Source organism: Leopardus geoffroyi, chromosome C1, assembly GCF_018350155.1.
Source record: "Leopardus geoffroyi isolate Oge1 chromosome C1, O.geoffroyi_Oge1_pat1.0, whole genome shotgun sequence".
NCBI lineage: Eukaryota > Metazoa > Chordata > Mammalia > Carnivora > Felidae > Leopardus > Leopardus geoffroyi.
In genome coordinates, this window is record NC_059328.1 from 131,251,011 (window position 1) to 131,539,368 (window position 288,358).

Consider the following 288,358-nt stretch of genomic DNA (forward strand, 5'->3'; position numbering starts at 1 on the left):
TGTGTCTGGCTTCTTATACTTAGCATAATGTTTTCAAGGTTCATCCAAGTTGTAGCATGGATTGGTACTTCATTCTTTTTTTATTGTGAATAATACTTCATTGTATGGATATTTTACATACTGTTTATCCATTTATCAGTTGTTGAATACTTGTTTCCAACTTTTGGCTATTATGAATAATGTTGTTATGAACAATTAACATACAAGTTTGTGTGTGGTTGTATGGTTTCATTTTTCTTGGGTATATACCTAGGAGTAGAATAAAAAATTGGAACTTCATGCATTGCTTGTGGGAATTTAAAATAATACAGCCACTTTGAAAAACAGTTTGGCAGTTCCTCAAAAAGTAGATAAAATTATCAACAAATAAAATATTATTTATATTATTAAAATATTATTACATTAGCAAATAATATTATTTAAATAACAAATTTCATTTTAAATGGTATAGAAACAAAATCTATATTTCAAAGCTGTATCAAGAAACTTTACATTTATAAATCCATTCATAGGTCTAATCTTTATCTATCTGTCTATCTATCTATCTATCTTAGAGGTTCTTCTCTAGCATCCTTTACCTTTTTCTCTAAGTTCTATCTTCTTTTTTTTTTTTATTTTTTTTATTTTTTTATTTTTTTTTTTTTTAATTTTTTTTTTCCAACGTTTATTTATTTTTGGGACAGAGAGAGACAGAGCATGAACAGGGGAGGGGCAGAGAGAGAGAGGGAGACACAGAATCGGAAACAGGCTCCAGACTCTGAGCCAGCAGCCCAGAGCCTGACGCGGGGCTCGAACTCACTGACCGCGAGATCGTGACCTGGCTGAAGTCGGACGCTTAACCGACTGCGCCACCCAGGCGCCCCAGTTCTATCTTCTTTTAATGTTTATTTATTTCTTTTTCAGAGAGAGAGACAGAACATGAGTGGAGAGGGACAGAGGGACAGGAAGACAGAGAATCTCAAGCAGGCTCCAGGCTGTCAGCCCAGAGCCCAATGTGGGGCTTGAACTCATAAACTGTGAGATCCTGACCTGAGACTAAATCAAGAGTCAGATGCTTAACTGACTGAGCCACGCAGGTGCCCCTCTGTAAGTTCTGTCTTTAAATGGAGTTAGGACAGCAAAAATCTTGTATGGGATCATATTTACTTGGAATCGTGAAAAATTACCTTTTATAGGTGGTCTCTTAATGTAATATCCTTTGCTTTTACAAAAGAATCCCAGTAATCTGCCATTTGAAATATGTTACTGTAATATGTGTAGAAATGCCAGATAAGAACTCATTTACCACATTGATCATATTTCTGTTTCTAAGCATATGAGTCTTCCTAGGCTACCATAACAGAATACCATAGACTAGATATTTTCTCACAGTTCTAAACTGGAAGTTCAAGATCAAGATACCAGCAGAGTTGGTTTCTCATCAGTACTTTCTGGCTCATAGATGGTTACCTTCACACTATGTCCTCGCACGTCCTTTTTCTTGTGTGTACACACTCCTGGTATCTTTTCCTCTTCTTATAAGGATACAAGTTCTTTTGGATCAGGGCCCATCCTTATGAGCTCATTTTATCTAAATTTTCTCTTTAAAGGCTCTATTTCCAAATGCAGACACATTGGGGGTTAGGATTCCAACATATGGATTTTAAGAAGACATAATTCAGTCTATAACATTATGGTACATTGTTTTCACATTTAGATCTTAATGTCATTGTGCAGCTTTTGATCACCTAAAAAAACCCTGTAGTTCTGCTCTATGATAACCATAGCTATTACTTTTTGCTTTAGTTGTTAGTAAACAAAGAGCCTAACTTAAGGTTCAGTAATCACAAATATACCTGAGTGCATGGATTCGGTTCGTTCCCTGCCACGTCTTTACCATCCACCTTCTTACCTTGTCAAGTCGATCCAGTAATGACTATCTACTTCCATTTATATTTTTCCCTAGTTTTGATTCTTCTTACTTATTTTTGCCAACATTTTATTGGTCATGTTCTGGTTGTTAGATGCCTCAAATCTTTTCTGAAATGAGGCAAAAATACATAAAGAAAAAAACAAAATCTGTAGTCAGCGCAGTCAGAGAATTTGAATCATTTCAGGGACACAACCAAAGTCCATTATACACATACAAGCTGTGTACCTGCACCTGTAATTCTAGTTTACTGTTTCCACTTTTTTTCCCTATTTTTTTCTCTTTCCTTTTGAATCTCCCTATTAAGCAGAAAGTTAAAAGGTTTTTGAGGGAATACATTTCCATTCATTATAGCAAAAACATGTTGGGAGACTTTTATGAGCAAGTATCAAAAGAATCACACTAGTGCTTAACAAGAAAGAATTGCATTATAATGTCATTTTTCAGTACCCACACAATTTTTTTCCCTAAAAGAACTAAGAGCATTTTGGGGAGAAAGAAGAAAAAAATAAAAAGAGAGACCCTCTCATTGTCTGCATACCTTATCCATATTTACCACTGTGCTTGAAAGGTTTTCCAATTCCTGAAGGTAGACTATTATGCCAAGAATTTAAAAGTCCCTTTCTCTTAACTTCATTAAATATCTTCCAAAGATATATAGGGCAGTAATGGAAAGAGAAAGGGAACACAGATAAAAATTGAGACCTCCTAATGGAGTTTAAAGCTCAATAATATGTACTTTCAGGTGCAACTGATATTTGCTTAGAGGAGAACAAGGTATTTAGGGCAGATGATCTTCAATAGGTGGATGTGAATGTGAGAGATTAAATACACCTTTAAGAGATGCATGAGACTAGTATTTGTTCTGGACTTCATTGCCTAAATTAACTCATTTGTGAGAATCTCAAAGAATCTAACTTACTCAAAGGGAGGAGCTTATTGGCCAGTTGATAATCTACCGTATTTTTATAAAAATAAAATGTGTATAATAGTTCCTTGAAGACAAATTAATTTTTTTTTTCTGTCAAAGGAAACTGCACAATGAGACACAGTGTGATAAAAGAAAAGAGAAACATCTGTGACAGTTCTGGTTTCGGTGACTAATGAATTGGAGGACATTTCTAGAAGAGAATTGTGGATTTTAACTGCAGATTTTATCAACCGCACTAATATATGGTCCTATTACTAGTTGAAGACATTATTTTGTGGTAAACAGTATACCAGAATAGGAAGTAGAAATGTGAATTTGAGCCAAAGTCCAACTTTTACCTGCCATGTGACCCTGAGAATCTCATTTAATTTTCCGAAGCCCCCAAAGTATTTTTCCTATCTACCTGGTCCAGTTGTTTAACAATCAAAGGACAAAGGAAAAAAGGAGAGACATGAAATCATTATCTATTCAAAAGATACACTACTATTACTTTATTAATTAATATTAAGCCCTTACTCTTTAAGTGTTTTATAGTTGACACACTTTATGTTATGTAACACCTGAAATTTATTTCTATATTTATTTTAAGGATGCCACAGATCCATCCTTAACATGTAAAAATCAGACAGCAAGTAATTTCATTGTTGGCATAAGTAAAAAGGCATTTGAAGTTTTTTCGTGTGTTATACTATAGGTTGAGAAGAGCAAAGCCATGCCCTCATGTGTGCTAAGACTCTTTAACACAGAGATAAATGATTCTATAATGACAGAAGCCATGTGCAAAAGACGGCCAGAGAATTTAAGAATTATGAAGAAATGATCTTAGAGGAGTGACAAACCCTATTCCTTAGTTACTAATGCCTTATATGTAGAAAAATCATTCCATAGAATATTCTAAAACAGAATTTGGAAAACTATCATCTGTGGGCCCAACCTGACATGCTGGTTGTTGCTGTAAATAAAGTTTTATTGGAATATAATCCTGCTCTTTCCTATGGCTATTTTCATGCTGCAGTGGCAGAGTTCAGTAGTTGCAAAACAGACTGTGTGGCCTAAAATATTCTCTATCTGGCCCTTTACCAAAAGTTTGCTAACCTGGTTCTAGATCGTTGTCTCATCGTCATAACTGGGAATGTCCCAGAATTGAGAACTCATATTGGTAGTCACAGGCTTGCATATTGATTTAGGTTGCTGGATGTAACATTGCGCTTCTCAAAGGTGGATATGAATACGAGTTATGCAGTGTAAGGATAGAATGATCAATTTTTTTTGGAGAAGGGAGTCCACTGCTACAGAGTAGCTTCTTGAGAACACAAAGGGTCTGATCTAAAGGCTTGGGCTTTGGATTTTACTGTGCAAGTTCTTGGGCCTCCTGACACCCTGCACCGTGAGAGTTTACCTCCAGAATTAGTTTAAGAGTCTCTTATAGGCATATACTTATTTATCCTCCCGTCTCTCAAGGGAGTAAGGGAAGTTTTAATTGTTCTCTCTTCTGCTTTTATATAAATTTGTGTGAAATTCTGTTCAGACTTTGCAGTCACTTTTACATGAAAAGCAGCAAAATATGCTACCTCAAAATATGTCTTTTTGGCATAAGGATTATTTTGAGGTGATTATTTTTGAGAAAAAGCAAACATAGGAGATTCTCTGAAAATGCAGTAGTAGTTACCCTTTTGTAAAGGAAATTTACATATATAAGGGAGACCTCTATTTTAAGAGTGTCTCCCTCTCTATACCAGGCAGGGAAGGATGACTAAATGAACAGAAACTTTCTCAATGGAGAAAGCATGCATTTAAATCTAAATAACAAAACTTACTCTTGGTTACTGTTTTTCCTGTTAAATTGCAGTAACTGGTCTCCCTAGCCCCCAACATCTTTCTATTGTCTTTAGTCAAAAATAGCATTTAAGGTGATGGCTTGGGCCACTTCTGGGAACTTACTCATTTTTCCTGGATTTCTCCACTGTACACATGAAATACACATATTATTAACCTTCTGTTTGTTTTTCTCTTGTTAATCTTTTATTATGGGGGGTCTTAGCCAAGAACCTAGAAGGGTAGAGGGAAAATTATTTCCTATGATACACACTAACTTATATGCATGGAACTCTAGTAATGCTTACACAACATTAAAATAATGTGTTTTCTCTCTCTCTGTCTCTTTCATTCTACTTTAAGATGGAGTGGTCTTTTCCTAGAACTGTTTTATTTTCCTCATGGTAGGGATCTGGCTAAAATGCATACTCTTCTTGTAGATTTAGTGTGGCACCCAAGATTCTGCATTTCTAACAAGCATCCAGGTGATGCTGATGCTGATGCTCCAAGAACCACACTTCTGAGTTGCCAAATGGAAATAAGAATTATGTTTTAGATTTTCTAAAATTAAAGTAGATTTAGCTTTTAAAATCCCATTTCTATTTACAGTCACTTACAAATTAAAATTTAGTCTTCGTTGGTTAATGTAGGGGAGAAGAAATAAATTTCCCTCCACCCCACTGAGTTCTCAGCTGGGAACCCTGTAACAAAAAGACTAATTAGAGAAACACAAATCAAAGTTTATTAACATGTATACATGATGTATACATGCAAGAAAGCCAAGGAAAAACAAGGAACTCTGAGAAGTGGCTTAGAATTCAGGCTTAAAGGGGCACCTGGGTGGCTCAGTTGGTTGAGTGTCAGACTTGGGCTCAGGTCATGCTCTCACAGTTCGAGAGTTCAAGCCCTGCATTGGACTCACTGCTGTCAGCACAGAGCCTGCTTGGGATCCTCTGTCCTTCATTCTCTCTGCCCTTCCACAGCTCAGACTCTGTCTCTCTCTCTCTCTCTCTCAAGTGTAAATAGGGGTGCCTGGGTGGCTCAGTCAGTTGAACATCCAACTCTTGATTTCTGCTCAGGTCATAATCTCATGGTTTGTGAGATCAAGCCCCAAGTGGGGCTCTGAGCTGACAGTGAGGGACTTGCTTGAGATTCTCTCTCTCCCTCTCTCTCTGCCCCTCCCCGGCTTGTGCTCTCTTTCTCTTTCTCAAAATAAATAAATAAACTTTAAAAATTAGTTAACCAATCAATTATTTTTTTTTTAATGTTTATTTTTGAGAGAGACCGAGCACAAGTGGGGGAGGGGGAGAGAGAGAGGGACACAGAATCTGAAGCAGGCTCCAGGCTCTGAGCTGTCATTATAGATGCCGATGTGGGGCTCAAACCCACAAACCGTGAGATCATGACCTGAGCCAAAGTTGGACGTTTAACCGACTGAGCCACCCAGGTGCCTGTAATTAAATTTTTGAAAAATAATTCAGGCTTAAATTCCATCTTCAACTAAAGGCAAAAGAGAGAAGGGTGTAGAGGAGGCTAGTTATGGGGAAATGACCAGGAAAAACATAATAAACAAATGTAAGATTTATTATGCAGATTTAAGTTCATGTCTTCTTCACTGATGAGTTTTTTGACTTAATCATCTTCTTCCTGGTATAGAGAAGGAGACACCCCTACTAAAGGAAATTTCATATATATATCTATATATATCTATATATATTTCCTTACAAAAAGGTAAACTCAACTCTGTTTTCAGGCCTTTTCCCATGTCTGCTGTTTCTCAAAATAGCTAAAAATATCCTTATGCCAAAAAGGTGTATTTTGGGTTAGCATATTCTGTCACTCCTCTGTAAAAACTGAGTCAAACACATAGCTCTCCTTTTCTTTCTTTGTGTCACAGTGGTTTTACTTCTGAGGTGTAGGGGGATTTACGTGTCTTAGGTATTGTTTGCATGCCTTTTCTCTAGACCCTGATGGCGTCTATTGAATGGTTTGGTTTAGTTTTCCTCTATTATGTTCTCAGAAGCTTGGCTTCTGCTGCTGACTCTGGCCCTTGCAACACAGCCAGTTGTTTGGTCCATTCCATCAAAGTCCTCCTTATCCCAGGCTTGAAATCTCTGTTTCATCTGGCCTAGTTCAAAACTTCTGAACCTGATAAACACTCTAGCTGTTTACCCTCCCTGATTACACAGTTTGGGACTTTAGAAGGCTTTTCTTGAAATCAACAAATTATTCCTGATATATATGCATGGCTTCTCCAAACCTCTTATAGTGTCCTGGACTATGATGGAAGGCAGGGGGTGCTGTAAGGCAAAAGCTTACTAGTCCCCAGGCCATTATAAGCCCATTTATGGTCTCTCTCATGACCATCCCTCACCTGAGACTCACCTAGGATAGAGTCATGACGTGTTTTCCTTTCAGAGACATCGCTTACCCTTATGGTCCCTGTTTTACTATTTTTTTTTCTATTTTGTTCAGCATTATTTTTGCAGTAATTTTGATTCTTTTGAAAATCATTGCATGAAAATGTTACTCATCTTAATACTGATTTTTTTGGTGCCCCTTAAGTTTTGCACCTAATGCCAAGTGTCTTGCTCACCTCACTCTAATCCCAGCCATACCACCTCGTCCCATTTTCACTTTTGTCCCCACATAGTTCGCATAATGAACTATATCCCCATAGCACTTAAATTAATAGGCATCATCGTTATCCAGACTCATTATGGGTGATCTTACTACTCTGCTTCCTTTAGAGCTAGGGTTTTTTTTTTTTTTTTTTTTTTTTGTCTCTCAAAAGCCTTTTTCTCATTTAGTAAACAAAAAAGATAAAGAAAATCCCTAATGTCTAGCCCTGTGAATTAAACGTATTGACTTTCATAACTGTTATTTTCTGACAGGAGTTTAAAAAAATGTATTTGACAACTCAACTGACTTTGTTGTTGTTGTTGTAGTTGTTGCTATTGCTATTATTGTTTGCCACCTGCATCCACTATTCCGGTATGTATACTGTGAACTAAGGCCATGATTTTTTTTCCCAGTGAATAAAAACACAGTTAACAGTTCAAAACATTACCTTACTATGATTTACAATAATATCTAAGGTAAGGTTAGACTAAGTAGAAAATGGAGTGGTTGGTCAGTATCTAGCTGCCACAGTGGAGATGAGCAGATAAAGTACCTTTTTAAAAAAGACAGGATAAAGAAAGATTTAGTTGACTATAGGCTTTTCTGAAGGTAGAAATTGTTTTTCCTATATTTTGGCAGATAAGGGAGAGTTAATACGTATTTGGTAAATAAGTATAGGATCATAGGTGGCATTTTAATGATGTCATTATTTATTTTCTACTTATTATATTTCTCAGCAACTCAAAAAAATTGACAATAAGAAAAATCAATTGTGAAGATACATGCTTTTTACTAATTCTTTTATGCAAAGGGCATTGATTGCCCAAAAACTGTAGAAATGAAAACATTTTTTAAAGTGAGAAATTTATATTCAGGCCTCATTGCAAAATAACAGCAAAAAAAAAAAAAAAAAAAAAAGAAGAAGAAGAATGCAAGTGGGAAGAGAAGCAGAAGGCCAAAGAGGGAAAATAAACCTTCTGAATTGATATAGAAAAGAGATAATAAACTGGACAGAAAGCATAAAAGTCCTGCTGTATATGGAATAACTTGATGCCAGTTCTGGAGGCAGGAAGAATCATATGCAGTCTGCACTAGATATGTGGGAGGCAAAACAGTCTTCTGGGAGCTATGAGGTTAAGGAAATAACTGTGCATAAGGCACAGTGACAACTGACCTCTTGCTCATTGAAAGAAATCAGCATGAAGGAGGATTTTGGAGAATGTCCTGAATTTCACACTATGTTCTTCAAATAGCTAGTAGCTTATTTTTATGAGAGCCCTGAGACATACTTTCAATGATCATTTATCCAGACAGTTGAGTTTCTTTAATGAAATAACATTACTCCTTTGGGAAAAGGATTTGAGGACAGGGAACAATCAGGCCTCCTAGCAACTCCCACTATGCAAGGCGTTCCTTGAGAGCTGGCTGGCACTCGGAGCAGAAATGAAGCAATTACCCTTACATCATGATGCACTGCTGAGAGGTAGGGATTTCTTTAAGATATTTCCGTATACATCCACCTATCCCACCCCTCAGGTTCATCTAGATGAACAGAAGATAAGTTAATCTGAGAAGCTAATGATGGCGGTGATGATGATGATGATGATGATGATGATGATGGTGAACAAGGCATTCATTGTTTTAACTATATTTTAATACCATGTTATCAATTTTCTGCCTGAAAAGGAGTATTTAACAATGTTTACTCAGTGTGACTAACTCCTGATATGGTTAGTCTTCCTTTCCTATTTTAGGCAAGAATTTTCATATTTTTCAGTTATACATTATTTACTTAGTGCTATACCATTTAACTACTCAGAGCACCCCCTCCATCTCTAACATCTTCATTTTTTTCCTTAACATGATGAATGAATTCAGAATCAGACAGTAGATGGTGCTATTATTTCAAAGACTGTGCAATCTCAAAGACTTCTAGATTATTTTAAGGCTACCGAATCAAGAGAGAGAAAAGTGTGGAAACTTGACATAGTTTTCTGGTTCGCAAAGGTTATGGAGTGGGAAGCTATTTTTATGTAGTGACCTATTCTGTCCCTTTTAGGGGGTAAAATAGCAATCAAAGATTTCCTTAGTAATTAATAAATTCTGGCTCCCTAGAAAAGAAAAACCATACCCACATTTAATTTTCTCCTCTGAAGCAGCAACAGTCACAGATGCTATTGCTCATACCAACTGCCATTACAGACAGAAAGCAATTCACAAGCGCTCAGCAATGCAGAAGATATTAAAATGTAAAACACATGAATGTGAAGTTTCCTTTAAAAATACTGAAAAAAAAGAGTTTTCTAATATAAAGCAATTTATATGTAAAACATCTGTAATCACAAAAGCACCTTAAATACAATATTCAAATGCAAGCAATAAAATCCTGTATCTGACAATGATAAATCAACATATTAAAAGCTTGCCTTTACTGGCAGCAGATGCTCTTTGAAAGAGAATTGGTAACAGATGCACACCATAGAGGGGGTTCAGACAGTGGTGACACAGGCACAGGGCTGAGTGGAGCCAGCGCCACACTGTTGGATCATGGAACCTGCAGCGAAAGCACAATTGCTGTTGAGGTTCCTAAAGAGCAAGACTACAAGTTGTCTCTTTTAAACTGAAACTTAATGGCCATTGATGGGGACTCTTTACCTGTCTCAGTGGCAAAGGGTTAGGTTATTCTCATTTTTCAAGCCCAAAAGAAACATATGGTGAGAAGCTGTCTCAAGGGTGATTCACATCCTCTACCTAAATTTGCAACTCAGAACATCTAAAGGTAAAGAAAAATTTAAACCACTGACTGGTGATATTGTGAAAGTAACGACAAACACTGACATTTGAAATATATGGATAATTAATTGCGTTGTTTTTAATCCATATGATTTTTGCATGTTAGGATCAGCCATATTTTCAAACGTGCATTTCTAAGAAATTTCAAACTGCCTTTTAAATGGTATCTCTTTTAACCCTTGACCTCCTAATAGGGTAATTTTGAATTAAATATGTGGTTTTTCAGGCACACAGAACAATGGAATAGAATACAGAGCACAGAATTGGACCCACAAATGTGTGGCCAACTAATCTTTGACAAAGCAGGAAAGAGCAGGAAAAAAGCAGGAAAAAAGACAAGTCTCTTTAGTAAATGGTGCTGGAAGACTGGACAGCAATATGCAGAAGAAGGAAACTAGACCACTTTCTTACACCAGTCACAAAAATAACTCAAAATGGATGAAAGACCTAAATGTCAGAAGGGAAACCATGACAACCCTAGAGGAGAAAATAGGCAACAACCTCTTTGACTTCAGCCACAGCAATTTCTTGCTCAACACATCCCCAAAGGCAAGACAATTAAAAGCAAAAATGAACTACTGGTGCCTCATCAAGATAAAAAGCTTCTGCACTGCAAAGGAAACAATCAGCAAAACTAAAAGGCAACTAACAGAATGGGAAAAGATACTTGCAAATGACATATCGGATAAAGGGTTAGTATCCAAAATCTACAAAGAACTTACCAAACTCAACACCCGAAAAACAAATTTTCCAGTGAGGAAACGGGTAGAAGACATGAATAGACACTTTTCCAAAGAAGACATCCAGATGGCCAACAGACACATGAAAAGATGCTCAACATCACTCATCAGGAAATACAAACCAAAACCACACTGAGATACCACCTCACACTGGTCAGAGTGGCTAAAATGAACAACTCAGAAACTACAGATGCTGGCGAGGATGTGGAGACATGAGAACCCTCTTGTACTGTTGGTGGGAATGCAAACTGGTGCAGCCACTCTGGAGAACAGTGTGGAGGTTCCTCAAAAAATTAAAAACAGACCTACCCTATGACCCAGCAATAGCACTGCTAGGAATTTATCCAAGGGATACAGGAGTGCTGATGCACAGGGGCACTTGTACCCCAATGTTTATAGCAGCACTTTCAACAATAGCCAAATTATGAAAGACCCTAAATGTCCATCAACTGATGAATGGATAAACAAGATATGGTTTATATATACAATGGAATACCACTTGGCAATGAGAAAGAATGAAATCCTGCCATTTGCAGCAATATGGATGGAACTGGAAGGTATTATACTGAGTCAAATAAGTCAGACAGACTTATCATGTGTTTTCACTCATATGTAAAACTTAACAGAAGACCCATGGGGAAAGGGAAAAAATAGCTATAAACAGAGAGGGAGGGAGACAAACCATAAGAGACTCTTAAATATAGAGAACAAACTGGGGTTGATGGGGGGTCAGGGGGAGAGGGGCAAGTGGGTGATGGGCATTGAGGAGGGAACTTGTAGGGATGAGCACTGGGTGTTGTATGTAAGCGACGAACCACAGGAATCTACCCCAAAAACCAAGAGCACACTTTACACACTGTACGTTAGCCAATTTGACAATAAAGTATATTTAAAAAAATTTTTTAATTAAAATGTGGTTCTTAATCGTTGATTAACAATTCTGTTTCTGCTCTATCAGCATTGCTCATCTCACATGTCCACACCTCCTAACTTTGACTCTTCTAGATTTGATGAGTAATGTAAAAAATAAGTAGCATGCAGTTTTTAGTAGGCCTTTCAAAAAGTTACTAAAACTGCTTTTATTCAATATCTAATACACTTACTTGCCCCCTGTAGGACCCATGTGTGCAGGACCCCGCCTTCTGAGAAATCCTACAAGAAGATCATGGCTGGATTAGGTGCTCTGGTCCACAGTCCCAGCTGAGGATAGGCAGTCATCCTAGCTCAGGTGCCAAAATGAGTGAAAAACCTCCAAAGAATTCAAGTCCGCAGATGCTGAATCATCCCAGCTATTTAGATCAGTCCAGCTGAGCCTCTATTGTGACCTCTTGGAACACCTGACCCACAGAATCGCTGAGCATAAGTTGTGGGTTGGTTTGTTACTTGGTAACTGACAACTAGAACAATAAAGTTATCATTTGCAGTAGCATTGTCAGTTGTAAATTGTCAAGATGTTCAGGGGAGTATGTTTGGTTTTAGACATTTTCACTATTTCGTGCCTCCTAATTGGTTTCTTGCCTTCACTCTCTCCTCCCTCCATCCAACCTAGTTACCTAACTGACATACATCCCTGATATGTCACTCTGCACTTCCCCCTCTCCCCAAATGTTATCCTCCCTTCCCCTTGCCTGTTGTCCATACTCCTTAGATGGATATTTGCTGACCTTTATTCTCTGCAACCTACAAATACACATTTATTTCCAACTAGTTCTACAAGCTTTACTAAATCCTTTGGATTCTATGAGACAAGAACTAGAAGAATCTTCACAGTTATTTTCAAACTGCACGTCCACTCTTGCAAAGTCTACTTCCAGACTAAGCACCCTCTGGAGAATCACTGCTTTAGTTCTCCAGTGTTGTTGACGGACTTATGGTTATTCTTAAAATATAATGAAGGGCACTAAGAGTAATAAAGCACCTCCAGACTTTCGTGTTATAGACGTTGTTTCTCAATATTTTTGTTTTTCTTATCTTTACTATGTAGGATTCTGTTCTCTGGAGCTTTCTCTTAGTTTGCCTGAGTCACATTCCTTTCCTGTTTGGTAGCAATTCTATTCTTTCTCCCTAGTGGTCCCCCTAGGATTTAGAGATGATACTCCTAGATATCATATATTGACCACCCAATAAATGCCATGTATTTTGCTCAGTTCCTTACATACATTATGTCATGTGTCACTCTATTTTCTCAAATGTTTTCTATACCAACCATCTGGAATTTCCATGTCTTACTCTTCTCTGTTTTTTATCCTTTTATAATTATTGTTTCTTAGAATGTTCAATATGACCTCTGAATAACAAAGAATTTTTTGGCTGTAGATGTGTTTAGAACACTTTTTTTTTTTAATTTAACTTTGTTGCAGCTGGTAAAGCTAAGGTGCTGTATCTACAGAAGATAAAATACTGTAAAAGAGAAAATGTTTAAAGAGATGATTTCATATGGGATAAATACAGAAATAATAGGGAGGAGCATTCATATTTTATTAATGAATAACATCTCAAAAAAAGGGGGGGGGAGGAAACCTGGGGTTTTAGAGAAGCAGATAAACAAGGGAGCCATCCTGCTAGTCTTATGGGAGTCAGGAAGATGGGTGGGGGTGAGTCTTTGAGGAAAGGTAGAGGTAGATCTTATCTGGGAATTTAAAAGGGCAGGGTTGTTTTTGAGGTTTGGTGTTAATTGGAACACAAAAGAGTAGAAGCACCAGGCTCAGATATGGTTCAACATTGTCTCAGGGAATGGGATGGGAGAATCCACAAAGTTAAAACACATAACTGGGAAGGAATTCTGATGGGGTAGAAAAGATCTAAACAAGTATAGAGCTATAATGACAAATTATGGCTGGAGGAAGATGTGATTTTAATTGTAGAAATTAGACTGGGGAGAATACGTTTCTAATACTCTGAGCTTAATTTTCTCCAGCCTCAACCCTCAACTCCCAATTGGGGATATGCGGTTATGGCCTCCTGATAACATGAAAAACCTCTGAAATGGGAGATAGAGCAAATGAAGAAAACAAGAGGAGAAATGACATAGAAAATTCTGAAAATGTCCTTTGAACGTGATTGCGTTGGAAATAGTTATTAAAATTCCCATAAATGAGACTAGGACTACAAAGACAAATGGAAACATGATTCTGGCCTTAAAGTACTAATAAAAGTTTGAATGTAATTTCCAGAAAACAGTCTGTACAGCGATTATTCCCTAAGCTCTCTTTCAACTTAACACTGAGCTAAGACATCACACAGAGTCCTACTTAATGTCAGCTAACCCTTGCATTACTTATAGCTAACTGCTAATTAACAAGGCCTCCAGACTACCAGAAAACAGAACCTGCCTCACAAAATCAGTGGGTCCTGGTCCTTGAGGAAAGCACATGAGAAATGGAATTTAACTTCCAGTACTCACCCCATCCCACTATGACCAGCATTCTGCATAAAATGGTCATGTGACAAGTTATATGTCAAGCTTTGGACAAGTATGACAAAGTAATTACTTGAGAATGCCATTGTGTAATTATACAAAACACTGGGAGAGTGTACAAGACCATCCACTAGATGTTTCCTACTAGATATGCATTTCTAGTTTAGCTGATTAATCTTCTCCTATCACAAATACTTCATTTTTACTACATCTTTCTCACTGATTTCCCCTTTGTTCTCTCTCTCCCATCTCTCTCTCGCCCCCTAGCTCTCTAATGCTTTCTCCTGCTCTCTCTCTCCATCCCCACCTTTCTTGCTCCGTCTCATGTGCTCTCTCCATACCCCTCTCTCTCTCTCCCTCTCTCTCTCTTTCTTACACACATGTACACACTTTAAGTGTTTCAGAGACTTTTACTAAGACCAGTTTATTCTTAATGGCATCAACTTCACATCTAACTTATCATCAATGAAGGAAACTGAACTACAGTCTAATGAAATGCTTTGTTCAAGATAACTTGGTGACACATCTAAAACTAGAATCCAGAGTTAGAAATTACTACTGCTGAGTAAAGAGTTAAAACTATACATATTAAATGAATACATGACAGAAGGAAGTGAGTAAAGTGGTAAGTGGATAATCTCTATCCATAAAGATAAAATTTAGGGAAAAGAATTATTTATTTGGTATTATTGAGTGCTTAATGATGAGGGAAAAAGGATGGCTACTGAGGAAATATCCAGTTGTGTTGATTGCTTTCACTTAATTATTAATTGTGAGATCTGTTTCCTATTTTAATAATGAAAATAGTATATGCCTTTTTATAATTTATGTAAAATGTAAGTACAGTGGAATTAGCTCTATTGAAACTTAAGATAGACTTAGTTTTCATGGCAAAACAAAACTGCTCTGTCAGAGTATACTCTATCTCAGCATGTATTTACTACCATTTTCAAACTTCAAAATCAGTTCTAAAATGTAGAAAAAAACTATTTTTTGACACATAAACTAGGTTATATAATCAGGGAATTTTATTGTTAATCTCAAATACACTAAGGATATACAAATATAGAAATATTCCATTGTAGATATAAATATATATGGATAAATATTATGAAATATCTTTAAATTTTATTCTCTGAAACTTTCATAGCAGTTTCTCAAAATTGATACATTTGAAAAAATAATTTATAGTGAATTATTAATCAGAATAATGTAAGATTTCCAGGTAGAGATTAACTATAGTCATTCTTAAAGTGCTTTTAAAATCACAACTGTTTCATTGGCAACCAATTCCTAGCATGGATCTTTGTCACCTTGCCAAAAACAATTTTCCTACTGTTCAAATGTATTCATGATTTTTTAAAAAATTATTCAATTTTATTCAACACAGTATGCACTATGATGGGGTCAAAAGTGTATGAATGTCAGAAGAGACTTAACTAGGTCTTGGAAGATGGAAAAAAAAAGGTGTGATAGACAATTATGAGAAGGGCTAAGAGAATAAAACCCTATATGAGAATAACGTAAATAAAATTAGTAAGATGGAAAAGTAGGTATAATTTCAGGGATAATTTAAGCACTCTGATGACTGAAGTTAGGTAGGTAGGGAGGTTTTGGTGACCTGACTAAAAAAAAAAGCCTTCAGGGGTGCCTGGGTGGCTCAGTCAGTTGGGTGTCCGACATAGGTTCAGGTCATATCTTGCGGTCAGTGGGTTCTAATCCCACGTGGGGCTCTGTGCTGACAGCTCAGAGTCTGGAGCCTGCTTCAGATTCTGTGTCTCCCTCTCTCTCTGCCCCTCCCTGCTCATGCTCTGTCTCTCTCTCAAAAATAAACAAACAGTAAAAAAATTAAAAAAAAAAACAGCCCTCAGTGCCGGTTTGATTTTGTATTTCACTCTCTGTGTAATAGCAGACAATGTAGGCACGTGACACAGGAATTTGTCAACATCACTCTTTGTTTATGAAAGGAAGTGTGATGGTGATATGAATCATATCATATTGAAAAACAAGTGACTGGAAGTCAATACACCAAATAGGAAACTATTCTAATAGTCCTGGCACATAGTTCAGGACCGCTGGTTCAGCAGTTTTGGGAGTAGAAGAGAGATCGTGAAAACAAGTGGCATGGCTGACACAGAAGCGATAGAGTTTAAGAAGTGAATTATTACTCAAAACTGAGTGAGAGGAGAAAAAGAACCTTGGTAAAGGAAGTGATGAGATCAGTTCTGGCTATGACTGTGTTGCTGACAGCATAGTTGTTCTGAGATATTTAGAAATTAGCTAAGAATTGAGGCTTGAGGACATGGACTTGGGAGTTATGGTAGAAGGTGTTCAATAATTTTATGGATTAAAATCATAAATACATCAACTAGAAGACCACTCTTTATCTCTAAGGAACATGATCAGTTGAGGAGAACCAGGGGAAACCAGACGCTGTGGTGTGGTTGAGTATATTGTGAAACCATGGTGGAACAGATATGCTTGTTTTAAAATACCAGCAACAGAGAGCACCTGAGTGGCTCAGTCTGTTAAGCATCTGATTTCATCTCAGGTCACAATCTTGAGGTTCGTGAGTTTGAGCCCTGAGTTGGGGTCTGTGCTGACACCTGAGAGTCTGGAGCCTGCTTTGGACTCTGTCTCCCTCTCTCTGCCCCTTCCCTGCTCATGCTCAGTCTATCAGAAAATTGAATAAACATTAAAAAAAATTTTTTTTAATACCAGCAATAAAAAGGAAGGTAGTTTGGAAGTGAAATAAAATCAGGGTAAGGAGTATTTTAGCATAGACTAGTCAGATTGTGTCTTAGCCCTAAGAATAAAGAGCTTATGGAGGATAAATTGAAGAAAAATGAAAAAAAAAAAAAAAAAAAGCTTGGTAGAAAACACAGAGTTCTGTGTTCAAGTTCTACCTGCAACATTTGCTGACTTCATTTGATTTGTCTCTTCTGTTTTACCAACCTCAAAGAATCAGTTTAACCAGATGAAAATCCACTTAGTTAACTGAAATGGTCTCTAAAAATGCAGGGAAATATAGCAATCAATTTGCAGAAAATTGAGAATAAGGGCATGAGGCAAGCATAAATCAAACAGTTCTTCTCCCTGCTGTGTTTGCATATACCATTTTCAGACCAGCTATTTTTAAGGGAACTTCAATTTGGTTTTGAAATCAATCTAATGGAGAACCATGCAGAATTTTAGCTCTAAAAAGAAAATGACACATAGTAGAGAAATAGAAAGCTTGAATAACCCAAATAAATTATTTCTGTTGATGAGATTGTTTTAGGATGGTCTCTCCTGGGTAAGTGTATTGGCTTCCTGCTCAAGCCCTGAGTTTGCCACTGTGCTCTTTATAATCCATTGCACACTGTGATTCTCCCATGAAGAGTTAGAGCAAGCTTGTTTATTAGATTATATCTGAGTGTGTTCTGATGCAGTGGTGTTCAAACTCTGTTCCTCAGCATTTGAGGGTACCACAGGAGGGATTCAGAGGCGTTTGATTAGTATGAAAGATTTTAAGAAAGTGTCCAAGAAAGTGTTCTAGAAGGCAAAACTCCCAAAGCCCTGTCCTTACTTCAGTAAGACTAACTCCACCAGTATTTGTTAAAATACTAGGGGAAGGGCGGGGAAGGGGAGGTGGAGGAGAGAAGGACAGGAGGGAAAGTAGAGGAAAGAGGGAGGGGAAGAAAGAGAGAGAGGGGAGGGGAGGGAGGGAAGAAAGAAAGAAATAAAGAAAGAAAGAAAGAGGTGAAGGAGAGGAAGGAAGGAAGGAAGGAAGGAAGGAAGGAAGGAAGGAAAAAAAGAAAAAAGAAAGAAAAGAAAACAAAGGAAAAGACAGAAAGAAAGGAAAAGACAGAAAGAAAGAAAGAAAGAAAGAAAGAAAGAAAGAAAGAAAGAGGTGAGGGAGAGGAAGGAAGGAAGGAAGGAAGGAAGGAAGGAAGGAAGGAAGGAAAAAAGAAAAAAAGAAAGAAAAGAAAAGAAAGGAAAAGACAGAAAGAAAGGAAAAGAAAGAAAGAAAGAAAGAAAGAAAGAAAGAAAGAAAAGAAAGAAAGAGAGAAAGAAAGAAAGAAAAATAATTAGGAAAACAATTGAAAAAAGAATGTGATGTCAAAGAGGATGCAAGATAACATGTTTGAAAATACAGAAACATTTTCAAAATAAATGAAATTGAATAAATTTATATTACATGACTTTAATGCTATTAATGCTAAATAAAACAACAACAATAGAAATTAGGGGATAAAGAAGCATGGGAAATGTTTGGAAGTCCTACTGGGAAGAACGGAATGGGGCTTAATTTGAGGTTAATATTAGAATTGGCTAACGGCAAGGCTGCCCAGAACTGGTCACTTATTACATGAGTTATAATCATTCTAAAGTTTTCCCCTCACTTCATTCTGAAAGTAGATTTTAAGTAGAATAATAATGGAAAAAAACACAGTAAGTGTGTTCCATATGAAAATAAGTTGTACAAAAAGCTTATGCTCTCAGTCATATTATTGGACTCCATAAAATAATGAAAATTATTTGGACAATTCTTTGATATTCAAAAGGGGAAGATATTAGCTTTTCATTTAAATGTCCTTGTCCTCATCTGTTATGAGATTTTTAAGAAGAAATGACTTTTCTGTTAATATTGAAAATAATTAAGATCCGGCACTGTTGTTGAAATACTGGGTTAATTTCAAAATACTTAGTTTCAGGGTGCCTTGGTGGCTTCATGGCTTGAGTGTCTGACTGTTGGTCTTGGCTCAGGTCATGATCTCATGGTTTATGGGTTTGAGCCCTGCATCGGGCTCTGTGCTGACAGTGTGGAGTCTGCTTGAGATTCTGTCTTTTACTCTCTCTGTCCCTCCCCTGCTTGTTCTCTGTATCTTTTTCAAACTAGTTAAAAAAAAAAAAAAAAGAAGAAGTTTCATACATTGGTTTGGATCTTTGAATGCATGGGAGGCTCAAAGTGCCCACATCTGGACTTCAGTCTCCAAGACTTTGGGTCCTACCTTTATCACTTTTAGTGTGTACATACAGGTAAGGTATTAAAAATTGCAGTTTTCTTATCTGTAATATGGAAACTTTCTTTAATGTTTATTTATTCTTGAGTGAAAGAGACAGAGAGAAAGAACAAGTGGGGGGAAGGGCAGGGAGAGAGGCGGAAAGAGGATCCAAAATAGGTTATACACTGACAGTAGACAGCCCAACGTGGGGCTTGAACTCACAAACTGCAAGATCATGACCTGAGCCAAATTCTGATGCTCAACTGACTGAGCTATCCAGGTACCCCTGTAACATGGGAATTTAAAGTACCAAATTTATAAGAGTTTGTGAGCACTAAATAAAAAGCTCTATTTAATGAGTAATTCATGCCTCTTAGTAAGTGCTACATAAGAGTTGAGTATTATTAAAAATACCATTATCATTTCTGATGTGGGATCATACTTTCAACATTTTAACCTTCAACTCTCAACATTAACAATTCTCTCCAGACTTGCTACTTCAATGCCTTTAAGCTTGTCTCCCATTTAAAAAGATAATACAAGAATGCAAGTTTCAAGGAAGGGATTTTTGCTCCATTTAATTCACTGCTCTGGAATCAGGGCTTAGAATAGTACCAAATATATCACAGGCTCTTAATAAATATTTCTGAATAAATTTATACAATTTTAGTGCTTTATAATGAAAGGTGAGAACACAGTTGGATTGACATGATTCTTTCTATGTCTGTCTTTTTGTTATCAGAAATAGGAAAAAAATGCATTACTTACAATCACACTAGTTAAATGATGGGTTAGCTAGTTAAACAATGGGTTATCCTGTTAGATAAAATTAATGCCTGTGCCAAGATAGAAAATAAAAATGGGGAGTCAAGATAGAAATACTGTTTTAATTGTCTCAACAAGTACTAATGAAATAGTTTAGTTCAACACATTTGCTAATACAGAAAACATAACACTTTGCCTCCAAGAGACTTGGGAGGTCACATGTATAAATGAAGATGTGGAAATAATTCTAATGGGGAAAAACAAATCACTGGAATTTCTGTGTTATGGCTATTTAGGAATCACCAAAGGAGCCATTCTGCACTTGATTGTCATTTATGCTAATACTCAGTAAAAACGTTTTTAATCTTAACTAATACAGTATTTATACTGACATTGTTTCAATTCCCCTTCTATTTCCCAAAGAGAAATACTTGCCATGGTAGGATTCAGTCAGGAGAAGAACAAAAAGGCCTGGTTTAAAATTTCAGTGATGTGGATGGACACATCTTGGGATAATTATATTCTGCCTGTCCAAAGTTTTAATGACTATTTGAAATGGGGAAAAGAAAAACCTTGTCTTATTCAAAATTTTGAGTAATAGGACTCTGTATAGTTATGTCTTTTCTGTGTTTCACTTATCAGAAAAAAAAAAAAAAGACTCAACTACAATTCGTTAAAACCAAAAAAAAAAAAAAAAAAAAAAAAAAAAAAAGAGCTTTCAAAAGCTTTTCTTTTTTCCTCTCCAGCACATCAAAATTCATCTAGATGACAGATAATAGGACTGTTATCATGGTACAGGCTATTGCATTGCCTTCAGCTACTGCATTTTTTTTTTTTTCCGTTCCCCTTGGATTGTTTAAGAAGCAAAACAATCATTTCACTGGAGAGAGTTCATTGGAGGAAGGCAAAGTTACACAGAAGGATCAATATTCCAAGTGGCAAAGAAACTTGGTCATGTGAATCTCATTAAAATATATCACTATCATCAAATCAGCCATTGTGAGAGCCTTAGGTGCATTTTCAAAAAGGATCTTATACTTGACAGATGTTACTTTTCCTTCTTGATGGGTCTACTAACCTTAAGTCACCATCACTTAAATACTATCCTGAAACCATCATTTCTTTTAGGTGCTCACAGCTAAAATCTGAACACTATCTGAAGAAGGAAGAGAAAATAAACCAAGTTCTGAAATAAAAATTAAGCTAGTTGATAATCAGCTTGATTCTCCAAAGAAGATGACTCATGCAAATATCAGGACAAAAGTCTGGGGAGAAACTCTATCTTCATCCCATCAACTAGTATCAGAGTAAATAGGATTTCTGAGTGGGGAGCATAGAGGTGGTTCATATCCACAGAGAAATTGTCCTTGGTAAAAGAATAAAAGAAAGGTATAACTAGGTAAAGGCTCATGGAATAAATTCAGAGAATTTCATTATTCTCTCTACTCCTGAGTAGGGCTGTACGAATGCTGGGCAGACTATTGGTATAAACCATCTCACTCCTAAGTTCTAGCTTGAACAGACCATCCTTCTCTGCTCCCCACTATTTCCCCGATGGTCTTTTGTGTAAGGCAGTGGTTCTAACCATGAATGTATTAGACTCCCTTAGGAAGCTTAAAAAATTTACCAATGTCCTGGCTTCAGCCCTGCAGATCCTGATTTAATTGTTTTGGACTGGAGCCAGGCATTGGTTCTTTTACAGAGTGCCCTGGGTGATGTCAATGTGCAGCATGGAATGAGAAACATTGGTTTACACACTAATATCTTTTACTAACCCCACTTGTCACCTCACATCTGTAGTTAAACCAGCTCCATTCCCCCTTTTGTGGAAAAGGAGTCCTTAAAAGAAGATCAAAGATAAGTGTTTAACCCTTATATTACATTGCCATCTGATATGTAGTATGGTAGCTTTCACATCTGTCCATAACCTATCATTATGCAGAGTCATAAACTTTGTCCAAGGCACTTCTTTCTATTGCTTGCCCATGTTCTTCCTCTCTCCACTACCTCCTGCTCATTGTGCCTTCTTGTTGTGCCTCACGTTCTGTGATTCTTCTTCCTCCATCTGGATTTGCTCCCTTGACCATGACCCATACCACTGGATAACACACTGTGTTTCCATCTGTCCAAGTCTTTTTTTTTTTTTTTCCCTCCTACAGAGCTTGTAAATTGCTCTGGTGATTACACTTTGAGGCCTGAAAATTTTGATACATCTAGGTGTGAGTTATCTGTTCTTCCTCAAGTAATGATTTATCACAAAGAAGTGAAAATTTCAAGTACCTTAGTAGGTCACTAGAAGAGGAATTTTAGCCTAGTGAAGCGCTTCCCAAAATTGATTCTCCAGAGTCAAGTCCCCCAAATGATTCTGAAGAGATTAAAAAATTGTGGTAAAATAAGTTGGTTAAAGGCTAAATTCTATGTCCTTGATTTGAAGAATTTATGTATATAATAATATATTAAAAGCTGTGAAATTTTCTTAAATAGGCTTGTTTTTACTTTGCTTTGTACAGTGTTTTCCAAAATTGCCTGACCTCATGATGCCTATTTTCCTTATAAAACGTTCTCTTGTCACATTGTGTATAAAATTCCTCATCAATAAATAGTCTCCATTTCCTTTGGGGGCTCCATCTGGAAGAGTTGAGAATAGATTCAAATCATGTAATAGTACTCAGAGTTCATTCGTGAAAGATCAACAGTGGGAAAACAGAATAATGTAGTGAATATATAATTATATATTATATCATCCTATGTAGTTTTATAATTAATGTATGTATTCTGTGTATGTGTGTGAAAAAGAGTTACTATGTTATGTATATGTGTATATAAAGGAAATACTGAATATTTGTTAAAAATCTCACCATATCAAGTCTTTATTTAATCATAAAGTAGGTATAATTATAATTTATAATCTATATCATCTGGAATCACTTTATAGAAAAGTAATCTTAGACTTTGAACGATTTGGGAACATATCCAAGATAATACAAACTAAAACATCAAGAATCTGGAAATCAAAATCTTGTCCAATTCCAGGCACATTTTTAACTACTATGCTATGGTGGAAGTATAGGGTGAAAGTTTTACAGTAAAGAATTATCCCATCTTATTGCACAGCACTTTGGATCCCTTTCCTTATCACTATAAAAAGTTTATCTTATTTCAAATATTAATATATTTTTATTCTTATTTGTACCAGAAGCAGATTATTTACAACAACAAATTTAAAATAAAGAAAATTCTGCTACACTTATTACAGGCAGGCACCCAAGTTAATTTTAAACTTTTTAGCAGGCAATGCAAAAAGACAAATAAAATCCAATGTATAATCCGTTGCATCTAAAACATAAAAACAGAGTTAATTAACACAAGCAAAATTTTCTGGATACTGAGATAAAATATTTTTGTTTCTCAAGGTTATTTATATTCACACTGTGAACAATATCCTCATTCTATGTTTCATTGGGTTGTATCTTATCAAGCTATTTTTTTCTTTTTGTTTTTGTTTTTTTTTTTTGGTTTTTGGTTTTTTGTTCTGTTTGTTTTGTTTTAATGTAGGGCAAGGGTAATGTACCAAAGCCTGATTCAGTAATGGCTGACCAGCCAGGCAGCGTGGTGGCGTTAGTACCAGTGGGAGGGAGGGTGCAGAAGTAATGCCATGTAACCCAGGTGCTCAGTTCTCTGTTGGTCTCTGCTAAATTCAAGAATGGATTTTTTTTAAAGATCTAAGGGAATGGATAGACTGTGATACTTTCAAGCAATTCTTCATAAATATTGTTTCTCTCAATCCAATGAAGCCTTTGATAGTTATTGAGCAGCAGAGAGTTCCAGGTTATATCCTTAGTATATACTTGGACAATCTATTATCTGACAGACAAAATCTGACCATCAAGCATCTGTCTTACTAGGTATCTCTATGAGGTCTCTTTTAACTCTCTCCCCAGAACTACCTCCTCCGCATTATATTTAAAAAAAAAAAAAAAAAGAGCACCTTCTTTTTTTTCTTTTCCAACAGTCTTTCCTGAGGAAACCAGACAGCTCCAAAATGTTAGTATTCCTAAACTGTCAGTTCAAGGTAGTTTTCTGTAGTCTTCATCTTTTGTTCTTGTTTGTTTTCTTGCCACAAAGTAGAAAGGGGTTAGGTAGTAATAAGGGAGGCCATGATATAGCCATTTATTACCCTTCTGGAACTGCTCCAAAGTGCCCCTCCACATTAACCCCAGAAAAGGTGCTGATCTTTTCTTTGGCCATTCACCATATGGTGTGATTTGAACCACATGGCTGAAACAGAGAAAAGCTCATTGTAATTCCCTCTGGGAAATTTTTGTGACCACATACTCTGGCACATGGCCGTGGGTCTTGTACTTGGCACAAGCAGCAAGTAAAGAATCCTCTTCCACTATGAGCCCTGAAACTCATTTCCATGTCTGGAATTGGATCAATTAAGTCACTGAGATTAAATAATTATATGCTTTAAAGAGCTATTTGCTGAGTTAAAACATGCTCATCATGCCCATGAGGAAAAGGTGCCCATCATATCCATCACTCAGGTTTCTGGACTTTGTCTAAAACAGCAAATTGTGGAGATTCAAGACACTAAAATATGTCCAACTCAACCAGAGCCTATCATTGTGTGTGTGTGTGTGTGTGTGTGTGTGTGTGTGTGTGTGTGTGTCTGTGTGTGTCTGTGTGTGTGTGTAGGTGGTTGGGGGTGGGGTGAGATGGGATGAAGGAGTGGGGAGAAAAAGTTAGTTGATGGTATTTATCTTGCTTGTTTTCTCCTAGAAATTCTAAAATTGGCCAGCTTCCTTTTACAGAGACATAGAGCCAGAAACAAAACTATCTAATTTCCTGATTTCTGTAGTTGAAAAGATAAACAAGTTTTCTGGCTTCCAATCCTCTTCCATCAAATACTGAGAAGAGCTGTGTAAAGTCGGATCATTGCATGCTAATTGAGCTTTTTTCTCTGAAAATCCCTGCCATAGATGCTTTCGAGAGCATTAACGAAATAGGCTCTATCTTCAGAAAGCTTTAGCACTTTTTATAAAATCTATTTTTTAGAGAACTTCAGTGCTAGATAGAAGGAAGAGTGGATGAAGAGAACAGAGGAGAAGGGATGATCAGAGGATAGTTTATATTTGGGAAAAAAAAGCTCTCTGCATGTGGTGCCATTGTTGATGATGACAAAATCCAGGTTGCAATGCCGTGAGCTGGTGACTGGGTTTCAGTTGACGGAACAATCCTTTCTAAGGAGGTCAAGAGATCTACTTGTTAGATCATTTGCTTCAGTGTTGAAGTTTCTAAAACTGATGGCATGATTGTGTGGGAAAGAAGACATTTATCCAAGTGAACAAGGGAGAGGAGACAGACATAACAAAAACAGAGAGAGATAACACTGGTAAAATCTGATGATATGTTAAAAAAAAAAAAAACAAAAAAAACCCCCAAAACCTAAAATTGGTGAAATGGGAGGAGAATTTATTTAGGTGTAAAAACTGGGGAGGGGGGCATAAAACCCGTTAGCCTAAGGTGCTAAAGTGAGGTGCATTAAGTGAGTATGGAAAGGAACAAAAAGCAAGAGGACCTGGAACCTCAGGACATGGCCCTGTTAACTAGAAAAGAGGTTTTTGGAAAAGAGGAGGATGGAGAAATCTGTGAATCACAGACCCTGAATCCCATAGGACATGGGAGTCAGGGTGTGGGAGGAGAGGAGAGAACAGGAGATGGTTCATAGTAGTAGAATATATTCACAGTCATATGGGAACAAATGTCTGTGTCAGGAAGGTCCAGGATGCTGACATGAAAGGAGAGGTTTGTTATCAATAATGTAATGGAACTCAGAACTGGACTTTTAGTAAAAGCAAGAAGAGACAAGATTTCCTTGTGACCGGATGGTACTCTAGTCTGGCAGTGCTGGAGGGTTGCCAAAATTTAAAAGGCAACAGCCCGTGGTGGGGAGGACAGGTAACAGCCAGTGAAGGGCCTCTGTTCTTCCCAGCTACTATAGCAAAGGGCACAGTTATCCTTGGTAAATTTACTATAGCCACCTATCTTTAAAACTGATTAATGCATAGGTGTCATATAAAAATAGTATCATCACAACCATCAACGTTAATCGTAAGTACTACGTATTAAGTGCTATGTACTTTGCATGCAATATTTTGTTAATGCTAACAACAATAGCCGTTGATGTTAGATAGTACAATATTAATTTGCAGTGAGATAATTTTAGCTCTTTGAGGCCAGGGTCATTAAAACATGAAACCAGATATCTATCCAAGGTTTTCCAGCTTCAGAAGAAATAATCTTTCCAAACTTCCCAAATTGATTCCTGCCTTATGGCTGAAGTCAATTTCTCATGAAATCTCTTTGTCACTGTACATTGGTAGTTCTCGAAATGTTGTCCCAGAACCAGCAGGACCGACATCACCTGTGAACTTGTTAGACGGTCAGACTCTGTTTGCTCCAGACCTACTGAATCAGAGAATCTTGGAGTGGAACTCAGAAACGTGCATTTTAACAAGTCCTCTGATTCGCAGACATGCTAAATTTTGAGAACTACCGTTTAGTCATAAATTTGTGTAGAATGCACAGGGCACATAGTTAATTCTACATCTTCCCCTTTTTGTGTGTGCACAGAATTTGAGCAATAGCTCAGTATAGTAACAGCATGCAATTCTAAATTTCAGCCTTGCAGTAAAATCTCGTGAGAGACATTGTTTGGAAAATGGTCCCTCAACTTTTCATCGCTGTGTTAGACATACCCCAAGCTTCAAAAATCTATCCAACCAGGGGTCAGGTCTTAAAGAATCACAGGTCGACTTCATCTTTGGCGATCCTGTCAGGTATTTCTCATGATATTTCATCCATTCTTTGACCTCTATTTTCAAGTTATTTTCTCTTTCGTGCCTCCAAAGACTTAAATCTGTTTCTACATTTCTTTTTGCCTAAAGGAAAGGTGTATTCGAGGCTACAGTTTATTTTAGCAAGGAGCCTCAGGAAATCTTAGCAGAAAAAGGTCATCACGTCATTACCTGCTATCAGATATTGGTGCGCTGATATGAAAGTTTAGGCACTAACTTGATAAGCAGTGATATTACTGGCAAACACTCGCTGGTAGATAGCAGTGAGCAAATATATTCTGTGAAATAACTTTGCTGAAATAGGGTTTTAAAGGTTCTGACTTGAATGATTAAACATTTTTAAAAATGACACTGCGCCTAGTATAGGGTGAAGCATCAAAGAATGTAAATCGTACAGTGAAGGTATGAATTCATTCAAGAATCAGGAATTCAGACTACATTCTGAGAAGAGAAGGCACAAGTGTAACACATCCTATGATCGCAGGTGTATCTGGAGATGTGATCAATATCTTGGAGTTGTAAACACATTAAAAAGATGACTGTCAATCAAAAATAATTTTCCTCGTATTATCAGTACCCAATAAGTGTTTATGCTTGTTGCTGGTAACAGTAAGGTACATTCTTAGACAACATTTGATTTTATTTATCAATGGAAATATTGAGAATTTTCTTGAGTTACTGAGTTCTGGGTCATTTATTTGTTGCTTATATTCCCAAAGGTACAGGGATTCTACACCTACAGATATACAGTACATTTTGAAGAGTTCTAATTATTCTGATTTCTCAAAAATTAACTGGAATAGTGATATACACAAAATTCATGAAGGGAAGTATGCCTCACGACACTAACTTTCATCTCTTCTGGGGCCCCTCTAACTCTCTGGACCACAGTCTTCCCCTGCAAAATGGAAAAATAATAAGATAACTGAATGTACAGGGTACTGGTTTCTAATTCAGTTTGGGGTTTCCTGTGGAAAATGATCATACCGGGCATTGTTTTTTTTTAATAGAAGAGAATTAAACTGATAATGGTTTTAATTAAAAAATTAACTTGCTATCTGTCTGTGACCTTAGAATGTCTATAAGACCTCAAATGGGGACAAGATACTCTTTCTCTACACAGGACAAAGGGCTTTATGAAGTACTTTCTGTATGAGCTCTGGGCTTTTACTTCCATCAGAAAAGGAGTCAGGCAACTATTATTATACTGAATATGTACTTAGGAAGCAATTAGAACTGTGTTAGCCCATGTATCATCTCATTTAATATTACCTATGAAATATAAAGGAAATAATATACAACTACATTACATTTACATTACAATTACAAGTACATCACAACAGTAGAAGTAAGCAAATGTTGTGCATTTTATTTTTTATAATTTTTTTCATGTGGAAAAACAAACAAGTTCCTTAGGAAAAAGATTTAAAGCACTAGGCAATTGCACAGTGTTTGTAATTACCTAGTCTTTCATAGGCTCGGTTCCAAGGGACGCTGTTAGATAAAAACTATATTGTGACACCCATCTTCTTTATTCATTGAAAGCCAGCTATCTCAAAATCAAAAGTTAATCACTATATAAAATAGGTCATACAGTCGCTAAGCCCATTTTATGGATAAAAAGACAAAACTTCATAGACGTGAAATAACAGGCACAAGGCACAGCTAGTAAGCACCTGGATACAACTTTGGGCAGGCTGGCTGCAAGTCTGTGCTTTTACATCTACTGCTGAGGCCCTTTAAGTATATACTCGGGGATATATTAATGATGTTGGACTTACACCATTTTTAGAATGTATTTTTTTTCTTTTACCTTAAAAATTGGAATAATCTTCATAGTCTTCCTCTTTAATAAAGTTCCGTATTTTTATTTTATTATTTAAAAAAAATTTTTGTCACGTTTATTTATTTTTGACCAGAGAGAGACAGAGCATGAGCAGGGGAGGGTCAGAGAGAGAGAGGGAGACACAGAATCCGAAGCAGGCTCCAGGCTCTGAGCTGTCAGCACAGAGCCTGATGCAGGGCTCAAACTCACAGACTGCGAGATCATGACCCAAGCCGAAGTCGGACGCTCAACCAACTGAGCCACCCAGGCGCCCCTTATTTATTTATTTATTTATTAGATGTTTATTTATTTTTGAGAGAGAGAAAGAGTGAGAGAGATATCAGGGAGGGTCAGAGAGAGAGGGAGAGGGAAAATTCCAAGTAGGCTCCGAGCTTGTCAGCACAGAGCCCAATGCAGGGCTTGAACTCATGAACTGTCATGAGATCATGACCTGAGCCGAAATCAAGAGCCAGAAGCTTAACCCACTGAGTCACCTAGGCGCCCCAAAATTCTGTATTTTTAAATTGTATCTACTTTGTAATGAATGGGAAGCTAACTTTATCTTGTCTTAGAAACATTAATGAAGCCGTGCACTAACTTAAAATATGCAAGAATATCTAATAAACAATATGCATACACCTCGGTGTGACTGTTTCGTACTCTGATTTAAAAAAGAAAGATTATTTCCATGATTTAGATGCAAATATAAATTCATTATTTGGGCCCTTGTCCTAATAATAGTTCCTAAGTAGCTTGAGAATAACATGTGTTTACAAAGACATTTGCATATTTGGAAAGAACATGGAGATGGTAGAGAAGAAGAGGCAAACTGAAAAAATAAAATTGAAAGTAATCAAGATATACAAGCTTACTAATTGAAATGTAACTGAATTAAAGAACTGTGCTTGAAACCAAGGTAAATGGAAGTCCCTTGGGAAGCTGGCACTCTCTTGGGCAACATGACCTGCATTGAATAGGATTTCTGACTACAGAACATGTCTTACCTCCCACCAACTTTCTGATCTTTGAATTTCTTCTTGATTTGATAGCTTTTTTTTAAAAATGGGGTTCTGTTCCATCATGTAATAGAATATTTAAGTTTCAGTGGAGTCCTGAGTAACCTCAGTGAGACATAGGTAATTATGGAATCCTTTTGAAATAGCAGTTGCTAACAATTTATCCAGGTCCTTAGTATCAACCTGGAGTCCTGAATATGTACCAGTGGATGCATGACCCCTGATCTAATCAGTTTCAAATTTTCCTTTGCAGCTTCATAACTGGTTTTTGATAATTCCTAATGTACTTCTCCTTCATTACTGACTACAAACCTTTATTCAGAATCCTATACAATTGCTTTTTAAAATACCATCAAAGACTAATTCTCTGGAACCTGAACTTTTATGGTCACAGAGTACTGTAAAAAATTAAGTTCACTAAAAAGTGTGACCGAACTTAGACTGAATTTTATTGCAGCACAGCTGGATCAATGAATATTGAATGGAAATTTGCATAGGGAAAAAATAGCACAACTACACCAACCTTTTTCAGAAATAGAGTTTGAAAAAGTGCAACTGATTTCAAGAAGAGGTTTATGGTCACATTTGTGGTCGTGCAGTTATCGAGTGCAGAGCTGCTCATGCTTTATCAATTAACAGTATGTCCATTCTCCAAGGACAGACTTCTGGGAAGCCTTCCGTGATCACATTAGTTCCCAGTGATTTCTCTCCTCACTAAACTCTAGAGTCACTCTCTGAATCACACTGCTCAATTGTATTTACTTGCTGCTTTACTTCGTTCTATGTGTTCAGCCTCATTTAATCAACAGAATTGTAAGCTCTTCAAGGGCAGAGACCAGACCTGGTTTGCATATTCCCCCAGGTTTTTAGCACAAGTGTCTGCTATGAAATATTTTGTTGAAGGATTCACTGAATCAAGTGCCATGTTATTACTCACTTTGGTATCTAGATGACATTTGAGCAGGGAGAGATAGGCCCCAAAGAGGAAAGAGAGATTTGTCTCAACAGAACTGGCCAAACAATTTGAGTCAAATTGAGTCAAACATTGAGTCAGATCGATAAGCATTTATTACCTAGACTACTGCAAGCTACATTGATCTTTTTCTTCTCTGAACTTCTAAGCACTCTTGTCTCTAATACTAAACACAATACTTACTCACGTGCTCTCTTCTATCATGATTTAACTGTTCTGGGTGTGTTTATCTCATTTCCCCTCTGTTGTGTTGTGTTGGGTTGAATCAACTGATAATTATTTACATTTAAACATTTTGATCTGCACATATGTCAGGCACTATGTGGATTTATCTAAAATATTTTTTAAAGAGGATATGTGTCCTATTTTGTTTATCAACTAGTCTTTCCCCAGCCTGAGAGCTTCGTAGGTGTTAAATACTTATTCAATCAATTCAAACATAAATCAAAGATCAAAGTCTCAGAAATTACACTTATGATACGTGATTTAAATGACTTCATATTTATTATGTTATATTCAATTTGTGCATTTAAAATATCAATATATCTATATCTACCAATATGTTTATATGAGAATTAGCTTTTTTTCAGAAAGAAACAATCAACCATGGATCTTGCCACTTAAAATCAGAATGTTTGAGAACCTATAATAAGTATAAGGGTACACATTCTCTCACCCAAAGTGCAGAATGTAGTCGTTCCACAGAATCTTGGATTCTAAGAGGTCTGCTATCTGAGCCAGGCAAGTCAGTGAACCAACTTCTTGGAGCATGTGGTCTATTCAATGTGTGTTGATTTTTCCAGAATAGAGATTCCACTAGCTGTACTGATAACCTATTTTAGTGTCTAATTTTCCTGGCCATGAAGAAATCCCTTTGTATGTCTAGCACAAATGTCTTAGTACAATTTAAGCCCATTTTTCCCTTGTTTAGCTCTCTGTAAAGGTATGTCACTATTGATCAACTATTTCCTCCTCTTCCTTCTCTGCCTGGATTGTGAGAAGATTTAGAAATTGCCATGTAGTTAACAAGCACTAAAGAACCTGCCTGCACCATCTGTGCTTATTTAATATCTGTTTTAAAAAATCCTAGCTGAAGAGAAAGAAAATATGGTAGTGTTTCAAAATGATGGAAGTAAAATACGTATGTAGTGACTATGTTCAAAATACTGGCCTTACAAAGAATTGTTATTATAATTAGTGTCAATGGTGATAGACAACCTTTTTGCAACTCTCTCTGAGAAACATCTGTGAAATATGTCCTGGAAACAGCCTGGCTACTGACTAACTGTCAAACACAGACTCAAATACCTGTAGCCCTCAAATACAGAATTCTGCCTTCCTGAGTGTTTTTTCCTTCCTTTCTGAAACATGTCAAGCAAGCTTGCCACTTATTTTCTTCTTCCTGTCCTCTCTCCCTGACCCAACATGACAGAACCTTAAGGAACACTTTAAGACTCTCTCCTCCGTGAAGACTCTTCTTATTTCTGATCTTTTGTGTTTGTACATTTTTTAATCTTTTGAAATGTTTATTTATTTTTGAGAGAGAGAGAGAGAGAGAGAGAGAGAGAGCTTGAGTCGGAGAGGAGCAGCAAGAGAGGGAGACACGGAATCCGAAGCAGGCTCCAGGCTCTGAGCTGTCAGCACAGAGCCCGATGCGGGGCTCGAACTCTGGAACCATGAGATCATGACCTGAGCTAAAGTCAGACGCTCAAACAACAGCCACCCAGGGCCCCTGATCTTTTGTGTTTGCAATCAGACTTTACAAGTTAGCTATAGGTTTGGTTTGTTTTCCAACTGATTCATATGATTTCATCTTCTGTCCCTAGTTATACTGTAAAATTCTTTAGGGCAAAAACACACATTAATCGATTAATAGTCCCTGACAAAATGATTCTTCTTTTAGATCTCCAGGCAGAAGAGAAGAACTTCTGTATATCAAAACATATGCACACGTGCACACATATACACAACAGAAATCATTGGAGATTCAGATCCAATACATGAAACAAGTCAGATTTCCTCTGTGTCTATCACTGTTGCCTGCTGGCTTCCCTTAACTTGACATTCTTGAGCTACTCCATTTGTCAGATCTAATTTTGGTAAGCAACAGAGAAATAATGATGGCCTCTTGTATAGGCCACCTCAAGTTTGGCAAGGAACAATGAAAACTGTTGAGTCTTTAACTCCTGCCTCAACCACATGCTGAGAATATTCTAAATCCTCTTCAGCCACATCATGAGCCTATTTTATTGGACTTTCTCACATCAGGGCAATGTTTTCTTCAGCTTGTTGTGTCTGTGAACTCATAACTCCTCGTTTTTTTTAATTGTTTTAATGTTTATTTACTTTGGGGGGGGGGGAGGAGAGACAGAGCTTGAGTTGGAAAGGAGCAGGGAGAGGCAGGCACAGAATCTGAACCAAGCTCCAGGCTCTGAAGTTGTCAGCACAGAGCCTGAGGTGGGGCTCGAACCCACGAACCGCAAGATCGTGACCTGAGCCAAAGTCGGACACTTAACTGACTGAGCCACACTGGTGCCCCCATATCTCCTTGTTTTAATTAATTGTTTTGACCATAATCTATTATAAAAAGAAATTTAAAAATAGAACACATTATTTTGAGGAGATGAGAAGCAACACCTCCTGATCCAAACTATGGACATGAGCTTCATAAATTCAGTGTGGTCTTGGGCAGGTTACTTAAACTTTCTGATCTTCAGTTCTGTCATTTCTATAATGGGGATGGTAATAGTACTTATATCCCAGAGTTGTATTAGGAGTAAATAATTTAATGTATATTAAGAAGTTAGAAGAAGACTTGGTACTTAGAAGCACTATGTAACTATTAGCTAGTAATTACACTAAAATATTTTAAAACAGCTTTAAAAGGCTTAGTGCATGCTCCGTGGGACAAGTGGGCCTGTAAAACACATGGGTTGGTGGATGCCAAGGGTGTATAGACAAGGTGCAAGAGAGGAATAGTGCAAGGAGTGCATCAGTTGCTGAGGGAATCATAAGGCTTTCATAGAAAAGGAGCTAAAGGGGATTTTTGAATGAGGAAAAGGGTTTTTTAACAAGCAAAGCAAAGGAAAGCAATTCCCAGCAAAGGGAACATCTATGCAATGGAATTGTACTAGGTACAATGCACACAGTACAGACCATTGAGAGGTAGTCTCTGCCTTAAGAAAGCTTATTTGCAGGGAATATGGGACACATAATAAATAATCAATCGTAGCTCTGGAGAGAGTGTAATGAAGTCCACTCGAGCACTGATAAGTAGTAAAAAGCCACGTAATTGAAGCTGTCCTTTCTGAATATCATTTGGTCTTCATATCAGCTTTATATTGTGGATATTTCCTCCATTTTGCAAATAAAGAAACTGAAGTATACAAAGATTGAAAAAAAATCTACCCAAGGTCACACAACTAGTTAGTGGTAGAATGAGATCTGCAACCTACCTTCATGTGTTACGATCCTAAAATTAACAACAAACTATGTTTGGTTATATTTAAACCATATATTAATTGAATTATAATTAAACCATATAATTAACTGCATGAGGGAAATTAGGGTTTGAGGGGTGGTGTCAGGCGCATGGTTCCTAAAAGTAATATTTTGAAAATACCCAAACTGAGAGTCAATTTATTTAAAGTGGACTTCTCTTCTCTTCTCTTAAATAAAGCATCTCTGAAGTGGTTGCTTTATCATACGACATATACATTGAGGAGAACAGTAGGTAGGCAGAAGAATATCTACATGTTAACATTGATTAAATTACTCTCTAGGATTGTTTTTAACAGAGCTTGTTAAAATAAAACTAAAACCTTGGCAAACGTTAATCATGCTAGTATAAATTGTTGGTTTGAAGGTTATATCTGAATTGTTTGCCTTGTACATCCTTATGGACAGTCTAGATAAAAAAGGAAATAACATGAGCAAGAGCCAGGAGGCAGAGAAAATTTGCAAGAAAAGGTATATTATTTTTCTACCAATAACCTCAATCCCATCGACCATTTCTTCAATTTTAAGCTATTCTGGTCTATTCTGCTTGCTGTTTATTCTCTGTGCTGGTGTGTTTTCATTTCTGCTCTTTTGTTGACTTTTGGCTCCTATTCCACTGAGGTTCATGGGTCCCTGGCTACCTTCTCCCTGACTTCTAACAGGAGGCTGGGTCTTCATATACAAAACTGAGTGAGAACACTAACCCAGTTATCCAAATAGTTTGGATAAAAGCATTTACGCATCTGAACTATCCATCTAATTGATTCTTTTTCCACTTTACTTATCGCCTCTGTCCTATGAATACTGTCAGTCACATTCCAGCTGAAGCCATAATTACGCCCATGAATGTTCACTCCATTCAGTCAAACAATCAATTTAACTGACTTTCCCCCCTCCGCTGACTTGGCTGGTCAGTGGGAGTGACAGATTAGTTGTTTCAGAGTCTTATAGAAATGGCCTTCGAATTTATGTTAAAAAAACATGTCGTAAGCTAGTTCTGGGTGTTCTCTAATACTTCTCGCATCCTGTGCAGTTATTAAAGGCTCTCTCCATGAGTGAGTGGCAGAACAGCTTTAAAACAATTACAAGCATTTAAAAAGTAATTACCAGAGAATTCTAATGCAAACAAAATATCTATTTTGACTACCATGAACAACTCTGCGCAAATATTTCTCCCTCTCCCATTCTCTCTCTCTCTGTCACAGATGTAGCTATCCATTTCACAGAAGATTTAATTACAAATTTGTCTTCCTTATCTTCTGGGCCCACACTGCTGCTTGAGAAAAAATAGAAATAATACAAGTACTGGTGGCAGAAGAGTTAAGAATCCAGAGAGGTTGAGAATAAAGATTTAAGGTTAGGAAGGATTATTATTATTTTTTTAATAGCACACATGGCCTTGTAATCATTAACCTAAAAATGTGTTATTTATAATTCATCAGTAATTAACATATTCTGAGAGAAAAAGTCAAATCCTCATAATATCATACACTTCCATTTGTTGCTTTATAAGAAATATTCTTTAAATAAATGACATTTTGGATATAGTTTTTTGTTTGACTTATTGTTTGTTTTTTGTTTGTTTGTTTTGTTTTGCTTTGTTGTGTTTCCTTTCTCTTACTGAAGTAAATGATACCACCACCTTTTGATACATATTTCTATACATACAAGTTTGCAAATATATCTGATACATATGCCGTTTTCTCAAATTCTATACTTTTGTGGAAAATAATTCTAAGACATGGGATTTTATGCATTTGTTAAATTCGTGTGAACACTTCTCCAAGAATACTACAATCCTCTGAACCTCTTTTACATAGTACAGTAGCCTTTAGCCACACGTGCCTTTGAGCACTTAAAATGTGGCTAGTCTGAATTGAGATGTGTTGCAAGAGTTAGTTAAAAGGAAAAAAAAATTGCAAAGCATCTCATTAGTAATTTGCATAATGATCACCTGTTGAAATGGTATTTTGGATTGAGTGGGTTAAATAAAATGTATTATTAAATTTAAATCCACCTTTGCCTTTTTGCTTTGTCATATGAAACTAGAAAATTTCAAATTTTCTATGTGACTTGCACTGTATTTCCATCTGCTAGCACTGGTCTAGATAAAGAAGGGCTGCCTCATGAGTCTATAAAGGCACTGAGAGAAGAGACTATTCTATCTGTAAGATCTTTGGCCTCAGTGGAGACGGAAGCTGGCACTTCAGGAGGAACGAAACTGCTTACTGACTGATTGCATTCTTAATTGGAATTAGAAGCCTTCTTAAGTCCACAGTGGTGCCCACTGGCTAAATTTATGGCAGAAAACTAGTGCCATTTCAGCTACAGGGAAAATAGGGTTGGACGGAGTAGAGGAAGAAGAGAAGACAAGAGAAGGAAGGCCAAAACATCAATAGAACTTCATCATTAAACAAACAAACAAACAAACAGTTGCCTAGTTTGGTACCATTTAAGTAGAACAAAGACAGCTAAGTAACTTGATAAATTATGTACTTCCTGCCAAGAAGCAATCTATATTTCCATTTGTTTTCCTGGTCAGGACCCATTGAGGCAATTTTGTGATTTAGCATAAGCTAGTCTTGTGTTTTTGTAGCACATTTTTTTGGAAATGTTGCTTTTCTTTGCCAAGACTTTCCTCCCATTGATACCTTAATAATAGAAGGCTTTCCGTCGCTATGTTTTTCTTTTTTCCCCTATTTGCCAGGGCTAGAACTATACTCCTTGAGAATAAGTTATTCAGCAGTGAATCGTCTCAGTATAAGAGTTAATGTCCTGGGAGAGAGTTTACCACCCACGCGATACAACAAAAAGTACTCATGGAGTAGAAGACCAATAGAATAATATATAAAAGGAAGTTTGCTGTTACAATCATAGAACTTTACTTTAAAATATCTCATCCAAAAATAGGCAGAAAATTACCATATCCAATCAGTCAAATTGAAAGCCTGGCTCCTGTCTAACAGTTCCTTGTTTGGGGACCACCTTCCATTCTTTTGAAACACATGGGAGCATGGTTGTCATGAAAATGTAATGCTTCTCCTTGAAATGCTAATCCTTGTTGCCACTTTATCATCCCAATGAACCTGAACCCTCTAATGGGGGAATTTATTAAGATAATAGCATTCTTTGTGGTGTTTGGAGAGATGATCTCTTCGGAAATAGATAAAACTCTAAGTCATTCCCAAACATCACAATACCTTTGCTATGAGTCAGGCAATTACACATGTGGTCAAATAAATGCAGGAATAAAAGCCAACAAACAGGATTATTGCTGCTTCTGCATGTAGATTGAGACTATCCTGATAAATTCAATAAGCAGCACTTTCACATGATTATAACGTAGGGAGATTCTTTTTAAACAATTACTTTTACTGGTTTATTATAAGGGACACTATTTAAGAACAGCCAAATGGAAGAGATATAAAGGATAAGTATGGGGGGTGTGCGGGGAGAGGCATAGGACTTCCTGAAAGGGCGGGCCTACGCCAGCCGACTCCATCTTGTTCTGTGTCCTCCACCTTGAGTGACTATGTCCCCGACATGACCCCTTTTCCTGGAAAATCGCAGAAACCTCAGACCGCGCCTCCTCCCCTTGAGTAACCTCCCACTCACCCGTTCAAACTTCCTGATCAAAACACGCCCAGCGACCTGTGTAACAGGACTCTGACCCTTCCCCAGCCAATCGGCCGAGGCCACGACCCTTCCTCAGCCAATCGGCTGAGGCCACAGCCATTACCTCACCAACTGCCCCTAGGCCCCAATAAAACCTTTGCGGTTTTGAAACTCTCTCTCTCCTTGGTATCTCACCGCTGCGTCGGTGCAGGTAGGGGATTGAGCTCGAGCTAGCTCGAATAAAGGCTCTTTTGCTTTTGCATCGGACTCAGCTCCCTAGTGGTCTTTGGGGATCACGAATTCTGGGCATAACATTCCAAGCTCTCTCTGGGTACATCATTCTCCCAGGGCTTCAATGTGCTCGCCAACCCAGAAGCCTCAGAAGATAAATGTAGCACTTTAAAAAATATTATTATATACTTTATGTCTAGCTTAGCAATATGTTAAATCACTTTTTAAATCAGAATCTATCACTATCTTCCATATATCCATACTATCTTTGGTTTCAATCTACGTACCTTTCTAAGGGGCAGTCAGTATAACCTCCAAGTACCCGAACTTCAGGACCATCTTTGTCCTAACAGAAAGTGCATGCATCTCATCCTTTATCTTCTGAAATGTAACTTTTCATGTTGAGACTCAACTCTAGGAGGTTATACTCTTCCCCCCATCTGGATTAGGAGATTATTTTTTATGCTTAGAACCCTGCATAGATTCCTACTGTGGTCTTTACTACACTGAATGTGAAGTTATCTTTCTATCTGGGTATCACTTGAACTAAGTTTCCCTTAAAGTAGGGACCATCTGACTACATCACCAGTACGTAGGACACTGCTTAGAATATAGAAAGTGATTAGTGTCTCATGGAACTTTTTACAAACAAATACTGGGCAAATTAGATTTGGGCCTCAGCAGGAAACTCTCCCATGCTCTTATTCCTAGTGCTTTCTATTGTGCTTCCAATAAAGCACTCAGCAGAAGTGCTTCATATGTGCATAAAATGTATGCCAGTGGAACAAATGAACTTGGGAGTATAGGAAAGAGAAAGAAACTGTTTACGTAGTGTTGAGGAGTTCTAATTAAGCATCTAATGAGCATTTAGTCCCAGAGTAAGCATGAGATGGAAGATCCACATTTGTGATTCTGGGGTTTGCCTCAGTTTGTGCTTGCCTTCCAGAAAGTGAACATCCTGCTGTCCAGATTCTGCTTTTCAAATATCTATTTATCCACCTACCGTCTAATCTATCCAGGATAAAGACCAATAAGAACCCCCCACAAGAAACAATGGTCTAATCCCACAGATAGGAAAAACTTGCTGGCCATAAGTAATGAAGAATGGTATTCTGATGCCCAATGTGTTATGTTGTTATGAAAAATTTAAGGGATAACCAAGAGTAATTGAAATGCACAAACTCCCTCTATTTCTTCATAGTAATTAAGAGCACGAACTTTCCGTATCAGATAGATCTGGAGCTGACTGACACTTGGTTCTGTCACAGATTAGCAGTTAAATTGAAAACAAAGTTATGTCTTTAAGCTCTAGTTTTCCTGTCTGCAAAATGAGATAATAATAGAGTTGTTGGGAAATCCACTGAAGAATTATTTACAGAGAACAGATCATTCTCCAGATCTTACTAAGCATTCTACCATATGGTAGGCATAATAATGGCAATGCATTTAGCTAGTAGTATTATTATTCTTATTTCTAATTGTTTTGCTGTCCTGCTGTCCTGACTTGCTACCCTTGAAACACACCAAGTCATTCTTTCCCTGGTGATCACCTTTCTGCAAAGCCCCATTACCTCAGAATGACAGTAATTTTCTCAAGTCTACATTATGAATAAATAGAATATTCTGATAATTGTGTTTAAATTCAAACAGGGGATTTTGACTTTTGTAGTTATTAAGCATTCTCAATATAAAAAAGTGATTAAATGTCATCTGTATATCCTTCATTTCATATTCATCATAGTAAGAATTTTTTAAATTATTTTTAAAATAATTTCTTTCTAAAATTCAGCAAATAAATAAATGAACAAACACCCATCATTAAATTTCTCAACTTTTGGCTAACTGGAATATGAAACACATTTCATAATCACTTTAGAATTTGTACATTATTGATCTGTAGGAATCAACACAAGAAAAGCATATCTACGAAGTAGACTTAGAAGGAGAAAAATGTTATTTTTTATTTAAACCTTATATTAGTTATTTATGTAGTTCTTCACTATACTCAGAATAAGGACATTAATTTATTTCTCATTTATGAAATGTTAATATTTTTTTAAACTTGAAATTTATCACTGGATGTAATAATGTATAAAATGTATTTGTAGATTAACTATATTTGAAAATTCTTAATTATAATTTTAAATCAAGTAAATGGTCATTAAGCTGGGTAATGGCCATTTACAGAGGAATTGGTGATTGATACACAGTCATATAAAGTTGCCATGTCCAATACTGCTCTAATAAGAGATTTATCTTGGATCTGTGTTTCTAAAATTAATGATTAATTAGTTTAATTTAGCATAATACCTCATGGAGGACCTGTCTTCTGTTCTTAATTTTTTTTTTTTAGAGAGCAGCATTAGCACAGGGAAGAACTATTCAAGATTCAGTTTCCTGCAAATTCCCAGTAGCAATCATCTCTTATTCGCAATATTTCTAGTGCACATATTAGTTACTTTCCTATTCCAGAGACATTTTGACATATTGGCATTATCCCTTGCTGAACATGTGAAATTAACATAACATTTTTTTCATATCTTTTGGGGAAAAGTTATCTTTCATCTAAAAGATCAGGCATTTAGTTGAATGACATTCTACCTTACAGTCCAAAATGAACCCAACTTGAAGGTCAATTTCTTGCTTTATTTGTTAATAACAAGATAACTCATCCAGTTTATGGTCGAATCATTGATTTGAATCTTAATTATAGTTCTTCCAATTGGTTCACATTGATAACATCTCATTTGCAAGAATCACCACCTGTAGAGGGTTTGTCAGATGTTTCCATTCATGCTCCTCAACTGTGTGGATGTCCTAATATCACAAGGGAAAGGTAACTCCCAGGTTGAGGTTTACATGAAGTCACACTGACCCAGGTGCTAATTAAAAATTGAAAATTTCTTCATTCTAACACCAGAGGTACTGAATATAAATTTTTGAATACAGAACAATGAAATCTACATGTAAAATATTTTACAATATTTACTAACATTTAGATACTATTATTTACTAATCATTCTGTTAGGAACAAAGATGGAACTGCTGAAGTCAGTGGGTAGATCTCCATATTGAGCAATATCCACCACCAAAGATGTTGAACATGTAACTAAGTGACCATCTACATTGGATTGTGTATTTTCAGTTCTGGATTATGGGCAACATACAAATTGGTTGAAAATATCAGATATCTGGAGTAAAAGCTGTCTGAATCAACAAGGTAAAGTGTCCTGCTCAGGTAAAATAACAACAACATTGGAAGTTGAGGAGAGTGATGCCTATTTTAGTAAGTGCAGGGAAAATAAATGTTTATAATGTAAACTATCCACAGCTTCCCATAGACTGGGATAATTGCGTTTTGAAAAGTGAGGGGTACGGACAAGGAAAGCATGGGCGTAAGTAATAAGGAGAATTAGGACTTAAGTGGGACCTGCTCCCTGGGTGTTAGGGAAGTTTAATGCAAACAACCAGGAAGCTGGAGAACCCGGGAGTAAACACAGCCTTCCGTCTGAATCATTTTCCTACACAGCACCTTCTCCATTGCTTCGGTAAATGTGCACACAGCTCAAAGCCTTTGCTTTGAATCTCTGTGGAATCAGCCTTGCCCAAAACAGTTGTGGTTCTTGGAACAGCAGTATCAGCCTCACATGGGAGTTTGTTCCCCAGGCAATATCTCAGATCACACCCCAAACTGACTGATTCAAACCTGCAGATATGGGGAGAAAAATACCCTGCAGATAAACTGCACGCCCACGTGACTCACATTTCCATAAAAATCCAAGAGGCACAGTCCTGAAATTATTTTTAGTTTAAATATGAATAAGTGACATCTGCCTTCTCCTTGTTTCACTTACCTGTCTCTCTTCCTAGCATGCCCTCCTAAATCCCAGTTTTGGCTCCAGATCCCAACATCTTGTATAAGCTTTCCTCGAGCACTAGGTTTCAGGAAATCCTCTTTCTTAGGAATCTATATAAATTTTCATTTGATACTTCTACATTAATTTCTATTCATGCTTTTTAAAAAAAATATAATGTTTATGTACATGTATATCTTCAGCATTCAGCAGTATGCTTATCTTGGTTTTATTTATTTGTTGTAAGTACTCATTTACAGTAGAAACATTCTAGATTTTGGGACTGTGCTCAAAGATGAGCCAAACATGTAATTCTCCCTGTAACAAACAAACAAAAAGTTTGAAGTTTTCAAACATGAATGTGGAGCAGGGAAATAAGAGGGAAGTCTCATGCAAATGTGGGGATTGGGCCAGATTATCTATTCTGATTTTCTTCTGTGTGGCTTCCCTTTTCTATGGGGAGCAAAAGGCTAAAACCAAAATGTTTCCAATTCATTTTTGGCTGGTGATCCAAGTTGGTTCAGGTCACATATCAGATACAATCGTTGAGATTTGACATTTCAATTCAGATAACAGGTATTGAGCATGTGTTTTATCAATTTGGATTATAGTAAATATGGTATGGTTCTGGAGCCAAACACTGTCTCTGAGGCTTGCTGATTTATAAAAATGGCTCCTTGATAGTAGAAAATGTGGCATGATTTGGGACCCTGAAGCTATAGTGGCAGCATCCCCAATTTTGCACATGAGGTTTCCTGAGTGGAGCACAGTGATTCTGTTCTGGAACTAGTTACTGCAGCTAATTTAGCACTCAGACTAAGGCCATCCTGTATTTATATACACAACAAGGGATGTCCCCTGATCTGAGAACCAGGTTCCCTATCAGAAGCAGCTCCTTTGACAGCCTGGTTCTGTAGTATAGATTTGAGAGTAGATTCTGGAAGCTCATCCTACAGATTTTTATTCAATCATCTTAAGTCTATTAGACATCTGACATGCTGTAATAAATCCTTTTATTCAAATTATCTAAAGTGGAGGGGCACTTGGCTGGTTCAGCACATGACTCCTGATCTTGGGGTTGTGAGTGGAAGTTCAACGTTGAATGTAGAGATAACTTAAAAAAAATCTTATAACAAAATTCTCTAAAGTGTAATCTGTTCCCTGCAGAACACTGACCAATATGAAACTCCAAAGAGAATATACAGAACACACATAACATATTAAAGGCTATTTTTAAATATAAATTAAGTAATTGAGTCGAATAATATATGACCCTGATAAATAAGTCTCACCACTGTGATTTCTGTTTCATTCCTAGTTAATTTCTTTCTTTCTCCCCATTCCTCATCTGTTGTCTTTCCATTCAGAGAAGAGGTAAGATTAGACTATACATTCAGCTATAATAGCTGGGAGGAAATGTTTTCTTGAAATGCAATGTCCTATTTCTAATTTGCATTGTTTCATTTCTCATTATGCAATGATCTTAATTCAAATCAAACTCGTTTTCCATTTTATCCTCAAGTGTACACTCTCTTACATTTTTTCTTTTCCCAAAGCAAAAAAATGAAACAAACAAAATAACTTACTGCCAAACATCCTTCTTTTTCTCCCTCATCCCCTTTTCTTTGGAATTCAAATAATTATTCAATTTATATAAACAAAACAATTTACCCACTTCTGCCACCCTTCACCATTCACCTATTTACAACCATCAGTCTGTTTTCTGTATTTATGAGCTTGTTGTTTTTTGGTTTTGATTTTGTTTGTTTTAGGTTCTGCACATAAGAGAAGTCATATGGTACTTATCTTTCTCTGACTTAATTCACTTAGCATAATGCTTTTGATGCCTTCAAGGTCCATCCATGTTGGACATGGCACAAATGGCAATATTTAATTCTTTTTCATAAATGAGTAATATTCCATTGTGATATATTCATTCATCCATTGATGGACACTTAGATTATTTACCTAACTTGGCTATTATAAATAATACTGCAATGAACATGGGGGTGCATGTATCTTATTGAGTGAATGTTTTTATTTTCTTCGGATAAATACCCAGAAGTGGAATGGTAGTTTAATTTTTATTTTGTTGTGTATACTCCATACTGTTTTCCATACTGGCTGCACCACTTTTTGTTTGCATCCTTACCAACACTTGTTATTTCTTATCTTTTTGATAAGAGCCATTCTAACAGATGTTAGGTGACATCTCATTGTGCTTTGATTTGCATTTCCCCAATGATTAATGATGCTGAACATCTTTTCATGTACCTGTTGGCCCTCTGTATGTCTTGGGAAAATGTTTTCTTAAAATCTTTTACCCATTTTTTAGATCAGATTGGGTTTTTTTGTGATTAAGTTGTCCTTTTTTTTTAAGTTTATTTATTTATTTTGAGACAGAGAGAATAAGTATGTGCAAGTGAGGGAAAAACAGAGAGAACAGGAGAGACAGAGAATCCCAAGCAGGCTCCACGCTGTCAGCACAGAGCCCGATGTGGGACTTGAACTCACAAACCATGAGATCATGACCTGAGCTGAAATCAAGAGTCGGATACTTAACCAACTGAGCTACCCAGGTGCCCCAATATATAAGTTTTTTATATTTTTGGGATATTAACCCCTTAGCAAACATATTATTTGCAACTATTTTCTCCCATTCAGTAGGCTGCCTTTTCATTTTCTTGGTGGTTTCCTTTGCTGTGCAGAAGTCCTTAGTTTGATGCAGTCCCACTTATTTACTTTTGCTTTTGCTACTTTTGCTTTTGGTGACATATTAAAAAAAAAAACTATCACCAAGGCCTATGTCAAGGAGCTTACTGCCTATGTTTTCTTCTAGAAGTTTTACAGGTTTAGTTCTCACATTCAAATCTTTAATCCATTGTTAGTTAATTTTTGTGTGTGGTACACCATCCATCATATGTGGTCCACTTTAATTCTTTTGCATATGGCTGTCCAATTTTTCCAATACTATTTATTGAAAAGACTGTCCGTTCCCCTTTATCATATATTAATTGACCATATAGGTGTAGGTTTATTTCTGGGCTTCCTATTCTATTCCATTGACCTATGTGTTTATGACAATACCATGCTGTTTTAATTATTATAGTTTTGTAATATAGTTTGAAATCAGGATGTAACATTGTTCTTTCACAAGATTGCTTTTGGTATTTGTGATCTTTTGTGGTTCCATTTAAATTTTAGGATTATTTATTTTTTTCTTTAAAATTTTTCGAATGCTTATTTTTATTTATTTTTATTATTTTATTATTTTATTTTAAATTAATTTTTGAGAGAGACAGAGCATGAACAAGGGAGGGGCAGAAAGAAAGGGAGACACAGAATTAGAAGCAGGCACCAAGTTCTGAGCTGTCAGCACACAGACATATGCAGGGCTCGAATTCACAAACTGTGAGATCATGACCTGGGCCAAAGTTGGATTCTTAACCAACTGAGCCACATGGGCGCTCCAGGATTGTTCATTCTAATTGTTGTGAAAAATACCAGTGAAATTTTCATAGTAATAGCTTTGAATCTGTTTATTGCTTCATGTTGTATGGACATTTTAACAATATTAATTCCATGAGCATGGAATATCTTTCCACTTATTTGTGTGATCTTCAGTTTCTTTCATCAATGTCTTATAGTTTTCAGAGTATAGGTCTTTCACCTCCTTGGTTTAATTTATCCTTAGGATCTATTGTAAGTGACATTGTTTTTTAAAATTATCTTTCTGGTAGTTCACTATTAGTGTAAAGAGATACAACAGATTTTTATGTATTGATTTTGTAAAACATATCATGTAAAAAACCCCACCATGTTTATGTACATTTGTATCTTTAGCATTCAGCAGTGGCTTGTCATATAATTGATAATTTGTAGAATTTTATGGATTACAAAAATCTAGATGATCTAGAAGCGATATGGTCAAAAATAGCAAATTATCATAAAGGTGGGATTATAATGACAAAGAGGTCTATTGCAAATACTAACTCAATCAACATTGTTAGCAAAATTATGTCATAATACTAATGATTATTTTGTTTTCATTTCCAATGATATAGGTAATTGTTCACAGGCACTTTAAACTTGTATATGAACTAATAAGAACTCCAAAAATTAGATTAAATTTCAATTCTTTCATAATCTTTATTTTGCATATTTGAAGTAAAAAGAAAATTGTATTTAAAAATAAATAGATAAAACCATGTATGTCTGAAACAGAAATAACTTGCATTTAATTAAATATATATGTATTTCCCTTCTTTTCTCATTTGGTTTCCTATAACCCTTACAGTAGTTAAAATCTCTCTTCTGAAACTGCATACCCCTCACAAAATTAAGTTCTTTAGTAACTGAAAACTTGGATATGGAATAACTTACATCTATGTTACAAATTTTACTTTAAATAGCATGTGAGCTTATGCACAGAATATTATAAAATGTCAAATTCCCTCTTGAGAATTTTTTCTCAGGAAAGTAGTTATATTAAAGCAAAATATTCATTTGAAAGGACCAGCCTTTGGATTAAAAGTGACTTTTATTATTGTTTTCTTTATTTTTAGTCTCTACAATAAATGACTATTTCTTTTTTAATAACATGTTTTCAATGAAATGCAAGAAAAAGTATTATCTAAACACCAGGAAATATTCATTAGACTGCACAATGTACAATAAAGACATAGCTTTGAGCTATGGCTACACAGTCTATGAATGTGATTATTTTGCCTCTTTAATGGCAAATTCAGTCAGATAAATGTCAAATTAGTAGGCACTTTGTCAAGCCATGTTAAATCTAACCAGTTTGACTTATTTTTACTCTATTTGGTTAGACAGCATTTTTACCTTAGTTCCAAAATTATTTAAAGGCACAGGGTGAAAAAAAAAAAAAAGTAGTACCAAAAGACTTATATGAATACCGTTCTCTCACTTACTTTTCCCACCCTGCATTCTGTTTTAATCTTTGATGGTTATTGCAATAATTTTAAAGTGTTTGCTGGGGTGCCGGGGCAGCTTAGTTGATTAAACTTCTGACTTCGGCTCAGATCATGATCTCGGTTTGTGGGTCCAGGCCCTGCATCAGGCTCTGTGCTGACAGCTCAGAGTCTGGGGCCTGCTTTGGTTTCTGTGTCTCCCTCTCTCTCTCTGCCCCTTCTCTGCTCCGCTTGTGCTCTGTCTCTCAAAAACAAATAAACATTAACAAAATAAATAAATAAAAATTAAAAAAAAACCTAAGTGTTCGCTTATACTACTGTTACTCAACTTGAATAAAAACCCCTGCTACATAATCCCACCTACATTTTTATATCCCACCTACATTTTTCTCCTTCCTCGTGCTCATTTAGTTTGTCTATGGTCTTATATAATCAAACCTCTACCTCATGTTCCATTTACTTTCAATGTTATCATATTAGCTTCCTACTACATAAGCTGAAAATATTAGCACCGTTTCATTTCCTCGCTTCCTTTCATTTGCTAGTTTTTATTGAGATAGACCTGTTCTTTTTCATTTTCAAAGTGTATGTATATTTAATTTTTTTTTGCCATGTCTATGTTTCTTTTGATCAAACTTTTTAGAGTTTGTCTAGCTTATCAGTATTTATAAAAACTAGCTTTTGGATTTGTTTGACCATCTGCATGGTGTTGTTTTCTGTTTTCTTAGCATTCTTCCATTTGTTGGTAGTAATTCGGATTTTAGCTTTTAGTTGTGTTCTATTTACTATAAAATCTTTCCTTCCTTCCGGTCAAGTGTTATATAGTTTATATAGATCTTTCTCACTTATTCTGTTGTTGATGCTTTGATATCCATTCATATATATGAATACGGATCATGTTATTAACGCTGGAATCGTCCCACACAGCCCTAATGTAGGGTACCTGGATCTGTACTCTTGATAAATATATCTCTTTATTAAGAAGGTGGGGGAAATGCCATATACATGGGCAGCATTTGATGACTAGCATGAGTTCAGCAGATGGAGAACTAGTCACTCATTGCACTACCTTCTTCCAAAATTCTAGATAAAGAGAGTTTTTTTCTTCGATGTCTATGCCACAGTGGGAACCCCAGTTCTCCATGGTTATCTATATATGCTTAGTGTCACGTCTCTGGATTTTGCTTAGGAGTAAACACCAGGATGCTGGTAGCTCTTACTGGAACTATCAGGGGGATGGGGAGGGATGGTGAAGGATAGGAGAGGAAGGCCCTTAAGCAGCTGTTTCATAGGCAGCTTTCCAATGAACCTTCCTCTTTTCCAACCCCTTTTTCACTCCATCATCCTGCACCATGGACACCAAGACTGAAGTCTTTCTACAGCTCATTCATTGGAGCCCCCTACCACATGATTCTAGGAGGCATATCATTAATCTTATTCTATTTTTTAATATATTACCAGGCTTCCATCAACTTTTTGCCTTTTTAAGTGTTGAAATACATTCATGGGCCTGTCTTGTTCTTTTTGCTGCTGCTATGGCTTTATTTTGTTTGTTCTCTTCCCATCTGCTATTGTATCTTAAGAATTATGTTCAGGGGCACCTGGGTGGCTCACTTGGTTGAGCATCCAACTTCAGCTCAGGTAACGATCTCATGGCTTGTGGGTTCGAGTCCCACGTCGGGCTCTGTGTTGACAGCTTGGAGCCAGGAGCCTGCTTCGAATTCTCTGGCCCTCTCTTGCTCTGCTCCTCCCCTACTCATGTTCTGTCTCTCTCAAGAATAAATAAAACATTACAAAAAAAAAAAGAATCATGTTCAAATTTATAGTTTAAAATGACTAATCTAGAATGATAGTAAGAATCTAAATGAGATCTAGAACTCCATGGAAGAACTCTTCTACATTCTTAATATATTATGCCATAACTAACAACAACAACAATATAATAATCTCCATATATACAAAGACTTTGGTTAAGTATGTATTCCCCAAAGTTGGGCTGAGTGGTTTTCCTTCCGTTTCTCCACGGTGCCTCTTTGTATGATTTTCATGTGATCATTATGCTGATAAAAATGCAAGTTTTTAAAGATCATGTGAAAAATATTCCCAGCTGCATCTTAGGGACACTCACTTAAGCATTCTATATTTAGGATATATAAAATGTCTTAGAGTAACACTGTTTTGCACGCATTTGGCATGCCAAAGGATTATATGTTTCACACGTTCAAGATCATTTAATGTGGACAACACACCAACTAGTAGGTAAAATATCTGACCTCTTTTTACAAATGAGGAAAGGGAGACTTGGGCTTATTAATAATTGTATCTGTTAAGCTTCTAGTGGCAGGGGCTCTTCAATTCCACAGCTTTGGCAGCTACAAGGAAAAAAGGGTTCTGAGACTGGAGGTGAATCTTGAAAACTTTTAGAGCCAGGTTCAAGGGACAGAAGTGGGGCAGTGGGAGCCTGGCTAGCGGCCACTATCCAGCCAAGTCCCAGAAGGAGAAGCAAGTCTTCATCCAAGTTCACAACAATGTCATGCAGCTGATAACTCTTGGCCTGGACACCATCCCACTCCAAATATATTAAAACAGGGCATGCAAACTACTGAGCAAAACAACAGGCTGGAGAGATTGACCATACCCAATACTGACTTCTCTGAACATAGGAACTGACACAGACACAAAGACCAATCTAGAAACAAACTATATCAAACTATTCTGAACATACTGCCTCTCCAATTTATACCCACCTCCAGCACCCAACACTTTAAAGCTTCCTGCCTTGCCTACATGGCTTAGGCTTCTTAAACATCAAAACAAAACAAAACAAAACAAACAGAAAAAAAAAAAAACAAAAACACCAAACAACAAAGAAAAACAAACAAAAAACAGGTATCTGACATGAGACCATCTGTCATATATGCAGATGACTTGCTCTTTTCTGCCATATAACGTATCTAGGCTCAGCTGGGCAGTTTTCATGTGCTCACTCTAGCAAGCACCCAGTGATCATGTAAAAACCACAAATGCAAATTTATAGTCTCATGACAGGTGACAGATCATGATTTTATTTTTAAATATATATGCATTTCTGAAAATTAATTTACTTGTTTTATCTGAAATTAATCTAAAATTATCTAAAATAATTATACCTGTCATATATTTTGAAGTTAATCTATCTCCACAATGCTTGTAACAATTTTATGAATTTTGACTCTGTTACAAGAACAGATTTTTTTTCTAGCAGAAAAATCTGCTTATACTTTTTAAAATATGCATTTAATCATGTGTTTCATTCTTAGACTTTTATTACTTCATATTGAGAAAAAGATAATCATAAATTACATTGAAATATGGAATACAATTGAGCAATAAAAAGGAATGAACCACTGATACACAGAAGCTTGGATGGATCTCAAGGGCATTAGGTTCAGGGAGCTAAAGCCAAACTCAAAAGGTCACATAATGCGTAATATCATTTATATTATAATATTGAAACAGCAAAATTAGGAGATGGAAAATGGCTTAGTATCGGCCAGGGATTAGGCATGGTGGGAAGAGGGGTGGTATTATAAAACCTTAGCACAGGGATCTTCATAGTGATAGTGATGATTAATTTTGCACCTTGATTGTTTTGTGGATTACAGGATAATCTACAGGTGATCACATGACATAGAACTTTATACACATGTAGAACCAATGTCACTTTCGTGCATTATAATTATGTAATATGTAACCACTGGAGGAAAGTCAGTTTTTTTTGTTTTTGTTTTTGTTTGTTTTTGTATGGGGCTCTTTTGTACTCTCTTTACAACTTCCTGTGAATCTAAAATTACTCAAATAAAAGAGATATAAAAAATAAAAATCAAAAGGCATTTGAAATAAATATTTAAATAGAAAAAAATGCATTATGTCTAGAAAGAAAAGATTTGCTAGTAAGTTTGCTTGGTACAACTGCTAAAGACACAGCATAGCCCACTGTTTACACAAATGGATTCTTGAGGAAGATCACTTACAAGCTTTATGATTTGGAGAAATTTACTTAACCTGTCTGTTTTTCAGTTTCCTCATCTATAATATTTACTTAATAGTAAATAGTACCTACCTTATAGGGTTGATATGACGATTGCATGTGCTTCAATTTGCAAGATATTTAAACAGTGCTAAGAATACCACAAGGGGCTAGTAACATAAAAATACAGACAGTAGTATTGTTACTATAAGGGCTTAAGTAATTTGTATAATGAATATGTATTATCTATTCTAATGTAGATATTCTTCTGAATATCTGCACTTCTTCAGAGGTGTTAAAAAGAAAAAAAGAGTCCCTGACTTCATCTAGAAGAAAAGGAAGAAAACAAATTAATAGGTGATAAAATGGCAACTAAAGCTAAAAATATAAGAGGGAGTTAAAAAAAAAAAAAAAAAGCCAGTCCAAGGTTAGAGAGTTGGATGCAGTCCAAGGTTAGAGAGTTAGAGGTCAGGGAAGTGCCCTCTAAAGAAAAGACATTTGAGCTGAGATATGAATAAAATGAGGGTAAAATGACTGAGGCAGGAGCACATTTTATGTGTCCTAAGAATAGCATGGAGTCCAGCATGGTTAACTTGGCATAAAAGGGGATGAATTAATAAAAGAGAGGCGGTCAGCACCAAACCATCGAGGTTTTATAGGTCATGGTATAGACATTGGATTTCATTCTGAAATAGGAAGTCACTGAAGCATCTTGAGCAGGGAAATGAAATGACTTCATCTGCATTTTGAAAGAAACACACTGCATACCGTATCATCAACAGATTGTAAGGGCACAAGAGCAGAAGAAGGTAAATATATTAGTTTTCTATTGCCACTGTAAAAATTGCCCAAGCTTGGCATCTGAAAAGAACAAAGTTAATTCTCTCACAGTTCTAGAGACCAGAAGTTCAAAATCAGTGTCACGGGGCTGATATCATGGGGCTACCAGCATTCTTTGGCCTGTGGTATCTTTACACCCATCAGTTCCCAACTGTTGCTTCCACTGTCTTCTACTTCTTTCTTTGACTTTCTTGCTTCCCTCTTGTAAGAAAATTTCTTGTAAGAAACCCAAATTTCAAGGTACTCTCCCCATCTTAAGATCCTTAATTCAATAATATCTGCAAAGCCTCTTTTGGTACATAAGGCAGCATTCACATGTTCTAGGAATTAGGACATGGATATCTTTGGCACTATTATTCACAATACCAAAATACAATTCTTGAAAAGCTATTGTAGAAGTCCAAGTCAAATGTAGGTTGCTTAGGTGAGAATAAAGTGGAGGAGGTGGGGGCACATCCCTTGTAAATTACCTTTGGAATGTGGAGGAGATTTGTTGGTCAATTGGATATAGATGTTTGATGGAGAGTTTCAGAGGAAATCAAGATAATGCTAAAATTATTAACCTGAGCAACTGAGTGAGTCTAAGTGCTATTGAAAGAGAGGGGTGTAATAATCTCTTGAATTGTCAGAATAATAAAAAATGTTGATACAAATAGTGTTAGGGAAAACAAATCAGCAAGTCGATATAATCTTTGCCAGATAAGTAACAATGACTGGAGTCATAATTTGTACCTGCTCTAAGAAAAGACAGCAGAATTGGTGTGAAGTCATTGGTCCAACAGGATCTGGAGCATTTTGGGGGAGAAAGTGGGGAAAGATAAAGAACGACAGTGTGGAAGAGGCAATGAGAAGCATATGAGACAAAACTCTGCCTCTGCTAAGACTCACTTGAGGTAAACAACAGCCATCACTTGAGAGGGATGTATAGGATCAGGGTTCTCGGTTGAAGGTTTCAATTAGAGGAAAAACATGAAGGAATGATAAAAGAAGAGGCTGAATATTCTGTGGATGTCCCCTCCAGGGCAGACAGGAGCAACTCCCCCTATACCCCGCCCCCCCCCACACACTCCTAAAATTTGTTTGAATGCCAAGACTAATTATACCACACATGAACCAAAAGGTTATGAAAGTTTATAGCTCATACAATGGGAACTTTCTGGAGACAGCAGAATAGTCACCCAGATCCTTAACAGCCTAAGTGAAAAGAGAAGAGATGGCATTTGTATATCCTGTGAAAGGGGTCGTCACAGGTGACAGTTCCCAAGTCTGGGCTTAGATTTTCATAGTTTGAGCTTCCGTGCTGGTGCCAATGGGAGTGCCCAGGCTTTCCTAGTGTTTTGTCAGATATGGTGCAAAAGGGGAAGGTGGGGGTGTCAGACCTATCAGCGGTGAAACATTAACAATGAAATTAGACTTTGATTACACTAAGGATATAGGGGATTTTGCTAATGACAGACCATGGGTTCCACAGGGCACAGTGGAACTTTTACTGCCAGGGTCTGATTGGTGGCAGTTTGAGTCAATTTAAGAGATACATAGGCAGAGCCATAAAGATAAGAGTGACCTGAAAAGCCTGAGCTCCTCGTGATAATTGTGGTACATTGGGATGCAGAGCATTTTGAAACTAGTTCTAATTATGGTCTCCATTTGGGAATAATAATAATAATAATAATAATAATAATAATAATAATAGAAACAACACCTGCCACATAGCCAGTACTATAAAAATGATACTTCTTTTTTCCAAATGTAATTTTTTAATCCTAAACAGCTTACTGAAGTATATATTTTCCTCCTTTCAGAGCTGAAGAAATTTAGGATCAGAGAGATTATTTATCCCCACTTTTATCGCTGGTAAATGTCAGCTTTGGGAACCCAAACCAGGAGTGTGTGATTTTAGAGGCTATTCCTTTTCAATCAGGCCAGGCTGCTTTCTTCAGATGGGACTAGCTAAAATCTACCACATGATTTCACCTAGTAATTTCATTCACTTAGCAGAGAGGCATCTAGGTTGAACAATTTGCTAATATTGATTTGAGTCACCCAGGAAATCCTAGCCTGAAGAACTTGATGTATTTTCAAAACGTTTTTTGTTGCTCTCTGACTGATGCCAAAATATCTGAATTAAAAGTAAAAAACGCAATCACAATCCATCATCTACAGATAGTCTTGTGTCATGTAGCTACTGACTTTGACAACTACCAGATCTACTCTTTGGGTGGGTTCCTCCTCTAATTATACATACAAAGCCAAGAGCTGGTAGTTAATCCTTCACTGCTTTCTATTGAAGGTTCCATTCGGCAGTGATTTATCACATATCAATTTTAATTCTTGTTGAACCAAAACTTGTCATGCACGATTTCTATTCTGTTCTACTTTTTGGTGAAAGAAAAATGCTTCTAAACACCTTTATTTAATTTATTTTTTTTTCTTTTTAGCTGTAAACACAAGAAGATGGATGTTGGTTGATTCCAGGGCTAAGAGTGTAGGCCTATTAAGCTCCATATGGAATCAGTAACACTGTCTCCAATGATGTATGAATTGTTATGGTTTTGAGTTGACGTCTTGCTGAATCTGAATGAGTTGTAGCACTATGTATATTGTCACTTTTAAAAACAGGTTTCGTACATCTGAACCCATACACTGAACAAATGGATTAAAATGGTTCTATAAAAGCAGTGTTTTAAGCACTTGATTAACTTTGTCACACAAAGCTATTAGGGAAAAGCCCGAGGATCATGTCCTATATTAAACTCGGTTAATTTTTTTTTCTCTCCAGTGTAAAAAATGGTCATTTAGAATAAATACATTTAGATAATAGCTTAGATAATATGAAGGCCCACAGAAGTGTTTAGTCAATATTGAGGGAGTCATTTTAAGAATTATGGATAGGGGCACCTGCGTGGTTCAGTCGGTTAAGCGTCTCACTCTTGGTTTTTTGCTCAGGTCACGGTCTCGTGATTTGTAGGATTGAATTGCACATCAGGCTTTGTGCTGACAGCATGGAGCCTGCTTGGGATGCTCTCTCTCCCTCTCACTCTGCCCCTTCCCTGCTCTCTCTCTCTCTCTCAATAAATAAATAAACATTAAAAAACAGAATTATGGATAGATTTTTTTTTAAAAGAAAGCTGCTGAAATGATGGTATGTGACAGATTAGAAAACTAATTATACTTAAAAATCAAACGCTGGACACAAATATTTATAGGTACTTCTTCAACTAGACTGAGATCTTTTTAAAGTCTATGGCCACATGTACTTCATGTTTTTGTTTGTTTTCTCTACAGTTTTGTGATTGATTAAAGATAATAATGAATGTTTTCATACTTCTATACATTTGACAAAGAATATCCCTCTCTACTATCACGTATTAGGAAACAATGATTATGATCTTTACTTAATAGCTTAGATTACCATGGCTCAGAGATTAATAGATTTGCCCGAGATCACACAGCAATCTGAGACAGTAACACACGTCATTTACTCCAAACTCTGTGCTTTTATTCTGCATCATTCTGTGAATTGCAGAAGCTTAAATGTTTTGTTAAATATAGATATACTGCTCTAGCACATAAAGCAGATACTTAGTATATATTATTGGGTGGTTACGGAATATTTATGTTTTGATTAGCCAAAGTAATATATCAATGAAGAATGAATAACCCTTTATAGGGACAAGGGAAAAAAGACATCTCAAAGTCATTTTGTGTACTCGTACATATAGTGTATAATTTATAATCACCGAGTATATAAATTATTTGATCCGTGGCTCACATTTGTTTTAAACTTCTCAACCTGAATATCAGACACTAAGTCTTCTCTTTCTTTATTCTATTTACAATGCTAAGAACCATGCACTATACACAGTGAGTGCTTGTTGTTAGAGAACATTCAGATTCAGGGCCAACTCCATAGGAGTGCAAATATACTCACAGCTATCAACCTAAAGAAATTTCATTAGAATATAATGATGATGCATGATGCCATGAAAACTTCACTTTTATGCCCTGAATAGGTTGACATCAACTGAGAAACTAAAAAATACAAGTTAAAAAATATGTTAGGCCAACAGACTTTTGTTGTGGTTTAACTGAGACAATATTTAGAACAATGAGATACAGCTTAAATCTGGACTTTTTGGTTCTCCAGAATATTGGAAAACATGGCCCTCCATTACCAAATGGCATTAGCTAGTAGGTCTTGAAAAGCAGCTATCGAGGTGCGTGGGTGGCTCAGTCGGTTGAGTGCCAACTTAGGCTCAGGTCATGATATCGCGGTCTGTGGGTTCGAGCCCTGCATCAGGCTCTGTGCTGATAGCTCAGAGCCTGCAGCCTGCTTCAGATTCTGTGTCTCCCTCTCTCTCTCTGCCCCTCCCCTGCTCATTCTCTGTCTCTCTCTCTCTCTGTCAGAAATAAATAAGCATTAAAAAATTAAAAAAAAAAAAAAAGAAAAGAAAAGCAGCTATCTCCTGTGGACAATTCCTTTATTCTCCTATTTGCTACTTTCCCTCAATGGCCTGGCCCTTGGTCATAGTAATCACCCGAGTTTGTAACTTTATATAATGGAGAACTTTATATAATGGAGTCTCCTTGACTCAAAAGAGAAAGATGTGGTAATAGGAAAAATCATTAAGACCAGTGTATTATTTTTTTTTTTTAATTTCAAAGACATGAAATCAACATCTCAATAAGAAATACGATCCTATTTCGTTCTATCCATTTTCAAGGTATTTTCCAAGATCTAAATCCCATCTGCTTCCTCCCTCTTCCCAGGAAACTAATACAATGATCTTTACATAGATCTGCATACAGTAGTAGCATTTATTTTTAAATAAAGGGAATTGCAAAGAAGAGGTACACATAAATTATTTTGTAGAGGTGACATGTATATGTCCTCACATTTTCTTTTTCTTCTTCTTCTCCTTTTTTTTTTTTTTTTTGGTTTATTTGTTTTTGAGAGAGAATGAGCATGAGTAGGGGGGAGAGGCAGAGAGAGGGATACAGAGGATCAGAAGTGGTCTCTGAGTTGTCGGCAGAGAACCTGACACAGGGCTTGAACTCACAAACCACGAGATCATGGCCTGAGCTGAAGTGGGATGCTTAAATGACTGAACCACCCAGGTGCCCTGTCCTTACATTATCTTAAAAATCACTAAAATTCTCCTTGAAAGAAATGTATATGGTTAGCTTACTCCTCTTCTCTTTCTAACTTTTGTTGCATGATAGTCAACAATGCTGGAATATCAGCATTAAAGTTCATGTTATTTTAATGATTTGAATGTGTTTAAATCTAAATTGAAAAAAATTAAATTATGAATTATTATTCTTAGTGACACAAATTGAACATTTACAGCAGTGGTTCATGATTAAGACACTGTTCAACTGATATCTCAAATTGCATGTAATGCTTTACAGAATTTGGAACTTATTTAGCAAGTGTTCTTAAGACTGTAAATAGAAAATGTTAATTTAAAACTTTCCCTATAGGTAGTAAAAACTTCAAGGTTCGGCTTATGAAAAATGTGTAAGCCTTCAAAAGGCATAGCTAAGATCTCATTCTTAATAATTTGCTCTCAACATCACGGCCATGTTGATTTACCCACATTAATGACAGAGTCTGTTCAACTACAGAAAGCATGAGCAACTAGAATGCAGTTTTTGACTCTGAGGACACAAGATGTGTCATGACAAGTGTGTTAAGAAAATGGGATTGCCACAATATTAAAGAAAAAGTTTATTACAAATAATTGCTTGCTCTGTTTATGCTCCTTCTGTAGAACTAGGATAAGCAATTTAGGTTACAGAGATTTATAACAGTTTTCATGAAGATGTATGAAATCCCAAACTTGCAAGCTTTTTTAATCCTCCTATAAATCATTTTATACATTTAATTTCTCCCTGTATAAATTTTATGGGACCATATACAGGCAGAAAGTTTAAATTACTACATGCTTTCTGAAGAGGGAGCTATCTCCGGGATTTTTTCCCACATGTTTCCTATCTAATACATGATATAAATTCCAAGGGTTCAGTTGTAAATAGTTAGCAAATACTATTTTATTGCTCAAACATCTGCAGTCCTGTGAGGTACTAGCCAGAATCTATTTTTGAGATAGAACTACCTCAAAGATGGGTTGTTCTATACTACATGAGAGGCTATAATATTACACATTCCATAAATCTCAAGAATAACAAGTTCTAATCCTATATTAAACCAATATATTATTATAAGGATTTGATCTAGAAGTGGGACATAATTGACTTTCAATTTGCATACTTAAATTCAAATCATTATGAAACCTATAATGCTGTGCATTGCTAGATGTAGAAATGGTGGTTCCAATTTGCTGAAAACTTTTAGACAGTTTTCCTATCTTGGTTTACTACAGGGAAGCCATAGGATCTTAGAATATTATGGCAGATCCTAACTGGGCTTAAGGAGAAACATTCTCACAGTCAGATTTTCAGTTGGTAACCTAATCTTTAAAAGCACATTAGGCCCCTGAGAAGTTGCATAATTATTTTACTACAGAGAGAGTTCCAGCAGTATTTAACCCAATTTTATGGAACTATTTTGCTCATTCTATGTGACAATCTGCCTATACATGATTTGCTATGAAATGTATAAATTAGGCAAAAACAGTGTATTTTTTGTTGATTTGGGACACATTTTTGGCAGGGGGTGGTGGTGAGGAGGTGGTGATGGGCTTGGGTAACTATAGCATATGTATTCGTGGCTCCTTTTCAAGCAGATATTTTGACCCCCTGTTTGACCAAACATATTAATAATAGGATAAAACTGAAAATCAAATTTGAACTCCTTGGGAAACCCCATGGATTTGACTCATCTTCCAAGGTAATGAATCTAGTGCATGCGGTTTTGTTCAGACGGGCTCATTGAAATGGGACTTTGATTTATTTAGCTGGTGTCTTGTGTTTTCCCCAACAACGCGACCTGCTTTGGAAAATGCAATTTCCTTTTGGCACAACTTCAACTCTTTATAGGGGATCTGTCTCCATTCATTTCTTCTACCTTTTCTTTAGGGAAACAGCTTTTGCATTGTGAACATTTTAATTTCTGAAGAATAGCATGTCTATTCATGCAGACACACAAATTAGAAAAGTACGTTTATATCTGATTGCACTAAGAAAAAGTTATTATATCCAAATATTAAAATAACTATTGCAATTACATAAAGACTTCAAAAAGAATCAAATTTTTAACCTGTTTCTGTTTTAAATTAGGTAAGTTAAATCAAATATATATGGGTTGGAATGTAAAATTTTTATTTTAAAACATCTTTTGAGAATGATTTATGACCGTAGGGACTTCTTGCTATCTCTGCCTTAAATGTTTCCCACCTATAAATTATTTAATAAATTTGATTGATATTGACCAAGCTTTTTGTGGATTTATGGCATATCCACGGCTTGGAGTATTAAGCCTTATTAAGTATACCTCTTAAAATATGAAGTGGCATTGACTATTGCTCATAAAGTAATAAAGTCTAATTCACTTGAGAGGTCAATAAAACTTTCAGAAACTCCTTTAAGAAGAAAATACTAAAATTACTTTATGCATGCACATGTATGCTCAATTTTAAGTACACTTCTATGCTTGGATTAGAAGCTTTTTTATGACCAGGAGTTTAATTTTTTTTAATGTTTATTTATTTTGGAGACAGAGAGAGAGAGAGAGAGAGAGAGAGAGAGAGCAGGGGAGGGGCAGAGAGAGGGAGACACAGAATCCGAAGCAAGCTCCAGGCTCTGAGCTGTCAGAGGGCTGGAACTCATGAACTGTGAGATCATGACCTCAGCCAAAGTCAAACGCTTAACTGACTGAGCCACCCAGGTGCCCTATATGACCAGGAGACCAGGAGTTTAAAAATTTAGTTAGCTATGGAGCTGCCTTGAACAAGTCATTTTATCATTATATACATCATCTAGAAAATAAGAACACTGGCTACTTTCTCACTTTCCATTAGACTCGAAAATTCCATGAACCTACTTTAAGGCAGAGGTCCCCCAATTTTAGTATAAGAACCATTGAGAGGCCTTATTAAAACACAGATTTCTGAGTCCTATGCCTCAATTTCTGATATAGTAGTTCTAAAGATTAGCCCATGAGTGTGCATTTCTAAGTTTCCAAGGGGATGCTGCTGTAGATGCCTGGACCATGTTCTTGGAAACTAATACTCTAAGGATCTGAGTAAAGTGTTAGCTTATTAATACATCAGACTTTTGCAATTGTAAACTTAATAACAGATGAATTTATCCGATTTCAAGGGGATAAAGGACAACTTTTCACTAAAATTAGTGGGGGCTCCCTTTTGGTGAGCAATATTTGTGAACTAAATATAGTTTCAAAAGCATTTCCTATATATAAGAGATCTTATTGTGTATTTGAGCACTGATGCACACATTCTTAATACCTCAGTAGAAAATGATATTTAATTGAAGAATAAAAATAAAGAGGTAGATAAGTATATAGGTAAAGAAATAAACAACAGATCCTTCATGTAATCACTGAATATCGAAGGGGCTCTAAAGAAATTTCAATTTTATTTAAGACATTATTAAAAAATCAATGAGTTAAGCATCACTTTATTACTGTAATGCAGGTTACCTGTTGGGACATTCAAACACAAAGTAGTTAGTTACCTGTGCTAAAATGGTACCATTGTTAGTTATCAACTGGCATTTTAAAACAATAAGTTAACAAACTTGTATTATGTTTATTATTGTTATCAAATATAACAGGCAACATTAACCTTCTAGAATTTAATTTTACTGGATTTTAAATCCATTCTCTTTTGCCACAGGGATTTATAGAATTTTTTTCATACTTGACTTTATAGTTTATGCATGAAGAAACAATATGCTACAGTACTAAGGTAATTTTCTAGTTGATAGCTTTAGTATCATTCTCTTATTTTCCAACATTTTGCATAAAACAAAAGTTGTATGCTACTAAATTTTTATTCAGTTTAGCAGAAACATAATGCCTCTAATATTTCCCTAAGAAGATAATCAATTCAGCTAGAAACACCAAAACCATCGACAAAAGTACTTCCTAATTATATGCCAATATCTTATTAGAAACAATGATATTAATTAATCTAAATTTAATATTGATTAATTTTGAATGTGGTGTTATAGTAGTTTGGTTGCTCTAGGGACAAGACTGAAAGAACTGAATACTAACAGGATGAGAACCAGTTTTTAAATTCATAACAATTCTGTTTCAAGAAGCTGTTTCATTTCAATTCATAAAACATTTACTGAACATGTACATTTGCAAGGCCTTGAAAATACAAAGTTAGTTCTAGTATGGTGAATCAAAAAGATTACAATGTAGTAGGTAAAAGACAAAGGCAAAGAAACCGTGAAAATTCAGTGATAAAATGTAGCAACGAATCTATGTGTATAGTAGAAGGATATCTCAGAAATGGATCATTGTCTGTGCATGGGAGTGGCATGCCTCACAAAAAGATTGATAGTTAATCATGTGTTCAGAATTTTTTTTTAAGTTTTTAGAATAGTTTATTTATTTATTTATTTATTTATTTATTTATGTAAATGCTATACTCATTGTGGGTCTCAAATTAACAACCTTGAGATCAAGAGTTGCATGCTTTACTGACTAAGTGAGCCAGGCACCCCTACTTTGTGTCTGTTTTTTGTTTTCTTTTGTTTTGTTTGATAAGGATCACAGCAAGAACTTTTCCAAGGAGAGGAAAAAGGTGTACATAGTCATAAAGTATAAAAAGAACTTTCATGTTCAAGGAATTGCAATTTTGTAATGAGGGAAGGGACAATAAGATATATCAAGAGGGGGCCAGGAATTGGTCAAGAAGAGCCTTTTCTGCCTTGCTTAGGAGATGGATGAAAAAAAGATTTCACTAAAGAATTTGAAGCAGGTGGGGCGCTTGCATCACTCAGTCGGTTAAGGGTCCAATTCTTGATTTCGGCTCAGGTTATGATCTTGTGGTTTGTGGGATCAAGCCTCACATTCGGCTCTGCACTGATGATGCAGAGCCTGCTTGGGATTCTTGCTCCCTCTTTCTCTGTTCTTCCCCTGCTTTCTCTCTCTCTCTCTCTCTCTCTCTCTCTCTCTCTCAAAATAAATAAATAGACTTAAAAAAAAAGAATCTAAAGCGGGTGAATTTGAAGCAGGCCAGTTAAAACGGTAACTCAAAAATATGCAGAATAAACTGAAGGGCAGTGAGCCTGTGGATAAAGAAATCAGGTAAGCCACACTTTACATCAATGGATACATCATCGAGACAGAAAATCAGCAGAGAAACAGTGGCTTTCAATCACACATTGGACCAGATGGATCTAACATATATTCAGAACATTCCATCCACAACCAACAAAATACACATTCTCTTTAAGTGCACATGGAACATACTCTACAATAGATCACATGTTAAACCACAAAACAAGTCTCAACAAGCTCAAAATGATTGAAATCATGTTATGCATCTTTTTTGACCACAACAGTATGAAAATAGAAATCAATCACAAGAAAAAAATCTGGAACGAACAGAAATACATGGAGTTAAATAGCATGCTACTAAAAAATGGGTCAACCAAGAAATCAAAGAGGAAATACAAAAAAATACATGGAGACAAATAAAAATGAAAACACAACTATCTAAAATATTTGGGATGCAGCATAGCTGTTCTAAGAGGGAAGATTATAGCAATAAAGGTCTACTCAAGAAGCAGGAAAAATCTCAAATAAACAACCTAACTTTACACTACAGGAGCTAGAAAAAGAACAAACAAAACCCAAAGCCAGTAGAAGGAAGAAAATAATAAAAATTGGAGCAGAAATAAATAAAATAGAGATTAAAAAAACCAAAATGTAACAGATCAATGGAATTAGGCGTGGTTCTTTGACAAGATCAAAAACTTGATAAACCTTTAGCCAGATTCATAAAGGAGAGGGGGAAATCAAATAAATAACATCAGAAATAAAGAAGGTGAAGTAAGACACCAAAGAAATACAAAGCTTATCAGAGATTATGAAAAAATTACACGTCAAATTGGACAACCTAGAAGAAATGGATAAATTCCTAGAAACACATGACCTTCCAAAACTGAATCAGAAAATTTGAACAGACTGATTACTAGCAATAAAATTGAATCAGAAAAACAATCAAACAAACAACCAAAACCTCCCAGCAAACAAGTCTAGGATCAGATGGCTTCACAGGTGAATTATACCAAACATTTAAAGAGTTAATACCTATTCTTTTCAAACTATTCCAAAAAACTAGAAGAGGAATAAATGCTTCCAAATTCATTCTCAAAGTCCAGCATTACCCTAATACCAAAAGCAGATAATGACACTACAAAAAAAGAAAACTATAGGTCAATATCTCTGATGAACATAGATGCAAAAATTTTCAACAAAATTCTCCAAAGAAGACATTCATATGGCTAACAGACACATGAAAAAAATGCTCCACATCACTCATCATCAGGGCAATACAAATCAAAATCACAATGAGATACCACCTCATACCAGTCAGAATGCCTAACATTAACAACTCAGGCAACAACAGATGTTGGCGAGGATACTGAGAAAGAGGACCTCTTTTGCACTGTTGGTGGGAATGCAAGCTTGAACAGCCACTCTGGAAAACAGTATGGAGGTTCCTCAAAAAACTAAAAATAGAACTACCCTACGACCCAGCAATTGCACTACTAGGCATTTATCCAAGGGATACAGGTGTGCTGTTTCAAAGGGACACGTGCACCCCCATGTTTATAGAAGCAATATCAACAATAGCCAAAGATGGAAAGAGCCCAAATGTATATCAATGGATGAATGGATAAAGAGGATGTGGCATACACACACACACACACACACACACACACACACACACACACACACAATGGAGTATTACTCAGAAATCAAAAAGAATGAAATCTTGCCATTTGCAACTACGTGGATGGAACTGGAGGGTATTATGCTAAGTGAAATTAGTCAGTCAGAGAAAGACAAAAATCATATGACTTGACTCATATGAGGACTTTAAGAGACAAAACAGATGAACATAAGGGAAGGGAAACAATAATAATATAAAAACAGGGAGGGGGACAAAACAGAAGATACTCAAATATGGAGAACAAACTGAGGGTTACAGGAGGGGTTGTGGGAGAGGGGATGGGCTAAATAGGTAAGGGGAACTAAGGAAACTACCCCTGAAATCATTGTTGCACTATATGCTAACTAATTTGGATGTAAATTTAAAAAGAATAAAATAAAAAAAATTAAAAAATAAAAAATAAACAAAATTCATAACAATTATATATCCAATAAATAAATAAATAAAGAGTAGCAATTCTACAAAAAAATTTTTTTCAACAAAATATTAGCAAACTGAATCCAACAATAAAAAAAAAATCTTTCACCATGATCAAGTGAGATTTATTCCAGGGATATAAGGTGATTCAATATTCATAAATCAATCAATGTGATGCCTCACATTAATAAGAATGGTAAAAACCATATGATCATCTCAATCAATTCAGAAAAAGGTTTTTTGGCAAAGTATATCATCCATTCACGACAAAGAGTCTCAACAAAGTAGGTTTAGAAGGAACATACCTCAACATAATAAAGGCCATATATGAAAACCCCACAGCTAATATCATACTAGATGAATATGATATATTCATATAGATATATGAATAGAGTTTTTCCTCTAATATCAGGTACAAGGCATGGATGTCCACTCTTACCCCTTTTATTTAATATGGTACTGGAAGTCCTAGCCACAGAGTCAGATGAGGCAGGGGCAAGGGGAAGGGAAGGGAAGGGAGGGGAAGGGAAGGGAAGGGAAGGGAAGGGAAGGGAAGGGAAGGAATCAGGTAAGGAGACTCCAGAAAACTATTTGAAAAACAACAAGCATTTGATTTTAAAAAATGAAAAATAGAACAAAGATTTCCAAAGTATTAAGAAAATTTGTGGCTGATTGGTTATCATGGGCATAGAGCACAGTAGTCTATGATAAATCCCAGATATTATTTGTAGGTAAACAGGAGAACGTTGATGACAATGTTTGAAGTTAGTGGATATGGGTGGCGGAACAGATAAGAGAGAGTTTATTCTTATATTATTGGTTGTAGTGAACCGAAGGGCTGGTGAAATATTGAACTAGGAAGATTTAATTAAAAAATGGAAAAATAGAATCATTGGAGAGAATTGGGGTCAAAGATCAATATATGGTATTGATCAGGATATAGCAAAAAAAAAAAAAAAACAACTATGTGTGCAAAGGAGTAGATTAATACAAGAAAATGGGCAAGCACTGAAACCTGGGAATACCAACATTTAAGGACAGAATTATAGGGGGCTCAAAAGAGAAAGAGGAACATCCAGAGATCAGGGAAGCCTTGGGAAAAAAAAAAAGCCAAGATGGACAATTTTTAAATAAAAACCTTCTCTTCCACTTACTTACTAATTCACCATATATTAAATAAGTATCTACTATGTGCCAGTTCTCCTGGGAATAAAGTGGTACACAGAATAAGTGTGATCTCAATTACCATGAAAGTTTAAGTTCAACAGGAAGGAACAAAAGTTTTTTAGAAAGTTGTAAAAATAAAGTACAAGTTGCATTGTGAGCTCATAGGATGAGTTTATGACCTACCTTGAGAAAGATCAGAAAGGTTTTCCAGAGGACATAACTTGTAAGTTGAACCCTTAAAGAATCAACAATGACTAACTCAATAATAAGGAGAGTAAATTTACTCCAGGCAGATTGAGTTACAGGTATGGAACCTCAGAAGTGAGGGAGATCATGGTATGTTTAGGAAACTAAAAATTGGTATGAATGGAGAGTAGCAGGTGTTGTTAAAATGAGATTGAAGTTGTCACCTTACTTGACTTGTGAAGAATATCTGATGCTGGTGACTATTTTCTCCTTGAAACACCACCCCCCTTAGCTTCTCTAGTATCATACCATTCTCATTTTCCTTCTATCTCTCTGCACTCTTATTTTCAATTATTTTAATCATGGCTCCCTCCACTATACAGCCTTTAAATCAGTCTTGACTGTATACCACCTCTCTGCACAATCTCACCTACTCCCATCACTTTCCTTGGCATCTCCTTCACCATCATACAACTCTCCCATATATTTTACTCTACCTCAAGTTCTCTTCAGAGCTCTAGGCACAATTATCCAGCTGCCAACTTGGCATCTCCCTTCAGATATGCATCATCTCAATTTGAACATGTACAAAATGAAACTGATCTTTCGTGCCAAATCTGGTTCATAGCCACTTCTCCTCATCTTAGGAGAGGCCCAGCCATTCAATCAGACTTCAAACCCAGACAGGGTTGAGCCTTCCATTTTCCTTAACTTATACCCAAGACTAGTAGGGTCATTTATATGAAAAAGTAGTTTGAAATATTTGTTCCTCTATTTTCCTTTTCTGCCACTTTAAGCAAGATTCTTTAGTCCATCCCTAAGGAATGTCTGTTTCAGGACTAAAAGCACAATTGTATCTAAAATGATAGCTCTTTTTGTCTATGGTTAATGGCTTAATTGTGGTTTCATACTAAAAAGAAGAGAACACTATCAAGAAGGTAACAAATATGAGAGTAGATAGCCTTATGTTGGCCCTGAGGAGAAGAGCCAGGAAGGAGGTGGAATCCTATGTATGGTTAAAAAAAAAAAAAAAAAAAAAAAAAAAAAAAAAAAAAAAAAGCAAGAGGTGAAACTCTGTGTGCAAATAAGATTGGAAAATGGGCTTTGAGAATTGAGATCAAAGGTATTTCTAAACACGTGTTTTTTGGTATAGTTCTTGGTATACAAATTTAAGCATGCAAGAAGTAGCCTCTCAATATTACCATTCCCTTCACAAGTATCTGCACAGCCACTCACTGACAGGTTACCTCAAAGTCCAAGAGACTGTGTTGTAGCTCCCATAATGAGAAAAGAAGCTTTAATCTCCAGTCCTTTGCCATCAATTCTCACATCCTCATTGTACTCAATTTTCTCAACCAGTTTTCTTTAAGGTTTTGTAAAATAAGAATAGAGTACTTGTAGGCACCTGCAATGTGCCAAGAAATGAGGGTCTTATTCTAGGAACACTCCTGAAAATATCAATTAAAGTGAGTTATTGTGGTTTTGTTTTCGTTTTGTGAGACTCTGCATGATAAATAGTCCTAGATGTCCTATATGAACACATTTGTTTGTGGGTGTATAAGGGGAGTTTCTTAATGCAAGAAAAGCTAGGTTATAAAAATATTTTTATCTTCTAATTTGAAGATCCATATATAATCAGTCTTGAAATATTTATATCTCCCCAGTAACTGAGTGACCCAACCATCTGTCACTGAACACAGTCCTGCAATAATAATAGGCTAATGCTAATACAGGAGGACTTGTATGTTTAAAGGTCCTTTAACTGATGCTTTATTTATACTTGAGAGTTTTGGGAAACTGAAACTCTGATTACATGTTATGTATCTTTCCTCCTCCTCTTCTTCTTTATTATTTTACTCATATTTAAGTTTCAATAACTCAGACCTAGAATAAAGTGCAAATCTTGACCATTTCTGTCGCTATCTATGTGACTTAGAATAAGTCACCTAATTATGTGAACTTTTTTTTTCCTATTAAGTGGCAGATGATCTCAGGTACCTCCCTAAGTTTCACCATTTAATGATGCTATATATTTTTTCTTTAACTATTATATATATATTTTTTTCTCTCTAAAAGCATTATTTTGGTGTGGTGTATATCAGAAGTAAGGTCTATTTAGAGGAAACTCAATCAAAGATGTTTGGTATAAGGATCATCTAAGTATTTACTAATGTTTCCCTCATCTCTGTAAGAATATGACTAAGCACAGCCTTGCTCTTCAATGTGTCATCATTATTCTAGTTATCTATTGCTGCATTATAAAATATCCCAACATTAGAGGCTTAGAACAACAATAATCAAGTTGGGCAGAGCTTATTTCTATTCTGTGTGGCAGCAGCTAGGACAACTTGACTGAGGCTGGATGATCCAACTTCAAGACTGGTCCTCATATGAGGACAAATTGGTGCTAGTTGTTGACTAGGAAATAAGTTTAGATTGTCATTTGGAGGCTTTGATTCTTCACCACGTGGGTCTCTCTGGAAGTTGCCTGAGCTTCCTCACAATGTGGTTAACAGAGTTCTAAGTATGAACATTCCAAGGAGAGTGTCTTGAGAAGCAAGTGTTTCAGGATAACCAGACAGAAACTCCAAGGCTTCTTGTGATCTTGCCTCAAAAGTCCCAGAAAGTAACCTATATATATATATATATATATATATATATATATGGCTGATATGTAATCTAGTCACAAAATCAGCCACTTCAAGAGGGTGGGGGGGGGTTGGGGAGGCAACTCCTCTCAACGGGCAAAGTAACAAAGAATTTGTACTCATTGTTAAAAATTTATTTATTTTTAAATTTAATTTACTGCAAACTCTCTCCCTCAAGATTCTTAATAAGAACTGTTAACTGAGGCTTTTATCTTCTACTGCAGTTATATTTTCTATCTAAGGTAGACTTGGTGATATGATTAGGATTATATTTTCTGTTTCTATAGCAAGGATATAGACACAAAAATTGTTATAATTTAAAGTGATAAATTTAAAATAGGATGAGATGTACATAAAAGGCTGCAGATATACAGGAAAGGCAATTACCAACCTTGAAGGTAGAGATGCCTTCATAGAAGAACAATGAACTAATTCTTTAAGTATGAATCAGAGTATGCTGACAGGGTCACTTTACACCCGTACATAGGTATACCCTACGAAGCACATGTAACTTTACTGGAAGGTCCAGAATGATCAAGTAGGAAAGGGCAAAATTCATTCTAAGCAGTGAGGACAGCATTTTCAAAGGCATAAAATCATGAAACAATTAGTTGAACTCAAAGAAATGTGAGAATTTTAATTTGGTCAGACAATATTGAAAAGATTAATTTAAGGTACAAGGTCTTGAGATACCGGCCAAAGTACTGGAGCAAAATATTTCTAATGTTAATTTGTAAAAGTATTTTTTTTTTGCTTTTCTTTTTTAAAGTTTTTTTTTAACGTTTATTTTTGAGAGGCAGAAACAGAGTGCAAGCGAGGGAGGGGCACAGAGAGAGGGAGACACAGAATCTGAGGCAGGGTCCAGGTTCCATGCAGTCAGCACAGAGCCCGATGTGGGGCTCAAACTCAAACTCATGAGCCTTGAGATCATGACCTGAGCTGAAGTCAGATGCTCAACCAACTGAGTCACCCAGGTCACCCATTGTCTCTTTGCTTTTCAGTCATTCAATCAGGTATGCAACTTAGTGCTTTATTGCCTCCAAGAAGGTTTCTGGCAGAGTAGAAAGCAGAAGTTGCCAGGTTTGAGAAGAAAGAAGTTTCTTTTCTTTAGGAGTAGAACAGTATGTGCTAAATAAGGTAACTCTGAAAGAAGGTTTAGAGAAAGAAGCTAATGACATAAGTACTTGTTACTCCTTTATAATAATTTTCAAATGTCACACTAGAACATCCCATGTATTTTCACCTATGTTATTCATTAGTCTTGTTTTTACACAGACTCCAGCCAAAAGAGAAAAAAATTACACCCATTTTCTCCATTTCTACTCGGCTGATGGAAATGCAGCAGACTCCACTGTGCACTTTAACTAAAATAGTCCTGCTGAGAAAGGCACTTCCCAGACAGGGATTTCATCTTTCATGCAGACCCCAGACACACTGTATAAATAATGCATACATTACTCTTGCCTGGATAGGGTGATCTTTCCCTTCTACGGCTGCCTCTCCGGGAAGCCATTGTTGCTTCACTTGTAGTCATGCTCTTCTAATTTTTGAAAAGGTTAGCACAGTTTTATCTTTAATAGCCACTTGATCATTGCGGAGATGAACAAGTCATGTTGGAGACATTAGTCAAGGAAGCCGTGGATTATATCGCGAGGTCTTTACATCCCCCCAGACTGTGCAGCAGCACATTGATGGGTATTTTCATGCTGCTCTCTCTAAATTACATGCGGGAATTGAAAGGGTATGTTTATTAGATATGAGCCCATTGGTTTTTAATCAAATTGAGAGAGCTGCGAACAGAGCTATCCACCGATCTTGAACTTCGACTGCGAGTAATGAATTTATCATTCTTCCCATGACATTCTTCAAAGGGGAAGTCACACCACTTTCTATTAGATCCCCTTTAAAGGCTTTGTGATGATCTAGGGGAGCAGTGACTCACTGTGGCAAAGGCAGAGCTCCTAAATTAATGTCTGATTGTAATTTAAGCAACATCGACCTAGAATAAGGATTAGATACATAAGGGATACTTTAGAGATTCTTTCAGATTGCTGGTATTAATAAATAAAATTCAGTGCACTGAAATGTATACCACTCTTTCAAGATTCTCTCCTTAATGAAAATTTTCCAGACTCTTCTCACTGACATTGAACTTAAATATGTTTCAATCCCCAAGATATACCAAAGCTTTGGTAACTATGTTACAGAATAGGGTGGCAAACTATAGCCTGTGGAACAAATCTGGTACTCCACTTGTTGTAAACAAAATTGGATTGGAACACAACCATACCCACTCCTTTATGTATTTTCCATGGCTGCTTTCATGCTAAAACAGCAAAGCTGAATAGTTGCAACAGAGACCGAATGGCCAGGAAATCCAAAAATATATTTTCTCTGGCCCTTTTTTCCGAAAATGTTTGCCAATTCTTGCAAAGGTGATAGTACTAAGAAAGTAGTTCTTTCTAGATGGGTGAATTTTTGAAGAGAGTTTAACACTTTAAACAATTCACTTAAATTTTTCTTTTAAAATATATATGTTTCTCTAACATCTTAAAGCAGTTGCTATAGACCTTTTTGTAAATATACATTTTACTGTCATATTTAACAAAGAACATGCAAAATTACTTAAATTTTACTTGATGACTTAAATCTAACTTGATTTTTCACTGTTAAGTGCAATATTTATACTATGCTAGAGATATTAGTCAGGAAGCAGGAGTAAATGAGCACTTATCCTAGAAAGAGGCAGGCACTTGCTTTCCAAAAATAAAGAAATGAAATCCCCTGATGTTAGTTGGTTTCTGCTCACTTGATTCTTTACACTAAAGGTAAAGTGAAGGACAGAACCAGGTTTCACTCTAAGGCTGTATTTCTGCAAAAATGAATTTTATAATGAAAGATTGAAGTAGAGTTTTCCCAGGTGGTTTTCTTACCCTTCAGGAAATCATTATCATCATCGCTATTTCTATCCCTATCCTTAGATTTGTCATTGGCATCCAAAACATTGCCTGTGAGTTCTACATCATTGGAACAATGAAGATAAGGTACCTCCTTGTCAGCGTGTACCTGTTTGCCAATTTCATAAGGCGGGAGGCAGACGTGTCTGTTGCCATTAAAAAAAAAAAGCGATAAGATATTTTGCTAAGGACTAAATCTTAGAAATCCCTTACAATGTGACAAAGTGAAGCTTTATTCATATGAAAAGAGTGACCTTTCTTCTTCTTAGAACGTTACAGCCACATACTTAGTAAAAATTACAATGATAAGACACAATGACTCTCTTATATGTTGTTACATATTTTTGAGCAACTCCCATTTGTAATAATATTTTATAGATTGAGTTATGCTCTGATTTATAGGCTAAACAAATACAGCAAAATTGGCAGGAAATAAAATGGTAAAATAAAAATCCTCTGTCATTAATCTTGCTTTTACAAAATGAGTTGTACGGTATTACAGCAATAGTTTTAGCTTTGCCAACTCATATGCCTATAAAATAATCTTTCACTGATAGAGATATGAGTCTGATAAAATTATTTTTTAATTAGAGTTTCTTAAATGTAAGGAGAAGATGATAATTATGCATATTTCATATGGTATCTGTGAGTAAAATACTTGTAAATCAAGTACTAGAATGATATCTGGCACATAAATAGACTTAGACTCAATTAAGAGTAAAGATTCTTATTTCTGTTGACAGTCTATCAGAGTGCTTTTTGGAAAGAATGGATAAACATAAAATATAATCGAACATTTTGGGGTAATTTTCAATTAAAATTAATTATAAATTTTATTTTGTGAGATTCTGAAGTAACAGAATATTGAAAAAAGTAGTATCTAAATATTTAAGCAACATGTTCATGATTCATTAGTATATGCAGACAGAAAAGTCACCATAAGTAAATTTTACCAGTAATTTAAAACTGTTTAGGAGATTGATTATATAAACAAATATTCTTTTTTTTTTAATTTTAAGTTTTTGAGAAAGAGAGAGAGAGAGAGAGTACACAGGGGCAGAAAGAGAGGGAAAGACAGAATCTTAAGTAGGCTGTATGCCGAGCCTGGAGTCTGACAAGGGGTTCAAATTCCCAACTATGAGATTATGACCTGAGCTGAAATCAACAGCCAGATGCTGAACCTATTGAGCCACCCAGGCATCCCTCAAAGAAATATTCTTTTTTTTTTTTAATGTTCATTTTTGAGAGAGAGAGAGAGAGACAGACAGACTGTGAGCAGGGGAGAGGGAGAAAGAGAGGGAGACACAGAATCTGAAGCAGGCTCCAGGCTCTGAGCTATCAGCAGAGAGACCGACATGGGGCTCAAACTAATGAACCACGAAATCATGACCTGAGTCTCAACTGACTGAGCTCAACCAACTGAGCCACCCAGACACCCTAAGAAATATTCTTTATAGTACTGGTATGCACCAAATTGTATATATTTATAATGTTTAATCATATGTTGGTAGCCAAACATGTGACTAGCACTATTCTAAGGGCTTATATCTATTAACACATTTGAACTTCAAGTATCTGTTATTATCTTGATTTTTCAGATAAAGAAACTGAGACATGAAAAAGTCTAAAGAATTTCCCAAGACAAAGAGATAATGATTGGGGGGATGTGTAATATGAACCTAAGTTGCGTAGACCTAGATCTGTGTTCCCTATATCAGCTCCATCATAGGTATTAATTCTATACTTTAAATCCACGTTTATACTGTATACTTACACATTGACCCAATCATGAAAGCCAATTTTGTTTCCAAACGAATTCTTATATTTTTAAGTTTATTTATTTATTTTGACAGAGAGAGAGAGAGAGAGAGAGAGAGAGAGAGAGAGAGAATAGGGGAGAGGCAGAGAAAAAGGGAGAGAGAATCCCAAGCAGGCTCTGCACCCACACAGGGGCTCAAACCCACAAACCGTAAGATCATGACCTGAACAGAAATCAAGATTCAGACGTTCAACAACTGAACCACCCTGGTGTCCCCCAAATTCTTTATTTAAAAATAATATCTTGGAGTGATGTAGCAAAATGGAAGTCGAGGAACCTCCAGGCCTTCATTCCACATGAAAATGTCAAAAACTACCAGAAATTTATTGAACTTTATAGGACCATGAAAAAATAATCAGCCAAGGAAATACCCAATTAAAAAAAAAAAAAAAAAGACATCTTCAATAGGTGGAGATGTCATGGCATTTTCACTTGCTTTTTTCCTGCCCCTTTCTTGGCACAGCACATTTTTTATCTGGAGTCATCAAGCCCATTGCAAATTTTCCTCTCAAAGCAAAGGTAGTGGAACCTACCCAATTTTATGGGATGCAGCAAAAGTAGGGCTAAGAAGGAAATTTATATCTGTAAACACTTAGATTTAAAAAAAAGGAGAAAGGCCTCAAATCAACAACCTAATACTTTAAGAAACTAGAAAGAGAAGCGCAAACTAAACACAAAACTAGCAGAAGAAAGGAAACAGAGGTTAGCAGGTAGATAGAGAATATAAAAACAATAGGGAAATCAATAAAACTAAAAGTTGATCTTCAAAAATTTCAAAAAAATTAACAGGATTCCTTAGACGACTAAGAAAAAAATGAGAGAATTCTCAAACAACTAAAACCAGAAATGAAAGTGAGGAGATGATTATTATTTAACAAAAATAAAATGGATTATAAAAGAGTACTATGAACAACTGTAGGCCAATGAAGACTTAGACCTCGATGATATACCCAGATTTCTAGAAACACAAAACCTATTAAGACTAAATCATAAAGAAATAGGTAATCAGAATAAATTATAACTAGTAAGGAAGTTGGATCAGTAATCAAAAAAATTTCCGACAAAAAACCCTGGACCAGATGGCTTCAGTGGTAAATTATACCAACTGTTTAAAGAATTAGCACCAATCCTCTTTAAACCTTCCAAATAATTGAAGAGAAAGAAAAACTTTCTAACTTGTTCTATGAGGTCAGCATTACCCTGATATCAAAGTCAGACAAGACAATCTGTATTTATGGATTGCATGACAATATTAAGATGACAATACTACCCAAAAGCAACCTACAGATTGAATACAATCCTTATCAAAATTCCCATGTCAATGTTCACAGAGATATAAAAATCCAAGCTAAAAATCACATGGAATTTCAAGAGAATGTGAATAGACCAAATAATCTTGGAAAATAACAAATTGTAAGGACTCACACTTCCTTTTCAAAACTTACTATTAATGCTACAGTAATCAGAACAATACGGCATTGACATAAAGACAGATGCACAGACCAACAGAATAGAATAGAGAGTCCACAAATAAATCCTTGCATATATGGTCAAATGACTTTCGGTAAGGGTGCCAAGATTATTCGCTGCAAAAAGGACATTCTTTTCAACAAGTGGTGTTGAGAAATATGGATATCCTCATGCAAAAGATTTAAATTGGAACCATTACCTTACACTATATACCAAAATTAATTCAAAACAGATCAAAGTCTTCAAAATCAGAGCTAAAATGCTTAGTAGAAAACATAGGAGACACATTTCATGACATTGGATCTGGCAATGATTTCTTGAATATGATACAAAAAGTACAGAGAACAACAAAATAAGAAAAATTAGACTTCATCAAAATTGAAAAAAAAAAAAACTTTTGTGTATAAGCAACACTTTCAAGAGAGTAAAAAGGAAATCCACAGAATGGGGGGAACATATTGGCAAAATATATGTCTGATAAGAAATTAATATCTAAAATTATAAAGTACTCCTACATATCATCAACAACAACAAGAAAAAAACAACTCAGTTGAAAAAAAAAATTGCAAAGGAAATGAATAGACGTTTCTCCAAAGAAAATACACAAAGTGTTAATAAGCACATGAAAATTCAATATTACTAATTACTAATCACTAGGAATGTTCAAATAAAAATTGCAGTGAGACTAGGGATAAATCTAACCAAAGATGTAAAAGATCTGTATGCTGAAAACTATAGAAAGCTTATGAAGGAAATTGAAGAAGATATAAAGAAATGGAAAAACATTCCATGCTTATGGATTGGAAGAATAAATATTGTCAAAATGTCAATACTACCCAAAGCTATCTACACATTCAATGCAATCCCAATCAAAATTGCACCAGCATTCTTCTCGAAGCTAAAACAAGCAATCCTAAAATTCATATGGAACCACAAAAGGCCCCGAATAGCCAAAGTAATTTTGAAAAAGAAGACCAAAGCAGGAGGCATCACAATCCCAGACTTTAGCCTCTACTACAAAGCTGTCATCATCAAGACAGCATGCTATTGGCACAAAAACAGACACATAGACCAATGGAATAGAATAGAAACCCCAGAACTAGACCCACAAACGTATGGCCAACTAATCTTTGACAAAGCAGGAAAGAACATCCAATGGAAAAAAGACAGTCTCTTTAACAAATGGTGCTGGGAGAACTGGACAGCAACATGCAGAAGATTGAAACTAGACCACTTCTGACACCATTCACAAAAATAAACTCAAAATGGATAAAGGACCTGAATGTGAGACAGGAAACCATCAAAACCCTAGAGGAGAAAGCAGGAAAAGACCTCTCTGACCTCAGCCGTAGCAATTTCTTACCTGACACATCTCCAAAGGCAAGGGAATTAAAAGCAAAAATGAACTACTGGGACCTCATGAAGATAAAAAGCTTCTGCACAGCAAAGGAAACAACCAACAAAACTAAAAGGCAACCAACAGAATGGGAAAAGATATTTGCAAATGACATATCGGACAAAGGGCTAGTATCCAAAATCTATAAAGAGCTCACCAAACTCCACCCCTGAAAAACAAATAATCCAGTGAAGAAATGGGCAGAAAACATGAATAGATACTTCTCTAAAGAAGACATCAGCATGGCCAACAGGCACATGAAAAGATGCTCAACGTCACTCCTCATCAGGGAAATACAAATCAAAACCACACTCAGATATCACCTCATGCCAGTCAGAGTGGCCAAAATGAACAAATCAGGAGACTATAGATGCTGGAGAAGATGTGGAGAAATGGGAACCCTCTTGCACTGTTGGTGGGAATGCAAACTGGTGCAGCCACTCTGGAAAAAAGTGTGGAGGTTCCTCAAAAAATTAAAAATAGATCTACCCTATGACCCAGCAATAGCACTGCTAGGAATTTACCCAAGGGATACAGGAGTACTGATGCATAGGGGCACTTGTACCCCAATGTTTATAGCAGCACTCTCAACAATAGCCAAATTATGGACAGAGCCTAAATGTCCATCAACTGATGAATGGATAAAGAAATTTTGGTTTATATACACAATGGAATACTATGTGGCAATGAGAAATAATGAAATATGGCCCTTTGTAGCAATGTGGATGGAACTGGAGAGTGTTATGCTAAGTGAAATAAGCCATACAGAGAAAGACAGATACCACTCTTGTGTGGATCCTGAGAAACTTAACAGAAACCCATGGGGGAGGGGAAGAGAAAAAAAAGAGGTTAGAGTGGGAGAGAGTCAAAGCATAAGAGACTCTTAAAAACTGAGAACAAACTGAGGGTTGACGGAGGGTGGGAGGGAGGGGAAGGTGGGTGATGGGTATTGAGGAGGGCACCTTTTGGGATGAGCACTGGGTGTTGTATGGAAACCAATTTGACAATAAATTTCATATATTGAAAAAAAAATAGCAGTGAGATATTTGTTAATACCCATTACAATGGCATGAAAGAAAAAACAAGAAAGAAAGAAAGGAGGAAAGAAAGAATGAAAGAAGGAAAGAAAATCCCAAGTGTTCATGAGGATGTGTAGAAATTTCACCCATATGGATTGCTAGTGGAAACATAAAATGGTATAGCTGCTGTGGAAAACATTACAACAGTTCCTCAAAAAATCAAACTTGTAATTACCTTATGACCTAGCAATTCTACTTCTGGGTATATACAAAAATGAACTGAAAGCAAGGACTTGAATAGATATTTGCATAGCAATTTTCATAGGAGCATTGTCCATAATAGCCAAAAGGTAGAAACAATCCAAATATCAATCAACAGATTAATGGGTAAATAAAATGTACAATTCCATATGATGGAGTATACAGCCATATAAAGGAATAAAATACCGATACATGCTACAACATGGATGAACCTTGAAAACATTATCCTAAGTGAAATGTACCTGACACAAAATGATAAATGTTATATGATTCCACTTACATGAGGTATCTAGAGTAGACAATTCATAGAGATAGAAAGTCAAATGGTGGTTACCAAGGAACTGATAGGAGGGAGAAGTGAGGAGTTGCAGTATAAAGATACAGAGTTTCAGTTTGTGATGATCAATTTTTCTGGAAATAAAGGGTAGTGATGATTGCCCAGCAATGTGAATGTGAATGTGAATCCCCAGTACCTGATAGGTCCCCATCTGTTCATTTAGATTTAAAGAATACGATGCAGGAAATAATATTCAGACAAACAACAGCTGAAAGAGACATCTCAAATCTTAATGTATCTTCCATACAGAGGACACATTCCACTGCAGAGGACACACTTAGATATAAAACATGAGTTTGGGATAGGTAAGGACCACTTTAATGCTGAGTACACATCCACGTGAGAAGTTACATCAAGTCACATGTCCCCAGTGTAACTCATCAATCAGGGGTTTCACTAAAAAAATGCTGCTATAATCAGGATAGCATGGAGCTGACATTCCACATTATCCCAGCCTACCAGTCTGGGGAGCAGTATTAGAAAATAAATAAGGGAGTGACTGGGTGGCTCAGTTGGCTAAATGTCTGACTTCAGCTCAGGTCATGATCTCGCAGTTCATGGGATGGAGCCCCGCATCAGGCTCTGTGCTGACAGCTCAGAGCCTGGCGCCTGCTTTGGATTCTTTGTCTCCCTCTCCTTCTGTCCCTCCCCTCTTCTCTCCCCCTCCCTCTCTCTCTCTCTCAAATAAACATTAAAAGAAGATACATAAGGTTCATATTTTTCAAGGTCTCTGAGTTTAGGGTACAATTTTACACCAGCTGTTTACTCTTTACCTGCAGATGCTATTCCAGATGTTTGACTCTGCCATAGGATGGATCCTCCAATTACAGCACTAAACTTAAAGCCCATAGACTACAATTCAGCACTTTATTTTGTAACGACATTTTAAGTAGTTTTTGCCTGTCAGTAACAGTAAGTCAAATCAGCCATAGCGAGGCACCAAATAGAGAAAATCCACACAAGGTGGGCAGGTGTTCTGCCCAGGTACTGGGGATTCACATTCACATTCACATTGTTGGGCAATCATTACCATCCCTACTTCCAGACCAGCTGCGCACCATTGATGGGTTACAGACAGATAGGCAGACAAGCTGTAAGACAGGCAGAAAGGAAGACATCATAACAGACAACATACAACTGTACATGCAGATAGAACTTCTTAGTCAGGGGTTCAAGTAGATGGCTGGCATGATGATAAGATACGACAATGAGGGATTGGCAGCAGGCAGTTAATGAAGCTTGGATGCTAGTCATCAGGTAGGAGTTAGTAGGACTCATTTCTTGGATGTGGGTTTCTGAAGAGGGTCTGGGAAGGTCAACATGTCCAAGGTATGGTCCTCAACTCAGAGGGACAGGTTACTAATACTAGCATTCTTAGAGTATCTTCAGGGAAGAAGACAAATTAGGACACCAGTTCCTGGAACTGAGGTGCAAATCAAGATGAAGAACATCAGTGAGACATTTAATGCTTAATAAATAAGTGACTAACTTGTATTCTAAATTCTCTTCAACAGGATAATTTGTCCTTGTGCTAAGAAGGAGCCCTAAAAAACCGGAGTTATACATTTCAACTGCGGTAACTATCTAGACCTTCTATTTGTGTAGAGCAGCCTCCAACATTGTTATTATTGTTATCACGTTGTTATATTTACAGTCTTTAACTTCTCCTCTATGTTCATGGTCTTTCACAGAGCTTACTGCCTATTCAGAAGGACCTAGCTAATACTTGCCAAATTTTTAGTAAACTCAAAGAGAAAGAATGCACATTATGGCAAGAGTGGGGAAATGTACACTTTCATATGCTTCTCATATAATTAAATCTGACAGTTTTCAAAGGGCTTTCAGCAGTATCTATCAGTGTTACAATTCCTATTTGATCCAGAAATTCCACACTTAAGAATCTTTCCTGAAGACTATATAAAGATACAAGTCTAAAGGCACCACTTGAAAGCTTGTTGTTGCCAAAAATTAGAGACCCTAGATCATACAATTTTGATGATGACCAAATATATTAATATTTATAAAGTGCTTAGAATAAAGTCAGGCATATAGTACATGCTTGTTGAATAAAATCTATATGCATCTAAAAGGCAGGGTGGGGGCGCCTGGGTGGCTCAGTCGGTTGAGCGAACAACTTTGGCTCAGGTCACGATCTCATGGTTTGTGAGTTTGAGCCCCGTGTTGGGCTCTGTGCTGACAGCTCAGAGCCTGGGGCCTACTTCGGATTCTGTGTCTCCCTCTCTCTCTGTCCCTCCCCTGCTCATGCTCTGTCTCTGTCTCAGAAATAAATAAATATTTTTTTAAAAATAAATAAATAAATAAATAAATAAATAAATGGCAGGGTGGATAGTAAATACTGCCTTATTTAAACAATAGAATGTATGATGCTCTTAAAAATAATGAAGTAGAGTTTCATAAAAATATATTATTGAGTGGAAAAGTAGTTTACAAACCCATGTACGGTGTGATTCCACTTTTATAAATACATATGTATGAGCTATGTAATATAATACAAATAGACATACACATGTCTAAGCTTTCCCTAATTTTTGTAATCAAATGTCACACATTTGGGTATTGTGCTTGGAAAATTATTAATCATTCTTGAATAAGAAGAAAGAATAAAATTCCTAGCATTGCTTTCATTTCTCTGAAGGGCTAAGTGGAAAAGATTCCACATGCTTCACATACAATAAACACATAGGTACAGTGGTACCAGCTAATTCTCACTGAGCCTCAGGAAAGCCAGAAACTTTGGAGCTCTAAAGAGTGGTACCGTAACTAAAGAGAGTGTCTGAGGTTGTTGGGGACAACTATTAAAATCTAAGCACTTACCACCATCTTTGAAAGAAACTAAGGATAAAAAGGGCTAAGGTTTCTGAAGACATTCCTACCATCTGAGCAAGAGAAAAGCAAACAACAGATAAATCCCCAGATAAAAAAGACTGGATGCTGGGCTGACCCAGAGAAGGTGCGTGGGTACTTGAGATTGAGGGGTGCTGAAATATCCTTACTAATTTCCTTATGTATTAAAGTTTTTATTGTTGTTGTTGAAGCCTTGATTCTACGAGGGAAGTTTCCTTTACATAAACTCCAGGGTAAAAGGCAATTTTTCAATTTTAGAAGTTTTCCCTGCAATTTAGTAATTCTGACTATTCTTTTTCATCTTACACCTACTTCTCACTCTTGTGTTATTTCCTAATTGTCTATGTAAAACTTAAATTGATTACTTCCTATTTTTAAACAAATGGAAAACTTCATGGCCTCTAACTGTACCTAGTAGTTCACATCTTCATCATAGTTTCTAAGGACAAAATTTTGCATATTACTGGTTTTCTGTAAATCCTAATGAAACAGGTAAACAAATCTCGGCTTTAATATGATTAAACAACAGGGATAGAGGCCCAATCCTAGTGATGGATGGCATGATAATTATGGGTTTTTTCACCATAATAATCACTAGAATTTTAATGCAATTAGAAATCTAATTATTCATAATTGAAATGCCTGCTGTCCATTAACATACTCATCTGAATATATTTAGATTTCTCCAATGTGTTATTTTTACTCTCACATTTTACGCATAGGAAAAAAGTATAGAGGGTACAATGAATTTTTCCCTGTAGGGTGCCAATGTTTCTATTGTACATGAAATTTTTATGTCTAGAAACTTTTTTTTATATTTATTTATTTACTTGGAGAGAGAGAGAGAGCATGAGCAGGGGAGGGGCAGAGAGAGAGGGAGAGAGAGAACAAGCAGTCTGTATGCAGCATGGAGCCCAACCCAAGGCTAGATCTCACAATTTTGACATAGTAACGCTGACATCATGACCTGAGCCAATATTAAGAGTTGGATGCTTAACCAACTGAGCTACCCAGGTGTCCCTACATCTAGAAACTTTAAAGTTTTGCCAACACATTCTGAGATTTAGGAAAAGCAGTGCATGTGGTTTCAAACTTTCTTCTGTTTGTATCTACTAGAAAGCTATTACAACCCCTTAGAAATGGCAGAAAACTATTACCACCACTAAATATTCAGAAAAAGCTGTACTACAATCAAGTAAAATTAAAAGTACATTTTTTAAGGCTCAAATGTTAAAACAGTTTTAAAATTCAGCTCAAGTAATAGAGTCAAAGTAATATTAGTGTTAAGAACCTTATCTATGTAAGTATCAGTCCTTTAGAAATGAATGAAAACCATAAATGAGGAATACGCAGTTTTAACTGTACTCACTCTTACTCACTTTTAATAACGTACAATTTGCATTACTGTCTTAGAATTCAGTTAATCGTAGATAGTTAGAAGCTCATACTTTCATTTCCTATTGCATGTTGTTACCCACTCCAGTTACTTCCAGATTCAGTACCTTCCTCAAAATTAACTCCTCAGAAGAGTCACAGTGAGTCTCCGGTAATTGTTTCTAATGGTTTTGCAATGATCTGAATTATATCTCTAAGGCAATTTTGCTCTTTGATGCCAGCTTTCAATAACATTTCCTTGTCTTTCAACTTAATAGTTTTTAAAAACTCGCATTATTCCCACAAGATCTAATGACTTCTAAGCCCACTTGTGAAAAAAATAGAATATTTCTCAGTTGTTTAACCACTTAGAACAATGGGAAAGATACGTAAAAAGAAATCAATGGAAAATAAATAAACAAACAAACAACCACACACACAAAAACAAATAAACCTTGGTGAGGTTTATTCTGAAAATCCTGGTTTTCATGTGGATAGAACTGTAGTAATGTTTGGAAATGTTAAAATGGGAGATAAGAATTGTTGTCAACCTTCCAGGTCCCCCTGTTATTTTAGTCATACCCCCTCCCAGTATTATGTTTTATCGTCTCCATCCACTTGTGTGTGTGAATCACTGACCTGTAACTAGTAAATCTGAAATGAATTATTATTGTGTCATCTTTGCTATGACCCTGTAGTTATAACATCAAAGACAGGTTAAGTGTCACCCAATTCTATCTTAAAATCATCACTCTCTATTAATTTTCTGGCTGAAATAAAACAAGAGATGTCTTGATTCTCATCATGTATTTGGATAGCTTAGCTTAGCTAGATGTTCATACTGGATGATATAAATCATTATTCTGAGTTGGTTTTTAAAGTTTGTGTATGATGTCTATTAACAACAAATATAGTCTCCATCACTATGTGCATTGGATACTTAGAGAAATAGGTCCATATTTCTGGGATGTGAAGCTTAAATAAGTATAGGGCCCATTTAAAATAAAAAAAGAGAAATTATACATAAAAACTAAATGTAAGCATGAGTGTTATTTAGAGCGAAAGAGGAAATATAATAAAAAGCAAATTTAAAAAGAATTGTGATTTACTGAATGTATCATAAAATATAGAAAATAATAATTTTTATTGTGTCTAATGTACTTCTAAAATTCATTTTTTCAGCATTTTTTACTATAAATCCTTAGTTGCCTTTTGATAGGACAATTATCTTACAATGCCTTTTTTCTAAAGAGAATATAAATGTAGTTAAGTCTTTCTCTAGAGTGCTTGATTGAGTTTTATTATTAATATCATTATTATTATTGATAGTTGGGATGCATCAACTATAATTTGTGATTATAGTACTACTATAGATTCTGGCTCACAAACTCATGAATTGTGATAAGTTTTACTGTGTGTGATTTCCTACCAAAAATAAAAATGCATTGTGCATTTAAAATGACATGTGTCTATATTCCTGACAGAACTTATGCTTTTAGTTGACATCTTTAAGAACCATATCCTTTGCTTACAATTTTATGCATTTGATGATAAGAAAAATTGTCCGCATAGTATGGTTCCATACATTTTATCTTATTTCATTTCCACTGCTCACCTACTCCCAGTGATGTCTACTATTGTTAAACATAGTCTTACTGCAAAATGACTTACCAGCCCTGCACTTTTGGATGTTGATGCTGGGTGGGGTAGAGGTCTTCCAGGCATATTCCTGGAAGCCAAATCTACTTTTGGATAGCTGCAAACTACATAAATATGTTTCACTCAACCCAACTAAAAGTACTCTCAATTCAACATCCCTTAGTTGAGTCTTAAAAATGCCTACAGCCAAATCACACCAATACATACAAGGAGGAGAGCAGCACTGTTGAAGTTACAGCCGAAGGAGCAGTGGACCTAACTGATTGGAACGGAAGTATCTTAATATTGCAAAGTTTGCCATCACATTGACTGTGTGAGGATAGTTCTAGGGCCCATTCCAGAATCCTGAAAGGGGTATATACAAGTGCATTTTATTTTGAGTCTGCCTCTGAGTTTACACAATATTTTAAGCACATAGTTGGCCATTTCACATATGTCTCATTTTATTCTTTCAATCAGTCTTGAAATTTTGGAAGTATTCTTATGTTACAAATAACAAATCACAAGAGTCAGTTAAGTTACATGATTTCCAAGATTCTACAAGTAGTAAATGACAAAACCAGGATTTAACTGAGGTCTATATTTTCCTAAAGCCCATAATAGGTTCTTTGTACAGGCTGGTCATAGAGATTAGTGGGCAAAGCAGTTGATGCTTTATAAAAAGCATATTTCTGAGCCTCATCTCAAGGATCTCAGATTATTCTGGTATAGATGGAATGAGGACAACCCACTGATAAACACTGTTTCACATCATCCTGTTTTAATATATTCTAATTCCTTAATGCTTACCAAAATTATGAGCCAAGCATTCACCTACCTGGTTAGAAACTTGCCCTGGTAAACTTGACCTGAGGTAAAAATTCTTGATGAGAATATGGTTCAACCATGGAGAAAAATGTCATGTCAAAGACAGCCAAAGAAAATCTTGATTCAGGCATTATTCATATATAACACTTTGTTCCATAAACAATTTTAGTGTCAATAGCAGATATACATATATACGTACATATATGTATATATATATATATATATATATATATATATATATATATATATATATATGTTAACTTGGAATATCTTTATCTACTGGCCCTTTTAGCCCTTATCTATGTAAAGCCTCCATCTTGACCATGAGGCAAATCTTCAGTTATTTCTAAGTCTTATGGCTGACCTGGGGGGGGAGAAGCTAACTTCACTTCAGTTAGGCAGGTGATTCTGGAAGAGAGCAGCAGAAAGACAACTAACTGCAGGGGCGCCTGGGTGGCTTAGTCAGTTAAGCATCCAACTTGGGCTCAGGTCATGATCTTGCAGTTCGTGGGTTCGAACAGAGCATTGGGCTCTGTGCTGACAGCTCAGAGCCTAGAGCCTGCTTCAGATTCTGTGTCTCCCTCTCTCTAGGGCCCTCCCCTTCTTGTGTTCTGTCTCTCTTTCTGTTTCTGTCTCTGTCTCTCTCTCTCTCAAACAAACAAAAAACAAAACAACAACAGCAAAATTAATGAAGAATTAAAAAGAAAAAAGACCAGTAAGTGCAAGAAGACAAGCAAGCCAAAAGTGCTTGGGGATGGATAATAAAATATAGCCCATGGATAATAAAACTTGGAAAACTAACCCAGGTGAAATTTATGCTAGAGGAAACTGCACTTAGCATAAATATTTCCTTTTTTTTACATGGTATTTACAGAATCAGTCACAGAAGTAAAAACCTCTTGGATCACTCTTTCCTTTTATTTTTAATTGGGTGTGAGGCAATAGTAATGGCTACAGGCATATTTTCTTGAGAATAGAAAGTTATAGAAACATTTCTGCTCCACCTGGTCATGGTGTTTTCTGACATAGAGGAAAGCAGTCCATGTGATCTGTCGACCAAGCAGATTTTTCACACATAATGTTTTCTTGAAATGTTCCTCACTCCCTCCCTTCCTTCTTCCCTCTCCTTCCTTCCTTCCTTCCTTCCTTCCTTCCTTCCTTCCTTCCTTCCTTCCTTTTCTAGTAGGCTCTACAACCAATGTGGAGCTTGAATTCATGACCCTGAGATCAAGAGCATGCTCTACCAACTGAGCCAGCCAGGAGCCCTTGAAATGTGTTTTCATTGTATTTTAATTCTTATCATCATCATTAAAAATATTTTAAAGTATTTTTTCTAATCAAAGTAATATATTGCCAGATGTAGCCCTTGTTCTCTAGGCAGATTTAGCAGCTGATTAAAACTACATGACCTTGGGGCGCCTGGGTGGCGCAGTCGGTTAAGCGTCCGACTTCAGCCAGGTCACGATCTCACGGTCCGTGAGTTCGAGCCCCGCGTCGGGCTCTGGGCTGATGGCTCAGAGCCTGGAGCCTGTTTCCGATTCTGTGTCTCCCTCTCTCTCTGCCCCTCCCCCGTTCATGCTCTGTCTCTCTCTGTCCCAAAAATAAATAAACGTTGAAAAAAAAAAAATTAAAAAAAAAAAAACTACATGACCTTGTTGAACAGAACAGACTGTCCCTTTTCTTCATTTATACTAATGACATTTTGCATCTGGACAAATATAAACTCCAACAAACTAGATCAGAGGTCCTGCATATGATCTTCTATACCTAGGCCATCCTTGCCCATTGTACATAATAACTTAGGAAATAATAATTCTTTCTCTACTGTGGTATACTATAATTCTGCCCGGCTCCCACTGAGGTTTACATGCCTAGTTAATTCACAAAGATGACCCTAGTGAAGAATCTTTTTAAAAAATTCACAGAAAATTTATGGGACTATTTGGTGTCCTCAAGGTTTTTACAAAATCAGGTATTTGACAAAATATGATACTAGATCTGCAGACTCAAAGTAGTTACAAACAAAGCCCCCTTGCAAACATATTCTGTAGTTTAATATACTCTACTGATGGCCACACGGGGTTTGATTTTCTATACCATATTGCCAGATAAAAAAGGTTTTGAAAACTCACACAGTTGGTTTTCAAACAACCCCTACTTTGTCAAGTGTAATTTACAGGAGTAAACTCAAAGCATGGACTAAAATTGAACAACATTCTTTTGGTACCAAATTTAGCAATAAATGTAAAGGTAAACAGCATGCATATACACACCTACAAAGGCCAGGAGCACCTGCTCTCCACCTGCAAAACAGACTACTTGAAACCCAGGTCAAGGATACAGAATGTGATGTACAGCTGACTACATTGATTTAATGCATTCTTTTTCCTCAAGAGAGGAAAGTGTGATGCAGTTAAAGTAACAGTTCTTTAGTGTTCCTAGGACTAAAGCCTTGAAGGTCTCCTTAGCAATGTCTATCAGACTATTCCAAAATGAATTGTCATCGACAAATATTTATTAACATTAATTAATTTGTTATTAATATTATATCAATTTATAATTGTATTGAGGTCTAAGTGACATATAATGTTATATTAGTTTCAAGTGTACAACGTAATGATCTGATATTTGTGTAGATTGCAAAATGGAAAAATGGTCATTACAATAAGTCCAGTTAACATGTTACCATACAGAGTTGCAAATTTTTTTTCTTGTGATGAGGACTTTTAAGATTTACTCTCTCAGCAATGTTCAAATCTGCAACATGCTTTTATTAATTATGGTCACAATGATGTACATTCTATAGTGTGTTTATTTACTTAGTTTATGAGTGGAAGTTTGTGTCTTTTGACCCCTTCCTTTCATTTTGCCCACCTTCCTGGCTCTGACAACCACCAATTTATTCTCTGTATCTATGAGGGTTTTTTGTCTGTCTGTTTGTTTGTTTGTTTGTTTGAAGGTTTATTCATTTCTCAGAGACAAAGAGACAGAGCATGAGCAGGGGAGGGGGAGAAAGAGAGACAGAGAGGGAGACACAGAATCCGAAACAGGCTCCAGGCTGTGAGCTGTCAGTACAGAGCCCGACGCGGGGCTTGAACTCATGGACCATGAGATCATGACCTGAGCTGAAGTCAGACGCTTAACCGACTGAGCCACCCAGGTGCCTCGGTTTTGTTTGTTTTTTAGGATTTCACATAAAAGTGAGATCATAGAGTATTTGTTTTTCCCAAATTTATTTCACTTAGCATGATGCCCTCAAGGTCCATCCATGTTGTCACAAATATGTCAATTCATTATTAATCTACTATGAAATCTGAAGGGGTCTAGGGATATGACATCCCAAAATATGCCACTTTGGCATAAGAATTATTTTGAGCCAATGACATCTGAATTCCTGAAATCCTTTATTGGCCTACAAGCAAAATTTCCCCAAAGAGCACAATTGTCATAAATCCCATCCCCAAGAATTATCTTCTTGGAGACAAGATGCCAGCCTTCTACCCAAACAGACATTGTCACAAAACTATCATAGATCCTATCTATTTCCCCAAGGTCCCATTTAAATCTCAAAAAAGTCATTTATGTTTCCATAAATGGCCTTCCTCCACCCTTTTAAGAACTCCTGTATTCTCACAGAATTGTCCCCTGCCCCTCCCCTTCCTCTGGTAAAATGGTACATAAGCTCTCAAATCTCACCACTTATTTGGTTATTTACCTCTTTCTAGGATGACCCGTGAACACAAAATTAAAACACACACACACACACACACACACACACACACACACACACACAATAAATTTGTATGCCTTTTTTCCTGTTAATCTGTCTGCTTTAAATTTAATCCATACTGCCCCCTCCAGCTCCCTTAGCCACTGAAACTAAAAGGATAATGGAAAAGTTTTTCTTCCCCTACAGGTTGTAATTATGCTCATTACAACTTGTTACTATAGCTTGTGAGTGGATTGTGTTCAAATAAGAAACTTCCAGGAAAAAAAAAATAATAAATTGCTGATCTTTGTATGACTCACATTCTCAGAGCTTTGGGTGAATAAGAAATAGAAGAACCTACCATGTAATTATTTTAAAAATAACACCCCCCCCCCCAACATACACAAACATACACACTCTCAGATTCATTGACTACTTGGCCCTTGTGTAATTTTCTTAATGTTCTCAGTTTCTTTTCTATAAAGGACATTGTTACCCAAGACTAATCTGTTCTTTAAGAGATTATTACGTATTTTTAAAAAATAAAAAAATGAAAAACATAAATTAATAAAAGGAGATGTATGGAGTTGTATAGTTAAACGTGGAAAATATTGGGCAAGTAAAGTTGAAGACAATTCATTACAATAAGATATTACCATCTTAAATTTGCTAATATGTGTTGTTTTTTTCTCTTAGAAATGTTATTTTCCCAAATTTGACCAAGGAATGATCATATTAATGGATTTCTAAGAGTCCCTTTTGGTTATTAAAAGGCACAATTTTACAAAACATTAGGCCAATTACTTACTTTCATGAGAATCTGCTTGACTTGCTTTCTGCAAGTATTTAACTATGCTCCATATCAAGGGGATTCCAAAGAAAATGGAATGACAAATTGAGGAACTAGAAATATTAACACACTCTGAGAAAATGCTCCATAATTCTAATATCATTTCTTGCTTTTTTTTTTCTTTTTAAGATTTTATTTTTAAGTAATCTCTATATCCAACGTGGGACTCAAACCTACAACTTGAAGATCAAAAGTCACATGCTTCACTGACTGAGCCAGCCAAGTGTCTCTCTTGTTTCTTTTAATTAAAATATAAATAAGACAAACTTTTAAATTAACATTCTACCTATGATAAGTATGTTTTAGCTTAACAAACTCTAATGTATAAGGAAAATATAAAGTCCAATATCTTTTTAACACTTGGTGTTGTAATTCTTTAGACAGCTAAAATAGTAAAACTAATGAATGAACCAATCTGATTTTTGGGATAAGCAGAGAGCAAACTATTCCCACTACAGTAGTATGATGATGATGATGATGATGATGATGATAGATACTTCATAATGAGTTCTGATTTATTACATATTATGTTAAGTGTTTTATATGCATTACAATTTTAATTTTTACACATGCCCTATGAAGTAGATAAAAATCATATTCTAACAAAAAAGTTAAATTTTAGAAATGTTAAGATACTGTCAGGGAGAAAAAATAAGTAAACTACCTTCCTTGGTTCAATGGCGAGGGCCTGCCTGAACTGAAAAACTGAAAACAAGATTACATAACAAGAGGAAAAGCAACAACAAACAAACAAACAAACAAAGAAATAAAAAATAGGTTTAAGCACATGCATACGTATGGGAATTCACAAAGAAAAATGACTCAGGAAAATAGAATTTACGGGATATATATACCATCTAAGTCTAAACAAAGGAAATAAAAAAGATTTGGGACTTCTGGGAAAGGAGGAGGTAAATTATGGGAAGGAGACTAGAAAATGTGTGGTGAATGAGGATTGTTTAGTAAGGTTTCTTAAGCAGATTTAAATGGGCAGCTCCTCCACTGATGAGTTAAGAGACCTCCTCCTACCTGGTCTGAGAGAAGAAGACATTTTTTTTGCAAGCGGAAATTTCCTTTATAAATGTTCATTTCTTTTACAAAAGGGAAACTTATGCTCTCTTAGAGTTTTCCTCTATCTGCTGCTCCTCAATTGCCTTCAGCTGAAAACAGTCCTTATGCCAAAGAAGCATATATTGGTCCCCTTCAATACTTTATTAAAATCATATAACTAATAAGTCGTGGCACAGGGATTTCATATCTGGTGAGCTGTTTCTGAATTTTAAAGACACTGCATTGCAAACACAGAGTAATCTGACACATTTAACTATGTGTTAGTCAAACACACTCTATGCTGTTTCATGGCTTTGAGGCATTAATGGTAAAATACATTCTCCAAATAGCTATAAATTGAATGAAGTCAAATCTCATTTATTTGTTAAGTTTCCTGAAAGCAATGCTCTTGTCTGGCTTATTCACAAATCCACCAGTACTAACATAGATGAGTCAATTAAAAACCTAGATAAAACTTCTCAACAACTTTCCCTCTATGTCCTCATGGGCTCTAGACATTTAGGACTGGGTTGTGCCATTCTGGGTTTCAGAAGTTTAAAGGCAACCGGACTGATTGTGGAGGAGAATGAGAGGTTTTTTTCTTTTGGTAGACCTCGACTACAACGAGACAGCTTCCAGGAATGAAGTAGTGACAGTAAAGATTAACTGATCTGTCTCCCTCAGTTCCCAGCCCCAGCCAAACCCACCAGGGCCCACTGACTTCCAGAAAGAATAGAATGAGAAAAAAAATTAAGAAAAAAAAAAAAAAGAAAGATTCTAAAAATGATATTCTGATGACTCATTCCTACACAGCTTGTGTACCAGAATAATGCTTTACGGATTTAATTTTGCAGAGGGTAAGAATTTTTGTTCTGCCCTATTCTGCTACTTAAATTTATTTTAATAGAAAACACAAAATTCTTATATTTCCCAATTAATGATAAAGTTCAGAAAGCAAAATAAATATCTAGATGTAAAGAAGACACATTGACTTAATTTTTAACCTGGAAATTAACACATCAGTAATTTAAAAGTATAAGTAATACAACAGGTCTCTTGAATAGGAGGACATTGTGAACCTGAAGATATAATCATAAACTTAAGCACCTTCGCATTTATTACAGACACTTTTTTACTCGAACACAAACTCGCAGAATTTGTATAGTATTGTCATTCTTCAGGGGGTAGAGCATTATTGAAACTTTTCAGTAATGTGGATATCATCAATTCCTCATTACTCCCACAAAAACACAAAATTAAAGAGTCTTGACATATCTGAGTATTTATTATCTCTGATGCCTCTGGATCTCATCCTGACTCAAAGCTTTAACATTTGCTGAAAGGATTTCAGCTATCAGAGAAGTTTGTCTGAAGTGCTTCTAAAATCTGGTGTGTCTAAGAACCTAAGAACTTGTTAAAATCCAAGTTCCCAGATCTGTTCTTGGACATGGATGAGTGATTGATTAGGTCTTGAGGGATATCTGGGAACCAGCATTTTAAACAAGCACTGCTGTCTAATACAGGTGAGCCACAGACCACAAGATGAGAAGATGCCAGGAATACAGGAAGGGCATACAGAGGACTGATCTGGCTTTTGTACTATTATGTGGAAACTACTGTCGATCTCAAATTGAGACTTGATTAAGAATAGGTGAAAAAAAAAAAAAGTATAACACTAATGGCTTTATTTCACTTTTTAAAAGAAAGGTTTTATTTTATTTTTTAATGTTTTATTTATTTATTTTCAGACAGGGACAGAGAGTGAAAATGGAGGAGGGACAGAGAGAGAGACACAAAATCTAAAGCAGGCTCCCAACTCAGCTGTTAGCATAGAGACTGACACGGGGCTCAAACTCACGAACCGCAAGATCATGACCTGAGCCAAAGTTGGATGTTCAACTGACTAAGCCACCCAGGCGGCTCATTTTAAAACTGTTAACGGGATCTCCTGGATAACTGCTTGCCCCCCCCCCCTCCTTTTTTTTAAACCTTCTGTAATTCACTTATTGTTTCAGAGTGCTCTGAAGTTAAAATTTAGCTTGGATTAAATTAACACAACTTTCTCTTCTCCCTCCAAGCATGTTGCCAAATTCAGCATGTTTCATTTAACTGAAATAACAAAACCTACAGAATAAAAGCCAACACTATTTCTGTGAGAAGAAAACTATTAGGCTTTTTAGCAGATACAATATATTTATAGCATTGTATGGAACTCTAATAACATACAGAACACTGGATTAAGGAGAGAAAAAGAAGCATAGTGATGGGTGAGAAGTATAAAAAAAAGAAAACACATGTGGATTTTACTGATCTTTCTTTACTTTATTTAACAACAACAAAAAAAACCACACTCTTACTGTTTTATATTTTATCAAATGATTTCTCCAAGGTAATAGCATAGGTAATACAGATTATCTAGCAATTTCAAATAATTTTTTCTAGAAAAAATATTGCCTACAAAATACATAAAGTTTAAATGGATATTTTTAAAACCCTGATCATATATCTCTTTTGCATGGATCATTGGTCTTCAAAACACATCCCCACATGCTATGAATCTGTGTTAAAAATGATGAGAATCCAACTAGTTGGGTGATTGAATATTTTGTTCAAATACAGAATATATATACTCAGAACCAAATTGATTATTAATTATATAGGAAATAAGACTTTTTGTGTGGAGTCTATAGAAAAAGCACAGAGGAACAGACCATTACCTAAACAAACTTTTATTCCACAGAATAAATAGTGTGATAATTAAAGTAAACTTAAGGAATACAATACTTGGGGCAGGTAGTGAATTTCTTTATTTTTTAATCCATGAAGAGCTCATTGGTTCTATTATCAAGTCTGAAAACTCTTAAATTATTAAGTGAGTCATGTACATTGAGGAATTACTTTCTCATGAATTACTGAAACACTTGATTGCATTAGTAACAAATTCATTTCACTGTCGTATTTCAAGCCCAACCTTAACTAAATCTATGGTGCACAGATAGGCCGGCTGCAGTCCCAGATTTATTGATAGAGATTTAAGAGGTCTCTGCAGTATTCAAATTACTTTATATTCATTTAACACATTTGCTCTAATTAAAAAGTAAGACTTCACTTTCTCGAAAGTCTCCCTGTGTGTATGCTTGGGCCATTTAGCTCAAAAGAAAAAGATCAAGTGACAGATCAAAAGAAAATGTTAAAATATACATCACATGCTTAAAGTTGCTTTCTCTGGATTCAGAAATGCTCAGATAAAAGTTGAAATTTTAGTGAAAGGGTCTTGAGTTTCTGTATATTCATTTCCCAAGTCAACTATACTTTACATATAGGAAACGTCTCAGGCAAATTAGAAGACATACGGGTTTTCAATTAGTTCTAATTGAAAGGAAACACCCCATTGTCAAGGTATTTGTAGAATCAGTTGAGACTGTGGGATGTTAGTGGAATAATAGAATTATTTCAAATTCATCTACTTTTCAAGTTAAATCCCAAGATTCCCAGAATAAGAGAAGATAAGACAACCTCTTCATTTCATCTTTGAAAACAGAAATTATGGGCTTGGATTATGACCTAATCATTTAGGGTTACCATAGGACTATCTAAGTAGTGGCTTTCACTTTATAGTTGTTCTTACAAATTGGTTCCAACCTATGTCAGGAACCAAGTAACTCACAATTCTCTAAGTAGCTAGACAAAAAAGACTCTCGCTACACAGAGACCTAAGGAATCTTAATTACATTAGGTTTCCTCCTAAAACTCCAACTGTTCTAGAGTTTTCTACCATAACTACAGTTGTTTAGCTTAGTGATAACATTTAGCTCATGAGACTAAAGAACTAGCTAGTTGCCTTTATTCCCTTCCACAGCCACTGATTTCACTTATTCCTTTCATTCATTAATTCTTTCCCTGAAGCTGCATGATGTGACTCGCACACTATAATGGACACTGGTGTTACTACTATGTATAAAAGAAAAGCACCCACCAAGAAAAGAAATTACTAGGGCAGGTGATTTAATCATTTTGCAGATGTGACATCAGTTCTAGCAGAACATTAGAATCCAAGAAAGTGTGTTGTTGAGGATTTTAGATATTAAACATAGTGATGATAGTGAAAATAATAAAATAAACTATGCCCTCAAACCTACAGGTGCTAGGCAGATAACAGAAGTGAGTAAAAGGGCACATGGGTGGTTCAGTTGGTTAAGCATCTGCCTCTTGGTCTTGGCTCAAGTCATGATCTCGCAGTTTGTGGGTTCAAGCCCTGCATTGGGCTCTGTGCTGACAGCACAGAGACTGTTTGGGATTCTCTCTCCCTGTCTCTCTGCTCCTCTCCCACTCACTCTCTACCTCTCTCTCTCAAAATAAATAAATACACTTTAATAAAAATGGAGTAAAAAGGCTAGTAAGAATTGTGGTTGGCTTGAAAATTTGGCATGTCTTGCCAAATTCCTGCCTTTTGTTGCCAAATTTGAGTTTTAAAATAGGTTGACAATCATGATTTCTTATGTGACTCTCATGATGTTTCATATAACGGCTGCTCAATTTAAAAACTAACCAAACAGAGCATTGTGGTAGCCAAACATTATTTGGCCGACAATTTGAACCAGCAGCCATCATTTATCAAATTTTATCATAAGCTTCAAATCATCAAAATTATTGAGATCCTAAGCTGTCTCTTTCTCTAAACAGTTACAGTGTGGTGAGTGCTTCAAGCAGATAGCATATGTTTCTACACATATGCAGATCAACAAATTCATTTGTATTTTCATAAATAAATAACCTTGTAGTTAACATATTTAAGGGTTTTTTTTTTTACACTTACTATGTTTTGGAGATCATTTTGTAAATGCATGAAGTAGGTTTGTTACACTGACGAGTGCATTCTATTCCTTCATTAAAAGATTAACGGGTATTTAGATTATTTCTAAATCTCATTACTAAAAGCAATGCTGCAATAAAATATCTCTATATGTGCATTTGGATGGTCCAGGTCCTCTTCCAGACTTTATAGGTTAAAGCAAACAGCTGATACTGCTCTTCACTAGTTATCTAAGTTTGGGTTTCTTGGTCCCGTAATGTGATTGGGCAGGTGAGACCTGCTTTTATGGTCTATTTCAGGTGAGGCAACTGTTCTAGCTCTGAAGACGGGGAAGGCAGGGGGTGGTCCTTTCAGTAAGAATAGCTAGATAGGATGCCTAGATTGGTTTTTTACCCAAATGATGTGGGATGGGTACTACAGTTACCTGGACTCTTAGGTGAAGTTTACCAGATGGTCAGGACTAGGTACTATATTCAGTAATAGACGGGATTATGAATGAGTCTTCCCTACTCTGGTGGAGAAGCAGGATGGGACCCAGGGCTTATACACCTCTTTGCTTGGGAACTCAAATCAGGCCAGAATGTGTACTAAATTCCCTGGTAGGTGAGTCCACCAGTTTGCTCTGCAGACTGGGGAAACCACAGGCTGTGCTCTCTGCTCTAGAGCCACACACACATAGGGCTGTTGAATGGCTTCTGTAGCCTTCTGGGTGCTCTGGTTAGGTTTCTTGGTCAGACAGGCAGAAGACTGTATTTAGCAATTAGTAGGCCTATAAATTAGATTCCCTGCCTGGGTGCACCAGGAGAAGCAGCTCTAAAGCCAACAAAGCTTTGTTGTCTTAACTCAAAACAACCCACACTCCAAGTTCCCAGACTGATCAGGGCCACTGGTTTTCTTTGCAGATTATTGGCTCTATCTGCCTTCCTCTAGGCTTCCACACCAGTCGGCTGCACAGAGCTGTCTCCATCCCTTCTGGTCAGATGAGGCCAGAAGACACTCTCCATATGGATGGGGCTACATCTCAGCTCCCTTGCCTAGGTGGTGGTAAGGCAGCAGGAGTTTGTGGGGAAGGGTTGCTCCAGACTACTCTCAATTTCCCAAATAGGCGCTCTGGTTTGGAGGGGCCTGGCTCTATCCTCAGCATTGGCTATGAATTAATTCCCTTGCTTGTGAGTAGTACAGGAACCCTCCATGCTTGGTACTGGCTTTGCTCTGGGGGCTGTCAGTTCTGCCCACCCACCTTTCAGATGGAGCATCACTGGACAGCAGATTCTAGGAATTGTCACCAGCCCTTCTGGTCAGATGGGGCTGGCTGGAAGACATTCTACAGAGTGGGTGGGGTTGTGACTCTACTCTTTGAGCATGGTCAAACCAGACTCTAGAGCTGGCAAAATTCCTAGTTTGAGGATCTGAATCTGGCAGATCTACACCCCGTTGAGTTCCCTGGTCAGAGTGTGCCCATAACTTGGTTCTGCAGATGAGCAAAACTGCTGGTTCGGATTACTGCTCGAGCATTGCAGGTACAAGCTTGGTCTGCCAAGATTCATGTGCTGGTTGTTTCAAGCCCTTCTTGCCTTCTCTATTACAGTCAGATTCCCAGTTGCTGGGCCCTGCAGATTCCTCTGCAATCCCCATTGTGCAAGTTCCGAGTAGGGGCTCCCATAAAGCAAACCCAATGCTGGAGTGGGCTGGTGGTCCCTCCCGGGTTCTTCTCCCAGAGGAGCAACCAGAGGCTCAGAAGAGTTCTCTCCCCATGGTGCTGACTGTGCTGGGGGAGGGTCAATATGGTCAGCCTATAGCCTCTTACTGTCTAATGCAGTCTGTCTTGGTCCCTGAGGTATAGGGGTGCTTTAGCCTCACCCCATGCTCTAGCATTCTCCCAGGGGTGTATGTTCTTGAATAATTGTTACTTGTTCTTCTCGTGAAGGAAGCAAAGTAAGAGACTACCTATTTTACCGCTTTGGTGTCATCGCTTTCCACAGACTTTATTATTTTGTTCATCTGATGGATGAAAAAACTGTATCTCATATTTTTTCATTGGTAGAATAGAATTTGAGTTTTTCATATATTGATTAATGGTTTGTATTTGTTTTTAGATATATTACAATCCATATTTCTCATCTATTAATTTTCTTCTCATGTTCTTACCCAGAATTTATTATACATTTTAAAAAAGGTTTAAGAGAGAGAGGGATAGAGAGAGAGAGCAGGGGCAGAGAGAGAGTGAGAGAGAGAGAGAGAGAGAGAGAGAGAAAATAACAAGCAGTCTCCACACTGTCAGCACAGAGCCAAACATGGGACTCGAACCCACAAACTGTGAGATCGTGACCTGAGCTGAAACCAAGAGTCAGATGCTCAACGGACTGTGCCACCCAGGCACACCTATGATACATTTTGATACTAATCCTCTTTCTGCTACATATGTTTCACATATTTTATACTAGAATGTTATTTTGTACTTTGTTTAAAAACAAATAGTTGTTGGGGCGCCTGGGTGGCTCAGTCGGTTGAGCGACCGACTTCGGCTCAGGTCATGATCTCGCGGTCCGTGGGTTCAAGCCCCGCGTCAGGCTCTGTGCTGACAGCTCAGAGCCTGGAGCCTGTTTCGGATTCTGTGTCTCCCTCTCTCTGACCCTCCCCCGTTCATGCTCTGTTTCTCTCTGTCTCAAAAATAAATAAACGTTAAAATAAAATTAAAAAAAAAAACAAATAGTTGTAAAATCTGCCATGAATTTTTATGATGACGTCTGGATTTTTGTTATATTCTGGAAGATCTCATCACAAGATTCTTCTATTTTGTTTTAATGCTTAAATATCTTTATCATAATTGCACTTAAGATTTATTTCCATACATTGTGTGAAATAAAAATTGAAATTAAACTTTTAGTTGCAAATGGATTCCCAATAATTCCAACACCATTTATGGAATACCATCCTCTCTTTACCATTTTAATGTTCTTCCTTTAACATGAGATTTATGGCTATATATTTGCTGGTCTGCTTTGCAGTGTATTGTGTTCCATTTGTCTATTTGTCAATTCCCATGGCAACACTAAAGTGTTTAAGTTACAGTAGCTTTACAGCATATTTTGGTAACTTGCCGAGTCAGAATCAACTTTGCCCCCCAAGAGTCACATTTTCATTGAGCATGCATATCTTTACCAACATCACTCCTATTTTTGACAATGCCAGTCTTGTCAATGATAATTTCCTCTTCTTACATGATGATATGAGGTGGCTTGTTTGGGATAACCTCCATTCAACAATGCCTCTACCTCTGCTGCTCTTACCACTGGTTACACATTATTGAGTGTTTACTCTGTGTTAGCTAACTATGTATTTTAAAATTTTAAAAATTTTTTTTTAATGTTTATTTATTTTTGAGACAGAGAGAGACAGAGAATGAACAGGGGAGGGGCAGAGAGAGAGAGAGAGACACAGAATCTGAAACAGGCTCCAGGCTCTGAGCTGTCAGCACAGAGCCCGACATGGGGCTCGAACTCACGGACTGCGAGATCATGACCTGAGCCGAAGTCGGACGCTTAACCAACCGAGCCACCCAGGCCCCCCCTAACTACGTATTTTAAATATTTATAGTTTTTTTTTTTATTAAGGCTGTGCAAAAATCTTTTCAAGTATTATACCAGATATCAAGCACTCTAAACATATTTTCTCAAATCCTCTTACCATTTGCTTGCACACTGGCTTCCCTGTTGTCACTATCAACAGCCACTATCTGTATCTCTTTGTGACAGACCTGCCTTCATGCTGCCAGACTGTTTTGCCTGTTCACAGGGAGAAGCAAGTTCTACAGAGATTCCCCCAGGGTAGTCTTAACCCATGACTAAAGGTGAAGAGGCTAAATTCTCCCATTCTCTGCCCCCTTGTCAACTCTTAGGTGAAGCCATTGTCATCAGAGACCCCCTCTGGGCCTGAAGCAGCCCCTCTTCTATGCTGTACTGATAATTCATTCTTCCCCTTTCTTTCTTCCCCCCACACCGCCCCCCCCCCGCCCCCGCTTCATTCCCTTGCCAGCTTTTCCTGGGAATACTTCCTAATAAATTACTTTTACACAAAAACTCACCTTCATATCTCCTCCCAGAGAACGTATCTTAAGACAGATAGTTGTAATATTAAGTCCATATTAAAAAAGCAAAAGCAAGATACAGAGTTTACAGATTAACTCCATGTCACACAGGAAGTAAGTGGCAAAAATGACTAAATCTCTTCATGAAATTACGCATAAATTCAAGGTATTTGGGTTCAATTTGCATTTGTCTCTAAAAGAAATCACAGGTTCGACCTCTCCTGGTGCCCTTCGGGTCAACCCACAACACAGCTTCTGCCAGTGCACTTGGCAGTGTCTGCTGTCACTGCCCACGGGTGCACTCTCGAGACAACAAGGACTAGCAAGAGATAGGAAAGAGCATGCTAGATGGTGCCCTTTAACCAGGTTCTTAGACCACATTTGCCAGGACCCTCTTTCCCTTGTGCATCTAGGTCAGAGTTGGCCAAAAGCAATGTGCACAAGATCTGAGAGGTGTGCATGCAGCTACATTGTTCTCAGAGGGTGTTTGCAGTCAGATGCAATGACAGACAAATGCTCTTTTCTTGTATGTCCCATCTGTGCTTCTCCCTTCTGCTGGCCAGCAGGGGCCCTGGCTCACCCCACATGCTCGGCTGTGGACACACACAAATAACACCAGCAGAGGCCAAGTTCCAAAGACCTCTGCTTGAGCTCCACTTTTGTCATCCCTCTTTGGCCCCTGGGTGTACTTGGCTCTTTGGATTTTGCTGAAAGTGTAGAGTCATTCACCTGAACTGGTTTTCAGGAGGATGGGCTAATGACCTTCCTGTTATTCTTTAAATACACCACCAGATTTCCACTTCTCCCATCTTATGCAGTATCTTATTCCAAGTCATTTAGTCCCTTCATACTCAATAGCCATGCTTCTCTGACTGAACTCGGATGCAAAAGTGTTCCATATCAACTAACATTTAATTGAGAGTTTCTCCCAAAACACTTGAAATAGCATCAAAAAGAGAGAACCTTTAAAAAGGTAACTATCAAATATAATTTTCTGTATTCTGAGCATTTTTAGAAGCATCTCTGAATATGCAAAATCTTTTCTCCCAACAAGAGCATTGCTATTTCTTTTTTCTTCCTCCCTCCCCATTTTTTTTTTTTTGCAACTGTAAAAATATCTAAGGAAGGAATTCTGAAGTAAGAGCATGCTGCATGCCCTTTTTTTCTCCCTAGAAATTTTAGGAAAATTATGTTGCTTTGATGTTACTTAAGAACTGACATGACCAGAAAATTAAGAACCTATGAAATCAGGTCATGTCAGTTCATGGCCATAGGCTTGACATTCAAATTATGCAAACAAGAGATATTAAAAAAAAAAAAAAAAGATTGGGATATATTAATAAGTAATTCTGCTTTTACTGATGAAGATACCTCACCATTTTTATGGGTCACTATGGGGTTAACTTACAACATTTAATGTTAGAATAAAAAACAATTAAAAAAATTTTCATGTTTATTTTTGAGAGACAGAAAGAAAAGAACATGAGCAGGGAAGGGGCAAACAGACAAAGGGAGACACAGAATCCAAAGCAGACTCTAGGCTCTGAGCTGTCAGTACAGAGACTGATGCAGGGCTCAAACCCACGAATGTTGAGATCATGACCTGAGCCAAAGTCAGACACTTAACCCACTGAGACACCCAGGTGACCCCCACCCAATAAATCAATTATAGATTCCTGAGAGAAGGCAAATTTGAAGGATTTAAATTAGATATAAATGGTCAATAATTGAAATATGTCCATCATGATAAGAATCATTAAAATGGTCCTAAAATGAAAAAAAAAAAAAAAAAATAGGCTACTATCCTTACACTATCAATTGACCTAAATAAGAGTATCTACTTTTATCACAGTACTAATGTAAAATTTAGGACATCATGACCCTGGAGAAAATCTCACAGACAGGCAGCATATTGGGTCTCTGTCCTGTGTAAATAATTCTATAAGCACAAAGCCCAAAGAGTTTCATTAGAGCAAATTAATGTCAGGAGAAGAATAAAAAGTGACAGAAAAATGGAGGGAACTGTAGAAGTTTAGTACAGCAGGGGCCCTTAACAGGGAGATTTATTATAGCACAGAATGGAGGAAGTCACCTAGATGAAGGAAGGTATAGAAAGAACTGCTTTCTATCCTGACTTTCCAAGTTCTGGGGGAATTAAAATTGATGGTGGTTTCTCTTATTTCTCTTACCCATGAAATCTCAAATTCAGCCAAAAAAATTAAAAACCAAATATCTAAAAGAAGTATCACAATATAACTTCAGTGTTGGCAAGGAACATCCCTAAAGAAAATGCAGGAAATGTTTAATAGAAAAACATGGAAGTCATAGTAGGAGAAGTCAGGTGTGAAAGGTCATAGTAGGAGAAGTTGGGGTTGGAAGATCATGTTGGAGAAGTCAGGAATGATGGGTTGTGGTGTGCGAAGTTGATGGTGATAATTTATGGTAGAAGAAGATGGGGTTGACAAGTCATGGTGAGAGGTCAGGGTTGACAAATCATGCTCCCATTGGAAGCATGCTCTGAGGGATCACTCCTTTGTGGGGTACAGTGTAACTTTTCTTTTTCTCCCCCTATGATGACAAATGAGGCAGTAAGTAGAGAGAGTAAAGATTTAATAATAAATGTAATTAAATTTGAAGGTTGAAGCGATAGCCTAGACTAGCGTGAGGCAAGAGAGAGCTTAAATGCAAAATTTAAGGAGACACTCTCAGTAAGTGAAAAGGCTGACCTCGCAATTGCATGATCCTGTTGGTGATTTGTCCTTAAATTTTGCGTACCAGATTCCTCTCTTGCTTTACTAGAACTCCTGAACCTGGGGATAGAGAGTGGGTGGAAATTTGTTGATAAAGCAGAATCAAAGGAAGAAACTTTAAGTTGGAAGAGAGAGATATACACATGGCCAAAAAATAAACATTTTCCTTATAGTGAGAACTTTAAAGATGTTCCCCTCTACCAAAAACAAAAACAGAAACAAAACCAAACCAACAACAACAAAAAAAAAACAAACAAACAAACAAAAAAACTAGCAATGACTCATCTGGGGGGTGAGGAATTTCTTAAGTCTGGATGAACTCACCAATCAGAAAGTTTCAGGTACCATAATCCAAAATGTCTGTAGCCACCTGAAGCTAGAATTTGACACACAGTAATAGAGGAGATACTAATCAAAGCAGGTGGTTCACTTCAGAAAACCACACGGGCACATGTTCTGACAGATACTTAGGAACAAAGTAAGTAGGAGTTTGAAAACAGTCATATACAGAAGTCACATGAATTGGAGTCCCAATCACAGTGGAGAGAGTAAAGGTAGAACTCACTCTGGGGAGGAAAACTCTAGAACAAGGGAGTGGTTAGTCTTAAAGATATTAGGCACAAACACGGACTAGGTGAATTGAAATAGTGCCACCAGTGTGGGAAATTGGCTGCCAGGTGAGGCCTTCATCAAAGAAACAGAATAAGATCTCAAGAGTCAGATGTTTAAGTTGTTTAAATGCTAGAATTCAGGAGCCCAAATCATTCCTAACTAATGAACAAACTAGTGCCAGAGATATGGCAGAACTGAGCTTTCAGTCAGGTAATCCCAGATAACTATAAAGGAGAATCTTAAGGATAATGAACTACAGTAGGCAGAATGATGATCTATCAAAAATGCCCATGCCCTAATTCTAAGAACCTGTAAATGCATTCAGTTACATGAAAGAGACATTAAATTTATGGTAGCAGATGGGATTAAGATTGCTAATTAGATGACCTTATATTACAGAGACTATCCTAGATTATTCCAGGTGAGCTCAAAGTAATCACAAGTGTCCTAAAATATGCAAGAGTGATACATAAGAGTCCACATCAGAGTGATGTGATGTAAGAAAGACTCAACTGCCCATTTCTAGGTTTGAAGATGGAAGGGGGCCAGGAGCCAAGGAATGAGGGAAGCCTCTAGAAGCTGGAAAAAGAAAGAAAATTAATTTTTTCCTGGAGCCTTCAGAAAGGAACATAGCCTTACTGACTGCTTGATTTTAGCTCAGTGAGATCCATTTCAGATTTCTGAACTCTTAAACTATAACACAAATACTTCAATTTGTTTAAAGGTACCAGCTTTGTGTTAATTTGGTACAACAACAATAGAAAACTAATACATGAACCAAGTCATTGGTACAAAGTTGACAAAGTTCTCCTCCATCTCCCAACACCATACTTTAGGCAAAGGAAGTTAACAAAAATACATAAAATACCAAGTGAACACAATCAGAATTCAAAACCTCAGAGACAAACTAGAAGGTTGGCTTCTTTAAGAAGGCTCTACTTCATATGGAACTCAAAGAACTGGTTATGCTGGGGTGGAGAGAAAGAAAGAGATCGTTTCAGTGGAGGGGCTCCTCATAGGCAAGAGCAGAAAGCTGGGAATTGAGTATAAAGATGATGGTGAAGAGAACACACAGATCTGGAGGAAAGAACATGTGAAGAATGCTAATTCAGACAATGACTGTTTTGTGTGACTGGCACTGTCTCTTCATTCATCAAATTGTCATTCACTGAATGTGCTGGCATCATTCAGATGGCAGAGATGTGGTGGTAAACGAGACAAATAAGACCTCTGTTCTCCTATGGCCTACATTCTAGCAAGGATGTATTTTTTAGGAAGTACTTTTATTGATTATTAATTTGTTTTATCTCATTAATCACTACAACCATCAAATAAGGTAATAAGAACTAAGGCATTCTCATTTTATAGTTGAAGCACAAAACTGCTTAAGAATTTCTTCAAGAGCACACAATAGATGTTAGAACCAGAATTTGAACACAAACTATGTAAGTCAGGGTGTGCATGCTTAATCACTATGCTGACTGCTAACAGGTGGAGAAAACTTCAAGTGGGAAAAGTAGTCCAGCTAGTTGATATCTTTAATATGTTAAAGATTTTCATTTAAAAATACCACAACAGGGGCACCTAGGTGGCTCAGTCGGTTAAGTGTCCATCTTCAGCTCCGATCATGATCTCATAGCTTGTGGGTTCGAGCCCCACATCGGGCTCTCTGTTGTCAGCACAGAGCCTGCTTCAGATCTTCTGTCACCCTCTCTCTCTGCCATTCCCTCTCTCTCTGTCTCTCAAAAATAAACATTTATGGGGTAACTGGGTGGCTCAGTCAGGTGTTAGACTCTTGAGTTTGGCTCAGGTCATGATCTCATGGTTTGTGAGATTCAGCCTTGCAGTGGGTTCTGTGTTGACAGTGTGAAGCCTGCTTAGGACTCTCTCTCCCTGTCTCTCTGCCCCTCCCCCACTCATGCTCTTTCTCTCTCTCTCTCTCTCAAAATAAATAAAAAAGAAAACATTAAAAAAAAAAACATTAAAAAAACACCACCACAAAAAATAATGAAAACTATCATTTGTAAAGGATTTCCTTGACACTATGCATTATGCTAAATATAGATGTTCGATAGTCCTCAAGGCATCATTCAGGATGGGTATTATTATCCCCATTTTACAGATGGAGAAACTAAAGCTCAGAGATCTTAAATGATTGCTCAAGCAATTCACCCAGCAAATAAGCGTCAGAGTTGAAATCAAAACCATGTTTGTATGTGAAGAAGAGCAAAGATAGTCTTTTTTTAAAGCTTATTTATTTATTTTTGAGAGAGAGAGAGAGAGAGCACAAGCAGAGGAGCAGCAGAGAGAGAGAGAGAGAGAGGAGAGAGAATCCCAAGCAAGCTCCTAACCATCAGCAAGGAGCCCAACTGGAGGCTGGAGCTCATGAACTGTGAGATCATGACCTGAGCAGACATTAAGAGTCAGAGGCTTAACCAACTGAGCCACCCAGGAACCCCAAAAGCAAAGATATTCTTGACAAAACTTCATACACTTTCTCAAAACTAAACGTGGAATAGTAAAATATTATTTGTCCTAACTATAAATGTATCATCAGACGCATATTTACATTTCATTATAGCATAATATGATTCCCACAGTCAGATGAGCTACACCCATACAGACAGCAAACCCTCCCTGTATACATTCGCATTCTTCCATAACTCTGTTAGAGGAAAAAGTTTTAGAAACCATTGAAACATGTAATCTGAGAGGAGGAAATAAAATGAAAGAAGCAGTATTGGAACACTCTAGACTCATGCATACCTGGGAGCAAACAGCAGATGTCCTTGTCATTAGAACTTTTACTTTACAGAAAATGCCCTTTCTGTCTTCCCCTACCCCCCTGGTACAGTCTGCTTACAGCAGTTGAGAAAAGAAAGATCCAAATAAAAGCCTACTTTAATTTTTAGAATTATTTAAATTTGGAAATTGATGAGGAATTGCAAGCTGTTATAAGGACAAAAGTATTTTTCTGTCTACTTGAAAAATATTTAAAATATTTGAATGCTGTTTTAACAATATTCTTTTTTTCTCAAGGGTCAGAGAAATATATTTTTTTCAAAAAAACTTATAACAAGAAAACATTTTTATAATATACTGTTAGTATCTGATTAACTTAATTGCTATATAAATGATTAAACTCCATACAGTCCTTATTTTTTTATTTTCATTCTGATTGACAGATAGACTTATCACAAAAGCTTTTTGAGAAAATCTATTGAGAAGACCAGAATTTTTCAGCCCCTGGTCTCTTTCACAATCCTGCATTTGTTATGCCTTACCATCAGTTTAATTGGGAGGTTCCTTTGTGAAAATATGATTTATGCATGTTTTATTCATTCCCCCCACCCCTTTTCATTCAGTAAGACAGAATTTGAAAAGGAAAAACATTTTTATTACACTTGTCTCCAGTGTCTTAACTCAGTAATATACTTTCCTTAGGGTGCATCACGCCAAACCAAGTGTTAAAAAATGGGAAAGAAAACCAATAGTTTTGATTTTGGAGAATGTTAGGATCCAAATTAAATACATTTATTGAATTCATTTGAATACATTTGTGAGTATTTGCTATGGGTAGTCATCAAATAGAGAGTGATTTCTTCAAATGCAGGAGGAAGGAAGGGTCAGTGGGCATGGCACTGTGCGTGGTTAATCATGGAGTTCCATTCTCAAGCACACGTGCACAGCCCCTCCTAGAAAGACACTTTATAGATCCACTCCTGGGGACAGACAGCTCTTGTCCTGGTGACATGGGACAGACTCGCCCTAGGAAATCCATTCTCACGTCCTTTCATTTAAAGTTCATTGAACTTGCTTTTGTGACTCATTTATTTATTTTTTATTTTTTTAATGTTTTTATTTATTTTTGAGAGACAGAGAGAGACAGAGCATGAATGGGAGAGGGGCAGAGAGAGAGAGAGAGAGAGAGAGAAACACAGAATCTGAAGGACGCTACAGGCTCTGAGCTGTCAGCACCTGAGCCGAAGTTGGATGGCTTAACTGACTGAGTCACCCAGCGCCCCTGACTTTGGCGACTCATTTATTAAATTATTTTCTGAATCAGTCTCAGGCAGCCCAGAGTGTGACAGATCTCGAAGTGAAAAGCTGGTTTACCTACGCCACACAGAGCTAGTCTGGTCTTGAAAATTAGAATATCTTTTCTTTTGCCAACATAGTATTCATCAGGCCATTCACTTTTCAGCTTTTTTTTTTTTTTCAGGTAAACATGAAATTACAAGACTACAGCCTGAAATTCAGTGCTGCTATTAATTTTTAAAACAAGTCAAAATTAAATCATTTTTTAAAATGGGTGCACTAACACAAAGGTCTCAGTGGCCTCAGCTTTTAACTGAGTGAGAATTCGAATGAGTCATATTGATAGGAAAGCGACAATTTCATTAAAAATACCTGATTTCCAAATGGCATTTAAGGAAAAGGGAAATGAATACAAAAACAAATAAAATTGAATAGGGGAGCTCGTTTCATAAATTATAAATGATGTACCTATTAGCAGAGTCATAAAACAAGAAAATAAGGTAATTGGACTGACAGCAGGAAGAAGAAAGTTATGTAAATGAAGAAAGCCTTGTTAAAATAATCAAGACAAAGAGATTCACTGATTTAGAAGGTAGCACATTTTGAATTGCTGGTATAATTAATCCTTTTCTGTCTCACAAGCTATTCTTTCAAAGGCTCCGTTTTATTTGAAACAAATTAAGGTGGGTTGGACAAGATCAGCGTTAAGTTGAAGCTTCAAAGTAATGCTATAGATAGTACTAGTTCTAGAAAGATGCTCTAAAACTTGCAAGTCCTCAGAGAATATAAAGTAATATGACCCACTTTCTTCACCCAACTACCATGTTTTATGAAGTACTATAACTGATGATAGAGAATTGATAGAACTCACTACCTCCAGCTTAGGAAATGCTGCTGACAGCTAAGACTTTTCATTTATGGCTACAGTTTTCTTCATTAATCAATATGAGCCCATTCGTAACTCTGCGTTCCTCAGCTAGGTTTAATGGACATGCTAGAGAACCCTGTTCTGGTCTGGAAAAAGACAAAAAAAATTCTGGCCTCAAGGAGTATATAACATACATGGGATTATAATAAACTAAGAAATAACAGGCAAAATATCTCCCACCTCCATCCAGCTGAAAGTGTGTACATATATATTGACACAGACTTATATTTCATATATGAAACAAAATAAAGTATCAAATTCTAGCAAAGATAGCAAATCTATTTTCATCCTGGAAAAATTAAATTTATACATGACTTAACATGAATACCCTCTTCCAAAGAACTTGCTTATTCTTTTTTATTTTATTTATTTATTTATTTATTTATTTATTTATTTATTTCGAAAGAGAGTACACGGGCGGGGGGTGGGAGGAGGGGCAGAAAGAGAAGAAGAGAGAGAATCCCAAGCAGGCTCCGCTCTGTCAGCATGGCCAGACATGGGGCTGGGGCTCAGTCCTCAAACCGTGAGATCATGATCTGAGCCAAAATCAAGAGTCCGATGCTCAACCGAATGAGCTAACCAGGTGCCCCAAGAACTTGCTTATTCTGATGATGCATTTTCCAGCACATTTCAATATTCTTTTATTTATGGAACATTAAAAAATCTGTTTGCTTTTTACTATGACCACATTTGTAAAGAATAAACTTATCTGCATGCATAATTCCTGCATGGAGATATAAAACAACTCTGAGTAGATTATTGACCCTGTGGAACTGAGGCCAAAAGGTATTACATAATTTGTCTAAGCTTCTACAGTTACTTCTTGAAGGAACCTGACTTTGAACCATAATCTTAGCCACTACATTGTACTACTTCTTTAATAATTTTTCAAATAAGACATTGAATTGGATTTTCAAAGATGCAAAGAATTGGCTGTTTATCTAACCATATACACTTTTTCATTCACCACATCCCCACTTATTCCTCATGGAATTGATTTGTTTGAAGATACATATTTGTAATCACTGACTGTATCTTGGAAAAAAAGAAGCATTTGGGTATTCATGCCAACTTAATGGGTAACAGCTCAAATATTTTATTCTACAGATACAGATGTTCTGGTGTAGCCAATGCCTTAATTATGCTTCTGTTTTATTCTATTGAGCCAATTACTATAAATGAATAAATTGGACCTCATCTAGGGAAAGCCATAATTCGTGATGCATTTTATTTCAAGAGTATTTCTTGAAGTGAGGAGAGACAAGTACAGAAAGTCAGCACTAACAGATTTTGAAAAGTTTGAATGCAAATATTATGCAGTTTAGTACATTCTACAAAAATTGTGACCATGTTAAAAGTATTTATTACTCTTTATCTTTTAGAATTTTGCTATTGAAATTGGAAGATGACAGAGAAACAGCTCAAGACATTCATTTATCCACGTGTTAGATCATAAAAATGTAGAAGTTGTAAAAGTTACACTATCTTGATGCAATGGAAACTTTATTATTGTATTTCTTTTAAACCTCAAAGTGGCATCTTTAAAATATTTCCCAATTCTTTTAAAAATATATTTTCCATTAATTTCAAAATTACTATTTAAAACAACTAGAAACTCATGAGCAGATAAACATTAAGACTCAAATACATAAATGGGTAAATTAGCATGCAGTTCAGAAAAGCTAGAACTGAAAGATATAATTTGAAAGTATATTTTACCTTACTTGTAAGTATAAAGACAAATTACTCACCCCCTTTTTTAATGTGCAAACTAACATGGGCAACATCCAATGCTGATGAGCATGCAGTGAAATGGGTATCCTGATGCATAGCAGGTGTGTTATAAAGGATTACAGTTTCCCAGAAATTAACTGAATGGTATCTATGAATGACTAATAAATACTTTTGATTTATATTCCAGTATTTTTGCTTTCAGAAAGCACTGCATGAAAACAACAGGAACACAAAAATGCCTACAAATACTAAAAAAAATCCTTAAATGGCGTTTTTATAAACATTTAAAAATCGTAAAAGCTCAATGCCACGAAACAAGGGAATTATTCAGTAAATTATAACCATGGAATAGTATGCTACATAGCCATTAAAATTATGTTCATACATGTTTAATATGAAAGGAAATCTTTATGTTTTAAAAATAGTGTTAAAAAGAAAATCTCAACTCTATAAAATAGATATATACATAGAAAATCAGGATTGTAACAGTGCATGTAAGAGATAATACTTCTCATTGGTGGTTACCTGTGGATTATTTTTATTACCTTCTTTATCTTTTCAAAATTTGGGAATGAATATATACTACATATAAAATACATTTTATGTATGTGGCTATGCATATGCATGCATGTTTACATGTATACAAACACGTTTATATTTTATAAACCTTTACTATTTAAGCATCAAACTCCTCTGTTGTTTCCTATATATTATTTTATTTTTAAATACGCCACTTTGGTATATTGATTACTTTTTTAAAATTAAAATCTACACCCACCGTGGGGCTTGGACTCATAACCCAAGCTCAAGAGTCATATGCTGTATGGGCTGAGCCAGCCAGGCACTCCCATTACCTATATATTCTTTTGTCTTTCACACAGACATTTTTATGTGCAGTTTCAGCTCAAAAGAACACTGCATTAACAAATGCTTCAAAAGTATACCATTGTTCTCTCGATTTCTCAGTCTACAAAGTGGCTTTTGCTTATCAAATATTAATAAATAATTGGTCACTGGTTTCCCTTTTTTAAAATTTATAGGTTCTTTTTATGAATGCTTTTTTTGGTCTCAGCAGATGAGTTATAAAAAATGTCACCCTACCAATCTGGAATGTATTTCAGTTAGGGGCATTCATTTTCTAAGAGGATAATCACTTTGTCTACAATCAAACTGACAAACACAAAGCTCTGTTTTAATTAGCACTGCAACCTGTCTGATCATGTAGACAAAGCTTTAAACGTTCAACTCTTCGTTTTATATTAAAAAAAAATGGAATTGAGTTTTGCAAAAATTTCAGAATGATTCTCCAAAAGTCTAATGTTTCTATATTCCAGTGATTTTCCATTTTTTTTTTTAATGAAAGTAGAAGCACTTCTTAAATTTTACACAGAACCCAAGTGTTTCTTGCCTGTATTGCTTCCACTTCTATTGGCTCCATGCCTCATTGCTCTGAAGGAAGCTTCTAAAACAATTACGTGGATCTCTTGGAATCTGCAAAACATGTGGGAAAACCCCTGCTCCGGACATTTAGTCAAAAATAAAAATATAATTCATAGTGCGTCTAGACCAAATTTCAAGTAAATTATGTTTGTTGTGTTGCCTATTTTATGTTTACCATGAGAAACAACACCACAAAACATCTTATTCTATCGGAATAGAGCATGTTTCAGGTCAGAGAATTCTATTTAATGACCCATGGGAGAAATTCCGCTTGGGTCTAAGTTTCAGGAAAACTTCAGCTTCCCCTGAAGGGACAGTTTTCTCTACAGACTGAGAATCAGGTAAACAGTTTCTCTCATTGCACTGGCTATAAGGAAGCTTAGAGAAATGGACATGCGTACAGTATGTCATGGTGTAAATGCTTGTGAGTTAATATTAAGTCTGAATTTGTTATATTCTCACTCATCTCTTCCCTTCATTCTCAATCATTTAACTTTTTTGAGATTTTGTGTCAATAAAAATCAGAAACAAAACTGATTTTTTCCCATTTTTATTGATATCATTTTTATTGACATATAATTCACAATAGCATTGTATTAAAGTGTACAATACAATGATTTGATACATGGACATATTGTGAAATGATTACCACAATAAGTTTAATAAATATCCATCACCTCAAATAGTTACAATTTTTTTTTCCGGCGATAAGAACTTTTAAGATTTACTCTCATAGAAACTTTCAAATATACAAGACAGTACTGTTAACTATAGTCACTATGCTATACTTAATGTCACAAGAACTTATTTATCTTATAACTGGGAGTTTGTACCTTTTGATCACTTCCATCCATTCCCCTCAACCCCCAACTCCCAACTTTGGCAACCATGAATCTGTTCTCTGTTTCTATGAGCTCAATTTTATAAAATTCCACATGTAAGAGAGATCATACAGTATTTGTCCTTCTTTGTCAGAATTATTTCACGTGGCATAATGCCCTCAGTGTTCATCCATGTTGTCACAGATGGGATGATTTGATTCTTTTGTATGGCTGAATGATATATATATGCATATATATTATTATAATATATAAATATTATATACACAATATCATTTTATTTATCTATTCATCTTTCAATGGATACTTAGGTCGTTTCCATGCCTTAGCTATTGAAATAATGCTGCAATGAACATGGGTGTGCAGACCACTTTGAGATAGTGATTTTGTTCATTTCTGATAAATACCCAGAAGGGAAATGGATGGATCATACTGTATTTCTATTTTTAATTTTTTGAGAAACCTCCATACTGTTTTCCATTGTGGCTGTACTTGTGTATATTCCCATCGACAGTGCATAAGTGTTGCCTTTCCTCCATGTTTGCAAGCACTTTGTTACCCCTTGTCTTTTTGAAGATAGACATTCTGATTGGTATGAGGCAATATTTTGATTTTGATTTTCATTTCCCTGATGATGCATAATGTTGTGTCCCTGTTGACCATTTGTATTTATTCTGAGAGGGAAAAATGTCTATTCAGTTTCTCTGCCACTTTTTAATTGAGTTATTTTTGTGTTTTTTTGCTATTGAGTTGTAGGAGTTCTTTATGTATTTTGGGTATTTACTACTTATCAGATATATGATATGCAAGTATTTTCTTCCATTCAATAGGTTGCCTTTTCATTTTGTTGATAATTTCCTTCGCTGCCCAGACTCTTTTAGTTTGGAGTGGTCTCACTTGTTTATTTTTGCTTTTGTTCCTTTTGATTTTGATGTCAGATACAAAAAAGTCATTGACAAGACTGATGTCAGGGAGTTTACACCTATGTTTTCTTTTAGGAATATTATGATGTTAGGTCTATGTTCAAGTCTTTGACCCATTTGAGTAGATTTTTTTCTCAATGGTGTAAGTAAGTGGTCCAGCTTCATTCCTTTGCATGTGGCTGTCCAATTTCTCAACACTATTTATTGAAGAAACTATCCTTTCCCCATTGTACTTATGTTCTTAGTTTCTTTGTCATAAATTAATTGACCAAATATGCTTGAGTTTATCTCTGGGCTCTCTATTCTGTTCCATTGATTGATCTATGTGTGTGTTTTTATGCCAAAACCACATCGCTTTGATTACTAGAGCCTTGTAATATAGTTTGAAAACAGTAAGTGTGATGTCTCTGGTTTTGTTCTTCTTTCCCAAGACTGCTTTAGCTACTCAAGGTTGTTTTTGGTTCTATGCAAATTTTAGGAATTTTTTTTTTCTATTTTTGTGAAAAATGTCATTGGAATTTTGATAGGAATTGCATTGAATTTGTAGATTGCTGCAGGCAGTATGGACTTCTTAACAATATTAATTCTTCCAATCCATGAACATGGAAGACCTTTCTATTTTTTGTCTTCAATTTCTTTCATCAATGTCTTATAGTTCTCAGTGTACAGATATTTCACCTCGTTGGTGAAATGTACTCATAGGTATTTATTATTGATGCAATTTATTTGTTTGAATAAAATTTCTGCTCCCTTTTCTCTCTTTTCTCCTCTGAGACCCCTATAACATGAATTATGTTCCTATAGATGGTGACCCATAAATCCCTTAAGATATTTTTGCACTTTTTAAATTCTTCATTCTTTTTGCTCCTCTGATTGGATGAATTCTACTGAGTTTGCTGTTCCTTATACTTCTTTTAGTATGCTGTTGGACCCCTCCTATTGAATTTTTTAGTGCAATTCTTATATTCTTTAGTCTGTGATTTCTGTTTGGTACTTTCGTATTTTTTTCTGTCTTTGTTGAAATTCTGATTTTGTTTATGCATTGTTCTCCCGACCTCAGTGAGCATCTTTACGACCATTATTTTGAACTCTTTATCAGAATCATCTGTTTTTTTGTTTTGGATATATTCTGTTTCTTCAATTTCCTTGGCTCTCTATATTGCTGTCTGCATATTAGATAAAACAGCCACATTGCCAAGTCTTGATGGAGTGGTCTTGTGTAAGAGATGAACCTTATCATTCAACCTTTCCCTAGCTCTTAGTTGTCTCTCACACCTTTGTGGTTGTCCAAGCAGCCTATTTTATTTTTAAAATTTTCAGTAATTGAGAGTGTGCCAAGAGTCTTCCCAAAGGGGAAGGTCTTAGTCAGCACATAGATGCAGGCTGTTTGGAAGCTGGACCTTCAGGCAGTAGCTTTTAAAGTATTCAATTAATCTTTTCAAGAAAATACTGGGCAATGGACCTTTCTATCTGTTCCCTCTGTAGTGTGCCTTGGGAGGGTAACTGCTTAAGAACTATTTTTTGTTGCTGCTATAGAACAGCTGTGGGACCTTCAAACACAAGCCCCACTGGGCCAAAGCCAGGCAATCAAGGAGTGCATCCACAGGGCAGCAGCTTCAAAAGTGAGGGCATCAGACATGTGCATAAGCTCCTTCCCAGGAGACACCAGTGAGGTAAAAGGAAAATGTGGAGATAGCACACATCCTCCTCCTTGATTTCTAGGGAGAACTGCAGCCAGATTCCTAAATGTGTGCTGTTAGAAGCCCAACCCTCTGGTAGCAGCTTTTAAAGTATGCAAATAGGGCTCTTTCAAGGAAAGACTACAAGAAGGGCATTTCTATATGCTCCCTCTAGGCTGAGCCATGTGGGGAGGACCACAGCAAGTCCTCAGAAGCCTGATAAGTATTCTTTCCTTCTTTACTACAGTCTTGTGGGTCTCCTGTGTGTGAGCCCTGTCGACTTTCAAAGCTAGGTGTTTCGGGGGCTCAACAAGCAGGTAAAAGTCATAAAAGTCGGGGTGCTAGATGTTGGGTTCAAACCCTTCATGCCTCAGGGAGAAGCTGAGAGTTGTGAGTTTTTTACCCAGTAGTATGTCACTGTGCCAGGGGTCGGGTGTATGCTGGGAATGTGTCTCAGCTTTTCCTACCCACTTATGTGGGTATCTTCTCAATCACCTATGTGTAGGTGTTGTTCACCTCATTTCTAGATTTCTTTCAGAGGAATTGCTCTGCATGTAGCTGTATAGATTTGTTGTGTCCATTAGAGAAAAGTGAGTCCAGGAGCATCTTACATCTTACATCACCATCTTGGAAAATCATGAAAGTGATTCTTCATCTTCTACTTCTAAAAATGTGTACATGTGTAAACACACACACACACACACACACGGAAAATTTAAGGCTACCTTTACTGGAAATATTTTGCTGAATGTGTTTGTTAGCATTTATTCGTTCATTCATTGATATGTTCAGAAAATCGTTGTGGTACACCTAGATATGCCCAGTTCTTTGGGTGAACAGGTTGCAACAGTGAACGTGACTCACTTCTTCACCTTACAAATTCAAGGGAGCCCATTTACTGTAACTATCCAATATTATTATATCCCATATTTTACCTATAAGCTTCAGCCTTCCAACAGTTCTTTTTAATAAATTTTAAGGTGCTCAATGAACGAAAGTCAAAACTGAAATCTATTTAATTCAAATAAGTAAATGATTTAAAAAAATGAAGCTAGTAGAATTTCAAATCAATAAAGCTTATATTAATTCTTTTTGGCTTCCTTTTAAATACAGTGTGTGATTTCATGTTCTCTAGCACATTTTGTTAAAAACCATTCAGTTGAGATATATCTAAACCAAAATTAGCCTTGATAGAAAACTGTAGCCTCTTCTTAAAGAAAAAGAAGATTCATCTCTCCCTAAACCATACATACCATACATTGTCTCTATAATCAGAATACCAATATCAATACCAATAAGCCTTAACAATGAATTTGCTTGCCCAGCAATGTTATGAATATCTTAAGACATAATTATAAACTATTAAATCACTTTCAAACTAATTTTAATTTAAAAGGAAAAAGATGATTAGTAAGTTAATATATAAAAACCCATCAGGTCTCAAATTTAAATCTTCAGTACTGTTCATTTTTTTAACATTTTATTTTAAAGTAGAAAATAAGGATTTGATGAAATGATTGCAAATGACAAGATAAAAACAAGATCAAAAAGCAAACCATGTAGATTTTAAAATTAACATCTTCAAAGCAATTTTACCCTTTAAGACCTAATTACCAATACTTATGACATCCTGTATTTCAAAATTGAAAAACTGAATTGCATTTAAAATTGAAATAAAAATATATATTATTACTGAAAAATGTCTGCGAACTTAATTTCAACATAAATTTACTTTTACTGTCTCCTAAGAGTCTCTACAAGGAAGAAAAATTATGAACAAAAGAATCAATGTGATCATCTTTTTTATTTTGAAAACAAGAATATACTATATTCCCTCTCAAAATTTTTATCTTTTTGATTTTTTCCCCTTAGAACAGAATTTTGCATGCTGTCATCTTGATAAGGTAGTAGGATGGGTTAAATCTGGAATTATTATTGCTTAATAACATTTACAGAATTTAAATTAGACTCCTTTAACTTCACTTCAATTTATTCTTTTATACATTTGTAAAAGTTATGATTATCTTTTATGGTACAATTGGAATGGGTCTCCCATCTCATTTACCAAATCCCAAAGTGCCAGAGTGTACTACTTGTCAATAGAGTCATTATTGAAATTGTAAGTACTGACATAAATTACATCAAAATCTAATAGTATGGCTTGACACCTTCTGATAGGGGGTTTTGCAAATGAAAATGTATAAAAATATGCCCATGCAATTTTACATAGCAGAATGAGAAAGGTTTTATTGAATATGTCCTTTTACTACAATTTGTTGTAATAAAGAACGGCTTTGACCATAGTCAAGACTAAACAGAAACTTTTGCAAATGGCAAGGCCATAGGGATTTCAAGAAAATGACCATTCATATGTATTGCTATTTACTTCAAATAAATGAGAGTGTGATTTGTGCAAATAAATAATAATAATAAGCATCATTAAATATAGCAATTTGTTAACATTTTTCACCAATTAAGGATAATAAAGTTAATTTATACAATAATATCTACTCAACCCATCTGTTGTATAATCACATATCAATTCAAGGAAAGCTGGACTATATACAAATCAACACTTTATGCATCTTGAAAGAATAAAGGTATCTTTGGCAATGGCTGACTGTCCATACTCAGTTGTGGATTAGTTCACATATAGAGAAAAATTTTGTGGATTATCCCGGGGCATTACACTTAGCCTTGATCTCTTCAAAGTCATATTAATCATGTACTCATAAACGTAGCAAAATGGTAGATATGCCTGACTCAAAAATGGTAGAAAACATATATAGAGATTATAGAATAAGGATCTAAAAAAAGAGAGACACTTATTTAGAGTAGCAATTAAACTAACAAATTACAGTATAATAGAATGTTAATGATAGCTACCATTTATAGATCTATTATTATATCCTACACTTTATGTTAACATTTTAAATATATTATCCTGTTTAATCTTTCCAAAATCCTGCAGAGTAATTATTAATATTAATGTTCAACAAATGAGGAAAATGCTCAGAATTCTTTAGCAACTTGCTCTAGTTCGGACAGGTACAAAGCCAGCATTGGAAGCCAGATGTAGCCACAAGGCTAGTATTTTATCCTCTGTCTTATGTTGCTCCCATCTAAGTTTAAGAAATCTAACTCTCTAGGGGTGCTTGGGTGGCTCAGTCAGTTGAGCATCCAACTCTTGATTTCATCTCAGGTCATGATCCCAGGGTCATGGGATTGAGCCCTGTGTCAGGCTCCACGCTGAGTACGGAGGCTTCTTAACATTTTTTCTCTTTCTCTCTGCTCTTCCTCCCCACTCATGCGTGCTCTCTCTCTCAAATAATAATAATAATAATAATAATAATAATAATAATAATAATTAAAGAAAAGAAATCTAACTACCAGTTCATAAAAGGACAAAAAAGGCAAACATATGCAAACAAGATCAAAATATTTGTTTAGAGTGAGGGCAATATAAGTATCCTATATAGTAAAACCTTGGATTACAAGTAACTTGTTCTGTGAATATTCCACAAGATGAGCAAACATGTCTAATAAATTTTAACTTGATAAATGAGTGATGTCTTGCAACACGAGCAGTATGTGATACCAAATGCCACATGATCACAACTGAGCCAATGTTCTGGTAATTCGCTTTGATATACAAGCGCTTTGGATTACAAACATGTTTCCAGAGTAATTATGCTCTCAAACCAAGGTTTTACTGTACTTGCCAAAAACATTTAAAGCACTGTAAACTTCAATTATAAAAGTGAAGTATAGGGGCGCCTGGGTGGCTCAGTAAGTTGAGCCTCCAACTTCAGCTCAGGTCATGATCTCATGGTCTGTGGGTTCGAGCCCCATGTTGGGCTATGTGCCGACAGCTCAGAGCCTGGAGCCTGCTTCAGATTCTGTGTCTCCCTCTCTCTCTGACCCTACCCCGTTCATGCTCTGTCTCTCTCTGTCTCAAAAATAAAAATAAACATTAAAAAAAATTAAAAAAAATAAAAGTGAAGTATAAAGGACAAAGAATGCAATAGTTTTAATTGATGACCTCAACAAACCCTACGTGGAGTTCTGTATTAAATTCTGGGACCTGTGCTTTCAAAGGAACCTTGGCAAACAGGAGAGGTGCCATAAAACAAGGGTAAAAGAATGTAATGACTGTTATCATTATAACCATCTTTCATTTAACACATGTTGTGTTTCTGGTGCTATCTTTGTACTTTCATTTAATCCTCACAATATTCCTGGAAGCTGGGGACGATTTTCCTTATTTTACCAAAGAGAAAATTGTAGCTAAGAAAGAGTATGTAATTCTCCTAAGAGTACCAAACTAATATACATCAGAGGTGGTGTTTATCTAACAACAAAGCAAGCCAGAACACTTCCTATTATACTACCTTGCAATATTGAAAATAAATGAGGAAGTTTGGTATTAAAAAGACAAACACTGGGGCACCTGGGTGGCTAGGTTGGTTAAGCATCTGACTCCGACTTCAGGCTCAGGTCATGATCTCACAGGTTGTGGGCTCCAGACCCCCATCGGGCTCTGTGCTGACAGTACAGAGCCTGCTTGTGATTCTCTCTCCCCCCCTCTCTCTGCCCCTCCCATGCTTGCTCTCTCTCGCTTTCAAAAATAAACTTAAAATTAAAAAAAATTAAAAAAAATAAGACAAATATTAGAAGGTTTAGACTTATATTATTGCACAATTCTAAAACACTAAACTAGAAACAACTGGAAGGTGGTAAAGGAAGACATATTTTCTGACAGAAAGGATTTTCTATTGATCAGGCCAGTTGGAACAAGTAATTTTAAGCCATGCCAAGATGACGTTTTAGCACTTGATGCTATTTTCCCCTACGCATCATTTTTGACTCAAGAAGGAGTTTTTAGTTTCAGTTCTCTTAGCTTGGAGTGCTCTTGCATTTATCTTCTTTCTGAGGAGGTAGTGTTTGAGCTGAGCCATAGTGGTAAGAGGCTTCTTTTTTCTCAGAAAAGTAACCCTGATCTCATTACCATGTTGCCCTTGTTTATTTATTGTTAACTTGTTGATTGTATTTCTCCTATTAGAATGAATGTTCCAAGAGAATGCATTTGAGAACTGTTTTGAGGTATAGAGCAGACACTCAGTGAATATTTGTTGAATACAATAAATGTTGTTAAAGCTATTATGCCTTAGATGGAGTATCATTAGATTAAGTTCTCATTCACTCTAAGAATCTATGGCTCTCCTTTTAGTCTGAAGAATAATGAAGGCAACAAATGGGAGATGGTCTGCAGGACTGTATGTGCTCTCAACACAGCTTAAAACTTTACAATAGCCACACTAAATATGTTTAAGAATGCATATGTACAGGGGCGCCTGGGTGGCGCAGTCGGTTAAGCGTCCGACTTCAGCCAGGTCACGATCTCGCGGTCCGGGAGTTCGAGCCCCGCGTCAGGCTCTGGGCTGATGGCTCAGAGCTTGGAGCCTGTTTCCGATTCTGTGTCTCCCTCTCTCTCTGCCCCTCCCCCGTTCATGCTCTATCTCTCTCTGTCCCCAAAATAAATAAACGTTGAAAAAAAAATTAAAAAAAAAAAAAAAGAATGCATATGTACAAACAAATGTACAATCGTATTGTAGAACTTATAAATAAAAAACTAAAGAATTGTGCAAGACAGTTAGCTTGGTTTTTAACTGAATTCAATACAAATTTTGAAACCCGTACACTGTGCTCCTTAGTGATAGTATGTGCAGACAACATGGCAATACAAGACTATTTCTAATGCCTATCTTCAAAAGAAATGAAAGTATACATTAGCACCATAATAAATACAATTTTCTTAATATTTGTGACGTGTGAGGAATGATGCAGAAAATTACACACACATTTTGTCTTTTAATCTTCAAAACACACCTATTTCTATGATAGTGTTTCTAAGTAATAATTCTTCCATTTGACAGATAAGGGAAGTGAACCATAAGCGACTTAAGAAACTTAGTCACACTGTTTATCAGCGATGAAGTCATATTTAGACTTAAGGTCATTCTGACCCCACAGGCTCACTACTGAATGCTAATCATGACACAATCTCATCCTAAATGTCTGCAACAAGGAATATATGCAACATCTCTCAGAGTAGAAACATAAAACTGAAAATATTTCCTTTTTTTTTTTTTTCCAAAATTTGAGATTTATACATGAAGAACTCACTCAAATTGAGGAACGTCTGAACTGGTTGTTTCGTTTTCAGATTCTAACAAATATTTTGGGGAATTATAAGGAAAAGACAGTAAACTACACCTCTCTGTGGTAAACAAATGATACTTCATTTTACTGTACTTCATTTTCCTCTTCTCAGAAGTACCCCGATGTTTGAGAGGCTTCTCTGTAGAAGAGGAACATCTTATGCTGTGAGGTTATGATGGTAGATATTAAAGGAAAAGAGATTTTGTCTTAACGTGAGAGAGAAATTTCTATTAAGTTGAAAAACAAACTGCCCTGAGAGTTGTAACTGCTATATTAATGAAGACATACTTTTAGATAGGAGGAAACTATTATCAAAGTTACTAGCAAAGGGGTCAGCAGGCTTTGTCCATGAAGGTACAGAGAGCAAACATTATAGTCTTTGTGGGCACCGTGGCCTCTGTTGCAACTACTCCTCTGCCTTTGTAGTGCAAAACCAGCTGTAGAGATTATGGAAGTGAACGGTTCTAGCTGTGTCAAAATAAAATGTCATGCATTCAAACAGGCCACAGGCCATAGTTAGCCTGGGGATGAAGTTTGCCAACCCCTCTTACAGAGTGAACTGATCTGAATATGCTCATAGCTATTACAAAACCTCTGAATTTCAGTGGTTTAAAATAGGGATTAGCAAATTAGAACCATGGGCTTATCTGTCCCAGAGACTGTAAATGACTCACAAGCTAAGACTGATTTTTACATCTGTAAAGGTCTCAGAAGGAGAACAAGAAAAGGAAGAAGGAAGAGGAGGAGAGAAAGAAAGAGGAGTGACAGATGTGTTGTCCACAAACCCTAAAATATTTACAAAATGGGCCTTTTACAGAAAAACTGTACCAACCTGAATTGATGTACCTTATTATCTTTCCTCCAACCAGACTCAACAATTCAGAACCCTTGCATTTTTTTTTTTATTCTCGAGTTAATTAACATACAGTATACATACATACATTTATGGCTTCAGGAACAGAACCCACTGATTCTTCTCTTACACATGACACCCAGTGCTCATCCCCAAAAGTGCCCTCCTTAATGTCCATCACCCATTTAACTGACACCCCCACAACCTCCATCAACCCTCATTTTGTTCCCTGTATTTAAGAGTCTCTTATGGTTTGCCTCTCTCTCTGTTTGTAACTTATTTTTCCTTCCCTTCCCTTACGTTCATCTGTTAAGTTTCTCAAATTCCACATGTGACTGAAATCATATCTGTCTTTCTCTGACTGACTTATTTTGCTTGGCATGATACCTCCCAGTTCCACTCACATTGTTGCAAATGGCAAGATTTCATTCTTTTTTCATTTCCAATTAGTATTCCACTACATGTACACACACACACACACACACACACACACACACACACACACACCCCATACATATACCATTATATATATGTACACACCGCAACTTCTTTATCCATTCATCAGTTGATGGGACATTTGGGCTCTTTCCATAATTTGGCTATTGTTGACAATGCTGCTATAAACATTGGGGTCCATGTGCCCCTTCGAATCAGCATTTTTGCATCCTTTGGCTAAATTTCTAGTAGTGCAATTGCTGAGTCATAGGGTAGTTCTACTTTTAGTTTTTTCCAGAGTGGCTGCAACAGTTTGCATTCCCAGCAGCTGTGCAAGATGGTTCCCCTTTCTCTACCTCCTTTCCAACATCTTGTTGTTTCCTGAGTTGTTAATGTTAGCCATTCTGACCCCTTGCATTTTATAATGCTGAGCTCTTCCACATGGGGCCAAAAAGTTTACCATGATGTGAGGGAAAAGCATGAGAAAGACACATAGAACATAACTCTCCTATTGAAGAAGTGATGCCCATTATTTTTGCTCACGTTTTATAAGACAGAGTTAATCATGTCTCAGCTTCGATACAAGAGGCCCGAAAAAAATGTTTGCTTGGCTGAATAGCTTTTTTCCAGCACCTGCTTCAAACAATGGTAGAGCTGCCTCTACCATATAGAAGCAATATGTAGAGTAGATTGGTGGCTTGCAATAGATATACTCCACCAGGAATTTCAATTGTGAGACATGATATTTCTATGTTTCTACCAACCCCAAAATTGTAGACATATAATATTTATGAACTAGACAGAGGCTGAATCTCCCTAATACGTTACCCATAACTTCTTGCTTTTCAGTGATTAGAAATGGCATGGAAGCTTTTCAAATCAAAGAACTTTTTACTCATAAAGCTCTTCATGTATTTATGCCTATATAAAGAATCTCAGTACTACATACTTATCTGAGAAATTTACAAGTCTGAGTTTTATTAGATACATATTTCAAATAAATTAGGAATGCTGCAATCACATATTTTTGTGTGTATTTAAAAAAATTGGGTTTAGAATATTTCGATTTAGCCTCTATATTCTGTATTTTTGCCTCATTTCATCATCCATATCTTTGCATATTAACTAAGTCCTGGATTTTGTGATTGATTCTTAGTTGAGTTTTTACAGTTATTAGCATCAAAAATAGGGCCGCAATTTTTCAAAATGATATTTTTCAATCCACTATTGTTTCAGTACTCATTCTCATAGACTTTTATCAGGAGAGAGAGAGAGAGATTGAGAGAGAGAGAGAGAGAGAGAGAGAGACTGAAATCTGAAATAAATCTTGCTACTTGTTATAACAAACATCCTTAAAGGTGTGAGACAGTAATTGACAGGACTTTATAAATGAATCTCTATTTTAAGAGAAAATGGTGTAATCACTCAAATAATTAAGTGAAAAGAACAGTGGGAGCGATAGAAACTGCAGACAAGTGATCAACAAAATAGTCATTAAATCAGACAAAACAAAGGGATAACAGAAAGAAGCAAATGGTCTATTGAGAAGAAAATTAAAGAAACAAGTTAATCTTCAGGATTTATCAAGACAACAAAAGCAGTAACAAGTACATGATTCAACATCATCGACTAAAGTTAACTTAAAAAGGTAAGATCAACCAATAATTTGTTTTAAGACACCTACATTGTATCTATACTATGCAATAGAAAGTTGTTAAATGGCAGGGTGAGCTGAATTCTTTGAAGCACAAACTAGAAAAGAGGTAATACCAAGGTAAGAAATACGTGGCGACTAGAAATAGTCACAAAGAAGCCATTGCTGTATTTCTTAACTGTTTTAGTGTGTACAAGGCACTGTAACATTTCAGGTATCTACATTAAAAGACAGTATTACCATTAGGTTTGTAAAATATTATACTTAAGTTAGAAGAATTCCCAGGAAAATCTTTCTAGACATCATTTTCTTAGTTTTTTTCATGTGTCATATTGTGAGAAACCCCACAGATAGTCACCAGCCAGTCAAGTGCATTCTTAGAAGGTTAACCATTTTCTAATATGATGTAAGTGTTGGTTTCAATGTTGAATTAGTAGTTTTACTTGCTGGAATAAAGTGTAAAATCAAACATCTGAGTATAAGTAGAGTCAATGAATCAGAACTTCAGCTCCATTCAACTGTACCATAGGAAAATTACTGGATTTTGATCTTAGTAGGATCTTGGCACAATGAGGGTACTCTTGAGCATATCATCACTGTTGTGCTCACTGAGCCCCTGCAATGGAAATGCTGCCTCTATCTCCACATTCAGAAGAATTACCCAGTCTTTCTGGGACCCATAAGCTGTTGAAGATATTTTCTTAAAAATTAGTGTGTAATGACTACCTCTAGACCTTAGAGACCACAGGGGACTGCCAGAGGACTGGCTGGGGACATGGTTTCTCATTCTTCTGATCAAGGGAGACAGCAATACAGTGATTTGTATTGTTTTCATTAGGTTATACTAGTGCACTTAAAAATTAAAAGAAAAAGAACATAAGACCAGCAGGAGGTTTGTAACCTTTTTGGCAATCCTTCATAAACCCCTGTGATAATTCTGGGATAGTTCCATCCATAAGCAATGTCCGTAGAAATCTCCTGTACCCTCCCCCAGCATATATTACCCTCTCTTACAGAAAGAACTTGGTCCTTATTGATGGGGGAAAAAAGATCAGCTTTAAGCATAAAGTTTGACAGACACAAGAAAGTCAAGTATCTGAGACAGATTGACCCTAGCTCCTTTTTTCTACTTACCTGAAAGAAGTCTCTGTAATCTTACTATTTTGGTATATCCCTATATCTTGTCTGTCCAAGATGCAACCACAGGTCATATTTGTATTTTACATATGACTTCCATGGCTTTTATTTTTCTTTTGTTGATTTGTGATGAAGCTCAAATTCATATGTAGCCAATAATAGTTTCTCTTCTGGTTCTGACCCAGCATGAAGTTCAGGATAATAATAAGCTTTAAAACCCTATACACAGAGTCAGAAACTATGTAAGGAAAGTCACTCAAAGAGATCTTTCAGCAAAACATTTGGGAACTGAAATCCACATGATTGGTCGTATTCTCTAATCTTACTATAAATGTCACCTACAAATAGTTCCCCCTTCATCCTATTGGCTTCCCCAACTTGCCTAAGAGCATTCTCTGGCTATATATAAGGTCATGAACATACAGCAGGAAAGATGTGCTACAGAATTAACATGGGGCCTCTCCACCATAGCAGTCCCTGTGTACTTTTGACTTCTTATTTGCTGACCTGGGGTCCCCAGAGGTACTGTTCTAAAATACTAGGACAAAAGCAGCAAAGATTCTTGTATTTAGTCTGAGTAATTATGCGGCATCACTTCTATCATACATTCCTGCTCTACTCTTCGGTCAAAGCAGTCATTCCCCAGCCCACATTAAACAATCATAAAGCTAGTGAAAGAGAAAAGTGTCCAGAGAGTTTGAGCTCATCTTTATTCCACCACTCCATGTCTTCTTTGAATCACATCCAAATGAAATACATGTATCCATATCCTTGATTCCAGGCCTGCTTTTTGGAGGAACCAAACTAAAACAATTTGATCTCTGTTGATTTCTCTTTGACATAAGAGAGGTGCTGGGCAGTACTGGTCCAGCAGTGGCTTTCATATTAGGCTGTTGGCTGAGGATCAATTATTTGGAAAGATAGCTTAGGCTATATATTATCCCCTTGCTTATGGGATCTTTTCTATTCCTCCAACACTTTCTCATGAAATAACGAAGATGGGATTTTTTTTCCACTTTATTATGTTTTTTAGAAATAAATTTGCATGATCCCATTGGATAGTGGTAAAAATGAATTAGACTCTCTTAGTAACCAGTAGCTATGAGAGAAGCCTGACTTCCTCAGTTGCTGGAGTAGCCAATTAATTAAAATCTCCACTTTAGAAACATTATAAATAACATTAGAATGTAAGTTCCAGAAAATAATAACCTGCCTACTGTGTATTCTTGCAAAAAATTCTAGAGATAAAACCTGAGTATGTAAGGGCTAATTTTATTAAATGTGTGCATAGGAGGGCTCATGGGAAAATTGGAAACATGTGTAGAAGTTAATAAGTACACTGCTAAGAAAAGTGGCTAAAAGGAGTACCCTGTGAAAACCTAATAGTACATCACAGGGCAAAATTTCCCTGATACATAGGGAAGTTATAAATTTAATGCATACAAATACTTCTGTAGCCCTGACCCACACAGTTCAAACCCAGGGCAGTGTTGCAGTTAAAATGACACAGCCCATGAAAACAGAACAAATTCATAATAATTCAAGCCCTTTATTTGACTTGTACTTCTTAAAACATCAAGAAGGTGACAAATAGCCCAGAGCGATGGTTTTTAAATTTCTTTTCATTTTCCTCTACTTTTGACAGACCTCCCATACCTCAATACCTCTCTCATTTCTCACTTCAAAAGCTTCTCTGTAAAAATCTCTATCCACAACTCCCAGCTTGCATGTCTTATATTCACATATTTCTTCTCTCCTGCCTTTTTTTTCTTTTCTTTTCTTTTTTCTTTTTTTGTTTTTTTGTTTTTTTGTTTTTGTTTTTGGAAATAGACTAAATATCTTTTGCTAGGACTGGCAAATCAGATCTGGATGATTTTCCATAGATATTAAGATTACATGTAACAGCACACATTTAACTTGCATACTTATCAAAGACTATATGTGTTAATATGTACTTGCTTACCTTCACAAAATCTGAAATCCCCTGTGTGTTTTTTTCCTACAATGATACCATTCTTCCATTGAGAAGGTATAGAAAGAGAATGGACTTGGGAAAAGTATATGGTAACCAGGTATCTGACATATTATCCATTATCTGGCTGTGACTTGGAAAGATAAAAGGAAGGAGTGCTCTGTATATGACCACATATAAAGACAAAGTCACATAGAACATAAGCCTGTAATAAATATTTAGCCACCCCCTCACACTTGAGGACAAAAGTGAGAGGTTCAGACTTTGTGAAACTCCCATTGTGTTGGTTCTGAAATTCAATAAAGTGTCATGTGATTTCCCCAGGCGAAAGTCATCGTGGTTTACTGTATGAACAAATGTCAGTGGAGAACTATAAAAAGAACAGCAATAGAGACAACATCAAGGGGACAATCCTGAAATCCCTTAATTTACTCAATTTAGGGATTATTTTCAGAGTTTTTTGGGGGGATGGGGTAGCTGTTGTGTAGGCAAAACTCCTTTATTGAGGGTGGGGGTGGGGAAAGAAAATAGCAAGGAATGTGAACATGTTAATAAATGTCAATCTGTGTCACCTCTTGCATTATAATCTTGGCAGGATCCTGCTTAACGACACTGTATATTCAAAGGTATTACTCATAATTTAACTAAAACTGCATTATCCTCTCTTAATGAAGTGTTTGAAATTTTGCTTGGATCTTAGCACAAAACTTTTTTAGATGGAGAAATCATAGCTTCTAGACAATCAAACATGTTAGCAGGGATAAATCTAGAGTATGAAGTCAAAAGGATTAAAAAAAATTACGGGTAAGTTAGGAAGTTAATAAATATTATCACTTATGATAGTGGTATTTATAAGTTTCTAAAACTGATTACGGTTAAAATATCTTCTTTTTATAATTTCAAAAAACCTGGCCATGTGAATATATTGCCTGAACTCTCCCTTAACTGAAATCCCTTAAGTTTTTAGTAACTTCATGATAAATTCATGTCTGTACATTAGCCCTAGCATTGAATTCCTTTCCTGTCCAAAAACCAATTCATCCCCTATCTCAACATGCAACCATACAGGGAGAAAAAAGAGATTGTGAAGAAAAGCAGCCAATGGATACTTATTTGTCACAAACAAACCAAGTACCAAAGCATCTTTCTGGGTGTATAACACTCAAACTCTGAGACATGCAGACATGAACTGGGAGATGGCTGCAATTTTGTCACATAAGGCACTGGGTGCAAATTATGTCCAGTCTCTACCCTGGACCACAGCCTTGCTTGGATTTCCCAAGGCCAGGATTGGTAAACATGATGACCTACAAGGACTACATCTGTCAGGAATCTGCCTTATGGCTTTCTAAGTTCCCTTTCTGCATCTCAGTTCCATTGAACAGATGTTTGCAAGTCCCTTTTCTAGTCTCTCTGGCCGCCAGCACATTGTAGTATTTACTCTAATGGGAACATGCGATCACAGTCTATCATTTTGAATTGTTGACATATGGCTATGAGTCTAGTACCTGGGCACTCAGGCCACTACATTTTTGTTCCAGGGGAGTGACACAGTCCTGCATAAAGTCACCACTATTTATCTCAGGGAATCCAGGAATGTCCCTTCCTATATAACATACAAATTAAAATGTGTGAGATGCAAAAAGGAAAGCCATATTTAAAGTCAACTTTTAGCTTTAAATTAATGTTAGACATAAAAAAGGGTAATAATCAATGAGTAAAGTTTCTATCTCAAATTAGAAAAGAACATCAACTTAAAGCAAGAGGAAGTAGAAAGAAATGATGCAGATAAAAGAGGAAATTAATTAAATAGAACACACAATAGGAAAAAATTAACAAGGGTGAAAGTTTGTTCTTCAAAATTAGTAATAAGATGGATTAGTCCTTAGGAAAACAAATAAAAGAGAAAAGAGACAAACAAAAATTAGTCCATTTCAGGAATGGGAAATGGGAGATCCTCCCAAAATTTAAAATTTAAATATTCAACTTAATGTAATTCTACTTTAAAATTTAGATGAAATTGACAATTAAAAACAAAAACACAAACAAAAACCTTGGGCACCCGGGTGGTTCAGTTGGTTTAGCATCTGACTGTTGATTTCAGCTTAGGTGTTGGTCCCAGAGTCGTGGAATCAAGCCCCACATCAAGCTCTGTGCTGAGCGTGGAGCCTGCTTTGGATTCTCTCTAATTCTCTCTCTAATTCTCTCTCTTTCTCTCTCTCTCTCTCTCCCTCACTCCCTCCCTTCCTCCCTCTGTCCCTCTTCCCACTTGTGTGCACTCTCTCTCTCTCTCTAAAAAATAATAATAAAAATAAACCTTAACTGAAATAGACACAAAAGTAATAAAACAACTGGATATTCTATATCAATTAAAGAAATTGAATTTGTTATTAAAACTCTTTCTACAAAGAAACTCTCCACAGCACAATGGCTTCATTTATGAATTCCTCTAAACAAATAAGAAAGGAAAAAATACCAATATGATACAAACCCAAAGAGAATAAAAAAGGTGGGAACATTTTCAAACTCCTCAGCTCATTTTATGGGAGCAGAATAACCTTGATATCAAAATTTGATAAAAATGTTAACCAAAAAAGGAAAATTATGGAGATCGAGCCATTATCTATAGCATGACTATAGACACCAAAATCACAAAGTAATAGCAAATTAAATCCAGCAATACATACAAAGGATAATACATCACAAATAATTTGGACTTATTTCAGAAATGCACATTGGTTTAAAATTTTTTAAAAAAGTCCATTTATTTTACTATGTGTGAAAGCTTTCATAATATTGTTTGTTTTCATAATAATTATGACAAAATCAGTGGCAGAAAACAATACTGATTTATCATTCATAGTTCTATATGTCAGAGGAGCAGGCACAGTATAGTCCATCTGGGTCCTCTGCTTGGCATGAGCTAAAATCACAATGTTGGGCATTGTTCTTTTCCAGACAGTCTGGAGATGAATCCACTTTCAAATTCATTCAAGCTCTTGGTTACATTTAGTTCTTTGCAGTTGTGGAACTTAAGCTCCTGTTTCCTTGCTGTCAACCAGGGCCTAGTCCTAGAGACTGCTGGTGTGCCTCATCATGCTTTCTGTGTGGCCACCATCAGAAAATGACAGGCTGAGTCGTTCTTACTTCCCCAGCCAGGGAATGTTCTCTGCATTTAAGTGTCCATGTGTTAGATAGAGATCATTTGGATAATCTCTCTATTTTAAGGTATATAACCTTAATTATATCTGCAATGTCTCTTTAGCCATGTAACAACATATTTGTACTTTCTGGGGGCACCACCGTTCTGCCTACTGCATTATGTTAATGGAATAAAGAAGAAAAAACGTATGATCATCTTATTGAAGAATTGTAATAAAAATTGTAGACCTATGTATGTATGATTTTTTAAAATCTTAGAAAAGTAGAAATGGAAGAACAATTCCTTATTCTGTTAAAGTGTCTAGAAAGAAGCCTTCTATAAAATTCAGAATTAATTGAAATAGTAAATGATTTCCCCTCAAGATAAGAAATGACCAAAAATATTCACTATCGATGCACTTTTCAACATTTTACCACTTGACAGCAATAAAGTAACAAAAAGATATACAAATTATTAGGTATAAAAACAAAGAAATATAGCTGTTAATTTGATATGAATATTTGATACAGGAGATATGACTGTAAGCTTAGAAAATGCAAAAGCATCTTAGGAAAAACTATTAGAATTAGAAAATTAACAGCCATTAGATACAAGATCAATATATAAAAGTGAATTGTATTTCTATGTGCTAGAAACAATTAGAATATGAAATCTGAGAAATGACATGATTTCCATCAAGGAAATCATCAAATACCTAGGAATGAATATAATAAAAGATGGGTAAGACCTATATAGAAAAAGCTACAAAACATTGTTGTGATATATATTTTATTTCAGTAAATGGGAATTCTATTGCTCAGTTTAGAACAATCAGTATTTTAGAAACGTCAGTTCTTATGGTTCAAACTTAACTAAAGATTCATGGCAATCTCAGACAACATTTTTCCCTCAAAAATTAATTAATTAATTAATTCTAGAAATTAAGAATCTAAATCTAATGTTTATATGAAATGAATAGGCTCAATATAATATACCAATCTTAAAGGAGAGTAAACACTACTACATAAAAAGACTTACAAAGCACCAAAATTAAGACTGTAGTGTTAGCAATAAAATGTACTTATAAAACAATGGAACACAAAGGAAATACCTAGCAAACCCACACATAGTCTGTCCCTTGAGGTAACACAAGGTGACACTGCAGTGTGATAGGGGAAATGGTGACACTTAATAAATGATGCTGGGTCAATTGAATATTTGTATTGAAAGAGAAAATAAGAATTTGAAAGTATGATGGGGTCTATAGTACTGAAGATATTGACAGACAGAAGCCAGTTAACTCAACATTTTGATTCTTTCTTTTCTTTTCTTTTTTTTTTTTTTTTTTAGTCCCCCTTGGTAATGTAGTTTGTTTTCAAAGGTATAGTAGGCGACAGGGTACCAAATATTTTACCAACCCTGTAACAAGTGTACTAGCTTTTTATTCTGCAATGTCTGGCTCTTAATATCCTCTTCACCATGTGCTCCTTGAATCAATTCCATGTGGCAAGTTCTATCCCTTGAGCATGACTTTTATCCAATTATAAAGTTTAACTGAAGTAACAGAACCCACCCACACAACAAACAAAAAAACAGTGGCTTAAATAAGTCAGGGATTTTATTTTTTCATCATATATAAGTTATTACGGTATGGTTAGTTGTTATGGGAAAAGAATCTATTCTGGCGATAGAGTTAGAAAGCATTCATTAAGGAATAGTATATATATATATATATATATATATATATATATATATATATGTGTGTGTGTGTGTGTGTATGTATATATATATGTATATATATACACACATATATGTATATGTATATATATACACACATATACATATATATAATACATATTATTAATATATCTGCTAAGAGATATGCTACTAACCCATGCTTTAGACCACACCATCTTACTGTGATTAGAAAGCTGCTACATCAAGAAACTAATGTCATCACTTCTAGATTTAGAATAACCAAGCCTGTTTGGTGACATGTTTTCCAGAAGCCTTGGTCTCCCCAGATTCATGCTGTTCACTTCCTATGTCTCACGTGTATACGTCTGCCCAGTAGAACATATTCATTCTAAGAATCCTAGCTACAAGGGAGTCTAGGAACCATAGTCCATTAGAGAAAGAGGCTGGAATGAAAATTTGGTCAATCAACCTAAAAAATCTGCCCCAGTCTGCAAAATGTCCAAAATTCCGTAACAATAAAAACTATCATTTATTAAGCATCTACTCGTGTCAGGTAAGGCAAGTTTGTATCTTTTCATTTATTTTAATATTCCCAACTAATTTTTCTATAGAGTTTAATATTTTCTTTTTATTACAGATAGACTAGACTAGTAACTAAAACAAAATAATAAAAATAATTTTTTAAAAACTTGCCCAAGTTCACCAACCTGATGATGCAAAGAAAAGGCACAAAACCAGTTCAGTGTGGCTTCGGTAATGATATTCTTTCTAGCATTCCTTATTTTCTCTAAAACTAATCTTGTATCAGTATAACTTAATGGTGGACTAAAATAAACTCTGGGGTGTATGAAAAAGTTGTGTTAGTTTTAAAAGATGGATAAAGTCAATCAAAACAAACAAACAAAAAACAATGACTGACAGGATGCCTAGATAATTCAAAGGGAAAAACACAAACCAACCCAAAAATGTTAATGTCGATGTATTCAGTAAGCCAGAATGTGAATGTAATATTGCAGAAAGTTCTGACTCCATTTAATTGATATGTGCATTTGGCAAAACAAGTGAGGATCTGGCCCAAGATGACAGCTGAGACATCTGTGTTCTAAGACCTCTGAGCAAATGCTCCATGTCATCTATATTCAGCGTCGGAAAACTCTGTTATATCCAAGTTTCTCTGTCAGTCATGCAGTTTAAAATATGACAGAAATATCTTCAAATAGGACATTAATGAATAGATCTAGAAATTATGGGCAAGAATACAATTCTGAACACTAATTACGTTTCTTCATTCATAGACTTACCAAAATAAATACTCTTCTTCAAAATATTCTAGATCTTAAAAAAAAAAATAGGGGGTAAGGGGAAGCACCTAGACTTAAAATATAGGTACAAAAATGAAGAGCAAGTGACAGAGTATCCCAAACAGAAAAAATGTAGGATTCATAAGGATTTCGCCTTTAGTAAGGTTGAAGACAGCTGAAAAACTGAATAATGTAAAAATTTACCAAAGACCTTGAGAGTTGGTTGAAATTTCACCCAAGAACTTATAGAACTTAATCAAAGGCGCCTTTGTTGAAAAGCAGATTTACATTCCAAATGAAAGCATTCAGAGAGCTGGAAATCAGAAGGCAGGGGGAAGAAAGAGAAGGTCACCCCATATATTTCTTATCATCACTGTAATGTTCTCTTTCTTGCCCAGCTAAATCACAAAAAGAGGTATTTGGCTCAGAAAACTCTACTGTGGTGTAGGTACTAAAAGTAGCACAAAGTACAAGTAACCAATTTCTAGGAAATAAAAGATGGGAAAATTAACATAAGTCAAAACTCAATTAGCAGATCAATGGAATCATTAATGTAATCTACAAACACAACTATAACTCAGTGGGGGTAACTACAAATGGTTAAAATATTTGAGATACATTTATCTGCTTTACTTTTTAGCATAGTATTCATCTTGTATGGATATCTGAGGTGAGCACAAATATAATTCTAAATTATTACTATTAAAGACCTTTTATTTACATTTAAATATGCACTAGACACTCTGCTAGATACCTCTCAAACGTTGCCCTCTTCTTTATCTGACCTTGATAATGCTGAATTTTCTGAAGGCTTGGTACAATGCCTCTTTAATGTTTCCACGGACTTTTAACTAATCACCCTAATAAAAATTCCAAAATTTATATGTCAGTGCAAACTCCTCTTAGGAATTCCATTTTCTTCTAGCCAACACCTCATTGACATCTGTGCTTGGATATATACTATAACCATCTCAAATTCGGCATGTCCTAAGCTGATCTCTTGGTTTTCCCATGCAAAGCTAATTTAACCTTAGTCCCTCTTCCCCAAATCAGCATTAATTCATCCTTATTTTCTTCCCTCTACTTGTGCTCACATATCTAATCTATTAGAAGATCTGCCAATTTGCCTTGCTTCTCTATGTCAAGTTTATCACCTTCTCTCCATCTCCACTGTCACTGACATTGCCAAGCCTACTGTAATCTCTTCCTTGGACTCCTGCCTTAGAGTCTTTACTGATGTATGTGTCCATGGGCACTCTGTCCCACATCTCATTTACAGTAGCCAGAATGATTTCTAAAGAGGATCACGTCCATCCCCATTTCAAAGTTTTTAGATTGTAAGAAGGAGCAGAAAAAAGAAACAGTCTTAATCTCCAACAGTCTTTTGATATTCTGGCTTCTTGTTAAGCCCCACTCAAATGTCAAGCCAGTAGGCCGTTGGGAATAAGGATGACAAAGGAATGTGGCTGGAGGGAGAGAGTGGGTATTTTATCCCCCTTCCATATCAGTGCCTAGCAAAGAACAAGGCAAAGGACTGATCTCAAATAAATAAAGTTCAGTAAATAAATGAGAGCCACCAAAAAGTAATCTCATCTGGTCATATTCTAAACCAAAGTTGGTAGTCTTCTGACATCAATATCAAGGAAGATAATAGTAAGATAATGCCCATTTATACAGACATTATTCATTTACTGTGCACAATAACACAATGAGGTCCATTCTAGTTAACCCCTCTATGTAAAAAAAAAAAAAAAAGGAATATTAACAAGTTAAATATGAAGTCACATGGCCATTGGCAAAGCTGGGATTTGTCCCATGTTTGTGTGATTCCGAATCTCATGCTCTTAATGTCTTCTCTTGGCAAGAACCAAATCAGCACATATTAAAATCATAATAATGCCAGTAAGTGTCCATCCAGGGATGTGTGGTCTGAATGAATGTACTCATACTTTGATGAATTTTGTTGAGACTTGGAATTTAAGTCAGGTGACAGGAGCTGCAGTCTATGATTCACTACATAGTTTATCTTTTTTTTAATAAGAAAAAACTTGCTACTCTTTGAATGTTCACAGTATGTTTATCCTTTTTTTAAACATGTCCACACTATGTAGACTTATAGTGTCTGCTAGGAGAGTTATATTTGTGCTTTAAAACATCAAATTCTTTCTTTTAAAAGAGTGAGGATATAAGTTCCAAGCACTTTTCAGAGAGGATTTTAGGAACTGGACTTTCTATATAATTGCAGGTACAGAGAATAAACAATTGAACTCCATGTAACTACCACCGGCATTGAGTGTCTTCAGGATGAGCAGCATAAAGTCTGAGAAGTTCCCAGACTTTAAAGAAACTGAAATGGGTTTGAATATTATTCTGCCATTTTTTAGAAGTGTCAATTTAGGCAAAATCTTTGTCCTCTGTAAACCTCACATATCCTCATCTATGAGACTGTGATGCTAATACCTAATTTTTAGTGTCCTTTTATTTTATTTTTTTTTTTTAAATTTTTTTTTTCAACGTTTATTTATTTCTGGGACAGAGAGAGACAGAGCATGAACGGGGGAGGGGCAGAGAGAGAGGGAGACACAGAATCGGAAACAGGCTCCAGGCTCCGAGCCATCAGCCCAGAGCCTGACGCGGGGCTCGAACTCCCGGACCGCGAGATCGTGACCTGGCTGAAGTCGGACGCTTAACCGACTGTGCCACCCAGGCGCCCCTTTAGTGTCCTTTTAAAGAGTAGCAATGATAGCTTTCATTGTTTTTATTATCACTGATGTCATTATCACCATCACCATCGTCATCAATAACATAAACAGATTTTTTTTTTCTTTAATTGGCTTTTTAAAATTTTTTTTGGTTATTTTTCTCTCAAGAAAACAACAAAGGTGTTAAGATTGATTACATACTTTGCTTTTCCTTCTGGCCACCATTTGTCACTGTTGTAAGTAAACAGCGAAATGAAATCTTCTCTTACTAAATGAGACTCCATACAAATCCCACACAGTCTGTACTTGTTGGAAAAAAGAAAGGTCTCTTCTTCAGGTGTCCAGATTTGATCTTTCCATATAAATCAATAGTTACCCATGTACACCATTCACCCGTCTTAGACACACAACTTTAGTTACAGAGTATAGAAAATCTATGTTGCATAACAAATATTTTAAGCCACTTCCCAAGTCCTTCTAAAGAAAACCTTCTCATTCGAGCTTGTTACTGTTCAGTTAACTTCTGTATCCTATGACATAAATCTAATTAAGACTTTGACAAACACAATTTAGAACTAGAACCCAAAAATACAATTAAAAGGTTTAAATGCAAAGAAAGTGATTTTGGATATTAAATGTAAATGACATTTTAATTCTAAGAATTCATCAGTTTGGAAGTTAATGAAATTAATGAAGCAAGAAATAAGATGCAAATCTAAAAGTTTATATTCCTCTGCTTAGCTGGCTGCCCTGGGCAAGCCCTGAAGAGGAATCAAAGCCAATTACAGCCATAAGTAATAATTTGGGATGTGCTTTAATTAGTTACATATAATAAAATAGTCTGAAAAAAATTTCTTAACACATGGCACATTCAGTCCAGAGTATGTAAGTGGCAAAGTGGTGGGGGTGGGGGCGGTTCATTCATGTCAATGAATGGATGTTGGGAAAATAAATTAAAATGTTGGAAATAAGGATAAATATTATTATTTTTAGTTTAAAAAAGCAGTTCAATGTCCTGAAATTCTCTCTTTTTTTTAATGTTTTATTTATTTTTGAGAGAGACACAGTGAGAGCGGGGGAGGGGCAGAGAGAGAGAAGGAGACAGAATCTGAAACAGGCTCCAGGCTCTGAGCTGTCAGCACAGAGCCCGATGTTGGGCTCGAATCCATGAACCGTGAGATCATGACCTGAGCTGAAGTTGGACGCTTAACTGACTAAGCCACCCAGGCGCCCTTTAATTTTCTAAAATGCAAGAATGAAATTCTAGAATACAACAAAATTGGAAAGCTCTTAGAAACTCTGAAATCTTGAAAAATTACGTTGTCATTCTGAGCAAATGATTACTGAGCAAATGGTGGTGATATCAGCAATTTTCTACTTGTATGGTAAATAACACATACATCATTCAGGAGAAAAACATGCATAATCACCTACCTCCCATATTATTAGAATATGTCCATATTTATTTCTTACAAGAAAAACACTGTACTAGCAACCATCCAATTAATTGTTTTGTTAAACCTATTCACATTTATATCATTTAATTTTTTTTTAAGTTTACTTATTCATTGTGAGAGAGAGAGAGTGTATGTATTTGAGCAGGGGAGGGGCATAGAGAAAGGGAGAGAGAGAATCTCCAGCAGGCTCTGCACCATCAGCAGAGAGCTCAATCTCACAAACCTGAGCCAACATCACGAGTCAGACCCTTAAGTGACCGAACCACCCAGGTGCCCCTATCATTTTTTTAAATAAGCAAAAGTAGTTTTTATTCTGAAAAACTTATTTTAAGCATGGCATAGTAGTATAATTTACAGTAATATACAAAATGGTTTTACAGGGTAACAGGTATCCTTCCAAAATGTCTCCCAAATATCCCTGCCTTTTGGTATCTATGTACCCACACCATTGCATGAGCAGGACCTAGTGACTGCCTCTAATGATTAGAATACTGCAAAAACGTAACTCCTTAGATTAGGTTATAAAAGACTGTAGCTTCTATTTTAATGGCACTCTCTCTCTCTTGTTCTTCCCGTGTGCTTGCTCTGATGAATCAAGATGAAGAGGTACATATGACAAGGAAATGAGGGTGGCCACCCAGCAGCAGGAAAAGAAATTCTCAGGCCAAATGCCTTGAAGGAACGGAATCCTACTAACTACTTCAAGTGAGTTTGGAAGCAGATTTTTCCCTACTCAAGCTTTTTTTTCTGAGAATATGGCCCTAGGTAACACCTTACTGTGCAGCTTTTTGGGAGACCCTTAAACTGAGGACTCAGTTAAGCCATACTTAGATTTTTGATCCACACAAAGTATAAAATAATAAATGTAATGTTGGAAACCACTAAGTTTGTGGGCAATTTTGTTATGTGGCAATAAGTAACTAATAAGTATTTTAGAACATCTAATTTAATAAGGCTTATGACCCAGTTTTAAAATATTGCAGAAATCCGTTACAGAGAAACCTCATGGAAATTAAACCTAACCAGTCAATGGAAAGGTCATGTACCAGAGTGCTATTTGTTGAACAATGGTGTTACTATAAAAGTAAAGAATCCCACAATCATGAAACATAAAAAAAAAAAAAAAAAAAAAAAAATTCACTTTTTTTTTTTTTTAATCTGAGTTGCATCCTTTGTTGTTTTGTGTGGGTTCTTAGAAAAGATACCAATCTAGCAGTATGAAAATAAAAGCAGAAAGTCCTTTCAGTTCAAACCCCTCTTCTTGAAAATCTTTTACAATGTATCGGTTCGCTTTTCTGCCTTTATGAATACAGCAGAGTAAACTTAGCTGTCTTCTTTTGATGGCTTTCATGCAATTATTCAGCCACTGTATTGAAAATAGATTGTCACTATGTAGTTGTTTATTTAATTTTTTTTAATGTTAATTTTTGATAGAGAGAGAGAGACTGTGAGCTGGGGAGGGGCAGAGAGAGAGGGAGACACAGAATCTGAAGCAAGCTCCAGGCTCTGTGCTGACAGCACAGAGCCCAATGAGGGGCTCAGGGCTCTAACTCGCGAACTGTGAGATCATGACCTGAGCTGAAGTCAGAGGCTTAAGCAACTGAGCCACCCAGGCGCCCCTATATAGTAGTTTAGATATAAAAAGGGAAAGAAAGGATGTATAGGCACTCATCCTAAATCATCCACTGGAAAGCTTTTTAGAATAAAACAGTGGACTTAGATTACTTTCTTAAATTTCTCAGTCGACTTGTAGTAAATAATAAAAATAATGATATAACAATAAACCAACACTGTATTTATAAGTATCTGTTTATACATATAACAATAAAATGTGTATTATTTTCCATACTAATTGTTTAAAAATCACATTATTAATATTCGTTTGCTTTTGTGAAAGATTTTTTGGGGAAAAAAACCCTCTCCATTTCCATATTATAATTCATAATAATTTTTTAACCAATGTATTCCTTGGTTTTTATGTTACAAACATATGAAAGAGTATAAAAATGGGAGACATATATCATGACAAATAAAGAGCATATGAGTGAACTTTCATTTTTTAATGTGAACATACAAAGATACGATTCCTACTTGTGAAAGGCACATTGTCCTTAGATTTGAGCTTTCAAATAAAATATATATGTTTATATTTATACGTTCCTATTTTACACTTAAGACTTCACTCAAATGGTGTAAATGCAGGACACCTGGGTGGCTCAGTGGGTTGAGTGTTCAACTCTTGATTTTGACTCAGGTCATGATCTCACAGTTCATGGGTTCGAGCCCTGCATTGGGTGTGTACTGACAGTGCGAAGCCTGCTTGGGATTCTCTCTCTCCCTCTCTCCCTCTGCCCCTCCCCTGCTCACTCTCTCTCTCTCTCAAAATAAATAAGTAAAGTTTTTAAAAATTTACAAAAATGCTAAGCCAAATGACTATATACATTCTGAGAGAAGGATTATAAAGACTATTATCAAAGTAAGAGGTGCAAAGAAACACAGCTTGAGTTTGTATCCCAGATGGAGTTTGTTACTCTGGAAATTAGAAAAACAAAACCTTTGACATCCATGCCAGGAACTATAGATATGGATATTATTCTAAGAATTAGCATGGAACCCCAATCTGTCAATTTTTATTTTTGTGATTATCACCACACCTAACATACTATTACATGTTTGTTCTCAAACCAGCAAGGATTCATGACAATGAATTTACAACGATCTATTAATTACTTAAATTCTGCCTCTTACCACCTTTCTCTCAATCTACCACCCATTTATGATTTTAATACCAGGATGGATTGTACTATATTTCAGGCCTGTCATTTCTATCATTGAAGGGTCAAGGAAGCCTTATGCAAAAATAAATATTCGTGAAGAGATTTTATTCTGATGGTTTTTATTTAATACTCCTCAAAAGTAGATTATTTTCCTTGCCTGAGAAGTACTGAGATGTCCACACTAACTCCAAGAAGAATTTGCTAATATATCAATTTGTTCTAGTGGAGGGTCACTACTGTCAACTCAGGCTTAGATTACTCACTCTGTCAACCAGAAAGACAAACATTAAATCTAGGCTCACTATCGTGGCTTGCAGCTGGAATTTATTTGTGAGATGCCCCCAGCCTATAGATACCGAATTCTAATTTGATCTTCTAAACTTGAACACGGGATGAAACTTCCTATAGAAAGGAATGATGGTATATCTCTAAGTGTTTGTATGGTTGGCAGTTATAATAGTACAAATTTTTTTTAAGTCTGTTGTAAATGGAATTATTTATGTGTAACCTGTATAAAGTCATCCCAGAACCTATTCCAGGCTCCCACAGAGCTGATTCGAGAAACTTAATGCAACAGACAAAAATAAAAAAAATAATTTGAATTTTGAAAGAAGTCTTTCTCGGGGCGCCTGGGTGGCGCAGTCGGTTAAGTGTCCGACTTCAGCCAGGTCACGATCTCGCGGTCCGTGAGTTCGAGCCCCGCGTCGGGCTCTGGGCTGATGGCTCAGAGCCTGGAGCCTGTTTCTGATTCTGTGTCTCCCTCTCTCTCTGCCCCTCCCCCGTTCATGCTCTGTCTCTCTCTGTCCCAAAAATAAAAAAAATAAACGTTGAAAAAAAAAGAAAGAAGTCTTTCTCATCAAGAGCACATTCTTAACATTGAAAAAACTTCTTGACAACAACTGAGAAATTATGGAAGACCAAGAAGAAATAAGTGTGGTGAGGACAAATCCTTTCCTCTTAACTGGAAGGAGAATAAAGAGTATTTAATGCATTTATAATTCTGTATGTTTTCTATCATTCATCTCATATATATTGGAAATATTTGCAAATTAATCATCAGAGAACTATAGAAAGTTAACAAAAATACTTCCACAAGGCTTAACAATCAGAAAATTCTGTGTGCTTCAAATGTAGAGCTGTTTCCTGCTGTCAACAAAAGTCTTGCTGTGATAATCATATTTCTTTTTTTATTTTTTATTTTTAGAAAGAGAATGAGCAGGGGAGAGGGGCAGATGAAGAGAGAATCTTATGCAGGCTCCACTCTCAGTGTGGAGCCCAACATGGTGCCCCATCTCAGGAAGCTGGGATCATGACATGAGCCAAAATCAAGTCAGATGCTCAACCCACCGAGTCACCCAGGCACCCCGATAATCACTTTTCTAATTATATATAAGTTCTTTCAGTAGAAAAATTAAACTTCATTGAAATGTCTTTAAAATATTTTAATTCTCCAAAAAAATATTTTGAATTAAAAAGTTTGTCAGGGTTTGATGCTGTGTGTAAAAAATATTTAAATAGTCATCTTTACAAAATTTAAATATTATTAGATGGCAAAATAACAGATTTATTTTTGCAACATTTTTTTTTTCTTTTAAAGAACTTAAAATAATATCATGTAAAAAAGCTTTGTTATACAGGGCAATGTCAAGGCATATAACTTAACTTAAAGGCTGTTTTCTTCAAGTGAAACTATCTCTTTAAGTGTTAAGAGCAACATGACTATATTCCATGGCAGCACCAATTTAGTACTCCGGAAAGATTGGTGTGGAGTTTTAATGTTTCAATATTTATATTAAATGTTTTCATTTTCTCGTTCCAATGCACCTTTGGAATTTTTACTTTTTTATGCCCTTCTAAGAGTAGGCAATTTAATTTCCAGGCATTAATCTTCCAAAAGTTAAATTCAAATCTGATCATTTTTCTGGTGTTCAACCATCTTGCCATGTTGGTGTTTACTCTGGAGGCTGCTGCCTTATACTGCAATGTGTATCTTACTGTAATTGATAGCTACTCACAAATAAAAGAAGGAAAAAACTAAAGGTCGATGATGGTAGCTGTGCTATGGAAGCAGGATGTAGAACTAGATTAGGGGATGTTTCTATTCTAATCTCTACTGTCTAGAGAGTAAGGGCTACATTAGAAAAGGGTCAGAGTTAATGGTAATGGTTGGATCTCTTTAAAAACTCATCCAAATGAACAGAACTATGTTCTCTCTCAATTAATCAATTAATTTCCATCACCAACACCACCACCCCTCTCTGGCTTTCTCTTTCTTTCTCAGAATAGTTCAAAGAACTGTCCAGAATTCCTTTCATCAAGAAAGGAGGCCAAACATCTTCCTCCTTCTCTCACGTAGGTGGAATGACAATTTCTCAGGGTCAGTCTCATCAGATCAGGCTTTGCTCAGTATTCTTCATTACTTTTTGTTCATGTGACTAGCCAGAATACAGTAATTTCTAAAAGCCTGTCTTTAATTTAGTAAGGGAAGAAGCCTATTGGATTTGAGACCACAGTGCTTTCATTCCAAACCAGTATACTTAGGGTAGAACAAGAGGCATAACCCAAGAATATATTAGGCAAACCTACCTAGAGTTTTATAAGCCAGCCCACCTTATCAGAGTCGGTAGTTATTCTCTATGAATATGTCTACTTCATCAATATCACAGGACGTGAAGATGGTGGTCTGGGGCAATATTTTAAATAACTTAAAGTGATGCTCATGAGCTCTGAAATAGCACCATATTCAAATACCATCTCAGCCTCCTAACAATGAAGTGATTTATTTAAATTTTCTTTCAGTTTCTTCATCTATGAAATAAACATGAACACAAAATGTATTTCTTAAGAAAGTTAAGTGAATATTTGAGACTTGCATAGCCCAGCATATGGTCTGCCTTACTCAATGTTTCATGTGAAATTGGAGAGAATGTGCATTCTACCATTGTTGGGTAGAGTGTTCTGTAAATGGTCAGGTTGCATTACAGTGTCGTTCAAGTTTTCTATATGCCTACTGATTTTCTGTCTACTTGTCCTATCACTTACTGGGAGAGATGTTTTCAAATCTCCATGTACAATTGTGAATTGTGTCAGTTCTAATTTCAGTTCCATCAATTTTTGCTTCATGTAGCTTGAAGCTCTTTTATGGGGTACATTACACATTTAGGATTGTTACGCTTTCTTGATGAATTGTAGCTTTTATTATTATAAAACATCTTACTTTATTTCTGGAGACATTCGTTGTCCTCCAAACTACTTTGCCTATTACTAATACATACTCTTCATCCTATCATTAAAACTTGTTGTTTAACTTTTTCCATCCTTTTCCTTTAACTTGTATTAGAGTGAGTGTCTGGTAAGTAGCATATAGTTGACTCTTGCATTTTTATACAAGCTGACAAACTCTGTTAAGTGAAGTGTTTATTCTTCTTAGGTTAAAAATGATTGTATATGTTGTTTAGTTAAGTCTACGATCTTCCTTTACATCCCATTTTTTTCTCAGTGTCTGTTTTCTTTATGATTACTTATTTTTTTATTATTTCACTTTGTCCACTCTGTTGTTGTGTTAACTATAGCTCTTACTAACTAGCTGTTACCCTGCAGCTTGCAATATGCATCTTTAACTTAGAAGTCTAGCTTTGGGGCACCTGGGTGACTCAGTCGGTTGAGCGTCTGACTTCGGCTCAGGTCATGATATCAAGGTTCATGAGTCCTAGCCCCGTGTCGGGCTCTGTGCTGACAGCTCAGGGCCTGGAGCCTGCTTCAGATTCTGTGTCCCCCTCTCTCTCTGCTCCTCCCCTGCTCACACTCTGTCTCTCTCTCAAAAATAAATAAAGATAAAAAAATTTAAAAAAAAATCCAGCTTCAAAGAGCATTTATCCACTTTACATATCATCATTTACGACATCTCTATAACACATTTTATTTCTTTATATTTTATAAATCCTGTAAAACACATTGTCTTTGTTTTCCCTTTAATTCTTTTTAAAAGATTATTAAGGGAAAATTTTCTTTTTAGAAGATTATTAAGGGAAAATTTATTATATTTTATTTCTTTTAAGTTTATGTATTTTTGAGAGCAAGGGTATGAGCAGAGAGGGGCAGAGAGAGAGAGGGAGAGAGAGAATCCCAAGCAGGCTCACCGCTGTCAGCACAGAGCATGAGGTGGGGCTCAATCCCATGAACTAGGAGATCAAGAATCAGACACTTAACTGACTGAGCCACCCAGGTGGCCCTAATTTTTTTTATTCAACTACATATTATACCATTCTAGCATAATTTAGTCCATTGTGTACATTCAAGTTTCTAGCTGGTATCGTTTTCAAACCAAGACTTTCTTGTACATCTCTTGTAGTATAGATATAAGGAGCCTTCCCACTTTTTATTTACAGGAAAGTATCTTTATTTTTGTTCTGGAATCTATTTATCTGATATTTATATAACCTGTTCAACTTCCTTTATTTTTACTAATGTTAGCATCATGTCTCTTTCTATCTTTTCACTTGTGATCTATGTTCCTTCTATGTCAAATGGGTTTCTTTTAAGCAGCAGAGGATTGTATCTTGCTTTATATATAAAATGAAAATCTCTGACTTTTAATTGGAGTGTTTAAACCATTTATATTTGATGTCATTAATGATATGGTTGGGTTTAAATTTACCATCTCTCTATTGAATTTCTGTCTATCCCATATGTTCTTTATTCCTTTTCTCCTCTATTTCTGCTTTCTCTTGGACTGTATTTTTTTTTTTTTTAATTTTTTTTTTTCAACGTTTATTTATTTTTGGGACAGAGAGAGACAGAGCATGAACCGGGGAGGGGCAGAGAGAGAGGGAGACACAGAATCGGAAACAGGCTCCAGGCTCTGAGCCATCAGCCCAGAGCCCGACGTGGGGCTCGAACTCACGGACTGCGAGATCGTGACCTGGCTGAAGTCGGACGCTTAACCGACTGCGCCACCCAGGCGCCCCTGTATTTTTTTTTTAATGATCCCTTTTTATCTCCTTGTAAGCTTATTAGCAGTAACACTTTATTGTGTTATTTTAGGGTTTATACTACTATTTAAACCCTACTACACTATATATAATACTATATAATACTATAAACTATACTATATATATAGTATATATACATATATATGTATACCTATACTATAAACTATAGTTTATGCTATAAAAAGTATACATGTCTAACTTGTCACAGTATACCTTCAAGTTATATTACATTACTTCATGAATAAAATAAGACCCTTAAAACAATATACTTTATATTTTTTCTTTCTCAGACTTTGTGCTATTATAGTCAGCCTTTTACTTCTTTGTAATGTTATAAACCCCACAGTTATGTTGTTATTTTCTCCAAACACAATTAATTATCTTTTAAAGAAATTTATGTAATGAAAAGAAAGCCTTTTCCTCATGCAGTTAGCATATCCTGTGCTCTTCATTCCCTTGCGGAGGCCAGATTTTCATGTGGAGCATTTTGCTGCCATTTGATGAACTTGCATTAACATTTTTATAGTGGAAGTCTGCTGGGATAAATTTTTTCAACTATTATGTTCCTGAATTTTTTTTTTATTTCATGTTGCTTTTTGAAAGATATCACTAGGTAAAGGGTTCTGGGTTAAAGAATTGTATGTATGGTCACTTGAAATTTTCTCATAGTTCACTTATGCTTTATTATTTCCCCAAGGCTCTGATCTTGGATAATTTATATTGGTCTATCTTCAATCCACTAATCTTTTCTCATGTAATATCTAACTTGCCACTGATCTCATCTAGTGTATTTTTAATCTTAGGTAGTATATTTTTCAACTGTAAAAGTCTGACTTGAGTATCTTAAATATCTTACTTGTTTCTACTTAACCACTCAATATTTTCTCTAGGCCAGTGGTTCTAAATCAGGGGTATTTTATCCCGTCAGGGGACTTTGGTAAAGGCTGGATAAATTTTTGATTGTCACATTGAGAGTAGATCAAGTTACTTTTAATGGTAGAGGACAGAGATGCTGCTAACCATTGTACATTACTCAGGACAGACCCCAACCAATAACAAAAATAAAATAAAATTTATCTAGTAATTTATTAAGATGTCAATAGTACTACATTGAATATTATGGCCCTTTCAGGTCTTGCTTTTTTAGCTTTGCTAGGTGGGGTTAGAGAAGCATTTATTTTAGGTATAACTTTTTTTTCTACTACTAAGGCAAGAACAATGCTAATTCTGTAATAATTCTAGGTGAAATAGGAAGCTTTCCATTCTGGCTGCTGGAAACTGTTACCATTCTTGGGACCCTTTGAATACTGCATACAATTTCCTCACTTCTTTCAGACTGTCCTTCCTTGGCCTCAGGTGGTTTATTTCTTTATTTTTTTAAAAACAATTTAATGTTTAGTTATTTTTGAGAGAGACAGAGAGTGCGAGCTGGAGAGGGGCAGAGAGAGAGGGAGTCAGAGGATCCAAAGCAGGCTTCGCACTGTCAATGCTGAGCCTGATGCGAGGCTTGAACTCACAAACTGTGAGATCATGACCTAAGCCGAAGTCAGATGCTTAACTGACTGAGCCACCCAGGCGCCTGACAGGTGGTTTCTTCAAATACATGCACTAATAGGTAATCAATTGAACACTTTCTGCATACCCCCAGAGTTCTTTGTCCTTGTGTCTCTCTGCTTTGCTAGACTGCCATGCAATTCTAGCTGCCCTATCTTCCCTGGACTGCCAACTCTATTTCCTCAATTCAAGGAGGCTCTGCCAGAGCATTCTACCTGCACTGTGACCTGGAAAACTTCTCTAGGTGGTGAGCTGGTGAAATAAAGGACCTACCTAGTTGGTTCTCATATCTCAGGGATCACCATTCATTACCTAATGTTTAATGTGTTATGAGTTGTTGTTTCATATTTTTATTTTATTCAGTTTTAGGATATTGTGAATATTCTATATTGGGTGTCTCTTTTTTGGTATCATCCCATAAATAATGATGTTTAACTAGACAAGTAGGTTACTATACGTTAGCTTGAGCTTGTCCAGGCTTTCTTTCCAAAGTATGTTTCCAGGTTTTATTAGGGCATGTCTGGAGTCACCTTTTTGGGGGGTTAGTTCCATCTGATGATTAAATCAGGGCTGTGCTGAATGCCTCAGATATCCAACAAGGTTTTCTCATTCTTATTGTTTAAAACTTAAATGTCCTTTAGGCTTGTGTTTGATTTGGGGAATGTTTACCTTATGGCTTGTTTCCCTGTCCTTGCTGAGTCTTATCCTTTGCACACACAGTTTAGTTTTCAAAGACTCAAGGGCACTTCTATACATATTTTAGAGCACTTTCTCTAGATAGTTTCTGCCTATATGGTACCTTGCCCTGTATCTCACTTTAAATGTAACTTTCTCAGTGCTGTATTTTTTAACAATCCCCTCCACCCCCGGAAATCTGAGTCCAGTGTTCCTTTTTTTTTTTTTTTTAAACTTTTATTTATTATTTTTGAGAGACAGAGAGAGACAGGGCATGAATAGCAGAGGGGCAGAGATATAGGGAGACACAGAATCCGAAGTAGGCTCCAGGCTCTAAGCTGTCAGCACAGAGCCCAACACGAGGCTCGGACCCACGAACTGTAAGATCATGACCTGAGCCGAAGTTGGATGCTTAACCAACTGAGCCACCCAGGTGCCCCAGTCCAGTGTTCTTTTATACTATTTCAAGGAAACCTACAATTTTTGTTCATAGGGATGCTCACAATTTGTAATGAGATATATTTTGTGTGATTATATGATTAAAGAAGTGCTCTCCTGCAAAAAATCAATATTTAATTGAGCTTCAGGGTTAATTAGAAGGAATCTGAGCTTAAACAGGGTCAGAGACACTACCTTCCTTTTGCTCACCATTGTATCTAAGTGTGTGTTAAAGTCCTAGGTACAGAGCATATACTCAACACAAACTTAGTTGAAGGAATGAATTCATAAATTCACTCTGTGGTTCTTCAAAGACGCTTTGGGGTTTTCCTGCCTTATCCTTGAGAGTAAGTACAAGAAGCAAACATTATTATTGTATTTACTTGAAAATAAAATTCAGTGAAATAAAATAAAATGTAGTTTATAAGATCATTTTTATTCCTTAGTCCTGCAAGTAGGTCTTATCTCTGCTAATACAAAATGTTTTCTTCAGGAACATAATTCCATCATTTCCCCCATGAAACAGGAAACAGCATCAACAAAAATAAAAGTATTAAAACCCTTTGAAATAGTTTAAAATAAATAAACTCCCAGTTATCCAGCAAATACCAAAGCAAATTCAAACTAAGTTAATCCCTTACCACATTTGAACATGTTTCATATGGGATTTCTCTTTAAAGTTAGTTACAAATCTCCTTAAGTTAACCAAGAGGAGTTAATTTCCTCATTTGGATTGAAATCTACTGCCTCAGGATAAAAAGTCTTTAAGGGACAAATTATAACTCCAACCAGGAAATTGTTCAAAAAGAAAGCAAAACCCAAAAGGACATTAAAGACACTTAAAAATTAATAAATTATAAGAATCCAACCCCCAAACTTCTATAAGTTGTTAGCATCTACTTAGGATGGAGAAAACTGGAAAGAATACCACTCCCATGTACCCTTATAACAACTACAACATCAGCAACAACAACAAAAAGTTGTAATATACAAAATCACAGTACCTTGAGAACAGTTAAAGGCCTGATAACAGAGTCCAAGAGTAACCACCTACCTTGAAATCTAAGGAGAGGTATGCTGCCAAGGAAGGACTAAATGCAAACACTTGTTTTTCTAGGGTAAATACCATACAAGGTATGAAAAACTCCTATGTTTATTGTAGCATTGATCATAATAGCCAAGATATGGAAGCAATATATGTGTCCTTCAAGAGATAAATGGATAAAGATGTGATATACATATACATTGGAATATCATTCAGCCAAAACAAGGAAGGAAATCCTGCCCACTGTGACAAGATGCCTGGATCCTGTGGGCATTATACTAAGTGAAATAAGTGAGACAGAGAAAGACAAATACCCTCTGATATTACATATAGGTGGAATCTAAAACAGCTGAATTCATAGAAGCGGAGAATAGAATGGTGGTTACCAGGGGTCTAGGGGGTGGGGGAAATGGGTAGATATTGACTGGTCAAAGATATAAACTTCCAGTTATAAGATGAGTAGGTTCTGGAAATCTAATGTCAGCATGGTGATTACAGTTAACAATAATTGTAGATCTGAGAGAGTAGATCTTAAATGTTCTTATCACAAAAAGGAAGTAGTAATCATGTGATGTGATGGAAATATTACCTAAGGCTATGGTGGTAATCATTTCAACAATACATTGAGTGTATCAATTCCACCCGTTGTATACCTTAACCTTATATAATGTTATACGTCAATTATATCTCAGTGAATCTGGAGGGAAAAAAAAAAACAGTCATAAGAGAAAACACCGAAGAAACAATCTTCTGTGTCTGTGTTTTATTTACTGGAAGTTTTAACATCCAGGCTCTTTTCCACTGAAGTCAATTTTTGATATTTCTATAACTAAACTCTTCAACAGTTAATATTCATCAAGTACAGGTTTAATGTCAAATGCAAACCACCAATAAATTCAAAATATAAAATAATTTTTAATTTCTCTACCATCTTTTAAAAAATGTTTTAACAGGCTTTTTCAGGTCTATATTCTTTTTCTGTATAGACTAGACTCCGACCTAGCAGTTTCTCTGATCCCACTGTGTTTTCTATGATTGCTGAATTCCACAGGCTTTTAATATTTTTGTTTCTTCTCAGGATCAGGGTTTCTAAAGTTACTGAAGTTGGCTCACCTTTTTTAATTATTCCCATTTCTCTAAACTCAAAATGTTACATTATGCTCCCTTTTCTTTCTCTACTCTCTCCACAGGCTGAAACGGAGTCTCACAGGTTTTATGCTTCTAGGTAGGCCTAACCCACTCATACATGCAAGTAGTTTTCCAAAAAGTCTAATTTTCCCAGAAAATTGCAAAAAACAAAATTATCAATGAGTGAATTATCTGCGTTCAAAAAATACATTGAATCATTTTATAAACTGATTCTATATATTCCAACTATATATTTAGCAACTTGACCTGACATCACAATTCTTTTCTACAAAAAGCCAGATTTTCCCAAGTCTATACTTTTATGACAGGATCTACTTTTGCTATAATGTTTTCCAGATATGATCACTAACAAAGAGACCGCCTAGGGAAACCATGTCTGACAAACGAACAATGCTCTTCTTGAGCAAAATGTATCTTCTTAAATAAGATATATTTTTTAAAGTTCTTTTGTTATTAATACACTTACAAAGATAAGTAAAGAACAGTATTAGTGTGTAGGGGAAACTTCCTAAAGACTACTTTTCATGACAATTTAACATAAAAACTAAATTAATATGATTAATTTTTGCTGTTGATTATTCTTTGGATAAGAACGTACAATGCTTAGACAGTATTTTTTAAATATCATAATCTAACCGCATGTTGGTTTCATTGATAGTGCTCTTGGACCTTCTTTTCAAAAGTAACATAGTATATCAGGTCCAAGAATAATAAAGTCCATACTTAATTATAAGCCAAAAATGTTACCTCTCCTTTCTCCCCACACACTTCTGTTATAGATTATTTGGATTTGCTTACTTCTAAGAAACAGGAACAGGAAGAGAAATCATTGCATATAATCCTTATAAAAGGAGGTTGTTATATTATTCTTTGCTTTCTTTTCCTTACAGAAAAACTTAAGCTTAGAGAGGTAAGAAAGATTTCACCCATGTGTGGAATTTAAGAAACAAAGCAAACAAGCAGAGCCGGGGTGGAGGAGCTGGGTTGGGGGAGGGGTGGGGGTGGGGGCTGAGGGGGAGAGAGAGAGAGAGAGAGGATTCTAACAGACTCTTAACTACAGAGAACAGACTGATGACTACCACAAGAGAGGTGGGTAGGAGGATGGGTGAAATAGGTGGCGGAGATTAAGGAGTGCACTTGCGATGAGCACGAGGAGCTGTGGAAGTGTCGAATCACTATATTGTATTCCTAAAAGCAGTATTACACTGTATGTTAACTGACTGGAATTTAAATAAAAACTTTTTTTTTTTTTTTTTTTAATTTTTTTTTTCAACGTTTATTCATTTTTGGGACAGAGAGAGACAGAGCATGAACGGGGGAGGGGCAGAGAGAGAGGGAGACACAGAATCAGAAACAGGCTCCAGGCTCTGAGCCATCAGCCCAGAGCCCGACGCGGGGCTCAAACTCACGGACCGTGAGATCGTGACCTGGCTGAAGTCGGACGCCTAACCGACTGCGCCACCCAGGCGCCCCAAATAAAAACTTTTTAAAAAGATGCCTAAATTCTCTCAGTTAATTAGGAGTAATGCAAGGGCTTTTTTAAAAATGTGCAATTTAACTCTAGAGCACATCTTTCAAAGCACTGCTTCCTTGTAAGATGGTGAAGGGACTTTGGGAACAGACACAAGCTGCAATGTGTATCTTTCATTTTCACTTGATTCTTCGAGGTGATAAGTGTCTCTTAACTGAAATGCCTTCAACAAACAAACAAACAAATCCCGATATAGTGGCAACTGGCAATCAAAATATGTTCCAAGAAGGAATATTAACAATATATCTCTGATCTGTCATATCTTGGAGGAAAACACCAGAAATGGGGGAGTAGTCTGCCTTAGAAACATGGGGATACTGTGCTCCTTTAAAGGTCATATCTGAAAAACAGATTCTCTTTCCAGTTTGTAAGTTCTTGGTTGTAAACTATTGAATTCAATTGGACCATAAGAGTGGATTAAAGTTGGTTAAAATAGTCTGTTTTTCATTTCGCTAGCTAACTTATGAGCCATCTGGAACAAATTTCATGGAAATTAGAACCTTAAAAGTGCAGTTTGACGTTTTAACTGAATTTAAAACTTTTTTGCCACTTTTCCAAGAAGTGATTACAATTTCACTAATGATAAGATAAAAATGATGATACGACCTAGTAATGGTAAAAGTGTGGTAAAATAGCTCTCATAGACTGACAATAGTGCCAGTTCATACATATTTCATAAAATCGATGTAAAAAGGCGTGTTTAAAAACATTATAATATTAACACTCTTTGGTTAAATGATTCTACTTCTAGTACCCCATTATAAAAAAATAAATGCCAGAAACAAATAGCTATGTGCAAGGATATCATCACAGTGGTATGAATAATAAAAAGCTGAAAACAACCTAACTATTCCACATGGAGGAATTAAATAGGATTTGAAAACATTCATACAACAAGAGTAATATGGAGCCATTGAAATGGTTTTTGAACTTGTAATGGTATGATTCCAATCATACAATATGTGCAAATGTATGTATAAATATGTATATGAGTATGTATGTCTGCATGTATACGTATATATGCATAGCAATATATGTGAATACTTATCAGAAGAGAAAAAGAAGGAAAAAGAAGTTAAGGGACTGTGACTGATTTTTAAAACATTTCTCTGTATTTTCTTTTTTTTTTTTTTTTCTGAAATGAACATGTGTTATAAATAGGGCAATCTTACATTCAACATTCCCCAGAAGAGCTCCAGGTTATCCCAGAATCATTACTTACAGTGACCCAGTGTACTTGGAAAAGCATCTTTGAACAATAAATTCTATGATACACCTCAATATAATTCAGGGGGAAAAAAGCTTAATAATAACCACAAAGTGGCATAGGATTGGACCATGCATATATGTGCAAGAAAGTTGAAGGATATATACAGTTTAGCCCAAAATCTATCAACACAACCCTACTAGAATTTTTAATTACATAAAAAGAATAAAAGTTATGGTATTGACATAACATATCACAATTTGTGAACAAAACATATTCAAGGAATAATATCTGAAATTATAGCAATGGAGAATGCAATTCTAAAGTTGAACACTTGAGTTTTGAGTAAGCAAATTTTTAAAGATTTCCTAAAGTATTTGGAGTAAGAGTCTTATAATTCCAACAGCAGGGATTATTAAACTTTGCAAAGGTACTAAAAGCAGATTACCAGATTAAATGTCTCCCAAGGACAGTTAATTAATTTTTCATCTGAATTTCCTCTGGCACTATTAGAAAAATCTGAACCATACAAACAAATATTTAAATGATACCACAGAGGATAGTATTCTAATAAATTCTAAGCAGAAAAAGACAAGAAGATCTTATAATGAAATAATTATAAGTCAGTGCAATTTTAAGCACATTTCTCTACTTTCTACCACATTTCTCTGCAGTGCACTTTATAAGTGATCCCTTTAATTATAATCTTTTTTCTGGATACCACATCAAACCAAGCATGGTCTAAGCATTTAGTTCCAACCAAATTTCCACTCCCTCCAATGTCACACTAGCCAACTTCTGAGCCTCTCTTCTGAGAAATGTAAGGAAATCAAATTTCAAGAATGCATTTGAGTGAAACAATGAATGGCACCACATGATAGCTAATAAGTTTGCTCTTTATTAACAACAGTATTGGATTAAACATGGGATGCATTGTCCTCAGGCCAATAGACAGGCAGATGCTCACAATGTTGACTGGCTATGAGATGAAAGGAGCCAGGACACTCAGAAAGGGAGGCCATCCAGTAAAATGAACCCAACTGCACAGTAGTAACCACAAAACAACATGCAAATGGATGATTCTTCTTTTCCCTCATCTGCCGTTTATTTTTCTTCAAGTGTGAAGCCATAGACTCTTATATGGAATGTACTACATTCATTATATCTGTAGATAGTGCTTTTTGGATCGACTAAATCAAAATGGAGATAGAGAACGGGGAGATGCTAATCAAAAGCATCACATGTGCACAAAATATATATAATCTTAAAGGACTGCCAATTCACTACAAGTCAGAAATGTGGTTCAACAGCAATAATAACAGAAAGGCAATAACAGCAGTTCACCAGCACAAATAGAACCAGACGAGCAATGGCACCTCCCAAGAGTCTCATCCGTGCTTCTTAGGGAATGTCTGAAATATGAATTCTATTCTGTAAGCCAGAGATTTTGAGGAACAGTTAAAAAAAATAAACACAAAAGCAAACAACTACAATAAAGAATAACCATAAGGATAACAGAAACCAAAAGAAACAGAGCTCACACATAGAGACCGAGCATGTGTGGACTGACAGACCTGAGCATGTTTCCCTTGGAGGAAAGGACACTTACTGGAGTTACCCAGTTCTCTTCAACAATATGAAAAGTAGGTACACGGAAAGGAGACAGTTTCGTCTGTGGGCTTCCCGAGGGCACGCCTATAAACTACAGATAAGTGGACATGACATAGTTATGAGAACATTATAGAAAATGGAGGGCTTCAAATTAAATGAGGCTGCTTTTGGAAATAATGTGCTCCACCCACATCATTGAAGAAAGTCTCAGGAAGGTTCAATAACAATGCAACAGGCAACAACATGCTGACATTATGATCACCTATTATGTGCCAAGTGCCAACCGTTCTGCATGTAATGCTTCCCTTAGCCTTCACAACAGCTCTTTCACATGGATATTCTTAGAGGGTGTTTTACATAGAAGGAAACTATCCTGTCCGTGTTCATAAATCAGTAAGAGGCAAACAAGAATTTATAGCTAAGGACTTTAATTTTAGAATCCTGGTTCCCACTTTCCAGAAGACTAAATAAATCAGTTAAATCGCTGAATTAAACAAATTGATGTCATTTCTACTATTTTGACTAATTCTACCATTCCCTGCCTCAGTTTCTATGGGGGTTAGCAGGTTACTTCAATCTATTGTGTATAAATGCTGTTAAAGTTGCTCTGCCTTAAGTTATAGAAAAGACCTTGCACAGCATGCAGTTCCTTCCACACCGCATGCCCAAAGCAAAATAACACCACGCCAAACTAAGTCAGTGAGAAATCCAGGAAACGGTAACTTTAACTCTTCCCTCAACTGTCAATTTAAGTTAAGAAAGGTCAGGGCTACAACCTTGTGAGAGAAAGGTAAATACAGTTTGGTGAGAGAAGGGAAGAAGGGAACAGCAGGACAAGTTTATGGCCCATTTCCCTCTTGAACCAGATAGTCAATGACAGTTGCAATATTCTGGGAGGAGAGAAGATGCTTGGAAATCAGAGGTGGGGAGCAGCAGCCACATTAAATAACTTTAAACAGGAGCAATTTCTTATCCACTTTTGTGCAAGATCCACCTGACTTTGTTTCTTTTAAAGGAGTTAATATGGGTGCTGTAGAGACCAGAACTGGGAGGAAGGTAAGTTTCCTGGGAACATAAAGAGTCATCTCAGTGGCAAGAAGACAAAACTTCACCCAGGAGCCGTATTTGCCCATGTATACCGCAGGACGAGTTGATTGGGAAAAAAAAAAAAAAAAAAAAAAAAAAAGATTCTGCTAGAAGGATGGATCCAGTCATCTTAGAAAGGTGGATGAAGCTCAACACCCTTTGCTGGGACACAATGTTTTCTTACAGAGGAAGAGTAATGGTCAAAGTATTTTGAAAATATTATCTTGGTATGTTTTTCCTGTTGTCCCTAAGAAATCCAGTTCTCAGTTTGTTCTCCTGAAATTACAGTCACGAAGGAAAGGAGATGAGTGAAACATCCTTGGGAAAGGACAACATGACCTGTGATATCTGAGCCACACAGAAACAGAAAAAGTGGATGGCTTGCCTCTAATATGTAAGATATGGGGCACCTGCTTGGCTCAGCTGGTTATGTCTCAGACTCTTTCTTGATTTTGGCTCAGGTCATGATCTCAAGGTTTGTGAGATCGAGTCCCACATTGGGCTCTGCACTGACTGTGCAGAGCCTGCTTGGGATTCTCTCTCTCCCTCTGTCTCTGCCCCCACACCTTTCCAAAAAAATAAATAAACATTAAAAATATATATATCCTGGAAGATTTGCAAGAATAGAGAAGGCAGGCAGAAAAGTGGTGACACTCCTATGTTCTGCCTCTCTTCTGTGGGATTATGTCTTAGAATAGAGAACTCTACTAGAGAGGCAGAAGAAGAAGCCAAATTCAGTGCTCCTTTTCCAAAGGAGATTCTAGCAGGAGACACACGTCAGATACCTCAGCCACACTGTCACATGCTGAGTTGGAACAGCCACAGCAGAGAACTAACAGTAAGGGAGCATTTTTAGGCAGAGAGAAAGAACTTGAGCTTCTGTTTATTTTTAACTGCACAGTACTGAATTTACCAAATTGGAATAAAATAAGTGTTTTCCAATTCCCATATGATGTGGGGACAGATGATGAAAGTTTAGATGAGTTACAGAAAGCAAAAACTGTACATTTTGTATTTATTCAGCTGAATATACTATATCCTTTGGCAAATCCATAAATGAGTCACTAGACAGTTACTGGTAAGTTGCATGGTAGGTCAGTGTAACAATTCTAGCTTCCTGAGGTTTCTAATATTATTTAAAGAAAAACTGTAGCATGTCTTTAGACCCCAGATTAGTTATGCTGATAAAACTATGATGTGAAAATTATTGCTTCCTTCCTTCCTATATGCCTGCTTGTTGTATGAAGACAATGAAATGGCAACACGGCTTTTAAGCATAGCAATAAGCTGCCTTCCAGAAGTTCTTTGGTTCTGTTACTATTAATACTATTCACAAATTTACAGGTTTTCTACAGTTTCAAAAGCAATACTCATCTAAAACACCTGCTCAAAAACACCCCAGAAGTAAAACAGTGGAACTGTAACTAGCATCATTGCTTCTAGACAAAAACATATCTAAGCAAAATAACAGCGAATACACAATTTGTTGTTAGCGACTCCATTCAACACATTTAAATAGTACCTTCTCATTTTAACATTCCCTCTATGTGTTTACTTCCTTTGCTTTTATCCACTTAACACACCTCTTCACCCTTGCCTTTAATTTATCACATCCCACTGGGCTGTCTGATCCAGTTTTAAAGAAACGCAGGAGATCTGTATTAGTCTTCTATTGCTGCCATAACAAGTTACAGCAAACTTAGCAGCCTAAAGGAAACAAACTTACCTTTTTACAGTTGTAAGAAAGTGGGTCATAAGTCTAATATGGGTCTCACTGGGCTAAAACTAAGGCACCGGCAGGGCCATGTCCTTTCTGGAGGCTCCAGGTAAGAGTCTTTTGTCTATTTCCTTGCTCATTTGAATAGTTGACAGAATTCCATTCCTTGAAGTTGTAGAGTTAAGGTCCTCACTTCCTTGCTGTCTATCAGCTCACAGCTGGCCCCAGCTCCAAGAGGCACCTGCAGTCTTCGGCTTGTCACCCCCTTCCTTCATCTCCAAAATCAACAACAAAGGATAGAGTCCCTCTGACATTTTAAATCTCTCTTTCCTCTTCTTTGCTCACAGCTCTCTGACTAACTGGGGTTGTTTTTTGTGTGTAAGGGTTTATATGATTAAATTGGGCTCACCTAAATAATTTAGAATGCTCTAGCTAAGGTCTGTAACCTTAACCCTATCTGCAAAGTCCTTTTGCTACATATGGTAACATAGTCACAGATTCTGAGGGTTAAGACTTGTACATCTTTAAAGAGCTATTATCCTGACTATCACAGGCAGACAGTGGAATTCTGGTGCTTCCTTTTCCTTAAATGATGGGGCTGGCTTAGAAAACATTGCTTTTCTAGTTCAAACGTGCTGCTTTCATAATATGATGTTGATGATAACCTACCATCCACTGACATTTATATTTTTTTCTCTTCCTTTAAAAGCAAACTCTTAGCCTTTTCAATATGTCAACAAGTTAATCTAATAAATCCATACATGCATCTTGGTAAAATAAGCTAAGGATGTGACTTCCAAAAGTCTGATTATTTGCAGTTCTTATTTAAATGATCATGATTTCATCATCCCATACGGTAATGATTCAGAAGACAGTGATTTTCACAGGTGGATGGTCTCATGGTTGGCATCAGAAGAGGGCTCCCTCAAGTCCAGATGGTGTTTATAGGGCACTATAACTTAGGTATGGCAGAAGCCTCCTAACATGTAGAATCGTTACTGTTTATCATGAGGTGGATGCTGTGGTGTGCCATCGACATATCCTCCCAGAAATGAAGCATTTATGTTCTCAACTGCTGGAGAGCTGGAGGAAGACTGCCCTAAGCCCTCCCCAAGGACCATCTAGCTACTGCTCCCAAGGTAGAAAGTCCTTAAAGGGGCATGTGACATCTTCTGCTTGATCAACATGAGCAATAAAGGCTCGGCCCCTCGCTCAACTCAGGCCAACTTGGAAATGCCAGTCCAGCTCCCGCACTCCTCAGGAGATCAGTGCAGGTTTTTCTGCAGGCTAAATCACAACTCTACTTACTTCTCCCTCTTTTCAGTCATGGTCTCATCCTCTCTCCTCCACAGGTATGGATCTCAGCCAAACCCCCTAATAAACTTCTCCAGTGTGAAACTGTCTCAGAGATCGCTTCTGGGATAAGACAATGTGCAACACTGAGGAAAGCTTAGAGCTATGGTAGCATGAAAGAAGGTTATGTTGGTCATTACTGGTCTGCATAGAATCAATGTAAATTAAAGTCATCTCAAGTATTAAAAAAATGAGGATGATGATAATGATGCTTTTTTAAAAACATGAGTAGTTACGAATCTCATATTACATGACATATAATAATCTAATAAAGCAACATTTTTGTGTCAGATAAAAAGCAACGGGATAGTTTATCACAAAGGTTTGTGCTAGCATGTCCTCTCCATAACTTAATGTAGGTATGTCAATGTCTTCATTATCAGAACAATTCACTAATGCTATTGTCAGGCTTGTTGTTAAGGGTTATTTTATAGGAAGAAGTTCATAAATGTCATACTGGTACAAAATAATATTTAGAAATAGATCAGTTAAAGATATGTTGCTCAATTTTGTTAGATGATATAAGACAATGTAGGCATTCAGTGAGGTTAATGCACAGGCTTTAAATTTGCTGAAGAGTCTATATTTTTCTAGTTTTGAAGTGTCATGATCCACATCACATACCTATAGGACCAATCTGAGAACATTATCTTATGAGAAGAAGGAAGAGACGAGAGAGAATATAAAAGGCTAGGATACTATTGTAACTGAGAGGTATTGAGGAAATGAACTAGGGAAGAAAAAAATAAGGGTGGAAGGCATTGTAGCAGAAAAAAACAAGAGGTCTTGCCAATTGATTGAAAGAATAAGTCAAGATAAAGAGTTAAACATAACTTTGAATTTTTGGTCAGAGTTGACATGGGGCACCATGCTACCTAACACACAGAAATAGAGAAGTATGGGGAAAGATGCTTGGGATAAAAGATGATGTGTTTTGTTTTGAATATATTGAGTTACGGATTTAAACAAATCCAGAACTAAAGCACGGAAACTATTTAAATAATTTAAGTAGCATTATACTAAAGATATTTCATGGATTTAAAGCAGAAACAAGTGAATTTAAACAGTACAGATAATTTAAATGAAGTTTTTCCCCTGCAATTGAGTGTTCTATTAAAACTATCAGACAAAGAGTAAACAGAGTAATTTATTGTAATGCTTTCTTCAGTGTAATGCAATTACAAATTCAACTAAATATAACACTAATATCTTCTTTCAACTATCATCACAAAGAGAAAGGGATAGCATAATTAATTCACAACAGTAGATAATACAAAAGAGCAGCTATTCAAATACATGTATTAGGGTTTGGATGTGTTTTTACAATGGACATGATGTGATTGCTATTCTGAGACTGAATTACATCAAACAGAAACTGGAAGTCAACAGTGAGGATTTCACTAAGGAGAAGCTGGTGCACCAGATTCCTTTTACCCAAGCTCTTCTTGTTGGGTTTAGGCCATGGAACACAACTAACTGGACCTTAGCGGACACAGCCTTTCCATGTGGAGGGGGTGGTGAAAACAGTGTACAGAAGTGAGGAGATACAGGGTATCGAAGCACCTGCAACTTTGTTTGTGGTACATCGATCCTGGATAGGTTATATTTTAGCTTTACATAATTTACAAAGAAAGTAAGTGCAAGTCAAATCATTAGTTTAAAAAATATTGTAAGGAAAAGGTTTAACCATAATTATAAGATTTTTCTAAGTGACTTTTTAGAAAATTAACTGAATGCTACTAATTACAAATGAGATTTATTATTCCACTCACACGGGCTTGGATAACAATATGAAATGTTACTCAAATTACTATGTGTATTTAAAAGTAATACTGTTATATCACACTTTTTAATAGTATTATAGTTGTTTAGAAAAATATTTTTTATTCATTTCTTAAATATATTAGTTTTAAAGCATCAATTTTTAGGTGGAAATGCTTAAACCTACAGAGGATGGCATATTAAATTCAGTTAAAGGTAAGTTGCCACTTTCGATATTCTTTCCCTAGTTCTTCTCTCCCTTCTATCTCCCCTGTTCTCCTAGAAGAGGTACACATGCGCTCACACACAAACACTCCCTGCATTTACATGGATGTGGAAACATTAGGCAGGCGGCAGCAATGGCTCTTTCTTCCCTCGTAAACTATTTAAACTGATACTTAACGCAAAGGGGAACTTAGGCTCAATCTTTCAGTCACTTAGAGTTGATCCCCCTTTCCCTCGTTTTCCCTCTTGTAAGTCAACTAAGTTTGCTTTAAATGATCCTTCTAAGAATTACAGTTGATGAAGGAAGTTTGAAGAAGCTAATTAAGAATTTTTAGAATATAATTAAGGATGTTTGCTTTATATTTATTTTTGAATCATTTTTCTTTCATAAATTTTTGAATCATTTTTCTTTCATAAATGAGAGTAAAAATTTCAAAGATTGAGGAAAGCTGCCGAGTAGTACCCAGATGTTATGTGATTATACCTCCCCTCCCCATTTTTGATCACAGATATTGAAAGAAAGATTATTTTATGAGTTAAATATAGAATTTTCTTCTATAAAGGAAATTGGTTTCTCTCTAATTTATTTGTTTTAATGTTTCTATTTCCTCTTTTAACATGTTAGATTATGTACCAGAAAACAAATCTTTTGATTTAGGGTCAATGATAGCCTTTTTGCTGCATGATTTCTTCTGATTCTCCCACCGAACTCTCTTTAGCTATGCATTGCCTGCCTGGAGGAGTAGGTTTTCTTTTCAATTTACTGACATTATTTTAAGTACCTAAAGTGTTTCCTGGATTTGAACAAGTGAATCTTGATTAGATCTGCAGAAAGACTGCTGGCATCCAATGTGTATTTTTCATGTATATGATTGGCAGCTGGACTACACTTGTTGCCCTGTGTATCTAAGTTGTGTCATAACACCACTTCTCCCCAGTAGAATGTGGGTGGAAGTGACACATGCATTTCCTGGCTGAGGTGGGTAAGAGCAGGTGGCCTTTCTCCATGCTCACTCTCTCTTTTCCTATCTATCAGCTGAGGAGAGAGAACTTTAAGGATATAAAAGAAGACAAAGCTACAGGCTAGAAGGAGTCCAGGTCCCTAGATTGTTGTATGAAGCAGAGACCCCCTTCTTGACCAGCTCATGACAGAAGTCAGAAAAAAAAAATACATACATATATATATATATATATATATATATATATATATATACACATACATATATGTGTGTGTGTGTGTGTGTATATATATATATATATATATATATATATATATATATAAGCATTAAGAAAATATCTTTTATAACAGTTAAGGAAATCAAGACAAGTATGACTCTAGAAAGATTACAAAGATTCAGCAGCATGTAATATGCTGTGTTGAGTTGAATGTATTTAGCAAAATAATTTTAAATATTTATTAGCCAGATCTCAAACACTATCAGTGGCTCTTATTCTGATATGTGGTTTCTTCATTTTTTTTATTTTTAAAAATAAGAGATTTATTTTTCCACTTTTTATTTGCTTTAAATTTCTTCCTATAGTCTTACCTTTATTTTATTTTATTTTATTTATTTATTTATTTATTTATTTATTTATTTATTTATTTTTCAACGTTTATTTATTTTTGGGACAGAGAGAGACAGAGCATGAACAGGGGAGGGGCAGAGAGAGAGGGAGACACAGAATCGGAAACAGGCTCCAGGCTCTGAGCCATCAGCCCAGAGCCCGACACGGGGCTCGAACTCACGGACCGCAAGATCGTGACCTGGCTGAAGTCGGAGGCTTAACCGACTGCGCCACCCAGGCGCCCCCTATAGTCTTACCTTTAAATTACAACTGTCAAAGAACAAATCGAAAAGCAAGGGACTTGGAGCAAAGTACACATCAAAAAAACAAAACCAAACGACTGAGATTTAAAAACGAATGAAACAACAGATTCCATGAGATTTTCAGATCCTGGCTATGTCAGGAAGAATGAATGAGATGGTCATTGAAATGAATTTCCCTCCAAAATTAATTCACAATGTTATTTTAATATATCAAACCATTATTGGTTTCTTAACATTTTATTTTTTTTTAAACAATTATTCATTTTTTGAGAGACAGAGAGAGACAGAGTGTGAGTGGGGGAATGACAGAGAGAGAGGGAGACACAGAATCCTAAGCAAGCTCCAGGCTCTGAACTGACAGCACAGAACCCTACATGGGGCTTGAACTCACAAACTGTGAGATCATGACCTGAGCCTAAGTCAGATGCTTAACCGACTGAGTCACCCAGGTGCCCCTGGTGTCTAAACATTTTCAATAGCAGAATAAAGCCAAGTTTACCTTTTATAAAGATTGCACCATATAGTTGGTTTTTAAATGTATCAGTTTTTAACAAAATTTTATGTAATATAAACTTAAAAATAATTTCTTTCCATAATTTGGCTATTGTTGAGAGTGCTGCTATAAACATTGGGGTACAAGTGCCCCTATGCATCAGTACTCCTGTATCCATCAACTGATGAATGGATAAAGCAATTGTGGTTTATATACACAATGGAGTACTACATGGCAATGAGAAAGAACGAAATATGGCCCTTTGTAGCAACGTGGATGGAACTGGAGAGTGTGATGCTAAGTGAAATAAGCCATACAGAGAAAGACAGATACCATATGTTTTCACTCTTATGTGGATCCTGAGAAACTTAACAGAAACCCATGGGGGAGGGGAAGGAAAAAAAAAAAAAAAAGAGGTTAGAGTGGGAGAGAGCCAAAGCATAAGAGACTCTTAAAAACGGAGAACTGGGGCGCCTGGGTGGCGCAGTCGGTTAAGCCTCCGACTTCAGCCAGGTCACGATCTCGCGGTCCGTGAGTTCCAGCCCCGCGTCAGGCTCTGGGCTGATGGCTCAGAGCCTGGAGCCTGTTTCTGATTCTGTGTCTCCCTCTCTCTCTGCCCCTCCCCCGTTCATGCTCTGTCTCTCTCTGTCCCAAAAATAAATAAACGTTGAAAAAAAAAAAAAAAAAACAAAGAACAAAAAACAGAGAACTGAGGGTTGACGGGGGGGTGGGTGATGGGTACTGAGGAGGGCACCTTTTCGGATGAGCACTGGGTGTTGTATGGAAACCAATTTGACAATAAATTTCATATATTGAAAAAATAATAATAATTTCTTAAAATAAAAATTACCTTTGAATTTTTTCTGGTTGTTTTAGTCACTGACTATATAAAAATCAATCTTCTCCAGTTATCTCATCCCTCTCTAACTTTTATAAATGATTTTTTTAAATTACATGCAATCAAGCATATTCATGTATATTTCATATGTGATTTACCTACACCACTTACATCTTCAATTAAGCTTTAAACTACTTGAAAATATACAGAATCCAAAAATTTGTATTCTCCAAGGCACCTAACAAAATGTTGGGCATATAATAAGCTTGAAATAAGCATATGCTTGTTCTTCTTACAGGATAGACAGACTTTAAGGATTCATTGTCAAGGCCTAGGATTGGTTACTACTGTGACTGAGTAGGCTCAGATTGTTGTCTCTTCAACAAAAGGTAGAATCAACATGGTAGAATGCTATTTATACAAAGAAAATCTAGAGAAAAATTGGCCAACTTGGCCAGTTTTCTGTGTAAATATAGACTAATGTGTAAAAGTATTTACATGTAATGTTAAAAATAGTATTGGAAGAATTTATTTTTCTAATTTTTTATCTTTAACGATTTAAAATAATATAGTTAGCCATGGAAATACGGGCCTTACTAACACAAAATAAAAAATGTCTTAAATTCCCTATTTTTATATGAAGAGTAAAGTCTAGACGAGCATATATGTATCAATTTTCTATAAGTACTTTAAAACATCCCTTTAGCAATCTATGTCTTTTTTCTAACTAGAAAAATACCATTAGAAGGAATCATGTCATTTTGTAGCCTCTCAACTGTCACTCCTTAATCTTCATTATTGTCTTCTTGTTGATGAATTAACTTGTCTTCTTAATTTTAAATTTTCACTAACATGTATGGAAGTCCTTTTGATTTACACAATTATATAAAAAAAGTAGACTGTAATTAAAAGGCAATTGATATTGGCAACAACTTTTTAATTATAAAAACATGAGTTATTTATTCTTTAAAGCATTTGTGCATACTTTCATGATGTACCTTAAAAGCCCCGAATATGAATGTTGGAGACTACATAAATATTTCTTGAGTGCTGACAGCTGTAACATGTTAGGAAATGAATGCTCAAGAGCATGAAGGTTATAGCTATTCTCTAAGCAAGTGACTAAGTTCATATCTACAACTTTTCAAAGACTCATATGTATGTGGTTCTACTAATGTAATATTAATACTCAAAAACAGTAGACCTGCTAGGCCCTGTAAAAGATACTTTTATATATAGTATCTTTTCCAGGAACTCCTAATTGATGAGGTGTGATGCACTGTTATGCCATCAAGAGATGACAGGAGTGCTACCTAAAATATCAATCCCTCATGCTGTGGAGAGGCCAGAAGAGTCAGCCACAGGGAGAGTCCACTACTTGTCTCTGGTAAAGTAGCTTCATTTGTATTCCTTAAAGGATTGTCCAAGTGGAACAGATTCGTGGGTATGCCCTTCAAACCCCACTGTCACTCAATGCAATAAACAACAGCTGTCTGCTGCTGTTCTGCCACAGTGCCCTGAGCATGGTCAGTGAGGTACTCTACCCTTACACATGTCCGTTCACAGTCTGCAATAGCACGCATCACTCCCTTTGGATAAGGAACCTATGGGAGCTTTAGGGAGTTTGTGTTCCATATGCTCAACTATTTAAAAGTCTTAAGAAATGCATATAGCCATTTCATGGAGGCAAGGTTTGATTACTTTTAATAAGAGTTTTTTTTTTTCAGCGTTTATTTATTTTTGGGACAGAGAGAGACAGAGCATGAACGGGGGAGGGGCAGAGAGAGAGGGAGACACAGAATCGGAAACAGGCTCCAGGCTCTGAGCCATCAGCCCAGAGCCTGACGCGGGGCTGGAACTCACGGACCGCGAGATCGTGACCTGGCTGAAGTCGGACGCTTAACCGACTGCGCCACCCAGGCGCGCCGGTTTGATTATTTTTAATTTCTTCAGATTCACAGCTTATGAGTTGTAATTATCTCAAAGTTTGAATTCTTAGCGACTGTTTATTAGCACACACTATTTACGTGGTACTTCATAGGGCTTATTCACAACATCAGTTTTTACAACTCTATGAAAAAGGTAATATTATCATTATTTCAGATATTTGAACCAGGTAATAATGTCCCAGAATCACAGAACCAATAAATAGTACAGTAGAAATCTAAACTGTGCTAACACTATATACTCTCCCAGTTTTTAGTTTGATTAACCTGAATTTCTATTTAAATGTTACAAATAACTTGTAGCATAGATTCCTGTTATAAGTCAGATAGTAAAGAGTGCATTAACAAACATTATTAATTCCTACTCTAATATTTATTGGTTTTGCAGCTGCTTCCTTTCTATATGATCAGTTTCTGTCAATTTAATCTTCTTACAAACAAGTTCTCTTTAATATTGCCAACTTTTAGAGATAATAAATGGTAGGTGAGAAGAAGAATGAAGGGAAAAGACTGGAAATTGATACATCAACTAAGTTAAGTTTGGTGCTTTGGCTAAATCAAGAAATTAAATTGAGGCAATGTTCATTATTTCTCACGGACAATTTTATGTGAAAAAAAGTGAAAAAATTGCTCTTTGCCAAAATACTAGGAATATTCACCATATATCTGATCATTTTGACATTGTCTACAAATGTTTACAGAGAAGATTTTGTATCACCAATTTGGTTTCATCACTTCAAATATTATCTATTTCCAAAGGCCTTTCTTGATAAGTTATGACCACAGTTGACCTGGGTCTTCTCATTTCTCTATCCTATTAGTTTTAGTAATCATTTTTCACTCTCACTGGACCATGTGTAAAGTAAATCTCAATTATCAAATTGTCCAATATGTATCTACAATATGTTCCTTGGGAGCCAGAAGATAAATTAAAAAGAAATGCAGATCACCATTATCTCCAGAGGAGACCTGACTTGCCCAATGTCACACAGTAAGTTAGTGGCAGACTTATTTAATGTCACCTCTCTTAATACTATATCATTGCTCTTGCTGTCACTAGAGCAAAAATAGCTTCACTTATCTGTGAACTAGACAGTATGGTTTACTGAACACTTAATGGGAGTGAGCATTAAACTAACATTCTTTCTTCTTTCATAACAAGGTTTGTGAAATAGAGCCTCCTCTACTGAACCCTTCTTGATTGAACAGAAATGAATACAAATTGCCTTGCCCTATTTCTAATTCCAGAGGGCAACTTGTATTTCCACGATGTGAGAAGTTATGGAAGCTCTACTAAGTCTTTGAATAATCCTAGTACATAATATTATGACTACTGACTTCTCTGAGTACAACTTTTTAAAAGAATTCTAAATATTTTGGTAGCGTCCAAACAACTGTCTATTATCTGATTTTTTTTTTTAACAAGATCTTCACATCAATGAAGACATTGAACTATTTTCTCCACTAGAATAGTCTGACCTAGGATGTCCATGGGAGACAATCCACTATTTTGGACAATAGAGACTCATATAAATATCAGCAATTACCAGTGTAAGACTCTAATTTAACAAATGGAGGAAATGACTGTTCAGAGAGGTTAATGATTTATGCAAGTAACCTTAGTTCCAAGCAGAGCTAAGAACATGACTTTCTGTCTTCCAGCACATGCTCTTTTTACTTCAGCACATGTTTCTTAATAGGTATGTTGGTGTTTTATACATAACAAATGCAATAAAATATATATTAAAATGCAAATAACTCTACATTTGTATTGACTCTGCTGATTCATTTAGCAAATATTATTCATCCATGCCACAGTTCATTTGGAACATAGCAGTTGAAATTCCTGGGTTGGATTCATCTTCTACAATATAATACATTGAAAAGGCAAAAAACAAAATAGCTAAAGGCAAAAAGTTCTGTTGATAGCTATACAAATAAGATAAATACTATTTCTATATATAGGGTATAAAAAGATATACAGTTATAACACATTGGAGACTTCATCTACAAGATCAAAAAATTTATTCATTTAATTGAATGCAAGGCACTATTTCTGGTAAGATACACCAGTATTTTACATAATAACAGTGAAAAAAGGGATAATACCAATATAGCCATGCCACAATGCTAAGATGCACTCTACAAGACACACTGATATTTCAGAGATTTAAAAAAAATACAAAGAAATGTGTTTTAGAATTTATAAATTATACCATATGTTTATATGTGGTATCCATATTTGTGAGAGAGATAAAGAAAGGGGGAGATTAGTGTGTATAGTATCAGGCACTGGGTTCACTGATTTTCCAGGTAAACCTTCATTAAATAATCACAACTGTCCTTTGCTTTGGGTATTATTTTTATTCCATTTACAGATGAAGGAGCTGGTACTTACCAAACAACTTTCCAAAATCACACTCTTTCAATAAGACTAACCAAGCGCATGTTATTAATCATTTGTTAGATGATCACAATTCTGCTAAGTGACTTGCAGTAAACTGAGTGGTGTCCTCAGGTGCATTACATCTAGTTAACATATCAAGTCCTGCACACTGGTAACAAGCAACAATCCCATATGCTAGCAGTCTAGTCCACGATCATATATCGAGTTTTTGCCTAATGCCCTTTTGCGACCAAAAAGATGTGCACATAATTTGTGGAAACCAAAACAAACAAACAAACAAACAAACACCTTGAAAAATAATTCGCTTCAACGGACTGAATATCAAACTGAGCTCAATTTTCATGCCTTTACAAAAATATAGCAAAAAAAGAAAAAATTGAGCATGGATTCTCACATATTTTTAGTACTTACTTTTCCCCTTTCTTTCCTTTTATTTCTGCCTCCTGGAAACACAATAAAGTCAGTTAAAACTTGAAGAATGGGAAGGCTCAGCAATACACAGGAGATATTCAAATCTCTTCATTTGGATGATTAGGGAATAGGGAGGTTTCTGTTTTGTTTTGTTTTGTTTTCTTAACACCATGGACAGTTTTTAGCAAGTTCAAGGTAATTGGGATTTGTGCACTGCCATTTATGTGGTTTTTGTCAAAAAAGGGAAAGAATGAAAGAAAACACACACACACACACACACACACACACACACACACACACACTCCAAACTACTCTGCATGCCAGAATATCACAGAGATTTCAAACAGAATTGGGAGCTTTTGCACTAGGGAACATATTACTGAAGCAGAAAGTACCCTCTGTGTGAATAAGCTTCCCCAAAATATCTTGGCATAAATGTATTTAAACTCATTGAGAATAGCATGCTGTCTATGAATTCTCCATGCTTGTCAAGTCCCTCAAACTATACTGCAAGCCACCTCATCACAGTATTACTCTATTTTGTGATACTTGTTGGCAACACACACTTAAAATTTCAAAACCTAACAAATATGTTAAAATTCAATAATCACCATTTAAAATTGTCATTTGCTGATGTCATTATGTGTTTTAATAGTTTTATTTTTTAAAATTTGTTTAATGTTTATTTGTTTTTGAGAAACAGCACAAGCAGGAGAGGGGCAGAGAGGGAGGGAGACAGATTCTGAAGCAGACTCCAGGCTCTGAGCTGTCAGCACAGAGCCAGCAGGGGGCTTGAACCCGCGAACAATGAGATCATGACCTGAACCAAAGTTGGATGCTCAACTGACTGAGTCACCCAGGTGCCCATGTTTTACTAGTTTTAAAATCAAATCTCTATAATCACATCTCTAAACATCCATTATATGTGTGTGTGTGTATGTGTATATATATATATATATACACACACACACACATATGCACACACACATATATATTATTTATACACACACATACACAATGTAATCTATAATATAGGTCATATATATGTCTATACATGTCTATTTATATGTCTATAAATCTCCATAATCACATCTCTAAACATCCATTATACACACACACACACACACACACACATATTATTTACACACACATATACACAATGTAATCTATAATATAGGTCATGTTCATTTGTTAATCTTAGTCAAGTGATATAAATTATTCTGACTTCTATTTGCCTTATCACTGAGGGATATTTCAGAAGTGGAAGCTCAAATATTGTTTGTCTTTTATTTGTAAGTAATTCTTGGGGATTTTATATAGTAAGGAGAAAATTAGTTAAGAGCCTTAATTAATTTGTCCCAGATAGGGCCAGACATTCTCCAGGTGATTCTAGTGTGCTACCAGGTGTAAGGACTATGGATATGTATAATAAAAGGGTGATTATCATGAAGGATACTAATTAATACAGATGTATTCATGGAATCTATGATAGTATTACTTTACCCTAGCAAAGGTTGGAACCAAGATACAAGAAAAGATTGAGAGAACCTAGGAAGACTTTCTTCTGTCATCTTGGCATCTTTCCTTTTGTTACTTTTTTCTATCTCTCTTCAGGTTTTTCTGCTACCTATTTCACCAATACCTCTGAAATTCCTAGTTTAGCCAAAATTATTCTGGAATTTTCTGGTTGCAGTTACAAATGATGGGACATTAAGCTTGGCCATTGTGGAATCATACACTCACTCACCCTTAAATCAGTTAACTGTAGCCTGACCCTGGGGTTATGTTTTGTGAGTTGGCCACTCTCTTATGAGTATGGGTGTAAGACAATGGAAGTGGGGGAAGGGAGTATGTGCAGACAATCCTAAAATGTTCATAAGAGAATTTGTTAATTTATCTTTAATGTTCTAGTCTCAATATTATGTACATAGTGGTAGATTAGAACCTGGGGATATAGGCTTCAATTCTGAGGATGCAAGTGAGAAGAAACTTGAAAACTGACCTACACTACTAATTTTATTAACATCTACCATTAATTATCTACATATCCAATGATTCCCTTCAGTGGAACATTGCTTCCTCTTTTTTGATCATTAGTATGTTAATGTAAATCCCTCTTCTGTAACTACATGTACTTACTGATTGTACCACTTAAATAGCATTTATTAATTTGTCCCTTAGTTATCATTATTTATAATTATGGAAAATTTTTCCAATTAGATTGTTTAAAATGGTAGTGCTAGAGGAATAAGAAGACATTGAAAATAACCCCTAGTTAATATATACCCAGATTTTATTCAGCCACTTTGGGAGGCTTCTTTAAGAAAAAGAATAAAAAGTTATAAACATGAAATTAAGTATGAAAAGGATATTTGTTCATACAGGTTGTAAAATAAATCATAACAAATTTTTTTAATATGACAATTATCTCAAGTAAAACAGATTTTGGAAAAATGACATTTTTAAATGGATAGGCAGGCATAACTTTATAATATTTCATTCCTACATTTTTTGTCTCATACTCTTTGATTGTCTCTTCATATGATGATTTTGTTATTATCTATACATAGAATAGAAAGATAATCTATTGGGTGCCTGGGTGGCTCAGTTGGTTGAGCGCCCGACTTCGGCTCACATCATGATTTCACAATTTATCAGTTCGAGCCCCAAGTCCAGCTCTGGGCTGATGTCTCGGAGCCTGGAGCCTGCTTCAGATTCTGTGTCTCACCTCTCTCTGCTCCTCCCCCACTCACGCTCTGTGTCTGTCTCTCTTTCAAAAATGAATAAACATTTAAAAAAAAGATCATCTATTCTTTCTTCTAGCACACTTAACTAATTTTTATATTGAATATTAGACTATCTATAAGACATAACCTAACCCAGAGAATTTGTCTTTGTTATTACTACTACACGGCTGTGGGCTATGTTCATAGAAAATTTGAAAAAATTGTTTTGTGTGATTTTCATCAAAAAAGTGGAAAATGTATGGAATGATAACTTCACATTATCAATTATATAATTGATATGGATAAACCTCTTTTGACCAGGTAGAAATAAAAATCAAATTCTTCTCTTCTTATAACTATAAATATAAATACAAATAAATTTATATGTATTAAATAATCAATATATACATATATATGTATACATTTCCTACTATTTGCTATATATGTATATATGATGATTGGAAGAATTTTCCACAGACTAGTTTCTGCCTCTATATGTTCTAAATGTTTTACCTCTTCCATTATCCACAAAATTCCATTGGCAAATAACACTGGACAAGTTAATTTTGTAGAAGACCACTTGATCTAAACCTTCATTTCACAAATTCAGGTAAATCAACACAGTTGTCAGAAAGGATATTCCCAAGTTATTTGTATACTGGGGATGATAACAATAACCTTAAATAAATACAAAAGTGACTACCAAACATGATATATGTTAATATCCCTCAAATACTTTCATCTTTCTTTAGCTTCCCCATTGCTAATCCTTGACAATGTCCACAAGTATTCTAATATCAATGCACACAAAGAGAAAAGTGACTACAGAGATACTGAATAGCAAGAGGCCATGGACTTAATTGATTGAGGTTTGCCAAAAATACAAGATCAAGATTGCTAGGGTTCCTTCTATGCCAATACCAGACCTATGTAAGTGAGGAGCCACAAATTTCAGGCCTAATTAGCTTCTTGGTACATCCTCTCCAGAATACCTCCTCCCAATCCTGATAGAAACATGTATTTATGAGGAATGGATAAATAAAAATTATGTGGTTCTCATCGGCTCATGATGTTGTGTAATGGAAATTACAAAATGGGGAGCAGGGTTAGGGAAGTGGGGCCTAATGCTTTCTCCTCCATTTTCAAATTAAGTAGAAAATTAAAAATGAAGTGAAACTAATATGATGATTATAATTATCTCTTCCACCATGAGGGAGATTTCAAATCTGACTGGTAGAGGTTAATTTTGTTGGTATGGCAGTATAGATGTGCCATAAGAATGGAACTGCAAACTTGAAACCAAGTACTGTCAAATGAAAATCTAGAACAACAGAGGCATAATTTCAGAATCATGCTTTCTTAAAGCAGAAGCCAAGATGCTAGGTCACGGACAAGATTGGACACTTCCATAGCAAAAAGAAAGAATGGAAAAAATAGGAAAAGATACAAAACACAGACTTTGTGTAAAAATTTGTCAGGAATGACCAAGAAGATTTAGAAATAACAGTGAAAGAGGGAAAGCAGTCAAGAAAAATGAAGACTCATGGGAAAGAAGGACTGAGGTACAGCATGTTTTTTTTCCCTAGAATTAAGACCCAGTCTCCTCTCAAGCCTAATTATTTGTTACATTAATAAAGGAAACTTTATGAAAAAAAACCTAATTTATTTGTTAATTCATTGAACAGTTACTATGGACTTTGTATTATTTGCGAAGCACTAAACTTTTCATTGGATGTTACATTTCATGATGAAACTATCATTTTGCCAACATGGGTTGTCATATTTGGCCTTTCAGAACAACAACAAGAAATATGAGGTCCAGAAATGTCCAAGTACTGACATTATTAATAAAACTCTAGATCTCTTAGCAAGAATTTTCAAGTGCCCTGATTTCATTAACATATTTCCTTAAAGTCTTTGCAAAAGACAGATATATTGACATTATCAAGTGGCTTCCAATCACCCTATATGGAAAGGATTTTTTTGTAATTTTTTTTTGGATGTAGGAGGAAAAGATCTGGATTTATTTTTAATTTGCTAAAAAATACTCAGAACATTTATATTTATTCTCATTAACTTGAAATGTACAAATGATGGTGTTAAATTGATGATCTACTTAATAATTTTTCTTATTTTTACTGCACCTATTATTTGTAAATTCCATTAACTTTTTTCTTATTTATTTATTTATTTATTTTTTTTTTTACAAACTAGAGCATTAAAGGCAGGCAAGGCAAAATTCTAATTATCTTTTTTTGCAAAGCACCATATGTTGCTGCTTTAACATCAGAAAAGACAATGAAGAAAATTCAGATATTAAACAAAACTTCGATGAATTTAGCTGGGGTGAAAAAGTTAAGCTGGTCAACACATTGCAAAGTGAATCCATTTATGACATACTTAATCATGACAAAATATTTACCACTCAGCATAAGCACCCATCATGAAAAGGAAAGATGTGGTTTATCATTTTAATATTCAGCATAATTTTGTATCCAGCTGTGGCCCTCAAGAAATCTGAAAACTTTTTGTGTGTGTTTGGGGTTAGGAAGGGGGAAGAATGAAGGGGAGGGTAAGGGATCCCTTACAAAGCAACCAGATGTTTGCTCTGGTGCTTTGCATAAAAGTTAAGTGAACATTAAAAATATTGATTGTGCATGTTCACATTGGATAAAACTGTTTTTAAGGCTTGCTTTATGATTTACTTGATCTCTTGCAGAGAAGAAAGATGGAGTTGTTTCTTAAAGATTCTAAAAATAAATATGCGTCTAATTTTGTTTTGGGAAATGGTATAATTCCATTATATGCATTTTTAGCTGGAAAGAAAAGTATGAAAGGAAATTTTTATCGACTACTAAACAGCAAGTAAGTTCCCGTCATTATCCTTGCATTCAGGTAACTGAATTTCTCTTGCTTAAAAAGAAATGACTGGGAGACAACTAGGTATCAGGTACTTGCTTTGTTCTAACAACTCAGTAGAAAGCATTTGTCCAAATCCTAACAAATCAACAGAATAGCATTTGTCCAAAGGCAGACAGGCCTTTTTTTCTGCAACTTCCTGACATGACGGCAAACATTTTAAAATAGATTTTCTTGAAGTTGGAAATCATGTCTTTTTGAGACCCATATAAGCATTATAATCACAATAGCAAGAAAAGTTAGTCTCAAGACTTAACCTAAATGAAGAATCATGAACAATGTATCCCAAGGTATTTTAACAAATCTGAGCCTTGCCTTCTGAGGACTTTGGATCCAAAGCTACATTCAGAAGGAAAAAAGTAATTTTGATTTTTTTAAGTCACATAAAACTGAAAAAATATTGACTTGTTGACAGATTTATCAAGTTTTATTAAGATATTTTTGTACTGTCTAGACTTGCAGCCATGAAGAGCACTTTGCTTTGCTAAATAATTCATTTGATTTGACTTTTACCCCAAATTCTGGTTTTCAGTATTTCAAAAAATTTTTGAGTTCTCTTTAAGTCACTTCCCTCCATCTCATATATTTTTCAACCTGAGGAGACCACAATTTAAATGTTTTTCCTTTTATAGACAGACATATGTAAACCATTGTGTGAGAAATATGTCATGGCATGGTCAGCCTCAGTGTAAGTATTCAATTAGTGGATCATATCCTAGTTATCTTTCATGTCCCATATTTTGTACTTTCTCTGCTGCCTGCGGCCCTACACCCCCAAACCCAAATGCCCACATTCTGCTCTTGAGCCTCAGAAAGCCCACAGGCCCCCTCTAGGCAAAATGATGTTCTGGCCCATAGATTGCTATCCATCAGAATCGCCCTGCTTATTCTGTCCTCATTTCTACCCTATCTCCACCAAGGTTCCCATTCTCATGATGGAATTGGAGCTACCCAGAACAGAATAAATTAATCTCATTAAATAGTTAACTCACTCACATTAAAGGATGAATGATTAATCATCAAACCTTCTTGTTGAAATTTTATCTGAAATGGGTTTATTCCCAAATTAATTTCTAACTGAATTGAGTATAAAATGTGTTTTTGATGGAAAATATATTTTCAAAAGTTCTTAAAATTAAACTCATAAAATAAATGATGTTTAAAAATTGAGTTTTCTATTTCATAGATAGATTTTTAAGCTTTCTATGTATATTGCCAATTATATTTTGACTTCTCATTAGATATTCTTGTGTCTTTTCCATGCTTAGTTAACTTTTGGGGAAGATTTTTACTTATCACTTTCTTTTTATTTTATTATTTTATTTTTTTCAACGTTTATTTATTTTTGGGACAGAGAGAGACAGAGCATGAACGGGGGAGGGGCAGAGAGAGAGGGAGACACAGAATCGGAAACAGGCTCCAGGCTCTGAGCCATCAGCCCAGAGCCCGACGCGGGGCTCGAACTCACGGACCGCGAGATCGTGACCTGGCTGAAGTCGGACGCTTAACCGACTGCGCCACCCAGGCGCCCCTCATTTTCTTTTTAAATTTTATACATGTATGAATTCTAAAAACTTTTCTGTTCATGTATTCTTATTCATAGACACGTGGGATTCTTTTCCAATAAGAGAGAAATATATAAATAATAAGTACTATTACCTTAAAACAAATGTATTAAAAATCAGGCTGAACAAGGAGAATCAAGAATCCCTCCACCCCACACAAGCAACTGGGAACCAGCAACCGTAGGTTGCTTCTGGAGATGGGGTAAGTGTGTGCAAAGCAGCCCCACCTGAAGAACAGGCCTGCAGGGTCTTCTGAGAGCTAACAGTAGAGCACTGACCATGAGGAAAGTCCTCTGGCCTCCCAGGAACCACACTAAGTACAAGGTACACCCAGCCAACCACAGAAAGCCTTCTGTTTCTCCTTAGGAGACAGAAAACCACAAGAGAATGTTGTTCCCACTCTAATAATGAGAATAAATAAAAAAAAAAAAAACACCAAACCAAAATAGTTAATCTGCTTAATCTGATAAAAGTCAACAATTAGGTTTCTAAATTAATTTCAAGTTAAAAATTGCAGAAAAATCACAAAAATAATGTTCTAAGAAGAGTAGCCAAAAACAGAAGTATAATATTAAAGTCTTAGGAATGTCAAACTTCTGACAAAATTTGTTAAACAGTCTGTTTTTAAAAAAACTTAAGGGGCGCCTGGGTGGCGCAGTCGGTTAAGCGTCCGACTTCAGCCAGGTCACGATCTCGCAGTCCGTGAGTTCGAGCCCCGCGTCGGGCTCTGGGCTGATGGCTCAGAGCCTGGAGCCTGCTTCCGATTCTGTGTCTCCCTCTCTCTCTGACCCTCCCCCGTTCATGCTCTGTCTCTCTCTGTCTCAAAAAAATAAATAAAAATATTTAAAAAAAAAAAAAAAAACTTAAAATGCCTGTATATCGAGGCAACAATGTTATTTAATAAATTGATGGCACTCCTTGAATGACTGAATCCCTTCCCTCCATTTGAACTGAAAAGGTTTTAGCCTATTGTGACTATTACCAGACCATGTTATTGGATGTTGACACTCCTTCAATTTCTTCCATAACTGGTGCCACATTTCTTCCTCTATCAGTCAATCAGTCTGCCTAGAGTCTTCCGTCCTCCCCCTACATTCTCTAAATTAATTCATAATTCATACTTCATAGCTTACACTAAAAGAGAGCCAGGCCATAAGGAACTGAAAAGAAAGGCCACCTTTCTCATGGTTTTCCTAGCAATGCCCCATGGTGGCTGCACTCAACAGATGCCTGCCTAAGTGACTATCATTGCCACTTATCAACAAGCATCCGATGTCAAAGCATATTCAGTGTGGAATATAAAGGCATCTCTTGACTTACTGGAGCTTTAAGAGAAGCTATTCCTGAGCATTGAGAGAAGAAATTCAATCAGTACAGGAAGTAGAACAGAGAAAATAAAGAAAAAGAGAAAAATACCACTAAAGATTAGTATAGATTCAATTAAAAAATAATGTTGCATACGCTTAATACTTTAATCAATATTCTACTTATTCTTCAAAAACTTCTGTAGGATTTGAATATTTTTGGTTCAAAAAATGCTTAAGAAATTAGCCATACATTTCTGGGGCGCCTTGGGTGGCTTAGTCGGTTAAGCATCCAACTCTTAATTTCGGCTCAGGTCATGATCTTATGGTTCCTGGGATTGAGCCCCACATGAGGCTCTGTGCTGACAGCATGGAGCCTGCTTGGGATTCTCCCTCTCCCTCTCTCTCTGACCCTCCCCCATCCTCTCTCTCTCTCTCTCTCTCTTTCTCTCATAATAAATAAATAAACTTAAGAAAAAAAAAAAGAAATTAGCCATACATTTCTGAAAACTTCTCACACATTTACCAGTTACACATTGTATAAGGAAAGAAATCATTTTACTTTTGAGAGAGAAAGAAATAGTAAACACCATTCCCAAACTTGGTTACCTCTTCACTGAAAAACAAGTTGATTTGTTTTTGGGCCAAACATTCCTAATCTAACATTGATTTTAGTGAAACTCTTTTTACTTTCTTAGGTTTGTTGGAGAGGGAGAGGTGGTTCAGTTGTTTTGCTGTTGGTTGGTTTGTTTAGTTTCATCAAAAACTGTGATACCGTGTAAAATACAACATATTATTACTTCTTAAAATGGAATTTCTTATACTTCTAATTTAGTATAAATTACATGAAAAAAAGTTTTATAAATGCAAAAACAATGTGTCATTACTATGCCTTTGGTTACAGAGATTACCCTACTTTATGAGGAATCAGGCTGGGGGATGTAATCTAATATGGAAAAAACGTACCACTACATTAAAAAAGACTGACCAATACACCAATCTCAACAAGCACTAGTAACTTGTTTATTTTCTTGTGTAAAAAGAATGAGGTCCATTGTAACCATACTGCATAAAGCAGCACTGAGATTTGCTTCAGATTACTTTCCTTATGTGTTGCTTCCCTAACACAACTTTGCAGGATGAGTAGTCCTCTATCTGCCTATGTACCTTATGTACCTTTTATCTGTAGGAAGACATGATCTTTGATAAATCAAGTCACAATGAACTATCAACTCCACAGGAGTAAAGAACCTACTAGCACTGTTTCTCGAAATGTTTTTGTATGCCCAGAACTGAGTTTGGTCTATGGTGAATCCTAAACAAATGTTTGTTTGTGTGTTTGTTTTGGTGAATGGTTGAATGAACAACTGAAGTCCAAAGTTATTTTCTTGACCTCTCAGGTTATGCTACTGTTGAGTATACACTTGGAGGATGATCCTGAATCTCCATGTGCTCAAGCAGCCCCAAAGAAGTTTCAGTCACACACCTGTGTGAGAAGGTCCTGTAAGAGCCAGATGAAAATAATTCACAAATGTGAAGACTTAATCTTCTTTGGCAGGGAATTTGCATGTTGATCTGAATAGCATCTATCCCCCTCTCTTGCACATCTAACAGTTTTTTTTATTATAATGTTAAAGGAAAGTGCCACACATTTATTCTAATTTTAAGGGAAAGTGTCACACACAGGTGACAAGAATGCTGGGATTCTGATGAATTTAAAATGTTAATATGAGGAGAATTATGGATGTTATACAGAAGCTGGAAACTTTGGCCTTTATTGTTGTTCACTCTGCAAGTCTAATCAGATGACACTTCTCAAATTACCGATGTATAAAATGAGATTTTGCTACTATAGCTCCTTTTCATGTGTGAAAATGTTCATCATGATTTAGGTTGAAATGAGTGCCATATAATGTCTAATGTGCAATTAAAATAAGGTGATGTCATGAATTATCCAACAATTTTTAGATGCTCTATTCAGGATTTGTTCTTTCTACTTATTTCTCTTAAAGAAATACATGTTATAGATACAGTATTTTCTACTCCTTCATTAAAAATAGGCAATGATGAAGTATCAAATATGAATGACATCATATTAAAAATTTAACAGTTTAATTACTAGATAAATAATAAACTGTGGAGGAGGAGATTTTAAAGACAAATTTGCTTTATAATACTTTTAGAAAACATATGCTTAAAATCCAATTAAGAGAAATAATTATGGCAAGATAGTGACAGCAATAATAGGTCAATCTCTGTAAATCCAGTGCTCCAAGAAGATGAACAAATGTTTCAATCATTGGAGGACCAACGTTCCGTAACAGGGACAAAGAAAAATGTCTATAGACATTCATGAAGAGTGACATTCAGGACATACTGTATGTTCCGTTTTGTTTGATTTTTTTTATAAAGCATGATTAAAAATATAATATGTCATTACTTGTGTAAGGAAGAATATATATTTCCATTTCCATGAGGGCAAATTTGCATATATATATATATTATATATGTGTTATAAAAACAAAATTACAGATAAAATTCCTTCATAAAGAGATAGTATGATTATCTTAACAGAAAATCTTAAAGAGTCTACAAAAAATAACTCTACAATGAAGAGTTGGATAACTGGAAATAATCCAAATGTCCCTCAACTGGTGAGTGGGTTAAAGAAAATAAATGGTGGTACATCTCTATAATGGAATGTTACAGAACAATAAAAAAGAAATGTACTACTGATATATACAATGACAACAACATCAAATTCATTCTGATAACTGAAAGAACTCCGATCCAATAGTCCACATACTACATGATTCCATTTCTATGACATTCTGGAAAAAATAAAGCTATAGAAACATAAAACAGATTAGTGGTTGCCAGAGGCTAGTAGTTGTAGGTTTGACTATAAGGAGTGTGGGGAGGGGCACCTGGGTGGCTCAGTGGGTTAAGCATCCAGACTTCAGCTCAGGTCATGATATCACGGTTCATGAGTTCAAGCCCCACATCAGGCTCTGTGCTGATAGCTCAGAGCCTGGAGCCTGCTTCAGATTCTGTGTCTCCCTCTCTCTCTGCCCCTGCCCTGTTCACACTCTGTCTCTCAAAGATAAATAAACATTAAAAAAAATTTTTTTTGAAGGAGTGTGGAGGGATTTAGGTGGAGCTACTGTATCTTGACTGTTGTGCTTATGCAACTATATGCGTTTGTCAAAATTTGAAAAAAATTATACCAAAAAGGAGAATTTCACTATATGTATGTTATACCTTAATAAGAATACTTAAAAAGAAGGGGATAAGACATTAAGCAATGAAAAATAATTATATTCACATACAGAATGATAACAATGAGGTGGCATGGTCAGGGATAGAACCTTTTCTCTAAAGACTGCAGATTCTTTCAAGAAATTTAACTTGTTAATCTTTATTTCAGATGTGATGTTGAATCTATGTAAATACACATGACTGCAAAACAAAATTAAATTTTAAAATGCAATTTCTAAAAATTAAAGTAAGTTAAATAAGCCTGTCATAAATGAAAATAGTAACATAGATATTTAAAAACAAAAAACAATCTCCAAAACCAGTTTTAAGCTATTTTCCTAAATCATCTTGTTGGTAGTGTTGATAATATTGTTTTTGTTATTCACAATCAGCTGTGTGTGTATTTTGCAATACAGCAAATGAGTTCATTGTTTTTACGTCATTAAGATATTCTACATGATTGAAAGGTGTTTTATCTTCAAAGAATGTATACAGTGCAATGTATCCAGTATAGAGATCATGGTAGGCAGGTGCAATAGGACAGCAGTGAATTGATGTTAATTACATAGGGATAACAACAACAACAACAACAACACAAGGTTAATTGTGTGCATTTACTGCCTTCGTAATGAAATTAAGAATTTCGAAGGAGCTGTTTCCTTTTAGTTAGAAATGGTACTTGGAGACATTAATTTGAGTTTAGAGATACTTACTGCTATTTTATTTTCTAGGCCTGTTCAGTAGAATTTAAAATATACAATATATCATGAGTTCATATTGATACTTTTAATTCAAATTCAGGACCGCAGTATCATTATTTAGTCTTTATGATACATACTGTCAATCAGGTGAAATGAAATAGATGGGCAGCTTTCAAAGGTGTTGCTTGATACATATAATAAGAGTTTCTATGACTGGAAGAAGAAACTTGACTCTAGTTATCACAGTGAGAATACAAGCCTATTACATCTAAACTAGTTCTTAGAACTAAAATCTATTGATTGAGGGAGAGGCTAGGTCAACTTAAGGAATGCAGTTACGATTTCTGCCATAAATCTTCCCCAGAAGGTTATGTATCCTTTCACCAGAGATACTGTAATCTGAGAAAAAATAAATACCTGTAAAAACTCAGACCTTTTTAGATATTTATTGTGAATTAAAGTGAATATCTGAAAAATCAAAATAGCAAATAGATCAGATAACATATTGTATACTAGAGATAGACATACTTGACTATCAAACAAGTTCGCATACTACTAAGAGATATCTTGGTGGGAAAAGCCATAAAAGCCCTTGGAATCAACCCTTGCAGCTTCATTTTACTTCCTTTTACCACCAAAGTAGAAAAGCAATGCCTACTTCATGCCATGGGGATTTGCAGAAATTAATGTACCATCAAATCCTTGAAGGATCCAGGGGTGTTGATTTTTATCACACCTCAATTTATCTTTCCTTGAATCATGCAAAAATTCAAGGATCCTTCATGGATTTTTAAGAAAAAGCATGTATTACTGACAACTTAATAAAATAGGAAGTCCAGTTGGAATTGTCACTCCAGATGTTATATCTTTACCAGATCAATTCACTCACGAGCAATCAATCTAGAAGATTTTTGTTGTTGTTTCTTGGTCGTAGTTAGTAAATACTATCAGAAGCAGTTTGCCTTAAAAAAAATGGGAGAGAACAATTCAATGACCTACATCTGAAGTACTATGTCAGCTTTTCTGTTCCCTGTAATACAAATTTCCAAAAGAACCTTAATACCTTTGTATCCTATAAAACGTTAAGTTTATCCATAAATAAATGACATTCTATTGATCGGACTGAGGGACATTAAGTAGCCAGTATCCTTGATACCATACCAAGAGACTTATGTGTCAAAAGGAGTTAAATCTTGTGAGAATTCAGGGTCCTGTCATATCAGTGCAATTTCTAGTAGTCCACTGTTCTGAGGTATGCTGGGATATCCTCTCGAAGGTAAGACTGGTTGCAGCACCTTGCAGAACCCACCACTAGGAAGGAGTGAACAATTTTGGTTTTAGGATGCAATTATTTTTAAGTATGCAACTCCTAAAACCTCTAGTTCTGACTGGAGCCCATATCAACAAAGGGTTATGCATTAATGAGTAGAGGCTATGGTACAAGAAGCCCTGCAACTTGAGCCTTATATGTCAGGAAACCAATTCAATTCTTTCTCTGCTCAACTCTTCTTCATTTGAGAGCATCTTGGGGCCTGGCCCCTGGCCTTTGTGGAAGTAGAGGCTGACTGCTAGTACATGGAAAAGGGGATAACCTTATAACCTGAACTACAAATCAAGAACTGTGTATCATCACACCCACCATATTTTTCAGTTGGGATCTGAAAGTAGAAAATACTCTTAACCACTACACAATTGCACTTTTCTAGAGATTTCTTCCTTAGATGACACCTACCTCCGTTATACTATTAAAGAATGGTTTTATAGTCTTAGCTTTTTATTATTTGAGACACCTTATCCAACAAGATTTAACATGAGATATCTGATCAGAGTCTACCCTAATCTCTTTGTTAGTTCTTAAAAGTACATATGATCTGAGACTGGGATCTATGCCTGTTTCATCCCTAATGCTGACCAGGTCCTGAACAATCCTACCCGATTTTTTATTTCAGCATCCCTGGTATGGAGCGTGCCTGCTGCCTCTGAATGCCTATAACCACAATCCTCATATACATGTACCCCCTGGACTGGAACCCTTGATAGCCACATAAATCGTTTTAGTCTGAGATATGCCTTTTGGTGAGAGTGGAGAGGCAAAAACAGCCCTATTTTTTTTTTTTCTATTAATTGCTAGCCTCCTATTTTTCCCACCTCCATCTGTAACATGCAAGGACAACCTACAACTTGTACTATGTGACTTACTGACCTTTTGTATACAGACACACATGACACATGTGCTCCCACACACATTCATAGCAGAATACTTGGCATAAATAATTAAGAAGTCACATTCCAAGCTCTGTGTGTGCAGATGTGGAGATGAGGGGATAGGTCCTACCTGCAACATTGCCTCACAGGAAGCACCATGACAGCTGTATTTCTGGCTAGTGGGGAAGAATCTACATTCATTTCAGCTCTCAGCAAGAAATTTCTATTTTCCACAAAAAGGATTTAAAGCTAACTCTCTTCATGAACAGAATGTTGATCAAAATAGAGAATACAAATAAGAAAGTAAAAAGACCAAGTCTGTTATAGGGAAGAAAGGGAGAGGGAGAGATGAAAAACCATTTCCTAGTTATGACTAAGGTAAAGAGACTATATTTTGCCAAAATTTTCAGTTACCTACTATTCATATAAATTGTTGAATACTCATTATATAGAGACTATCAATTAAATGAGGTGTATTGATGTTTTCTCCCTCTCCGAAACATGGTAAATAGCAAAAGGAAAGAAAAGTAAGTTAAGATTAACTTGTTGTTGGGAAGCAACAGTGAATGCAATGTTTTGGCCAAGTTTTACAAAAAAGAAAAGTGGTAACAGATAACAGAGTTAAAGAAGTTAAATCTATGTGCCTATAGAGGAAAATACCTTCAAGAAGTGAGCTGATAGGCTCTGCCTGTCAGCTGAGGGTCTCAGAGCTCGGAGGCATCACAGAACACACAAGCAGGAGGTAGAGTGGGGTTTGGATGAGTGTCTATGAAGACTGTAGGTGGCCCTCTAGGACGTTTCCCTGACTTATGCTTAAGATCACTGCTGCTCCTCACCAGCGCTGTAGGAGATGGCATGTTTTACTCTGGAAAGCAAATGAAGCAAAGAGACTCAAGGTTTCCAAGCACAGGGAAAGGGCGAAAAGAGACAGAGGCTGAGAAATAGGAATTTTGTGAAATCGTGCATTAGGAACTCTGGACCCTCAACAACCTCCCCCAGTCCCTTCAATGAAGACTGCTATCCAGGCAAATTCTAGTCCCCACCCCCAGCAAACCCAGCAAGAGACAGAAGACTTTTGCCCTATGGAAACTGACTAATCCAGAGAAAAGTTCTCCCAACTAATACTTATATTTCATTCATTTCAGAATGAATATTCCAAAAGTAACACTTTCTTAACATCTCTGATCAATGATATCCTACACTTACGTGATTTCCAGAAGGGCGCACCGTGAAAAATGAAGTTGCCATGTACACTGCATTTGCTTGCCCCACAGCACCAGCACATTCTTGCTCTAAATAGATGCTAATAAATATTTTCTGAGTCTATTAACAAATTCAGCCACACACTTGTCAAATCTCGTTATCAAACATCACACAGTGCAGGAAGAACCTTCTGTAGGTCAACTAATATGTTCCCTCGACACAAAAACTTCTAAACAGAGTTTTCTATCACATTTCTGTCCAATGTCAAGATAGAAGTGAACAAACCCACATGCAACTTTAGAGCTCTTATATTTTTGCTTCAGTGAAGCTAAACCAAATTATTTAATAGCTTAAAGTCAATCTCCTATCTTTTCAAAATTTCAACATCAGCATTCATGAAAGGTGTTGGTAAGAGTTTCAGACTAGCGACTAAAAAAAGACACTGGTAAGTCTGCTGTGTATCCATGGAAATAGGAAATGAGTCGACTTTTTGATATGATTATGCTATCTTTGGGATAGGTCATAATGACACCAGGTGAAAGGAAATGCAGGACAGAAAAGAGCCTGAAGCAAGCCTGTCCTCATTAATTTTATCTCAATTCCATTGCTCTCATTTGTCATTGGCACTGTATTTTTCAACCTTACAGCTCTGTAAGAAAATGTCTAGTTGTTTCTAGAATTCATTGAGAAGTATGGCTCTCGTGAAATATTTTTGATAATTCACTTTCTATTTACTAGAAAGGGTTAAGAATGTCTTATTGAATTAATTTCTTGGTGATAGTTAATGTTCTAATTTTCAGAACGACTTGTGCTTCTTCTCACTGATATCCTTAGTAAAGCAGTCATCCTTTTAAAGTTTCTCAGTTTTATATACTGCCTCATTGACTCCTATGAGGATTAAATAATACAATGTGTGTAAAGTGCTTAGGACAGTACCCGGCAGAGTAAAGCGCATATTAACTGATAGCTGTTTGAGTTGTTATATCATTATTACTATTAACTTGCAATTTCATGCACTTTTCACTTAATATCTAAAACAAACAAACAAACAAGTATTTTCTTCTATCTGGCTAATGGTTAAACCACATAGAACCATATAATCAAATGTTATTCCTTCTTTTTGACATCATCTCTTTTCTTCCTTATTCTTTTATTTTTGAGAGCAAATACAAAATCATGAAGACTCAAGTTTACGTAATTAAAGTTTTAAGAATCCTAATTTTTCTCAGTTTTATTAGCTTTTTTTTTAAGTTAATTTATTTATTTTGAGAGTGAGAGAGAGAGCACAAGCTGAGGAGGGGCTGAGAGAAGGAGAGACAGAATCCCAAGCAGGCTCCACACCATCAGCTCAGAGCCTGATGTGGGGCTTGAACTAACAAACCTTGGGGCGCCTGGGTGGCGCAGTCGGTTAAGCGTCCGACTTCAGCCAGGTCACGATCTCGCGGTCTGTGAGTTCGAGCCCCGCATCAGGCTCTGGGCTGATGGCTCAGAGCCTGGAGCCTGTTTCCGATTCTGTGTCTCCCTCTCTCTCTGCCCCTCCCCCGTTCATGCTCTGTCTCTCTCTGTCCCAAAAATAAAATAAACGTTGAACTAACAAACCTTAAGATCATCACCTGAGCTAAGATAAGAGTTGGATGCTTAACTGACTGCGCCACCCAGGCACCACTCAGTTATATTAGGCTTTAAAGTAATGTCAAGTAAAGGGCTATTCCCACTTCTGCTTTGTCCTTTTTTGAATAATCTCTACCAAGAAGAATTTCTGCTTCCTTCTATTCTTTAGAACCTGAGAGAAAAATGTATATTTCATATTATTCAATTGTATCCATTTTTGACTTAACTATCTGCTCATTAAGCAGCCTTAACTGTACTGGTAGAATATTTGTTGCTCTGTCTTGCCGCATTTAATTTCTTTTACAAAACCTAAATTCGTTAAATTTCACCAGTCCTTTGTAATTAGAGTTACAAACATTCAGGTGTGCCTCGGACATATCCCTTTATATCTGTTTTCCTGGCATCCCTTCTACTTTGCATTGACGTTTGACATATTTTATTTTAATAAAATGTAATGAACAGTTGCATTAATTTATGCCACAATGGATATGGCAGATTCCACATTGACTTTTAGTTCTGCCTTGTTCTCATCTCATATTCTTGAGATGCATGTGCAGTGAACAGCATGCTTCATTTAGAACTCAGTTGTATTTGAAAAACCACCAATGATAACCAGTTTCTCCTTTCCAAGACCTTCTTAGACCCAGTGTAACAATATATGTTATCGACTACACAGACACACACACACACACACACACACACACACACACGCTCGTTTTTTTCACAACTTTACTTGAATAATATCTTCTCACAGAGCTCTTTTGCACCAATCCAAAATTTCTCTACTAGCTCCTGCACTCTCAGGATCTCCTCCTGCTTTAGATTTCTCCTTAGTACTTGTGACTCAAATACTTTGTGTTTTATTAGCTTATGCTTGTCTGCCTCCTATAAGAACTTATGACCCAGAGACTAGGGTTTTGTCTGTTTTGCTCACTGCTCTGTTACCAGGGCCTAGAATAGTATTTGGCATCTGGGGGCCACTGGCACAACTCCATCCCATCGCATTCTATGTAAATAGGACCTGCTGGAGCATAATTGTTGTCTCTGGAGTTGTGCAAAATAGTGACCTCGTCTGGCATCCACTAGGCATAAAATAACTGTTAAAGAAATAAATGACTGTATTAACCAGTAAATACAATATTAGAGTTAAGATATCTTGGGAATTTTCATGAATTTTCTATAAATGTAAAACCTAAAACTGCTCTAAAAATATATATTTTTTAAAAAAAGACTCACTGCCAAATTAACCCATGTTTATTTATATACAATCATTAAAACTGTGTCTTATTGTTTTATCATGAATCTAGTGTAGGGTCAAATGAGGAAAATACATACAGAAGTACTTTCTAAAATCCAGTAATTCAGAATCCAGACAACATTTTCAGACTGAAATTGTCTCTTTGGTTTAGGTAACCATCCAGTTTCTGTATTTTTTCTCTGGATTGAAAAAGGCCAGGAATCTGAAGCAATTAATTCTGTTTTATTCCTCCTCATTTAGCAAACATTTGTTGAGTACTTGTTAGGTTCCAGGTGCAGTATTAGATGTCTTAATGCTTGTTATTTAAATTAAATACTGACTAAAGCTATATAATGCTATGTTCAGGTCCTCAATTCTTCTGAATTAACAGAGATTGTTCAGGCAAATCTTTGAAGACTAAAATGTGCATGTCCTGAGAATTAAGCTTATTATGCCTTTCTTGAGGATCAGTAATGAATTCAATGTCTGAAGTTATCCTTACTGGAAAGGAACATGTTATTTGAACTTTAAAAAGTTTTTAAAAAACAAACACACACTCAATAAATTTAACATTTTTTATATTTTGAATACAAATCCATGTTTGCTTTTGGAAACATAGAGAGCTATTTGGGGAAAAAATATGAGGTTTCATTTGGCTACTGATTTCAACCCTAGGGAAACGTATGTTTATTTTTTATTTAAAAAAATTTTTTTTCAACGTTTATTTATTTTTGGGACAGAGAGAGACAGAGCATGAACGGGGGAGGGGCAGAGAGAGAGGGAGACACAGAATCGGAAACAGGCTCCAGGCTCTGAGCCATCAGCCCAGAGCCTGACGCGGGGCTCGAACTCACGGACCGCGAGATCGTGACCTGGCTGAAGTGGAACGCTTAACCGACTGCGCCACCCAGGCGCCCCGGGAAACTTATGTTTAAATTAATGGTTACTAAGGGGGCACCTGAGTTTCTCAGTCGGTTGAGCTTCCGACTTCAGCTCAAGTCATCATCTCACAGTTCCTGAGTTTGAGCCCCACGTCGGGCTGGCTGCTGTCAGCCCATCAGCGCAGAGCCCACTTCATATCCCCTGTCCCCCCTCTCTCCCCCGCTTGCACTCTCCCCAAAATAAAAATAAATACTAAAAAAATAAAAATTAATTAATTTGTGGTTACTAAGGGAAATATCAATATTTTTTAATTACAGAAAGTTCTTTTGCTGAAGTATATCATGCTGTATATCATTTTCTCAACTGAATATAGCTGAGATATAAAGCAACTTCTGTCAGAAGGAATCACATAGAGCAGGTCACTCTGAGGCTATCAAGTCTAAAGCTGATGATGGAAGAGATGGAAGTACCCTGGTCCAAATGACAAGCAGCCCACAAGTTTGTTTTGGCACACCCACAAATTTCAAAGGTTGGCTTCTGGTTTCCAATAAATGCTACAGGTGTGGAGTATGGCAAGGTGGCACACTTAACTACTTTTCTCTGTTTCTTTGTCCTTGGTTCTATCAGTTTGTTTCCTGAAATTTAGCCCTTGTTAAAGTACCAATCCAGGATCTTCACATTTCTAGCTGTAATGCTTTTGTTGTAGTAGTTTTTTTGCTTCCATAAAAATGTCTTAGACTGAAATATAGTTTTAAAAGGAACAAAAAAAGATGTATGAATATTTATGTCGAATTTATATCACTTTATATTACTACTCCAAAGTCATTAAAAACAGGAAAAACAAAGGTGAGGAAAGTTGAAAGTTAGTCCCTAAATCATATGATAATGTTTCACTGACAACCTAAATTTCAAGTGGAAAATGCAGTTATAAGATGCTAGAACAGTCATCTTGTATGGAATATGTTTGTCCTTGTTCTGGCTTTTTAAAAGGAAAAGAATCCATAGGTGTATTCTTTTCATTTTTCTTTTCTTTTAGGTTTCTGTATTCAAAGAGCTGCCTTCAAAGGAGAGAACCTGGAGCACCCGGTGGCGCAGTGGGCTGAGCGTCCAACTCTTGATTTCAGTTCAGGTCATGATCCCGTGGTTCGTGGGATCAAGCCCTGCATCAGGCTCCGTGCTGAGCATGGAGCCTGCTTGGGACTCTCTCTCCTCTCTCTGCTGTTCCCCTGCTAGTACTTTCTCTCTCAAAAATAAACAAATAAACATTAAAAAGACAACAGCAACAAAGGCAAGAACCAAAAAGCCTCAATGATGACAAGATTGCAGCACATGGAGTACGGTGAGATTAGGCGTCTCATATCCAGGACAACGGACCATACACTTTCCAACTGTGAGATGAACTTACTACACAGTCCTGCTTTGAAGCCACCTGAATATGGGAGAACTGTCCATCTTCAGATTAATCACTTCTTGGCCAGGAAAAGTTCAGAACATCAGCCTCTGGCTGAGTGTCTTTGGAAGACCATTGGGAGATTATTAAATCCTACGGGCCTCTAAAAGATGATACCCACTAGATGAGTTCTTTCTAAAGCTGCACTTTACCCACTGGTCAATTTGGCTCACCGTATCCTACAAAATTCTCCTGAGGACAACACTTTTTAGTCAGATAAATCAATTTCCAGTTTGAAGGAGTCATCACATAACCAGGGAGACAACCTGGGCCCATAATCGTAGTTGGCCACATTGAATGTGAGAAGAATACAGCAGTATGGACTATATGTGCTAAGTGTTTGTAAGTCACAAACACATAAAAACAATTATAAATGTAACCCATGTTTGAGGTATAGAGATAAAGCATAAAAATCTCCCCAAAGCTTTCATTTCCCTTTGTCAGAAAACAAATAAGAGCTACTCTTTACCCAATGGCATTCATTATGTCTTGTGTTAAAAGCATTGTTAAATACTCCAATAAGACATCTTAAAAATTATTTCCTGAAACTGAAATATTTGAGATGGAATTGTGTTCCTAAGAGTATTATATCAGGACAAGGAATTCAACCTTACCTGAAAGGGAACCAGATACTAAAATCTCCTTCCTTATCAAGCATTTCTGTTGGATCTTAAAAGAAACCCCAAGTGATTGGTTTTGGTAGAGATAAAAGTGAAAGTATATCTCTCTGGTTACTAAGCAGACTGTTCTTTGCCATTAAGCATTTGCTTCCCCCAAATTAATCAGGACCAATGATGTCACTGCCCAATATCTTTGAAGACAACCATTAGGTCTTGTGATTTCCTTCATCTCTGATGTTCCTGTCTCTCTACCTCAAAAAGTGGTGGGCTATTTTTTTTCTCAGAGACTGGCTCCCCCACTTGCTTACTATCAAATGCACCCAGACATGCTTTAACTGTCACTCTTCCTTCCCATTTAGGGAAATCCCCATAGGATATCTAGATTTTCACTATCTCAAGAATGAAGAAAGAAAGCAACACAACTTAGGTGAAAACCAGCTTTTTCCTGGCCCCTCTCCACCCATGAGATACCTCTCAGCTGGTGGGGATGAGGGTTAAGGAGAAAGTCTCCATGTTACAGTGTTTCTTCTTCTCAGAGCTCATTTTCTTTTTTTTTTTATTTTTTTTAAATTTTTTTTTTTTTAATTTTTTTTTCAACGTTTATTTATTTATTTTTGGGACAGAGAGAGACAGAGCATGAATGGGGGAGGGGCAGAGAGAGAGGGAGACACAGAATCGGAAGCAGGCTCCAGGCTCTGAGCCGTCAACCCAGAGCCTGACGCGGGGCTCGAACTCACGGACCGCGAGATCGTGACCTGGCTGAAGTCGGACGCCCAACCGACTGCGCCACCCAGGCGCCCCTCAGAGCTCATTTTCTTATTGCTGCTCAATTTTACACTAACATATGCATTTCTATAATTTTTTTTCTTATCTGAGCTATTGGTAAATGTGACCTCTGGTAGAGAAGTCAAACAAATAACTTAACAGGGACAATATTCTAGTACCAATCGATTCACCAGGATTGTGATTCAAGAGGGTTTGATCATCCTCTGTTCCTGCTTAAAATGTCCAGCTTTTAGGTGTCAGACATCATTGTCCTCATGCTAAGTCACAAACCACTGTCTCACTTCAAAAACTTATTTATCTAGTCTAATATATCAATCAAAATCAATTCAATAGTAAATCTTCTGTTTCCCAAGTTGAGGTCTTACGTTGGTCTAAATCTGAAGTGGCAAAGGGTTATTTCTGGCTTTTTGGGGTTTTTTTTTTTTTGTCTCCTTTTTTATTTTTTCCTCCTCTCCCATCTGCCCAGTGGCTAGCTGCCCCTGACCCCTCCAAGGTCAGAGTTTGGAGAGGAAGCATGCTAAAACGAAAAGAGAGATAAGCTCTTCATTAATCAGGTACTATTTCCATTGGTTTTGTTCTCTCTTCACTGGCTGATATTTACAGATGACTCATTTCCTTGAGGTGTACTTCTTCTGGGCTCTTGGTTGAATCCATCACTGGATACTTTGTTCATACAGAGAACTCTTGATTAAAGAAGATGCATTTGTATTCCTAGTGCTGATTTGTAACCCCTTCTTCAGCTCTTAGTAAACTGGTCCTTTTATCCATTTTCTTGCTTCTGGGGTTATATTGTCCTTCTAGGGCCCACATCAGTTCTGAGGAATATACTCACAGATCCCTTGCCCTGACAAAGTCTTAGAAAAGAGAACTATGCTAGCATAGCCCCTGTATCCTACACACACTGCCTGCTTCAGCTTTCTCTGGAATAAATCTGGTCCCAGACCTCTGGGTCTCCCAGGAATAGAAAACACCTTTCAACCTCTTTCAGTCTTCCTGAGGAAGAGGCCATCATTAGGCTTTTGATATAGGACCCCCTCCCCCTCTCTCTCAGTTCTAATTTTTTTTTTGAAAAGTCTGTAATGAAAATTTCTCTAACTTTGATATCTGATATCCATTTTACTGGCACCCCAAAATGAGGGAGGAATAGTTCTGTTCTAAATATCCTGTATCACAGCTTTCAAATTTATGAGGATTTTAGTGGGCGCATGTAATTCATTGGCCAGTGCATATAATCACAGACATTCATGAAACACCTTCTATGTGCCAAGAACTATGGGAAGCAATAAGGACACCACTGTGATTAAAACCAGATTTCTACCTGATTGTTATTTTCATGACTAAAGTAAAATAAGTAACAAAATGATAATCTAACTCTGAAATACTCTTTCAAAAATATTTAACAATAACTTTTCCAATTTTTACACTATTTAACAATAACTTCTATCAGGGAAAGATAGCAAAGAAGCGTGAGCATAGCTTTGTTTTTTTTCTGCTTCATTTGATATCTGCTTCCATGCCCTGATGCTCATTTTCTAGGGTTAATGACCAAAACAAATAATCACCCTTTATAAGCCCTCTATTTATGAAACTATATTTTTTACTTTCTTTGTTTTGATTTTTATTTTCTTTATTGAGGTATAGTTGATGTATAAAATTGTATTAGCTTCAGGAATACAACATAATGATTTGATATTTGTATACATAATGACTTTGATATGTGTATACATGGCAAAATGATAACAATACATTTAGCTAACACCTGTCACCTTACCTAGTTACAAAATTTTATTTTCTTGTGAGGAGAAATTTTAAGATCTACTCTCTTAGAAACTTTGAAATATGCACTACAGTATTATTAAATATAGTCATCATGTTATACATTATATTGCCACGATTTATTTACTTTATAACAGAAAGTTTATACCTTTTGGGGCATCTGGGTGGCTCAGTAGGTTAGCATCCAACTTGATTTTGGCTCATGTCATGACCTCATGTCATGAGATCAAGTCCCACTTTGAGCCCCTCAGCACAGGGCCTGCTTGTGATTCTTTCTCACCCTCTCTCTCTCTCTGCCCCTACCCCACTCCCATGCACACACACTCTCTCAAAATAAACATCTAAGAAAGGAAAAAAAAAACAAAGTTTGTGCCTTTTGACCCCCTTCACCTTACACTAATATATACTTTTCTGTGAACATGATTCTTATCTTCAGAATTCTTAGAAGATAAGTATTCAGACATTCCTAATTCATATGCCTTGTCCCTTACCTTCTCCTTTAGATGATAGTGACTGCTTGCCTATATGCTTCAAATCTACAGAACCAGGCATCACAGAGCAGAGCAGGGGTAGTATCTTTTTTTTTTTAACTTCTTTTTTTTAAGTTTATTTATTTATTTTGAGAGAGAGAGAGAGAGACAGACAGAGAGAGAGAGACAGCGCAAAAGAGCACAGGAGGGTCAGAGAAAGACAGAGAGAGAGAGAGAAACCCCAAGCAGATTCTACACCACCAGCACAGAGCCTGACACAGGGCTCAAACTCATGAACCATGAGATCATCACCTAAGCAGGAATCAAGAGTTGTATGCTTAACCAACTGAGCCACACAGGCACCCAGGGTTAGTATCTTAAACTCCAGATTCTCTCTATAACTTTTCCCTAAATCTTCCCACCAATATAGGCACACTGTTTCACAAACACACATTCTACATGTGGGAATAATATGAAGCCCAAACCTCCCTCTTTTCCAGAACAATCACAAATTTAGACATTCATATTCTGTTGTACCCATTAGCAAGTGAAAATCAAATGCTTCATGACAGTAATATATGAGGTGTTCATGCATTTCTTGTGTAGATTCCAAATGCTAGGTTAGTTTTGGATATGGACACTGAGGAAAGTTTCAAGAAAGTAGTAATTTTGAAGAAATACTTTAGTGTAATGCACATTTATTTGGAGAAAATGACAGAATAATGTGTGTGTGTGAGGTGGCGCGTGTTTAGAAGGAGTTTTAATGAGCTCAAGTATTTCACTAAAGTCTCTAGTCAATATTTTCTTGTTTTTTCCCTATGTTTTGACAAATATGGGCAAATGACTTTTGTGGCTTTCTACATACTACACTTACTATTTTAAATAATGTAGGTTTTGCTTAGCAATGGCTATAGCTTAGCCACTTAGGGGCTATTTTTTTTTTAATGTATTTAGACTTGGTGAGCCTCAGTTTCCTCATTGTTGTAGGGACTGAGTAGGAAAATAAATATTAAATTATCTTGTAACCTCTTGAATGCTAGAAAAAAAATAAACAACAAGGCAGAGGATAGTAAAGAAAACCATCATTGTCTGGATCATCATTTTCCCATGAGTGGACTTCAGAATTATTCCAGGGAATTCCACCATTGAGGGTCATGATAAAGTCAGATCCCATCCCATTTTCCTATGAATTAAAAAAATAAATACTTCAAAGTTTTCAATTTTAAATATAAGTCAGAACATTCGAGTGCTTATTCAGTGAGCATGCATAGCATTGCCGGTAAGCATGTGAGCACACTCATAATTTGAGCATGGTCATAATTTAATTCTTCAATCAGCTAATCAATCACTCAGTAGTTTTAAGTATTAAGAAGTTTTAACTTATTTTTCACTTAGTCATGTATTGTTTTGATTCTAAAAGTGGACTGATGATTAGAAATAAAGTGTATAAGTAACATTGGTATTGTATAGAACGTATGTATCATGTGACATGAACCCCATGTACCATGAACTATGAAAAAATGGTAAATATTATTTTAATGTTGAAGTGAATGAATAGCATCATATGACATCTTGAAAGAGGTTGGTAAGTACTTATTAATGTGGAGCTCTTCTTCTAAATGTAAGGTAGAAGAGCTCACATCTTGTCCAGAGTATGCCTCTCCCTACTTTGGGGGATTTTGCTTGAGTTACTATGAAAATAGTTTGAAAACTAACATAACAAACACTTTTTTAAATGATTCCAAATATAAAAGATGTTGTTTTGTGAGAGTTACAACTGAGTAGCTGGCAATTTTTCATTTGGATGTTATGATGTTGTCTACTAAGCCAATATTAGACATTCTTCAATGAAAACCACTCTTTAAATTATTTTTAGCCAATCATTTGATAAACTGAATCTCTTCTATCCATAGTCTCCATAATATCAGATGGTGGCATCAAAATGATGCTAGACTAACAACTGAGTCTAATGAGAAAAACCAGCTTAGAAGAGGAAATATACATGAATCTCCTTAAGTAGAAAACCAACTTATATTTGATATCTATTAAATATAGAGATACTTTCTTCAAATATGTTTAAGATGTTTTCTGACTTAATTTAAGACAGATAACTGGGACCATCTATTTTCTAATGCTTTCTTACTACAGAAAGCAAGAGCAGCTTTGATGTGAGTAGTAAAGAATATGATAACATTTCAAAAGGCACCAAAGTCAAAAGGCAGAAAAAAATAGTAGTTAAGAATAAATAAAATCTCTAATCAAGCTTTATGTAGTTATTCCTCATTTTAGTAGGGTTTATCCATAGATAGATACATCATGTATTAATTGTTAAGTTCTGCTTCCTCATTTCCAAACGGTGAATGTAGTAGAACATACTTTATTGAGTCATGAAAATTAAAAAGAGAATCCATGCAAGTATCTGGCACATTATCTGGAACACAGGAAATTCTCAATAAATGTTTTGTCTCTTATTATTAAGATCATCAAGGGTCAAGAGGCATGGTATGATAAATAAGATACATGCTTAAAATAAAATGAGTAAATTGGTATCTCCTATGCTTCCAAAAAATTACCTCAAGTACAAAGGATGAGTTCTTATATATCAAAAACTGTTTACTAGGATTACAATGTATACACCTGCTATGCAAAAGTGAGATATCCATAATTTTATAGAGAAAGCAAAATAGCATAATTAAGGAAATATTTCACATTTGTTTTAAAACATATCTCATCTCCAGTACTAGAATAAAATCCTTTTACAAATAACATCAGAACAAATAATAAATTTATGAAACTAATTGGTTTCATACAAGCTGAGCTAATGAGTGTCATCTGGGTCAGATCCTCAAATTACAAATAAATGTTATCGTTTATCAACAGAACACTTTCCTCAATAAATCTTTGCACTGCTTTTCTTACTGTTCAGGCATATCATTTGAGATTTCCTTCTGATTTAGTAAAACATGTTTACCTGTGTCTGACCTCTCACACAGTGAAAACTTTTACCTCCAAACAGCAGCTTAATTCAAATACTGCATAATGCGAAACATAATTTGCACACTTTGTACTACCACAATCATTTTTCATCTCCCCCAAACAGATCTACCCCAGGAAAAGGGTTTGATTCTATGGAGATCCTCCCAGTGCACCTTTACAAAGAAGCATTCATCTGTGTTCTGCAGGTAAAGACCACCCTCAGTGTGGACAGCAAGTGTTTTTTTCTATTTGATTCATGGGATGTTTATGTGGATAATTCCCTTGAAATCGAGCTTCATTTATAAACAATCTTCTCCACTCTATTGAGCCATTAAATCCAGAGTATTAGTACAATTGGAATAAACATAGATATAATAATGGCATCCAAAAGAAGAGTCCAGCAAAAATTATTTCCATGGGAACATTGTTAGAGGGATGGTGTTAATATTAGGTACAAAGATCAGCAATATAAGATTTCTCAAATGAAGATGAGAATGATGGTATCTCTGTGATCTCAAGGATGAGCATTGTTCTGGGATATACATTTTGCACTATATGAAAGAAGTTAGGATCTATGGCTCACTTAGTTCCATTTTATTATTACTCCCTAAAGTTCCTTTTGTCCAGACTGTCTCACTCATTTGTTTTATTTTATTTAAATTTGTATTTCAGATATTATTCTAAACCTTTATTCCTTCTGAAACAAGGAATATATGAATAAATGAATAAATAATAATAATGAACTAACAAATAGTGCTGAATGAATGCATGAATAGTATAATGAATGAAAATACACTTTATTAGTTCACTAATGGATTTCCTGGCAGATGGGGTAGAGGTGAGAGGATTTGGGTTCTAATGTTTTTTTTTTTTTAATGTTACCAAATAGGGCAGTAGCAAATTCCTAAAATAAATCATCACCTTCACATTTTTTTCAAGGGCCTGCCATGCGTTTTACATTATTTTTTCCTTTTACCACTCTTGCCCTCTTTCCTATGTTTGATCTCTTTTTTTTCTAACACTTTCATGTTAATTGGCACAAAATACTCCTACTGTGGTTAAAAACAAACAAACAAAATACATTATAATAATATAATAAAATTAGTTATTCAGATTCCTGATACAGAAGAATGGAAACAAATTGGTATCTTATGCAAGTGGTGGAAAGAAGGAAGGGAAAGAAAGACAAGAGAGGAAGGGATAGAGGGAGGGAAGAAGGAAGAAAGAAGAACGAAGAAGGAAGAAGGAGGAAGGAAGGAAGGAAGGAAGGAAGGAAGGAAGGAAGGAAGGAAGGAAAAGAGAGAGAGAGCGGGAAGCCTGCTGTAAAGCTGGGATGGATGGAGGGTTGGGAAGAAAACCAATTACTCATTGAAGTTGCCAGGAGAAGAACTGATGACATGAATTCATAGCTTCTCACCATAAAGGTGAATGGTGGCACAGACACTTAGACTCGGGAATGAGAAGAAAAAGGTGCATGCAAGGTTCTTCTATTTATACCTGATTGAGATATGAAAAGAAAATGAGGGACGGGATTACTGAAGAAAAATTTCAGACAGTTAAGCAATTTTAGGAATGATTCATTTTGAGATATGGCCATCAATTATTTATAAGGGTTAATAAATAGATTTATAAGCAAGAGGTACATGGAATCTAGAAATACATAAATGCCCTACAAATTATTTACAACCCCGACAAGTCATAACACATGAACTACTGCTGAAAACACCATTTACTTGACTTTAAAATTTGCACCATAAACTATAAATGGACCGGTTATGGAGCATCAGCCATTTGTAATGTGCTGTGCAATATTTAACATCAACTAAATGTGTTTTCACTAGCTTCTGACCAGTTGGACTAATTTAATAAGAATTCCTAGTGCCTAATAATTTATTTGTAAGTAAAATGATCATAAGTATTTAATGGTCTTAATATCAGAGACGTAATTCTGAAATAGAATATCATAACTTAGATTTAGTGCATGCAGTTTATTATCAAGCATACAAAATTTAAAATAAACAAAGATAAAAACAATTGCTAGAAAAAAAGTATGCAACATGTTACTTTTATCCCCATAGGTCTATCTCTAGCTTTTCATATTTACTTTTTCCCTTTTATTTTCACATTTAGGTCATCTCTTAATATTCCTTTCATTTGTGCATCCTCGCCCATTCTTTGTACCTCTTTTGTTCTAATTCTCTGGTCATTCCACAGCAAGCTCTTGGTTTTCAAAGGGGCATGTACTTCTATTATGCATGGCAGTAAACAAGTGGAAATATTCCTTAGTTATCCTGTTTTCTGAATGAATAGTTGCAATCACCAGAGTCACTGACATCACCTCAGAGACTAGGATTGTCACAGTTCTCAGTCAAGTTGGTGTCTTATTGTGTCCTTATTCATCAAGAACCCACCTCTCCCAAATGTAATGTCTATAAACACATATAAGCTTATGATAACAACTTTAGAGTCACATTCAAGTTTATTGTTTTGCGTCTTACCAAAAGAGATAATAAAGATTTAGAAGTTGCTAATCACTTATCTTTAAAATGACATGACATCCCAACCTCTTCATATTTTGTTACCTTCGTCAATATAGGTTAGCTTATGCTGGAAACAAAATATGGAAGTTGCTACACTAAGTACAAGTTTATTTCTCATTCATTCTACATGCCAAATGTAAGGTGCTAGAGGGTTCTGGTCATCAAGTTTACTCAGGCACCAGGCTGGGGGAGTCCCCGACCTAACACAGAACTCCAAGACACTACTAAGAAGAGAAACTGGCACCAGAGAAGAATCTTTTAGGTTCATCAGTTTCTGTTTCTATTCAATTTTAAGACTTTTCCCCAATCCTTGTCAATTTCAGAATTTTTAAAATGTAAAATGTTAATATAGTTGAAAAGTCAAATTTGTATAAAAGAAGATATACTCAGAAAAGCTCCACACGTTGTAATTATGTTTGTATTAGTTTCTATTTTATTCTTCCAGCTTTTATCCCTTTTCAAAAAATAACCCCCTTCTCCCTTTCAGAAAATGTAACATAATTTATTCTATTGTTTATTCTTAACAATATATCCAGGAAATTACACCTTGTCAATGCATAGAGCCCTTCCTCATCCTGTTTCTATAGCTGCACATTCTCTACTGTGAGAATGCACATCTCATTCAACTGATCTCCTCTGTACAGTTATGAAGGTTGTTTCTAATATTTCACTGGTATAATGATGCCTCCATGAATATCTTGCATGTTTGTGTTTACGTTGTCAGAAGTAAACCTGTAGGATAAACTTTTGCCAAAGAGAATATTGTCAAGCTTTTCACTTTTTTTTTTTCAATTTCATAAGTGAGAAAGGATTTTTATTATCATTCCCTTTGTTATTAATGTACTGTATTTGACACTATCACACGTTTGAAAAGCAGTTGATAATTTTCTGTGAACTCTCTGCTCATGTCTTTTGTCCATTTTTCAAAAGTGTTTCATTGTATTCCAAGTATGAGACTTTTTTATATATTAGGGATATTAGTCCTTTAACTCTGATTCATACCCTGATATTTTCTTCTAATGTGTTATTTGCCTTTGTACTTTGCTTATGATGTGGTTTTGTTAGACAAAACAAATTTTTCTTCACTTTTATGTTCATTTTTTTTGTCCAATCTCTTTTGCTTCTTGACTTTGAGTCATGGAAAAATTTTCCCCATATCAAAGTTATAAAAGGAATCATCCATGTTTTCTTCTACTGCTTTTATGGTTCAATTATTTTTACATTTACATCTCTTGTGTATTTGGACTATTTCATTAGACTACTGATTTAAGGTGCTTCACTCTAAATAAAGCTATCCACTGAATAGCACTTCTGTTTTCCTTCTCTAATCTCTAATTCCTCTCTGTAATTCTGCTAACAATTCCCTGATCTAAAGCTACCATCAGAATCATTAAATAAGTTGAATAATCTATTTTATTAATATGATTTTCCTTTATATCAATTCCTACTTACCTTCCGCATTAGTTTTTGCTTTGGGAACAAAGAAAGAACTGCAATATCTCAGTGGCATAAACAAAAAAGATTTACTTCTAGTCATGTTAAATGGTGGCATGGGGTTATTGTGGCTCAGGTTGGCTGGGCTACAGGTAGATTGGGCTTCTGTTCCTCATTCCTTCTCATTCCAGGGCTCAGACAGAAAAAAAGAAGCATCTCTCTAAGTATTCCTTTATTTTATGCAGAAAACAGGAACAAGAGAGCATTAGCTAAACCATGCAATCACATTAAATTTCTACCTAAATGCCAAAACACATCATTCAGCCAAAACATGACACACTTCCAAACCCAAAGGCAATGAAACAGGTAGGTCACATAACAGTAGGCAGAAGAGTAGCATCATGTAAGAGGGAAGGTAAAAATAAGAAAAATAATCCTATGTATCACTTCTGTATAATTTAATAATAAAGGTGAGAGTCTATTAAATATATTAGTTTAACAATGTCTCCATTACAAATAAAAAATGACCTTAGAAAAGTTGGAGAACATAAAAAATGGTACAAAAGAAAGGCAGCATTATGTACAAACTCAACATTAAGTATAATGACAATGTTTTACCTATCTCCATGAGTTAATATCACAATATATTGTTTAAATTATTACCAATTTTCCAGTGCTATTATTACTGGATCAAATAAAATTTTCTTTTAGCAAAAATGACTTTATGTATGTGTGGTATATTAAAAATATATGTACTTTAAGGGTGCAAAAATAAGCTGCAACGTATTGATTTTTTTTCTCTACCTTGACCCTTTTGAAGTACTATTTCTATTCCTTTAAATTTGGCTACGGGAAGGGACTTTTAAATGACAGTTTATTTATTTTCTACATGAGTCATCCAATTAAAGGACCTTTACCAAGGTTGTTAGACTTTCAAATTTACATAATTTGACAGTTGGCTCATTTGATAGCCTTTACTTTAAGAATCTCATCTTTGCTAGTTGTCTATTTTATTGTTTTAAAATGATGCTTATGCTGCTGAAGATGCAGAAAGAATGACTCAAAAATCTTACACTGTATATGAGCCAATAAGACAAATACATGCTTAATTCATAGACTGCAACTTTCTGGAGAACAGTCTCCTTGCATCCCCCAGCATCCCCCAAATCCCTGATAGAGAATAGGCACTGAGTGAATTTTAAAAGGATGCTTTAATAAATAGTGTCTCTCCCCCACCCGTGTTCAAATTGATTAAGGAAAAATCTAGTTTCATACAAGTCACAGGCATGTTCTAGAGAATTTCTGACCTTTTCAACAAATATGATTTGAGAGCATTCTATGTGACAGACAGTGTGCTATATATCAGGGCTAAACTGATGAGTAAAATACCTCTGCTCTTGGCAACAAGAAATTTTTTGCTGGCTCTGGGCAACAGTATGTATGGACAGATTTTAGCAATATGTATTCAGATGCAACATTAGACAGGTTAGGCTAACCCAGAAGTTCTCATTCTTAAATGCATATTGGAATAGCATATATAGTTTTTAATAATATCAATACTTTGGCCTTACCCAATTCCAATTTAATAAGTCTGGGATAAGGATTGTACATAGATGGTTTCAAAAGATCCCCAGGCAATGGTAATATATAACCCTGGTTCAGAATCATTAGTCTAATTTCTCCAGTACGTTGTTATTATAGATGTGGTTCTTGGACTAGCAACGTTTCAATGGCATACGTGGTTATTAGGAGGGCAGAATCTTAGGGCTCACCTCAAATTTAATGTATCAGAATCAATATTTTGACATGATCTTTCAGATAATTTAGATGCATATTAAAATTTAATAAGTGCTGTGTTCAGTATATAAGGTAGTAAAATGATGTCTTGGGGATGGTTGAAAGAAAGGAGTGATACAATACCAAATATGCCAGGAATTTTCTTGGTAAAAGCACCAAGTAGTCTATGCTGCAGACTGAAGTCAGCAATGATCATCAGCTAAATCTTGTCTACAGACTTAACACACTTCATAAATGTATTAAAGTTGAAGCTGGCCAAAGGAGATAATTTGGAACATTTACTCAAAGAGATTTAAGATATGCCACATGAGGGTGTGAAGGATATAAATTTGCATGAGGACAAACTCAAAAGCTTCTTACTAAATCATAAAGATATGGGCATTTAAGTGTATATTGAAAAGGTAACTGAAGTCATATGCCAGAAAAACTGGCAGAACCTTGAGGAACAGAGAGAGTAGTAGGCTTTGATCAAAGATTTCAGATTTGATTTCTTCCTTCCAAAGTTGTGCTTAGTGAGACTTATTAGAATATAGTGGATTTGGCTTAAAAGTGACTTTGGTAAGGGAATGTCTTGGTTATTTCTAGTGTTTGAGTCTGTTTGTTGATTGCTTCTAACGCAATAACAAGTAGAGAGATTGAATCACTAATCAAAAACAAAATAACACAGAAAACCCAGGACGAGATGGCTTCAGAGACGAATTCAAATAAACACTTTAAGAAGAATTACTACAAATTCTTCTCAAATCCCTCCAAAAATAGATAAGGAAGGAACACTTCCAAACTTATTTTATGAGGCCAGCATTATTCTATACCAAAACCAAACAAGGACTCTGTAAGAAAAGAAAAATACAGGCCAGTATTTCTGATGAATACAGATACAAAAATCCTCAATAGAATATTAGCAAACTGAGTTCAACAACACTTTTAAAAGAATCATATGTGACGATCAAGTGGAATTTATTCCAGGGATGTAATGATCGTTCAAAATCTGCAAACTGAGGGTGCCTGGGTGGCTCAGTCAGTTGAGTGTCTGACTTTGGCTCAGGTCATGATCTCCCAGTTCATGAGTTCATGCCCCAAGTTGGGCTCTGTGCTGACAGCTTGGAGCCTGGAGCCTACTTCGGATTCTGTGTTTCCCTCTCTCTCTGTTCCTCCCCCACTCACACTCTGTCTCTCCTTCAAAAATAAATAAACATTAAAATTTTTTTAATCTGCAAATCAATGTAATACACTGCATTAACAAAATAAAGGATAAAAATTAAATGATAATCTCAATAGATGCAGAAGTATTTGACAAAATGCATCATAAAACTCTCAACACTTCATAAAGAAGGTTCACATAACTGAACATAATGAAGTACAAATATAACAAGCTTGCAGCTAACATTATATTCAACAGTGAAAAGTTGAAATCTTTTCTTCTAAGCTCAGGACCAAGATAAGGACGCATTCTCCTGCCACTTTTATTCAACTTAGTATTGTGAGTCCTAGCCAGAGCAATTAGACAAGAAAAATAAATGAAAGCCATCCAAGTCAGAAAGGAAGAAGTAAAATCATCTCCATTTGCACTGACATAATATTATATATAGAAAATCCTAAAGTCTCCACCAAAAAAAGAGAACACTTAGAACTAATAAGTAAATTAAGTAAAGTTGTAGGATTCAAAATCAATATTTGAAAACCAGTTACATTTTTTTTAACTTTTTATGATTATTTACTTTTCAGAAAGAGACAGAGACACAGAGTGTGAGCAGGGGAGGGTCAGAGAGAGATGGAGACACAGAATCTGAAGCAGGCTCCAGGCTCCAAGCTGTCTGCACAGAGCCTGACACGGGGCTTGAACCCACGAACCGCGAGATCATGACCTGAGCTGAAGTCAGAGGCTTAACTGACTGAGCCACCCAGGCGCCTTGGAATCAGGCCCTGACTGAGCCAAACAGGCGCCCCTGTATTTCCCCCCTGGAAATACAAATTAACTGATTGTTAATCACATTAACAGTGTTGTTAATTTTTATACATTAACAACAAACCATGATAAAATGAAATTAAGAAAATAATCCCATTTACAACAGCATCAAATAGAATAAAATACTTAAGAACAAATTTAACCAGGGAAGTGAAAGATCTGTACACTGAAACTATAAGTGGGGAAAGAAACTAAAAAAGATACAAATAAATGGAAAGATATTATGTGCTCAGGGATTGGAAAAATTAATATTGTTAGAATACTTATAATACCCAAAGTAATCTACCAATTTGATGCAATCCCTATCAAAATCCCAAAGGCATTTTCACAGGAATACAACAAAGAATCCTAAAATCTGTATGGAAGCACAAAGACCATAAATAGCCAAAGCAATTATGAGAAGGAGGAACAAAGCTGAAGGCATTACACTTCCTGATTTCAAACTTTATTACAAATATATAGTAATCAAAATAGTATAGTTTGGGCATAAATCTGATGCACAGATCAAGAGAACAGAAGTGAGAACCCAGATAAAACAATCTATACATATGAGGTCAACTAACTTTCAAAAAATGAGCTAGGGAAATAAATGGGGAAAGAATAGTCTCTTCAATAAACATACTGGGAAAAATGCATAGCCACATGCAATAGAATGAAACCGGACCCCTGTCATACACTACACACAAAATCAAGTCAAGTTGATTAAAGACTAGCATGTAAGACCTGAAGCCATAAAATCCCAGGAGAAAACAGTGGGTAAGCCCCTAGACATTGGTCTTGGCAATGATTTGGTTTTTCCATTGGACACGAAAAGCAAAAGCAATAAAAGCAAATTAAACAAATAAGACTTAATTAAACTAGACAGTTTTGGTACAGCATAGGAAACCATCGAAAATACAAAAGAGGCAACTGACCAAATTGGAAATGATATTTGCAAACACATATTCTATAAGAGGTTAATATCTAAAATATACAAAGAACCCATAGAATTCAATAGCAAATGAACAGATACATACATAACCCAATTAAAAAATGGGCGAAGGACCTGAATAGGCATTTTTTTTTCCCAAAGAAGACATACAGATGGCCTGCAAGTACATGAAAAGTTGCCGATCACTAATCATCAGGAAATACAAATAAAACCATAATGAGATACCACTTTATACCTGATAAAGTGTATATTATCAAACAGACAAGAAATAACAAATACTGGTAAGGATGTGGAAAAAAAAAAGCTACCCTCATGTTTATGTGAACTGGTGCAGCCTCTATGAAAAACAGCGTGGAGATTCTTCCAGAAATTAAAAATAGAACTATCATATGATCCAGTAATTCCACTTCTGGGTATGTAATCAAATTAAACAAAACCATTATCTTGAAGAGCTATCTAAAGAAAATGTGGTCTATATACGCATGAGCAAGAAGGAAATTTTGCCGTTTTGACAGCATGGATGAGCCTGGAGGGCATTATGATAAGTGAAATAAGCTAGAGAGAAAAAGACTAATAGTATCACTTATATGTGAAATTAAAAAAAAAAAAAAAAAAAAAAAAAAAAAAGGCAGTTGGGCTTACAGACACAACGTAGGAAAGTGGTTGCCAGGGGCTTGGGATGGAGAAAACAGGAAGATGTTGATAAATGGTACAAACTTTCAGTTACAAGATAAATAAGTTTTGAGGTTCTAATGTTTAACATGGTAACTGTAGCTGATAACACTGTATTGCATAATTAAAATTTGGGAAGGGAACAGAACTTGAATGTTCTCACACACATGCAAAATAAATATGTAGGGTGATGGATATGTTTATTAACTCTATGGGGGGAATCTTTTCACAATATACGTGTATATTGAACCTTAAGATTGCACACTTTTAATATCTTATAATTTTGTCAACTATACTTCAATAAAGTTGAAAAAATAAAAATTCATGTGTTAATGAATCTCTTTAAAAAGCCCTATCTTTTTCCATTTCCTTCTCTTTAAAGAATGAAGGTCAATTTTACTCTCTAACTGGATATCATGGATAATTTTCCTAGGTTTCCTCCCTAACACTCATTATAATCCTACTCTTAGATATAAGTTATAGATATAGTTAATATGCCAAATATGCACTCAGAGTCTGCATTTCTTTAGTGTGACACTGCCAGGAAGAGGAATGAGATATTCTCCCATTCTGTTACTGGACTCTGCAGAAAACTCCCCCCTCCCCACTGGATTATTTGAAAGTTGTAACAGCTTTAACCTTGCCAGAAAGAGTGAATGAAAAATTTTGGTCCTCTGAGTGACATCTTTTTTCCTTGCAAGGTCATATTATCAACTTTATATCAGAATTTAATGCCCAACTGCCAGTTTCTTTGATTGTGTACCATTACTTTACTATAATTCCACTACTGCAGCTGCTGTTACAGTTACTACTACTACTAATCCTATGATTTATTCAGTTAATATATTACGGATACCAGCAAAGAAGTTCACATACGTAGTTTAATTAAATACTTAGAAAAATTCTGTGATGTTAGGTGTCATTACTTCCCTTCTTATAGATGAATAAACCTACTTCTGCATATAGTAACCCCTGAATGTGCATAAAATAACAGTAAGACAATAAGTACAAGTGCTTACTGTGTTTTAACAACAGTTCTAAAGTTTTATCTATGTCACGTCATTTAATCCTTAGAACAACCTCAGGAAGTAGATACCAGCATTATCCATATTTTACAGCACAGAAAGTAAGGCATATAGTAAATAATTTGGCCAACATCACATGTAGGAGCAAGGATGAAAATAAATGCATTTCTTGGAGGCTTTAGAGGATGGGATTACTTTACTTTGCTATCTCAGAAAAACACATCCAATCCAAAAGAGTATGGATACTTTGTCAAAGAGCCCCCCAAATCTCTGAGTTACAAGGCCAAAGTAGAGTTAGGTGAAAAGTTTTCTCTGTCCAGCTCCTTTGCCTTCCCTCCAGAAGTGAACTGCACTTCACTGGAATTATATCCTGACATTGCATCCTGGGCCAGAAAAATTGGTATGTGCATTGCCATATGTCTTTGTTGATTTAACGGTTGTATTGTTTCCTGTGCTTTTAGGAAAATTCAATGGGAAATGTGAATTAAACAGTTATCTAGCTGCCATGTTACTATGAAGAATTTTATCATTTCATTAGTAATTTGTAATACTTCTACCCATGGAATTCTCCTGGTTAATACAATTTGGGAAATTGCCCTTCAACAATAAGAATCACTCTCTCAGTCCATGGGTCTCCAGTCTCCCCTTCTTCTGTTATATCATTCTAGCATACAAATCTGACCCTGCTAATCCTTTGCACGATATTTTTTAATGACTCCCCATAGGCTATTGGACAAACTCTACCCTGATTACGTGGAAGGCACTGCCCTTTATGATCTGGCTACTGCCCAAATATATAGCTCTATGCTTTTCCACTCCAACCTTTTTTACTTTGAATTTCAACAATGCTGAACTATTTCCCAGGTTTGTCATGTTTGGGTACATGCTCTGTACGTGACCCACTTCTATTTATCCTTCAACTGTTCTTAAATACTTCCATAAACTTGACATTGCCCCATCTTTGTTTCCTGAGTTTTCCTCAGTAATTTTTACAAAATATGTCTGTAAGAGTACATGTCCGTTTATCCACAAAATACATATACAGTGAATGTTCCTAATGTGACAGGGGTCTTCATCTATTAAGATTCTTTCCTCACCACCCTGTCTGCTTTCTTTCCAGAAACGTTCCTTTGAGAAGAGTGCTCTCAACTTTGTTCTGAACCTGGATGTTACATTCTTTGTTTCCACTCTTCCACCTGAGACCTTATACTGCTGTCTTCTCCTCTCCTGAGACTTTTCAGGCTTTCTGTTTCATGTATTCCCAGACTGAATTTTAATTCCATCTTTCTAATTTCATTTTTTTGGGGGTTTGTTTGTTTGGTTTTGACAAGAAATACACCCAATAGCACATACCCAGACTCCTGCATCTCAGTCTAGGAAAAGCACTGGAAGGCTTTAATATAAATGGCACAGTCCTATAAGCACTTTTCTTTTTTTTACATGAATTGTTTTGCTTAATCCATCTTGGAGGGAGGAATTATGCTTATGTCTGAAATAGAAAAAAAAACATATACCTATATAATCCTAATTAAATAAATGAACAACTAAACTAAATTAATTTGTTATTGCTACCTTGGTCACTACAGGGTGATTTTTGACACTGGTATTCTATTCAATTTTCTCTCAAGTAGTTATGGTCTAAGAGAGTGCTTTATAAATTGTACTCTGTAGAGTACTGAGAGGGTGATATGGGTATGCTAGAGGCAGGGGATGAAAGACTAGGAGGGCCAAGCAGGCAGGGCTCCAAGCAGCTCACATGCATTTCAAGCAGAGAAAATCCCCTAGTGTGCATTTTATGTGTTGGACTTCTTCCAAATATTTCAGCTGAATAAATGTTTCCAAGACTAAAAAAATTTTTAAAACTACAAAACCATTGATGCAAAGCTAAACTAAAAAGTGGCAAAGGGTAACTTCCCATAGCACTTAAACCCGCTTACCTTGTCTCGATTGTACTTTAATAAATTTCCATGAACTCAAAACTTTCCTAACTATGATACTGAATGTGCCAAAAAGACAAACAAAGCATTACATGCTTGGCAAAGTGGCTTCTACATCTTTAATGATGACAGACTTCCCAAGAATATCTGATGGACCAAATCTGCATAAGCAAAAGGATTTATTTACCCCGGCATTTCAGCACATAGGAAATTCAATGATTTAATAATTCCATACCACTTTAACTCCTTGGCACCTAGAACTTTAAATGCCTCCTGCCTGGAAGACAATTGCCAACAACGAACGCCTTGGAAAGTGCTAATGCAAAAGGATTAGTAAGCTAGTGCAGATAAAATGAATTATGCTTAGCACTTACAGGTTTTCTATGGGCAGTAGTACGATAAATGAGGTATTATTAGTACTGTACATTTTGTGCCAGAGGCAATATCTAGCACTGTCGTGCTTTATGCTACTGGATATGCCAGCCTCCACAGTATGTTCTTCCAAGCTGATGCTGACAGAGCAAAGTAACACACAGAGACAAAATCCTTTAAATTCCTGCGCTCCTTGAAACAAAGGAAGATAAAAAAAATCAATGCATTATGTTAATTTGGGAATCAAATAAAAATGTACCATGGATTTTTTTTATAACCCATCTCCTATGGCTATTAATCCACACCAAAAAAAAAAAAAAAAAAAAAATCAAAGGGGATGGTTAGTCTGTCAAAAAGGACTTAAAATTTTCAAAGATACTTTAGAATTTTATTTTATTCTTTTCTTTTTTTCTTCACTGATAATCCCTATATTTGCAAAGGAAAAGGGCTTCTTGGGGCTAAGTGATTTCTCTCGTGGTGTTAATATCTGTAGCAGAGACATCCAGAGACAGTTTGCAGCTTTATGACCCTTTAAGGAAAAGTGGTGAAATGTCATCCCTGCTTTTTCTAAATAAATGGCATTATTGATGGCAATGAACATTATTTGCCAACAGTAGCACAGAAAGAATGCCCTGTTTCAAATCTCAGTACCGAGAATTTAAGGACAAGGAGCTATACAATGAGGACATTGCATGTTTATGCAAGTTATGCTTTGATCCAATGAGACCTAAATTGATATGTCATACACTTTGCCTTCATTAACGTGTGTTATCACTCAACTTTCTGCCAGAAAGTTCCACATCATCTTCCACTTTTTAAATTAGGCACAGTAGACTAGACAAGAACATTACATTAGTTTGAGAAATATATTTGCCAGCAAATGGTTTTTATGCAAGAACATATGCACCCCAAATATTTGAAAATTAGCCTATTGTAAACACTGCAAATCATTTAAAAATTACCTCTATACTCCACAGTGTGGTGTCTGCTAAAGCATCATTTTAAAGTCGTGGCAGCAGATAATAAAATATTACAGAATGAAGCTTGCACTTTCCCCTACTAACTCCCAATGTTTGATGCACGCCTCCATGCTGAAGAAAGAAAGTCATCCCTATTGGCCCACTGCAACGATTGATGAATCATTCATTTATGCATCTATTTATCTAGCTACCCACTTATTTGCCACACTGAGTGCCTACTGTGTGGTACATAGCTGTGCTAGGCACTCAAGGTCCTAACATACAAGCCACAATCTGCTCTGAAGGGAACAGAGGTATTATGGGATAGACATATGGAAAATAACACAGGCAATGAAAATGTAAGAGCCTGGGCAGAGGTGAACTTTGGGTGCTTTGGCAACAAAAGCCAGAAGTTAATTTGGTGAGTTCCTTAGTTATTCCAATGACCAAATGTTTCCAGGAGAATTAGAGAAGCCTTGTGTTCCCTTCACAAACCCTTGCTTGGATTTGGAGCCTTCCCTATATCTGATAACTCCTCAGCATAAACTTTCTGTACAAGGGCTTTGCTGTCACTATCCTACTGCCTGGAGAAGCTGTCTTCTTGGGAAAATCTGCTCAGTTTCCTTCATATTTGAAAGAATTTTTAAACTTCTTTCTTGAAAGTCAAATACTCCTTTCTCCTAGGTTCTAAGAGCTTTTCCTTAGCTTCTTAACACATAGCCAGAATTTGAGTTTCCACCATCAGAGTCCATTCCTGATACTGCCATCCTTATTGAAACTTGCAGCTGTACAACTGGCCGACATTCTTCACACTCCTGATTCACTTGTGTCTTCTCATTAAAATTAAAAAGTGCACCAGTCCTACAGAAAATTAGAGCCCTTTTCCCAATCAATGTCATGTCAATATCTAAAGTTCAAGTGAATTTCAAGAATGTGATTTTCAACTCATATTTTAAGATATAACCATCCCTAAATTTTATAATTTATATAAATTTAAATTATATATTTATAAATTTATAAATAATAACCATCCCTAAAATTTACTGTAGGATAGATGCCATGACATTACAACATTGTTTTCAGACACAGAACTTGTGAGAAAAATTTTGTGAGTTTATAATCACTTCACTTTGAAAGCATTCTAATGTTAAAAAAAATAAATTTTGTTTCTTACAGGCTGCCTCTTCCTACTGTGAATTTGGCTGCCACAATCCCAGGAAATACGAGCTCTCCCTTGGATAGCATTAGTCATCACTTTCTCATTATCAAGCATCCTAAAACACTGTCCCATACTGATTTTCTTCCTCCATATCTCATTTCAGAATCTCTCCTCATCACTATGCATTAATGCATAGCAAATTCCATAATATGTTTTCAACCTACTCCTGTGCCTATCTCTTGCATATGGCAATTCAAAATTTCACATCAGGCCCAAACTACCATATCCCGCAGAACAATAAGTTATTCAAGGAGGCAGTATGAGTTATATTCATTCTACACTGAAAACAAAATGAGATAAAGAGAGAGAAAAAAAAAATCTACACGTATGCCATCAAATAATTCTTTTCTCCCTTTGCCCACTATGGGTAGTTACTTTTTCCCAGTGAAAACTAGCGTTCCATTCTCTATTAACACCTATAATACGAAAGATGTTCTTGAGTTTACTACTATCTACATTAACAGTTATCCGATCAATCATCAATTGCCTCTTGAGTCCATTCACTTATTTTAAAAACACTTACTGAGAAGCTTCTATGAGTCTTTAACTATATAGGAGCTGAAGACATAGTAATGTGTGTGACAGATCTGATCTTTGGCTTCATGGACCTTGAGATTTGCCAGAAAATACATTTTAAGCAATGATAACTCACATAACGAATTGATATCAATAGTGAGAAATAATAGTAAGTAAAATTTGAAGCTTGGGTGCACATACAGACAGACCCTAAAAAAACTGAAGAGTCAGTGATAGCTTCTTTAAGGAAGCTTAGATCTAAAAGATGGATTAACTACTAAATGCAGTGGGAATAACACTGTAGGCTGCCAAACATAAAGAGGGGCAATCTGAAGACACTAGGACATAAGAAAATCTAGTTCCTTTAACTAGCTACTAAAAAGCCAATATTCTTGAAGTGCCTGGGTGGCTCAGTTGGTTAAGTACCCCACTCTTGGTTTCAGCTCTGGTTATGATCTCACATGAGTTCATGAGTTCAAACCCTGCATGGGGCCCCACATTGACAGTGTGGAGCCTGCTCAGGATTCTCTCTCTCCCTGTCTCTCTGCCCTTCCCCAACCTTCCCCCCTCTCTTTGTCTCTCAAAATAAGTAAATAAACTTCCAAAAAAAAAATTTTTTAAGCCAATATTCCTATAGAGAAGGAAGCAAGAATGAGACAGATATAAGATCAAGTAATGCCTCTACATTTTGTATGAGATTCTATCTATTGCCACAAAGCATGAATAAACATTGGGAGATCTTTCAGAGCTTTCAACAGATATGTGGCATGAATAAGGTCTCATTTTACAAAGACCACTTTCATGGTTATATTAATGAATTAAAGGTGGGTCAAGAATCAATGTGGATGACCTCTCACAACCCAGTAATTATACTCCCAAGTAACTACCCAAAGGAAATGAAAATATATGTCCCCACAAACATTTGCACATGAAGTTAGTATTATTCCTAATAGCCAAAAAGTGGAAATAACTCAAATGTCCATCAACTGATATATGGAGAAACAAAACATGATATGTTCACATAATGAAATACTATTCAGAAATAATAAGGTATGAAATACTGATGCATGCTACAACATAAATGAACCTCAAAAGCATTATGCTAAATGAAAGAAGAAAGAAAAAAAAGACCACATATTATATAATTAAATTTAAATGAGATATCTAGTATAGGCAAATATATAGATAGAGACAGATAAGCAGTTTTCTGGGGGAGGGGGGTAGTAGGGCCAATGGGGGTTTACTGTAAATGGACATGAAGAATCCTATTTGAGGGATGAAAATCTCCTAAACTGGATTATGATGATGGTTGAACAATTTAGGAATTTATTAAAAATGATTGAATTGAATAGTTAAAAACAGGTGAATTTTATGATATGTAAGTTATACCTCAAAATAGTTGGTAAAAACAAAAGTGATATGGGTATATTTGAAAGTTATTTAAGAAATACAGTGGTCTCGATGTTAGGATTGACTTGGCTATAAACATCATGGGAGAAACCATGTGTATATTTCTGGCAAGAACAATAGTTTGGATTGTGGATCAGATTGTGCAGTGAGGGAATAATTCTGCCCGTTTTAAGCACAGCCTAATTATTTCACCTTTACAAGTCATTACTCTTCTACTAAAACATTGGCAATGTCAGCTCTTAGAAATACAGCTAAAATACAAAATTTTAACATTGCATCTAGCACCATCTTCCATCCACACTGTTTTTTTTTTTTTTTAAGTTTTTTATACACAACAAATCCATGCCAAAGTGTAGACTATGAAGATTTCTCTCGTAATCCTAGGTACAGTAGATGCATGGTGAGTTTCAGTTCTATGGTGCCCAAGCAACTCCATAGAAATTAACAAATGTGTAATGCTGATCTGAGACAGTGGCATACCCTCTTGACTTAGAAGAGACATAGACTTTATACATAAACCTCTAAGCACTCATAAGAAAAGGAAGAAGGAAAAGAACACATAGACACACACATTACAGAGATCTTATTCCAATCAAAAATGTATTCTAAGAAAAACATGCTATGTATCATTCTTCCACTTTCATTCATATATTTTGGTTTGGGCCCAAGACAACTCACATGTTTGGATTATTAGTCTTACTGCTAAATAACATACAAAAATATGCAGACAAGAATAGACTGTAGTTTGCATCTTTTTTACCACGTGGCAAGTTTTTTCACATTATTCAATCTTTACTACATCACAATACACAACACTTTATTCCTTTTAGAATTAAAAGTAGTGCAGATACAAAAGGAAAATCAAATACCTAAATATGAGAGACAGCAAATTATTATTTCTCAATTGCAGTAAGAGGCATTTGTTCTGAACATTGGAAACTCGGTATTTTCTTATACGGATAATCAGAAGTAAATCTTCTATGGAACCATTGTGTTCCCACTTATACACACACACAAAAAAAACATTTTATTGCATATCTTTTCCCTTAAATAGTAATAATAATAATAATATTTACTGAATGCTATGTGTCAGACAAATTTATAAATGATAATACATACACAAACACACATACACACACATTAAATCTTCAGTATAATTGTGTAAAGTAGGTACTGTTATTTTTCTTAGCTTATATTTAAGGAAACTGAGGCACAGAATAGTCAGAACTGCTCAGGTCACATGCCTAATAAATGGCAAGGCAAAGATACAACCGGAGGCTTTCTGCCTCCAAGGCTCACATGTTTAACTACTATGCAATATGCCATGCTTCTCCTGCAACTTTATAATTTCTTCCTATACTTTTAAAAGTTACTTCTTTACCCAACCAACCACTCAAACTGGTGTAGGTTTTAGGGTTTTAGAAATCCCAGTTCTTAGCATTACACATATTTTAAGGCTTGAATTCTCTGTGTTTTTATTTTCTTATCCTTTGTTTCACCTGAACTCCAGAATTACTATCTAAAGTGGAAAATACACTTGCTTTGGAAAAAGAGATGTCTGGACTAAGAAAAGGAGTTAATCAGAAATACTTTGTCCAGTGATTTTTCACAGGACTTATTTGATCCATGATAAAATCTCATTCATTTGTACAATCAATTTTGAATTTTATAATTATATCTGCTGATTAATGAAGTTATGAAACTGCATGATATATGTTGGAAACTACAATATATTTAACATTAATGAAGAATAACACTTAAAGCAACGAATATTAAGAGACCAGTCAGGAGAAAGAAAATGCTTTATGTGGTGTTTTTTAAATGCCTGTTTTATTCTGAAGATACTTTATACATAACTAAATGTTTTAAGCATGGAAGTGATAAGGTAATATTTGCATTTTTAGAAAGATTGCTTTGATTGTAGAATAGCATTTTAATTTGAAACAGTACATGGAGCTATGTCAGAGGCGGTTGCCATCGTCAAGGTGAATGATGATTAAAACCTGTATTAGAAGAGAATAGTGATGATGGAGGGGTAATTCTATAAGAAATATTTCAGAAGTAGAATCTGAAATATTTGGCATTTTATTGCATGTAGGGAAGAGTGAAGAATGAAGTATAATTCCAGATAATTAGATTGAATGACTCATTGAATAGAAGGGCCTTTAAGAGAAGAAGGATAATATTCTTTAGGGTCTATACATGATTCTCTGTAACAAAATAGAATTTCAAATAAAGGGAAGTTGAGTTAATTCTAGAAAGAATTATAAAAGGAAGGTATCGGGGCACCTGGGTGGCTCAGTCAGTTAAGCATCTGACTTCAGCTCAGGTCATATCTCACAGCTCATGAGTTCGAATCCAGCATCAGGCTCTGTGCTGACAACTCAGAGCCTGGAACCTGCTTCAGATTCTGTGTCCCTCTCTTGCTCTATCCCTCCCTGCTCACGCTCTGTCTCTGTCTCTCTCTCTCTCTCTGTCTCAAGAATAAATAAATATTAAAAAAATAAAAATAAAAATAAAAAAAGGAAGTATCGACTTTCTATTGCTATACAGAGATAACAGCATATTTTCAACTCCTCTCAAAGGCTATCCTGATTACTTTTGAAATGATAAATTCGAACAATATTCTTAACAGTTTTAGAGTTCCAAGTGTTACCATCATTTCACACCACTTGCATCAAATAACAAAGCAGAAAGGAATATGATACCTCAATGGGGATTTATTTTACAGGAAAAAAGTTTTATATCAATTTTTTTTAAATCTTTATTTATTTTTGAGAGAGACAGAGAGAGAGAGAGAGCGCGCAAGAGAAGAGCAGAGAGAGGGAGACACAGAATCTGAAGCAGACTCCAGGCTCTGAGCTGTCAACACAGAGCCCAACGCAGGGCTCAAACTCACGGACCCGAGATCATGACCTGAGCCAAAGTCAGACTCTTAACCAACTGAGCCACCCTGGTGCCCCTACCTGAAAAAAAGTTTTAAAAGATTTTATAAACACCAGTGTGTAAGCTACTTTTAGAATTTCAATAAGTCCCTTCCCTTTCAAGTTTATTTAGCAAACAATAATTGAGCCACTAGTATGCATTTGGACACCTGCCTAGCTCTGAAGAAATAGTCAGTGGAATTGCCTCGGTCTTATCCAAATGCAAGCACAGACTGGTGAATCAACCTCCCTGCATTCCCCATCAAACTGTTCCTCCTTCTGATTCCTACAGTTTATGTGCTGCTACCCTTTTAGACTGATTAGAGATTTCAACTTTCTATATCTCTTCATCATATGTTTAAAAAGCTGATAATCTCGGCATAGATTCATATTCTGCCTCATATCATAAACCAGCAAAACATAAGGATCATGTCTGTGACTATTACACATACAGTATTTTGTGCATTTACTTATTTAAAAGCATTCTTTTTATAAAATAATTCTTTTTCCTTTAGATATTGAAATATTACACAAGGTTTATACGTATAATTTATTAACATTTATTTTAAATGCCACAAATGTGATGCTTTTTTGAGCCATTATACCCAATTCACAAAATAGGAACTTGAAATTCAGAGTGGTCACAGAGCTGAGATCTTTCGACAGTATTAATCCATATGAAAGTGCCACAAAATATTCTCGCCCTGCTAAAATACACTTTTATAGCATAATTAATTCATTTATGATTTCTTTTCCCCCTGCGTATCAATCCTGATTATCTTTGTGCACTTCAAGAAGCAAAAACATGTGAGACTCTTAAAAATTCCAATCAGAGGCATGACTTTGGCATTGTCAACTTTCCCACAGAAACGGTGTTAAGATTATTAACACCTATGTAATGTTTCAAGTAACAGCTATGACACTTTTACATTTTATTGGTGCAGCTTTTTGTCCATTTTAGGCTTTTGCAGTCTTTTTATTTCTTCCAAAAGACTACAAAAAAAATGTTCTTCAAGTTTATAATTTTCCAGAGAATTAAGAAGTATTATTGCTAGTATTAAGTTCACCAAATAATGTATTGCTTTTCTTAGAAAAAAAAATGTGACTTTTGGGTATCTAAGTTAATCATGCTCAAAACTTTACAAATTTTCATCCCTTTCTTCTGACAAAAAAAAAAAAAAAAAGAAAAGCAAGAGAAGGAAAGAGAATATGAGGGAAAAGTAGAATAAAAATTGCATTCTTGCATCTGAAATGACCACAGGTATGCAATTTTCAAAGCTGCTGTTTCTGTCTCCACCACTACAATGCTAACTTTCTGAAACATAATTGTGGCTGTGAGCTTCTCAACGCGGCAGGGTTGAGTGACAAATAACAGATGATAAAACATATGTGTTCTTTGGGACTGAACCGCAAAGCATAATCCCATCAATGGAGTATAACAGAAGTTCAGATGGAGATAGTAACTTTTGATTCATTTAACTCAAGTTTCTAATTTCATAGATGATGAAACTGAAACCAAGAGAAATGGAATTAGTTAATCACATCTTTATTTGTCACAATCCATGCAATATATAGCAACAAAACCTTACTGCTACCTCTTATGTCTGACATTAATACACTTTTCATGCTGGAGTTTGGCCAAAGAATGGAAATGAAGAATGAGATATTTTAAAATTGTTCTTCAGAATAAAATAAATCTATAATCAACAAACATTTACTGAATGCATACTATATCTGACTCTATCAGTTGCCAATTATAGTGACTCATGAAAGAGATTACTTCAGTAAGATTCTTAAACTCAGATTATGGTTAGAGTTTGCTTGATTCCCTTCTTTCCCTCTCTCCGACTGTGATAAAAGACAGCATTGAAACATCATATCCAAAGATCATATCCTGTCAATGAATTTTATTTCAATTTCCAAAGGGATTTTGTATGGGTGCATTCATTAATTGCATTTGAGCCATGTTTTTAAAATATTTTACCTTACCTGAATGTCTTTCATATAAGGTTCCCCAAGGATACCACAAATGAGCAACAGTCGCTTTCAAGTTTCAAAACAGTTCTGCTCAACTGACTAATGGGGTTTAAAGGTCCCTAAATCAAGATTATATAAAACTCACTGGACTTCTGAGCAGGCAATCACTGTAAAGTTTTGAAACAAGAGTGTAATTGTCATTGGAGTTGGCTATAATAAAGGAAAGATGGAAGTAGGTCTTAAGGGAATGAGTTACGAAACACAGACCTGCACCTGTGTGTGGAGTTTTAGCATTTCAGAAGTGGGAGGAAAATTAGCTGTCACTTATTGTAAATTACTTCCCATTACAAGTGAAGAAATTGGGGCCAAGAGAGGGCAAGGGACATATTCCACTCATAGAGCTAGGTAGAAGATAAGCAAGTATTAGAGTCTGTTTATTCTGATTTTAATAATTACAGCTGTATAAACATTGAATGTGTTTCTTTGTGAAGCAATCTACTATAAAATATATCATTGGTTCACTTGTGATTACATTGAGTTTAATCTGCTTTCCTGAAATGTTGATACAGTCATCACAAAGTTAACCTAAAGACACCCACATGAGAACTCCTTCATATGTGAAGATATCCTTAATATCTATACATTCTCCCCTATTCCCTCCCTTTTGCTTTCAATGAATCTTATACATTTCACTTTGCCATTGTGACCTGACTTAAAACACAGTAAAACTATAACCACTCTTAAATTTCCTCCCTTTAAAACTGTTTTTTTTTTTTCATAAAGGGAAAAAAAAAAACCCTTTCATTTTAATTCACACTGAGTTTACAGTCAAATGAAACCCCTAAGTAACAGAAGTACAAAATCTGTGGATTGGAATGGGGCATTAGCCATTATCTCATTTAGCTACCCGTTTATGCTTGAATCTCCCTTACAATATCCCCCTTGAAGTGGCTATCCCCTGCCTACATTTGAACAGTTCCAGTGATAGGCTACATATTACTTCTCAAGAGAGCTTGTTTGATATTCAAATAGCTCTAGCTATTAGCTTTTCCTTATTTTGTGCTGAAATCCATGTCCCTGTAGTATATAAAAACTGATCCTAGTTTGCATTCTTGGGACCATATAGCCTCATGGCAATACTTCAAATATTTACAAGCAGCTGTCTCATTCTCTCTGAATCTTTCCTTCTCCAAGCAAAATATTCCTTATTTCCCTCAACTATTCTTACATAATAAGGTTTAGAGTCTCCCTTAACTCTCTTGATTGTCTAATTTCTGTTCTCTGAAACAAACTCAATTTGTTTTTAACTCATTTCAAGTACAGCATAAGGAATGAAAAGTGTTTCTACAGATACATCTGGCTACTGCCAAATATTCTACTTAATATAGGGAGAGCAACAGAATCCAAGATCGTAATTTTCTTCTTGATGACTTCTGCCTTCTAATGATTCATATGAAACTCGCTAATGGCTAAATCTCTCACATCTTTTTGTAGATGTCCTGCTGCTAAGCTGCATCTCCCCAATCCTAAATCTCTGCTATTAGAATTTTAGAACCAAGTACTAACCTCTATCAATTCACCTTAAATTACCCTTTCTTAAATTTATCCTTGGGTTTTACTTGTCATGTTATGGAGGAGAGAGATCCTGATTTAGTCCTTGATATATCTATTATTCCTTCCACTTCATTTTGTCAGACAGTAGTATAAACCTATGATTTATTTATGAATAAGTCATGCCTTTAATTTTTTTAATGTTTATTTATTTTTTTTTAATTTTTTTTCAACGTTTATTTATTTTTGGGACAGAGAGAGACAGAGCATGAACGGGGGAGGGGCAGAGAGAGAGGGAGACACAGAATCAGAAACAGGCTCCAGGCTCTGAGCCATCAGCCCAGAGCCCGACGTGGGGCTCGAACTCATGGACCGCAAGATCGTGACCTGGCTGAAGTCGGACGCTTAACAGACTGCGCCACCCAGGCGCCCCAATGTTTATTTATTTTTGAGAGAGAGAGAGAGAGACAGAGAGAGAGAGAAAGCAGAGGAAGGGCATAAAGAGAGGGAGACACAGAATCCGAAGTAGGCTCTAGTCTCTGAGCTGTCAGCGCAGAGCTTGATATGGGGCTCAAACTCACGAACCATGAGATCATGACCTCAGCTGAAGTCAGCGACTTAACTGACTGAGCCACCCAGTTGCCCCATATCATTGCCTTTAAAAAATACAAAGAAGAACAAAATAGGGCTAAGTGTAAAGTCCTGCAGTACATGCCTAGAAACTTCTCTTTTGTCTATAATTCCATTCATCAATCATATGGACCTTTCTTCAAACAAAATATAGTATGAAAGTACAATTAAAGTAGAGCTAATCTTGTTGAAGATCTGTGCATATGAATGTACACACACACACACACACACACACACACACACACACATTCTCTATCTTCTGGTCTTCTCTGGCTCAGTGACATTCTTCAAAGTACCTCCATGGGATCTTTAGGGAACTTTGGAACACAGTTTGAATCACAACAATAATCACATTTTGAAAATTATTCTCCTATAAGCAATGGTTCCAATCTGTAGTCTCTTGAATACAAGATTATCATGAGATACTAACAAACATCTAATAGGAATGAAGTTATATATTCTTCCCCAAATTAATCTTTAACTAAATTTCAATAAAATTCCCAATGGAATTTTATTTTCAAATGGATAAAATACTAAGGTTCATGTGAAAAAAAATAAATTCACAAACTTACAGAAAAAATGTGAAAACAAAAAATCATAAAGCTATAAAATTAAAACAGTAAGAGTGACACTTGATATCCAAATACATATAACTATTTTTGTGCACATATTTACATAGTTGGGGAGAATAATGGATTATTTACTAAATGGTATAACGATTGGAAATCCATTTAAAAAAATAACTTAGCTATTTCACCAAAATAAATTCCAGATAGAATAAAGGTTTTTATGTTGAAATAACTCATAATTGTTAGGATGAAATGTAAGCGACTGTTTCTATATTATCTCTAATGCATTAGCCCAATGGCAGAAACCACAAATTAATGTGACTAATTTAGAAGTCATATTTGAGAAAATAGAACATAATTAAAAATCAAACTGCATAAAAGAACAAGATTAGAAATGACACAAACAGCTTTACAAAAAAATAAAATAATTTCCCCAACCATACAAGAAAATTAATACAAAACATAGGCAATTCATAAAAGAGGAACTACAAATGAGCAATAAATCTGAGAGTCATCAATCTCTCTGCAATTAAACTGACAACAAGATAGATTTTCCATAACTTACATTGCCAAATTTTTAGAAGATTGCTAATACAGTATTGATGTGTCAGAAAATGGGTACTTTTTTTCCTCTCTACTTGAAAGTAATAGATGAACTTTTGGGTGAGGCCAATTGGAAAACAAGTTTGTGTCAAATCTGCAGTAGCCATACAATGAATAATAAAAGTGATGTTAAAAGATAATACAGGAGCATAATTATGATATTTATCATAACTAATGCAGAATGATAGAAACATGACAGAATAAAGGTAGATTGTATCCCATTTAACAGTACATATAAAAACAAATGTGTCTATCTTTTACCTCTTTAGAAAAATCAGCCTCAGACTTTGCCTTCTGTATCCCATTCTTAACTTATACTCAAAAATTTATAACATTTTCTTTAAAATTTTTAGTTATAAATAAGAATTTTTTTGTCACTCAGGGATGCAAATAATCAATTAAAACAAAATACTTGAGGCTAAAAACTAATACTATATTGAGTTCAATATAATGTTTTATAAAACACTCCAATTATTAAAAATATGCATGACGTATTATCAGTACTGTTGAAGTCTGGTAGGTGATGGCAAACCATAAACACCGAAAATCTCTAACTTTCCTAATCTATCATTTTCTTATACCTGACCTCAATAACATGGGGAACCACACATCATTATTTTCCTAATTTCGTATTTAATTACTACCAATCATGTAGTGTTTACTATGTACCACATACTTTAGCACTGGAGAAATTAACTTGTTTCTCTACTTGTATTATAAATTTTACATATATTACTTCATTTAAATTTTTCACAGTAACTGGTTAGGTAGATTTTATTATCCTCATTTTTTAATGCAAAAAAAAAAAGGCTTTGAGGGATTAAGTAATTTTCTAAAGATTTATTACACAAATATATAAAGGACAGAACTAAGACTGAAAGTCCAGTGTGTCCTTCTCTAGAGTTTGGGCCTCACTCTAACATGCTGTGCTGTGTTACAGGAATCACTCTACCTAAGTGAGTTACAAAGAAAGGACATAATGGTAGGACCATTTATACTAAAATAAAATAAAAATCTGTTGCAACTGAGAACTCAGAGTTTCTGTCTTGGAAAAAAAATTAAAAAAGGGAGAGAGAGAGAGTGAGAGGCGGGGGGGGGGGGGGGTGGATCTGGATCTCATTATCTAAGAAAAGAAAGCAAACTAATTTATTCAATCTATGTGAGCAGCAACCTACCTTGATGAGAAGCTCTGGACTGGGAAGGTGTTCTAGTCCGTTTTCCTATTTGTGATACCTCAGGCAAATACCTAGACTTTGTACACAATGTTTAAGATGAAAAATGAACATGGTGCATCAATCTCCAACTAGTAAAGTTTCAATCACATTCTGATCCAAGAGGAAAAGGAGACACCTTAAATCCATAAATGGATAATTTTATCTATTATGTGTTCATCAACTTAAAAGACAGTAGTAACCTTCTGTAGAGTTTCAATTACTCTTTTGTCAAAAACCATAGGATAATGTAAAGACTGTGAGATTCAGCATACGAAAGATCTGTTTAAATTCAAATTCACTGTTCTTTATGTGGGCAGCTGTATTCCCTAAACTGTAAGCCACATGAAAACAAAGACCAAGTCTACATTCTTTATTACTGATTACCAGAAACTAGTACAATGCTTATTACAGGTGGGTGTTCAACAAAAGGAAAAACCGATTAATAAATGAAGTTAACTCTTTAAATCAAAATGTAGCTAGTAATACCTACATCACAGGGTTGTTCAAGAATGACTTAGATAATACATGTAAAGAAAGGGCTTAATAAAGTGTCTGTCAGATAGTTATTTCTTTAATGCTTATTTATTTTTGAGAGAGAGAGAGAGAGAGAGAGCAGGGGAGGGGAGAGAGAGACAGAAGAGAAGGGAAGGGAAGGGAAGGGAAGGGAAGGGAAGGGAAGGGAAGGGAAGAGAAGAGAAGAGAAGAGAAGAGAAGAGAAGAGAAGAGAAGAGAAGAGAAGAGAAGAGAAGAGAAGAGACGAGACGAGACAGGGGACAGAATCCCAAGCAGGCTCTGTACCGTCAGAGCAGAGTCCAATGCAGGGCTCGAATTCACAAACAATGAGATCATGACCTGATCCAAAATCAAGAGTCAAATGCCTAACTGACTGAGCCACCCAGGCATCCCTGTCAGATAATTATATTTAAATAAGTAGAAACTATCTGTGTCATAATTACGCAACTCATCATAATCACTGCATTATCCAGAAGTCTGAGCCAAACCTAAAAAAAGGACCTGGAAAAAAAAAACCAGTAGGAATGCTATACACCTAATGTATATTATGTAAATGTGTGGTCTCTAAATTATTGACATATTTCTCTTCTTTCATTTCTCAACATAAGGATTATAGAACCATGAGCACACATGCCTTGCATTGCTAAATATCACTGCTTATTTCTAAGAATTTGCCCTCATTTATGCAGCTCAACTAGAATCCAACTTTTATGTTTCCACATTTCATTTGGATGATACTGGGAGTAGACACACCTACTGTGTCTTTGCATTTTTGTCAATTGACACTGTTCTCTGATCACAAATTGCTTGAAGTTCTTTCTCTTCCTTAAAGAAACAAACACAACACAAAACCTAAAATCTACTGACAAAAACTGACAAAGGCTCATCGTGATTTTCTTTCTTCCTGAGAACCAGCATGTGAAAACTACAAAGAAAATCTCTTTACCCTCAACCTCAGGTAATTTAGTGTCAACTTTGTATAATTACATACATAATTTCTCTCTTCCCTAATCTCAAAAGAATCCAAATAAGAGTTTTATGTCAACAGACACTCTACCAAAATAACCTGTCCCTTTAATTTTTATGAATATCCTGGTAGGTACAAGCATAATCGTAGTTTCTTTTCTATAACATAGAAATCAAATTGATTAAGGGATGATGTTGTTACTGCTCTTTGTTCACTAGAAATGAGTACAGAATACTGATATGGTCTGTCACTAAATGCATATATATTTTAAACTATAATTTAAATCAGAGTATTAGACGGGAAGCAGACTTCATTCTAGCATCTGATTTTGTAGGTGTCTTGGATTGTGTTTTGAAGAAACTCATATGAGGATCTGCAACTGATGCATTAAGGAAGTACTCTCAGGCAGGTAAAGAAATACAAGAAGCAAGAAGGGAAGAAGCCAAAAAGGGTGTGATTTCAAGCAAAGTCCTACCATCAGACTAATCATGAAGGTGAGCTTTAGAGTGTAAACAACACCTCAGAGTTTATTCTAACCAGAAACGAAGGGACTGTGCCCTCACATTTCTGCACAAGGCAGTTTTCGGCTAAAAGCTGCTGCAGGGCAACATAAATTCCCATACACTGTTGGCCCTACATTTTCCAGCAAAACACGTCCTATCTTACTTATAAGGAGCAGCAGAAGTACAGGTGCCTAGAAGTGAAAGAACACAGATGTTGAGGAAAGATCATACAGAAACAGTAAAAGGATCCAAGGGGATCTGGGTGGAGCCACTGACACTTGTTGATACATGGGATGAGGAAACTGGGTTCCAAGATAACTTATGTAAAATAGACAAAGTCACAGAGCTAATCAGTGATAGAATCTAAGTCTCCTGATTCATAATCCAGGAGATGCTTATGCTGGTTCAAAGAAAGAAAATACCAGGATATCAACCATTGACAATTCCAATTAATTTAAATAAAGACAGTTTTGTTAGTTTATGACTTGTCTTGCAATTCTCCCATATGACAAGAATAATGTAAAAATTATTGTTTTGGACCATTCTGCCGCTAATGATATTTACAGTCCTAACTCATTCCTACTTTTAAGAACTCAGTTGAGCAGACATCCAAACTGTTTTAGGAGATTTTTTTTTGTATTCATTAAGAAAAAAAGCCATCTAGAAAAAACAATAAAAATTACACGACAAATCAGTTTGCCAATTCCATACTTAAAATTATGGATCTATTCAAACTTTAACATAATAACATACTATTTTCCTAACATACACATTTGTGATAGCTCATTTTTACTTAGTATCCCAAAAATGTAAACTTTTTGCACACATTAGGCCAGTCAAGACTGTTATGAATGAAACTTCCTAAGTCTTTAGCACCGAGGAAAGGACTCTGTCTTTCATAGTTGTAATATTTGGACTTACATTAGATATTATCTAATGAACATGTGCCCTGTGTTTGTGTTTTGCAAAGAATAATAATGAAATTGCCAGTGATGCGATCTTTGTTTCAACTTTCCTTAAAAATAATTTTTATTAAACATTTTATTCAATTTTTTTAAATGCTAAATTAAGCCACCAGGAAGAAAACTGGGGAGAGAATTACAGAGGCACGTTAAAACATGCTTAGAAAATTGTTATTTCTGGGGCACCTGGGTGGTTCAACCAGTTAAGCATCTGACTTTGGCTCACGTCATGATCTCATAGTTAGACAGTTTGAGCCCCACACCATGCTCTCACTGACAGTGCAAAGCCTGACTGGGATTCTCTCTCTGCCCCTCTCCCACTTGCTTGCACTGTCTCTCCTTCCCTCCTCTGTCTCTCTCAAAATAAATAAATAAACTTTTAAAAAGTTGCTATTTCCTTGTTTCATGAGATTTCCATTGCTTGTATAAGCAAAAAAAAAAAAAAAAAAAAAAAAAGGTCATAAATATCCTGATAAGTAACAAACTACTCCCCTTCTCTTTGTTTATGAAGGAAAAAAAAAAAAAGGGGAGAAAGGGAGAACCCCTCTGCTATGAGGACTGATATCATACAACAGGATGGTTCTCTCTTCACCAGGAGGGTGGCAGCTGGCTTGACAATTGCTAATATAACTTATTTTAATAGCCTAAAAGAACAAAGAAGTTTTCTCAAGTTTACATTGTTATGTTTTGCATGAGACGTATGAAAGCAATTGAAATGAAATGCGAAAAATATAAAGATTATGGTTAACACCTGGCACAGTACTTTTGCACAGTAGGCATTTAAATAAGTATATTGAATCCGCAAATGTCTCCCTCTTAACAATACAAATGCAAAGTCAATTCTTGATAATATATAATAAATACTATTTTTAGATTGTTTTTCCCATGATGTTGCCCTTTGGTTTTTTTTTCTCTTATTTACCTTTGTGTTTTCCACTCTCTCAGGTTTTCTTTCCAGCAGTGGATCTTAGAAGCCCAAATCCTGGGGCGCCTGGGTGGCGCAGTCGGTTAAGCGTCCGACTTCAGCCAGGTCACGATCTCGCGGTCCGGGAGTTCGAGCCCCGCGTCAGGCTCTGGGCTGATGGCTCAGAGCCTGGAGCCTGTTTCCGATTCTGTGTCTCCCTCTCTCTCTGCCCCTCCCCCGTTCATGCTCTGTCTCTCTCTGTCCCAAAAATAAATAAACGTTGAAAAAAAATTAAAAAAAAAAAAAAAAGAAGCCCAAATCCTTAGCTAGCTATTGCTCATCCTTTCCAGCACGTGAAATGTATAAAGATAATGCTGCAATTTTAGAGGGGTGTGGGGACATTCAGCACTATGTTTCTTCCTTCTTTTCATTTTTTAGTTTCATTTTCAGTTTTTTTCTAGGCAAGTTTCCCTATATATTTAATGGAAATTAACAATAAGAAATAGTACTAAGCAAACTGTGTCCACTTTTCCCCACCTATTCATCACAGCAATCTAATTTAAAATGAGGTGACAGGTCAGGGTTCATTCACACACACATCAAGTGCAAACTCAAAACCCTTTTCCAAAACCATACAGAAATAATGTTTTTACTCATAACCTTTTGAGATATTTCATACTACTGGTTTCCTGATTAGCATTGATAATGAATATTTGATCATCTTTATGTATACTGTGTAGGTAGTGCCTTTTAATGAAATAAAATGCATTAATCACTTCAGAGGTAAGATATTATACAAGTAGAAAATTAATCTCTGGAACACTCTATTTAACCTATTGGTGGGACACCAAATGACAAATAGTGTCATGGGGCATGTACTGTTGCTTGAGAAGTGAATTTGAACACTACTTAGACATAAATAAAATGAAACGGTCTTTTCTAATAGATACTCTATAGTGTCATTTTTGGGATGGAGGGTTTCTACCTTTCTTATATCCTAAAAATGTGTTAAAGTCTTTCTGTACAGATCAGCACTAGTGGGGCTCCACAATCTGGATATTGTACCACTTTATTCCATCTAATGCCAACACCAAAGACAAACTCCACCCCCACTTGAAGAAAAAGAGTCAGTAAAAGTCTGTTAAGGATTTCCATTCTTTTGAAATATACTTTTAAGGAAGAAAGTGGAATAAAAGAGACAGAATAAAATCACGATAATAGAAGAAAAATGTAATAATGAAGAGGTTAGGAAAGCAGGATGAGCTGGAAAGAAGATACTTTATTGAGTTGTGCTACAGTAATACAAAAAAATAAATAAATAGAATATTTTGCTTCACTCATGACACTATCTGCAGAAATTCCCCCAAACCTACAGAAATTGCATTCCACCATTAAAAAAGGAATAGTTACAAGGCCACAGTATTTCTATCTTTCTATTAAAATTATTGTGCCTTTGCAGTAACGGATGACCCTAGACAAAGCTGTCTCCATTTTCATAGAAGAGTTGTTTTGTTTCTGCTTTAATATTACATTGCTTTAATTTCATATTTTATGGCTTAAAGTTCTTCAGCTAATAGATTATTTCACCTGCATATGCTCATTTTATACTTAAATATATACATGGATTCACAAAGCTTATGGCTTTCAGGGACAATTTTCACATTACCTAAAAATCATCCCATGTTGTGATAATGATTGCAATCATCACTCAACCCCTAATAACATGGAGTTCTTCTGCAGTTACATTCATCTTGAAATTCTGAGTTCATTCTAACAACTGCTGAAGCTTGTCACAGCACAGTCATTAACACCTGGAGAATTTTTTTTGCAAGTGTTCCCCAGAACAACTTCAACCTAATACTGTCAGTTGGTGATAGAGAGTTCACTTATTTCTCATGCTAATTAAGGAAGAATCCCAACAACTCCATGAGGAGAGAATGTGGGCAAAGTACCAGAATATAGGGATATTTGCTCTCACATAATGAACTCAAAACATGAACTTGGGAAATAAGAATATAAATTCCAAAAAGAAGAATCTTTGAAAGTTTTCAGATCTGTGGCATGCTGTGGAGTATAGTGTTATTGTACAATGGAGCTACAGGAGCGGTGTCTGAGAAAAGAAGCAAATGAGAGCTTGAGTGAAGAGGAAAAAAAGAGAGACAGAGAGAGAGAGAGAGAGAGAGAGAGCCAGGATTTGTTTTCTTATCTGCCTCCCAGCTGTGAATAACCTTCAATTCATTCTTCACAGAAAATCAAGAAAGGGAAGACACTAACATTTGTTTAAACAAATTCTATACGCCAAGTAATCTATGTATATATTCTTTATAGAATATCATCTTTACACAACTCTTTGAGTCAGGTAATATAAACATTCAGATGAGGAGGTGAGTAACAGTAAGCATCACAAGTAGAACTTATTTAAAGGCAGAGCTTATGCCATAAGGTCAAACTGCCTCTCATTGATGGAATAAGTTATTGTAATGACCTACTGATTTTCAAAAGTTACAGAGTGAGGACTTGTAGTTTCCAATTTGACACATAAAAAACTTGAAAGTCTTCACTCTCATCTTCACAACAAGAGAAAACCTGAATAAACTAAAAACCAACAACTCTTCTTAAATCCACTGAAGAATTGTGGTCAAAGGGCACACTGCTGTCATCCAAACAGTAGAGACAGGCAGATAAAGAGCATCACAGCTTACCAGGCCTAGAAGCCCAGGAACAGATTCCTGCAGCTGGAGGCGGTACCAGAAGGAACACTTAAACTATACTTACATTGACTGGAGGATCAATGTGGACTAGCTTGGGAGTTAAAAATCGGGGGGCAGTCTTGAGGGACCCCATAGTTTTGTCAATTTTACCTCCAAGAGCTCCACAAGGTTCTCACCGTGAAGATGGGAGAAAAAAAATCTCCTTGTGCTTCTGGCAGGAATATGGTAAAAAATAATAATAATAACCATTTTTTTTAATATCCCCAGAATTCTATGTTCTCTTTAACAATGCCTGTCTTTAAGAAAAGAAAACACAGTACCAAAGACTAACACACTTAGGTTTCACCAAAGTCTAACTTGTCTGGAGGAAGGAAAGTACCCAACTCCAGCCTGTTTTAGCCTTCCTGGCTCACCTAAGTACCCTCCACTGTCGCCCAGGGCAGGGTAGTGGGGGAAGGTGGGGTGGTGAAGACAACTGGAACAGGGACTGAGAAACATTTGTGAAGGTCACAGCCCGGGAACATACTTGACTAAAATACTAAGATGTAACCATCTAACCACCTAAATAATACTTAACCACCTACCTACCTACATCAACAGGGCTCCTATGTGATAATAGAAAATTACAGCTGAAAAACTGCAATCTCCAGACTCTGTTTAACAAAAGGTCTCTAAAGAAACCCAAAACAATGGGAGAGAAAAAAGCAAAAATACTAGAAGAAATTTTAGCCTCTGATATTATAGCTACAGAAGACGGTAAACACAGCCGAATTCCTAACCAGATAAACATAAAAATGTCACACTAAAGGACTATTTACTCCAGTTTCTTTTACCTAGTACATCATGTAGGACTGGCAATAAAAAATTTCAAGTCATACTAAAAGGCAAAAAATTGTCTGAAGAGAAAATGCAATCATCAAGTCCAGGTTCAGATGTGGCTGAAAATTTGTAATTATCAAACTTGGAATTTTTAAATTATGATTAAATTCTAGGGGCTCTCCTGGAAAAAGGAGGCGGCATGCAAGAACAGATATGTAATGGAAGCAGAGTGATGGAAACTCTAAGAAGAATCAAAAAGGAATCCTAGAAATAAAAAACAATGTGATAGGAATGAGGAATGCTTTGATGGGCTTTATCAGTAGACTGGATATGGCCAAAGAAAGAGTGATCTTAAAGAGGTTAACAGAAACTTTGCAAGTGGAAAAACAAAGAGAAAAAGGAATGGGAAAAAAAAAAAAAAAAAAACAAAACAAAACTGAAATATCCAAGCAGTGTGGAACATTTACAAAAGTGCACCTTACATGCAATGGATATACCAGAAGGAAGAGAAAGAGAGAAAGAAACAGCTGAAATATTAAATACAAATGGCTGAGTATTTTCCAAAATTAATGACAGACAGAAAACCACATCTCCAGGATACTCTCTGAATGAGGTGCTAAATAAATATATTTTAAAAAATTACACCTAGCATATTATATTTAAATTTCAAAAAACCAAAGACAAAGGAAAGCCTTGAAAAGAAGCCAGGTTTGTGAAGTGGAGGGGGTCGGGGGGACACTTCACCCACAGAGGAACAAAAATACGAGTCATATCAGACTTCTTCAGACACCATGCAAGCAAGAGGAGAGTAGAGTGAGATATTTGAAGTTCTAAAAGATTAAAAACACACTAGAATTGCATAACCAGCAAAATTATCCTTCAGAATTAAAGAAGAAATACTTTGTCAGACAAATATTAAGGAAATTTGTCAGCAGAATTGATTTGCAAGAAATGTTAAGTTCTTCCTAGAAAAGAAAAAAAAATTATAGGTCAGAAAATGTTATGGCTCAGATCTATGTTAAAGGGGAAAAAAAGAGCATTAGAGAAGTAATAAATGAAGATATATTTTTTTTCTTATTCTTTTTTTTTTTTTCAACGTTTATTTATTTTTTCGGACAGAGAGAGACAGAGCATGAGCGGGAGAGGGGCAGAGAGAGAGGGAGACACAGAATCGGAAACAGGCTCCAGGCCCCGACGCGGGGCTCGAACTCACGAACCGCGAAATCGTGACCTGGCTGAGGTCGGACGCTTAACCGACTGCGCCACCCAGGTGCCCCATTTTTTCTTATTCTTAATGGAGCTGATAGCAGTTTGTTTAAAATAATAACAGCACAATGTATCGGGTGATGCTCATGGATAAGGGAAATAAATTACAGCAATGTAATAATGGATGAGAGGGAAGAATTGGGAATACTCTGTAATGAGTTGCCTACACTATCAGGGAAGGAGTACAGTGCTACTCAAAGTGTACCTGAAGTGTAAATGAATATTGCAACTTTAGACAACAATTAAAAGAATTAAAAGTCACAGAGTATGTGAGAGAATCTTCCTCTTCCTTCCTCTCAACACTGTCCAACTTGCTTTTCTGCATCTAGGTTCCCAGTGGACAGGTCTCCCATACTGCAACTTTCAGTAATTCCAAGAGAATGAAATGAAAGCTGAACTCGGACATTTCAAAAATGCAATACGTTTTTACTTTAGTCAAAGTGAAAAAACAGGAAGGCAGAAAAATATTCCAGGGACAATGGATTTTGAGATTATCCATCAGAAGAGTGCTCAAAAAAAGTTCCCTTCTTAGAACAGACTGCTCTGCGATGTGAACATGCAACCTAGAGATTTTTTATCTCAGATGAAGCATGCTGATTAATCAAAAGCTTGTGCCTATCTGCCATTTTCAGTAATAATAACAAGACAATCAGTGAGGTTAAAGCAATGGTTGCTGCAGTCGATGAAGAAATCAGCATGTCATTACACAAAATGTTTCCTTGTCTTTTTTTTTTTAATGCTCATTCTTTCAACCATTAAGTCATATCTCCATGAGCTTCAAAGTAAAATTATGAAAAAAAATGGGAAGTGTAAATGTACACTGTTTAAATATCCATTTCAGAAGAATGAGGCTACAAGGTGGAGAAAAATAAGCAAGTTATGCCCTTAAAGGAAATACGTGATCGCTATTTGTTTCTCTTTCTAGCCAAACCAAATATGAGTTGGACAGATTCACACATGTTACTCTATTGGTATTGAAATGAGTATTTCAATTATCATTCCCTCCAATCTCTAATCAGAAATCCAATCTGTTCTTTTAGAAAAAGCTCCTGGCTTAAAATTTTTTAATCTCTGCAAAACTGTTTTACACCCACATTGTTTTCTTTAATAGCTCTATCCTCTTAACTGCTAAAGTGTTATGTGTATTTATGTAAGGCTTGGAGTGCATCATGCATTATGCATCCCGCTGTTAGCTTCAGGGCAACAGGGGCAGTGCTCCATGAATGCAAGGGCATCTATTGAAAGTTTATGGATGATTTGGCATCTTTCCTCCAAATTAGTAATGATTTTCAAGCAGAAAAAAAAAAAAAAATAGATCCCGATGTGAGAAGAGAAAACATTATGAAAAGGAGACAAAAGTAAAACTGTCTCCCCAGGCCTTTGATTCCAAAATATGTCACCACTTTTTTTATCTTGAATTTTAGATTTTACTGCAGTCAGGTTCCAAGTATCATATTCCTGGGCCCACCTAGTAAACCTCAGATGGTGAACCACTCCTAATCTTCTCGCCTTTCTGGTGTGAGTTACTATAATTTCTGCAAAAGCCTCTTACCTGGTCTCCCTGCTTCTCTCCTTGCCCCATAGACTATCCTGCAAGAATAATTCTTGTTAACACACAAGGCAGACCTCTGCTACAGCCTTCCACAGCTCCAGCGTGAGGACACGACCAAAACCTTCCAAAGGCCTATGAGTCCTTGCGTGATGCTCCCAACCTTTTCTTCTTCTTCCTGCTCCTCCTCATTTACCCTGCTCCAACACTCTAGTCATTACTGTCTCTAGAGCACAATGGGCACATTTTGAATCAGGGCCTTTGCACAGATTATTACCTCTGCCAGGAAAGCTCATTACCCATATAACCTAAGTGGCTAATTTCCCTACCTCTTTTAGGATTTTACACAAATGTCACCATCCTTGTGATGCCTACTTTGAATTCTTTATCTAAAATTGCCATTCTTCCCCCACACTTGCATTTTTGGTGCCCTGTATTCTGATCCTATTTTCTTTGTGTTATTTGTTTGTTTGTTCTTATCTGTGTCTCCCAGCTATAATGTAGGAGTCACAAAAGTGGAAATACTTGGATTTTGTTAGTTGATATCCCCAGCACCTAGAATACTACCCAGCACACCCTGGGCACAAAAACAAATATTTATTGAATCAAATTGCTAAATTTCTTGACACCTTCCCCACCAACCTATTCCCCAGCACCACTCTCCCTGTACTTTCAGTATTTTGCCAAACACACAATCTCACAGATGGGGGGGGGGGGAGTCTTTTAAATTCTTATTGCGTGCTATATTTCTGATAAATCATAACTGTTTGGTTGATGACCATAATAACAGATAATATAAGCAATGTATTTAATTTTTTCTCAAATGAGCAACAGAGCGTAAACCAATGTAAATTGCTCACAATTTATATTTCCACCCACTGCATTTCTTCTGATAAGAACCAGAGATCAACAATCCTTTTATATAGTAGAATCCATCACCAATTGAGGCCAAAAAATTGGGCTTTTGAAAAACATGAATCAAGTAGAATGTTACTGGGGCATTTTGCTCTACCACATATTTAAGCTTTCTGTTAATACTAATAATAGCTGACATTTCTTTGATTCTGAAAGAATCATGGCATTGAGTCATCTCGCGCACAAAGCAGCAGGTTTTTTTTCACTGTCATCAATTGTCAGAGACGTGTCAGTTTTAGAACACTGGATGACAGACTCGTATCCTTTTGCTTCCTCTGAGTATGTCAGTTTTATTTCCACATATTGCTGATTACCTAATTTTCACTTGTATACGTATTGGAGATGTTATGGTTGATGTTATGTGCAGAATACTAAATTCTAACTTGGTACTCATTTGGGAACCTAAAGCTTCAAAATAAATAGCAGTGGGACTTCCCAGAATCTTTTCTGAAGGTCCTGGCAAAGTGTTTCTTGGTCCATCCACACTGTGTCATGTGTAGTTGAGACAGCAATTCACATTAAGAAATACAAATGCTTCTCTTAGCCTATAAATTCTAGATTTTACCCTTGACAAAAAGCACACTACTTATACTCTTTAGAAAGCAGGAAGTCATTCTTAGTCTGCTCCAGACTGGCACTAGACTTGCAGCAGACATACAGCTCTTCAACCTCCTCCAGCAAATAATACAGCACTGTCAGAGAGCGAACTAGAGTTTGTCATGTCTCCTTTTAGTTGTCAACGTTGGCATGATCACATCTGGCATGCTTTCTACTGTTCCAAAGATTTCCCCCACTTATTATCTTTATGTAGCTTTATAAAAGCCCTGTAAAAAGATAGGATACATCTGGGGCGCCTGGGTGGCTCAGTTGGTTAAGCGTCCAATTTCGGCTCAGATCATGATCTCACAGTTTGTGGGTTTGAGCCCCGCATTGGGCTCTGTGCTGACAGGTCAGGGCCTGGAGCCTGCTTCAGATTCTGGGTCTCCCTCTCTCTCTGCCCCTCCCCCGCTTACATACACTCTCTCTCTCTCTCTCTCTCTGTCTCTCTCTCTCTCAAAAATAAATGAATATTAAAAGAAAAAGATGTGATATGTCTTATTCCCCAAATGTTTTGTGAAAAGAAAGTAAGACTTTAAAAGGTCAAATGATTTCAGGGGTGCCTGGGTGGCTCAGTTGGTTAAGTGCTGCCTTCAGCTCAGGTCATGATCTCTTGTTTGTCAGTTCGAGCCCCACATCTTGTCAGGCTGGGTGCTGACAGCTCAGAGCCTGGATCCTGCCTCTGTGTCTGCCCCTCTCTCTGCCCCTCCCCTCTCTCTCTCTCTCTCTCTGTCTCTCTCTCAAAAGATAAACATTAAAAATTTTTCCAAAAAAAAAAAAAAAAAGGTCAAATGATTTCCAGAAGGTCAAAAGTTGAGGTAATTGCATTTTAGGGAAACAATCCTGATGCTCTGCCTTTCAGCTCTAGTCTTCCAAATATTATTCTACATGTTGCACAGTATACACGCAGAGTCATTTCTATGATAAAACATGCATTCAGTGAGAAATCTGAAACGCCCTCTATGCTTCCATCTGCATTTGTTTAATCTTGTCCTTTATGCATCTCCACTATTACTGCTGGTTGTCCCCAGGAGGGTTTCACACGTGGTCTCTAACAACCCATATTCATATTCATCTGCCATAGGGGTCTTCTCAGCCTGTACTGGGCGACTCCATGCCCACTGAGCAGGACACTGTCTCCATGTGTACTCAGCTAATGCTTCTCTAAGGGATGACTATCCTACTGAGCCTGTAATGCCCAATGACAGACCAGCATCCTGCTGCTTCCCATTGGTCCTCATTGGCCATATTCTTTGCAGAAATGGGAAGAATGGTCCTTGTCCACAGGGCTCTGACCTAATGCATATCCGACTGGTTACAGAAGACTCATTGTCTTTTTCTCTTCCTTAGTCTCCCTTTTCTCTTACCCTAAATATATGAAAAGATGCTCAACATCATTAATCATTAGGAAAATGTAAATCAAAACCACAATGAGATATCACCTCACACCCACTGGAGTGGCTTATTATGGGGAAAAAAAAAAAGGCTGGTCAGAATATGAAGAAATTGGAATTCTGCACATTGCTTGCTGATAGAATCTAAAAAGGCATGGTCACTATGGAAAACAATGTGGGGGTTCCTCAAAATACTTAACATAGAATCACCATTTGATCTAGCAATTCAACTTCTGAATAAATATAAAAGAGAACTGAAGGGTGCCTGGGTGGCTCAGTTGGTTAAGCGTCCTACTGTTGATCTCAGCTCAGGTCATGATCTCATGGTTCGTGAGATCGAGTCCCTCATCAGGCTATGGGCTGACAGCTGGGAGGAGCCTGTTTGGGATATTCATTCATTCTCTCTCTCTCTCTCTCTCTCTCTCTCTCTCTCTCCCTCTCTGCCCCTCCCTTACTCATGCACATGTGTGCGTGCATGTGAGCACACTCTCACTCTCTCTCTCAAAATAAATAAATAAACTTTAAAAGAGAGAATTGAAAGCAAGGACTTAAACAGGCATTTGTATATTTTTATTCAAACCAGCATTATCCACAATAGGCAAAGAGTGGAACAACTCTAATGTCCAGTAGTAAATTAAGGGATATACAAAATGTTGTATATACATAAAATGGAATATGTTTAACCTCCAATAATCATGAAATTCTGATCCATGCTATAACATGAAAGAACCTTGAAGACATTATACTAAAATAAGCCAGACACATAAGGACAAATATTGTATATTCTACTTGTGTAAAACACTTAGAGTTGTCAAATTCATAAAGACAGAGAGTGCAATAGTGGCTACCAGGGGTGGGAGGGAATGGTGAGTTGGTATTTAATGGGTGCAGAATTTGAGTTTTGGAAGATGAAAACTGTTCCAGTCATAGATAGTGGTGATGACTGAACAACAATGTGAATGCATTTAATGTCCTTAACCAGTATATTTAAAAATAGTCAGTATGGTAGATTTGGTTATATCTACATCTAGATCTATAAATATAACCAAAATTAAAAATTAAAAAAAAAAAAAACACAGTTCTGATTGTCATCCATTGTATAATTTACTTTAGTTTCCATTCGTTCAAAATTCAACATGCCCCCCCAAACCTTACACCACCAAGCCTATCTCATCCTGTGCCCATTACGCTTACTTCTGTACCCCAAAGGGATCTTGTTGCAGTTACTAGAACACACCTTTGGTTTATCATGGTCTTTCTATATTCTATTTCTTTTAGATGAACTATTCTACTACATTTAGACTTTCATACTTTTACTGGAACTGTATTACATATATACCTATTTGTGCTTTGAAAATTTACAAAATATATGTAATAGTGTTAAATATATATTTGCCACTTGTTTTTCATACAAGTTGCATTTTATCTTATGCACTTCAGCTTTATCTCCATCTGAGATACTTCATTCATTTTAATTACTACATAGAATTTTATGGCAGTAATACACTAGAGTTAATTTATCTGTCTCCCTACTGAAGGAAATTCATTTATTTTCCCTCCGGTTACATATTTCTATTTCCAGATAACCTTTTGAAAGAGTTTGTCTAGAGTACTACAAGTAGAAGCAAAACTGATGGACATTAAAATATGAGATAGGAGCATCTTCAACTTGGATCATTTTGCAAAATTGAGTTTTGCGGTAGTTATAATTTATGATCTCCTAAGCAACCTATAAAAATGATCATTTTACTGCATCTTTGCCAGCAACTAGCCTTATAGATTTTTAAAACACTTTTCTTCCCAATCTGAAAGGTGAGAAGTTATATAATGTTGTTGTAATGTACATTTCACTGATGAACAGTAATGATGAGCAACTTGTAATACGTGTATTTTCCTTTTGGATTCTTATGTAAATTGATCATTCAGAACTTTGTCCCCTTTTCCAATTGTATTGATTTGTCCTTACTAAGCTTTAGAAGTTCTTTGTATATTCTGAATAAGTACCTTTTACTGTCAGTGTGTGTTAATATCTTGGTAAATACATCACTTCTATTCCTACCATGTATATAATAGCTTGGCTATAGTTTTCAAAGAACAATCTAGCCATATTTTTACATATTAATAGTTTGTGCTTATTGGGTCTTATTTGTTTTCTATGTTAGATTCACATTGATATTTTCCTATATTTGTATAAGAGTGTAAAAGTTTGATTATTGTGGATAGAGTGAGGTACAGACCTACTTTATTTCCATATGAGTATCCAATTATCACAATACTATTTTTTCCTCTCAACGTTTTTTTTTTTTTTTTTTTTTTTGGGACAGAGAGAGACAGAGCATGAACAGGGGAGGGGCAGAGAGAGAGGGAGACACAGAATCAGAAACAGGCTCCAGGCTCTGAGCCATCAGCCCAGAGCCTGACGCGGGGCTCGAACTCACGGACCGCGAGATCGTGACCTGGCTGAAGTCGGACGCTTAACCAACTGCGCCACCCAGGCGCCCCATCACAATACTATTTTTAAATGTCCCATATTCTCCTCTAATGTGATATGGTTACTTCCTGATTACGTGGTTCCCAAATATACGTGGGAATTTGTATATAGGTTCTCTACTGCTTTCCTTTGGTGTGTTTATCTAGCTCTGCAATATATCATGGTGTTCCAAATACTTTTGCTTTAATTAAATCTTGATATACTGTAAGTAAATTCCTTGTTCATATTTTTTCTTCATTGCCTTGAATAATCTTAGCCTTTACTCTTCTATGAATATTAATACCTACTTCTAATTCTCTGATATATTTTATTAGTTGCAATAGTTTCTAGATTCTCTTTGATTTTATACACAATTTTATTACGTGTAAATAATAAATTACACTTGATTTAATATATTACGTGTAAATAATAATATATATATACTTTAATATATTACGTGTATATAATAATTACGTGTATTAATATAAATAATAATATATATTACGTGTAAATAATAAATTACACTTGATTAAATATCTATTATCAATTCAAAGAAATCCTGTTCTAGCACTATGTTTGTTAACACTTTATGTCACAGATGGATATTGAATTTTATAAAAAGCTGTTTTTCTCTCATGTATTCGTTTTTCCCCTTTAATTTGATAATATGATGAATTGCTTTAATAGATTTTCAAAATTAAATCATCCTTGCAGGCTGAAATAAATATTTCTTAGATTTCTAAAACATTGCTGAATTGAATTTTCCCCTATTTTATTTAGGTTTATTACATCTATGTTTATGCATGAAAGTGGTACATAATTTAGGTTACTTGTATTGTCCTCATTTGGTTTTGGATCAGATTATATTAGCATTATAAAATTATCTGAGGAGTATTCTAATATAGAATAGGTTTGTCTATTTTTGGAAGATTTCATACAGTTTCCTGAGGCTGGGAGGTATTTTAATCGTGGAGAAATCGTGAACTACTTATTCAATTTCTTTGATGGTTTCAGGCCCTTCTAATTTTACGTTAGTTTTAAAGCACTGTTTCTATAAAATTTTGAGTTGATATAAAATAGATTCATCACTTGATAGGTAGGAGGCATAATATCCTCCTCTTTCCTATCTTATAGCAGCCCTTGGTATAGTTGGTCAGTCCTTCCTCAGGCTTCCAAGCTCCTGTTTGCTATTCTCCCTTTAGCTCTCTAGCTGCCCTGTGTAGTCTCCATTCCCCTCATCTACCTGATGTTTTCACGTGGAGTGCCCCAGTGATCAGCCCTAGTATCTTTTTAGATGACACTCATTTTCAGGTGATTTCATCTAGCCTCACGCATTTATATTTTCACTTCAGACCTTTTCCTTGAGCCCTGACCCATATTCCAACTGGCTACTTAGTATCCCCATCAGGATACTCAATAAGCATCTCAAAGTTAAAATGTCGGAGCAGCTTTCCTGATTTCACCCGCCTAGCCACTCTTCTTGCAGTCTTCTCCCTCAGCTAACAGCAACTCCACCTCAATTACAGCCTTGGGACAGACATTGAGCCAGAGATCCCAGAGAAGCCCTGCCTAGATTCCCGACTTACAGAAACTGTAAAATAATTAATGTACATTGTTCTAAGCTACTACGTTTTAGGATGTTTTATGTAGCAATGGATAACTAATATAAAGTATATTCCAACATTTTTCTTTTTCCTATTCTTTGAAAGAACTTGTATAAGATTGATGTTTTTTCTTTCTTAACAGTTTGGTAGACTTTACATGTAAAGCCATCTGTCCTGGGGCTTTCTTTTGAGGGAGATTTATAATTATAGTTTCAAAATGTCTTTAATAGTCATATTAACTATTTCTCCTAGTGACAGATTTAGTAAGTTTTATTTTGCCTTATGTATCAGATGCTTAGAAATTGCAGCTCTAGGATGAATGTACAAAAAATTATACTAATTGAAAAGATGATGATGGCAATAGTTACGGCTGTCTTAAGGGCACTGTATCATAAATGGAAGAAGGTCAAGACTGGTGCTGATCAGAGCTCTTCAACTTTCTTAAGCTTCTGGTCTTTCTCTCTTTTTTTTTTTAACTACAACTCAATTATAAGTATATACAACTGTACTAGTCAGTGTTCTCCAGAACCAGAACTGATATGCATGCATATTCGTATATTCTTCATGTTTACATAGAAGGTGATAAGACTTGATTCAAAATTGAACCAGAAACTTGAGTTGGCATTTAACAAATAGCTTAATATATATTATATTCTTATAAAATAGGTAAGTGTTGGAAGTTTTACACATTTATGATATAGGCCTTGTTAATAGTATATCTACTGCATTATAATTGCTCTTTAAATTTTGTATCATTTATCAAAAGGGTCAAAGTATGGGTCAAGTGACTCATTTATTGAGTAAGAAGGGTTCGATTATAAAAAATGTTAAAGAGTACATCTTTGGAGGGGGGCCAGGGTGGTTCATCGGTTAAGCATCCAACTTTCGATCTTGGCTCAGGTCACGATCTCACAGTTCGTGAGTTTGAGCCCCGCATCAGACTCTGCTCTGATGGTGTAAAACTTACTTGGGATTCTGTCTCTCATTCTCTGTGCCCCTCCTGCACTTGTGCACGCGCTCTCTCTCTCTCTCTCCCTCTCTCTCAAAATGAATAAATAAATATAAAACAAAAAATTTTAAATAAGAAAAAAAGTACATCTTTGGGTACCTTGTAACTATAATTTTGAGCACTTCTCTAATTGTACAAAAACATTTTCACCAGTTTAAATCAGAATCATTTTATCTGTAAGGATTTGAGCATGAAAGAAGTAATAAAGAAATAATAAAGAAATTAATTAATTCATTAATTAAATTGCCTTTCCTGCAATTCAAAGGACCCTTGATTCTTTAAATAGTAATAATAATTTGGTAAACACTTCACCAGCTTAGAAGTTCTTGAAGTACCCCAGAACATTTTTATCTTAGTTTCCTAATCTCTGTAAATTCTTTCCCAATAAAGAAAAAGGAGGACGCCTGGGCGGCTCAGTCAGTTAAGCGTCTGACTCTGGATTTCAGCTCAGGTAATCATCTCAAGGTTCATGAGTTCAAGCCCCTTTCAGACTCTACGCTGACAGTGCAGAGCATGCTTGAGATTCTCTCTCTCTCCCTCTCTCTCTCTGTCCCCCGTTTGCTCCTTCACTTTCTCTCTCACAAAATAAATCTTAAAAAACTTAAAAAAAAGAAAAAGAAAAAAAAATTCAGATAGGACATTACCTAAGTAAATAGCCTTACATAAGTACTCATAAGACCTGAGGAAAACAATAGCAGATGACCAACTGTCAGATTTAAACAAGTTTCCTAGCTAGAAGGTCTTTAGTTACTTCTACTTATAATAGTATATGATCCTTTATCTCACAGTGATTCTGTGGGAAAATCACCTAAGTATCTAGAAGGAAAGAAACTGATGAAAGTTAAAGATACAGCATGAATTATAAACTACCAGAGACCCTGTGTTTCTTCTCCTTTAAAGAAAATGCCATATTTGTGAACTAAATGGACTATGACCATTTTCATAAGCAGACCTCATTTCCCCTTATAAACCAGATAACCTGACAGAAATCTCAGAAACAGAAATATAATGTATTTTCAGAAGAAAACAGTACTACATTTATTTTCATGAACTCTGAGGTCACTAGAGAGGACAGAAGGTTCTGATATTGATGTCAAGGTACTGGTGTTAATGGACAGGAACGGGATGGTGCCACACTATTTTTCCAAGTCAGAATCTTAGATGGTACTGTGACACAGTGGACTTCAACCCTTGAGGTGTGTAAAAATAACTTCAGAACTCTGCTGATGTATTCATTAGACATAACAGTTTTACTTTATCTTTCAAAGATAAAGTAAAAGATAAAGTAAAACTCCTTTTTCTACCACTCCTCCCCACTGCAACCATGACTATCATGAACACGCAAGTATAAACATTAACAAACACCCAACGTATTCACACATGTTTCTTGGTCCAAAGATTTGGATGAAAGATTTCTTCCAGACAGGGTTCTGCAGCGTTGTGATTCTTTTAGAAAGGGGTAGTGTGAACTCAGTGTATAGGCCAGTGGCTATTTATCTAGAGAATATATTACTATTTAAGACATCTTGTACATGACCGACATAGTTAATACATACAGATCTGTCTTAACAGAAGTGTTCTTGCCATTACCATCATCATAAAAGATCATGCCATTCTCCTCTTCAAAATCACTCATTTTTCTCCCTCCATTATTTTAAGTTAACCTAAGTTATTTCATGGTAACAGCAAAGAACTTTGCATGCTAAGTTGGTCTCTTGCATGTGGTTTGTTTTGTGGTAGTTTAATCTCTCTTTATTTTTTACATCATGGTCTGCCTGACTACAGCCCTTCAAACTTAAAGCAATTTGGCACACTTTCACAATTGTTTCTTTAAGCACATCTTATACATCACTAAGATTTATTTTTATTTTTGTGACAATAATACAGCCACATGGTAAAAATTCAAATAGAATTGGAGATCTTATCCATAAATGTAAGATTTTTCCATCTCAGCCTTTCTTAGACTTATTGCTTAAAGGCAACCTTTATTTTTATTATTATTATTAATTTTAGTTCTCTGGCAGGTATTCCCTATTTCATAAGGACATGCTTTCACTTCTATTTCTTGATTTATCAATTTTAAATATTTGTCACCCCCATGATGTGAAAAAAGATTTACCTTCACTTATGCTGACACTCAATCCTTCTATTCTCTTCCCAGTGTTTAACTATTTTAAATATAGATCATCAAAAGCCATATCCCTGGGATACTCTAAAAAATGTTCCTAGTTTCAATATCAAATGTGTATTCACCTTTAGGTAATCAACTGTCTAAAATCAGACTACAATTTGTTTGCAAGATATTCGTAAAGAGATTTTCAAAATATTTTAATCACTCTCATTTTGGGGAGGCATTTCACATTTATCTTTCATTAAATCAGATTAAGCTTTTATTTTCTTTTTTGTCTAAGAAACATCCATCTCAGAGCACGTGGCTCCCAGACCTTTCCTTCATTTCTCTTCTTTGCTAGACCAACTCATTTCTGCATCACCTGTCTTTGGTTTTCTTGGTTTATTTTGTCCTTTTGCTAGAAGTACATCTAATAACTTGTCAGGTGAATAGTTAACAGAAGGTAGACTATCAAAATTCCTGAATGTCTGAATATGTTGTTCTTTTGTCCTTTCACTTAGTGATAATTTGGCAGTGTAGAATTTAGAAATTTACACGGACAATTATTATCCCTCAAAACACTAAAAACTCCATTGTCCATTATCTATGGTATTCCCTGTTGCAGATGAAAATTTGATGGCAGTATTTTTTCATTCCTTTGTTTCTTGATTATTTCTTGCCCCATGTTGGAAGCAGTGCAATCTGCTTATTGATGCTTTGCTGAAATTCAAAATATATACATTTATCTGTGGTTATTTTCATTCATTGTGCTAAAAGGGCATTTGGTAAGCCTTTTCCATCTGAAGACAATATCATGTGCTTCTTCAGTTCTAGGAAATAGTTCCTTAATATTTCGTTAAAAATTTCTTCTCTTCACTGTTGTTACTGTATCTCTTCCTTTTATATTCTCAATACATGTCTTTTTATTCTATATGATGAGAACATGTATTTTCAAAATAAAATGGACTTTATCTAGTTGAATTAACTCCTCCAAAAGAAACCTTATATTTGCAAGGCTAAAATTCATTAGAAAAAGACATTCTAGTTGTTTTTACATTGTGTGTTTGCCACGAAGCAAATACTAACCACCTGTATTTTTGATGTATGAGTGAGACAAGCTTATTGGGTCTGACTATTACAGTTGTCTTTCCCACTAATTATTTTTTTTCCAGAATAAATTCTCACTCATCCTGTCTGCTACCTTTGTGGTCTCCTAGTCTATGGTGTTCTATAGCCTCGCAAAGAATGCCCACCTCCCCACATAAATACCACTTAAATCGCAATTTGTCTCATCTGCCACTCATGACCACTTGATTTCCATTTCTACAGAAATTAATTGGTAATTTTCATTAAATTTTATGTGGTGTTACAGAATGACTGCTTTCTTAGCACCTACACATTTGTTTCAGTGAGATATCAATAGGGAATAAAAACAAATGTACATGCCCTATTTACCCGTATTAATTAGCTATTTTCTAACATCTCTAATAACTATTTGTTAAGCTACTGGGAATAACTTTATTTTTATATGAGGATATCTTTACTGTAAAAGTCAGGCTGTACTTAAAAATAAATAAATAAGTAAATAAAAAAATAAATAAATAGAGTCAGGCTGTGCTTATAAATAAATAAATAAATAAATAAATAAATAAAACATTTAGCAAATTTTTAAAAGATGCCATACACTGTAGATAGTAGATTCAGATGCACTGTAGGTTGAAATGTATTAGGCAAACAATAGAGTTCTCAGACACAAACACAGAGGAATATCTGTAATCTTGATATACTTAAATATTTCTTATTCCAAAAATTAAAAGTGCCAATCATTAAAAAAAAAAAAAAAAAAAAAAAGTTAACCTATATTAAAATCAAGGAATGTTGTTAATCAGGACACTATTAAGAAAGTTGAAAGGTAACCCGCATCATGGAAGGAAAATAGAGTGCATATAGATTATTTAAAGAAGTATAAATTGGGAAGCCTGGGTGGCTCAGTCAGTTAAGCATCTGACTCTTGATTTCCACTCAGGTCATGATCTCGGAGTTGTGGGATCAAGCCGTGCACTGGGCTCCACATGCTGAGCGTGAAGCCTGAGTGGGATTCCTTCTCTCCCCCTCTCTCTGCTTCTCTCTCTCTTTCTCTGTCTCTCAAAATAAATAAATAAACATTAAGACAAATAAAGAACTACACATAAAAAAAGAAAAAAGAAAATGGTCAAAAGACTTGATAAAAAAAAGATATCCAAATGACAACAACAAAAACAATAAAGAAGAAGGACGGGAAAAGGAAGGAGAGGAAAGAAAGGGTAATTATTTTCAATAGTTGTTAGAGAATACAAATTAAAACCATAGCAGATACACTACATACCTACTAGAATAACTGGATTGAAACACACAAGTCTTGATGAGGACATGGAGTAAAGGGAAAGGACATTCTGCCTGAGGGAGAACAAGTTAGAAATCACTTTAGACAAATGTGGCAGAATCTGTTAAATCTGACCACACACATACCCTGTAGCTCAGCAATGCCATTCTTAGGTATATACCTGACATAACGTTTCCTCATTAAACAGTCTATATTAAGCGTTCACAGAAGCACTATTTTTTTTTAGGCCTAACCTGAAACTATTCAAATAATTCAAATACTCAAATGTAGACTGGGAAGAAAAAATTATGGTATATTCATATGATACACACATGATATATACATCTACATATGATATGCATATTCATGTGATTATTATATAATACTTCATAAAAAAGAATCCAGACACAAAAGACTACATGGTGTAACATTCCATATATGTGTATTTTCTATAAACTGTAAAAAGTACAGTAACAGGCAAAATTCATCTATGCTATTAGATGAATAGCATCCCAGTGTCAGAGGAAATCAGGGCTCTTATGAGGATTGGCAATGTTCTATTTCTTGATCTAGACACTGACTCCATAAATGTGTTCCTTTGTGAAAATGTGTTGGTACAAAGTGTATACTTATCTGTGTGCTTACGATGTTTCAATAAAAAGTAACAAAAATAATTCAAGTAGGGATGGGAAGAGGAGAAGAGGACTAAGTATTAAATAAACTGGGTTATATATTAATGATTGTTGAAATGTGTGATGGGTATATAAGCGTTCCTCCTACTGTTCTCCCTACCTCTAAGTGTTTGAAACTTTACCTAATAAAAAGGTTAAAAAATAAATAAGTTAAAAGAAAAAAACACTAGAGGTCTTTCTTACTTGCAGGAATATCTGCAATTTAATACCACTACTAAATAACCTCTGGAAAAGTAAACATTAGAACATGATGTTTACTGTATATTCCAAGTGCCTGTAACAGTGCATGACATATAGTAGTCACTCAATAAATACTTGCTGAATGAAATAATGATTGAATCTAAAAGGACACACAGTTTAGATAATTACACTGTGGCAGTAAGACATAATAAAAATGCCAAACTCTAGGAGATTTTGGTTGTGTTGTAAAAGTGCAGAAAAGATAAAATATGGCTTTTATTTATTCAGGTTCTACATTCTTTCTCACAGGATTTGAAATCTAAATAACTTCCTTAAATAAAAATAAGCTCCCTGTGATGTAGGTAACAATGTTTGTCTTTTGTGTGAAGTAAATGCTTCCCCTTTACAATCCTCTCTAAGCCACTCATTTCTTTGTGCTTTCTTCCATCACAAACATGGGCCCTTTCACTCCACGTAACCAGTAGGATATTTCATTTAAAAATACTGTGAGCTACTAGTTCCAAGGGCTGAGAGTATATTTGAATTTCCACAGTATTTGATTTTCTTAAGATGACAATCAGCTTTTGGAATATTTACATTATTTTATGCAAAACAATTTTGGTTAAATATGTAACTTCAGATTTCCTGTTTCTCATAAAATAAACACCCAATAAGCTTATCTCTTTTAAAATGTTAACAGAAAATCCCCAAAATAACAAATCCCTCTAAGAAATATTTGTTTGGTAGTTTGTTTATATTTCAGTTGATCCTGAGATTTAAAACTACAAGTTATGAGTTCTACTTCAAGTATATTTCACATTAGTTATAAAGATCTATAAAACACTTGGGTACTGAGTTGCTTAGTTTCACTTCCAATACTATATGCCTTAATTCATTTTTCTCATCTATATAAATAAAATACCTCTAGATTATAATTATCATATAATTATCAATAAATAGATTTTTAAAATTAAATATATGAATGCAACTATAAGCTTCTTAAAGTTTCAAGTTAGGTATTTCAGATTTTTGAGGTGTAACATATATGGTATTTATACAAATGTTAACATCAATAATGACCTAACAAAACAGTGGATTTGGACCCAAATTGAAGAGTACTCTACTCCAAATCAAGCTAATAAAAGAGATCTGACATTTCGAAGATCTAAAACGAAATCTTAAGCTATAAAACACCTCTACTGGTTTTAAAGAAAGTCTTTTTTAATTTTTTTTTAACATTTATTTATTACTTCTTAGAGACAGAGCATGAGTGGGGAGTGGCAGAGAGAGAGAAAGGGAGACACAGAATCGGAAGCAGGCTCCAGGCTCTCAGCTGTCAGCACAAAGCCCAATGTGGGGTTTGAACTTGCGAACTGGTAAGATCATGACCTGAGCCGAAGTTGGACACTTAACCAACTGAGCCACCCAGATGCCCCTCCTCTACTGGTTTTAAAATAAAAAATAAAATATACCCAGATTACAAAATATTAAAAACTAAATAAAATAAAATAAAAATCCGAAGTTTGAAAATCTACTTTTTAAAAAAAGCCTATTTTCCATTCATGCTTATATATGCCAAATATGTTTACTTGATAAAGACTCCAGAAGGTATTTGGCTATGTTTTCAAAGCAACATTCTATATTGATTGCAGGACATTTGGCCAACAGTAATTAGTAGTGGAGTTTCACCACCTACTTAAATGCAATCTGTTTTACAGTAGAAGTGCTTACTTTAGAGTGTACATTTTACATCCCCTATAAAACAGGAAATCTATGGCAATGACTTAAAGAAAGGATGATGTGAAGTTTGGATTCCATATTCATGAGAATGCTAGTCTTATCCCCCTCCGATCCATTCTCCACACTGAAGCAAAGAGTGAGCATTCTAAAATATGAATTTGATTAAATCCTCCCTATTTCTGTTAAGATAAAGTCCCTAATTATTCCCTAAGCCTTTATCTTCTGTCCTCTAAATACTCATTCGTATAATTTTTGAGACTGCTTCTCTCACATTCTACTACAGTTCTTCATATGTGCCATGGTCTCTTTTGTCTTCCATGTATTCGGTCTTCTTTATCTGATTATTTCCCCACTCAACTCTACCATAGTGTAGCCTCTCAAATTCCAATTCACTTTTCCTGCTGACTTCCCTGATTTCTGAAGGCTAATAGGTCCTTAGGCTTCCACAGCACAGGTATTTATAATTACCAAGCTTATCTCCCTGAATTTCAATCACCTGTTTACTTGTCCATCTCAGCCATTTCTCTAGAAACTTCCTTTTGCAAGTATGGACTACCTTTTTTTTTTTTCTTTTTTGAATTATGTGCACAGTATTTAGCACAATGCCTACCTCGTAATAAGTTCTCAATAAATATTTGATGAGATAACAAATGAATAAATTTTGAGAAACGCAGTTACTTTTATTTCTAGTTTAAATCCTAAAAACATAGGTCATAAATAGTACGAATGTAGTCCTATATACTGTAAATGTTCACCATCCTGAAGATTTATACTTCAGGCAAACACACTTCTTCAAGTTAAACTTGTAACATCCAGTTCTCCAGTCCTTAAAATTTACATACCGGCCTTTGAAATGTAATTTATTCCCCCATATTAAACTCGTTATTAAATAACTTATATGGACAACTGAGCACTTTTCAAAAGTCTACCTTAAAGAGATAGAAATAAGAAGTATCTGATGAGCCACAGTTAAGTTTAAGAAAGATGAATGATTCGTCAAATTCTCTGGCTTGTTCTGTTTTTCCATTTCAAGTCACATAAATTGTTTGCCACCTGAGTATTTGTCATTTTTATTTTAATGATTACAGATGTCAAATACAACTTGGATCTCTGACCAACAAATAATTTATGGCTGGGGATTCTTTTTCGATGGAAAACTCCCTCCTGTGTATAGCTAGCAGTGCCAATTATAACAAGTAGCCAATTCTGAACAAAACCAAACAACTACCTGAAAGTTCCTCTCATAGCTGGTTCACCAAACAGAAAATAGTTTATACATTGATGGGGGGCATTAGAATGTCAATAAATTTATTTCAGAGAAAGAACTGTCTGTATACATGCTATTCAAAGTTCCTCTTCTTGACAAGATCCAATTGTGACAAGAAACTAAGCAAGTATGCTTCAATTCAAAGACCCAAAGAAAACTGGAAAAGACTAGAAATTATCCAGCTGGACTTGTATATAGAATAAGGACTGCTTAGGTTTACAAGAAAGTACTTCAGACCATCCAAACAACACTGTCCATGATCTTTTGGTGACTCAAGCTGTATCATTAATGGTCAAGACTATATTCCCTGTCTGGAGATCAGGCAAATTTGTATTCAGGAAATAAAACTCTATCTTCTCTGACATGAGCGTACTTAAACCAAAACAAAACAAAACAAAACAAAACAAAACAAAACAAAAACAACCTTTCAAGGCCTGTCCATCTACTTGACTTAAGGCATTTTAAATATTACATACTTTGACTTCCATGATATCTGATTTTTGTTTCTTTTTTCCTTCCTGTAATAAAAATAAATGACTCCATTTTTTTTAAGGAAACACCAAGCTTTCTTTCTTTTTTTTTAATGTTTGTTTATTTACCTGAGAGAGAGAGAGAGAGAGAGAGAGACAGAGAGAGAGACAGAGAGAGAGCACAAGCTGGGAAGTGGCAGAGAGAGAGAGGGAGGAAGATAAAGAATCCAAAGCAGGATTCACGTTATCAGCCCAAAGCCCAACATGGTGCTCGAACCCATGAACTGTGAGATCATGACTGAACCAAAGTCAGGTGCTCAACTGACTGAGCCATCCAGGTGCCCCAATATGACTCAATTTTTTAATGTTAACGGCCAACAGATTTCAAGTCCCACCCATCTCTCTTCCCCTTCAGCTCCACATCTTGGCAAGATGGTAACAAAGCCTGGGTGTGCTTTCCTTTGGTGCCAATGGGATGTTCAAACCATACAAGCCCCTGCTTGTGGCAGAACCCTCACCCAATTCCCAATCCGTTTTTACTACCATAAAAACCCAAGCCATTCTCCTTTTCAGAGAATACCTCCCATTCAGGCTATTTCAGACCTGCTTGAGATCTGTCCTGTTCTTCCTGCAGAAAGCCCCATTACATGAGTTTCAGACCTTTTCATACCCTGTTGGTGCCTGTGTGACCATATGAGTCTCAATATCCACACCAAATTTTGAGTGACCACACAATCTCACACACAGTCTGCAAATGGAAATCTCTACCAGAAAGCTGTGGATCTACTGAATATATTTCAAATATGGGTGAGGAAAAAAAAAATGAAGTTAAAAAAAAGCCAACCTCACTTAAGAAATAAAATGTGTCACAAAAATCCAAAACAAACATATCTGTGTACTTCACTACCAAATAATGTGGAAAACAGTGATGACTGCACAATATGCTGGGACTGTGAATCAGTTTACAAGGCAAAAGTGGGAGGTGTGTAAAAAGAAATGAAGCAGATAGAACCTCACAACTGCATTTATTTTTAATGTCAAGAAGATATTAAAATAAAACTCTACCTCACTAAAGGAAGAACACATTTCTAGGAAGTAATTTATAAAGTATAATAGCATTATATTCTAACATATTCCCATTGATTGTCAATATAAAATAGAAGATATGTTCTGTGGAAGGAAAAAAATTACCAGCACTTATTTACAATTATGTTTGATGTTTATTTATTGATTTTGAGAGAGAGAGAGAGAGAGAGAGAGAGAGCACACGCACATGTGCCCATGAGCAGGGGAGAGGCAGAGAGAGAGGGAGAGAGAGAGAATCCCAAGCAGGCTCGTGCTGTCAGTGCAGAGCCCGGCATGGGGCTCAATCCCACCAACCATGAGATCGTGACCTGAGCAGATGTCAAGAGTCTGATGCACCAACTGAGCCACCCAGGTGCCCCTAAAAATTATTTTAAAAGAACTAATTCAGGACACAGAAGTTAATACCTTCTGAAGCATAATAATATTTTTAAAAAGTTAGCTATATTAAGTATAATTTACATATAATAAAATGTACACACTTCAAGTGGACAGTTTGATGTTTTGACAGATGGTTATACTTGTGTAACCAATGTAACAATCAAGACATAAAATATTTAATAATTCAGAAAGAATTTTTATGTCTCTTTGCAGTCAATTCATCTCCCAACTTCTTTCCAGAAAATGCAGATGTGATTTCTATCACCCTAGAAATTCTTGAAATTCACATAAATCCAATTATCCTGTATGTATTTGTTCATAAAATATTTCATCATGTTTTTGAGACTCATCTACTTTGTTTCATTATTTGTACTGCTGTAGAGCACTCCACTATTATAATATACAACAATCTGTTTATTCATTCACCTTTAGTGGACATTTGGATTGAACCAAGTATTTTGGCTTTTATAAATAAAGATACTATAAACAGATGCAAGTTTTTAATTACAAGGTCACAATTTTTTTTTTCTACTTGTCCTTATAGGTTTTGCTTTTACACTTTACACTTGGTTTTGTTGTTTATTACAAATTAATTTTCTCAATGGTAAAAGGTAGAATTTAATATTAATTGTTTTTCCTTTCAAAATTCCTTTTTTTCAACATTATCTGCAGAAAAAAAAAGAAACAATTTTATCCATTGGATTAGCTTGGTGTCCTTGTAGAAAAAAAAAAAAAAAATGAACATATATGTGTACTTCCTGTCATGAACTCCCTATTTTGTTCTACTAATTTTTGTATTTATTCTTACCCAAATACCATATAGTTTAATAAGTGAAACTTTTTAAAAATTATTGAAATCAGGTTGTGTAAGTCCTTCAAATATGTTCTTCCCCCTGCCCCCCCTAAAGCTGATTTGGCTATTTTAGTTGTTTGCATTTTCAGATACATTTGAAAAGCAATTCCAGTTTGTATAAAATACTTTCTAGGATTTTAACTCACATTGTGTTATATCTACAGATCAATGAGAAAAGAATAGACATTTTAACAATACTAAATCTTCCAGTTCATAAACATGGTAATCTTTAATTTTTCTTAGCAATGTGTTGTAGTTGTCAGTGAAGATGTCTTGGGCAATTTTCATTAATTAATTCTTAAACATTTATTTTGTAGGCTCTTGTAAATGAAAACTGTTAAATTGACTTAATAATTATGATAGCTTTTTTTCTAGATTGCATAGGGTTTCCTGTATCAATAATCACACCATCTATAAATTGCAACAATTTCTTTTCTTCTTTATTTTTTATATCTTTTATTTCTTATTGCCACCTTATTCTGCTATCTATGACCAAGAACACAACTTTGAATAAAAGAGGTAGAGAACGGGCATCCTTGACTTCTCCCAAATCACAGGGAGAGAGCATTCAATATTAACCATTGTGTATAATGTCAGCAGTAGGATTTTCATATATATCCTTTATTGGATTGAGAAAATTATACACTATTCCTAGTTTGCTAAGAGTTTTTGTCATGGATAGCATTGAGTTTTGCCAAATCCTTTCTCTACACTCATTGAACTGATCATATGATTTGTCTCTTTTATTCTGTTAATGTGGGGAATTGCATTGATTTTTAAATATGAAAACTATGTCTGCTTTCTTTAAATTCCATCCTTTTTTTGGTAATAATATATTATCCTTTATTTACATTGCTGTGTTAAAATTTTAATGAGGATTTTTACACCTACGTTGATGAGGGATATCAAATTTATCAACAAGAAGTGCTGTCATGGATAAATTTCTCTGTGTTCTACTTTACAATTCATAATAGTTTTTCTAGTTTATAATTTATAACATGTTTTTAGCTTGTTAAAGTGGAAAATTCTATCATTTCCATCCAAGAATTCCTCTAGATAAATCCCATACAAAAGTTTAATATGTTGTATTTTCAATATCCTTTATCTTAAAAATATATTTTTTTGCTTGAAATTTATTCTGTGATATGTGGGCTATTTAGAAGAGTATAATTTAAGTTTCAACTATTTGGGGTTTTTATCCTATTTTGTTACTGAATTCTAATTTAACCCACCATGGTTAGATAATGCAAAATGTATGATTTCTAGCTTGTTTTTTGTTTTTCCAACATCTGTGGAAAACCCAAGGTGTTTCCTAATGTTCTCGATCATGGCAAGACTCACACTATAAATTCTGACTCCCTTATGGATTTTGGTAAGTTTACCTTAGGGCAGGTCTATCTAAAGTAAACCTTCCTCTGAACCATGGTCATTGCTCCTGAGACATGTTTTTTCTGTTGTCTTAGCTGCACGTTCTGGGTGTTAAAATGATTTCTTTACTCTGACTAAACCAGAATTCACCTTCTTCCAGCACTGCCCAATCTCTCGTATCTCTGTTTCATTTTCTGCTCTATCACAGGCCAATTTTGGACAAGCCTTGCATAACCTCACCTTTTGCATGTTTGACTTTACGTTTAATGAAGAATTCATGGGGATCCTTCTCATATGATTCTACATACACTTCCCCATGTAGTCCACTGCTCTCCAACAATCCTGAACTCTGATGTCTTCAATTCAGGGCATCTACCATGATCTTCCTGTGCTCTATGTATCAACACCGTACTCAAATTGTCTCCATGCAGAGAGGCAGAGAGACTATTGGTTTCATCTCATGAGTTTCTTCTTTTCAATAGATCACAATCTTGTTTTGCCTATTGCCTGATACCTGAAAACTATCATGCCGCATTATTTCCACAAGTTTCATAGTTTTGTTTTTCGTTTAAGTAAAAAGTTTAGTCCAGTACCAGTTACTTCATGAGGCCACAAGTGAGAGCCTGATTAACTGATTTTGTTTGTTTTAAATGTTTTGGTCAACATCTTCCATCAGTTCCAATTTTATTTAAAATCTATGAAAATTATCTTAATTATATTCTTATCTCTTTAAATCATTTTTATATAGAAAGATTTTTAAGTTGATATTTTATGTACTTTCCTAAAATGAAATGAAGCATATTTCATCAATTCTAAAGTTTAATATTGTATGGTAAATTCTTTAAAGTAATATCTCTGCATTTTGTCTGGTCTAGCTCTCCATGAGGTAACTACAAATCAAGAAGTTTAAGGGGCCTCACAGAGAAGTGAGAAAGGATTCTACTCTGTGTTGGGTCTTGTTTTCATTACAAGGAAATGAATTTCTTTCCCTGAATTCTACAGGGCTTATCCATATGAGAAAATATTGTACAAAGTTGGAAATATGTGTGCATTACTTATCACTGAGATTCCAAAATGTCTCACAGTGTAATCAGGACAACATTAATTCCCAAATTTCCTTTCTATCCAAGGATTTAACGTCAGTTGAATTTGATGTTAAAGAAGTCACAGCAGTGACAGAGCAAAAAGGTACTCAAACCACTCCAGAATCGTAGCAAGTATATTAATTAATAAAAGAAGTATTGGGGGTGGGAGTTTTTGTTTTAAAAACATGTTCCCTGGGGTGTCTGGGTGGCTCAGCCAGTTGAGCATCCGACTTCAGCTCAGGTCATGATCTCGTGGTTCATGAGTTCAAGTCCTGCGTCTGGCTCTGTACTGACAGCTCGGAGCCTGGAACCTGTTTCAGATTCTGTGTCTCCCTCTCTCTCTCTCTCTGCCCCTCCCCCCTCATGATGTCTCTCTCTCTCTCTCTCTAATATAAACATTAAAAAAAATTTTTAAAAACAAACATATGTTCCCCAACTAAGGAAATGTAATAGACCTAGAAAAGCAGTCTTACACAGTTAGGCACCCAAATGCTTACAGGAAATACAGCTTTGGTCAAAAGATAGTTCTTATTGCTATGAGAAGAACAAAAGACAACCAGAGAGGTTCTGCCTGAGATATGTTAGCAAGAGTGGAGACCTGACCTAACAGATTCCAAGCAGGAGAGGTTATTATGCAAATTGATGTGTCCAGCTGTTGTTCCTTTCTATGATGGATAAAATAAAAGAAAATAGGCTCAAATTGCAGCATGGGGTACTAAGGTTTGGCAGCTTTGCAAATGGCCTTTTGCTTACTAGCCCAAGGAAAGTGACAGCTGATTGCAGGAGGGTATTAAGGAATACTGATTTCACCATTGATTTATGGTTTCTCCACCCCCAATTAGAATGCAGACCAGTTAATGCTAAACTGTTAGAAAACTGTATTTAACTCACATATAATGTAGACATTTTATATACAATAAAAAATACAGAGAAAATGTTATGGATTATTAAAAAAATTAATTATATTATTTTAACAAAGAAAATGTCCTTCCTACCTCTCTTATTTGATTTCTTTTCAAGTGCTTTAGTTCAATGGTTTCTTATCTTTATATAGTACAACAGTAATAGTAGAAACAGCTTATGTGTACATTGGAATTTAGACTTTTCAACTCTTTTTTGCCTGCATTATCTAATTTCTTCTTCAGATATGCTTATCTGCATTTTATAGAACAAGGAACTGGTCTCCATTAAAGATGGGTGCCTTGGCTAAGTGGGTATTGACTGATAAGGTCTTGGTCCACTATTTAAATGTCAGCTTCCTCTTGCTCTGGCTAATTTTTCCACTGAAGCTTCTGGTGGCCCCTCAAGAGAGTGAGGATGTACAGTTCCTAAAGTTCCTCTGGAGGGCACCAAGGAGCTTGACCAGAAAAGCCAATCACAGTGCCTGGCATACCCCCAGACCTTTCTAGAAACTCTTCTCAGGAACTTGAGAGTAGGAATAAACTGAGAAAATAAAACAGGAGCAAGTTCTGCTGGAAAACCTAGAGGCTATCATGACAAAATAAAGAGGAAGCAGAATTTATAAAAATTCAGAATAAGATATGCAATAGAAAAGGGATCACCAATTAGGGGGTGAAAAAGATGTTAGTTGAATATCAGGAAAAAAAGGAGAGAGAGAAAAAGAACAAGTAGATGTACATGTAGCAGTGCAAGTTCAACACAAAACACTGAAATATTCAGAGATTGTTTGCCTCTTAGATCTCCCTCATAGTATCTGAGTCTGAGTGTCCTCCCAGGGGAACTCTATGAGTTTCTTATGATCCCCCTTCTTCCTGAAGGCAGGCTCCACTGCACTCCCTTGCTATGTGCTCCTTCTAAAGTTGTATTGCTGGGATCTTTCTGGCCTCTTGGGTGTGTATATCTTCCTAATACCCCTTCCATCCCCAATATTTGAGGTTTCTTGAAAGATAATTTGTCCCTTGCCATCAAAAGACATCAAATAAACCATGTAACACTGCATTGAGTCCAGCAGTTGATAAAGAGTTAACATTGACAGATTAGAACTGAAATATTTGAGGGGCACCTAGGTGGCTCACTTGGTTAGTGTTTGACTTTGGCTCAGGTCATGATCTTCTGATTCATGAGTTCGAGCCCTGCATTGGGCTCTGTGCTGACAGCTTGGACCCTGGAGCCTGCTTCAAATTCTTTGTCTCCCTGTCTCTCTCCCTCTCCCCTATTGGTGTTCTCTCTCTCTCTCTCTGTCTCTAAAAAATAAACATTATTTTTTTTTTAATTTCTATATGCAGTATTTGAGAAAAATAATTTAAAATAATAGTGACTCTAAGTTACACCAGGACATTTAGTTAGTAGAGTACTGAGACGTAGAGTACTTAGAAGTGTGTGTTGTTGTGAAAGAAAAGCGTATCTGAGATGGGGAAATAGGCAGATGGCTTTTCCTACAAATGTCTTATGTTCTGAAATCTTAGAGCAGTTATCGAAGGTCACTACTGCAAGATGTAATTTTTATTTTAATCATTTAAGGTACCTTATCTTTTGTATGCCTTGCTATCTGCAGTGAAAGTCTTCTGAAGTGAAGAATTCTGTATCATTTTCTTTATATATTCTTGCATCTCTGAAAGAATCACTGACGAAATAAAAGAACGTTGTTTTTTCCCAACACTGTAACATTTTAGGCATGATACTAGGTGTTTTATGTTCCTTGGCGTTTGATATTTATAAAAGCTTAATAATTATGTTATTACATGTGAGAATACAGCTTCTCAGAATGACAAGTGACATTGCTATTATCCCACAATTGTGGATTGTAGAGTTGGAGTTTGAAACCAGCATCTTCAGTTTAGTAGCCTCTAAGATTTCCACTACCCAACACTAGTTCCCATCAGTTCCTCCATTTATTCACCCAACAGAAATTTTTAGAGAGACGACTCTGCCAGGCTCTGGTCTAGGAACTAGAGTTACATAACTAAACAACACAACTAACACTCCCTGCATTATGAAGCTGCTATTTTAATGAGTCTTCTGAACTTTATGGTTCGTGGATTGTTTGTAAATCAGTGATCTCCATTCATATCTTCTCTCTCATCTTGTGCATAGGAAGTCCAAAGTGCAAGACTATCATTTTGTATATGCAAAATTAAGTATCACACCACTTCAGCTTTCCTCATACAGCTGTGTCTCATCCAGTCAACACAGACTTCCATCCCCAAGGTGATGAAATAGGCTTTTCTCCGAAGGCAGTGAATGAAAGCACATACATATCCAAAAGAACAGAAATGGTAGATAATTCTCTTCAGAAGATTTTATGGCTTTTGATAAGAAATCTTATTCTTTCCAGACCACATTTTGAAATTAATTTTAATTGGCAAAGACTTCTGTTGTGGTACTGAGTTGTGTCCCCCAAAAAGATATGGTGGAATTTTAACACCCAGTATCTCAGAATGGAAACTTATTTGGAAACAGTGTTAGGGCAATTAGTTAAAATGAGATCATAATATGGTAAGGTGGGCCCCTAATCCACTATGACCAGTGTCCTTAGAGATAGGGGAAATTTGGACACAGAGTCACAGAGGGAAAACAATCAGAAGAGACAGAGGAAGAAGACAGCCACATGACAAGGGAGGCAGAGGTTGGAATAATGCATATACATAATGTATATACAAACCAAGGGACACCAAGGATTGCCTGCAAACACTAAAAATTAGAAGAGTCAAGGAAAGATTCTCCCCTACAGGTTTTGTAGAGAGCACGACCCTGCTGACATCTTGATTTTGGACTTCTAGCTTCTAAAACTGTGAGTTAATGAACTTATGTCGTTTTAAGCCATTTGGTTTTAATAACTTGTTACGGCAGACCTAAAAATGAATACACCTTCCTACTTTTTTCTCTTTTCCTCATACACCCTCTTCTCACTTATTCTTTCAATCTTCTTCCCTCGTATTCTCCCTCTACTTTGTATCCTTATTCTGTTCAGACACCTCTCTCTCACCTTCTATTATAGGTCCTGGTGACAAAAATTTAAAAATCACTCTGCCACCATTTCTTCCTACTTGACTGATTTCCCAGATTTGACATCTTCTTGGCAGTTCCCTTGCAGGATCCCCTGTCAGAGTTACTTAATAAAGATCCCCTTTTATTTATGAGTGTTAAGGAATGCCTATGAGGTTCCAAAACTCTCCTCTCAGTCCACATTACAAAATGCATGAGCTGATGGGAAAGTCTTGGAGCAATGTTGCTGCTCCCATTTAAAGATGCTGAGGCGTATGTTTCATTGGTCCTCTATCTTTACGTCTTCAAAGATATGCAGTCTCCTTCCTTCGGAGAGTTATTCAGTGCACTGCAAACTATTAGCAAGTCCCAAAACATGTGAACATGTGGATGCTTACCAGTCCCAGGTAGCCAGGGCATTTTTCCTCAGTCCTCAGTGTCACAACTAATCATGTTTTGCCTCTCATGGAAGGACTGGGCCACTTCACGAAGCGATTTTCTACTCCAGATAATCACACTACCCTGCTGGCTATGCAAATAATTCAGGGTAGGGCATCCTTCCCGAAAACCTTTACTCAAGGAAATGTTATTTCAAACCTGATTTTGTGCAACTAAAAAAGGAACGCTTGTCACTGGCTATTTCCTTCTCTGAACATCCCTGCTTACAAAGTTTCCTTGGTTACTTTGCCCTTTGATGTCAGGAACAATAAAGAACAAGAAAAAGAAACAAAAACATTAGCAAGACCTCACCGTCTTTTTTAGGTCAATGTAGTTTATATGTACAATATGCATTAAAAAAAAATTTAACGTTTATTCAGTTGTGACAGACAGACAGAGAGAGAGAGAGAGAGAGCGAGCATGAGCGGGGGAAGGGAAGAGAGAGAGGGGGAGACAACAGAATCCAAGTACACAGCCCAATGTGGGACCTCAAACTCACAAACCGTGAGATCATGGCCTGAGCCAAAGTGAGCTGCTTAACCAACTGAGCCACCCAGACGCCTCTACAATATGCATTTTAAAACAGAAACAAAGTAAGGGTACCTCGGTGGCTCAGTTGGTTAAGCCTCCGACTTCAGCTCAGGTCATGATCTCACACTTTGAGTTCGAGCCCGGTGTTAGGCTCTGTGCGGACAGCTTGGAGCCTGGAGCCTTCTTTGGATTCTGTGTCTCCCTCTCTCTCTGCCCCTTCCCCGCTCGTACTCTGTCTCTCTCTCTCTCAAAAATAAATATAACATTTTTTTAAAAATTAAAAAAACACAGAAACAAAATAGTATTTTGTATGCTGTGTGTATTTTATTTAACAAATAATTATAAAGTGTTTTTATTATTTCTAGGGATCCATGTAAAAGAGACAGCTAAAAACAGTATAGTCCACTTCCTTACTGAGCTTCCAGTCTAGTAGGGGAAGCAGACACGCACACAGGTGACAACCTCCTGTACACAGGCTATGTGGTACAGGCTGGGTGGTATATTGGAAAAATGTGTAGGCTCTGAAGTCAGATTGCCTGGGTGATCTTACAAGAGCCAGTTGTAAGTCTCTGGTCTTGAGCAAATTACATAAGCTTCCTAAGCCCCAGTTTTCTCACCTATAACTAAATCCTCTAGTCATAGAGCCATTTCGAGTGATTTACAAGTTAGTGTCCATAAAGCCTTAGCATAGCTCTGGACACATAGGGAGCCAAGGAATATTAAGCTTCTATCTACAAGGGGAAGAGCAGTTGGGCAAAGGGCCTAAAAGAAAGGAGCTCATCACAATAGGATGAAGTACTGTGGAGTATTAACAATCTGAAAGCTATTCAACTTTGGCTGTGCTGAGTAACCTCACAAATCCGTTTAACTCTCTCCACAGAGACCAACTAGTGACAACAACCAAAAGAGGAGAAAAAAACTAAAGGGAAAATGAAATAATGACTTAAAAAGAGGCAGTGACATTATCGCCACCTGCCCCCTCCCCTTCTCCGGAGGCATCAGCAGCTGCTCCAAGGAGAATACTATCTGTGTCATACACAGCAATTACTTGGTTGATTTTCTGCAGGGAGTTGCTATTTTTCTGTTGACAAGGCACGTTGAATTGATCATTTGGCATTACATCATATTCAATTTACTGTCTCGTAACACTTTATTTGTTTTATATAAGGAGTTGTGTGCCAGAGGGCTCTGATGATGTTGAAAATGCATCATTTCAGTCACCCACCTCCACTGCTAATGGTTTTGCTGCCAGCTTTTTAAACTTGAATTAATTTGGCGACTTAGCACTCAAGTAGAAAAAAGGAGAAAATCTACTTTTGAACATAGGTAAAGCCAGCTGGAGGCTGAGGTATAAGGAAGAAAATTTGTTTTGTTGGAGACTGTGATGCCAAAGTTTCACCAATTGTGGTGCCAAGTTTTTTGTTTTTTGTTTTTAAATAAACTCTTAATTTTAAAGTAGATTTATAGAATCTTGTACAGAATCTATACAAGATGTATAGAATCTTGTAACAAGATGTACCACATCTTGTGGTACATGTGAGGCAACCAATGAAGCAAGTTTAATGCATTATTATTAACTAAATTCCATGCTTTATTCAAATTTACTTAGTTTTCTATGTGATATCCTTTTTCTGCTCCAGACTCTCATTCAGAATACCATAGTACATTTAGCGATCATGTGTCCTTAGGCTCCTGTTGGCTCTGACAGTTTCTCAGATTTGCCTTGCTTCTAATGACCTTGGTGGGGTTTTTTTTTTTAATTTTTTTTTTAACGTTTATTCATTTTTTCAGAGACAGAGACAGAATGTGAATAGGGGAGGAGCAGAGAGAGGGAGACAGAATCCGTAACAGGCTCCAGGCTGTGAACTGACAGCACAGAGCCTGACATGGGGCTTGAACTCATGGACCATGAGATCCTGACCTGAGCCAAAATTGGATACTTAACCGACTGAGCCACCCAGGCGCCCCATGACCTTGGTGGTTTTAAGGAATACTGGTCACGCATTTTGTAGTGTCCCTAAAATTTTTAATAATATTTTTCCTCATAATTAGACTGAGTCCCATAATTAGACTGGGAAAAAACACCACAGAGGTAAAGCCCTACTTTCATCATCATTTCAAAGTTACCCGCTATCAACCAGACTCATCGTTGCTTTCAACCCCCATTGCCTGGCTGAGGTGGTGTCTATCAGGTTTCTCCACTGTAACACTGCTTTTCTTTCCCCCTTTCCATGCTGTGCTTTTTGGAAAGAAGTCACTTATGAGATAGGGTTTATGTGCCACCTCCTTGTGGGTAGAGTATCTATATAAATTATTTGGAGTTCTGCACTTGAGATTTGTCTATTCTCCCATTTTTTAAATGTGTTTCATAATTTATCAGTATGTGCTAACAGCTATTTATTTTATACGTTGGGTTATAATCTAATACTACATCATTAATTCTGTTGCTCAAATTGCTCCAGGTTTGGTCAAGGGAGCTCTCTTTCAGTTGGCTCTTTTTTCGCTTTTACATACTCATAGAGTCACAGTGGATTGTTTTTTGTTGTTGTTTTGTTTCTAGTACTTTCTTACCTTCTGGCAATACAAGACTCCCAGGCTAATCTTGCCTCAGTCCTATAGTCAGTCATTTCTCCAAGAAGCATTGGATCCTTTTATGGAGAACGTAGGAGAAACTGAGATCTAGGTGCTGGGTGTGCTCCATGCTACTGGAGTGTCATTGTTTCTGACGCCAGCTTGTTTTACCACCAGTTCTTGCTCATAACTCCCTAGGATCCCTGGGGACTCAGACTGCCCCAGGCCCTGCCCTGTAGCAGCTCATCCGGCACAACTCTGCATCATTAGCTTGTCAGAGGGCAGTTGGGCTCCAGCATCCTCTTCTTCCCCCCATCCAAAGTTATCCACTTCTGTCCTATTCCTTCTCTGCTCTTGCAGTCAGCTTCTAAAGATAGTTATTTGGACCTTGCACAGAGTCTTCCTGGTGATTTTCAATAAATATTTGTTACACTGAATTGAATCTGATAATCTAATTCCCATTAAGTTGTCAAAAACTGATAATGGATTAAAGTGTCACTACTCACACAAGATAATTGAATTTTTAATAGAGAATTTCTGGAGACACAGCTATTCCCCAAGGAAATGACACCGAAATGTGGCAGATGCTTGTGAAAATGTATGCAAGCAGGTAAACTTCAATTTAGTGGGTCCTGGCCAGCATTTTGAAAAATTAAAAGAAAATGGAAACTATAATTTATCACACATAATTAGAATAAATATTGTTTTGTGAAGCCTTTTCTGAGTGTGTGTGTGTGTGTGTGTGTGTGTGTGTACTAAGTCATCACGTACACTGCATCAAAGTGTATATATAAATGGCTATGTTTTTCTAGCATTTCATAAAAGGATACAGAGGAGATTAGAAATCTTAAAGATCTCTACAAAAAATTTCAATTTGGCAAGGTAAATAACGTTGGTTCCATTTTTTTTCTTTCATTCCCTTAGTAATATTCCACAATCCTTGATTTGGTCACTGGCATGCCATACTGTTAAGTTTGCCCATGTTCTCATCTGTTTTATGGATATAAAAGATACAATCCATATGTGATAAGAGTTCATATTCAAAAGATCTTTTATTTACTGGTTTCTTATCTTTATTAAGATTTATTCTCATCCATCCAGATAGCCAGATAAGAAACACGACAATATAATATAACAATTAAGCATGTGGGCTCTGATTTCTTCATAACACAAGCTCTGCCATTCCTTAACTGTGCTGCTTGAGACTAGTAACCTCAGTTGCCTCATGTAAGAAATGGGACTAATGGTGGTGCCTACTTCATTGGCTTGTTATAGAAACATTATTATGGTATGCATCCAATAAACACAGTAAGTAAGTTGATGTTTTACAAACTGATCCTAAGCGGATCATGAAATCAATTTAATGGGCTGTCTGCGACACCAAATGATAAAACAGATGAACAGCATGACAGAGTACATGCAGATAGAGTATTTTTGATTCCCAAAGCTTTGTTCCTTCTTTCGGTGTGTGTGTGTTTGTGTGCATGCACTCGTGTACATACACCTGTGTATTTGTGTCTATTGTATGGATGCTGGGTCATTAGGTAAAATGCATTTATTCCTGATGGTCATAATCAGAAATATTTGAAACGTCAGACAGACCTGTCCTCCCCAAAAACTAAATCAGCTCTCCCTCCCCTTTCTTCAACCTTAAACTTAGTTGTACATCTGTCAGATGATGTTCCTTTACCTCATTGTCTGCTTTAAGTCTTCTACCACAACATGGAGCCTTGAGTTCTACTATTTATCAGAACTGTAATTTTATATTTGTTTATGTGATTGATTAATAGCTGTATCTCTCTTTTACCCTGTAAGTTCACTGGCAGTCATGACTGGTCACTTTTTGCTCACTCCTATATTCTAGGCAAAGTGTCTAGCACATGGAAGATGCTCAATAATTATTTAAATGAGTGTACCCTACATTCTTCCCACACCCAACATATATGAAGCCATTAAGTCCTATGAATTCTTTCTACTTAATATATCTCAAACTCATCCACTTCACTGCAACATTTAGGGAACTTAATTCTTTTTGCCTAAATTTCAGCAATATCCTTCTAACAGGTTCCCTTATCTATGCCCTGCTGCTTTCCCTCCCATGCCAATCCAATTAATTTTCTCCCTAAGTGCTTTTTGACTAAAATAAAAATATAATCATAACACCTCTCAGCTTAGTATCTTTCAATGGCATCTAATTGCCCTTAGGAAGAAGTTGAAGCCTCTTATCATGCAGGGAGTACAGACATTCACAATCACAGATGTCGTTGTGCAAAGTTTTGACTTTATCTTCTTATTACTCAGTTTGATTTTCTGATTCCAAACTATATGTGCCTCATTTTAGTCACTTTCATGTAAACTCAGTCCAACTTATTGAGTACTCAGTCGGTTAAGACTTATATTGCAGTCACATAAAGGATTATAACCCTCTTATTTTTATTTTTTGCTCTCCTCCTAGGGGTTGGGTCTCATTTTTGGAAGATTAAGTGAGGATGGTGGAGGCAATTCACATAATTGTCACCACATTTTAAGGAGAGGGCTTCTTCTCCTTCTTGGTTTCAATCTGCTTCAGATCTAATTCTGGATGTGTTCTCTGATTCTCAGTTGGACACAAACAACTCCATCAAAGGCATCTGACTATCACAGTCACACATTGTTTTGATAAAGCACTACTTTTCCTTTCTTTCCAATTTCCCAATCTTTAAGGCCTCAAGGCAGGGATTCTATTCTGTGAGAGTCCCTTATATTTCTCTGTACTTGCTAAACCCTCTAGAATATGATCCAACTGTTTTTCTCTCCAAAGCCTATAGACATTTTAGTGTCAGGGGTGAAAGGAAAAATTGAACTATGCCTATTTGCATCCTTTATTTCACCTTTAGAATTTAGAAATCATAAATTTGTCTTTGTTCATTTTATTCCCCTCATTTGAAAATGTCCCTCTGGAGTTAATGGTAATCCAAAGACTTCCATAGGAACCTGGATGGTTGGAACTGGAAATGACATTCACTTAATTTTATCATGCATGATTCTAAGCACTTTCTTGGATTATCTGATTTAATTTTTACAACAGAGTCCTGAGGAAAGTAGACTTATTTTTCTTATTTTATCAATGAGGAAAACAGAAATACGGAAACGAAGCAAACCGTTCAAGGCTGCACAGTATATAGAAGCCAAAATCTGACCCAAGTACTCTTAATCTGGAATCTTTGCTGTCAATCATTTTGCTAGTATTTCGCTATGCCGCAAACACCCCATGCATCACAAATCTCGCCACCAGATGATCTAACCTCTGGGAGTGTTCTTTCTCCATTTTCCTTTCTTATCATTTGAAATTCAGTTCACCAAATTATCTCCCCTGAAAGAAATTTTTCTCCTTTATCACCTAATCGCCCTCCCCACTAATGCTCCAATGGATGGTTTAACTAATTTTTGTCTCCCACTAGACTATGAGTTTATTGAAAGCAAGTACCTCATCCTCTTGATATCTGTATATCAACACCTAATCTAGTGCCTGGCACATAAAAAACAGTGCTTAGAATAATTTTCTGAATAAAATAATGATGAATGATGAAGTTTGAAAGCTGAAGGTACTCTGCAGTGCTAATGTAGAAACAACAGAAACTTCAAGAAATGGGAAACATGGCAGGTGTAAATAATGCTTGTTTAATAATAATGTAAAATCTTACTTTTAGATCACAGAAACACTTGGCTAAAAAGACCAGCTCCCCTGAAGCTAATGAGTTTCACTGTCTTCCAATATCCATCTTGTTCCCTCTGCTTTGAAGAAAACATCTAAAATAGTATGTTAGATGTTTCCTCAAAGGTTTCGATCATTCATGGATTTCGAAGTTACTGAAATAGAATAAGATTCTCTTTGTTGCTTTCAAGGATATCCATGGTTTTCCAGGAAATTAATCCTCAGACTCCCGAGGGATCTGGTTTTAAGCACAACTATGGAAAGGGTTGTGTGGGCAACAGCTAATGGGATGTGAAAAACTAAAATGGCCACATCACTGGGCCACAATTAGTAACAACACATCCAGAAGAAGCAAAAAGAGTTTGATAATCCAAGACATCTGGAATACTGGTGAATTTCCCAACCACTCTCCTAGCAAAAATGTCAGTATTGGGTGAGAAAAAGCAGAAATGTGAGCCATGCCTACTACACAGAGCACTCATGTTCTCTGGCCAAATGGCTCATGTTCAAGGCCACCCACAGCAAATACTCAAGCCTAAAAACTGTCAGAACTTGCTACTAGCCCATTCAACAAAAGACACATTTGTTCTGCTCCCCATATTCTCTCGGACAAGGACCTATTAAAAGCCAGCAGTTGATTTATTAAGGAAAGATAAATCAGTAATCCAAACAAAATGTTTTCAGAATGTCAAAGATGCAAAAGGCTGAACTAATTACTCGAAAATCACTGTTTGGGATTTGACCAAGAATCAATTGATTCAACACCATCACTTTTGTATAAAGAAGGAAAATAAAACATGCCAAGAAGAATGGAAATTTTCTGGGAGTGAATAAAGAAATACCATATTTGAGGAAAACTGCATAATATGCTGTATATTTAAATGCAATTATCAAATGTTGATATAATACTCAGCTTCCTAATTGTGTTTCTGAATTTAGTGTATGAAATATTAAAGACAGTTAAAAACCACAATTGTGGGGAATGGTTTCCAAGTGCAAATAGGTAATGGTTGAGCAATTTAGGTATGATGAATGCTATCAAATTTTTCAGGCCGACATATATATCTCTAAGCAAACATAAATAAAGAATCATAAGTTTGAAGTACCTTTATTTTTATTGGAGCAATCTTTACTTGTAGAATCTTTGATTACCTTTTAAATAAAATTATATCTCAAACATCACAATAATAATCAATTTCTGAATAATCAACTGTCTATCTTGGTAGGGGGGTTAGCAAAATCTTCACTTTTTTTCAGTAAAGTGTTTACTTATTGTTATTCGTTGACTTTTGATTTTTCACTTGTCTGGAGGTAGGGAGAGAATAAAAGTTTCTGGAGGCATTCTAGCTTCACAATCCAGCCTCCTCGACTCATCATTTAACTCTTAACTGTACACATCATCAACATGTTCTCAAATTTTTAAGGACAAGGACTATGGCCCTTCTTTCCCAAAGCCAGTTAAGGGTAGGTACACTGGAAGCAGTCAATTAATAATCAAATAACTCTACTAATATTCCTCCCAGAACATGGCAAAATTGTGCCCGTTGCCTCATATAATAACACTTCTTCTTCTGCCTTTTATTTATTTATTTATTTATTTATTTATTTATTTTTTGGTCCCAGGGAATCTTCAATTCCAACTAATAAATCTTTAAGCCAGTTAAGAGTCAACACTGTATATAATTATTTTTTCCAATGATATTAGCCAGCTTCCAAATATTTAATAAGCTTGTTTTCAAGATGCAGTACATAGCAAGAAGTAATGAGTACTGTTACATATTATAATCTGGGTATTAATGACCATCTGGGAAAGCTGATAGCCCAAGGAAATATCCTATGGTGACTTTATGATTTCTATTATAGCTCATTTGTTTTATTTTAATTAGGTAAGAAAACAAAAGAAATCTCCTCCCCACTGTGGCTGTCTAAAGGAATAATAGTGCCCTGGGCAACAGGTATGGCCATTTTTAATGAACTGGCAACAGAAATAGGACTTGGTTTCTTGGAACTGATTAACCCTTGGGGAAGAGGGATCTTGAAAGTACCATACAAATTGTCAGTGCCCAATCTTCTAATTTATGTATATATAATTTATATTACATATAAATATATAAATGAGCTAACCTATATCTGATTATAAAACACTTGCAAAAATATTTTAATGTGTTTTAATATTCTCTAAAGAATCATCTGCAGAATATAGTGGATATTTCCAGAACAAAATAATGTGCCTTCTGACACAATGTTGTGAGTGCTGTTTGATCATCATATCCAAAATACTGCCTTTCCAACAATAAACAAAGTTGGCTTTTATAGTGATAAGTAGATTCGATGTGTCTGATAGTGAATGATTATAAAGACGTGCAGATTTCCAGTGCTGTTATTTGCTTGGTTAATTTAAAATAAATGAATATTGAAATTTCATTTGTCTTCAGAAATTCTCTTTGTGTATTATACATTATAATCAGAAACGGGACGTTTCAAAGCATGAAATACCAAGTAAGGTCCTTTGCTCTATAAAACATTGAATGTAAATTAGAAATAAATAAATTGTTTACTAAAGAGAAGAGAGATATATTTTGCTTGCCTGTTGGAGCAGAGAGAGGTCATGAGAAAGATAAAACAGGACAAAGAAAAAAGGGAATGAAGAAAGGCACCAAACAGTATTTAGTACAAATGATGTAATAACTAAGGAGATAATGAAAAGAACACACAAAATGTGGAAAAATGGTAAGAGTGGGATATTATTCCCTAAATTTATAAATAATAATAAAACATTCAACTTCTTAATATGAAAGCTACCTATTTCTTTATTTTAAGGGATCATGAAAATGTGTGCTTAATTTTTTTCCCAGAGCTATTTAAATGAATACTTTATGGGTACTACCTCATTAATCTTTCATTACTTTTATTATTACTGCAGAATATAATTACTTCTATTTTACATCTGAAGAAACATGTTTATGGTCTATTTTGATGTAGAGCATTGCTGTTGTTAAATAAACAAGAATTGGGAACAAAGATGAAATAACCTGGCTCCATTTACCAGAACATGGACAGGACATAAATTTGGTTGGAAAAATGTAAAAGGAAACCCAATATGCTTTGTGTAATTTTTGTATATGTGTAATGGGGTGATAGATGATGAAAAATGAGAAATATATCTCTTAGCCTGCTTCCATTTCTGAATATAAACACCTTTGTGTAAAATACTTCAAGTTTTATATGTGTGGAAGGGGTATAACAATTTTTTTAATTAAAAAACTCAGTTTTACAAAACAATTGGTACACAACAAGGAAAATCATCAGATATTACTTAGAACTATGTTTAGGTGAGAACTTTAATACTTGCTAAGTGATGGTTTAAGTCTGGGAACCTCCATGCACATTTCATTTTCCTCCCATTGATCAAAACATTTTTTAAACATATTTAGAATACATTTTGAGCAAGTGTCACATTCTTACAGATGTCCTTTGGAGCATTAAATGCATTCATGTTAGATAATTTTTATCTGGGGAACTACCAAAACTCACCTAATGTCAATTCCAGAAACTTGCCACATCAAGTGTGCCACAGAAAAAGCATGATTTAGAAAGATACATAAAACTTGCTACATGACACACTGAAAAGGAGCAACTATGAAGATATACTTCTAACAATTCAAACTACATAGAAAACATTAAAAAAAATAAAATAAAAGGCAGGGGAGGGCACCTGGGTGGCTCAGTTGGTTAAGCATCCAACTTTGGCTCAGGTCAGTATCATTCAGTCTGTGAGTTTGAGCCCCATGTCAGGCTCTGTGCTGACAGCTCAGAGCCTGGAGCCTGCTTGGGATTCTGTGTCTCCCTCTCTCTCTGCCCCTCCCCCAATCGCATGCACATGCTCGCTCGCTCGCTTTCTGTCTCTCAAAAATAAACATAAAAAAAAAAAAAAATACATATAAGCAAGGCTATTCATTGACACATTGCTTGTAATTACAAAATATTGGAAACAATTTAAATGTCCATACATTGGAAAGTGGTTGATTAAACAATAAACACAATGTAAAGGCAGCTGTAAAATGAATGAGGAAGATCGCTAGGAGATTATATGGAGTAATTTCCAGAGTACACTGCTAAATGAAAAAAATAATAGTATAAAAGAGAATCTATCACATATTCTCTCTTTTTTTTTCACATATTCTCTATCATGAAAGACAGAAAAGAAAATATACACATTTATCTGCTTATTTATGAAAAAAAAATAAAAGAACAACAAAGATTGTCAGGAATGAATGAGCTTGTTTACCTCCAGGTGATGAGTGAAAATGGCATGGAAAGAATGAGGAAGGAGGACACAGTAGAAGGAAAAGTTCTCTGAATATAACTGAGTTAGGACTATTAAAACCGAGTTAGATTCTGGGGCGCCTAAGTGGCTCAGTCAGTTAAGCATCAAACTTCTGGTTTTGGCTCAGGTCATGATCTCAAAGCTCCTGGGTTCAAGCCATGTGTTGAGCCCATGTCAAGCTCCACAATGGTAGTGCAGAGTCTGCTTGGGATTCTCTCTCCTTCTCTCTCTGTCCCTCTCCCACTCTCTCTCTCTCTCTCTCTCTCAAAATAAACTTTAGAAAAAAATAAAGAAATGTTTACCTTTAAAAAAAGAAAACCAAGTTAATATTTCATATTCTCAAAAAATAAATAAAAATTTAAGTCAGGGGTGCCTGGGTGGCTCAGTTGGTTAAGCATCCGACTTTGGCTTGGGTCATGATCTCGCAGTTTGTGGGTTCAAGTCCCGCATCAGGCTCTGTGCTGACAGTTCAGAGCCGGGATCCTGCTTTGGATTCTGTGTCTCCCTCTGTCTCTGCCCCTTCCCCACTTGCACTCTCTCTCTACAAAATAACACTTAAAAAAATTTTTAAATCAATAGGTCATGTGGAGAGTTGAAAATAAACTAGAAACAGTAAAAAAGAAAAAGAAAAACAATAAACCTTTTACTACAAATGAATTAATTATATAACCACATTGAAGAGAACAAAGAAAAAAACTAACCAATAAACTTTGTACAACAGTATTTTAACTACATAATCTAAGCAAGTTAAAACTACACAACCATTGCATTCAAGTTAATAAACTTGGTTTTGATAGATATAGATTACTAATTTTGAAACTATGTATACTTTGGAGCAAATAAGTTAATATATTGTGGACAATGAGAACCAGATTTCTTACTATTAAATAAAACAGTTATAAAGGAAAGGGGAAAGGTTAGAATCAATTTTGAGGTGCTGAATTAGAATTGAGGATATTAGGATGAAATAATTAACTTTTAATATAGATATGTGATGATAAATAAAACAGAAGTCAACTTGAGGAAGTTTTCAATGTTGAATTTCAGGACAATTTGGGAAACATAATAGATAATCATATTAATGGTTTATGTGATGGCTAATTTTATGTCATCTTGACTGGCCCCGGGGTACCCAGAGTAAACATTTTTCAGAGTGTGTATGCAAAAGTATTTCTGGATGAGATTAGCATTTAAATTGGTAAATTCAGAAAGCAAGATGCCCTGTCCAATGCAGGTGGGCATCATCTAATCCATTGAGAAACCGAATAGAACAAAAGGTAGAGGAAGGAGGGATCTGTCCCCTTTGCTTCCTGACTGCCACTTGAACAGGACATCTCATCTCACCTTCTCCAGCCCACAAATGGGATTTACATCATTGGTTCTCCTGGTTCTCATGCTGTCAAACTCAGTCTGGAACTTACACCACCAGCTTTCCTGGGTCTCCAGTTTGCAGATGCCAGACTATGGAGGTTCTGAGCTCCATAATCACATAAGCAATTCCTCATAACAAATCTCCATATATCTGTATCTATATTTATCTATCTATTTATATCCTACTAGTTCAGTTTGTCCACAGAACTCTAATATAGATTATAACTTATACTCTGATTGAATAAAATTTGTAACTAAACAAATATCCATGAGTCTAGACAGGTAAACAAATAAATAAATGTAGAAAAAGAGAAAGCTCTGCAGAGATAAATATAAAGGGAAAAACATTAACTATCTAGTGGAAAAAACTGGCAGACACTACCTTAACTAGGTGATCATAGCTCACATTGCCAACAGTAAGAAATACCTACATCATATACCTTCTGATATGATGCACTGAGGAAGGTACAACATCATTTCTGTGCTATTCCTGCCAAAAATTCCTAAACTGAATTTAATCATAAGAAAACATGTCAAACCCAATTTGAGAGACACTCTACTAAACAACTGGCCATTACTCATGAAAGATAAAGAAAGGCCTGAAAAATTGTTCCAGATTAAAAAAGATGAAAGTGATATAACAACTGTGTGATCCTGGATCAGACCTGGTCCAGAAAACAAGGGCATTACTGGGACAATGAATAAAATTTAAATTAAGTCTGTAGACTAGCTCCTGGTGTTATCAGTAATTTCTGGGTAACTAGCCATGGTTACATAAGATGCTAACATTTGGGAAAGTTGGATGAAATTTGCAAGGACACTGTTAGTGCTATTTTTGCAACATTCCAATCCTGAAATTGTTTCAAAATTAATTTTTTAAGTATTAACATGAAAATACACACACACACACATACACACAATGGGGCGACTAATTGTAAGGTATGAAGAAAGACCAACAGTTTTGAACCTCTAGATCTCACTCAATGCATAATCAAGGGATACCAAGTCAGCACAATACCAGACTAAGTGACTTGGGGTCACAGAAGGAAAATTCTGCACATGCCAAGCACAGAAGGAACCATCACAGAAGGAAAAATTCTGAGCATGCCATGTTTGAATGTGAGAAAAAGTTTAAGAGACACTGTAGTTTTAAATTTTAAAAGACCATTTTTTCAAGTCAGGATTGGATATGTGTGTGCCATATTTGTTTCTGTCTCAAGACACTTATAAAACTTGCCATCACTTAAAAGCAAAGGATAATGGTATGTCACTGCCAAAACTACCCACACTACATAATGTAATAGCCTGCACTGAGACAGAAGACCTCAGAATTTTTTCTTAGATATTTACAACATAACAAGTTGTAAATATTTAGCACACATACTCATGCCCATTGTTGGCAACTATCGGACAAGCCAGAATAAGATAAGTTGGCTCCCAGAGCTGAAACAAGTCATAGTTTGAAGCAAACATTCCAGATCTACACAAATGAAGCTAGAGGGGAAATAAGGGAACATATGGAGAACACGTAAATTCTATAGGTCTACAACTTCAGAAGTACAAGACAAAATGAAACAAGTGAATACAGAGAAGCCAGAAGGCAATCCGTGTCCCCATCTAGGAGATCAGCAAGTCAGGAATAAGCAAGAAAATATTCATGATGATCTAGATGGACAAGCTGCAAAGGGAATGAGTATATCCCCAGGCCATATTCTTTTGGAGTACAAGTACATAATACATAATAACATATAATAATGTTTGTACTTAGATATATGTAGATCACACTTTGAGCAAAAAGAGAAAGTGCTTATAATCATTTGGGCTAGAAGTTCTCCAAATTAAATATGGGTCAAATCAGATATATGGTCATCTTGCACATCAGTGACTGCCAAGAAGAATTTGTCCGACCCAGCTGTCTTGTCAGGTCTACCTGCCATACAAAGCTATGTGTACTGTTTAAGAGTTAGAACAATAAAGAACAATACCAGTGAACTGATGTATGACCTCTGGCCTTTGGCCTAGCATCATGTTTCCTACTAGTTTGGAGCAGGATGGAGTCCCCAGGTGACAATCTTGGCAAGAAAGTACATCACAGAATAAGTGTTAAATCTTGTTCCTTGATGAGGAAGGGTCAGAGAAACTCGGGTGACTACAGAAATATTAATCAGAAAATATTTATCTGTCTGGTTGCAGAAGTTACAGGAAATATGTCCACACACAGCCTCCATGTAGATGAAAATGCATTCCAAAGTGGCATCCTAGATAGCTATGTGTAAAGAATAGCTTCTTCCCAAGATCGTTTAGGTTCAGCAACCTCTATGTCTCCAACATTAATCTCCTGTTATGGGGCTATCTCAGCTGAACAGAAATCCATGCAATACAAGAGATACCCTTAAACCTCAACAAGATTTAGCATTCAAAGACTGCATCTTTCACCTTTGCTTTTGACCCACCTAGTCATTGTAAATGGCTTACAAGATCATACTTGAACATTTTCTTGTAATTACCTGTTGAGAAGAGAAATCATGCGCAACAGGGTGAAAGGTCCTCTGAAGAGTAAGAGGCAGCCTTGAGGCAGGGCAGGGGAAATGCCCTGCCCTATCAGTGGGAATAGTTAAAATGGCCCCAGGGCGTGGCCTTCTGTGTTAGCAAAAGAGCCACAGAGCTTACAAAGGGAGGAAAGAAAACTCCAGAAGCTACTCCCTGGGCAGGCAGACAGTGCCAAGAGTATGCAGTCTCCATTAATCACCCTGTCTTGTGAATGCCTTCCCTTGAAAAACCTACTTTTCAAAAAAGTAATTGGTCACATTATTGGCTGAAAATATTTACTCTTTCTTTCATATTTATGCAGTTTTAAGACAGTAAGAATCCTTAAATCCAATTTAATACATTTCATAATGTATTATACTTTACATTTTAATACCTATTGGAAAGGAAAAATGCAGACAGAAAACTCAGCAAGTCGACGCTACAAAACTGGGATCTAGAGCAGATACCACTGACATAGCTGTGGAGGTCACATGAGTGCAAAGCCCCAGAGGATCCCACCTGTGCCCTGTCAGCCTTCCTTGTCCATATTTTGAAAACCTTTCAACAAGATTCCCACCCTTAAAGAGTCCTAGCTACTCTATCCTGGCTCTTATGTTTTGTGTATTATTGTTTTGGAAAGAATAGTATTTTATAGCTCACAGATGCCCAAGTGACCTTTCTACAGTTTCTGGTTGAAATCACACTGACAAAGTATCTTTCTGACCTCACTGCCAGGCTAGCCTTACATTTTGCCTCCAGTAGCTACTTCTGCCTTCTCCATTGTGATGGTTAATTTTATGTGGCAACTTGACTGGGCCACAGAGTGCCCAGATATATGGCAAAATAATATTCTGGATGTTTCTAAAAGGGTGTTTCTGAGTGAATTTAACATTTATATGGATAAACAAAGTAAAGCAGTTAGTTCTTAACCTGGGTGGACTTCATCTAATCAATTGAAGGCCTGAATAGAACAAAAAGGTTGAGCTTCCCCAAATAAGAAGGTATTCCAGCTGCCTGACTGCCTTGAGCTAGAATGTTTTTCCCCTATATGTAAGACATATATTATCCTATTGGTTCTATTTCTCTGGAGAACTCTAACATACCCACATATTACTCAAACAAATATCTATATCCTCTCAAGGATGTAAAATACACATGCTATGATACATAGTTTCTTCTTTCTTTCTTTCTTTCTTTCTTTTTCTTTCTTTCTCTTTTTCTTCCTTCCATTCTACCTTCCTATCTTCCTTTCTCTTCTTTCTTTTCTCTTTGAGAGAATCTTCCTGCTACAACAAGTGACTAAACATTAACATCGGCTACCATTCTCAATCCCAGGTAATTTAAGTATTTAAATTATGCTTCATTTCAAAGGAGGGAAGGAAGGAAGGAAGGAAGGAAGGAAGGAAGGAAGGAAGGAAGGAAGGAAGGAAGGGAGGGAGGGAGGGAGGGAGGGAGGGAGGGAGGGAGGGAGGGAGGGAGGAAGGAAGGAAGGAAGGAAGGCAGCCTACACTACAGTCTAATTAGAAATCTCATTTGCCACCATCAACAAGTGGTGATTGTAGATTCACTAACAAATTTCAGTATTTCTCTAATTGGTATCTGGCAGGAGAAACCTTCAGTGTTGTGACCTCAGTAACAGTGCAGCCCAAAATAGAAAATATTAAGACAGTGACACTGTGGCTGAAATTGAAGAAAAGACATTGCTTTCTTTAAGAAATGATCTTAGTGTTAGGATGAGGCTTGTATAGACACCCTTCTGATCTTTCCCATTTCTCATCATACTTTTATTATTTTTATTCATATTGTAGACATGTCTCTCTCCCCTACTTACTGCTATACTTTTTAAAGCATGTAGGCAACTTTATTCTTATCACCAACCTACCACAAAACACACATATACAGACAAATGTTAATCATTTTAAAAATTATCATTTAAATTCAAATGTTGAAGCTTAATTTGATTGCTTTCCTGATAGACTTATAGACTTCCATTCTTTCAGGCTCCTTCATGTTCTTGCTGTTAGAAAGATACCAGACAACTTTTGGGAGGAAAAGCATCAGCCTCCCTTTCTTTATGATTCTTCCTTTCACTTCTCAGACTAGAGTAATTACTACTAGTAATCTTGACAGTTCCTGCTGTCTAGGAGTCCAGATCTCCTATTGATGTGGCTTTTATTCCTGCTGTTTCTAAAAGAAGTCAATACTTTATTCCAAACCAGGCACTGCCCCTATTATGACAGTATTATCATATCATAATATCCTATTATCCTTTAGCCTTAAAACACAAACCTCATCCACAAGTTTACATGCCATCATCTTGAAATAAACAACATCTGTTCGTCATCTGACTGGACATATTTCCAGTTAGAGAGCCCAAATATATATAACTTTAGAGGGTAAGGAGAGTTAGGGAAGAAGTTTCAAATTCAATATATTATCTTACAATTCCCGATGAGTTGGAAATAGTGAATGTGCTTCACCTAGCAAATCACTCTATCATCTCCAAATATAAGTGATCAAATAGTGGCGATTTATCTCCTGCTGCTAATCATTTAATCCACCCTTCATTTATTTCTTATGATTTTTTTGGTAAATTTTGAGTAACAAATACACCTGCATAAAGCTCATAGTAACATTAGGAAAAAAAGGGCTATAAAATATCTATCATACCTCAGTAAGATATTTGCATTGATAAGATAAGTACATATTCTGAGTCTAGAATATCCACACTCTTACCCTAGCCTCACCAGTCATTCTGGTTAAAATTTCAGACACACATCTCTGTAAGCCTCCAGAGTCAAAATAGAAGTACCCATATTTAAAATTCAGTAACTTTCTGGCAACCAATATGAACAGATTGTTAATTTTTTCACCCCCAATGAATCTGCATCATTCATATGGTATGTTAAAAAGTACGGTTTTCAAAGTCATCTATTTTCTGTTCTCATTTGCTAATGTTAATAGATACAATGTTATTTATTTATTTTGTGAGTTGCCTTCCAACAGGGAACAGATTTCTCACGTTTGTACATTAAACTGCAGCAGCCAAACACATTTCATACTGTTGTACTAGACATCAATGATTATCTGCTCTGTCGCATCAACACAGTCACGTGTCTGTCCCATATCAACCCAAAACTCACTTCACCTGGTTATGAATGGATTCTTCTTCTCCAACACTATGTTTTAACCTGAGACCTGGTGGCCTCAATTAAATTTGTCCAAAGCCACCATTTTTTTTCTTACTTCCCAGAGACAGGAAGTAAGATTATAAAACTAGAATTGCTCCAAGTCCTTATAATTTCTTACTCAGCAACCGTGTGACTTTAAGTAAGCCACTCAGTCTCTCTGATCCTGAGTAGCCACACATGGATTGTGTATGATGACAACATCTATCTTGTGAATTTATTGTGAAGGCTAAAAACATACATATGTGAAAGTAAGCAATAAAATGTCAAGTGACACATATGTGCAATTCAAGGAGATTAAAAAGTATTATATGACTAAGCCACCTAACTAGAGATATCCTCCTCCAGACTTTATCTTAGAACACAATCAGAACCTGAGAGGGTATCTTCCACTTGTGGCCAGAAGTAAAAGAAAAGAATATTGGAGGAGTGACACCAGCAACATGACTGAATAAGACTTCGCTTGCTTTTATCCCTCCAACAAGAGTAACAATTTGGCATTCGGCCATGAACAAAGTGCCTTTGTGGGAGTTGTGGGATAGCACAAAGAGACCCTGGAGGAGTCTTGCTCACCCTTACATTGAGTAATAGGCATACAGAACTCAGTCGTGGCTGTGGCCCCTGGAGAGGCCTGAGGACTAGCTTTGCCTTCTGTTGTCTGCAGTCTAGAAGCCCCCTGGAAACATAGCCTTAAACAATTACCCGTGGACAAGCAAGCCTTTGTGGAAGTCCAGGATAGATTATATAGTATATCAAAAAATAAGTATTTAAGAAGATAGAAATCATACCAATTATCTTTTTTTACTATAATATTATGAAACTAGAAATCAGGAACAGGAGGAAAACTGGAAAATTCACAAATATGTGGAGATTAAACAACATGCTACATGAACAACCAATGGGACTCAGAAAAAATTAAAAACGAAATCAAAAACAATATTGCAAAGGACACCTGGGTGGCTCAGTTAGTTAAGCATCTGACTTTTGATTTCAGCTCAGGTCATGACCTCACGGTTTGTGAGATGGAGCCCCGCATCAGGCTCTGTGCTGACAGCTCGAAGCCTGCTTGGGATACTCTCTCTCCCTCTCTCTCTGCCCCTCTGCACCTCACCTGTGCACATGGGTGCCCCCCCCAAAAATAAATAAATAAACTTAAAAAATATATCTTGAGACAAATGAAAATGGAAACACAAAATACCACAACTTAGGGACTGCAGCAAAAGCAGACCTAACAGAAGTTTATAGCAAATAAACACAGAGAAAAGAGAGAGGTCAAAAAAACACTTAACTTTATAGCTTAAGGAACTAAAGAAAGATGAAAAAACTAAGCCCAAAGTAGCAGAAGGAATAAAATAAATAGCAATGATATGAGCAGAAATAAATGAAACAAAGCCCCGAAAAACAAAAGGACAGATCAACAAAACTAAGAGCTGGTTTTCTGAAAATTAAAACAAAATTGACAAACCTTTAGCTAGATTAAGAAATACTAAAAAAAAAAAAAAAAAAAAAAAATCAGAAATGAAAGAGATATTACAACTAAAATCACAAAAATATTGGGGCACCTGGATGGCTCTGTCAGTTGAGCATCTGACTTCAACTCAGGTCATGATCTCACAGTTTGTGAGTTCAAGCCCTGCGTCTGTATGGACAGCTCAGAGCCTAAAGCCTGCTTCGGATTCTGTGTCTCCCTCTCTTTCTGCCCCTTCCTAGCTCACACTCTCTCTCTCTCTGTATCTCAAAAATGAATGAACATTAAAAAAATAAAATGAAAAAATAAAATCACAGAAATATAAAGGATCACAAAAGACTACTATGACCAAATGTACATCAACAAATTGAATAGCATAGCAGAATGGGATACATTTCTAGAAACACACAACCTACCAAAACTGAATCATGATGAAATAGAAAATATGAACAAACCGATAAGGAGTAAGGAGATTGAATCAGTAATCAAATACCTCCCAACAAAGAAGACCTTAGGACTAGATAGTTTCTCAGATGAATTCTACTACTCATTTAAAGAAGAATTAACACCATCCTTCTCAAACACTTCCGAAAAAGTGATGTAGAGGAAACACTCCAAAATTTGTTTTATGACACCAATATTACCCTGATACCAAAGCCAGAAAAAGACACTAAAAGAAAAAAAAAATAATAATGACCAATATCCCTTATGGATGTAGATGCAAAAATTCTCAACAAAATATTAGTAAACCCAAACTGCACATTAAAGACTGTACATCATGACCCAGTGGGATCCATCTTGAGCAAAGATGGCTCAACATACATAAATAAATAAATGGGATACATCATATTAGAACAAAAAATCATATGATCATCTCAACAGATGCAGAAAAGCACTTGACAAAATTGGAAAGGAAGATGAATGTAAATGATTTGATTTTACATATAAAAATTCTTAAAGACTCCACCAAGAAACTGTTAGAACCAATGAACAAGTTCAGTAAAGTTGTAGGATACAAAATTAACATACAGATATCTGTTGTGCTTCTATACACACAGAGATATTTGAAAAAGAAATGAAAATAATCCCATTCACAAAAGCCATCATCAAAACCAATAAAATACTTAGGACTGAAGTTAATCAAGGAGGTGAAAGACACGAACACTATAAGATATTAATGGAAGAGGGGCGCCTGGGTGGCGCAGTCGGTTAAGCGTCCGACTTCAGCCAGGTCACGATCTCGCGGTCCGTGAGTTCGAGCCCCGCGTCAGGCTCTGGGCTGATGGCTCAGAGCCTGGAGGCTGTTTCCGATTCTGTGTCTCCCTCTCTCTCTGCCCCTCCCCCGTTCATGCTCTGTCTCTCTCTGTCCCAAAAATAAATAAACGTTGAAAAAAAAATTTAAAAAAAAAAGATATTAATGGAAGAAATTGAAAAAGACACAAAGAAATGGAAAAATATTCTGTTGCATGGTGCTTAACCAGAATCTACTATATATATATATATATTTTTTTTTTTTTTCACTGTTTCCAGTGTTAGCATCAGTGATTCTCTGAGAAGTTGCTTTGGACTTTTTTATTTAGATCTGCCTCATGCAGGGAGGGCTTGGGGGCAAATCTAGACAAGGTAGTTCTCAAAGTGTCAATTCTATGATTTCATCCACTTCTGTAATTGAAAAGTAATGTCTTAAATATCTGAGTGACTTAAAAGTCTGTTCACAGCACGAAGGAGAGAAATGAGTTCACTGGCTCTAAAACTGGAGCAAAGGCTCAACATGGCAAATCCTAGGTTCTGTTGCTTTACGGCTGCTGAAGCTGTTATTACTGTAGAAGTGTCTGTATGTTTTTCTTAATGTTTATTTATTTTTGAGAGAGAGAGAGGGAGAGACAGAGCGTGAACAGGGGAGAGGCAGAGAGAGAGACACACACACAGAATCAGAAGCAGGCTCCAGGCTCCGAGCTGTCAGCACAGAGCCCAACAAGGGGCTCAAACTCACAAAGTGTGAGATCATGATCTGAGTGGAAGTCGGACGCCTAACCAAGTGAGTCACCCAGGCGCCCCAATGTGTGTACATTTTAAAGGAGACAATTATCACAACTGTTTAAGTGGAAAGGAGTAACCACTAAGTTCTTCATAAAAGACCCAAAATCTGGCTCGCATAAAACGATGGTGTGCTAAGATATTTAATTACCACAAGTTTCCCTTTTCCATTTTTTTCTTCTTATCATCAAGGAAATTTCACAGACTTGGAACTTAACACTACTTTAGCTTTAAACCTGTTGAAGTTATCTATACCTAAATCAATAAATTCAAACCCACCCACACACAAAGAGGAGAAACAGGGTGTAAACTGTTATGTATCCCATTTTCCAGGATGCTTACAAATGTTGAACATTTCTGTCATTCTACTACATAAGTGAGACCAGATGTCCCTGAAAAGTTCTGTCCAACGATTTTCAGTGGGATAAAAAGCTTTATACACATCCTTATTGTTTTCTGCTTGTCAAGGGAGAAGGACTGAAAATTCATGCTGGATGAAAAGGTAAGTGTAAGGAAGAAATCCTTTACTGTAACTTTTGTGCAGCTGCTATTTCCCACTCCCTCCTCCTGCTCAAGATGTGACTTGTCACCCACCCACCTGCCCATGACCACTTGCTTAGCTCTGGTGAAAACAGCTGTGGAGAGGAAATGCGGCTTTGTCTTCCCACTCCATTCAGAATATACTGTCTCCATTTGTTAATTTTATCCTATTTCTAAGACTTTGGCACAGACTTTTTCACAGTTCTTGTTATCTGACTATGGTTTTAATAACATATGGTAATATTTTTCTAATTATACTCCCTACAAAATATCAGAAGATTTCATCTTCAAATGGCCATTTTAAGCAGCACAATCTATCCACACTATTTTCTCACATAAAAAGCCTCTTGAGATAGGTATAGATTTAATATGCTGTGTTCTTACCAAAGTAACCCTTTCACCGTAGTATTGTGACTATTCTCTGTAATACTCTTCTCCATCAGTTTTAAAGTGTTTATTATACCTAAGCCTTGATTTTCAACTATGTTGGAATCTTTCCTGTTCATTAAAATAAGATTCGATTGCATATGGGTAAAGTCTAATTTCTAAAATTTCATCATACATTTTGAACTGGCAGACTGAAGCAGTTTTGTTACTCCTGCCAAAATAGTAAATTCTGCAAATAGAACTCATTCCCCCCCACATACTCTAGTGCCTCTTAAATACTTCTTTGGGTATTTCGCTTCATTAGCCTGTGGTGGGATCTTCCTTTTATTCACATCCAAATCTAGCTTTGTTTGCATTTATTCAAGCATTTCATGCATTTGCTTGTATTATGTTAAATAATAATGTAAAACAGGAAGCCTAGAAGCCTTGCCTTCCTCAAGTACTACAATCCCCTACAAACAACAGTCTCAATATTGTTGAGTTCTTCCCCTACCTCAGACAGGTGCCAGATGTCATTTACATGGAGTAACAAGACTAGGGACACACCACAAGGTGTGTATGAAGAGATTATCCTCCTTTGTTTTTAATACCTTCTTGTAAGTAGATGAACTGGCTCGAATATTTTAAACATATATGCGAATAAAATTTTTCACCTAGTTTTGTTAGTCACTCCTTAGTTTTGTTCATTTCAACAAAGCTCAGACATAACTCAATACACAAGAAAATTTTCTGTAACTTTGTACAAAAGAACATTTTTGTGACATTGTAATAAAGTATCTCAAAGATATCAATAAAGCAAGAAATTAAAAATGTTTAAAGTAAATGTAAATAAATCAGATGAAGTGTTAGAAACATCAGTTATGTAGAGGCAAAGAAAGCATATAAGTGGATTACTGATAGGCACCAAGACAAGAAAGGGCAGCCAGAAAGTGCCTAGATGCCACGGAAAATGCTATCAATTTAAACCATGGCTAGATACTACTAGTTAAAGATACTATTGGACCTAGTTAATATATGCCATTAAAATCAAGGAATAAAAAATGCATACTCAAATTGTTTTTCCTATAAGGATTGACATGTATTTCAATGGTGCAATTAATTCATTGTAAGTAGTCCCAAAGAATGTATCACTTTATGGTTCCAGGTTTTTTTTTTACTGATAAACTGTATCCCACCCTAGGTAAGTTCTACAACCTCTATGGCCTTCAGTTTCGTCCTCTGTAAAATGACAAGGAGTTTAAAGCCAAGATTCCTTCCAACTTTTAATGTCTTTTTTTAACTTTAGGACAGTTTTTGATTTACAAAAAAAAAAAAAAAAAAATGCCAAGTTCAAATAGAGAATTCCTATATACCCCACATTTAGTTTCCTCTACTATTAACATCTTGCATTTGTATGGTACATTTGTCACAATTAAAGAAAAAATATCAATATATTATTAACTGAAGCCCATACCTTATTCAGATTCCCTTACTTTATACCTAATGTCTTCATCTATTACAGATCTTATCCAGGAGGCTGCATCTGGTCATTCTATCTCTTTAGGCTCCTCTTGATTGTGACAGTTTTTTAAATTTCCCTTATTTTTAATGATCTAGACAGTTTTTAAGAGTACTGATCAGGTATTTTGTAACGTGTTCTTCGGTTGGTCCCCCTAGCTTTTAAAAAACATTTTATCAATGGTCTTTGTAAAACAATGGCTGGCACATAGCAACAAGTATGCAGCACACATATGAACCTATTTGTAGCGAACATATAAGCAAATGGAAAACTAGATGTTCGATTCATGTACATAAAGTGATGTATCAATATTAATTAAAAAGTAACTCATTGGTCTGGATTTTGATACCACAGCAGTACAATATCATTCTAGTGCAACAAAAGCCAAACTGGAGAATTTGATTATTTTTCTCCTCCTGAATCAAATTTAACAACACTTCAGAAAAAGACCAATTTAGAAGCTTAATGAGAAAAAATAAAATATCACTTGAAAGCATTTAATGGTAAGAGAAACGCAAGGGTGAGAATGCAAAGGGCATTTTTAAAATAGCGAGTGGTCAAATCACTGCATTCATATTATCTTATTTTTCCACACAATCAGGGAAAGGAATGCAAATATCAATGAGGAAATAGACCAAAAAATACACTGAAAGACTAAGGATTCAGTACTCCGTTGGAATCAGGAAAGAAGTGAAATTAGATTATTCTGCCTGTAGGGCAACAATGTGTTGGAAATGGAGTTATGCTAAACATAACCTTTCCCCAACCTTTATTCAAGGTAGTAGCTGAAAATTCTCTTTTCACACATAATTTCATCATGCAATTACCTCAGAGAAAAAAAAAAAAAAAGATAGCAAATATAACCTTGACGGGCAATGCAATCTTTTGAAGTAGCCTTTCCTCTTTGTAAAAATCTGGGTCCACCAGATCTAATAACAGACTAAATACGTTAAATTCTCTGGCAAGAAAATGGACAATCACTATTCTGGTTAGTAATATATTGATCAATATATTTCATCCTAATTCAGTAATGTAATAGCTATTTACAAAGTATTTGTTTGCATCACTACTATTTCAATTATGAACTCTGCTGGGCAATAAAACAATAGGCTTTTCCTCAATGAACTATTCTTCAGTTTGTGCAATTTACTTTAAATATTAAGTTTAAAGAAAAAAGACCTTGCCATCTTACCAGTTCTTTCACCCTGCTGTATTTTACCATAATATAGCAAACTAATAATGATCAATCCTTAAATGCCCTTTTTTTTTGAAAATTAGTTTCAGAAAAGCAATTTAAAAATTCCTTCATTATCCTCAGTAGACCACAAGATAATATTCTTTTAATTGCAAGGATTGGAAAGCCTGATACTTTCCATTTTTAGTACAGTGTATTGACTTTTGCAGTCACTATTCCATTTTGTACTTTTCTAGTGATACCTACTTCACTGCTACTCTATTTCAGATAAATTAAGGAATGCTTCATCTGATTCATCCAACAAACATTGTTCAGTGTTCTCTTCGTGCAGAACCGAAAGTGCCAATAAGATACAAAGAGGTAAAGACATCTTTTCTAACCTGGCAACTGGGCACTCACAGTCTCATGCAACAGAAGAGAGAATCTGCACCACAGAGAACAAGACCCCTTCAATGTATGCAGGTAAGTCTTCTACAAATGCATATAGATGTTATTACTTAATATACATAACAAAACAGACACAATGAAAAAACGCCAATTAATTACTAACATAGGTAAACTTAATTGGCTCGATTGCAATTCACTGTTTTGTAACATAAATATGAAGTAACATGAAATCCAATAAAATATAAAACATAAAGAGATAATTCAGACCTCAAAAGTTTGATTTCCTGGCAAACTAAGTTTTTACTTATTAAAGGATATGAAAGACAGTCTAGTTATTCAATTAGAATCTGGGAAATGGGTATATTCCTTTAATGCCAGATTTGCAAGTAGAGTTTCCTAGAAGCAGTGATATGAACTAAGTACTTTTATGATTGGAAATAATTAGCATGCAGGTGTAGGAGCATGTTCTTACCTCCTATAAACGTGCCTCTCTGAAGTAAGGTTGAGTAATACAGGAAAGTGATGGGAAGGTACTTGAGGTTAGAACCATCTCAGAATGAAGATCCTGAGAAGAGAAATATGGAATTTGAGAGAAATAAATTGGATCAAAAAAGAGTAAATGGAAATTATATGCAATTCAAATATGGACAAGGGGAAGGTCTTAAAAGCCATAGTTTGAGGTTGATGTAGGAAAAAGGATACGGTTCTAATGGAGCTCATAATGTGGTAAAGAGTAAATGATGTAAAAAAGAATTAACAAAAAGAATTTCTAAATCAGTGGTCTATAACGACTAAAAAAATCTTACATGCAAGTGATAAAATGATTTTAGTACACTCAGCCCCACTAAGCATCCTTAAACCAAGGTGATTCAATATGGCAGCAGACTTACTTAGATCTGCAGTTCTTATTTCTAGAAATTTTAGGGTGCTCATTGTAAGGCTATAACTCTTTGGTTTTCTTTCTCATTGAAAGGAGCTTCTCACTTAGTGAAAAGTGAATGGAATACGATAAATAGAGCACTAACCCAAATCAAGTGTTTGGGGATGGGAAGGAAAGCAAACATAAGATAATAAGGGACACACACAATCAGAGATCTGATTATTCAGTAAAAGCTCAGCTGAATATTCAGAATACTCTAGGAAGCAAAGTGCTTTTTGGTCAGGCAACACTTGGTTCAAAGCTCACATGCACTACTTATTGTGATATGATTTAAGTTACTTACTTCTAGAAGTCTCAGTTTCTTTATATGAAAACAAGATTAATATTCAATGATCTTTTTATTATGAGGAAAAAAAAAACAATGTATAACAAAGTGCTCTTTACTAATGCCAGGTAATGCCAGATACATGATAAACATTTAATAAATGAATCTCTTCTTTTCTGTATATTTATATTTTCTACATATTTGAGATATTACACTGTATTTGCCAAAACACTTTTTTCATATTTTTGCCAAAATTTGTCCTGTTTTATGTCTTGCTTCCTTCTTATACAACTTCCTGTGATTATCTTTTAAGCTTTCCAATGTCAGTATCTTAAATAGCAACATATTTTTCTTTAACACACTTGTGTGTGAGTGCTTTCACTAAATGGTCCCAAGCTCCTATGAGTTGGTTTCATTGAATTAACTTTAAAAATATTTTGTTAATGAATTCTGCACTATAAAGACTTTGTTTCAAGTGATACATATCTGCAATTGTATGTATACTTTATACACCATTTTATTCTAAATTATATCCTTCAAAAGCATAGCCTTCAAGTGAAGAATGCCTAGAACACTCTGAATAGACTATTATGCTCGAGACTATGGATTTGCAAAAAAAAATTATCAATATAAAACCTACTAACATTTTAATGAATCAAATTACATCCATAATAATATGATCTGAGTTTATCTATAAGGCTTAAGAGTTTATCTATAAGGCTAATTTTCACTCCTATACATAACCATTTATAATCAACATCATGATAAAATTAAGATTCAAATCATATACTTAGTAATTTCTACTTAAGCCCAAAGACTCGTGTTGTAAAGCAGAGTGTTGGTAGCTTGGCTAATAAGAATAGTCACTGTGAACCAAAAACTATTCCTTTTACAAGTACATATGTTAGGTGTTGGGTGAGGAACACAATTAAAGAGTCATGATATAATTGCTTGGAGTCATTGCGAGATAGAACGTATTCACCATTCTCACTAAAAATAATAAATGTGATGCTGAAACTTTTTGGTAAAGCTTATTTAACTTTTAATAGGAAGAAAGACTCTTTTTAATTTAGAGTTCAAAATAAGAAGACATCATTATTGCTTATGCAGCTGCTTAAAATGACATTTATTTGACATTTTCACCTATATAGAAAGGCATCTTATGAGATGAATTTTTTTCAAGCAGTGAAGTTAAAATGGTAATCATATCAGCAAAGGTCTTCAAGATTACTCTTTCCTTTAAAAAATGTCATTCAAGGGTTATTACATATTACATGTGAACTGTATTTTGACTTCTGGTAATGCATGTACCCAAAGGCCATACCTTACAACTCTTGTATCATTGAAAACACAATATAACCTAGACATTTGTTTTCTAAGCCCTTAGTTTTGATAAAAAGTTTGATAAAAGAATTCTGTGAATAAATAGTATATATTCAGGTATCATTGGTCCATTAGTTGAGCCATTACAGTGGCTGGCTTAATTGCTGACAGTATACATTGCATGACAAAAAACACAATATAAAGCCCAGTGAAATATTTCCAATTACATTCATAAAAGTAATATAACCATAACACTGAAATATCACTTATATGTTACAGAAGAAAAGTATAGCTAATTCTCACCTGTCAACAAAGAAGTTTTTTTAAAAAGGCAAATTAAGTTAAGCAACATATAGATATATTATGAAATAAACATTAGCAAAAAATTTTCAGTACATTTTTATCTATTTTTTTAAATGTATATTTATTTGAGAGAGAAACGGAGAGAGAGCAGGGAAGGGGCAGAGAGAGAAGGAGAGAGAGAATCCCAAGTGGGCTCTGACACAGGGCTTGATCCCATGAACTATGAGATAATAACCTGAGCTGAAACCAAGAGGCAGCTGCTTAACCAACTGAGCCACCCAGGTGCCCCTTGAGTGAGTATATATTAATATGAGGCTACATATTAATATAATTTGGAAATAAAATGATCAAAGGACAAAAATAATGGGATACCTTCAGAGATGTGGAGACCATAAGGTCACAAACTTGGTATTGCTAAGAGCCAAAATTGTGAGCAGTTTGCTAAGGTAATGTGTTTGAAATTTTTAACACAATTAAGAAAAGCACGGATACTGGAGCTCCTAGGTGGCTCAGTCCATGAAGTGAAAGGCTTCGGTTTAGGTCATGATCTCTGGGTTCCTGAGTTTGAGCCCCGCCTTCGGTTCTCTGCTGTCAGTGCAGAGCCCTCAGCAGATCCTCTGTCCCCCTCTATCTGTACCCCTCCCCTTCGCTCATACTCACTCTCTCTCAAAAACAAACATTTTAAAAAAAGCATGGATACTTGTGAACATTCACAGATTCACATAAATTAACTAAATGGAACTGCTTACAATCTAAGGTTTTTAAGACCTCTGATTAAAGTCTTGGTTAGAGGCTAGTTAGGCCCATGCTATGAAGTGTAAAGAAAGCACACAAAGAAAGGTAACTCCTGTAGGAAGCAGTGAGCTGGAAGGCCTGCATAACCTTTCACTGCACTGGAGTTTTTCTTTTGTGATGTTTAAAAATAAAGATAGCCAAACCGATGGAATTCTAACCCATTTTTGAAAACAACACAAGAAAAAAAAAAAAAAAGAAAACCTGCAGAAGAAGTACTATAGGTCAATCATTTACCAGCAGAAAAGAAAAAGAAAGGAAAAAATATATTACAGGCCCACCTATCATTTAGTTGTGTGGGTCTGTGTTTGTTCGTTGTTCTGTTTTTCTACTTTAAAAAGTAGGAGATTAACAGTGGATAGTTGTCCAAATCAATTAGAGTGTTTTATTCACTAATAACCTGTCAGACCTAGCAGACAGGAATTTAGACAAACTTGTCTGAAGATGAGAGTTAACATTAATGTTATAGTAGCTCACCATGCTATCATGAAAGTGTACACTCTTTACAATAAATAAATAAATGAAGCCAATTAAACCCAATGAGAGTATCGGGATATCTGTGCCAGCAGTCAATTACTACTTGAGAAAACAGCATTAATAATCAGATTTTTTTTCAGTAGAATTTCATCATGGCTTTCTTCCTAAAACAGCAAATATGAGCATATTTTTATAGAAAAAAAAAAAAAACCATCTCCCCACTCAAGAAAACTGAACTAGAATTCTATCTCCTATTTATTATTTCCTGTAATATATCAAAAGGTGTCACTGTTAAGAACTAGCTATGGCCAATGTAAGTTACAATGCCAAAGAGGCTTCAAATCAATGACTAGTCATCCACCTTCTCCTTACCAGGGGAAAAATATAAAAGATAATCAAAAATTGAAAAGGAACAGACATGAAATATCTCTTGTTTATTTCATAAGACTACATGACTATTCACATGCATATAAATTTGGTAGCTGTTTTAATTTTACTTTTCTTGATAGCATATGCAAAATAATTTAAATAGTTTTACATATGGGCCCCATAAGAAAGGATCACTATTAGTAAATTCAGGGAAATCATGTTTACATCTGTTTTAATAAGTGATGTGGATCATTTGTATTTAAAAGATGGCATTTGAGATACATATATCTTAAAATTCAGTTATTGAATAATAATAGGCTATAACTTTAACCCAGTGTGGGTAGTGGGTACTCCCAGGAAAAGGGTGGCAGGAGCCTCAGTTTAATTTCCTTGTCACATGTTAGTGACAGACCTCCGGGAATTTATACACACACACACACGCACACACTTTGCTAACAGGGGGAATCCTTATCTATGGAACATTTTACTCCTAACATACCTGGCCCACCTAAAATAGCTTGTGTTAAATCAGACTGGCTTGATGGTGCATGGCTCCCTAGAAAATAACCCCATATACATCTATGAAAGAATAAAGTGGAGGTGTTTCATGGAGGGTCACCGGAACCTCCAAGTCTGTGTGAAGGGATTGTGCTTCTCATTTAGAAACCCTGTCTCTTAACTGGGCCATAATAAGTCACTAGAAAAACATAAAAGCTGAAGGGAAGGTTAGATTGGAGGTCCAAAACACCTCCTTGCTTCTCTTGTCCCTCATAACCCACAACCTTGAAATTATTAGTAAAGGTTGACACTGGCTGAGATCCCCTTTAGGTAATCTAAGATATTTACAAGTATTGCATATCAGCCTTTTCCATAATATACAGAATTTTTTAAAAATTGATTTATGAACACCCCATCTGAATAACCTTAAATCTCACTTGGTATATTACTAAAACTTAACATGTAGTCATATATAAAGGTTGTATGCCACTTAACCATTAGAATTGAGAAAACAAAATTGCCTTCTTGAAGTATTTGGGGGTGGCTGAGAATCACCCTTGGAACTTGTGACTGCTGATAGGTATTGATG